The sequence below is a fragment of the Dasypus novemcinctus genome, chromosome 5 (genome assembly GCF_030445035.2).
Source record: "Dasypus novemcinctus isolate mDasNov1 chromosome 5, mDasNov1.1.hap2, whole genome shotgun sequence".
NCBI lineage: Eukaryota > Metazoa > Chordata > Mammalia > Cingulata > Dasypodidae > Dasypus > Dasypus novemcinctus.
In genome coordinates, this window is record NC_080677.1 from 10080691 (window position 1) to 10368156 (window position 287466).

The window sequence follows — 287466 nt, forward strand, 5'->3', positions numbered from 1 at the left end:
GGTTGGAGAGGAGGAGGGTGGTGAAAGGTTCTGCACATCGGAGAGCCGGGTTGGGAATGGCATCCTTGGGATGAGGTTGGCCCCACCCTCACGACCATCCGTGGGGGCTCCTGAACCCTCCCCACGCCAGGGGACCCACAGAGCAGGGCCCGCAGCGGGGACCTCGGCTCCCCCGAGGCTGTGTCCCCTCAAGCTGGCGGGGTTCAGGGAGAACGCCCTGCAGCCTCCGCCGTGGCAGCAGGTTCCCGGGGGGGCTGGGCCGGCCGGGCCTCCCCCTGTCTCCCAGGCCCCACGGTGCTGAGCTCACAATCGCCAGTTGCTCTCTTCGGGCCATTCAAAAAACAGTGTGACTAGGAACGAAGTAGGGGCAGGTGGACGTGCGTCCAAGGCCGACCCGCTTTCCTTGTTTCCTGTTCTCATCTTTCTTTCTTACGGACCTCCAAGAGCCCCACCCTCCTGCCTCGAGTGGCCCTCCTGGCCTCAGGGTGCCTGTCGGGAGACCTTTCCCTCTTCCCTGGGCACCAGCCTCTCTCTTAGTTCCTGGGCTGGTCAAGCAGATACCGTGCAGTGGGTTGGCTTGGCTCACCATTCGGAGGCTACAAGAAAGTCCAAATCAGGGGCTCATCCGACGGTGCTTTTTCCTGGAAGCCCGGCCGTGGGCTCTGCGAGCCGCGCCCGTCTCCTCCGGGCTCCGTGGATTAGCTTCTTGCCTCTGTGGCTTTCTCTCTCTCTCTGATTCCGTTCTCTCGCAGAGGCCTCTGTTAGCAGCAGGGAGACCCCTCCTCGCCCAGCTGGGCCTTCTGGAAGGGGCCTCGTCAGAAGCTCCTCCTCACAGGGGCCACACCCTCGCACACCCGCAGGGCTACATGGAAGGCCGTGTTCCCCTGGGGTCCACACAGCCTCTGAGGCCTTAGGTCAGTTTATTCCCTCATTCAGAAAGATCTTGCCTTCTAGAAGCTTCCTGGAAGGGCGCCTGTCTTCTTTTCCTTTCACACTTGACTGCTAGGTTGGGGAGCTCTCCTCAGACTATTGAGGCATTTTACCACTGTTTTCTCTCTCCCGTCAGTATAACTTATTCCGTCTGAACCCCACTGCACCCCAGCCTCTCACGGGATGCTCTTTTTATTCTTGGAGCTGTCGAGTTCCACGACGACAGTGTTTTGTCCACACAGGCTTGTCTGTGAGCCGGGTGGTCCAGAGGCCCCTTCACTTCTGGGAAGTCGTGCTTGTTTCTTTCTCTCCAGGCTCCGTTTTCCCTCTTCTCTCTGTAGTTTCTGGCAGGTACATGCTGAGCATCCTGGATAAGTCTCCTGGGTTTTTTTGTATCTCCCATCCTACCTTTTTATTTCACTTTTTAGAATTGCTCTACCTTATCTTCCAAGGTCACTGCATGGTGACTTTATCTTCCGGGAATGCTCTCTTCTCCGAAAGTTCCTTCTCGTATCTCTACACCCTTGTGTCCTTGTCCTGTCCTCTCTTTCTGAGAGTACTGATCATGGAGGGGGTTTTTCTGGCGGTTTCTCCTGTACCTGTCGTGCCCTCGGGCTGTGCCATCCTCTCGTATCTGAGCGCAGGGTGCTGCAAAGCCCTCGGAGCCCTGAGGGGCACCTGTAGGGGCTGCCTCTTCACCACGTGACGTCCACGTGGCTGCATGCATCCTCAGGGCTCATCAGTTCCTGCAGCAGGTGGATTTCCCTGCCCACTGCCTGGTTGGAGGATCCTGGGGCCTGGGAAAGAGAAGGGGCCTGCAGGCCTCGCTGTTGGGGACAGATGTTCACAAAGCCCTCCTGCCACTAGGACAGCACCCCACCACCCAGCTGGGCCCGGCCCTCCGGAGACCAGGCGGCCTGGCGGGGGCTGTCCCAGTGGGTGACGGCCCTCCTCCCGAGGCTGTGGCCCACGCACGAACCCGCCGAGGGCTGGGTGGATCTGCACTCCCTGCACGGCCTGCCTGACAGTGGGCCCCGGCCCAGCCACTTCTGAGGCCCAGCCCCTGCCTGTGCTGGAAGGGGCCATAGCCCCTCCCTGGGAGGGCTGCAAGCATTTACTGTTCTTCCTACAAACCGTCCCCCTCAGGTCCCCAGCTGGGGTCCCTGCAGCTCCCAGGTCCCAGGATTCTGGGTTTCAGTCCTCCCTGCTCCCCATTCCAGCCTGCAGGGCTCTGTGGGTCCCCTTCCACTCCTTTTTGCCCCTCGGATGGAGCGTCTATGTTTGCACATCTCAGCGGTGCTTGGGGGGAGCACTGGTGAAGGCTGGGCCCGCGTGAGCTCTGGGGAGCGCTGCTGAAGGCTGGGCCCGCTGGAAGCTTTGGGGAGTGCTGGGGAAGGTTGGGCCTGCTCTCCACCCCCCCCCCCCACTCACCCTGGGGATCCAACCTGGCACCTGCACCATTTGCCAAGCTGCCGCAGTCCCCCAGGGAGCACTTGTCTTGGATCCTGTCCAGACTGCAGGGCCATGGGCAGAGGCTGCCCCGAGGGTCTTCCCAGAGGGGCTGGCTCTGCTGCTCTCCTGGCTCCACCAGGCGGCCCGAGGGCTGCATGTGGGCCCTTCCAAGCCCGCAGAGCTGGCGGGGCCTTCCTTCCCGAGCAGCGCTCCAGCCTGCACGGTGGAGGCCAGCAGGGACAAGGGCCCCCCTGGCCGCCTTACCTGTGCCCTTCCTCTCTGCAGGTGGAACAGGTGCGGCAGTGGGAGTTCCGCCTGCTTCAGGACATCGAGGAGGCCACGCAGCACGAGCTGACAGTGCAAGACGACGACTGAGGGCGCGGCCCCCGGCAGAGGCCAGCCTCCCCTGCAGGCCTTCCTGTCGCCCCAGCTCACGACCGTCGCCAGGCTCTGGAGCAGGGGCCCTCGCTGCACCTTCTGCAGAGACCTGGTCCCTCGGCTGTGAAGGTGGTTCTCGGAGCAGCCACCGAGCAGGGAGGCCGGGGAGGGGGCCGGGGCGCGCCCGCCCATTGCAGTACTTGAGGAAAGGGGTGCTGGCCCCGCTCCGTGCCCTGCAGCCGCCACTGCCCAGCTCCACGGTGGTCTTGGGCAGGTCACTTTGCTTGTCTGAGCCCCATTTCCTCATCTGCTGAGGGACGGGGACCCGTCCTGGGAGACACGTCAGGACACAGAGGCGATGCTCGAGCCAAGAGGCCCCCAGTCCCCTCCCCAGCTGAAGGGCAAGAGGTGGGGCAAGCATGTCCCGGGACTGTCTGGGCCCTTGGTCCTTTAAACCCTCAGAAACGTGGGACTAGAAAGGAGGCCGCTGCCTTAAAAAATATCTACACTGGAAACGCTGACTGGCCCTGGTTTCCCACAGCCCCGGGGCCACCTCAACTAGGGGCAGAAGCTTCCCAGGAGGTCTGTGCCCAAGGCAAAGGGGCGAGGCTGCCACCGGAGTGACCCTAAGCTGCACCCGGCCTTGCCTGGCTGGGAGGGGCCCACGCCCTGGGCTGGGAAGCGCGGGCCTGGGGGAGGGGCAGGGCTGGGGAGGGGCTGCGCCCACGCTTGGACCTGCGCGCCCGCCGAGGCCCATCTCCATCAGGAGGCCAAGCTCGCGGGCCCGCGCCCTCGGCTCCTCGTCCTCAGGAGCCTAAGAGGTGGGTGCTTCTGGCGGGTTCCGGGTCTTGAGGGCAAAGCACCTGGTGGGGTCTGGGGTTGGGGATTTAGTCCCCTCGGGGAAGGAGCTGCTCATGGTTCTGGGGAGCAGGAGGAATCAGAGCCCAAAGCTTGGGGGGAGCAGTGTGGGAGACGAAAAAAAGTACCATCATTGGAATGTCACCCACCGTGTCATCAGCCTACCGTTGACCCACCAAATATGTGGATTTTCCCTTCTGGTCTAAGGGAAAGGAGCAGGTGGAGAGGTGAAGTGAGTTCCCACAGTGCCGCCCCTGGGGCACCCCACCGGTGTAAGACAGCACCCCAGGTATCTAGGGAAGCCAAGGAAGAGCCTGAGCTTGCAGGTAGGGCAGGGTGATGACATTTTGCGGGTGAATTCCAGGATGCTGGGGGAGCTCAGCAGCTGGGGAGCAGCGGGTGGGGCTAGCTGGCAGGTACACCTCGGGCAGGTGAGCTGGCCCAGCCTTGCCCTGAGCCGGAGCCCGCCTGTCCCGGGGCAGGGCAGCTGGTAGAGGCCCTGCCTTGCTGGGGTCCTGGGCCACATGGCAGAGAGATGGGGGATGCACCTGGGCCACCCAAACTGCTGCTCTCTGCTAGCAGGGGCAGAGGGAACAGCCAGGCAGGGAGAACAGGGAGGGGAGTTCTGGGCAAGGAGAAGCCTGGGCAATGGTGCATGAGGCCCTGAGAAGCACGTGGGCTGGAAGCGGCTGGGGGGTGCTGGAGGTCAAGGTGGGGAAGCTTTGGGGAGGGACGACGCCCTTGAACGCCATTCTGGGGGATCAGGCTTCATCCTGAGGGCCGCCAAAGCCATGCTTCTCAGCTGGAGGGCGTTCTTGGAAATTTGTGTGGCGTGGTGGTCTTGCTTATTCAAAGGATGAGGATTCCAACAGCACTTAGATGATTCCTTCCTAACTGGATAACACAAAACTTTTCTCTTAAATTTGATTACAATATATTTAAGTTTCAGTCTGCTGGTATTTGTGTATGTACTGCAGGCCATTTATCTCCACGCAGAATGACAGTCTTCCCAGTACTTCTCGAATAGGCCACTCTTCCCCTCCTGCTGGGCCGTGCCTTCACTCAAGATACGAGGGGCCCAAAAAGCAATGAGCTGGGGTTTGCTTCTGGGCTCTCGTTTGTGCTCTGTGTTAGCTGGGTACAACAAGTGACAAACCCAGCACGGCACAAGCTTTATGCGTCTTAGTCCCCGGAGGGCACACACCACTCCTGTTTTCTTCCTACTTGTCTTGGCTCTGGGGAATTTCACCTCTGAGATTTAGAATCAGGTTTTCAAGTGCCAAGGCAGATCTTCACTGTTGTGCTTTTTCTCCCTTTGTGATGACTCAGTTTATTTTAACATGAAGATACTTGTTTTAGTTTCCTTGGCTGTTCAAGTGACTACCCAAAGGAATGGCTTAAACAAGGGGACTTGATTAGCTTACAGTTTTGAGGCTGGGAAAAGTCCAAGCCATGGTTAAGGCGATGCTTTCTTTGCAAGGACTACCCTCTGGGCTGGCTGCAGCATTCCTTGGCCCTCGGTGCCTGTCACGTGGCTGTGCACATGGCAGCACCTCCTGGCCTCTCCTTTCCATTGACCTTTGGCTTCTTGCTTGCTTTGGCTTTCTGAGTTTCATCCTGCTGTCCAGGACTCCAGTAATAGGACTGAGACCCCTCATGATTGGGCTGGGCCACCCCTTAACTGAAGCAGCTGCATCAAGAGGTCCTATGGGGAAGTGGGCATGGCTCAACTGATAGAGCGTCCACCTACCATATGGAGGGTCCAGGGTCCGGTACCCAGGGCCTCCTGACCTGTGTGGTGAGCTGGCCCACGTGCAGTCCTGCCACATACAAGGAGTGCCATGCCATGCAGGGATGCCTCCGCATAGGGGTATCCCCCCGCACAAGGAATGTGCCCTGCAAGGGGAGCTACCCCGTGCGAAAAAGTGCAGCCTGCCCAGGAATGGCACTGCACACATGGAGAGCTGACACAGCAAGATGACACAACAAAAAGGAAAACAGATTGCCTGTGCCACCTGACAAGAATGAAAGCAGACACAGAAGAACACATGGTGAATGGACACAGCAGATAACAGGGGTTGAGGGTGGGGGAGAGGGGAAATTTTAAAGTCCTATGTACAATGGGTGCACACCCACAGGGTTGGACTGTGTAAGAACATGTTTCTCTGGGGTACATCTTCACAATATGGAAAACACAAAGTGTTACATTTCATTTCTCCCAGCATGCACTTTCTGATCTGTCTGCTCTATGCCTAGCTCTTTGGGAGCAGAGGAGAGAGGAAGTAGTACAAGGACAGAAGATAGAAAGTTTGAGGTCTCCTCTGAGGGAGCCTTAGCTACATGGAGGGACCAGGCAGCAATACAGGGTCATGTGGGAGCAAGTTGAACCAGGAGGCAGGTTCTGGCAACTGTGGTACTTTAGCACAGGCCCTAGCACTGGCATGAGACTGGCAAGGCTGAAGGAAATACTGAAGAAATACTTTCAATCAGGATGTTTCCATCCACGGGGCTAAGGAGGAGGTGAGCCAAGGCAGGTGGTCATGGTGCTTGGTGGGTTGACTTAGTTTTGCAAAGGCTCTTCCATCCACTTGAGCCCTTTCTTCAAATGTCCAGCTCTGGGCAACCGCCTCCAGTTCCTCTGCCTGAATGAGTGACTGGGTGGCCAGGTGAGCCACATTCACTTTTTACAGCCACAGAAATAGTGCATGGGAGAGTGGACGTGGTGAGTTGATTAGGGGGTGCTTGGGAGGTCCGGGGGTGCCCAGCTAGGGAGAGAGGTCTACAGACAGCTGTTGTGACTCTCCAGGCTCCTGGAGGGTTACCTCGAGCTATGAGCAGGGAGACAGGTCCAGCACAGAAAAGACTGAACGCACTTCCTTGAATACAGCTGCCATGAAGGAAGTGAGAAAGACAGGAGTAAGACATGGGACCGCCACTGTGGAAATCAGTTTGGCTGTTCCTCGAAAAGTTCAACATGGAATGACCATATGACCTGGCTGCCCCGTTTCTAAGAACTGAACACAGGGACCAGCAGATACCTGTATACGGCTGTTCACAGCAGCACTCTTCACAAATGGCCGAAAGGTGGCTGTGCAACCCAACCGCCAAGTGTCTAGGAGCAGAGGAGCGGATAAACAAAATGTGGTTGACACAGTGGAATAGACTTGGCCATAGGAGGCAACAGAGATCTGAGCCAGGCTGCAAGATGCACGGACCTGAGTGAAAGAGGGCAAGGGGGTAACTACTAGATGATTGAACTATGCAGACGAAGCAAGTTCATGGAGACAGAGAGTAGACTAGCAGTTACCAGGGGCCGGGGAGAAGTATGGGGTTGTCACTGGGCAGGAATAGAGTGTAAAGTTTGGACATTTGTTAATGAGATTGTTTTTTAAAGAGGGTTAGGAAGGAGGAAGAAGAGAATCTAGACAGAGAGGAGGCAGAGGGAGGGGCAAGCTCTGGGGAAAGCACCCTGGATTTGATATGTAGAGGGGCTGGGGGTCCCCTGGTGCTGGGAAATGGGTCACTAGGGTCAACGTAAGTGGGGCACACAGTCTGCTAAAGGCTCTGAGGTGCTCAAGAAGGCTTCGAAGGGACAGAGCAATGGGACAGTAGCTCCAGAGGTGTTAGGGCTTAGAAAAAGTTCTCTAACTCTTCAGCATAGGGAAACAAGTGGAAAGAGAATGACTGATGAGAGGAGAAAATCAGTCGTGTCACTTATGCCTAAACCCAACGAGGCCTCAGCTCCACACGGGGGTCTCAGAGCTCATGGACGTCCCACAGGCACTACCAAGTTTAATCCGTCCAAACGGAACTCCTCTTCCCAACCGAAATGGAAATCACCCTTGGCTTTTCTCCCCCTCACCCTTTATCCAAGTGGATGAGCACATTTTGAACTTTACCTCCTCAAGCTGCCGGGGCTTTCCGTCCCTCATTCTTTGTCCTGGTGTCCTGGCCATAACCACTGCTGCAGAGTTCCTTATCCTTGCATCTAACTGGCGAGGGCTGACTAGCGGGTCGCCCTGTTTATTCATCTATGTCCGGTAACTTTTCATCCAGTCGGCACGTGAAAAGGACCAAAGCCCTGCTCTGGTGGAACTCATTTTCTAGGGAGGCATCAGTAAGCACTATATAAAAATCAGTGAACTGTCAGTGCACGAGAAGAGAAAGGCCAGGGCAAAAACAAAGCAGGGTGACAGGGCTGTAGGACAGGGACATTCAATCATGGGCACCAGGGCAGCCCCTCAAGGGTTGGCCTTTGCAAAGACTCGAGCCTGGGGGCAGAAAGGAGAGGGTCCAGCACAGGCAAGGGCTGGTCCCCCAGCGGGGGCCCATCTGGCGTTTGGGGAACAGCGAGGGGGCTGGTGTGGATGGAAGGGCTGGGGCAGGGCCGAGATGGGCAGGAGAGGCAGTTAGCACGTCAGCTCACATGGGCCCTGCAGGCCACTGAGCAGACTTGGATTTCATTTTACCTGAGCTGGGGGATGATGGCAGAGTTTGAGCTGAGGAATGGCCTGATCCAATTTGTTTCTTTTTTAAAACTTTTTCATTGTTGTAACATTATAGGCCACTCAAAATTTCCCATTTTAGCCACTTTCAAATGTACAGGGGTATTCATTATAGGCCTGGTATTGTGCTGCCATCTTGTTATTCATTACCCCAACTCTTTACTCACCTCCAACTCGGCACCCATTAAGCAAGAACTCCTCCCTGCAGCCCTGTAGTCTGTCTTTGTCTCTCTGAAATTTGCTTCTTCAACGTACTTCATATAAGCAAGTTTGTATAATATCTGTCTTTCATGACTGGCTTTTTTCAGTCAAAATGATATCTTTAAGTTTCACTCCTGTAGCATGCATCAAAACTTCATTCCTTTTTACAGCTGAATAATATTCTATCATGTGACCACATTTTTATTCATCTATTGATGGACACCTGGGTTGCTTCCACCTTCTGGCTATTGTGAATAATGTACAAATACCCATTAGAGTCCCTACTTCCAATTCTTTGAGGTATAGACCAAGAAGTGGGGTTGCTGGGTCATGTGGTAATTCTATATCTAACTTTCTGAGAAACCATGAAACTGATTTCCACAGTGATTGCACCAGCAAGATATAAGCATTCCAATTTCTCAACATCCTTGTCAACACTTACTACTTGTGGATTTTTAAATTTTTAAAAAATAATAGCCATCTTAATGGGTATGAAGTGGTATCTCATTGTGGTTTTGATTTAGATTTCCCTTATGACCAGTGATTTTAAATATCTTTTCACCTGCAAATAGGTCATTTGTTTAGAAGAAATGTCTACTCAAGTCTTCCAGTTTACAGTTTGAAGGAACTGCTCTAGCAGAGTGGGTGTAGCTCAATGGTTGACTTCCTGCCTTGCATGTACAAGGTCCTGGGTTCACTCAAAAAGAAGACCTAGGGCAGGGAGGGGACGGGATGGAAATAACTAGAGTGCTTCAGAGGCTACGGCTAATCCAGGCAAGAGATGAGTATCCTGGGCCAGGCTGGGCCGATGGACGTGGTGAGGTGTGGATATGGATATGGATTTATTGTAAAGACAGTGCCAATGGGAAAAAGTTGAAGCTACCTCCCAGTTTCTATCCAAGGCATCTGAAACAGTGGATCTGCTATCATTGGCAATGGGGAAAAACATGCTTGAGCAGGTTTGGGGGAGATCCGTGAAGGGCATGTTCATTTTGAGAAGTCTGTGAGACATCCTGGTTGAGATGTTGAGTGGGCAATTAGAAATTCAAGTCTCGCATTGATGAGAGAAGTCTGGCTGGGGACGTCACCAAACTGGGGCCTGCCAATAGAGGAGACCGAGGACTAGGCCTGGCTCTGCCATCTCTCTAGCTCTCCATGCTCAGCCGTCCTCCACATTCCAAGGCAGAGGGATTTCTGAAGCCAGATCAGGTCATTTAAGTCCTGCTTAAAATCCCAGGGGTCTCACAGCTCTACCATATGATGCAGACTCCCTGGGCAAGCTGCGGAGGTTCTTCAGGGCCTGGCCCCATCCTGATGATGCTCCAGTCTCGTCTCTCTCTGCCACACTCAAAATACTCACGGCTCCTTGTACCAGCCCAGATTTCTCTTGCCTCCATAGTCTGGGGGTTGGATGAGGCTCTTCCTGGAGGCGGGGAGAGAGTGCTGGCTGTGTTCTGGTCATGGTGGGCAGCACGACCCAGCATGTGTTTATGCACTGTTGGCCTGGCTATGAAATCAACATATCTGTGCCAGGGATGCTCCGATTCTCCAGGTGGGTGCTGCAGACTCACCATGCTCATGGCTGGCTCTCCTGTGGACAGAGCTTCCTCTCAGGCTGCCATGTGCACGCAGCCTGCAGAGTCAGGTGAGATGCTTCCGTTCCTACCCAGCAGCAACCCTGGGCCCCGTGGACCCCTCCAGTCCTATTACACCCCCCTCTTGGGTTCTTCCTCTGCCCATGGCTTTCCCAGGACTTGTTCCTTGGCCCCTTCCCATTCTCCTCTCCCTCCTAATTACCTGTCTCTTGGCCACTCTTCTACCACCACTTCCAGTCTTCTGTGGACTCAAGATGCTGTGAAACCCAGGTCAGGGAGACCATCTAACCTTCCTTGGAGGACAAAGGGATGGGGCAGCAGGATCCAGGGATGCTGAAGACGGATGAGATTTAGAGTCTGCCATAATTAGACAGGGTGGTACTGCTGGTCATTTCCTTCTGTCCCCAAAGAAATGGAATTATCCAGGCTAGTCCCAGTGTGTCAGGGCTCGTTAGAGGAATATAAATGTCATCTCATCCTTCCTCTCTATTTCTCATAGACTGACAGAGTCTCAGGGTAGAAGGGGGCATTCCTCTCTGAGCTGGAATGTGTTTTGGTCTAAATCACAATGAGGAAAAACAAATGACATGTGAGTTTCAAAGGGTTTTATGTCACTGCTCTTGCTAACTGCTGTTCTGAGCAATCCTGGGTGAACTCTGCTTTGAAGCCGCCCTCCGGCCTGGAGGTGAATCTCACCCCTGACCCAGGGGGACCCTGGCCCCGGGTCCTTGTCCACTAGGTCTTTGGGGGTGAGGGCAGAGTCAGTAGTGAGAATCTCCCCCTTAATACCTCACTTGGGGCAGGCAAGGTGTTTTCCTGCTCTTTTATAAAAGATTGAAATAGCAAGAGAACGTATGTTTTAGTCAGAAGGGGACTAGTCAGGGGAAACTGGGAATAAGGCAAATTATCTTTCCTGGGAGTCTCCCACTTGGGGGTCAACAGGCGAAAACAGGCACCGCCTTCCTGTTACGGGTGATGTCTGGGACCTCAGGCCCAGAAAGGACTCTCTTCTCATAAGGTGAGCTACTCTTGCCGACCCTCTAAGGAAGCATGGGGATGGATAATGTTTTTAAGAAATCTTTTAGTCTCCTGGGCTGCTCAAAGGAATACCACGCCGTGGGTTGCCTCACACAATGGGAATTGATTAGCTCATGGTTTTGAAGCTGGGAAAAAAATCAAGGTTTCATCAAAGCAGTGCTTTTACCCCAAAGGCAGTGGCATTCTGGGACTGGCTGCTGGCGACCCTTGTCCTCAGCTCATCACGTGGCAAGTCACATGGCAGCCTGTACCTTCTCTTCCAGGTTCCACTGACCCCCAGCTCCTTGCTTCCTGTAGCTTCCTCTCCATCAGTCTGAATTTCACTCTGCTCATAAAGGACTCCCGTCTTAGGATTAAGACCCATCCTGACTGAATCGGGCCACATCTTAACTGAAGTCACCTTTTTCTGGGGTACATACAGCTCCAACCTACCACAAGAAATTACAGAACATTTCTCCCTAAAGGATCAGTGCAACAGGCAGGAATAGTTTTTAAGGTATCCACACAACCATTTATTTTTCAATTAAAATGGACAGGGAGTTTAGTCAAGCAGATTTTTCCTTTATTTTTTTGTTAAATAAGATTCCAGAAAGTATAGTGCAAACACTTAGTAGAAAAGTTGCAATTAAGAAATGTACATTCACATTTAACATTTCAGTCCATTCACGTCTGTAAAATAAAAATAGGACAAATTATCAATTACTTGTCTCAATTTAACAATCTTGAAAAAGGCTGGAAGATACTCTACAGTGTTCAGTTTACATAAAAATAGACCCGTATTGTTTATACAAATCTATCATGAGAAGTTACCTAGTGATGTCGTTATTGTAATTCTGAATGTAGTATTGTTTTGTTTTCACATCTACAGAAACATCCTCAATGAGTTATATTATTTGGGAAAAAATGACACCTTTGCCTGCAACACTCTCCATTCCATCATGGGAAACAACTGCCTTGAGCCAGACGCAGGAAGGAGCCAGAAGTTACGCAACTTTTCTCATTGAGTAAAGAGAGTCCAAGAGAGGATGTGGGGCTTATCTAAATTGAGTGTGGAATGTATCTCTAAGAGATGGTCATCAGAATGACATAACTTTCATTGGTGCAAGATGGCATGCAGTCATTAAATGAGAAGCTGATGGGAGTGTGGGTTGATGGGTAATGCTGCATAAAAACTGCCTACTAATGACCAACGCCCAGCCCAGAGCCACTGACTTCAGTGTCTCCTGGGATGCTCTGAGGCCAGCCTGGAGGGGATCCAAGGAAGGGGCCCAGGACTGGCGTTTGTAAATGCTACAGGGTTTTGAGTTCAAACTCGGTTCCACGCAATTGGAAATTTCATGGCATGCAATTCCACAGGGCAGGAAGGTTTGCATATACAGAGTCTTAACAAGGATGAAGGCAAAATTAAGCGCACACCTCTCCAGCACTGGGTGTTTGTGTTATTGATGTGCATATATCGACACTCCTGACAGATGCAAGAGGTGGTGTGGGCTTCCTTGGGATTCCCAGCACGTGGGAGTGGTCTCCTGAGACTTGTGCTTCATGGACCTGGGACCCAGGGTGGAGTGGTGGATGCTGGTGGCAAACTCCCTCACTGCACGGACCCCTGGCTGCGGCCTCCCAATGACCGTCCTTACAGACGATCCTGCACGGTTGATTAAGGTGGGACCAACCTCTTGAGAGTTAGTTGGGGACATAATTCTCCATAAGCGAGTGAAAACCATGTTGGAAATCAACCCGTTTGAAAGTTTGAGCCACCTGCAATGGTCAGGAACCCCCTGCCAAGGGAAGATCGAGGACACTGTCTACTCGGGATATTGTCCACGTTGTCGCCATCCCTCGTGATCCCCTCTTGCCTTCTGAAAGCTCCCGTGGACACGTGCTCCTCAGAGCAACTCCAGCTACCTGGGCCACACCAGCGTGTGTGTCGACAACACGGGTCAGGCCTAGGGAGAGGAGGACACGCTTAGAGACGCCCGACACGACCGGCCGCCATCAAGGAGCTCACATGAATTCCCGACCAGGAATGGGCACTAGCTCGGTAGAGGAACATTTGGGGGAGTTTGGGGGTAAAGGAACCATAGCACATTTCTGTCTCTATTTGATACCAGAGAGGCCTGTCCTCATTTAAGACACAGTGAGAGGCTGTGCTTCAGAAGTAGTTTTAGAGTATACACGATGATAAGGCAAATGAAAGACTTTTCATGACAAACATTTTGTTTCCTTGCCGGGGATCAGTTGTTCTTCTGGGGACACTGTTTAAGAAGAAATAGGGCTAGGCATTTTTCTAATTTATCAACGTGAGGTCAAGCATCGCAGCATGATTGTTGTAGCCCAGTAGAGCATGATACCTGAAACCTGAGCCCGTATTCAAGCACAGGTTAGCCCACACCTTGCCCGCCCAGGACCAAGGCCCACACCTGCCACCACCATGCATTTGTGCATCCAGGAACTAGAGAGCCCCATCAAATCCAATGCAATATTGGCAGATCTTATCACTTACAAGAGCAATAAAATATAATGGAGAAAAAGGAGGGCTTAGAATTGGACAGAACTGGTGGCCCCCCACAGGCTATGTGACTTGCTAAAGTCTGTGACCTCTCTGAACCTTAGAGTCTTCATCTACAAAACAAGGACATAGGATTACCAACCTCAGCCAGCTGCTTGAAAGTGAGATAAAGCCTTAAAAGGTACTGTGTTCGTTGTAAAGCTACATTTGGATATAAGCAATTATTCTTTCCTTCATTTGTGGCCACACAAATCAATTGGAAACATACTTTAGAGAAGAGAGTGATTATCCCCCATTTCCCCTGAATTATTAGCACAGAACAGTTTGGATCTGAGGATATGGAGAGAGGAACTCACTAATTCCAGAAATGGATTAACTCTAACACCACTAAGACTTATCAAGTGTTGAAGATATGAATGGTGGATATTTGCAGCTAGCTTTAGGCCATGTGGTTGCCATTGGGGTTGGTTTTCTGATTTCCAAGATGTTTTCTTTTTCCAAGTTGATTGTGAACACAACCCAAGAAGCCCACTTTTTATCGTTTCCTTTTCTGTACCCTAGAATGGCACAGGCAAGATTTAAGCTGATGGGTAAATAAAGAGATCAAGATGGAAGTTCCTCAAGGGGGAGGAATTGGCCAGCTTGGCTTCCGAGGTAACTGGGATGGATGAGTGGTACGAAGATAGATTTGATACCACCATCCTGCCTTCCTGTGGCTGAAACCCCCGTGGGGATCTCCCTATAGGCCTCATGTTCAGCCAAAAAACCCCACAAGGACCAAATCAAAACCCAAACCACCTACCAAACAACAGGAAAGAAGGTCACTTTAGTATACTTTCATACTGATATTTTAGAGGGGGCCTCACAAAAATTAAAACTGACTTGTTCTTATTCTCGTTCCTGGCGACAGAGGCCAAGGAACCATGCTGAGACCACATTCGGGATGGTTGTCACGCAGCTGGGGTGCTGCTGCCGCTGCTCACCGCTGCAACACGTTATTCCTCAGACCAGTATTTGCCAAGTGACATCAAGCCAGGAGCATGTCCAAGCTGGTCTGCCAGATGTCTTTGGTGTGGGGTAGGGAGTGTCATCTGTCTGTCTTTAGAAATTTTTGTTCCTTATGTGAATCAGTGTAATCCCAGGAACAAATAATGGTTTTTTAAATTTTGCTTGTGCTATGTAATGCATGCAAAATGACTTCATCGATGCCTCTAGCTGTTATTTTTTTAAGGTAGAGTACATGACATGGGACATAATGCCTCATATTTTCATGGAAATTAGAGAAATACAAGTGTCTGAGTCATCACTATAAAGTCAATGTGTTTCAGAAAGTCTAGTCCTCATACGTGGCACCTGAAATCAGGGTTTGTAGTTTTATGGAATGGACAAAGGGTGACAAACGTTCACATACCACAGTACGTGGTCTGCCAAAAAAAGGGTGAAAAAGTAGGGGTCAAATGTTGAAACACCACTAGAACATTTTCCAGTGGCCAGTGGGGCTGCCAGGTGTCACCTGCATGTGGATGGGTTGGGGTTCAACTCTTTGGGCTAATCTTACCCTTTGAGAAAGAAGTGCAGACATGGACATCAGTGAACGGGCGACACATTCCAAGGGACAGACCAGCAGGGCCGGGGCTCCCAGTGAGGTGCTGAACTGGGTGCTGCTGGCCTCCTGGCCTCCGTGTCCACTCTGAGGATTCCCACTACGGCTGCCCCAGGGCCCTGTCCTCAGGGACACAGCGCCGCCTTGGTGGGCAGCTTCCTGGGCAGCAAGCCCTGCGTGGGTCTAAGCCATGGCCCTTCCTGCCCGGCTAGCTCCTCTTTAGAAGACACGGCTTCTCTTGGCTGAGCCCACCTCGGCTGTCCCAAGCTTCCCCCCACGGCTCCCTGCCCACCCTCTGGCATGGCATTCATCTGACGGCCTTCCAGAAGCAGAAGGTAGTTCTCACACCGCTCGTGGGCCCAGGCAGGGTAGAGGGGTCCTGCCCGCTGGCCTCTGTGCTGGCATCCTGGTGAGCAGGGGGAGCTGGCATTGGGAGAGGCCGCCTGGAGCCAAGCTCCCCATCAGTCACTTGGCCAGCTGTGGTCTGTGGCTGTCACCCCTTCTCTCTTTGTGCCCAGGAAGATGAAATGGCGAGTGTGCCCAGGGTTGTGATTGGGCGCAACAAGGGTGGGTGGGCTCATGAGCCTGCCTGCGGGTCTCTCTCTGGACTCCTCCTGAATCTAATTTAGATTCATCCCTTCAGCTGCTCCCTGCTCTGAGGCCAGGAGTCACGAATGCAAAGCCCGGGGGGCTTTACAGAGAAAGATTGCATTTGTCGTCCACCACACACTATCTAACCTGGAGTTTTAAATGAAAATGAGGAGCTGTTGGCTCCAAAGTCAGACATGAACTTCCAAAGCAAAGTATATAGGGGAGACTGGGGGTTCCCAAGCCCAGAGCAAAACTCCTACTCGTTCACCTCTGAGTCTGCCTACAGCTTGTCCTTTATTAAGGTATTTTAGCAAATTAATTTGAAATCAAATAGCCTGTTTTAAGGTGGTTTTTAATTTTTTAAATCAAAGCCATTTACTAAATATCTTGACAGCGAGCAAGTCAGCTTCGTGGGTGAGCTGTGTGTGTGCCGATTTTTATGTCGCTAATAGATCTGCGTATTTTCACAATTGAAAAGAATTACCAGCAACCCAATTAACCAGTCTTGGTACATGTGCAAGATACCTAAGTATGCAGTTTCCTTCCCTGACTCTAAGGTATGCGGCAAAAGATGTGGCGCTATGCCTCAGGTACTCTACAGGCTGTGTACGCCCATGCCGGAAGCAAGCCGCCTTCCAGACCAGATGATATTCCAGGAAATGCGTTATGCTCAGGGGCAGGCACCACCTCGCCTGAAACGTGGAAGGGCCTGGGGTTCCCAAACGACGTGGAAGCACAGGGCTTGCCATGCCACCCCACACCCTCCCCTGGACAGTGGCAGCTGGCGTCGAGGTGGCTCTCAGGACAGCCCAGCCCTGCGCTGACGGTGAGTTGCAATGAAATAGCTCCCTCTGAAGGCTGGCTGCCTGCTCGAGGCCCAGGCCCCAAGCCCTCCAGACCAGGGGTTCTCCAACTTTACCTACCGCTCCCTTAAATCTGCCCTGCAGGGCAAGCATCTGTCTGGAGGCTGCTTCTCTCCACCAGGGAAACGCAGGGAAGGTGAGCCGAGCGTGTGGCTCACTCAGGGCTGGCCTTCGGGGCACACCAGTGCTCTCAGGGCCTCTCATCTGTAGCCTTGGGGTTAGTCCTTTAGCCCTTGGCCATGCCAGCCTTAATTTCCGATCACCCCCCACTCACGGATCTGAGCAGACCTCAGGAGGAGGGTAAGGCCATGGCCATGCCTTCCCTCCATCCTCCTCCCGAGCCTGGTGCCAGAGTGACCTGACAAGGTGCGTGCAATGGCTCGCCTGCTCCCCTCGCCTCAGCCACATGGACATCGAATCCACAGGTGTGCCCAGAGCTGGGTCTTCACAAAGGGGGGCGGGGAGGCTTGCCGAGGGTCGGTCCCCCAGAAAGATTTAAATTCGGGCAAACTTAAAGCATGGCTTGTCTCTGAAATACAAATGTCCTTTGGACCAGGCTTGCCTCTACAGTATAGAGTTAAGAGTTATTGCTTCTCATGACAGAAGGTCAGAAGGACAGGGTGGCTTTGGGGTCTGATACAGGCTGACTGGCCACGTGGGCTGCAGGGCGCGCAGGTGCAGCCCATGGGCCCTCGGCTTCCTTCTGTTCTCCCGACGCCAGGCATAAGAGACGTGCAAGGCTGCGAAGGGCACGGAGGCTCATTTCCACAGCCAAGCCCTCGGCGGCGCCAATCGCCACACCTGTGCAGGTATGCCCTCTGCCCTGGTGTCAGGGGGAGTCTTCCTTTTTTGGTACAGGTGAACAGGCAACACCTGCGAGTGGGACCCTATTTACAGAACGCCTTAGGACACAGAATTTAGAGAATCACCCTAGAAAGGCTCTAGCGTCTGGATGGGAATGCTGTACAAGGTTTAAAATAAATAAGGCAACGTAACACAAGGCTCATCACCAATAAAGAGGAAGTTGTTCTTTCACCAAACCCCAGAGAACATTATGGCTGACGGCTCCTGTGCTAGCAGGAAATCAGTGGGATCTGGAACTGCTGATGACGGAGGAAGTAACTTGCTCCTGGAGCAGCCCTGCCCAGGGTGCTGCCGGGCCTCGGCCTTGCCCGCAGCCAGGTGAGTGGAGACACGGCATCTCCCGGGGGAGCCTCCGGGGCCGCGGGAACACAAGGCCACAAGTTAGTGGCTCTGAGAGATGCAGGCTCTGGCCAGAGGCCTGGGGACAGCGTGGCCAGCGTTCTCCGAGAGGTGCCGGGCTGGCCTCCCACGGGCTCCGGCTCGCGGCTCCGGCTTACAGACGAGGCCCTTCCGAGCCCGGCGTCTCCTCTGCTCTCCGCCCCCCTTCCACTGCCCGGGCCCACGATGGCCGTGCGCCCCCAGAACGCCCCAGCTGGTCTCCCTTCCTAAAGCCTGTGCTCTGAATTCCGTCTCTGCCACCGGGGAGGCCCATCCGCAGTTGCAGGATTAGGGCGTGGACAGTGCCGGGGGCTACCAAAAGTCCCTGGGGTGGGCTGTGGCGGGGTCTCCAGAAGCCCTGCAGCGGGGGGCTCCCGGCGCGGCCCAGCTCGCTGCCCCTCTCATCCCACCTGCACCGGCGGAGGGTGGCGCCGACCCCTGCAGAGCCCAGGGTGCGCCCCCTCACCCCAGCCCCCCCTCCGGGTGCGAGGGCCCGCATGGCCTCTTCTGGGCATCCTGTTTCCAGTCTGGTGACGCGCCCTTGTAGGAAGGGGGAGGTGACGAGCACACGGGCGTAGGGATCTGGCCACGGCAGCAGGGGCGCCCTCCACCCCCGGTTCCCGGGCTGAGCACTGAGGCTCAGCGTCCGTCAGGGCACGGGGTCTCCAAGGAGGGCAGGGCCAGGCCCTGAGGGGCTCCAGCCCAGGTACCTCCAGCCCGGGTGTCCCTCGGTGCCTCCGCCTCACCCCACAGGGGGACTTCTGTCACCGCCGTGGAAGGGGTTGGTGAGAGCTGCCCTCGCGGGGGAACGGGGAGGTGGAGGGGCAGAGGGGAGGGCCCCGGTCCCGAGTCTTGAGTCCTGGGCCCCCATGCCCGCCTGGCGCTCAGTGCCAAGGAGGCGGTGCTGGGAAGGCCTGTCCAGGGGCGCGCGCAGTGCTGATGAGGACGCACCCGAGAGTGGCTGATCTTCAGGAAGGGGAGTGTGCCCCTGCCTCCCGGGTGTCCTGACCATGAGGGGGCTGGGAGGAGCCTGTGAACCCAACCCCACAAGGCTGGGGTGCCGGGTGCTCCCCTGCTCCCCGCCGACCTGCCTTGCCAGAGCTGGCCCTGCTCGGGAAGAGGAAGGCTGGCCTGTCCTGAGAGCCCCTGCCCTGGGGACCCCGACACATGGTGCTCCTGCGGACAAGCCCAGCCTGGGGGGCCCCACGGGCCGGCAGGCCCCCGCCTGCATCCCGGCCTCCCCGTGTCCTCACACACGCAGGAGGCTGTGCTCACAGCGCACGCATCCCCGTGAGCGTGGACGGGGCCGGGAGGAGCGGCCTGGCCTGCCCTCAGCTGGACCCGCAGCGGGGAGGGGGTGAGGGCAGCAACAGTGGGCGTGGGAGTCCCCAGGGCGTCCTTGCTCACCAGCCGCCGTGACCCTGGCCGCGCGCACGGCCCGCTCCGTCCAATGCCACACAGTCCTCCCGCCCCGCCTGGGGCGTCCCTCACAGGTCACCTCGAAGCCTCGGCTTGGGGGGCCGCTGCCCCCGGCCACTGGAGACTACCCTGCAGAGCCGCCTCCCCTGGCCGCCCCTCCTCGGCGACGCCTTGTCCCTGCAGGCTGGGCGCCGCGTCTCCCCCGCCCCAGGCCTGTTCCGGGCACATAGATCTGAGGCCCAGCAGCCCTTCCCAGGAGGAGAGGCCCCCCTGACCTCCTTGGTGGCCGGCAGCTCCAGCACAGCTGTGTCCTCGGGAGATGGGCCTGCGTGCTCCTCTCCTTTTCTGGAGAGGTGCGTCCCCAGGAGGAACGTGGAGACCTGCCTTGAGCAGCAGGTGCCAAGAGGCCCAGGGAGTGGTGGGCACAGGGGCTCAGCTCCAGGCCACCCAGATCCTGGGGGCCCTCAGAGCTGGGAGCACCCACTGCCGGCTGGGGCCTTTACCCAGACCCCTGCCCACCTCTGCCCACAGCCTCCCAGCTCCTCTGGGTGCTGCCCATCGCTGTCCATTCAGAAGCCCGAGCTAGGGAGGTGCCTGTCTGCACAGGACCCTGCCGTCGCCGGCCTGTGAAGGAAGACAGCCACGTTTTGGCCTCGCATGGGAACTGGGGTCTGGGGTCTCACGGCACAAGCCCAAGTCTGAGGTGCCAAGTCCAGAGAAACGGCAGAGCCCATCACCTAAACCTGGTCTCAGAGCACATGAAGCCGTGCTGCTCAGCTTGGAGGACCCCAGGTACCCCTCGCTGGAAAGACCAGAAATGGCGCAGACCTCTGACCCCTCCGCCAAGGCATGCGGGCATGGGAGGGGGCTGCCGGTGATGCAAAGTGGGGTGGGGGGAGCGCGTCCAGGCAGAGGAATGGCCCAACACGTACGGACGGGGGCAACACGCCAGCCCCTGGCGCGAGACCCCAGCCCTGCCTGTTTCCTCGAGCAGTGCCATCTGCAACGGCCTGCGAGCCTGAGCCCTGCTCCCCTGGCCAGGGCCCCACGATGCAGGCGCGCCCCTCCTGGGGTGGCGTGGGCCTCCAGACCCGTGCAGGATCAGCACGCCCCCACGGCAGGGACCTCACCGGCTCAGGCGCCTCAAGCTGACCAGCCGCACCTCTGCCGCCCTCGCCACCGCCCTGGAGAAGGTTCCCAAGGTCCCGACGCCTGTGGCTGCGTGGCCGAACACCTGCCCCACGCCGGGAGGGAAAAGGTGGAGCTGAAGGGTTCACGGCCTGCAGACCATCGAGGTCAGCGCAGAGGCTTGGAGGGTGCGTGCTGGTCTCAAGAGCTTAGAGCAATGCTTGTCCAAGCCGCTGCCAACTTGTTCTGCAGATACCACGGGACTTCGGGCAGTGCCGGGCAGACACCGGCTCCGAGCTCTAGCTATCGAGATGACTCTCCCCCCACTGGCCGCCACCCGTAGCCTCCGCCACCCGTGGCCTCTGCCTCGTTGGCTCTGGAGAGGGCCCTCGGTGGCCGGCGTGGGGCTCTGCTAGGCCTCCTCCCCTGAGGCTCCGGGGGGGAGGTACTGGCGGGCGGGGTGCGGGGGGAGCCCCGTGCTCTGCAGAGCCCCAAGCCCGGCTCTGACCGTGAAACCGGCCACGGAGGACACAGGGGGACAGCCCGTGGCCAGCCTGGTCTGGAGATTGGCTCGCCCGAAAGGGTACATTTTCCGCTCGAGGTTCAGAGCCCGGGTTTGGGAAGCGTTCCCATCCATCCTTCCTTCCAGGAAGTAGGTCAGCATCTCGCCCTTGCCCTTGACGCTGACTTTCCCTCGGCACTCAAATCGGTAGCTGCACCTTTTCAGCAGCCGGTGAACCTCCTCCGTCACCTGCCACAGAGGAAACGGGGGTTACCGTCAGCGCGCCTCGAGGGGGAGGCGGCTCCTCTGCTCCTGGGCCTGTGGGCCTGAGCCCAAGCTCGTGGTTCCAGGCAGCGGCGGGACCCCAGGGGCAGCCAGGCAGGCCCGAGCCCTGGACGGTGTGGCGAGCGCGGCCTGAGGGCCTGGTGGAGCCACAGAGGCCATGCTGACGGGGGTGGGCCCCGGGCGGCGGGGGTCCAGGAGGGCGGGCCCAGGCAAGTGAGACCCGCAGCTCGCCCAGGTGCTGGCTGAGGGAAGCAGGCGCGGCTCTGGGGCGGGCACTCGGCACCCGGCATTGGAGGAGCTGGATGCCCGTGGAGAGCTGGGGGCGGCCGGGACCACCGCAGCTGGAGTGCAGGGAGGGGCTCTGGAAGGGGCTCTGGAGCAGCCGCGGCCCCAGCTCGCGCTTGGTGGGGTGGGAGTCGAGTGGGCACACGTGTGCGCCGGCTCCCAGAGTGGGCAAGGCTCTCCGGGAGCTCTCGGAGCCTGCTTCCCGGCAAGCACTTCAGCCAGAAGAGGAAGCACTTGGCGATGGAGCACCAAAGGTGAAGGGCCACCAGCGTGGAGCCTCCGCCCTCCACCCTTCCTCCCTCTCGCCCCGGGCCACCCCTCTGAAGAGCCGCTCCTCCTGAATGCCCGTTACCCCACAGACGCCCTTGCCCCACAGCTGCCCATTCCCCATGCAAATGCCCCTTCCCCACACAGATGCTCCTTCCCCCTCAGAGATGTCCCTTCCCCCTGTAGATGCTCCTTCCCCCATCAGATGCCCCTTCCCCCGCAGATGCTCCTTCCCCCGCAGAGATGTCCCTTCCCCCTATAGATGCTCCTTCCCCCATCAGATGCCCCTTCCCCCGAAGATGCCCCTTCCTCCACAGTTGCCATTCCCCATGCAGATGTCCCTTCCCCCTACAGCTGCTCCTTGCCCCTACAGATGCCCCTTCCCCCGCAGATGCCCCTTCCCCCACAGAGATGTCCCTTCCCCCTATAGATGCCCCTTCCCCCACAGATGCCCCTTCCCCCGCAGAGATGTCCCTTCCCCCGCAGAGATGCCCCTTCCCCCACAGATGCTCCTTCCCCCATCAGATGCCTCTTCTCCCACAGATACCCTTTCCCCACATAGATGTCCCCACCCCACATACCCCTTTCCCCACAGAAGCATCCCTCCAGATTCTCCTCCTCCTCCCCCCACATCGATGCCCCTGACCCCACAGGCACCTCACCCACCCAGATGCCCCCTTGCTAGTTTCCAAGGCAGTTTTCTAACTGACTTCTCTAGTTACAACCACTCATCCCGTCCCGACCTCCCCACGGGGGCGGCAGAGACCGTGCCTTTCTGAGGGCGGCTGTGCCTGGGCCTTGCTGGGCCTTCTTTGAAGCTCCAATCACTAAGCATCGGCGCCGTTGCTCCCTGTCTACTCCTTCCCAGGACGCAGACGCCGCAATGGCAGGGCCTGTCTACGCCGCCCCCATCACAGTGCCAACTCCTAAAACACACAGCAGGCGCTTCACTCGTTGAACGAAGAGATGAATGAGGGCAACTGCTGCCTGCTGGAAGAGTCCAGGGTGGTACAAAAATTATAAACCAGCAACAAAACAGAAGCGCCTGCTCCACTCCCTGTACCAATGTCTACCAGCGCAGGGCGCGGCGTGAGCTGTGGGCTGAGCTGGTGGGCAAGTGGGAGGGTGCAGGTCCCACTTCCTGCATGAGGGATGGAGAGGACCAGCATGGGAAACGGAAAGGGGGCCCTGAGATTCCCCACTGGTACATCCCCTTGCTGCACCGCCAAAGCGACCGTGTGATACTGTCCTGCGAGCTTTCTGGTTCTTTCTGTGGCACCAAGTGAGGGAGGAGACCTGCCGAGATGGGCTGTCCCTGCCATCGATCTAAGGGCGCTGCCCGCAGAGCCCAGTATGTGACCTCCAGGGAGGCACCTTGATGTGGGAAGGCTACGCAGAGGCCATCGTGGTCAGCCGCCCCTCGGCTGCCTCCCTCACGGGAAAGCAGGCTGACCAGGGGGTCCCTGGGACTTTGCCATGGACAGACCCTCCTGCCCAGGTTTGGAATTTGGACGCAAAAGAAAGCAACATCCCCAGCAGAGAGCTGAGGCATCAGCGCAGGTGATACCACTTAGTTATCTTGAGAAAAAAATGAGAGCGCTCTTTGGAGGCCTTTCTGATGTGATGTTTGTTTCTCTCATTTACTTCTTTAAAAACAAAGCACAAGTGAATATTTAATTTGGGTCCAGCAAAGGGAGAGAAACCGCTCTTGGGCCTTGCTCAAGAATTCCAAAAAGAACCATCAACAAGGGAACATCTAGGATGGCTTGTGGGAGAAAGCGAGTGACCGGCTGGTCAGGGAGCCGAGCAAAGAAGAGGGAGCGGGCAGCCGAGTGGTGAGGGCACCGGCTTTGGTCCCGAGAGGAAGCTTCCCGGCTGCACAGGTAGCTGGGCCTGAGAAGCGGAGCCTCGGGTCTCAAGTCCAAGCTGATGAGCCCAAGACGCCTCTCCTGTTAGCAAACTCCAGCCCCCGCCCAGCCCAAACCCACGGGCTCACCTCTCTGGGCCTGAGACGGAGGAGGGGCGTGGGTTACCTGGGCAGGGCAGTCCTCCCAGGCTGCGGCACCCTCCGGGTGGCCCGTGAGGGAGTGGGATGCTCGCGCCCACAGGAGGTGCAGCCACACGGGGCAGGGACGGGAGAGCAAACCCTGGCTGGCAGCATGGCGTGAGGGCGACGCAGGGCGTGGCAGAGGCCCGGTGTCCCGACTCTGCCCCCACCACACTGAGAGGCCTAGAAAGTCTCTCCAGCCCCCGAAAGGCTTCCGGAGCTGGCTGTGTCCCTGGGGCTGGGTGCGGAACCGGGACCCTAGCAAGGTGGTGACTGAGTGAGGCTGTCTGAGGGTGCTGGGGAGCCAGGGTGCCCGCGGCCCACGGGCCGATTGCTCTGCAGGTCCACCTGACAGCACTGCCTCTCCTCTGTGCCCAGCAGGGCAGCACCCACATCTGGCTAGCCCCCGGGAAGGTGAATGAGCAGCAGCGCCCGACATCAGGGTTCACGGTCAGGTGGAGAGCGGGCCCCATGGGAGAGGGCCCGGCCACATCCGGGGCTGCTGCAGGGCTCGAGGGGAGGGCTGGCGCCACTGGGGGTGCCATGTAGCCACGGCCTAAGGAGAAGGCCCCTATGGCAGTGTGGTGGTGTCAATGAGCTCCGAAAGGAGATCTGATTACGTTTGTAACCTGGTCAGTTCCTCTGGGCATGACACCCTTTGTATGAGATTCAAAGTTTTTGTTTGCTTGATCAAATTAAGATCAGGGCTTTGACTTGGCCACTGTCACTAGGGGGTTGAGTCCCTGCCCCCTTGGTGGGCGGACACTCATGCAGAAAAAGACATGGCAGAGGAAGAGAGGCAGCTCATAAGACCCAGCACGGGACGAGGGATATGATCAAGGACAGCCTGCAGCTGACCTTGTGAAGGGAACAGGGCAGCTGAGCCCGGAGAGGAACGAGCCCCGGGAGAGAGACGAGCCTCATCCCGGCCTGCAGCTGAGATGGGAAGAAGCTGGGACCATGGAGCCTCGAGAGGAAGAAGGCTGAGCCCTCACAGAAATCGCCTGCCATCTTGCTTCAACACATAGCTCAAGACTTTGGATGAGAAAGTACCTCGTATGGTGCCTTGAGTTGGACTCTTTAGAGCCTTGTGACTGCAAGCTTCTACCCCAGATAAACACCCTTTATAAAACCAAGAGTCCTGGTACTTTGTATCACACCCCTTTGGTTAATACAGCCGTGGTGAGGAAGGCCTGGGCGTACAAGGGGACAGAGCTGGGCCGTCCAGCACCTTGGGGAGGGGGGGTGGCAGGGAAGGGTGGCCCATGTACTCAGATCTGATTAGAAATGTCACTATACCAGCTGGCCGCTGTGCTTGGCTGGAGAAAGGAAAGGCACCTCTGCCACATCCTTTCCTGAAGAGTCACCAGCTTTAGGGGAAGGCTGCAGAGTAGCACGAGGGGTAGGATCATCTTACAGAACGTATGAAGAGATGCTGTGTGGGAACCTCTGTCTGTGTTCTCCATAGCAGAACGAAAGCTCCTGGGCGATTTGACCTCTGGTTAAATCTGTTGGATCCTAGGCACTGTCCAAAGTACTTGACCTAGAGTTAGTGTCTAATAGACACTTGAGGGATGGATGGATGGATGGATGGAGTAAGATGTGGAATCCCTGCCCTATGGTTGGTGCTCAGAAGATGCTTGGCAGATGGACAATGGACTGAATGAGACAGGGGACAGATGCCTTCTAAATCTCCAGAGAGCTTGCAGAGGGCATTGTGGCCATAGGCTCTCATTCCCCCTGGGAGGCCCAGAAATCCCTTGAATAAAGTGTGTGCCCAGCTCCCCGCCATGCCGACACTGCTCCTGCATGCAGGGGTAGGCAAGAAAGAAAGAGCCAGATCTGAAAGTGAGGGGCTTCTCGGGAGGGGGGGGGGGAGAAATCCTGAGAGCCCCAGCAGAGTGTGGGCAAGGGCAGTGGGCAGAGAGGGGTTCCAGTGCCTCCCAGCTCACGGTCACGGCTCCCACGCCCTCCTGCCATCCCCCATTCTGAGGTGGCCCTGAGTCAACCAGTGCCTGGAGCTGCTGCTGTGCTGCTCACTGCCCTTGGCATTGGGCCGGTCATTTACCTCTGCTGGACCCCACTCCCCCATCTGTGATCTGGGGGATAAGAACTGGGGATGCTGGGGGGAAAGCACTTGGACGGCCTGCGTTAAGAGCCGATGGTCAATTTTGGCCGCTTTCGTGGTACAGCTCTTGTAGGCAGCCGCTCATCAGCATTCACAATTTCATAACGGTTCTTCCTAAATCTACAACTGTGGAGTCTGGACTCCATGCCAGCCCCATGTCAGGCACCGGGAAGCTTGAGTGAGCCCGAGTAAGACTGAGATGGCATCCAGGGGCCTTGGGGGCAGGCAGGTGAGAAGGGGGAGTTATTGCTTAAAGAATGCAGAGTTTTTGTGGTGAAAAAATGTGGGTAACGGACCTGGGTGATGGTAGATAGTAATTATCACTAAATTCTACACCTAAAAGTGGTTAAAATGGGAAATTTTGAGTTGCATGTGTGTTACTACAATAACAAGTAAAAAACCAAACCAAAACACAGAAACAGTAAAACCAGAGTTACTGAGGCGAGTGGCTAGGGAACTGTCAGTACCATGCGGGTACACAGCGTGGCAGAGGGAAGAGCTCTGGGATTCCAGGGCAGAAGCTGAGGTGGGGTGGCCTGTGAGGAGAGCTGGGGAAGGAGCTGGAAGGTTGCCTGTGAGCGAAGAGCCTTGAGCCCCCAGTAGGGGATCCACTGCTTTCAGGATGGGGCCCAGGCAGCCTTCAGGGTGGGAATGACACCCTGCAGCCCCTGGCCGCTGGGAGAGTCCTGGAGGAGAGCCTGTGACCTGCCTCCTGTCCACGAGGGAACTGAGCTCAGGGGATGCCTTGGTCCCAGTCTCACAGCCAGAAGGGGTGGGCTCAGGCTGGCCCCATCCCCGCTTAGTGCGGCCTTCCCAGCATGCGGCCCTCAGCCTGAGCAGGTGGGTCAGCAAGGACCCAGCTCCTTCCCTCCTGGCCCCACCCTAGGACAGGCCTGTCGCTGCTCACGCAGTTCTGCTAGGACCAGGCTGGCCCAGTCCCCCCGGGCGGGAGCCAGTGCAACTGCAGAGCAAGCCCCTTCTCGGTGGGGGTGCCGCACAGCGGGCGGGGTGCTGGGGGATGCCGGAGGTGCCGCCCACCGCCCACCAACATGGGAAGCCCCGGCCAGTGCTGCACTGCAGCCACCTGCTGGGTGAGCAGCCAAGCCGCACGGTGAACGGTGAGGACGCTAACGAGCCCAGGCAGACTCGCTGGGACACACGTGGAGCATATCCCGCACGTGCGCGGGCCGTGGGATCTGACGGGACGCGCACGGCTCTGGCGCCAGACATGCTCCAGGCTCTGCTTGGCCACGTCCCTCTGGCTATCGTCTGCCAGCCGGGCCTCTCCGCCTGGGGGTTCTGCTGGCACTGACCTGAATTTTCCCCTGGACCCCGGTGCTGTCCATCCGGCTGGCTACATTGACCGTGTTGCCCCAGATGTCGTACTGCGGCCTTCGGGCCCCGATCACGCCGGCCACCACGGGGCCGACGTTGATGCCTGTGAAAGGGCAGTGCGGGCAGTTAGCAGCAAGGAAAACTGACCCGGGCTGGACCGCTCGCTGCTTCCCATCTGGAAGGCTGCTCCTTCCAGGGTCTCGGACCTGGGGAAAGCCAGGAGCTCCACGTCTCAGAGCAGGTAGGCCTACTGGCCCCAGCTGCCCATAGCTTGGAATCCCCCCCAGTGCTGGCCCAGCCACTCAATCCCTCGTCCCCAGACAGGGCCTCGCTCCTAGAACATCAGCCTCTGAGCTGGGACCTGTCCCTGGAGCCAGAGCCCTCTAACATCTGATACACAGGGTCCCTGCCATGCAACCTCCCCCCGTGCAGCGCCTCATTTCTAACTTTCCCTCCTGATGCCAGGATCTCTTCTAGGGCAGGGGGTCCAGACTGCTCACAGTGTTTTAGGAACTCTGAGGGAAGGAACAAAAGCCCCTCCTCTTGACCTGGCTTGGGGTCCACCTTGGCAAGGGACCCCACTACTCTAGCCTCGTCGCCTTATATTTCAACTGGGGGAGAAGGAGCTGCACTCCCGGAGCTGTTGCACAGGTCAGTGCCGGGGGCTGCTGCCGGGACGCTGCGCCTGCAGCCACCTGCTGCGGATGCTTCCAAGCTGGCCAAAGGGTTCTGGCAAGATTCTGGCCGGTGGCCCGGGAAGTCCCTTTGGAAAGAGGGCAGCAGAGTGCTGGCATGGCGCAGGGGAGAGCAGGGGCGGCGGACACAGCCACTTGAGCAGGGGAGGGCCCAGCCCATCCGCCAGGGGCGGGTGGATGCTGGGGGTCCCAGGGAGGCACGGCAAGATGGGCAGAAGCACGGCGAGTCCAGGGTCTGGCCCCATGCGAAAGCCTGAGCCCAAGCCAGCCTGATAGGCACAGGGGACCCAGGGGCCCTCCACGCAGCCCCCACCTGGGACCAGCCTCTGTGGCGGAGAAAGGACCCAGGCGCCCTGCATCAGGGGGTTGCGCTCTCCTCACTGAGGGGTCGACCTCAGAGCCCAGGGCCTGGAGCGGGGTCAGCCAGCATCCCCCGAACTACAGCCAATCGAGGGGGCTGCAGGGGAGCTGGGCCAATACCCCACTGGAACCAGCGCTTGCTCTTAAGTACGTCAGAACCAGAACACGCCGAGATGGGCCCAGAGCTACCAGCACCTGGGACAACCGGAGGTCTCCGGTGTGTCTCCCGAGCTGGACAATCCTCTTCCAGGGCCTGCTCCGCCGTTCTGAACGGCTCGGGGGGCCCCCTGCCCGCCCGAGGCACGGGGCCTGCTGCTAACACCGCCCGTGAGGGGTGGGAAGCATCCTGCGGGCCCCACGCCCGGGGGAGCCTGTGGGAAGCCAGGACCAGGCTGCCCGGCCCAAGCAGGGCGGCTGCGGCAGGACACACTCGGAGCAGCCTTACCCACGCGGAGGACGAAGTCGTTGTAAGACTGATAGTTGATCTCATCGAGGACGTCGAACATCTCCATGGCAAAGTCCGCAAGGGCGCTGAGGTGGGAGGAGATGGACTTCTTGGCCTGGGCGTGAAGAGACGGGGGCAGTTAGACCTGGGCCGGGAAGGGCGGAGGGTAGGGCGGTTCCCCTAAGGGGCGGGGCTTTGAATTCCGGAGTCACATCCCAATAGCCCCTGGGCTCTGTGCCCAGTGGGGGCCACCCTGGGGTGATTTTCACCGGGTGGCTTTTGGTGCCCCAGGGGTCCTGAGGTCCCTTTATGAGCCTGGGCTCCAGGTGAGCGGGCTCGCCGCGCTGGGGCAGACAGGACAGCCCTGCCCAGGCTGGCCCTCTCCTTCCTCCCACTGCACAGACCGGAGCAGCTCGTTGAACTTCCTGCTCAGGGACAACGTCCTCCCGGGCCCCCCTAAGGGGTCAGCGCGGGGGACACATGCAGACACGTGGGGAAGCTCCCACCGCCCTGTCCTGGGCAGCAGGCCCTGCTGTGGAGACCCTGCCTTGTCTTTTTTTCCTGAAGGGTGGGGTTTTACGAGGCCCTTTCTTTTGTGAAGGACAGCTCTGGATGTTTTCTTTTCTCAGTCTTGGTTTTTAAGGAAATGTTACTTGGCCTTGAAGTGGGGAACTAGTGCTTTTACCCACCACTGTTTCTTAAACTGGACTCTAGGGAGGGGTCCCACGGGGACACTCTGAGAAGCTGCTGGGTAGGCGGCCTGGGTGGGAGCCGGAGGTGGAGAGAGCCCCCCGAGGCTGCTCCTCACCGAATACATGGTTCCGTTCTGCCTGCTTGGGAAGTGAAAGGAAAGATCACCGACTAAGAGGGACGAGAAGGCTGTGAGCCCAGCCGTGGCGGAGGCCGCTGCTCCGTCTCAGCTGCCCCTGGTGCGGGCTGTGGCAGTGAGGGGGGCAGTGCGAGACCACTCACGGACCCCAAAAAGAGAAAGACGCTGTGTGTAAGCCAACTAATCTTTGACTGAACTGGATTAGCTGAGGGGCCCTCGATTAAACTGCCTATTGAGATTAGGGCTTTGGCTGGACCACGGCAGTAGGTGTGACTCAGGGTCAGTCCCGCCCCCTCGCTGGTCTGATACGAAGGGACACGTGCTCAAGGAGACACAGGGGGAAAGAGAGAGCCCCACAGACCCCAGAGGAGAGAACTCAGAGAGAAGGCTCAAAGAGCACAGGCCCGGGAAGAGAGGCGCATCGCCTGATAGCCTGCAGCTAAGGAGAAGAGCCGCTGAGCCGCTGAGGGCGCCGAGGCCAGGCAGAGGGCAGGCCGTCTTGCTCCCACATGGCAAGGGACTGTAGTAAGAAAGCAGCCTTGCCGTGCCCTCTTCAGGGCCCTGTGACGGTGAGCTTCTGCCCCAAATAAACGCCTTTATTGAAGCCAACAGAGTTCTGGCACTCTGTGTCGGCACCTGTTTGGCTAACAGAGCAGGGCCTGCAGACCCGAGCCTGAGCTTGAGCGCAGATTACAGAGGCCCCTGTGCATATGAACAGATGAACCTCAGAAAGGAAAAAAGCCGGCCACTGGTGTCCAGATGCCTTTATTTTTCAGGTCGGTGACGCCCGTGCGTGTCCTGGCTGGTCGGCCACCCCCTCCCAGCATGGCCCACTGCTCCTGGCAAGCGGGGCATGCAGGTGGTGTCCACCCCACATGCACGGTGATGGCCTGGGCAGTGCGGGCCCAGCCGGGGCGTCGCGGAGGCGGGAATGTCACGCTTGCAGGCAGGGTGCGCGCAGCCACCAGATTCCTGCACCAGGCAGGTGGCGGGCAGGTGACATGCGAGTGCAGCCCACCTGGAAGTTGTGCTCCCCGCAGGCCGGGCCAGCCTGGGGACCACAGGGCAGGAGGCTGCAGCCTGTGCGCTCAGGCTGCCCCTGGACACACAGAGCCCCTGCGGCTGTCCAGGACCCCATACGGGCCCTGCCTGCTGCGCGCCCTCTCTGCCCTGCACCCCGAGGTGGGGGCGCGTTGCTGCGACTGAGCCAGCGCTAGCAAGGGGCTGGATACGAAAGGATCCCACGCGTCGTCCTATGAGGTTAGAAACGGCCTCGACTCCAGAAGGAATCATTCGTGCCTTGAACGGCAGCCGGGGGACAAAAGATGAGGCGGGGTGGGTGAGGCGGCCCTGCTGGGGGGCTGTGACCCAGGAAGGGTCCGCGGAGGTGGCCGTGAACCCTGCCCCCACTAATCCCCGTCCTGCGGGGTGGACTCATCTGTAAAGGGAATCTTCTAGGGCCCCGTTAGTTTCGGTGAGGCCAGAGTGGACCAGGAGGCCTCCATCCTGGTCACCAGTCATGGGGAGCCGAGGACTTTAGGGCCCAGCAGGAACAGTGGAGGAGCCAGGATGAGCCTGTGATGGGCAGAGACGGGGCCTGGGAGAAAGCGGGACGCGACCCCGTGGTGTCCTGTGAGACCCTCACTTCCTGTCATCTGCGCCCACGGGCAGGGTGTCTGTCACAGTGGCCCTGGGGGCCTGAGCGGCCCCCTGCCCAGCATGCACCAGCCTCTGCCCAGGGCAGAAGACAGGCTGGGCTCCAAGGCCGTGCCAGTCCAGGCGGTGGACAGGCGGTGCGAGTTGGCCCCGTCCTCAGACGTGTTCTGGCTCCACCTCCTCGAGGACGGGAAGGGAAACCGAGGCCACGGCAGGGGCCCCTCTGCCCCAGGCAGCCGAGGATCTGTGCCCAGGCCCCTGGAGGCCCCGACCCCTGGCCTGCTGGGCCCTGTGCACCGTGGCTCTTGGTGCTCATGGCAGGGCCCCTCCATGTGGCGGCGCATGCCTGTACTGGCAGTGGCCCCGCTGCCCTGAGGATGCAGAGGGAGCTGACGTCGGAGGACCACGAGGTGGTGGGCAGCCGGCTCAGTTACCCGTTCTCGAGGGAATGGAGCAAACGAAAAGGAGCTGCTGGCAGGAGGGCTGTGGGTCGCACGTGACAACGCTCTCCTCCTGCACGGCCTGGTCCAGCTGGCGCGGGTGGTGAGGCGGTCCCTGGAGAAGCTGTTGGCCACTGCCCTCTCTCTTTCCCTTTTTCATCAAAACCAACTGCACTGTGCTTTTTAGGCAGGCCCTGCCAAGTCCTCTCCTCTGGGTGCTCCCGGGGCCGGCTGATGCCATGAAGGGGTTTTGTGGGTAGAGTTCCACTGGCTGTCATTCAGTCAAAGGGCATTTCTTCAGGTGGCAGCTGGGCTAGGTACCCCAGAAAGAGGGGTCCTTCTTCTTAGCCTGTGACTGGGGGTGACCCCAGGGAAGCAGGGCCTCTGGAAACGTCCACTTACCGGGACCTTGCCTCCTTCCTGCCCCTGCCCCCCAGCTCCTGTCCCGAGGTCTTGACTCTGGTCCCCCCAGCCTCGACTCCTGGGCTCTCCCCCGGCCTCGGTCCTGCTCACGCTCGGTCCCTGCCAGGCTCCACGGACCACGCTGGGCCCTTGGGATCTGGAGTGGGGCTGAAGTTGTCATGCCAGGGCCTGGACGGTTGCCCTCTCCCTCCCTGCCACACCCCTGCTGCCTTCCCATCAACACTTTCATCCTTCCCTAAGGGCTCACTCCATCGAGCTTAATTTTCCTAAGTGAAGCTCTCTCAGGGTCGCGTTTTCCGGAGCGCTCAGGGGTCGTCACCAGCTCCCCAGCGACGTGTATACAGCTGCCCGTCTTGGGGTGGGGAGCTCACCGCCCCAGAGCCTGTGACCCACGCTGTGCTCGGCACATGTCCTGGCTGTACCTGGGAGGCAGGTTGGAGGACGTACTGCTGTCCTCTACATGGCCATTCACCCAGGAGGCGCTCCAAGTGCTTCTAGAAGGTAAACTGTGCGAACAGGTCCGCTCTTTGTTTTGTGAGCCTTGCACGATGCCTGATGCAGGAGGCCTCCGTCCAGGTTTGCTGAAGGGATCCTGGTGCTCTACGGCCGGCATGGTAAGGACTGGGGGGAGAAAGGGGCTCCCCTCGGGACGGACCAGCCATTGCCACCTGCCTGCTCAGAGCGGCCCGGACCCCTGGGCAAGAGGAGCTGAACAACCTACTGTCTCCAGCAGGGCTGAGTAGGGGAGCCAGAAGCTGGGGTGAAGCCTGCCCAGGGAGTGCAGGCAAGGCCGGGTCCAGCTGCGCCGGGGACTCGGGGAGCCTGGCGGGCCAATGCGGCTCTGCTGATCCCTCTGCTGCACCCCACTCATTGTCACCCGCCTTTACTAAGCCCCACGTGCCTGTTTCCAACTGCCTGGTTTGGGACACATTAGAGGAAGCCAATACCGAGCTGAGACTGCTCCCCCTTGGGAGGCACGGGGGTGTGGGATGCCCCAGTGGGGGAGAGTGAGGGTGGAACAGAGGGTAGCTCCATGTAACCTGGATTGAGGTTCCGGAAGAGATTTTCCAGAAAGAGAGCTGCGCTGGTAAAATCACCCGCAAGCTGCTCTCCTGGCCAATGTGAGGGGCAGAATCCGGCCCGAGAGGCGGGGGGAGCTTCTCAGGCCCCAGGATGCCTCGACGCCACTCACCTTGGCCCCCGCGGTGGGCGTCAGCCCCACAGCCGCCATGTAGGTGCTGCCAATGGTCTTGATCTTCTCCAGGTCCGTGTACAGGTCTCTGTCCATGAGCTTGGCAAAGACACAGGACCGTTAGAAGGCACGCAGCACTAGAGAGCAGAGGGCAGCCTCGGCCACGAGCCACGCACAGCGGGCGCTTTCGCCACGGCGGGCCTCCTTGCTTTGGGAACGGGCTGGAATATGCAGCCCGAGACACTTAGACAGGGGAGCCGAGGCGGGAAGTTATGAACACACAGCCCTCCCCTGCCAAGAGCCGAGGAGGCTCCCCGCGGCTCTAATTCCCAAGTGGGATGGCCCAGACCCCAGCGGCACGTGGTGAGGGACCTCTGAGGGACCCACTGCGGTGGACAGAGCCGCTTGGCCCAGATCGGGTCACCAGACGTCCCCCATCCAGGCATCTCCGCGTGGAGGACAGCAGTGCGCCGGGCCGCCAGCTCCCCCACCCGGCAGGGCCGCATCTCTTCCTCCGTCGGTGACCTCGGACCTCCAGGGGACATACAATCTGCCGGATGGGCATGCTTCCCCGGGCGTGTGCACCGCTCGGTCCCACCGCGGAGCCTCCCGAGTGAGGGAAAGGCCCCCGGCAGCCCGGGGCAGGGTCTCGGAGGCGCGGGCCTCACCTCGTCGAAGTCGGCGATGATCTCGTTGAGGAGGCGCAGGCACTCCACGCCCATGTTGTTGCCGTCCAGCTCGATGTAGAAGTCGTTGAAGTTGGGGATGGAGGCGAACATGACGCCCACCTGCGCGTACGACTGGTAGTAGAGGTCCTGCGGGCCAGACGGCACGGCGCTCAGTGAGGCCAGCAGGACGGGCGGGCTGGCCCCCGGCGTGAGCCGTGGGGGAGCGCCTATTTGGTCAGCCCACGGTAGACCCCGCGGACTCGATCCTCTAGGTCAGTGGTGTCCTTCCCACTCTACAGCTAGGGAGGCTAGGGCTCAGAGCGGGCCGGCAACTTCCTCAAGGCCACACAGCCGATGCGGGGCAGGCTGGGATCTGACTCGGGGTGAGACCAGAGCCCACCCCCGCCCCACGGTACCACCTGGTACTTGGCGAGGGGAGGAGGGGGCAGCAGGGTAAGAGGGCAGGTGCGCTTGAGAAAATCAGTGCGCTCTGGACAGTTCCAAAGCACTGCAGGATTAAACATCCGCACCGAAAAAATGTCTACGGCCAAATCCGGCCCAGTTCAACTTCAGGGTCTCATTTATGCCTTGGGTAATTAAAAAAAAAAAAAAAGGATCCAAATCTTTTCAGTGTTGAATTGGCGCTTCTGGCATCCGCCCTGGACAATCCTGGTACTTACTGCTCTTGATTGCAGTAGCTGACAGTTATAAAAACACGACGACAGACACAACCCGTGGTGCGCAGAGGGAGGGAGAAAATGGAGACAGATTCTGTGCATGGACGGGCAAAGCTGACACCCGCAGCCTGGCCCGTTCTGATTTTGATGGAGCTTGTTGGGCAATGATTATGGGTAAGGGAAGGAAAACTCCAATCCAAATTCTCAGGCCTTGAAAGAAAGCACTACCCCCCCCCAATGTAGTTATGAACCCCGTTTCCCTCTCTCTGGGGGTAACATGCTATTTTCTCTCCCTCCTTCAAAAGGGAGATGAGCCCAGGCCACTGCCCCGCCCCCTGCGCGCGGGGGGTTAACGGGGCCCCACGGCGCCCCCAGGCCCGGGCACGCGGGGGCTCACCATGTTCCTGGGGTTGGACATGAGGAAGTGCTGGGCCACGTGGGCAGGCAGGAGGTTGAAAAGGATCCTCTTGTTGTCCAGCTTCACCCTCTCCATGTCGTCGCGCTCCTCCTCTGCCTGAGGAAGGGGTGGAGAAGGCCGCCTATGAGTCCCTGTCGCCGGCTATGTGGCGGGCTGCTCCGCTCAGAGTGCTTGCGGCGGGTCTGCTGCGCGGAGCCCCCAGGTGCCTCCCTCAACTCCCCACCGGGCAGAGGGTACCACGAATAAGGGGCGGGGTTCTGGAGAGCCCACCCCCTTGGCTGAACCTCCAGAGGACAGACCATGGCTCCTCCCACGTCCCGGCCAGGGTGCGCCCACAGCCGCCTTCTGGAGACCTCAGAGGCTTGGCCTCCCTCAGCCTGCTCAGGGCCTTCTGCCTCTCGGGCAGGGCGGACCCTGCCTCAGGCCAGAATCCAGGTCCTTCTAGAATCTCTCCCCGCCTCCACTGGACGCTCGCGTCCCCGTGGGTGCTGAGACAGTAGGCAGTTCCAGGACCTCGGAGGGTGCAGATCCAGGGCCAGCTGTGGTGAGCAGAGCAGGTGACCGCCAGCACCCTGGGCAAAGGGGCTGGGGGAAGGCGAGCGGCATCAGGCAGGGAGGGGATGGAGTAGAAGTGGGGGGGGGTTGGATCCCACCTTGTCCCCGTTTAGCTGCAGGACCCCACAGAGACCAGTTAAACCAAACAGCAAGGGGGCAGTGCGGGAGAGTGATGCCTGCAGCCTCCTGGCAGGCACCAATGCTCAGAAATGGGCCGCCAGCAGGGCTGTTTGTTACCTACACTCCCTGCCCAGAGCCCACGCACGGAACGCAGTGTCCGTGTGCCAACGCACTGCTCTTGGCAGATGTGGCTAAGCACGTTCTAGCAGCTGCTGAGGGACCTGACTCTTGAATGTAGTATAACAAGTGCACACGGAACGTCCCTGTGGCATGGCTTGGAGCCAGCAGGCCGGGGGCGTCCCGGCTCTGCCGCTGAGTGCCAGCTGGCGTGAGCAGCGCACGCTCAGCCCTCGGTGCTTCAGTCCCCTCGTCGCGAGACAGGTGGGCATGCAAACCCCCATGTTTAGACGCGCCCTTCACTGGGTACTGCTCAGGTGGCGAGGGAGGGGTCATGCGCCTAGGACACCCGTTTTGGGTATGGTGGTGGTTAGATGAGCTGGCCGGCTTCCATGCTGCCACATTGCATGTGGTGGCTCTAACTGCTTAAAAGCAAGAGGTCGAGGTGTCCAGAGAAAGACGAAGGAGGCCTGGCTCAGTGAGAGCGCCTCTGGCCACAAAAGGCAGCGGCAGATGCAGCGGGGCAGGCCTGGCCATCGGCGGGGCAGGCCTGGCCATCGGCGTGCCAACCTGGGAGCGTGCCGACACCAGCCAGTGGACCGAGGAGCCTGCCTGCCGCCGGGCCTTTTTCCCTTTTAGCCTGCTCTTCACATGAGGATCTGCCATCAGGCGAGGACGAGGAGACCCCGGAGCCGGGACGCACATCGCCCTGGCCTCCTGGGCCGTCTGGGCAGGCCTTTGTGGCCAGGAGGCCGGGCCTACAGGGAGGGCCCCAAGTCAGTAACGGATGGCGACCAGCGCCAGGAAGGGAGGTCCTAGAACAGGGTGCGGGGCCCGGGGCGGGGACAGGGGCGGCGGCGGGCGCTGGCAGCGAGCCTCGCTCTCAAGCCAATTTCTTCTCGGGGTCAGGGTCCGCAGGTCTGGAAGCCAGTGGTCCCAGCCCAGCTCCCCAAAGGTTTTCCCTCACACCCTGCTGTCAGCAACGACCCCCTGAACACGTGCTCTCAACAGCAAGTGTCATTTAACATGGTCACTATACTCGTCATTTGTTCATTTGTGATTATTTGTCAAATATATGAATAATTTACCAATACATTGGTTATAGTGATCATGTGTTAATTCATGTTGACTATTTGGTAAATTTCTCAATAATTTGTGATAATTAATGATTTGCCAATATGTTAATTAAATATTAACTTATCAAAATATTGATTATATTAGGTGTTCGGTCAAGAATTGATTGATATTTTAACTATATGTTATTATGGGTTTTTTTGGTATAACTCATTCTTTTGGTTCACTGAATTTCAGTTTTTACAATACTCTTAGAACAATGCAGGTTAACTCTGGTTTTGGGGGATAACAGTTCTTACATGAAGAACTCTATTACATGCTCATTTTTCTGCAAATACCTCTATTGACTGGGTTAACAAACATTGTCACAGGAACAAAGTGTTGACAAAGTATTGTTTTCTTAAGCCATAAATCACTGCATTTATATTTACAAAAAGTCATGAATAAACATGCATTTCTCATTTATTAGGACTTAAATAAATGTTTAAACATTAAGGCAGTGATGATTCTAAAACATAATGAAATTCTAAGTTAAGGCTTTGTTTTGAAACTTAATTATATATTAATACACAAACCATTTTAAAGGATGAACTAGAGAAAGCAAATACTAATTTTAAAATAATAGCCTTATCTACTAATGGCACAACATTTTTTGCTCTCAAAAATACTATCATCTGGGAAGCAGACTTGGCCCAGTGGTTAGAGCGTCCACCTACCACATGGGAGGTCTGCGGTTCAAACCCTGGGCCTCCTTGACCCGTGTGGAGCTGGCCCATGCGCAGTGCTGATGCACGCAAGGATTGCCCTGCCATGCAGGGGTGTCCCCTGCGTAGGGGAGCCCCACGCGCAAGGAGTGCGCCCTGTAAGGAGAGCGCCCCAGCGTGAAAGAAAGTGCAGCCTGCCCAGGAATGGCGCCACACACATGGAGAGCTGACACAACAAGAAGACGCAACAAAAGAGACACCGATTCCCAGTGCCACTGACAACAACAGAAGTGGACAAAGAAGACACAGCAAATAGACACAGAACAGACAACTGGGGCGGGGGAGAGGGGAAGAAAAAAAAATACTATCATCGATGTCAATAATTTTTTAATAGAATCAATGTGATTGGCTAGGCTTCGTTTTAAAAAAGGCCTTGGTTTATCACTTTGTGTTGAAAAAAGGTTCTAAGTTGAGTTCTTTCAACATTTGGATTTAATGTCCACCAGAATTAGATGTTCTTGTCAAATCATCATGTATTTTTTTCATCCATCCACAAATACAAAGGTATTTGTTGAAATTTGACTATTAAACGTCCATCCTTCCCATGTCAGTTATTCTTACAGACTAAATGGAAGAAGTGGTATTGTTTCATTTTTAACAAATGAGATGAAATTCCCTGAAATTCTGGTTATAAGATTTTTTTTTACCTAGCCAGGAAATTTTTATGTTTTTAAGAGAAATTGTTGTGGTTGCTACAGGCTGTGACTGCCAGCAAAATTCGATGCTTGACACACACCAAACATCCATCTTCAAAATGTTTTGCCTCTAGCAAAACGATCCTTCTATTGCCTAATGTCTATTATCAAAAGGCACTCCCTTTCCCATGTGAGAAACCCCTCTTTTGACTTTAAGGGACAAACACCATGTGCGTGTGTTTTAGAAATCATTTACAAGGAGGCATCTGTTGACAGCCGCTTGGCATGACAGAAAAGCCACTCCTTTGGAACACTTGCCTGGTGGTCAACAGAACGAAGGAGATCAAAACAAAACAAAAAGCAGCCCCACCTGACAACGCTCCTGCCTAAAAGCTGAGCGGCTCTGAACGCCTCTCCAGTCACCCTAAGAGCAGGGCAGGACATCGGATGGAGTCACATGGACCCAGCCAGCTCACCTTCCAGTACCAGGGGAGCCTATTTCCAGAAGTGAGTCACCGCCAGAGGTGCCCCGGTCTTCCTAAACGCTGCTGGGTTGTCTCCTGGGCCTTCGGGGTACCTGCACCCCTCTTTGGTGGGCACCAACTGCTCTGAGAACTACCTCCATTTGTGGAAGGGCAGAGAGAAGAGGCTTTACCAAGGACACGGAGCGACTCAGCCCTGCAGCCCATGTGTCAACAGGACTGAATTCCTAACTTGGGGGCTGAATGCTGTCGTGTGCTGTCATTGAGAAGAAGGCATTCTCTAGAGCATCCAGAACAGCCTTCAAGAGTGCTGAATCCTCTGTGGGGTCTGGGGGGACAGGGTCTACCTCCTGGGGTGCTCTGGCTCACAGAATGCACCAGAACAAGAGCTCGTGGCTGTCCGGCCTCTCTTAGAGGCTCTGCAGTAGACATCCCTAATGGCCATGCTTCCTCCCTGTAGCAGTTTGATAAGGTTATGAATTCCAAAACTAGATATTGGATTATGTTTGCAATCCGGTCTGTACCTGGGCATGATTAAGTTATGATTAGGGCTTTGATTGGGCCACATGATTAGGACATTGAGTCCCCACCCCTTGATTGGTGGTGACTCACAGATAAAAGGCATGGCAAAGGACAGAGTTGAGGGTTTTTGATGTTGGAGTTTTGATGTTGGAGTTTGATGCTGAAGCTAGAGCCCCGGGAAGTAAGCTCACAGAGGAAACAGAAGCCAGCCCCAGGAAGAGAGGAACCCTGAGTCCAGGAATAAGCAAGCCCTGGGAAGAGAGGAACCCTGAACCCAGAGAGAAGCAAGACCCTGGAAGGGAGGAACCCAGGAAGCCTGAGCCCTGGCAGACGTTGGCAGCCATCTTGGCCCAACACATGGAAAGAGACTTTGGTGAGGGAAGTAAAATATTCTTTATGGCCTGGTATCTGTAAGCTCCTACCCCAAGCAAATACCCTTTATAATAACCAACCAATTTCTAGTATTTTGCATCAGTACCCCTTTGGCTGACTAATATACTCCCCTTTCAGTGACAACAGGGCAAAAATCCAAGCCCACTCTCCTGAAGACCATGTGACTGACACGGCCACTGCCACATGAACTGAAGCAATGCATGCCACTTCTGGGCTAGAGTCTTCCCCTGCTGAGGCAACCAAAGAAGCCCCCGTGTCCACCAGCCTGGCCCCTGCAGTTCTACAATGCCAGGGTACCTCCTTGATCATCTGCAATGGAAATGGAGAGAAAGGAGGAACAAACCTTTGCTATTCAGACCACTGATACTCGATGGCTGCTTGTCACTGCAGCACAACATAGCTTACACCCTCCAATGGCAGGACTTTGAAAATATTCCCCACTTTTCTCTTGCCGCCCCCTCCCATGCATGGTAGACTCCTTGTGTGCACCTGACTCCACCACCTCCAGCTTCTCATCCACTTTGGCACACACCAATGCCATCTGGGTGTCCATTGCATGTCCCTTCTGGATGGATGTGACTCTCTGTGCATTTCCCCACACCTTTTCAGGGTCAGACCTGACCACTCATCCCTCTACTCTCCCCTTGATACTGAGGATTCCCCCCAAATACTGACAAGCAGCAGATCTGGAAGATCATCTTGCCTCCAAGGTAATGAATGACCCTAATCTACAGCATTTCCTTAAGCAGTTATCCTACTTTGACCTGAAACTTCACAGGGATGGCACACTCACTACAAGTCCATCTCACCCAAACTACAAATCTTCACGGTGTCGAAAACCTCCCTTTCATTCAATCAAAATTTTCCACTGCCCCTAGTTCTCTGTCTTCTCTGTAGGCCAGCTAGGAGAGGGAAGGCTGGAATCCCATCTCTCTGGAACCTTCCCTTCCCTGAGCTCAACACCCTAACTTGCTAATTTCTGGTGATCTCTAAGATCCCTCAGTGTCCTGGAACCCAGCCAACTAGACTGAGTTCAGCTTTCCTCAGGAAGGACACCCATCTACATCAGGGGTCAAACGCACCATGCGGTCAGCAGCAGCTCACTCCCCAGGCCTCTTTCCATGAGCTGCTGCTGCACAGCCAGCTGCCCTGGCCCTGGATTCACAAAGAACTTTAAAAATGGACAGATGCTTTTCAGGTTTTTTTCATGGTACAAAAAATCTCTTTTATGAGTTAAGTGCCCAGATGTGCTTCTGTTTCATGCTCTAGGTCACAGCTGTTTCTAGGACCCAGCCCAGGCTCCTGGCCGAGTTACCAGATTAGCAAACAGGAAAACTGTTCTGCCACCCAGCAACTGTCAGCCTAAGTAAGGCATTATTATCGAGGTTAGTGGGGACATTTGGGACAGCCTGGGATGATGACTTCTAGAAAGAGGAAACTTTCTGAAGGGCCAGCCCCTGCGGCCATCTGGCTGGGGAGAAGACCCCCTAGGCACCGAGATGATGGGTCACTCCTGCAGGCTCATTAACAGTCTCACAGACAAAACACATGCCTTTCACCTTGAGAGCTAAGTTCTCAATCAGCACTCTGTCCCAGGAGCCCAGCCACGTCTGTGGGCTTCAGAGGGCTGCATCCATCCTTCCTGGGTGGACAGGACGATGGAGATGTGTGGAAGGCTGGCCAGGCTTAGTTTGAAAACTGGAATCATGACTGGAAATAGGGAGCGAGGGGCAGAGAGCCCTGCTGCCACCGTGTCCTCCCAGAGTGCGGGCTCCTAGGGTCTTCAAGTTCACTGAGGAGTGCTCAGAGCAGGGCTGGCCATGCCGTGTGCTGAGCCACTGCTCCTGGGCAGCCAGCGGGGCTGCCTCCCTGCCACTGCCCCCCAGGGCCCCCTGCCCACTCCCTTCCATGCTGTCCAGCGCTCCTCCTGAGTGGCATCTTTGGCACTGTCCTTCTCCATCTACTGCCTCTCCTCTAGCGACTTCTGGTCACTGGGGTGTGCTGTAGTTTCCTAGGTTTCTCGAGCAAATACCATGGCATGGTTTGGCTTAAACAATGGAGTTAATTCACTCATGGCTTGAGGCTTTGGAAATGTCCAAGTCAAGGCACCATCGAGGCAATGCTTTCTCCCTGAAAACTGTGGCCTTCTGGGGTTGTCTGCTGACCATCCTGGGCTCCTTCGCCACATGGCAAGGTACCTGGTGGTGCCTCCTGGGCCCTTCCTTGTCTTCTGAGTTCCTCTTTCTGCTTCTGGCTGTTCCCTCTGTGGCTTTCTCTGTGTGTCTGAAGTTCATTCTGCTTTACAGGACTCTGGTAAGAGGATGAAGACCCCTCCTGACTGAGCTGGGCCACACCTCGGCTGAAGCAGCCTCATCACCAGGTCCCACTTACAATAGGTTCATACCCGCAGGGATGGACTAAGTTTAAGAACATGTTTCAGCTTCAGTCCCCACAGGGTCCAAACATAGCGCTGTATTATACTGGCCCCACTGACTGCCACGTGGAAATCTCCTAGGATCCAATGTAAGACACAGTTATCTGATTAGCTAATGTGCTCCTCTGCAAAGCGACTCCACCCTGGTAAGTCTGTCCTCTGCCAAGGAGTTCTGCTTTTTTCACCACAGCCTTGATGTCAGCTGGCCTTTGGGTCAGGACTTTATCTAATAAAGTTTTGGCTTCTACCTGTGTGGCTGAGGCTTCAAGACAAATAGTGGGCAGAAAGGTAAGGATTTGTGGTTTGTAAAACTGAGAGGTTTGTAAAAGTCGTTGGCCAGTACCATAGCTTCACCAGCTCTGTCAGGGACTAGGTGACATTCTGTGACAGCTTCCCAACAGTCTAAGCCAGAGGCCCTTAACCAGGGGTCCATGAACTTGAATTAAAAAAACAACAACACACATTCCTGTGGGGACGTGTTGGACGTGTTGGTGCAGATGTGATCTATTTATTAAATAATATACAATACAGTGTGGACTTAGTGAGGGGTATGTGGATTTCACCTGCCTGGCACAGGGGTCCGGGAACACAAAAGGTTAAGACCCCCTGAATGGCACGGTGCAAACCCTGTGGTCTCCCACAAGTGGATGATTGTGTCTTGGACAATGCCTGTGATGGTTTGAAGCTGTCTGGACCCCAGAAAACTATGTTCTTAAAACGAATCCATTTCCAAGCAGGACCTTATGGTGAGTAGGATCTTAATGTAAGTTGTGGCCCACCTCATCCAGTGTGAGTCATTTATAAGAGATTAAAACTCAGACAAAGGAAGAAAGCCATGGAAGCAAGAAGCTGAAGCAACAAAACCTGGAAGAGAAGGGAGAGAGCAGCAGACACTGCCAAGTGCCTTGCCATGTGACAGGAGTCCAGGATTGCCAGCAGCTGGTCTTTGGTACAAAGGTATTGCCTTGATTTAGACATTTTCATGTCCTCAGAACCCTAAGCTTGTAAGCAAATATATATTCCTGTTGTAAAAACCAACCACTTTCTGGTAGAGTGTCTTTGGCAGCCAAGCCAACTGGAACACTGCCCACATTCCTTAGTAGGAAAGCTTGAATCGTATACTGCTTAGCTGAACAGTGTTGGCTCCTAAACAGAGTGCCCTGAAGTAGCATTTGCTATAGAAGCTATGACACCCAGAGACCAGCCAGGGTTCTGTGTGCAGGGCAGAAATATTTAAAGGTGGCAGCCAAGCTTTTCCATGTCCTCCAGCTACCCTTCTTGGGCCAGGAAATAGGCTTATACATCCATTCCTTTCATCAGATAAGGACCCAACATCTGCTCCTGTTCATACTTGAAGACAGATCTTTTATGGTCTCCAGCTCTGAAGGCCAGAAGTGCTAAGTTTCTCAGAGGGTCCACGTGATCTCTCAATAATGATTTTTTTCTTTAGTGAACACATGGTATTGACTGCTCTTGAGTTGTCACCTGTGTGCACAAATGCATATGCTTTTGATCTGCATAGAGAGCCAGTCTGAGTTAGGCATCAGGTTTTGAGTTAGTCTGGACCATATTCATTGGCATCGAGGCCACCTCGGCTCCTTTTACAAACAGGGACAGCAAACCTAGAATAAGGATCAAGAGATAATGGGCACTGCTTCAGCACTTCCTTATAGCTGGTAACAGAAGGGTGCTTCTGTCCAGCTTTCTTGTTGAGGTCTGCCAGCATCCTGTTTATTTCAGAAGTTCTTTGTCTTGAAAGCATCCCATGATATATAGCCATGGAACCTTTATCTTATTTTAGCATTGTCTAACATTCAGCCATTTTGTATTTCACTTCAGTTGCAGATTGAAGACAGCAGATACAGCCAGCCAAAGGTCTCACCTCTGAAGGCTTACTCAGGACTTTGGTCTACTATAAAGCCATGGCATTTCCATCTTCCTTATCATGGAAGCGAGACTCCACAGGATTCCTCAGAAGCTGGTACTTCTGAGGTGGGGAGAATAACTCAGGGTTGTTGTTACTCATCGTAAGGATCAGTGTGCTGAGGAGCAGCACGGTGGCATGCCGTCCACGGCTTACCACGTCCCACATGTGGTCCATCACATTCATCCTGGCCCACAAGGCCAGGCAGTGGCAGCAGAGAAGCTTTTTCAGTTCTATCCTTTTCAATTCGTTACAGCAATTCAGCTCAACAAAGTCATTTCGGATCCCGAGGCTGACACTGATCACTTGGTGCCCTTGCCCAGCTTCATGCCGCATTGGCATGGTCAGGGGCCCCATCGCCAGCAGATGATGAGGCAAGATGGAGCTGCAGACAGGTTTTCGGTCCTGATTGGAGACTTCCAGCTTGTTGCAAACACTCTGAGGGCTAGTATGTTGGCATTTTCACGTAAATATTTCTTCAAATTGTATGCAGAAATGTAATGAGTGGCTTTTCAAAGCATGTGACAGTTTGACTATGGTGCAGAAGCTGAGCATCAACTGCTCTGTTTCCCTTACTCCCCTGTGTGATGGCTTGAAGCTGGACAGACCCCAGAAAAGTATGTTCCTAAAGCTAATCCATTCCTATGGGTGTAGACCTATTTTAAGTAGGTCCTTCTGATTAAGTTACTTCAGTTAAGGTTTAGCCCACAGTAGGTCTTAATCCTTTTACTGGAGCCCTTTATAAATGGGATGAGAAAGAGAGAGTGTGTGCCACAGAAGCAAGAACGTGAAAGCAAGGGAACTCAGAAGAGAAGAGAGCTCAGCACAGGCCACCATGTGCTTTGCCATGTGACAGTGGAGTCTAGGATCATCGGCAGCCAGTCTTCAAGAGAAGGTATTGCCTTGATGATACCTTGATTTGGACATTTTTCTCAGTCTCGAAACTGTAAGCTTGTAAGTTAATAAATCCCCATTGTAAAAGCCAACCTGTTTCTGGTAGATCGCTTTCAGCAGCTTTAGCAGACTAGAACACCCTTATCTAACTTGGTACTCTGAAACCTCAAGGGCCTTCAACTGGCCACTCACAGGCTTCCCCCCTGGTCCCCAGGTCACCACTGCCCCTGTCTCATTTACCTCCACTTCCTCTTTATCAGAGAATGAATTTTAGAAGTTCTGATACTTTGTAAAATTGAAAGTGTATTCCAGATAGGGCCTGCTTTTGACATACAGTTTTCATATACCTCTGCTACCATAAGGCAAAATCTTCATTTTAAATTCAAAGAATTCAGCAAACTAAAACAATTATCCCTGGAAATAGGGAGTGAGAATTCAAAGCAGTAACTAGAATATATGCATGCAGGTATATGTATGTATTTATTTCTTCTATCCTTCACTGGAGAGCTCCTTTGTGTGTGCTTCTATAAAATAGTCACTTATTGCACCCCTCCTTTCTAAAATTAAAAATTCAGAATAAGACACTTCTGGCATTTGTTTTGCTTCCAGTTTGTTGTACCACAGTTGGAATTGTTCTTGGGAAGGTCTGTGATTTGCTATGGTGATGTCACAGCTGGGGCAGCAGCTCCAAATCACAGGATCCAGGGTCAATGAACTAGAGAGCAAACGTGGAAGGGCAAATACACGGGGTTTTTCCAGCATCCATAAGCAAGGGCAGAAACACTGATGTAAACAACAGTGGACTGGGGAGGGCAGCTTGGTTTCCAGATACCAGAGATTCTGTTTATGAGGGGCTTCTCCAGGGGAAAGTGTCATCCTGTGTAACTGCTGGGCAATTCTTTGTGTCTTAGGCCAAGTGTCTAATGCAAAAATTTGAAGGCAAGGATTTGCTTTTATAGGCAGAAAGCAAAATGTGGATCCTGTTTTAAAAGGCAACAAGCCTGCTTTTGTAGAAATGGTGAAGCCAGGATGCCACGAGGGGCAGGCCACCCTCCCCCTGCAGGGTCTGCAATCTCCTCCTCTGCAGGGTCATGTGGGACACGGAAGCCGGAAGGAAAGGACCTCAGCCCCCCTGTCAGAGCCCCACCTCTCTGCCTAAGGCCTCCCAAGCAGGGTTGAGTCCTCAGGAGAGTTTCACTTCCCAAGCTTGAGTTAACACTCACATTTACCTATACATCTATGAATATTTACACCAACACAAAAGAAGGGAAGGTGGCCTTTGGAGTTGCTTGAACTCAGCTTTGTAGTTTGGACTTTCAGTCTAGGCTAAAATGCCAGAAGACTGGACCCCAAAATGACCACGTCACAATATTTTCCTGTGAGGGTGGAAAGACGTCCCCTGGTCCCTCCCTTCTCTTCCAGGTCAGCTGACATTCAGCTTTTCACTTTGGTGGCTTTCTCTTTCTCTGTCCTGGGTTTCATATAGGACTCCAGCAATGGGATTTAGACCCATCCTGAAGAAGCCTCATCCAATGGACTGGGTTTGAGAACCTGCTTTTCTGGGGAACAGACAGCTCCAACCCCCCACAGGGCCGCACAGGACCGGTCTCACATTCTCTGTTCCTACAGAGGGTCTTCTCTCCTCCTCCCTCAACCAGAAGTGGCTTGTGAGCAGGGTCCTAGCTGGACTCATCTCTGAGAGGCAGTGGAGTCCAGGAACAGGAGAAGGCCATGGCTGGGCCTCATCCATGTGGGCGAACCACTTTACCATGCTGGAAGTACAGAGGCTGGTTCCTCCCTGGGGAGGTTCGTGAGGATGAAATGTCTCAGGGGTTGCTGAGTGCCCAGTGGGCGTGCAACAAATATGAGCACCTTTGTTTCTAGAAACAACCAAGAATAAGGGTGGGCTAAGCCATTCCACGCAGTCATGAACTGTGTGTTTTTACCAAACTACCTTTTCTGTGTGATTATAAATGTCACAGAAGCCCAAAGCAGGTAATCTGGATTTTTCAGTGCATAGACACTGAGAAGAAAATGGAAAGCACTTTGTAGTAGTTTGAGACTAAATGTACCCCAGAAGATTATGTTCTGAAAGTTCATCCATTCCTGTGGGGATGGACTATTGTAGGTGGAGCCTTCTGATTAGGTTACTTCAATAGGGTATGACCCAGGGTGGATCTTAATCCTATTACTAGAGTCCTTTATAAATGGGACTAATATGGAGAGACAGAGAAAAAAGCCACAGGAACAGAGAGAAAGCAGAAGCTGAAGGCAATGAAATCCAGAGGAGAAGGGAGAAACCAGCAGATGCTGCCATGTGCCTTGTCAGCACGACAGAGGAGTCCAGAATTGCTGGCAGCCAGACTTCAGGGAGAAAGCATTGCCTGCTGATGCCTTAATTTGGACATTTTTCTCAGCTTTGAAACTGTAAGCTTGTAAACTAATAAACCACCATTGTAAAAGCCAACCCATCTCTGGTATATTGCAATTTTGCAGCCTAGCAAACTGAAACACCCACTCCACAATAAAGAGAAAACCAAGGTGGTATTTGGGGAGTCTGCTCTTTCAAGTGCTCTGCCAGTGGCCTCAAAAGAGAAGACTTCCTTTTTCCATTATAAAATCTAAATGTATCAAAGTTTTTATAGTAGCTTTTTCCTTTTCTTTTCAAGGTCATTATTTCCATGCTTTGGAGAAAAAGAGAGGAGGTATCTTAGTCTGGTCAAAGACGAGCGAGACCCAGAAATCCCATCTCCTTGCTCTCTTCTCACACTGCCTTACATTACTCCACAACACCAGGTTTGAGTCGTTCAGGTCCAAAGCCATGACTCTGAGTTCTCTAAGAGCCCGCAGGTGCTAAGGCCCCCATACAATAGCTGAGGGGAAACCACAACACCTTCTCCAAGAGGGTCTCTTTCCATCAAGGTCACTTGCTTTCTCAAGTTGTTCCCTCTCTAAAGGTCCATCTCATGGCCAGAAAGTGCCTAGGAGCATTGTAAGTGTTCTCATTCTTTATTGAAATCATCCCAGATCCTTTCTACTCCAGATCCAATCCTGCAGAAAAGTTCTTTGTGTTTTCATTTGAAATCTTAACTATTTCAGAGTGAGATAGATTCTTGACTGTGTGTCAAGCACCCTGTAGGAAAAGAACTCTCCTGGCAGGTTGCCCTTCTCTTGACATTCCTTATCTGGCAAGAGCAGGGTCACGGGGATGGCCTGCTGTGGCAATGACAGTGTGCTGATGGAGAAGACAGATTTTGGTTTGAGGGCCAGTTTTGATCTTAGCCATTTATTTTACCCTCTGAGCATCAGAGTCCTTGCATGTGACATGGGGATAATAACCCCCTCACAGGATTGAAGAAATTTAAATAAGCATGTGGAGTTTGGCTTCTGGCCAAGACAGAGTAATAAGGATTGAAGTTACCCTCCTAGGAAAAACAAGAAAAGCACACAAATATATAAAAGAACAAATTTCAAAACATGGACATGAAGCCATAAAAGACAATGATCCATGAGGAATGGATGATAGACAAGAGAGAAGAGCCCTACTACTGCCCCAGCTTACTGCCCAGAGAGAATTTCCAGGCCACAGCATAGGAAGTAGGGGTGGGGGCTCATATAGTGCCTGGTGGCCCTTCAGAACTGAGGGGTCAAAGATCGGAGACTAAGGAAGCCAAAGCAGCTGTAGTTTTGAGGCAGATACTACAGGTGAGAGAGGGATCTAGAGATTTGCAGAGGGTCCCCTCCAACTCAGTTGAGCATCTAACAGGACATGTGCCTGAGACAACTACCAGGGAGAGAATCACCCCATAGGACTGCAAACAACCCCCAAAGTGCACATAGGGCTTACATGGGTTCATGCATCTATTGACAGGAAAAGGAAACCTTATCATTCACTGCGCAACAGGTAGAGAACTGAAAAGGGTTTTACTTAACTAGTGGGCAAAATGAGTCCTGGAATAAATGTTCTTCCTGGTTCATTCTAACACAACTTAAAGGAAAGACCCCAAAGACTCAAGGTGTTTCCAAGTCACTTATCTGAGTCCTAGAAGAAGGATCAAGAATATTTAGAATACAACAATATGGAGCATCCAAGAATGTAGAATTAAAAATGTCTGGCATCCACTGAAAAATGAACAGATGCAAAGATGCAGAAAATTACAACCCATAAGGAGGAGAAAAACTCATAAACCAAGACTGACCCAGGAGAAGGAATTTTATAGGGTTAGAAGTCAAGAACCTCCTCACAGTTACTGTACATGTATTACATATGTTTAAGAAGCAAGGAAGAAACATTGGCTATGTAAGAAACAAGGAAGATATAAAAATAACACAAATCTACCTTCTAGAAATGAAAACTAACCTCTGGGATGAAAATGAACTGGGTAAGATTCAAAGCAGATTAGGCACTTCAAAAGAAAAGATTAGTAGGTTTGGAGACATAGCAATAAAACAATAAAAAATGAAACAGAAAAAAAAAGAATGACAACAACAAACACGAACAGAGCGTTAGTTATTTGTGAGCCAACTTCAAAGGGCCTACTACATGTGTAACTGGGGTCCCCAAGAAAGGAAGGGAGAAGGAGTGATAGAAAAAGAAACTGGAGGAAATAATAAAGGTCAAAGTGGAAATCAATGAAATAGAAAATGATATGTCATCAAGTAAGGTTTATACCGAGAATAGGAGATTAATTTGATTTAATTATCAAAGGTTAAACCAATGTAATCTGCCATATTAACAGACTAAAACCACCACCACTGCTACTGCCATTACATCAGGAGATGCTGGAACTTCCCCCCCCCCCCACCTTCCCTTGACTAATCCCTATGTGTTCTTCAAGACCCAGTTCAGGTACTCTCTTTAGAGGCCACATGGGCTGGCTCAGGGTCCCGGGCTAAGTTTTCCCTCACTGTCCTGACCAGCTGGGTTCCCTGAAGGCTCTGTGAGCTCGGAGGGCAAGGACTACACCCCGCGAGCCTCCCTAGCACAGGTCTTGGTACATCACACAGCTCCCTAAGCACCTGCTGGGTGGAGACACGTGGTAACACCACTGAGTGGCAGCCCACCAAAGGCTGTGCATTTCCTGGATGACCAAGGGGTCTTGCTTCTTGTGTATGAGTTGGTCCTAAGATCCAGCATTGATGTTTGGTTCCTTGGGAGCTTCCAGGGTAGCGTGCGGCAGAATATAGCTGTGGAAAGTCTGAAATCATTTGTCCCCCATAAAAGCTGTTTTTGAAGATGTCCCAGAGTTGAAACTCAGGGCCAGTAACAAGAGAACAAAATGATGACTCACAAGCATATAGCATTTTCAAGTCTGCAAAGCCTTCTTGCAGCTTGTGTTACATGTCAACTTTCCAACACCTCTTGTGAGACGAGTGTTATTATTGTAATGTGGGGAAACTGAGGCTTGGAGAAAGTCAGGGACTGAAGGCCACATCCTGGTAAGGGTGGGATTGGGTCTCTAAGTCAGCTTTGGTGACTGGAGATTCCATGCTTGCTTCACCACCCCGGGCAGCTTCTCTAAATATTAGTGACAGCAGCTGCACAAGCGGCCTAGCCCTCGGGTTAGACATCCATCAACACAGAAACTGTTTTAACTGCAATCAGTACTGGATAGCATAAACACAAAAACTGTAACTGCCATTACGATTAGCTACTCAGATCAAAGGAAAAATTACATGGGAACAAAAGCATTTAAATAGTTAAAGCTTAAGCGGTTGAGAATGGCATCACAAGGAAAACAGTCTGTCTATTCAAGCAGATTTTATTTCCAGTCAGGACTCAGGAACTGATTAACCCACCTGGTATTTGACCTAGTAATTTTGCAACAGTTGGAGGCCCTCTGATGTCTGCGTGACATGCCTAAATGTCCAGGGGACAACTGGGCAAAGTCTAGAAAGTTCCTTGTTTTCCTGAGGTTACAGGAAAGTGAGGTGGCGTTATTTGTTATGTATCTATGGAAATATGTCAGTGTGTTCCACTGAAGATCCCCTTACCTCACGACACACTCGGCACACACTGGTCCAAACTTCACCTGGTTGCTGTGAAGCTAGGGAACACAATCTCACTCTCCAGAAACTTGTACTCAACTCATTCAGATCCTGGGGGCAGGAGTATAGCTAGGTGGTGACACTGAATGGGGAGTCCCATGGCAAGGTCAGATGTTACACTGGAGGACATTTAAAGAAAAGTCCTGGCCAACCAAGATGAAAGAGAATGCCTCACCTCGGAGGTTTCCATCAGCTGGGAGGAGGCTCCAAAGCTTCCACATTGCCTTATAAACATAAGGAGCCACATACGTGTCCTCGTACATAATTTAGAATTCCCAGGTACATAATATAGAAACCCAGCCCGGATACGTAATTTAGAAACCCAGCCTTGTTCATCCCCGAGGCTGTTCTGAAGCTCTGAGGAGGTACACTTATCTAAAAAGAGCTCAGACCAGAGGGGCCAGCTGAGGGCTGGGTCAGCACCTTACAAGGACAAATCTCACTTAAGGACCAGTGGCTGACCCTGAGAGCCAGCCGCAGTCAAAGACCAAGTTGGGTGGCCTGGCCGGTCAGAGAGAGGCTCCCTCCCATTCTGCGGGGCGGCTGTTGCCAACAGCGGCTGGCCAGTGCTCCCTGCCAGGAACTCAAATGTGCCGGCCATCTTCCTTTGGCGCCTGATACCCACTCCCCACGCTCTCTGTCCCTGGGAGGCTGGCTGGAGGATCCCCTGCCCACTTCCTGGCCCTCCTGCTCCAGGTTGGGTTCAGCCAATGGGGCCACCAAAGGAGCTGATTGTAAGGAGAGCACTGGCTTCCTCTGGATGTGGTTACTGTGCTTGACCATGTCCCCTGGTCCCTTGCACCCTGTCAGGTGGACCCACTGTCCCTTGGTTCCAGACCCACCCCCCTTTGCCTTAGGCCTGGGGTGAGAACCTTTCCACTCTAACTGCCCGCCTTTGTGGGTTCCCTCCACCCTGCCGCCATCTTTGCAAATAAGCAACTGGTACCAAACTCTCCTGATCTCCCCCGACGTGAGGGTGCGTTGTCCTCTGCCGAGACCTGAGTGACCCAGGATGCACTCCTCGCCCGACGGCACTGATGAGGTGGGCTCCTCCTGAGACAGCCCTCCTGGCCTCCCTGCGGCCATGCAAGATGGGCTCCCATGTCTCCTGGGGCTACCATGGGGTGCCGGCCTGCCCCTTGGCTCACCAGGTCACCTTCCTGAGACAAGCACCAGGGCTTGTCACCTCCCACCCTGAGGCCCTGGCCAGCCTTTACCGTCCAGAAAGGAGGGGAGGCCCGGGCCTGTCATCCAGGCCTCTGTGACACCTCGGACCCCTTCCCGGGGTCTGCCTGTTCCTCTGAAACTTCACCAGGTGGGCCTCACCTCCACACACCTGCTACCTTTCCCACCTAGAGCCTTGGCTGAACTTATCCCAAATAACCCAGCCTGTTCCCAGCAACTCCAGTCTACCGTCCTTTGGCCATGATTCTTACGCATCCTACAAGCCCAGGGAAAACCCGGCTCTTCCCCAGCGCTATCTCTGACCCTGGCTGAGCTTTGCGGGGACCTGCTCTTGTGACCCCGGTCAGTCTCTCTCACATGATGTCAACTGCCAGACTCTTCATTCCCTGCTGCAGGCTGGGCATCCTTCAAGGGGAGGACCAAGCCAGGCTCAAACGTGCCCCATGGCAGGGGCACCAAAGGCCCAGCGCATTCCGCAGAGGGAATCCGGAGAGTGAAAACCCACCAGCCCTGCTGCTGTGGGGCCCTGACTGAGCCCCAAGGAGAGGGGACAGGACTCGGCGAGCTCCAGAATGCCAGGCGAGGTGTGAGGACAGCACCGAACCACAGGCTCCGGAGAACCAGGGAGGGCCTGGGCCCCACAAGGCCCAGCTCCGGCCTCTGCCTGGCAGCTCCCAGGAGGTGTCTTTGCCCAGAACAGCACTAAATTGCTCCGCAGGTTGAGGATTAAGTGAAACAGTACAGAGACAGGAAGTAGCAGGGAGCAAGTTGAGGAATAGTGAAACAGCACGGAGACAGGAAGTAGCAGGGAAATGGGAAGTGATGGCTAATGGGTACAGGGTCTCTTTCTGGAGTGATGATGATGTTCTAAGATGCGGCAAAGAATGCATGAATTTGTGAATATGTTAAAACCCACTTCAAATGGGTGAATCGTACAGGAAGTGGATTCTATCTCAACAAAGCTGTTATAACAGAGGGATAAAGAGTAAGTGGATGATATATTCCCCCTAGCATCAAAAGACAGAGATCCAGGCAGGTAGACTCTATCCACCCATAATCTTCCCTTGGTTTACCCAGAGACACAAAACAATGCTTTAGGTTACATATGCAGCCTGCCCTGATGTGCTGGGAAAGCCTGCCTAGTTGGCTTGTTCTTTCCAGACTGCGCAGCCAAGCGTTTCCCAGGGTTCTCACCTGCACACAGGCCTGCCTTTCTGCCCACGAAGTGCAGGTGGGGGCCCTGCAGGTGCAGCCCACCCTCTGCCACCTCCCCATTTCTCCCCTAGCGGCCGCTGGAGCCCTCCCAGGGCTCCGGGGCTGGGAGAAGGAGTCAGATAGTAGGAGTTCCTAAAAGGGCAGCTCAGCCTCACAGGTAGGAACAGAATCCCAATTACCCCTCCTACCTGGCCTAGGGTTGTTGCCCCCACTTTCCTGCTGATGGAGGAGAGATCGCTGCCTGGTGACGGGCACAAAGGTCCTACGTGGCGTTGCTGGGATGGGGCAGGGACTGCCTAACTGCAGGCCCCAGCCCCGTCCCCCAGCGCTGCTGCCTCCCACTCCTGAGCCTGCCCGACCCCTTGCTGAGCCTCAGGGTAGGCAGCTGTACAGCCTGGGGGCGCCAGCCAGCCCCTCCAGGGAAGAACGCCCAGGATGGGTGGAACATGAGCAGCTTCTGGAAGCTTCTATAAGGGACTGAGGTTGACCGGGCTGATTTCCGGGGCATCTAGAACCTCCACGATAAGCCCAAGGGGTTCCCACCAACCCAGTTATTCCTTCCCAACCTGACATCCTCACGTTCCCTGTGCTCCGAACCCTAGGCTGGGTGCCCCCTTCAATGTGGGGTGCAGAGGGCAGCCCTGCTGCGAGGATCTACCACCTGACCGAAAGCACTGCTTGGATGAGGTGCTAAGCATCCGGGAGTCGGCCAGCTCCCCACCCTGGGTAAGGCATGGACCCTCTACAGGCCACTGCACTTGGCACTGCACCTCCCGGGTCAGGCTGCTGCACGGAATGAAGGCATCAGACACCGGGGACAGTGACACACTCCTTCTCAAGGCATCAAAATATGTCTGCTCTATGGCTAATTGTGTGTGTCAACTTGGACAGGGACTGGTGTCCAGCTGTTTGGCCAAATACCAGCCAAGTTGAGGGAGGCTGTGCAGGCACTTTAACAACCAGTCTACCTTAGGCAAAGGAGGTGCCCTCCAGCTTGGGCACGAGCCTCACCAGACCAGATGGTGGTCTAAATGTACAGAACAAGGGGCTCTGGGAGCAGAAGTGATTCTGCCTTGGCACTGCTCCCTCCACGCCTCCACAAGTTTCCAGCCTGGTGGCCTCTCTACAGGTTCAGACTCGAGAACCCAACACCAGGGGTTTGCAGCCTCGGGCCTGCCCTGTGGAATCGAGGCTTGCCAGCCCCACAAATCGCACGAGATTTACAATAAATCTCTTTGTGTATATGTACAGGTATATATGCTGCTGCTTCTGATTATCTGGAGAAATCTGACTAACGCAAGGATCTCTTGCTAAAGTGAGTATTTACCCACTTCGGTCTGTGCCCTGCCCCCCCATTTTTCGATGCGGGAACCAAGGTGAAGAAGGTTGCCCAAGGGCAGCACGTGTGGAAGTTCAGCAGGTGGCGTGTGAGGCCCTGGGAGCGCAGGGCAGGGCACCTGGGGTGGCATGGGGACACCACCTGACCCCCAGCCCTGGGCTCCACCATGAAAGGGGCTTCGGCCAGGCCCACGTGTCCATATGTCTGGCTATGTAGCTAGAGCCACACCTAGGCGTGAGGCCACCAAAACACATCAAGGAACCCCGAGCCACCCCTGGCTCCCCAGATGTTCGAGGCTCAAAGACAGCTCACGCATTCTCTGACCCACGGGTCCTCAAATCTGGCATCCCCAGGTCTCTCGCCCCAGAATCCCCCAGGGGACTTGTTTAAACTCCTGGGTGCCTGATCTCCACCTAGAGACCTACAAAATCTGGGGTGGGTAGGGCAAGAACGTGCATTTCCCATGTGCTCCCCAAAGCCCCTGACGAAGCCCACAGCACCTCCCGACACCACTCAGCACTGTCACGGCAGCATCTCCCCAGGACGCCTGCCCCCCCGTAGGGTGGGACACGCGCTGCATCACAAAACAGCCTGTCGTCCGACTCCCCATGCAGTGTCTTCCAGGACATTGGTCCTACTTTTTGCGGCCCCCCTGCACGTTACTGCATCCCCTACCCTCAGCAGTGCCCGCCCTCCAGCTCCAGGGTTCCCAGCCCTGCAGCTGAGACGGGACCTCAGCGTGCGGCCCCTCTCCCACCTCCACCCCTGCAAGGACATGGACGGGGCCCGCCTTGCCTGCACGGCCCAGAGGTAGTCCAGCCGCAGCGTGAGGTCCACCTGCCTGGAGTGCAGGGCGAGCGTGCAGGCGAACAGCAGGGCAGCCAGCACGGGCTCGTAGCTGCGCAGGGACACGGCGCCGCCCCTGGGAGTGAGCGAGGAAAGCCCGGGTGAGCGCTGGGTGTGCCGGCCCGAGCCCAGCAGCATTCGATGCCCGCCCACAGGTCCCGAGCCCTTTCACCCCAAGGCCCAGGGAATGCTAACCCTGGCCAGAATCCCGGCCCGTGGGGGAAATGGAGAAGCTGCCCGACGAAACCCATTTTTCCCTAGGCTGCGTGCTTGGCAGGTGTCGAATCAGAAAACGGTAACACGGGGCTTCACAACGACAAGGAGAAACTTCGGAAGAAAACCACCTGCCCCTGCACATCTCGGGCAGGGGAGCAGGGCATGCGTACCTGCTGGCTCGCGTGTACCCGCTGAGCTCCAGGACAAGGATGGAGGACGCGGTGAGCACCGCCAGGAGGATCATTTTCGGCAAGGAGGGCACGCGCAGGAAGATGGCGAGCGTGAGGGTGCCCACGAGGCAGCAGAGCAGGGCATGGGGCGCGGATTCGCAGGGCAGGGCGGGCAGCGGTGGGCGCCGGCCCCCGGCGGACAGGGCCAGCAGGGAGCCGTTGGGGCTGGCGCTCCAGGTCCAGGGCATGCAGCACACCTGGTGGGAGGAGGCCGGGGCTGCGTGCTCACCCACTGCCCCACCGCCCCTGCCCAGCCTGCCTGTGCCCTCCACTGCCCCCACCGCTGCGGGAGAGGGCCCTCCCGCCTGCACGCCCTGGCCCAGCCCACCGCCCGCTCCATCCCTCCCAGCGGGTCTCTCTCCTAACTCGGGGCCACTGCCCACTCACCCCTGGAGGGGCTTGCTGTGTCCTCTGCCGGGTGAGCCTCCTCTCCCGGGCACCTCTTTGGGCTCCTTCCCCTGGCCCCACCCCTCCACCCCCCAGCCCACACCCCCACCATTCTCACCCCTGCCCTCTCACGTCACTCCCCCACCCTCACCTCCCACCCTCCCACTCCATCCACCTTATATCCCACCCCCCTCCCCTCCTCCCCACTCACTCTCCATACACCCACCCCATCCACCTCACCCCATCCTGTACCTCACCCCACACCCTTCATCCCCAACCTCCCATCACCCTCACCCTACAGCCCCACCCATATACCTCACCCCCAACTCCACCTCCACCCCAACTTTGCCCCGTGCCCATCCACCTCACATCCCACTTCACCCAACCTCACCCCCATCTACATCAACCCCCACTCACCTCACACCCACCCCGCCCACCTCACATCCACTTCGTCTCCTTACCCCCACCTCACTTCCCACCCTTCACCCTCACCCTACCCCCTGTTCCCCCACCTGGCGGCCCCCGGCCCTGGCACATTTGCAAGGCCATCGCCAGCTGTGACCCTTGCTAAGCTAAGAATACTTACCACACAGCCTTGGGCCACTGAGTAGATTAAAACCACAATGAAAATACACAAAACAGTGCGAATCTGAATCGTCAGGCACCCTGGAAAACACTGGACAAGAAAGTATTGTGTTTTAAATACAAAATGCTACTTTTTACCTTTAAGAATATACTTTCTTACAAAGTTGATTCCTACCCAAAGACCCTAATTCCCACAATAAGGCAATGTCCAAAGGTAATCTGAATAAGGCTAGATTCTTGTCCTTCATTATTCTACTTCTGCAAAAATGTCTTGGTTGTTTTCATAAATTTAGTCTCCCAGGCAAAGAACTTGCAAAGTTACACATGCAAAAAAAAACAGTGAGAAAAGAAAAACTTCCCTCTGTCTCCCTTGCACTGTGATTCTGATAGGCAGTGGAATTAACTAGATAGGCAAACATGGGGATATTTTTAAAATATGGAGCCCTCTATCTCAGAAATAGTAAGAATTCCCACTTATTTGTGTCTCCGTCTTATACTACATGCTTTAGATGACCTTTATATAGGTCATCTATATAAATTGTATCAACCATAGGATTGATACAATTCTTGTTACATGATTCTGAGAAACTTAATTTTAAACCTATTTGTGTTGGGTACAGTTTAGAATATTCTAGAAAGGATTCCCTGGATAAATTAAGATGCCCTTAGCTTCCGGCACTGACTGGCTTTCACCGCAGGAATTCACTCCCCTGGTCCAGCACGGAAGGCCGGTCCGGCTGCTGCGTCCAGCACCCTTGCCACACGGCACTCTCCTCGTGCCCACGCCTCGGGCTCCCGCTGACGCTGGCTGCTCTGCGTAGGCGGGCATCAGCCGTACTGGCCCAGGCCTGGCCTCGCCCAGTCTGGCCACCTGAAGGATAATGTCCTCAAAGGCCCTCTTTACAGGTGGGTTCATGCCCACGGCGCCAGGGGCGAGGGCTTGAGCTTGCCAGTCCCTAAGAAGCCCCTGTGCACCTCTCACTCCTGACATCAAAACCCAACCGGGATCAATCGTGGGGGCCCGTGCAGACGAGCGCGGCACTGAGAGCTGCCGTGGAGCCGCTGTCACGGCTCTGTCGTTCTGGTCCGCCCCTCCTCTGGGTGGGATCACGGTGTGCTGGTGTTTCAGCTGAGGAACGGGCGGGTGGTGGCGGGCAGGCGTCACGTGGTCCTCCAGGGGGACAAGCAAGGCGGCGGCCTGCTGGAGACCACGCGACGCCCTCCCACCCACGGCTCCCAGCAGCACCCTTCTCCTGGCCCAGCCGAGTGCCAGCAGGGGAGGGCTGGTCATCGCAGGCTGAGGCCTAAGCAGGCCCTAATGCGCTCGATTCCATGGAAACCCCGGTGTCAGGGGTTGAACTGAGTCTCCCTAAAAGATACGCCGAGTCCTAACCCTCGCATGACTTGATTTGGAAATAGGGTCAAAACAGGTGGAACTAGGCATGTTCAAATGAGGCCACCGCAGCGATCCAGTACATCTGGTGTCACAGGAGGAGGACAGGCAGACACAGAGAGCGAGACGGAGCGAGGCGCTGACTGCCGGCAAGCCACTGGGGAGGCAAGGGGCCAACTCTTCCTCCAGCTTCGCAGAAGCCGCCCAGCTGACACACCAGCTTCCAGACGCGCGAGACGACAGCTTCCTGCTGTTTCCACGCTCCCTGCGTGTGGTATTTGGTTATGGGAGCTCCATGACTAAGACAAGCGCCACCCCAAAACCTCTCAGAAAGAAGAGTTATTCTGCCGTGCTGGTACGCCCCACCTTGGAGTGACAGCTTAAAACAGTTCTGTCCAGTCACATCGACGACACTGCCCGTGGGCAGGATCACAGAGTAGAAGCCGTGTGGTCCCAACTCCCAGTTACAGAAGGTGTGATGGTGGCTCCGGCTCACTCACTCATTCCTCGGCCGGGCCCCGTACCTGCGAGGAGACGAAGGCCCCCTGAGGAGGTGGGGAGGGCTGGTGGATGCCGCCTGCCAGGGCGGGGAGTGCTCAGAGGAGGCGGGGAGCTGGGCCTGCACGGCTGCTGGGGCCGCCAGGAGCAGAGGGTGAGCTGCAGCACGGACCAGTGCACACTGAGAGCAAAGACACGGCGTCAGGCTGGACCACGGGAGACTGAAGCACGTGAACCACCGTCAGGCTGAGCCAGGTGATGTGGCCTTGGTGGTTCCAACCTCATGAATACCATCGTGATGGTCAGGTTCTGGGGTCCAGTTGTTTGGTCAAGCAAGTAATGGCCTAATCGTTACTGTGAGGACATTCTGTGAACTTAAGTCATCGGTCAGTTCCTGATATCTGTAGTCAACTGAGGAGGTGGCCTTTAGCAACGAGAGGCGTCCCATCCAATCAGCTGAAGGCTTTAAAAGGAGAAGTGAAGACCTGAGTGGTCAGAGGACTCCCACCTCTACTTCAGCTCCTCCTGGGAGCTCATGGAGGACCTGCATCGAGTCCCTGGCTTGCAGCCTGCCCTGTGGAATTTGGACTCATGCATTCCCCAGTCACATAAGGTGATTTTATAAAATCTCTTACTATTTACAGTATCACCTGTCAATTCTGTTTCCCTAGAGAACGCTGACTAACACAACAACCAAGCAGGGTGAATTCTTGGGCATTGTTCTTTTTTTTGTGTGGGTCCCACTGCTTGGATATCAAACAAGCAAATTTTAAGGATTTGCTTCTCTGTGGATTCATCCATGCAGTGACTGTTTATCACAAGCTGTGAGCCAGGACCGTGCGCTCTTTCCTGACAATAAAAGGTACCAGGGAGCCACCGGCAGCCAAGGGGTAGTGTCATCTCGTTCCTTTAGCAGTATTTCATTTCACTGTTACATCAACCATACTGCTGGCGCAGGAGGAAATATTATTTTTGCCCCAATGTCGAGGGCACTTATGGGCTGCCTCCCCAGGACTTCCACCTCTTCTGTTCTGCCAGCTTGGAAGTTCCTTCAGGTATCCAGTCTTCCCATGAGACCAGTGCTGCAGGGGCCGCTGTCCCCACCCCAGCCCACTAGGGGTCTGTGTAGCTTAAGACAACAACCCATCGCAGGGGACACACCTGGGAATGCCACAGCTCGGATGGGACAGCTTGGCCAGACCAGACTGCATGTCCTAGAAACCCCTGCTCTGCATGCTTCCAGTTAGGGTGGGTGCAGAGGGGTCCTGGAGGGTCATTTGGAGGAGAAGCAGGTCTGCGGCCCTTTCTTTTCTCCCTAAATGCTCACAAGGTCTGCCAAGTGCTTTTGTGGCTCACGGACACCGCTGCCCACCTGTGGGTTCACCCCAGCTCCTAACGGCTCCCACGGCCCAGACGCTGCTGCAGCCTCTGGAACCTCCCACCCCAGGCAAGCGTGTGCACAGTTCCACTGTGAGGGGCGCCAGCTCTTCCTTCAGGAACGCACCTCGTCACGGTGGGGGGTGCGCACGGACCCCGGCTTCGGCCCAGCTTGCCTGTGCCCTCCGCTCAGTATGCCGTCCCCTGGCCACCAGGAGGCCGTTTGCCTCAGCACCTGCATGAGGTCAGGGGCAGCTAGGCATGCCTGGGGGCCAGGAAGCCCTTGGCAGGGGATCACAGCAGCACCCGGCCACAGCACTGGGGCGCAAAGCTGAGCCCCCTTCTGCGGGTTCCCAGGCTCCTTTGAGAAACAGCTTTGGCCTGCTCTGGGCCTTAGTGAGAGCGAGCACTTAACCCAGGGCCACCAGGTCACCATGAGACCTGACTTGCCCGCATGACCCGGGTGCTGACTGACCCGCCGGCCATGCTGTTGGGTGGGCACAGCAGCAAGTCACAGCTGGAAGGTTAAAAAAAAAAAAAAAGACCGACTCAGTCCATAGCACGGGCTAAATAAATGGAAGTCCACCCCATCAGACACACTCTGGCAGCCCCTGCTGGACTGACCGGGGAATGAAACGGAACGGCTGTACTCCTTCCTGTCTCTGTGTGGGCGAGGCCCTCCACTGCCACCCGAGCCCCCCTGCGGATGCCTGCGGCGTCCGCGGAGCTGCCCATTCCCATCCAGGTCTCCCAAGTGCACACGGTTCAGAACTCTCCCCGCAAGCCTGAGGGGACCTCTCCCCGGGCCGCCCCTGCAGATGGCCTGGGGGACGCCCTGAGTGGCACAGCCAAGGAAGACCAGCGAGCGCCTCCCCTGCCCGCCTGATCTTCTTCTGCTCTGGCTTAGGAAACACCCCAGCACGAGGCTCCCAACAGCCCTGATTCCAGCTCCAGAGGGGAACGGTGGAAACAAGCCCCCAGGCAGGTCCTTCCACTCCAGGCAGGGTGCCAAGCTCACGGGGTGTGGCCCCATGTCAAGTGCCGCCAGCCTCTGGACTGGGCCACAGCTTAGTCCACAGATCAGCGAGCTCTGGAGCCAAGAGCACCCCAAGATGTACAATGCCTTCCTCTACGGTGACCCCCTACCCCCCATCTGCTCCCCATCTCCCAGCCCCAACTGGGGGTCTGGTGCAGCGCCCACTGCCCTCCCTGGCCCCCTCCCCTTCCTCGCCACTGCTCCCCCTCTCTGCCTAGCCACGCAGACCTCGGCCCTGCACCGGCCCAGCAGCCGCCCCTTGCCACTCCCACTGGGGACGGGCATGGCCACAGAAAGACCCCTCGTGCGGAAACGCTCAGTCCAAGCCTGGACGTTGTCCCATCTGCCAGGCTGCTGAAGCGCTGGTGCCATAAAGGGGGAGGCTTCTAGCAGCGGGAACTGATTTGCTTCCAGTTTTGAGGCTGAGAAAAAAAGTCCAAGTCAAGGCCTTACCAGGCAGTGCCCTCACCCTGAAGACCGGCTGCCGGCGACCCGGCCCCTCTGCCACACGGCAAGGCATGTGGCGGCGTCTGCTGGGCTCTTCTTTCTGGGTTTCTTTGCTCTAGCTTCTTGCTTCCTGTGGCTCTCTTTCTCTGAATTTCATCCTCTTATAAAGGCCTCCAGTAAGAGGATTAATACCCTTCCAGAATGAGGTGGGTCACATCTTAAGATCCTGCTCACCAAAAGATCCTACTTCCAATGGGCGCACATGCACAGGATTGGGTGAACTTTAAGAACATTCTTTTCTGGTATCCAGACAGCTTGAAACGATCATCCTGGGGCCCCTATATCGCAGCAAGTCCAGCCCTGTCCCTGGTTCACATCCTTACCACCACCCTCGAGCCTGCCCCTCAAGACTAGCCTCACTTAGGAAAGAGGTGGGACTCGATTTATTCAATAAGGGGATACTAATTCAACACGAGAGGCCCGCGGCTGGTGGGAACCAGCTCGCCATGCTCCAGACCCACGCCCACCCCTGCTGGCGCCCAGGCTCAGATGCTCGTGGATGCGGCCCCACTGGCCTGCCCCTGCTCTCCCCAGCCTTCTCCCTCCTCTTGGATTTTAAGACACTTACCTTGCGATGACTACATGCCAGACCCTGCTCCAAGTCCTTGATAGAAAGGAGCTCCTTCAGCCCTGGTATCCAGCCACTGAGGTCAGCACTGGTGTTACCCCACTTAACAGCAAGAGGCTGAGCCCTGGGGTCAGACAGCGCCACCCCCAGGGATGGTGGCACCGAAAGCTGGATGAGCAAAGGTCCCAGGTGAGCATGGAGCAACCAAACTGGGCTGGCTGTCCATGCCTGAGCCTCTTCTGTGTCACAGGAAAACACACCCATCTTGCTTAAGCCACCATCTTCTCCAGGCCTGTGTCACTGGCATGTGACTGTTAGGCAAGCCACACCCAATCATGTCTCCTTTCCTCCCCGGTCCCTCCACCAGGAAGACTCTGATTTCCTGCCTCCCTAACACTGTCCAAATCTAAAATATGCTGTCCATTCCCGCTGTCTGTTCCCATGGTCTTTTGCACAAGTTTCTCCTATTGCCTTAATCACCACCATGTATGGAAACTCAGTCCATTGTGGTGCCAGGCAATCAGTGAGCCTAACATAGACTTATTAAGTCAAAACTTGAATGAGTGCATGTGGGTTGAATAAGCCAGCCCCCACGTCCTTGCATAAGGGAGCTCAGTCTGCATTTCATGCTCTGGATGCCATCTTTATTTCCCAAATATTGCTGGTGTTGGGAACTGACGACAGTTCTCAGGAATGCCAAACGTCCCAAGTTTTACAAGCTTGACACTTTGCTAATATATAACGAAAAACAAGCAAACAAACAAAATGACATTTCATGCTTATGGGGCAAGGGTGAGAAGGGGAAAATGAATATTTAGAAAGACATAAAGCTAATGGCACCAGGGCTGACTCTACCAAGAAAGCAAATCATCAGAGAAGGGAGGTGCTAGGTAGGATAATTGAGTTGATCTTATGTCTAAGGTAATCACCCAAGGATTATCCTGACCAAAGTCTGGAGCTAGCAAGAGAGGCTGCCTTTGCAATTAAGTGAGGCTGGTCAAGTCAAAGAGCCACAGCTACAGACTGCTCACAGGACCCAGATGTATTATGGAACCGACTGGTTTGTAAGGTTCATCGTGCTTTTATGGACAGAAGGTCTGGTCCAGGGCTCTGCTTCTGGGTCCCATGAGTAAATCACTGAGACAGTCTGAGCCCTGCTTTCCTCCATGTGGAAAGAGGGAACCTGAGTTTCCCTGCCCAGTGTGGGAAGTCACACTGAAGGAATGCTACTCAAGTAAACCATTATTTCTAGAATAAAACCTGCTGGGTAGGTCTTCTGAGCTAGTGCATTTCTGAACTATTTGCTTTAGGGTATGGAGCTGTATGTACCCCAGAAAAACATGTTCTTAAATTTAATCTATTCCTTGCATGTGAACCCCATGTAAGTAGGAACTTTTGATGAGGTGACCTCAGTTACGGCAGGGGCTCTTAACGTTTTTTGATTCACAGACCCCTTTACCAGTCAGGTGAAATGAAAGTTACCGTAATTTATTTATTGTATGCATTCATAACTGAAGGGAATGCTAGATTTTAGTTAGAGATCAGAGAAAATAAAAGTAATAAGTTGTTTTTTTTTCAATTCAAGTTCATGGGTCCCCAGTTAAGAATGCCCGAGTTAAGGTGTGGTCCAATTCAATCAGGATGGGTCTTAATCCTGTTACTTATAAAGGAATCCTAAAAGCAGAACGAAAATCAGAGAGAGAGAGAGAAAGCCTAGGAAGCAAGAAGCTGAGAGTCAATGGAATCAGGAAGAAAAAAGAGAGGCTACCATGTGACAGAGGCGCCCAGGACCAAGGATCACCATCAGCCAACCCCAGAGGGCCAGTCTTTGGGAAGAAGGCATCACCTTGATGATGCCTTGATTTGGATGTTTTCCTAGTCTCAAAACTGTGAGCTGATAAATTCCCACTGTTTAAGTCAAACCATTGCATGGAATTTGCTTGAGCAGACTAGGAAACTAAAACAGTTACAACTGCAGTTTTGTAGTCCCCCAATAAATATTCCTGTTTTCTGCATATCTTATGCTATCTGTAAATACTGGGAACACAGGTATCCAGCAGTGGGGACAAATGTGCTAGGCTTTAAGAAATCATCACCGGTTTGTCATGCTCTCACTTGAAATTAAATGAGCAAAGCAATGTCATTTGAAGATTTGCCATACCATATATCACTTGATCTATAAAAGTAAAGAAGCTGAGACTTTGGGTTTAAGATACGGTACTTTTTTCATTTGAAAGAATCAAGAGATTATCTATGAATCATTAAGAAGTTAAGCAGATAAAACTAGATTTGATCTCTTAAAGAAATTTCCACTTCTAATGTCATGCAAAAATAATACTGGGTCTGCCAGATGGAATAACTGCGGACACACTAGGAAAAATGGGACATTTGGAAATGGAGGTTAAGGAAGGGGTACAAAGGAATGCCGGACTAGGAAGAATCAGAGAAGCCCTTCTAATGAACCATGGCTGCACAGCCCTCTGCTCCAAAACCCCATGAGCGCAAAGGCGAATGAAGAGCTAGTACCATGATCTGGGTCATCTGATCAACGAGGACAGCCCACCGAGAAATGTGTCATCTTCCCACCCACCCCACTGAAAGCCTCTTCTCTCCTCTCCAGCTGCCAGATTCACCATCATTCCTGCACAGGATCGGAATCGTGAGCCATCCATTGACTGTTGACTACCTGGCACCCACCAGTGGGCGCAGCAGCAAGGGCCCTGAGCCCTGCACAGCATGGGCACCGACAGGGGCCAAACGGGCACTTGCTCTGTGAACGGGCCAGCCTACCTGCCATGGAGGGCCGGGCGGCCGGCAGAGAGGGCAGGCCGAGGCCGCGCACATACCTGGACCCGTGCGATGTGCAGGTACATGATACAGGCCACCAGGAAGCAGATGCAGGACACGAGCAGGACCAGCACGACCGTGCTCCTGGGGGGGCAGGAAGACACGTGTGGTCACTGGTGGGGGTGGCCGGGGGAGGGGGGGGTTCCTGAGGCTCTCCAGGTGTGCCTGGGGAACAAGCTATCCTCTTCTCCCTTACCTCACTCCCAGAGACCCCTCCCTAAGGAGAAACCATGGGCTGTGAATCCACACGCACTGGGACGCGGGACTTCCAGACACCCTGGGTGAGGGGCCCCTCCTCGCATGCACTGCCCCCTCCCCAAATCTACCACCCACCCCTTCCACCACGGTCTCAGCCCTGGCCTGAGGGGCACGTGGCTCTTCTTGAGGCTTTTTCTACTGCCCAAGGAAGGCCTGGAGCTGCCCAGGCTCCAGGTCTCTGAGGCTGACCGCTGTTCTTTTCCTGTGCTCCTTCTGGAAAGGGCTTTTCTAGAAAGAGCTGCCTATGCTGAAGCCATGGGGGACAACCCAGCCAGTGGGTGTCACCTCTGCATGGGTTGGGGGAGGGAGTGTGAGCAGGACACCCTGTGATGTCCTCTTTCCTCAGAGGCACGGGTGAGGGGCTTCTGTTGTTTTCAGAAAACTCAAAGGAGATAGTATCCCACTAGGTAGGTTCTGTTAAGGAAGTGACGAATCTGGGAGAAAACTGACAAGTGCAGATCTTCTGGTCTCTTCCATGACAAAAAGTAAATTGCCACTCACTTTGATGTATACGATGACTAAACATTATTAAGGTGACTACAATTCCTTCCCTTTAAGAGGCACTTTTCTCATTTTAAGATTTCTGATAATGACATGTACCTAGAACTCAAGGTGTCCATTTGGTGCACTGTTTCTTTTCTCAGGAAAACAGTCTCATTAGATCAATGGTGTTGCAGCAGTTTGAGATTATTTTATGAATCCCAACAAGAGAAAGATGATGTTTGTAAACTAATCTATTCCTCTAGGTATGATACCCTCTGATTGTATTAAACTCAGCTAAGGTGTCTTTCATTATACTACCTGCTAAGATTAGGGCTTTTGATTAGACTATGTCAATAAGGCGTGACTCAGGTTGAGTCCTCCTCCCCTTGCTGGGTCTGAGATAAACAGACTCACACAGAGAGACAGACATAAGAAGAGAGTGCTCTGTCATTTTTGATCCTGCCATGTGACAAAAAGGAGAAGGCTCAAACCACTGAGGCCCCAGGCAGAGATGAGCCATTTGCCTGGTAGCTCACAGCAGAGATTAGGAAGAGAGTGGAACAGCCTAGACTGATACAGGAGGCCCTAAGAGACAAGCCCCATGCCAGCCAGCAGCTGAGCCAGAGAGGAAGCCTGCAGGGGAAGGAGACCAGGCAGAGGGTGCCCGCTATCTTGCTTCAACATGTGGCAGCTGACTTTGGGGAGAAAGCACCTTTTATGGTACCGTCAGCTGGGCTTTTCACAACCTCAGAACTGTAAGCTTTCATTCCAAGTAAATCCCCTTTATAAAAGCCAACACGTCTTCTGTTACTTTGCATTGGCAGCCCTTTGGCAGACTAAGACAGGTGTATCTTGCATTGATGGAGAAACTAAATATTTGGAACCTGAGAAATGATTAAAAATGAGCTTATGCATTTGCAGTGAGAGCTTGCTAACTATTTACTTGAGCAAGTGGAGACATTGGGCACTATTAATGTCTTCCCCAAATGTGGGGGTACAAAGGGCAAGTCAGGGCAGCGACTGGGGAGGTTGGATGTTGAACACAAGAAATCAAAGCATACTGTTCTTGATGACCTTCTCATCTAATTGATCAAAGGAAAAGCACTCACTGTGGGATTATCAGAAGGTAGACAAGGCCGAATAAGGCAGCTAGAAGCAGGGAGAGAACCACAGCGCTGGTGAAACATTCATCTTGGAGCTGGTGATACTACAAGAAAGAGAAATCATCCTCAGTGGCTGCAAATGTCTACAAGATGTGTAGAGTCTTCACGAAGGGCACAGGATGTTTAAGAAACCTCTGCAATGTCCAGAGGAGATCCTCCATTTGCCAAACACAGGCATGGTCTTGGATGGACACCCCCATATCCAACGGGCCTTGGGGACTTACCACTGACACTGGAGCCCAGGGTCACTTACTTTTTGTTCTCGTTCAACGTGTTTGTACTTCAGAGTAAAGAAATTCAAGTCGGCCATCTCCAACTCTGTTTGGCGGGCTTCCAAGAGGCGGCTGATGTACCTGTTGACCCGAGTGCCTGGTGTGGTGTAGACAATGTTCGTAGAGAAAGACGAGCGGTTTCTGAGTTTTTCTGAGGCCGTCCTCAATGCCCTCCGCTGCAGCCACCAGGGAAATAAAGGAATAAGGTAGAATTCTCCACTGATTCCAGAAAAGACCTTTAGTCTCCCTACAGCCTGTATCCTCATCCTCTGCAGCAGCATGGGATCTGCTTTGGAATCTGGGATGCAAAGTTCTGTCAATTTCCAGCAGCATGATCCCAAGCAATTGATGGGTCCATCATGTGATTCTGCTTTTGTGGAATGGGGATTAAAATAACCTACCTGAGAACACTGTGCTGAAGCTTTCAGGATCAAATATCTGTGCGTGCCCAGCACAGAGTAGTCACCTGCTTTCACATAAAAGCCCCTTCCACAGGGAAAGAGATGCCCTGCAGTTCTAAAAGAAGGAAGTCTGTGACAATTTGATATTATTTATGAACTTCAAAAAGAGATATTGGTTATGTTTGTAAATTGGTATGTTCCTCTGGACGTGATACCCTTTGACTGTATTAGATTCAGCTGAGAGACCATTCGTTAAATTATGTTAAGATTACGGCTTTGATTTGACCATATCATTAGGATCCCACTTGGCAGAATATATAAATGGATGCTCAATCAAGAACACACAGAAGTAGATACACAGAGAATCCTGCAGCCGGGAAAGAGAGATGAGCCCAGTAGTCTACAGCTGACCTTGTGAAGAAAACAGAGTTGCTGAGCCTGAAAAGAAATGAGCCCTGGGAAGAGAGACAAGCCTTATGCCAGCCTACAGCTGAGATCCGAAGAAGCTGGGACCACCAAGCCTTAAGAAGAAGAAAGAAGGCTGGAGCCTCACGGACTAAAATGACTTTGGGTGAGAAAGTACCTCTTATGGTACCTTGAGTTGGGACTCTTTAGGGCCTGGTAACTGTTAGCTTCTACCCCAAATAAATAACCTTTATAAAAGCCAACAGATTACTGGTCCTTCATATCAGCACCCTTTTTGGCTTAATACAGAGTACAATCCACAACTTTTACAGAAGGAGAAATGGTGGTGAGAGAAGAGACTTAGCCAAACTCTGCCTTCTGCTCAGGGACTTAGGGGATCAGAACCTGAGCCCCTGCTTCTACTGCCTCTGTTAAGTCATGTGAGGGATAAAAGAAAACACATGTTGGGGACTGAATCATGCTCCCCATAAATGCAAATTCACGTCCCAAGCCCCTGTTCTGTGGCTGTGAACCCATTTTTTAAAAGGATCTCTGTAGAAATTAAGATGAGGTCAAGTTGAATCAAGGTGGGCCTTTTTCTAATATGACTTAGTTCTTATAAGCAGAGGAAATTTGGAAAGTCAATTAGTAGAAACCACAGGAGGGGAGAGGGACAGATGACCATGTGACATAGAATTGCTAGAAAGCTACCACTGGTATGCTACAGATTTCTGAAAAAGCATGGTCTGCTGATACTTGGCATTGAACTTCTAGCTTCCAAACTGAGACAATAAATTCCCATTGTGTAAACCAACCATTTTGCAGTTTCTGTCATAGCAGCTCTGGCAAACTTATCCAGAAACTTGTCAAAAGTTAGTTGCCATGATTTGTCAAAACTACCTGCTATGATCTGATTACCTGCCATGATCTGATTAACTAGCTGCTATGTAAGTAGGCCTTTTGATAGTTACTAAACTGGAGGTGAAAACAAGAATATTAAGAATATGCTAACTGTCTGGTCCCACAAAAGTGGGATAAAGGTATTCTTCCCTTCTATTCTTACTGAGTATACCTACAGACTCTTCAACTATATATAAAACAAGCATATGACTCTGTAAGGTATAAAGAAGGAGGAGGCTCCAATGGGATCTTGAAGGAAAACAGGTGGTGAATTCCCTGGGTTTCCTTTTTGCCTCATATATCCCAGACAAGGAACTGGAGAAGCTGATACCTGCAAATGCCAATGGGTAGACAGAAAACCAAAGAACCAAACAAGAAATGCTCAAAGGAAGTCTTGTTCCCCCTAGCCAAAGGGCTAGGAAAGAAAAAATGGAACAAGACAGAAAACTTTAGCTACCCTACTCCAGGCAACTACCAGAGGAAAAAACTGTGAGCCCAAACCCACCCATGATGAACCAAATGCCAACCAAGGCCAAGTCAGGAGCCTAGACTTCTCCCCTCATCAGGCTTTAAGGTGGCACCCCCACGCTCCTACTGGTGTGATAGTAGAGAAAGCCAAATAGGGCGTTAGGATTTCCATCTCCACCAGGAGGTGAAGAGCTCCCCACTCAAGTTGTCAGTGGAGGCCCAATGCGGAACCTGAACATTCATATCTTCCTAGCAGTAACAAGGTACTCCTTAACATATTGGGGAGTGACTAAAGGCAAAGTGGGGAACTGAGGCCTCTACCCCACTGGCCATAACAAAGTAGTGCCCCCTCAGTCCCATTCAACTCAGAGGAAGTCTACTGAAAAAGAAGATTTAAAGACAATTCAGAGTCTCATAACATAATACCCACAACATGAAGGATACAATTTTTTAAAAAACACTCATCATACCAAGTCCCTAAAAAAAATCTCAATTTGAGTGAAAAAAAAAAATCAATAGATGTTAACACTAAGGGGACACTATTGATACAATTATATGACAAGGATCTTAAAGTGGCTATCAAAAAAATGCTTCACTAAGTAATTACAAGCTCCCTTGAAACAAATGAAAATGAGACACAACCATTCCAGGGTCCACAGGATGAACAGAGTATGGATTAGAGTGGACTTACTGATATTCTATTCATGAACTACTGTGATTAGTAATCGAAGGAAATGTGGCATTGGTGTGGAGAAAGTGGCCATGGTGGCTGCTGGGGGTAGGGAGTGGGAGGAAGAGAGGTGATGTAGGGGTATTTTCGGGACTTGGGATTGTCCTGGGTGGTGCCATGGGGACAGTTACTGGACATTGTATGTCCTCCCATGGCCCACTGGGTAGACTGTGGGAGAGTGTGGGCTATGGTGTGGACCACTGACCATGAGGTGCAGCGGTGCTCAGAGATGTATTCACCAAGTGCAATGAATGTCTCATGATGATGGAGGAGGTTGTTGTTATAGGAGGAGGAGTGGGGTGAGGGGGGTGAGGGGTATATGGGGACCTCATATTTTTTTAATGTAACATTAAAAAAATAGACAAAAAAAAAGAAAAATAAATAAATAAATGCTTAAAAAAAAGGATGAAAACTAGAAAGTCTCAGCAAAGAAAGAAGATATAACAAAGAACCAAACAGAAACTATCAGGCTGAAAAATTAAAAACTCAATGAATGGGTTCAAGATAAGACTGGAGAGGAAAGAGGAAAGAATTAGTGAACTTAAAGACAGAAAAATGGAATAAAGCCAGTCTGAACAACAAAGAAAACAGGTTTTTAAAAAATTAATAGGCCCTTAGGGACTATGGGACAAAAATGAAAATGCTAATATTTATGTCCTCAGAGACCCAGAAGGGGAGGAGAAAAAACATGGAACTTACCAAGAATTTGAAGAAATTAACAGTAGAACATCTTCCAAATATCCCAAATATGCCAAAAGATATAAACCTACAGATTCATACAGAGTAAGTATCAAACATGATGAACCCAAACAAATACATGCTGAGATATATCATGACTAAATTTCTGAAAACTAAAAAAAAAAAAAGTCTTGAAAACAACAAGAGAGAATAGACATTTGTAAGGAAAACGCTATACAAATAGCAGTAAATTTCTGTTTGGAAACCACTGAGTCCAGAAGGAAATGGGAAAACATTTTCCCAGTGCTAAAAGAAAAGAACTGTCAGCCTAAAATTCTATATCCAGCAGAAATATTCTTCAGGGATAAAGGTAAAATGAAGGTATTTCTAGGTGAAGGAAAATGAAGAGAATTTGCAACCAGGTCTCCCTAGAAGAATGGAAAAAAGGAAGTTTTTGTTTATAAAAAGAAAATGGCAAAAGAAGGAACCTTAGGATATAGGGAAGGAAGAAGGAACAATGGTAATAATAAATCTATGGATAAACAGAGTAGACTTTCCTTCTACTCTTGAGTTTTCTATATGATGTTCAAAGGTTGAACCATTACTTAAAACTTCCTCTGATGAGGTTCTAAATGTATGTAGAGGTAATATTTAAGACAATTATATTATAAATTGGTGGAGGATAAGGCAACTTAAAGGGAGATAAGGACTCTACACTTCACTGAAGGTGGTAAAAATGCTTATATCAGTAGATGGTGCTAAGTTATTGAGGATATTTTTTATCTAGAGTTAACAATGAAAAAGTTATATAAAAAGATATACTCAAAAACTCTAGAGGGGAGCAGATATAGCACAAGTGGTTGAGTGCCTACTTCCCATGTACGAGGTCCCAGGTTCAATCCCCAGTACCTCCTAATAAAACAAATGAAAAAGCCAACTCTCAATGGGGAGTGGATATAGCTCAGTGGGTTGAGTGCCTGCTTCCCATGGTCCTTGGTTCAATCCCTCAGACTTCCTAAACAAAGAAAAACAAAAACAACTCTAGAGATAAATCAAAATGTAATTCTAAAAAAATGGCTAAGTAACCCAAAGGATGTCAGGAAACACAAAATAGAAAAATAAGAAATGGTAACAAATGGAAAAGGGAAAAAAAAATTCAGGCTTTAAGCCCAACATATCAATACATACACCAAGTAAAACAGATACTGGCAAAATTGATTTAAAGATATGATCCAACTATATGCTGTCTAAAGAAAACTCATGTCAAATATAATGATATGGGTAGGCTCAAAGGAATAGGAAGGCACAAAAATACCATGCAGATGTTACTCAGAAGAAATCAGAAGTGGATATATTAATATAAGATTTAGTAGATTTCAGAGCAAAGTACATGCTTGGAGCAGAGAGGGACATTACATAATGATCAAAAGGTCAATATAATAGCAAGGCATAGCAATCCTGAATGTATATGCCCTAAACAACAGGATTTTAAAATACATAAAGTAAAAATGGAGCGAACTGAAGGACAGTCAAATCCACAATTAGAGTTGGAGATTTGTACACAACTCTCTCAACAACTGATAGGACAACAGGCAGATATTTAGCAAGGACATAATAGCACCACTGACTTACAGGTCTAACTGATATTTACTCTACATTCCATGCAGAAATAGACGAACACACCTTCTTTTCAATCGTACTCCAAATAGAACTAAGGTAAACAAACCTCAACCAATTTAAAATCACACAGAATGTGTAGTTTTGAACCAAAATGGAATAAAACAAAAATCAATAAGAGAAAGATGAAGGGAAAATCTCTAAGCATTACTGAATAATCCATGGGTCAAAAAGGAAATCTCAAGGGAAATTAAAAGCTACTTTGAACAGCACGAAAATGAAAAAACTATATATAAAAATTTGTGTGATGTGATGCTGAAAGAGAAATTTATAGTCCTAAATGCATACACACATAAACTTGACAACCTAAGCTAAATGCACTAATTCCTCAAAACACACAAACTACCACAACTCGCCCATGAAAGATGACTTAAATAGCACTATAATTATTAAAGAAATTGAATTAATAGCTTAAAAACTCCCCCAAATGACCATCTGCCCCATGGGATCTAAGCCCCCTCTCAATTAGAGGTGGAATGGGCATCACCATCCCAGAATCCTTAGGCCCGGGGAATGAATGTTGGACTAGAGTAGACACACTGAGATTCCACTATAGACTCACTGTGATTCTAGCAATGGAAGAACTTTTATCATTGATGTGGAGGCAGTGGCCACTGGAGGTTCTGAGGGATAGGAGAGGGACAAACAGGTGTAATATGGGGGCTTTTTCAGGACTTGGGAATTGTCCTGAATGACATTGCAATGATAGATATAGGCCATTATATAACTTTTCATAATTTACAAGATTGTGCAGGAGAGAGTGTAAACTACAATGTAAACTATAATCCATGCTTAGTGGCAATGCTCCAAAATGTGCTTATCAATTGTAACAAAGGTATCACACTAATGAAGGATGTTGTTAATGTAGGAAAGTATGGGAGGGGTAGGGAGTGGGACATATGGGAATCCCCTATATTATTTATGTAAAATTCATGTAATCTAAGTATCTTTAAAAAAAGAAAAAAGTATTTAAAAAAACCTCCCCAAAATGAAATCTCCCATGCCCAAATGGCTTCACAAGAATTCTACCAAGCATTTAAAGAATTAACAATTCTGCACAATGTCCTCAAGAAATCAGAAGAGAACACTTTCCAACTTACTTTATGAAGTCGGTATTATTTTAATACTAACACCAGGCAAAGGCAATACAAAAAAGGAAAATTAAAGCCCAATACCCTTCATGAATAGACTTGCAAAAATCTTTAACAAAATATTAGTAAATATAATTCAGAAATACGTAAAGAGAATTATACGCCATGACTACGTAGGGTTTATTCTAGTGATGCAAGACTGGTTCCTTATTCAAGCAGCAATGTAACCCAACATATTAACACGCTAAAGAAGAAAAAAAATGGTCATATCAATTGATGCAGAAAAAGCATTTGAGAAAATTCAATACTCATTCACACAAATTCTCAGAAATTAGAAATGGAGGGGAAATTCTCAATGTGATAACAAACATCTACCAAAAAAACAACTAGAGCTAAATCACGCTTTATGTGAGAAAAAAAATTCTTTCCCATTTCAGGAGCAAGGCAAGGATGTCTGCTTTCACCATTTCTTTTCAATGTGATGCAAGAAATCCTAGCCAGTGCAAAGGGAAGAAAAGGAAATAAAATGCACAAAGATCAGAAAGAAAAAAAAAACTGTCTCTATTTGTAGATGGCATGATGGTCTAAACAGAAAACCCTAAAGAGGAAAACAAAAAAACGAAAACCAAAAAGACCTTCCTAGAAAATATAAGAGAGTTTAGCAAGGTCATAGGAGATAAAATAAACCCAAAAAATGGTATTTCCTTATACCTGATGAACACATGAAGACCAAAATTAAGGTACAATACTGTTTACAACTGCTCAACAACAACAAAAAGAAATACTTAACGTGTAGATCTAACAAAATATGTGCATGGTTTGTATTGAATACTACACAAGGCTGATGAAAGAAATCTGAGAAAGTCAAAATAAATGGCGAGACACACTATGTTCATGGATCATAAGACTCAATAGAGTAAAGAGGTCAATTCTCCCTGCATTGATATACAGGCTTGATGTAATTCCTATCAAAATTCCAACAAGGTTTTCACAGCTTGATAAGCTTATTCTAAAATTTATATGGAAAGGAGAATAGTATATCTTAAAAAAAAAAAGGAAAGAAAAAGAACAAAATGGGAGAAATAACTCTACCTGATCTTAAGACATTATTTGGTCTTCATCAAGACTTTGTGGTGTTGGCAAAAGGATAGATATATGGGTGTATGGAACAAGAAAGGAGAACAGAGAAATAGCCCCACACAAGTACGGTCAACTGACTTTAGACAACAGTGCAAAAGTAATTCAAGGGAGGAAGGACTATCTTTTCAACAAATGGTGCTGGCGCCTTTGGATATCTATAAGCAAAGAAATGAACCCTGACCTAAACCTCACACCTTTTAAAAAAATGTATTGCGATATTTGGCTTCATTTGTTAAGAAGTTTTGATTCATAGAGGGGTTCAACTATGGCAGGGGAGGGGCACTGGTGTGGGGTGTCATTGATGGGTGATGCATGGGTGGGAGGGAGTTCTCCAGGGCATGCATATAGGGTTTAAATATGTTTGTATGTTCATTGGGTATTGTCATAGTGGACAGAGTTACACATGACAACTGAGGGAGTGCTGAGTTCCCATCCAGAGGAGTTCTGTCAATGGAACAACAATGGAACAACAATGACCCAAGTGCAAGAACAAAGACCAGTGAAGAACGATGGCCTAATGATGGGCCATTGATACTGATGACTATGCTTATGAGCCTGTGTGCTTGAAATTCTAACTAGGCCTAGAACTACAGGGTTCCTTAGAGTTACCTTCTGAGAGCCTCCATGTTGCTCAAATGTGGTCACTCTCTAAGCCAAACTCAGCATGTAAATGCATTACCTTCTCCCCAGTGTGGGACATGACTCCTGGGGATGAGCCTCCCTGGTGCCAAGGGATTACTACCATAACCAACTGGTGATACAACTAGAAAAAGATCTGGAATAAAAGGGGGAAATGTTAAAGACAAATGAGTTTATAGGGCTAAGAGACTTCAAAATGAGTTGGGAAGTCATTAGAGAGGTCACGCTTATGCATGTCTCAGAAGGACCCTAGAGATAGCCTAAGTAGATACAACCCCAGGTACTGGTGCTCCTGAGGGCTACAGAGAAACACAGGTTCTAGTCATGACTGTTGGCTCTGGAGTTCAGTGCCTTTCCAGTGGGTCCTCCTTTGGAATCTGTGCTCCTGAATGTGACGGAGTTGGACTCAGATGTGACCTCTCTACACATGCCTCTTCTGTCACTTTTACTGAAACTATGGTTGGTGCTGGGGTTTGTGTATGCTCAGGAGACTTGAATCTCTGCACTGTCCATGTGCCAGCTGGGCCCTGAGTCTCAGCAGAGTTGCAACATCTACTTTCTGGATCACTGGACTTACCCCAGTCAGCTGATGGGGAAGTGAGGATGGTCAACCACCACACCAGGGAACCGAGAGTGTCTACAACTGCAAGCAGAAGAATCACATCCATCAGTCATGCAGGATCTAAGCCCCAATTGATTTAGAGGTTGAGGAGACATCACCATCCCAGCATCCACAGGATAGAGGAATATAATATGGATTGCAATAGACTTGCTGGTATTCTACTATAGAACTGTTGTGACTCTAGCAATGGAAGTAGTTGTATCTTTGATGTGGAGACAGTGGCCACAGGAGTTGCTGAGGGCAGGAAGAGGGAGAAAGAGGTGTGATATGGGACATTTTCGGGACTTGGAGTTGTCCTCAATGATACTGCAAGGACTGATGCAGGACATTGTATATCCTGCCATAACTCACTGGATGGACTGGGGGAGAGTGTGTACTACAATGTAAACTATGGTCCATACGGTATGGCAGTGCTCCAGGGTGCATTCACCATATGCAATCAATGTGCCTTAATGATGAAAGGGGATGTTTATGTGGGAGGAGTGGGGCAATGGGGAGTGGGGTATATGGGAACCACTTACGTTTTTTAATATAACGTTTTGTGTGATCTATTTATCTTTTTTAAAAAAAGACAATAATAAAAATAAAAAATAAAAAATGCACTGTGGATTTAAATATAAACCATAAAACTAACACTTTTCGAGGAAAACAATGCAAAACTCTGGACTTGAGGCTAGATAAAAGAGTTCTTAGTCATGACACCCAAGTCACAACTCAGAAAAGAAAAAAATTAGTGAACTCGACTTTATAAAAATTTAAACTTTTGCTCTGCCAAAGACCTTATTGCATGAAAAGACAAGCTAGAGACTAGGAGAAGATATTTGCAAAACCACATATCTAAAAAAATGAACTGCATCAAGAATATATTAAAAACTCTCAAAACTCCACACTGAAGTAATCAAATAATTCAATTAGAAAGCAGACAAAAGATACAAAGGGACATTTCGACAAACAGATAGAGAACATACTGATGGAAAGTTAGCACATGAGAAAATGTTCAACATCACTGGCCATTCAGGAAATGTAAACCAAAATAACAATGAGATATCACTACACACTTCTTACAACAGCGAAGGTGAAAAATAGTGACATGACCAAATGCCAACGAGGGTGCAAAGCAAACAGATGGTTTGTTCATTGTTGGTGGGAATGTAAAATGGCACGGCCGCTCTGGCAAACCGTTAGCCAGTTTTCTGAAAAACTAAACATGACCCCTTGATCACACTTCTGGGCATCTCTCCCAGAAACTGAAAATTTATGTCCACACAAAATCTGTACATGAATGTTTATGGCAGCTTTATTTGTAATAGTCAAAAGCTGCAAACAACTGAAATTTCCTTCAATAGATGAGTAAATAAACTGTCGCCCATTCATACCATGGAATATTACTCAGCAATAAAAAAGGTATGAACTGTTGATACAACCCACATTTCCATCTGGGTGATTCTCAAGAGCATAAAGCTAATCTTAAAAGATGACTTGGGGCATTTTGGGGACATTAGAATTGTGCTGCATGACACTGCAATGATGGACACAGGACATTGTGTATTTTGTCAGAACCTATAAAATTATGCAGGGCAGAGTGTAAACCACAATGTAAACTATAGTCCTTGGCTAGTACAATGCTTCAATGTGTTCATCAGTTGTAACAAATGTACCACACTAATGAAATATGTTGTTAATGTGGGAAAGTATGGGAGGGGAAGGGGAATCCCCTATATATTTTTTTAAAGATTTATTTTTATTTATTTCTCTCCCCTCCCCCTCCCCAACCCCGTTGTCTGCTCTCCTGTGTCCATTCACTGTGTGTTCTTCTGTGTCTGCTTGCATTCTCAGCTGCATTGGGAATCTGTGTCTCTTCTTGTTGCGTCATCTTGCTGCATCAGCTCTCTGTGTGTGCGGCGCCACTCCTGGGCAGGCTGTGCTTTTCTCGTGCAGGGCGGCTCTGCTTGTGGGGAACACTCCTCGTGCGTGGGGCTCCCCTACATGGCACTCCTTGTGCATATCAGCACTGAGTGTGGGCCAGCTCACCACATGGGCCAGGAGGCCCTGAGTTCGAACTCTGGACCCCCTATATGGTAGGTGGACACTCTATCAGTTGAGCCACATCCACTTCCCACCCTATATTTTTTATGTAATCTAAAGCTTCTTTAAAAACAAAAGGAGTATTTTTAAATAAGGTGACATATTGTATGATTCCATTTATAACATTCTCAAAATGACAAACTTAGAGACAGAGCAGAGGTGAGTAGCTGCAGGACCAGGGGTGGGGAGGTGTGGTGGGTGAGTGTGCCAAGGAAGGAAGCAGAGCTCTGTGGATGGAACCTGTGTCGTGACTACAGTGGCCACAGGACGCTAGGCATGCGGCAAGCTGACCCAGAACAACGCACGCACTGTACGGCAGTGCCACCCTTCTGGCTTTTGATGCCGTTATTTGGCACTGTACCGCTTAGGAAGTAACCGTGGAGGAACCCGATGGCAGGGTGAGGTCCTCTATTCGACCTGCTTGACTCCACTTACACACAAGCACATACACATGTACAATCTGCCACGTGGCAGTCTTACCTCAACCGAGTTGTAAAACAAATCCTAACTAAATAAACCAATACATGAAGCGTAAGCCATAACCTCTGCTGGGAAGCAGTGACTATTTAGTCGTGGATCCTTCCAGACTTTTCCCAAAGCAAGCACTGGTTTCTGAGCATGGCCTTGCCCCGTCAGGGAACCACGCCCCACGGCTGACCAGGACACCACTCAGCAAGTCCGATTCCAGGGGCGCGTTTGCCCTCCCCACGGCCTGAGAGCAGGGCCGCTAAGGACTGCAGGCGTGAGCTGAGAAGCTGAGTGAGGGAAGCTGCTCCACTCCCATGTCCCGGGGTCTAGGCTTCCACAAGTCCTTTCCGTCCAGGACACCAGCCCACCCCTCCTGTGCTGCGTGGGGCTACAAGGCTGGCAGAACCCCTGCGACGATGTGAGGCGGCAGAGACCCGGGCTGGAGCGAGGCTTCGGGCAGGAAAGGCCGAGGCTGGGCTCGGTGCAGCGAGGCAGGGCTGGGCTGGATGCCACCTCGGCGCCTTGCTGCCCCAGAGCCTCAGCTGCAGAAGCGGGGGGCGCCCACAGACCCTCCTAGACACCTCAAATGACTCACGCACGCCGCCTGCACTGTCACCAGATGTCACAGCGGGTGCCTCGGCCTGGGGGATCCCAGAGTCTTTCCCTCTTTTCATGCTTTCCTCGACTCTCCCAGAAGAAATATTTCCTTGAAAGATGAAATGAAGCTAATGGCTCAAAGCAAGCTTCTTGTGCACCGCGAAGGAGCTGGGGCAGTGCCTGGTGCAGGAAAACACCCTCCATGCCCACCCGTCCCGGCTTTGTCCCTGTTAGTGCAGGAGAGGATCCCGCCATCACTGCCCAGAGGCCGCTGCCGGGGGAGGAGCCGAGCCCACACCCGCCTCCAAGACTTTCCCGTCACACAGCCCAAGAACAGCCAAACCCGCTTCCTGCTGTGATTAGAAAGTGCGCGCTGGGGAGACCGGAGGACAGGGCTTGTGATGCGGGCAGGTGGGGCCACGTGTGTCCAATCTGGCTTCCCCTCCGGCTGCAGTGGGGGCCTCCGGCCGGCCGTGCATTGTCTTAGGCTGGGCGTTTTTGCCTCCTTGCACTGCGACAGCACCTTTCGTGCGCCCAAATCCTCCCGCCAGCGGTTCCAAGCATGGGCTCTGGGCTGGTTAGAAAGGCAAGCCAGCGGAAGGGGGGCCCGCGAAGGAGCAGGGGCCGGGGCCCGCTCGGGCTCGTGACACCCGGCCTTGCTGCTGTCCTCTGTACAGCCTAATCTGCCCAAGCTGGGCTCGCCACTGAGGCGGCAGGACACTCTCCGCCACAAGGGCTGTTCCTGCGAACTGAGCACGCAGGGTGCTTTGACGTGGACGTGGCAGAGCCTGCTGAGACCTCCCACATCCGTGCCCAGGAGGCTTTCTCCTGGGGAACAGGGCCTGAGCTGTCAGAGGCAGCGCTCTCAGCCCAGACACCGCATTTCTCTCCGCCCCCTCGCAAGTGGGTGTAGATGCGTGGCAGAGTTCTGACCTACCGGCACTTGTTTGCTAACGCTAAGAAGCATCCTCAAGGGGAAGGTGAGGTGGTTTTCCCCTGCCATACTTCCTTCCTGCTGCCTGGAAGGTGGGTGCAGTGGCTGGAGCCCCAGCATGTACCTTGGGGCAGGAGAGCAACACAGAAGGACTCTGCCCTGCTGAGAGTGAACGTGGAGGAAGCAGACTTCTGGGGACTGGGCTTGGGACACCTCACTGCCTGCCCCCTGATGCAGACGAGCAGCCAGAGGGCAAAGACCCCTCCCCAATCCCTGTGGAGGCCGCAGGGAGCCCTGGCTTTCCCCTCCTCGTGACACCTGGAGAAGGCTGTGCTGAGCAGCTCCCTCAGGGAGCCCCTGCCCCGGGGGGCCTGCCTCCTGGAGGGTAACACCCCAGGTTCCAGCTCACACCCACCCCTCTCCAGACGGCGGACCCTTGACATGGTTCTGAAGAGAGAGCCACCGGGCCCGGTGAGCCCCCGGCTGCCTGACACGCTTGCAGATCGCTTCTAAGGACGACCCAGCTGCACAGCACCAGTTGGTTTTCTCCATTTCTTTCCCCAAAGCAGCCATTGTTGAAATAGTCCCCAGAAGTCAGCGCCTTCCCAAAAAGGAGCAGGCTGGGGGCGGCGGCCGGGCTTGCCCAGGCCCCAGGCTCACCCTGGGGAGGCTTTGAGGCCCGAGTGACCTGGCATCACGCAAACCCGGCCACGCGCACCTCCCTCATTCTCTGAAAGGGTTTGTGTAGCAGCCTGGAATCACTTCTTCCTGACACGACTGGAAGATTCGCCCGGCAGAGCCATCTGGGCTTGGGGTTTTCTCTGTGGGGAGGATTTTAATAACAGATTCGTGTTCCTAACAGATAAAGGATCATTCAGAGTTTCTACCTCTTCCCGTGTCTTGATGCTATGTCTAGTGCTACAAGGAATTTGTCCATTTCAGTCTACATTGCTAAACATATTGTTGCCAAGTTGTCTGGGCCACCTTCTGCTATCTTTTAGTCTCTTCCTGGCTTCAGGATCTTGCACGAGGTCCCCTTCTTCCTCCTGGACATGGGTGAGTGTGAATTTTGCCGAGTGACCGTCTCCAGGGAGCCTGGAGGCAGAACAAGGCTGAGTCAGAGGTGACCAGGGAGAGGAGGGAGAGGAAGGGCTGAGGGCACCGGCCCCAGGAGCAGCCTGGCAGGGACACTGCGGGGAAGCGCAGCTCCAGGCAAGGTCAGTCCCGTGAGGAAGACAATGTCCTTTCCGAGGCCGGCAGGCCCGGCCTGCCCCAGCCCTGCTCGGCCTCAGTGCGGACTCAGGACCCCAGGCTGGCCCGTACTGGCTGAGTCCTGTTCCCAGCGTCACTGCGCACCCGCTCCAGGCCGGTGGTGTCCCGGAGACCAAGTCAGCTGTGGAGACGATTCCCTGGCCTGACCCTGGAGAACCAACGGGAGATGCCTCAGGCAAGGAGAGGATGGAGACGCAGCAGCCCCTTCAGATGAGATCGTTTAGAGACAGGAAGCCCCTCAGGTCAGGGCTGGGAGACGCAGACACTGGGTCAGGCTGGGAGGCATCTACTCCGAGGCCTCAGCAGGAGGCAGAGGCCCACCCAAGGCCAGCCCCTCAGGCCCTGCAGCTCAGGCCATGCTGGGTCTCCACTCCCCCTCGGGAGCCCTCCAGGGTCCTGTCCCCTCCTCTGACATCGCCCGCCCCTGCTGGCTCCCCCAACAGTCCGTCTCACAGCCCCCAGTCTCAGACTACAAGCCACAGTGAGGCACCCTCGTGGTTCCAGTGATGGGACCGAGAGGGGTGACGTCCCTTGTAGTGCATGAATTAAGGACATTGCCAACGGCATACGCAGAGCAGCCAAGGCTGTTGACTATATTGATGCTAAAGGGCAAAAAGACAGAAGATGCAGTTTAGCTCTGAGAGGAATACGATTAAGCAATTTCTCCTCTTCATTTTCTTCACTGATGAGGAGACCCTGATGATGTCGTTTGGCTACTCTGTGCACCCCTGGGTATCTTTCTGTATACTAGAGGAACAACTGAGTTAGCAATTGGAATTAGATGAGTTAAAAGTCCCTGACAGAACTTTTTAGAAGTAATGCTTCCATAACTCGTTGAGCTGTATTGGTATTTTACTTTTTGAATTTGAAATAACATTATTTAAAAAAAAAAAAGAAATCTGGCACTATAAGGTTATAAAAATATTTCCTTATATTACTTTCCTTCAGGTTTATAGTTTTGTCTTTAATATCTGGATCTCTGATTGACTTGTTTTTTACTTCAAAACTGGGGTGGGGTCCAGTTTCATTTTTCCCCCTTTATAGGTAATGAATTATCCCCACTCCATTTATAAAGTCCATTTTTTTCCTCACTGACTTGTAATGCTTTTTCTGCCATTTATCAAGAGTCCCTGCACTGAGTCTCTTTATGGCTTCAAGAAGTGCACCAAATTCTACACCACCTAAATTACAGTAGTTTATAACCATTATGATTATTCTTGGAATACTGCACATACACATAAATTTTAATGTTTTCCCAAGTTCCACAAAATAAATTATTGGGATTTTGGTTGAAATTGCATTGAATCTGTGGATCTATTTGGGAAGAACTCACATCTTGATGATGTTCAGTTTCCAATTTGTGAAATGAGATAGTGCATCTCCTTTTTATTTGGATTTTCTTCAGTGTATTTCAACAAAATTTACCCTTCTCTCTTCAAAGGACTAACACTTCTTTGCTCAGTTATTCCTAAGCAATTTAATTTTTTATTCTTTTTATTTTTGGTAATTTTAATTTTAATAAGTTTATAGGTATCATTTTTAAAAGTTCCTAACTATAGTAGAATAGAAATACCATGGACGTTTAACTGCTTAAGAAAAATTTTCTTTCTTCTTTTACATCCTATTATCATTACTAAGAACCATTAAACTTGCTCTTTCTCTTTTTTGTCTTAACTGCCCTAGTTTGGTTCTCCAGCAAAATGCTGAAAGGACACTGAGGTAGCTGATATTCTTGTACTGGTTCCAATTTTTAAAGGAACATTTCCAACACTTCACCATTAAAGTATTGCATTTGCTGTAGGTTTTATCAAGTTAAGAAAATAGCTTTCTATTGTTAGGTTGCTACATTTTTAGAAATCATGAATAAATACTGAATGTTTGAAAAAAAACAACTGAAATGTGAAAGAAATATCAGAGGACCCATTAATATCATTTACCATATTAACAAGTCAGATGAGAAAAACCACCAGATCAATCACCTTAATAGATGCTGAAAAATATTTTATAAAATTTGCCTTCCAACTCCTACTTCAAACAAAACAAAAACCTTTACTAACATGGGGCTAATTTTTCAAATATATTAGTGATACATTATTACTTCTAACCTAGAGCATCATGCTTATGTTTTTACTCATTAAAGCTATTTATTATAACTTAACAAAGCTGGAAATAAAAAGAATGTTTTCCATTATTACTATCATTTAATGAAGAATGGGAAGGAGGAAGTGAAAGTATCACTGTTTGTGGTAGTTTGAGGCTATTGTGGACCCCAGAAAATCCTGTTCTTAAATTAATCCACTCCTGGGAGTGTGAACCTATTGCAGGAGGGACCCCTTGATTAGATTAATTCAGTAGGGCATGGCCCAGGGTGGGTCTGAATCCTTTTAAGGGAATCCTTCATAAATGGGACGAATAGAGAAAGAGAGGGAGCCACAGAGGCAGAGAGAAAGTCACAGGAGCAGAGAGAGAAAGCCGTGAGAGCAAGGAGCTGAAACCACCAGAACCCAGGGGAGAGGCCAGAAGCTGAAGGCACAAAGCCGGGAGGAGAGGGGAGAGCCAGCAGACACCTCCACGAGCCAGCACGGCAGCCAGGGAGAAAAGCATCTGCTGAGGAAGCCTTGACGTGGACGCTTTCACGGTCTCAGCACAGAAGCCTGGAAGCTAATATGTCCCCTTGGAAAAGCCAGGCCATTTCTGGTCATTGCCTTGGCTGCCTCCAGCAAACTGAGACACCATGTTCAAGCCAAGACCAGAGGAAGGGTCTCCAGAGGCCCTGAGGCAGGGGACGGGGGAAGCCCGGGCTCCAGCAGGTCAGCCCAATTTCTTAAACGCGACACGATCTGCTATGGGCGCAGGCTGAGGAGCAGGCTCTCACACCACCAGTGGGAGTGAGCGTGGCACACGCTTGGGAGGGAACAATTTGGCAATGAAACTATACGCGTCACTGCACCCAGCAAGTTCACTAAAGGGAATGACCTTAGTCTATCTCGGGAAAGTTCACAAAGGCACACATAAAAGGACTGTCAGCTGTACCCTGGCCATGAGAACAAAAATCTAGAAATAAAGTATCACCAAGTGGCTGGCTCACTAATTACTGCGCCTACGGCAGAAAGCCACAGTAAACACAGTATACACACATGACTGAGTTGTATATGATGGTTAGGAAATACCTCCAAGGCCTATTATATTATTGAGATAAGAACAGAATGGTAAACTACTCCTACTGCAATGGCCCTCTGATATGCAAGTGAGTTACTTCCTGGAAGGAAAAAAACCTGTAAACAGTTTGGGAGATTAGATTCTTGAATCATATGTACATAATACTTTTTATTAAACAAACATTGTCAGCTATTTCCAAGTGTGAAGAGAAGGGTGAAAGCAGCGTTTTCAAAAAAGAACTGGTAGGCTCCTGGATACACATCAGGGACAAATCTATCATTAGCTCTTAGGAAGTTGCGACCCTGCTAGCGGGGCCCCGAGGTCTCCTGCCTTCTGGGCTCCGACTGGATCCAATCTGGTACATGCATTAACCTCACTAACCAGGTGGCAGTTGCCTGAGAAATTAAAGACCAAGCTGCAGGGCTAAAGACGTGTTTATTGGGTGTCTGAGAAGAGCAACCCGGAGAGCACAGATTCAGGTGGGAGCTCAAGCTGGGTCTTGCCTGGGGGTTTGGTACCCAGGGTTTTTAAAGAAGAAGACGACTGTATACATTAAAGAATTGTGACTGGGGGATGTTCCGGGTGTTGCGAATGTCCTGTGTGTGACACGGGTGACTGAGCTCTCTTGGGGCTGGTTCATGCTCATTGCTTTAGGCTTCCCTACTGCAGTTTGTGATATCTGGCCCAGACAGGCCTACGAGTAGCTTCTCGAATGGTCTCCACCTCCATTTTAAATCTCACAGCCACAGTAACTTCACCTTGTTTTACCTTTCTCAGTACGTATCCACTATGCTAGTTAACAACTCAGTTTTAAACATCATCAGGTAAATAAATGCATTTTCATCAATAAAAAATGCTGTGAATTATTTACCTTGATTTTTAAAAAAATGAAGAAATAACCTAAGTACCAGTGGAGATTGATTTTCATAAGAGGTCTATCATTAGGCTGGAATATTGTGCAACAATTTAACAAAATCCTATTTTTGAGGAATATTTAATAATATAAGGAAAGGTTGATGATAGACTGAAAGTGAAAACAGCAAGAAACTAAACTGCTTGTCTATCATCTGACCAATTTTTATTTAAAAAGAATTATATACACACATACACCTAAAAAACTGGGAGGAGCAAAGTTGACAATAGGTTTTTGTGGGGTGGTAGGATTACAGACTAGTATTGTTCATTTTCTCTTTTGTGCATTTTTGTATTTTTCCATATCTCCATGATAAGTTACTTTATAATCGGAAAAGAAAGACTGAAAAGAGAAAGGGCTCAAGCGTGACCACTCGTGGGGAGGGTTCAGGTCTCCCTCGGTGCTCACTCCCAGTAAGGTCGGTCACGTGAACGGCCCTGCGGCCCAGCGTGCCCAGGCCGAGGCTGTGCCCCATGAACGAGCCCAAATCTCCATCCAGCACACTCGGAAGGCCGGCTGGACCCCGCTCACTACTTAACACGGCCAGACAGCCAGCTCTTCTCTCCCGCACACCCCTGAACGCTGAGCGCCCGAAGACACCGTGACATCGGCGAGAACCTGTCAGGAGCCGCCCAGGACCCCACGCTGCTCTTCGCACAAACCCAGCGCTGGGTCAGGCAGAACGGCAGGCTGGACTCCAGCCCGAGCCCTCCCGGCGTCCCCCAATGCCACGGCGAGGCCCCATTTGACAGAATGTTCCGGTGCGCCTGAGACACGAATAAGCAGGAGGCCCTAGACAACTCAGTTAGCCGTTGCGGGAGTTGGGCTGGCGAAGAAGAGCCTCCTCGTGAAGCAGAACCCAGCTCTGGGGACGTCCTATGGTAGGGGGCTGAGGGCCAGTCTGCACAGGCCCCTTAAGGAACGTTTCCACGTGCTTCTCCCACCGTGGTCCTCCAGACACAGCTGGGGGCTAGCCCTGCCTCCCCCGTGGCCCAGGCGTGGCCACCAACAACCCCCAGACACATCCGTCTCGAAGGCCACCATCACGCCACCGCTCTGCCTTAAACACTCTGGGACTTGATCTAATTTCCCGCAAAGCAGAAGTGAGGGCCCCGGGGTGGGCCAGATGGAGATGAAGGGGCCCAGCTCCCTAACAAGGCTCCCACCCAGGTCCGCAGCCAAGCTCCAATGTCCATCTTCTTTCCAAGCGGGAGGGTAAGGGGCAGGATATCGAGACCCTGAGACCCGGGCCGGAGGGCCGGAGCGAGACGGTGCTGCGGGCAAGCAGGAGGAGAAGAGGCTGCCCGTCCGGGCGGGGGAGGCTGTCCTGGTTTGCCAGGGCTACAGGGACAAATGCCAATGGGACATATTGTCTCCTGGTCTCAGAAGGCCAAAACTAAGGCCCGAGAGGCCTGTGCCCCGCCACCCCCGTCCTCATGCAGTGAGCACTCGGGTGCTCCTCCGCCACGTGCTCCTCCTCCTCCCCACAGTCCCATGTCTCTGCGTGGATTTCCCCTCCTCCTCAGAACCCAGATGGAGGAAGGCCCACCGCCCTGATGCTCTCTGCAGGTCCTCTTCACCAATGAGTCCATGCCTCACCTTGTAATATCTCCCGAGGCCCTGCTTACAAATGGGCTCACATCCAGGCAAGGCAGTTTAGGATTCAAACCGTCTTCATGGGGCACGAGTCAACCCCACAAAGACCCACACTGCAAAGGCAGGGACTTGCAGCAGCACAAGGGGCCTGGGATACAGCTGGTGGCACTGAACACCTGGAACGAAGGGCACGGGGTGACAGGGTGGTAGGAGCGGGCAGAGGGAGCTGGTGGGGTGGGCAGGGGACAGAGCAGAAAGCTCCCCGGCTGCCATCACGTCTGCAGGCGCAAAGCCACTGGAGGCACTATAGGCTTGGAAGGTCAAGCACTGGCGAGGCCCTCCCTGGTGGTCAACACAAGTGGGCCAGCGGGCAGCTAGGGCAAGGCCAGGCCCTGTCTCCAAGAAAGAGGCAGCAGCTAAAGGGGGTGCGACGGGGCAGAAGGGACGAGGGCAGCCACTCCCGTAACGACCTGGGCGCCGAGGGGAAGGGCGTCTGGAAGCAGCGGGCAGGTGTTTCGTGGGGATGTTCCATCTGGCCCAGGAACCCAGGTAAGGCCAGGATGTGGGCGGGTGTCCCCAAGGGAGCCTGTGAGAGGAAAAAGGCAGCCAAGGGCAAAACCGGGGAGCAGGGCCATGGGGGATCCCGTCGAGGGAGCGAGCCACGTCTTCACCATGAGTTCAGGGGCACCGTGGCGGCAGAAGGCAGGTGGTGGCGAGGTGAGGAGCAGGGCAAGTGGCCTTTGGCGGCGAGCCAAGGAAGCACAGCTGCCCTGAGCACGGGGCTGGCAGGGTGGGTGGGAGCCAAGGGGCAGGATGCAGACAGGGGGCTGAGGAAGAGGGCTGGGCCTCACAGGGTCCCCGGAGGGCGGTGGGAACACCACCGGGGACGGGGAAGGGGCTGCGGCCCAGGGTCTGCCCCCAGGCCTCAGGGGAGCAGGGTCCCTTCCCATCTATGGGCTCGAAGGCTGAATAGGGAATTGGCTTGGGCTTCCTGGAACCCCTGCAGACTCGTGCGTCCCCTCCCTGGAGAGTTGTCCTCCTACACATTGGGGGACATCAAGCACAGTCTGAAAGCACGAGTCGGAGGTATCCGTCTGCGGTTCACCAGGATCTGCCCAGAAGCACGTGTGAAATCCTAAATCTTATTAAAGTCCATTCCCAGAGCCATTTAAAATCATAATGATGAAATGATACTCCTTGCAGGCTCCCCACCCAAATTCTCACAGGAAGTGAGCCCTGGCTTCCAAATTTTCCTTCGGCCTCAGGCTCTGCACTCGCCTGACTCTATTTTAAATTTTGATATTTTTTTCACCATGAATTGTTTTGCATTAAACTTGACTGAAAGGGAATATTCTTTATCTTGATTCACCAGTTTCGGGCGCCTATAGCGAGCACCCGGCTGTCGTCATCCCCGCCCCTGCCATGTGCTGGGGTGCAGAGTTTGAGGGGCTGCTGGGCACTATGGGAAGAGGACAACGATTAAATCAGTAGTTCTGCTTCTGGCAAGCACGGCAGCCTGGAAGATTCCCCTGTTACAAGTTCTGGATAAATGCAATTTTTTACAATACCATATGCATATTTTAAAATGCATGTCTCAAGCAGCAAGAAAGTAAGGGAACTTTCCAGAGGCCAAAGAGCCAAAAAGGAAGCCAGAGAGGAAAGAGAGGGCAGAAGCCAGGAGAGGCCCGCAGGGCTGCTAAGGAGCCCCGTTTTACTAGGTCGCTCAGGGAAAATCCTAGAAAAACCCCAGTCTAAGTCAGGTGGGCCATCATACCCAAGACCTCCAAATTACTCCATGAGCTGCGAGAGACTCGTCCTCAGGAGATGATGACCTGGGGGATGTGGGGGGCGGGGGACCCACAGTGGGAAAGTTTACCTGTCTCTGTCTCTGAGGGAATAACTCATACCACACGGGACATCTGAAAACAAGCTGAGTATTTCTTTTATAAAGGCCTCAGAAGGAAGCACTGGCAGATGCCTGGTGGAAGTAAAGGCTGATCTACATTAGTGGAATAGGCCAGAAACAGAATTCATAGAGGACTTCTAGGTAAAGGTCTAGCAAAGGTGAGCTCACAACCCAAGGACACAAAACCCTGAACTAATAATGAGTGAGAGTGAGCAGAATTCTGCTTCTTCCTGAAAATCACCTCCAACTGCAGTCATGAAATTTCTTTCAAAGGCATAAAACCCATTAAAGGAGAAATAAATAAATAATAAATCAAGAGTGGAGGGAGCGGCAATGGTTTTAGAAAACTGACAACTGGTAACTGACCACGCAGGCTTAAGGAATTTGAATCTGAAGCTGGCAATAGAGAAAGCCAAGCACTTTCAAAAGGTTCCCACGCTGCTGGCAACAGCCACCTATGGCAGGGGCTGGAGAGGTGATAAAACAAGGAGGCCTGCTTGGACGATGTTTAAAGAATGTTAGTGCCCTAGAGCTGTACTCCAGGCTCCTGGGAGACTGCCATCCTTAACTCTGAAGGCCACAGGACAGTTCAGTGGAGGGGAAGTCCGTGTCCCTGGCCAAGGTCATAGGCCATGTGGTTGAAGTGCATTCCTAAAATTGCATGCCAAGTCCCATCTCCACCCCCACTACACACTCCCCCAGAGCTTCCCCCACTCAATTTCAGCTCTTGCTCCAAGGCACCCACCTCCACTCTTCCGCAGGTCAGAAGAAGATTCACAGGTGAATCTGTCCAACCCAAGAGCAAGACTGAGAATCCCAAGGCCACAGGCCCGCTCAGCACCAAAGTCCAAAGAGGAAAATCTCCACTCACAGGGCAGGAATTCCAATTACCTTTTTAGAGCCCTGCAACACTTTGATATGGTTATGAATTCCAAAAATAGATACTGGATTATGTTTGTAATCTAGCCTGTACCTGGGCATGATCAAATTATGATTTGGGCTTTGACTGGGCCATACCATTAGGGCGTTGACTCCCCGCCTCCCCCCTCGGTGGGGGGGGGGACTCACAGATAAAAGGCATGGCAAAGGACAGAGTCGAGGGTTTTTGATGTTGGAGTTTTGATGTTGGCGTTTGATGCTGAAGCCTTAAGCTGGAGCCCCAGGATGTAAGCTCACAGAGGAAAGAGAAGCTAGCCCCAGGAAGAGAGAAAGACTGAGTCCGGGATTAAGCAAGCCCTGGGAAGAAAGGAACCCTGAACCCAGAGAGAAGCAAGACCCTGGAAGGGAGGAACCCAGGAAGCCTGAACCCTGGCAGACCTCGGCAGCCATCTTGCCCCAACATGTGGAAAGAGACTTCAGTGAGGGAAGTAATTTATGCTTTATGTGGCCTGGTATCTGTAAGCTCCAACCCCACGTAAATACCCTTTATAAAAACCAACCAATTTCTGGTACTTTGCATCAGCTCCCCTTTGGCTGACATCAGTCAAGCCCCATTCCTAATCAAGAGCAGAAAACCAGGGCTCTTAGACAACCAAGGAAGACCGATCGGCCCAGATGCCCTACCTTGTCGTCATCCTCGCAGGTCATGACGTTGGAAAATGGGATCTCAGCCTTGAACATCTTCCTGCAGTGCATGAGCTGAACCAGCAGGTAACAGACAGTTTTGAACTTCATCCTCTTGGCCGGCTTGATGTCAGAGAGAATCAGTCCTGGAAATATCTGTGCAAACACACACCAGACAAAGAGACACTGTAAAGTCCATGTGCCTTGACCCTGGCTGGCTCTGTCAGGGTGGCGTGGAGGTGGATGGGCAGCTGGCGAGGGACTGTGGGGCCCCAGGGGCCAGCCCCTCACAGGCCTCAGCCACCCCCACCTCGACAGAGCTTTGTTGAGCCTCGGCTCCAGGCCAGCGTGGAGTATGTGCTAGAAACGCAGCAGTCAGTGAAGCCAGGAGCCCAGCTGGAATATGCGGTTCTTACTACACCGAGGGCCTCTAAAACCTGCGTGATGTGCCCAATCCTAAGGTGCAGCAGAGGGCAGGTGGGACGGCTCCAGTTAAGGGAAGATCACCTGAGCCTGAAGTAAAAATGCATTTCAAGCCAACCGCAATTCTGTTTAATTCTTTAACATGCTTTCCAGCCCCCGAACGAGGAAACAAGGCTGCAGACCAGGGCAGGGAGGATGTCACTGAGGCAGTGGAGGGGACCAGTGCAGCGGGGGGCTGGCCTAGGACTCTCACCACTGCCACCGACCGACTTGAGCAAGTGAGGTCCTTAGCAGGGGGCCCTGGATGCTCTGGGGTCAAGAGCGAATAGAAAGCTCCAGGCTTGGCCTCTCAAATCCCAAGTCCCGACCTGCAAGGGCTCTCCATGGACCCCCGCCTTGGCTCCCGTCTCCAGAAGGGCAGTGCTGCCCCACCAACTCATGGCAGCCCCCCTCAGCCGCCTTTTTCCTGCCCCTTGGCATGGGCTCTTACTTCGCAGTCTATCTCTGGCCTTCGCGGCTCCTCGTTCTTTAACACACACAAATAAGAAGGACGCCCCCTCCAGCTTCTGCTGTGCTCTCCCTTCCCTCCTCCTCTTCTCGTCCAGCCTGCAAGAGGAGCTCATCACCCCCCTGAGCCCCAAAACCTGGCCCACATTCACCACCATGATGACCTTGACCATGACCTTGCATGCCACACCCAGGCCATTACCCAGCCTTATCCTTCTGAAATCCTACAGGAGGGGCACTGCGGCTTGCCACCGTCACCTCGTCGTCTTCCCAGTACCCATGAAGCCCACGCTCTGTGCCCTTGGGGCTCTCTCCGAGCACCGGTCTCCTTGGCAGCCCCTGCACTGGGCCCATGTTCTGGAATGTTCTGCCCAGCTTTGCTCTTCAGCATCTGCTCACCGGCTCTCCCTGGGAGCTGCCCCTAGCCTGTGGTTCAACCACTATGACCCCTAGCTCTTTCTCTCTAACAAGCTCACCTGTTCTACCTTGGGCTTGTGTCGAACCTTCTCCCTCATTCTCACACCCGTTCCAAAGTGCATTCACTGCTGCTCTCCCCCAGTCCCGCTCCCCAATTCTCTCCTTCGGCTGTTGCTGCTCCTACCTGTCTGGCCACTGAGTTAGGGGAGACCTTCGGTGACCATCCTGCAGGCCCCAGGCACAGGACCCAGCCCCTCGGTTCTGTCCTGGGAGTAGGCCTGGCCTGGGTCGGGGGCTCACTGCCCACTTTGCTAATAAATCGATCAATGGGCCACTGCTCCCCCACCGCCCACCTCCGAAAGCCACAGCCCAGCTCTCCCCACTGCTCCATGCTCATCTCTCACCCAGACCCACATGGCGAGCCCCTGACCAGGCGCGCCACGACCGCCGTCTTTACTCTTCCAGCCTGCCTCCGACCCTGGCTGGGGCATCTGCAGGGCAGGGCTCTTCCCCACGACGGCACCCCCCATGTCCCAGCCCTGCCCCCTCACTCCCGCTCCCTCAGCTCATCCCCCAACCCCAGCAGGCTGCAGGCAGTTGGGCCCCAGCTGCTTCCAAGGTGCCGGGGCAGCAGCCTGTCCTCTGGGCTGGAGTCTGGGAGCCCACCCTCTCGCAGGAGCCCTTCCTGCCCCGGCTGTGTGAGAAGACTTGGGGGGCGGCCCCTCCCTGCTGAACAATGGGACCAAAATGATTGTGGAAAAGGGAGGTCAGGCCTGCCGCCAGGAGAAGAAACTGAAAAGCTGAGAGGAGGCCCATACACGTGCCCCTGCTTGTTCCTCATTCCCAGGGCACTGTATGCGCATGTGTGTGCACTCACACGAACCACACACACTCCTACACACGTGCACTCACAATCATGCTCACATATGCGTGTGCACAAATACATGCACGCCTTCAAACTCACTCATATGGACTCACACATACACGCAAGACACACGTACACACCCTTGCACACACACTCCCCCCCCCACATCAGGCACACTGTCCAGGCAGACCCCCCGTGGCTGGCGCTTGACCCTTCTCTCCAGGAGGGGGCTGATGCCCATCTCGGCCCTAGGTTGTGTCTCCCTGCTGCCCTGGGCCAGGGCATAGTCTGCCAGGGAGCATCTAGAAGCTCACACTCTCTGCTCATGCCCTGAAGAAACACCCAGTGAATGCCCTAGAGGCACAGAAAGGCCTTGAGAAGAGGCAGGAAGGCCTGGGCAGTCGAATGCCCCTCTCTGGGCCAGGCTGGGGAGGAGGCTCAGTTCTCAGGCCATAGCCTCAGAACTGTTACCACATGCCCGGCTAGTCTCAGCTTTGCCCACCAGGTGAGGAGAGACTCTCAGATCACCTGTGGGTTTCAATTCCTGTAAGGAGACTATAGCTCAGCCCCCATCTTCCCCACACCTCCCCTGCAGGCTGCCTTCCATCCCGCATGGGGCTGCATGGGCCCAGAGGTGGGGGAACGGCCAGGAAGCAGTGGCCATCACCAAGCAGCTGTGGCCATCGCCGGGCAGCTGTGGCCATCGCCGGGCAGCTGTGGCCACCTCCAGGCTGGTCAACCATGGCCATCGATGGGCAGCCGTGGCCATCGCCAAGCAGCTGTGGCCATCACTGAGCAGCCCTGGCCATCACTGAACCATCATGGCTGCCTCCAGGCCGGGCAGCCATGGTCCTCGCTGGGCTGTCTGTGCCACGCCAAGAGCACTGTGGCGTGGGTCCCCTGGGCGACCTACTGAGGGAGCCCTGGCACTGCCTAAGAGGCTGCCAGACATCGACAGCCCCAAGCTGAGCTCTGAGCCGAGGGGTCTGGCCTCTTCTCCGCTCAGCCTGCCTGACCCCCACCCCAGACGCGTCCCCAGGTTCTGCTCATCCTCAACTCCAGGAGGCTCCCCTCCTGGGGCCAGTGGGTGGGTGCCTGCTGCCGCAGGGCGGGCACACAGAGCGCACCCACCCCCTCACGTCCCTCGAACCCAAAAACTCCGTGCACATCGAGCTCCTGCTGCCATCATAACAAGCCGCGTGGGTGCAACTGACACCATCCCTTTCATGGGCGATAAAGCGGAGGTGGGTTCTGTGACGGGTGGTCTGGCCACTCCTGGCCAGTGCCTGCCCGCGCTGTCTGTCCCAGCAGGAGCCCCGGCTCGCCCCACACAGCCTCTCCCAGAGCAACCCCCAGCTGGTACTGGCGTCACTCAGCTGCTCTGACAGCAAACAGGAAGGGGTTGGAAAGTACATCTTTTTCTCTTTTTGAGCACGAGGCCACTCAGGAACAGTGAAGAGCCTGTCTGAACTGGATGTCCACCTTGGCAACGGAGGCTCCTGTGGATTCGAGAACCAGGGCCGGCCCTCCCGCTGGGGCCGGCTGAGCCCACCCCAAGGCATCTCGAGCCCGGCCGGCCTGTCCACCGCCCACTTCTCCACCTCCAGAGCTGCCCCAGTGACCCTGGTGCCCCGGGCCCTGCCACACGCTTCCCTCGTCTGCACCTGCGCTGCCCATGCAGTGTGTCTGCCGAGGAGACATGCGTGACCCACTAGCGCCTGCAGTGGTGACTGCGCTGGACTTCCCCAAGGGCCTCTGTTCAGAGGGTACAATGGAAAAGACACCACGATGTTCACCTGCCCTCGTTAAAAGACCAGAGTCTGGCATCGAGGTACGGCTGCTTGTGCATGCCTCAGAGCACCCTTCGTGTGCCCAGGAGCCCGGTGCCCTCCGGGAGACAGCGTGGCGGTACAATCGGAGGCAGGGGAGTCTCTGGCGTCAAGGTTCCCGCTGCCTGTTCATAAACTGGGGGGCAGGTGTGCTGTGTTGGCGGCTGCAAGCCTGCAAGCTGCCTTCTAAGAGTGCTGGAGAAAAGCCCTGCCCAAGGCGACTTGCACCCTCTCTCTCTAGGCCTCCGTTTCCTGCTCTTCCATGTCCGTGGCCGTGGGACGGCTCAGAGGGTGGGAGGCCGAGGGGCCGCTCTCGATTCTTTGGGCCCCTCTGCATTCACCTGCTGCCCTTCTGCACACTTTGAGCTGCGGAGGAAGGCCCCCTGATTCCCCTGCCAACAGGACGCCACCGCTCCCTGTCCAGGCACCAGCTTTTTCTTTCAGTCTTAGGAAGACGGCCACATGTCCCTTGGTTCCTGTCCTTCTGTCACAGGATCGTGAGCTGCCTTGAGGGCAGGAGCCAGCCCAGCTCGGGTCAGATCTGCTTCCCCAGCTTCCAGCCTTGGTGCAGGGCAAGGGTTGAAGAAATATTTACAAGAAAGCACAGGAAAAAGCAAACAGACGCAGAAGAGCATCTGTCTCCATGAAATGAAGCAGCGGGGGTCTCAGGGCAAGCGCAGTTCACCAAGGTTCTGGGACCGGCTCCCAGGGGAAATGGCACAGCCATCCTTGATCATCTTCATCCATCTAGATCCCTTTTCTCTGACTCCCGGTAGTTGCTGGGTGCCGTCCAAGCCCTCAGGTGTGCCTGGCACCGCACATTTTACAGAGCACTCCCTATTTTCCCCAGAGGCCATCAGATCCCAAAAAATGAGGGAACAAGGCAAGCTGGCCAGCTGGAAGCTGTCACCCCTGACCCCAGATCCCCCTACCAGGAGTCCAGGGCTCCATCCCCTTCCCTTGTTCCTGGACAAAGCCAAAGCCAGGGTCACACCGTGAAGGGTGAGCAGCCCTCCCCTCCTTGAACGGAGCTCGAGCCCTTGAAAGGCAGGGGCTTACAGAGGAAGCACGAGCAATTCTGCTCCCAGAGTGCTCTGCACAGCTTGGGGTTAGAAGAGGACGATGAAGTAAGGGAGGAGTTCTGGGGCCTACCTTTCGCCGGTGGGATGGCACGATAAAAAACGTTTCGATTTTATGAGTTTTCAAGAAATCGTTCCTCTCAGGTCCATAGCCGGGTTCTACCTCGTAGTCTCCGTTCAAGCATTCTAGGGTCGCCTTTGTGATATGAACCTTCCTATAAAAAAGGAGGCAGACATTGAGAAGTCAAGGCAGGGGCTCTCCTGGGCGGAGCCCCGGGCTGAGGCCCACGGTGGGTCCAGCTGGCATCCAAGGCCCTGCGGGGTGCAAGGGTGGGGTGCCACCTCCCCAAGGGAAGGGCTTTTAGTGGGCGGGCGACAGCCGCGCTGCATCCCCACAGCACCAGGGAGCAGACACCCCTGGCCACCTGGGGAGGAAGGTGCAGGAAGGGCCAGCCACAGGCAGGCAGAGCAGAGGCAGAGGCAGAGGGGGACAGCAGGGTGGCAGAGGGCAGGATGCACCAAGGGCAGAGGAAGGAGGGGGCATCCAAAGAGAGGAAGACAGGCAAACCAGCAGGATGCACTTGGGGACAAGGGACAAGGAAAGGTGGGTGTGAGGCGAGGAGGAGAAACAGAAGAGAAGAGAGAGCACCACCCCAGGGGGCCTGACTTCTGGCCCCAGAAGGCCCCGGGGGAAGGGCTCTGGCCCCTGAAGTTCCACCCCAGCCGGCAGAGGCTAGCAGTCAGCCCCAGCCGCCGGCCACCCTCTAACAGGTCTTAGGGGTTCTGCTGCTCCCCCGGGCAACAGGCAGGTGGAACCAGAATGGGTACTCATCCACTGGGCTGTTCCAGTGAGGGCAGGAGAGTGCCTCATGGTCGGCACACCCAGAGCTAACAGGTCCAAGCAGAGAAACCCCCAGGAAAATCCACACATGGCCCCTCATAGGAAATGAACAGGGGCTTTTGCTCAAGGCCAAAGCACTCAGGCTCCTGGGGCAACTATCAGACTCCCCAGCTTTCAACTCCACTCCTTGAGACTCCGAGCCTCCTGCGAGCCAGGCCCAATCTTCTGACCTCCTGGCAGAACTAAGCCTCGGTTTCAAAGACCAACCTTCAGCTGACGATGTCACTAGAAAAAGATCTTGAATAAAGGGGTCAACTCAGGCCAGCAGACTATCTCAGCCTACATGTAATACCAGGTGTTAAAAACTGCTTTTTGACTTTGGATAAAAGGGGGAAATGGAAAGGACAAGTGAGTTTATATGGCTATGAGTCTACAAAAAAGAGTCGGGAGGTCATCAGAGGGGCGATGCTTATGCACGCCTCAGCAGGGTACCAGAGACAGCCAAGATAGATGGAAACCCAGGTGCTGGTTCTCCTGAGGGCTGCAGAGACCCACATGATCTATGGTCATGTCAGTTGGCCCTACTTTGGAGTTTGTGCTCCTGAGTGTGATGGAGTTGGATTCAGCTATGACCTTTCTACACATGCCTCTTCTGTTACTTTTACTGGACCTGTGGTTGGCGTTTGGGTTGGTGTATACTCAGGAGACCTGAATCTCTGAACTGTCCATGTAACAGCCAGGCCCTGGGCCTCAGCAGACTTGCAGCAGCTACCCTCTAGTTTGTTGGACTTACCCCGACCAGCTAACAGGAAGTGAAGAAGGTCAACCACCACACCAGGGAGCCAAGAGTGCCTACAGCTGCAAACAGGAGAATTGCATCCATCATCCATGTGGAATCTAAGGCCCCTCTTGACGTAGAGGGGGACTGGACATAACCATCCCAGGTCCACAAGATGGAGGAATAGAGTATGGATTAGAGTGGACTTATTGGTGTTCTGCTGGGGAACTATTGTGATTAGTAAGGGAAGAAATTGTAGTAGTGATGTGGAGAGGGTGGCTGTTGATGGTCGGGAGAGGGAAGAAGAGATATGGTGTGGGGGCATTTTCAGGATTTGGAGTTGTCCTGAGTGGTGCTGCAGAGATGGATGCTGGACGCTGTGTGTCCTGCCGTGGCCCACTGGGTGGACTGGGGAGAGTGTGGACTACAATGTGGACCACTGTTCACATGGTGCAGCGGAGCGCCAGAAGGTATTCTCCAGGTGCAGTGGATGTGCCGCGATGATGGAAGAGGTTGTTGATGTGGGAGCGGTAGGGTGGGTGGGGTGGGGATATATGGGGACCTCATATTTTTTTAACGTAACATTTAAAAGAAAATAAAGATGGAAAAAATAAAATAAAATAAATAAATAGAAAGACCAACCCTCAGGATGCTTGGAGATGGAAGAAAGGAGAGCTCAAAGCCCAGATGCAAGCCTGGGGCATGGAGCGCCGGCTCAGGGCTAGGCCGGGCAGCTGCCTTGCTCTTCCCAGCCTGCATGAGTCAGCAGCCCCCAGGGAGGAGGGATGCGGCGGAGGAGGGCGGGTCACCAAGACCAGCGCCCTGAGCCCAGGAAGGATGCCCTCTGCGCACTGCCCCTGCCCAGGAGTCTCTCAGCTCCTGGGGGCCTCCGAGATGGCCGCAAGCTAAGCCACCAGGGCTCTCCCGTGGGGGTCTTCCTTGCAGATGCCCACTGGCCCTGGCATGGGCGGCTCTCGCCACCACTGCAGGCCAGTCTCTTCCCAAGGTGCCCTCCCGAACACCCAGGGGACCTACCATCTCCCTCCCTGGCCTCAGAGCAATGGGAATAGCGAACAGTCTGAAAGCTCTCAGGACCTCTCGTCCACTCATGCGTTCACTTGGTCCTTTGTCCTACAGAGCCTGGGCCAGAGCAGGCAGGCCGTGGAGATGGGAGCCACAGCAACGTCAGAGCTCTCCACACCCGGAGGAGTGGAGGCCCTGACACGGGCCTCCTGGAAGCAAGTGGCAGGACCCGCCGGGCATAGGCACCATGGAAGCAAGAGGGAAGACCCACTGGACACGGGGCATCCTGGAAGCAAGTGGCAGGACCTGCTGGGCATGGGCATTGGGCACGAGCACCCTGGAAGCGTGAGGCAGGACCCACCAGGCACGAGACACCTGGGAAGGGTGAGGCAGGACCCGTCGGGCATGGCGCACCCTGGAAGGAAGAGGCAGGACCTGCCAGGCATGGGGTATCCTGGAAACATGAGGCAGGATCCACCAGGCAGGGGGCATCCTGAAAGCATGAGACAGGACTCGCCAGGTGTGACGCACCCTGGAAGCAAGTGGTAAGACCCTCTGAGCATGGGACATCCTGGAAGCGTAAGACAGGAGCCACTGGGCATGGGTACCCTAGAAGCAAATGGCAGGACCCATGGCTGGTGAGTATCAGGGAGGACCCTCCCCAGTGCCCCAGCTGAGGTGAGGGCTGGACCAAGAGTGCAGATGCAGGAGTGGCCTTGGCCTGCCAAGGGGGCAAGCTCGAGGCCCTCCCTGGGCATGCTGGCTCTGCCACCCAGTCGCATGGCCAGGAGGTCTGGGGCAAGCAAGGTAAGTCCGCATGACGCAGTACGTCTAAGACAACCAGGGACAGGACTGCGGAGTGTGCCCACTCTGCCCTCAGAGAGGCCTGCCAGCTGTGGCCAGGCAGCCCGTGCCCCCAACCCCTCTGCATCCGAGGCCCCCACGGCCTTCCGCCCTCGCCTTCTGGGCTTCTCTGCAGGCTGCCGTGCAGGCAGGGTGGCAGGGCCCTGCAGCGAGTGGCTGGGCATCTTCCCCAGATATAGGGCAGTGCTGGCATCACCCAGAAGCTTGTCAACAACTGCCGAGCACAGCCCATGTGGGAGGGCACCCAGGCAGGCCGGCCCAGGCCCCCAGGGCAGGGGCTCATGCTCAGGACTCCCTTCCGGTGCTTCACAGTAACTGGAAATGGTATGCGGTCCATCGACTCCGGGACACGACTCCCACACGGGCAACACCCAAACAAGAGCCACTTCTGCAGAAGGGCTGGCAGGCTGTGGGCAGTGCACGGACCCGCAGCTTGCCAGCGCAGCAGGGCATGCTGGCCCCACGGGCCCCCGGGAGGCCGAGCGCATCAGTGGCAAGGGGCCACAGGCCTCCTCCCCTCTCGCCTCGGTGTCTCCAGAACAACTTCCTGGGGCCCAGCGCCTCAGAGAAGGAGCCGGCTCGCCAGGCCACAGGCCAGCCCACCTGTCCGTCCGTCTGCCTGTCCTTACTGAAGGACAGGGCCCGAGGCACCTGCTGGAGGATGGAGGCTGTGGTTTGTCCAGTGCCCCCAGCCTAGCTGGGGCGCTCCGTGAACACCTGTTTGTTGAATGAATACATGAATGGATGAACAAAGCAAAAGCAAGGGTCAAATTTAAAAATTGTGCAGAAAAGAGGAACAGGAAAGAAAGGCCAGGCAGGGGAAGGATGTGCCAGCACCCCATTAGTCCCCTCCCACCAAGGGTGCTTCTGTCTCTCTTGGGGGGCTCGGAAGGTTCCCAAAGACAGAGCGGAACCCGAAAGCACGGTGAGCATGGGGCCCCTGGAGGCAGGAGAGATGAACCTCCCAGGCTAGCTCGGGCGAGGGCAGGGTTGGCAGCCCCCCACCCTGCTGGGAAGGCAGTTGCAGGTTCAGGCCTCTCTGCCGCTTGCTCTGCCTCCCGCTCGCCAACACCCATGTAGAGGCGCCGGCACTCGCCCCTGCCGCCTCCCCCAGGTCCACCTCAGGAGCTGCCGCCACGCCTCCCCACTGCCTGGGCCCCTTCTTGGCTGCGGTCACCACCAGGTCGCCCGCCTCGGCCCTGGACATGGCGACACAGGACGCCCCACCCCGCTCCAGGACGCCCTGCTTCTCCCCGGCTCGCCGTCACAGGGCCACGGGCTCCCACCGCCTCCTTCCTCCTCGGTGATCACCCCGGGCACTAAAACGCCATCTCCCACCGATGAACCCCCAGTTCACCTCTCCAGCGAAGAGAACCCCCGGCCTGTACCTCCCAGACGCCACATCCCCCACCCAAGGGGACCAGCCTGGCCCGGAGCCCTCGCTCTCCCAGCCCCCGGCTTACCAACCCCGCAGCCCACAGCTGCACACGCCACCCTGAGTCTGGGTGTCCTAGCGCTGCCTCCCAAAGTGGAGGCCAGAATCCCGAAACAAGGTGCTGGGCAGGCACGGTCCTCGCAGAGGCCCTGGAAGACACATTGTGGCCTGGCTCAGCTCTGCAGCTCCGGGCCCCCTTGCTTGTGGCTGCACCCCACCACCCCGTCTGCACCTTGCCATCTCCCCTCTGGGCCCCTTGATGACCCTGCCCTCATAAGGACCCCCGTCATGGCCTGATGCCCCGCCCAATCCAGCATGACCCCCCTGCGACACCCTATTTCCAAATAAGGTCCCGCCCTGCAGTTCCAGAGACAGGCTCTGGAGGAGGGGTCTCAGCCCAGCACAGCGTCGCCCATCATACCCTGCTCGCAGGTGCCGGCACTGCTCATCCTGGTGCACCCCGCCCCGTCCCGCAGAGAATGCAAGCTCACGAGGCCTGGGGCTTTGTCCTGGTGACGACACCCAAGTACCAGCGCAGGGCCTGTACGCAGCAGTGTTCTAATGCTATGGTAGAGGCTGACGAGATTTTGGAGGGTTGCTCAGAAAAGCAGCAGGAAAAGAGGATGCAAAGGAAGGCAGGGGGAAGGGAGGGTGTGATCAGGCAGGGGCTTCCCACAGCAAGCTGGAGGAGGCAGCAATGGCACCGGCCAGCCAGGAGATCCACGCTGAAGGGCCACGCGTGCTAAAGCATCTCAGTGCCAGGCGGCTCACACTACAGGAGGCGGCGGGCGTCAGGCCGAGGGTTGGGGTTTCTCTCGAGGGTCGTCTGGCTGCTGGCAGGGGTGAGGCTGGAAGCGGGCAGGGGCAGCAGCTGGGATCTCTGTGCAGACTCCCTGCCGGCCATGAAACAGGGGGCCCACGGGGTGGATGCCCAGGATGGAGAAAAGCAGGGAAGTGGGGAGACTGGAATGGGGCATGGGGCTGTGGGGACGGGGTGGGGGAACCATTTGGTTGGGTAGAGGAGAAAGGACTTGCTCAGCCAGACGCATGGAGCAGGCACGCAGCCGGCGGCGGACGCCCGGGGCGGGGCCAGGGTGGCTGCATGGGCTGGAGCGGCCACGGCTGCCGGCTGTGCTCGGGCAGTGCGACGGGCTGCTGTGACAGGCTTCCCCCTCCCTTGTAGGCCAGCCCTGGGTGGTGAAGGGTCTGCAGCCCCCACACCTGGCTCCCACCCACTTCTTGTTATTTGCTTCTAATTTATATGCATACTGCTTCCATACATGTTTTTTTTTTTTTTTTGGTGACTGCAGCCCCGATGCAGAGCTGGCAACTTCTCTGCATGCTGCTGCTGCTCTGATATGCCCTTGCTGGTCCCAGGTCCTGCTCGGGGGCTTGGCATAAAGAATGGAGGCGTCTGTCTCCACTGACCCCCCCCTCAACCTGGAGGAGAGGGAAAGGGGCCAGGGACCAGGAGATCCTTCCCGTCAGGGTAAGAAAGGACCACGTGGGGGCAGGCAGAAGGCAGCGTGGGGCCACACAGTGAGCGGAGGCCAGAGCGTGTTGGTGGGCAGCCGTCCACTGGGCACAATGCCCAGCGGCCCTGTAGGAACAGCACCAGGGCACAGACTGGGGCTCGGCAGTGCACTTGGGGACCATGGCCAGGCCTGGATGCCCCCCGGCCAGGTATGTCCTATGACCCCCCTGGGAAAGAGGAAACCTGGAGATGAAAAGGATGATGCTACAAAATCAGAGTCAGAAATCAGAATTCGGGTTACGAGGGGCTGGGCTGGGGTGGGGAGCTCAGGCTTGAAGGGTACGCGGTTCCTGTCTGGCGTGATGGCAGGGATGGAGGCCCCACACCACGCCTGTAACTGACGGCACTGAGCTGCCTACTGGGAAAAGGTCAAGGTGGGAAGTGCTAGGGTATCTGTGTGTTACCACAATAAAACTTAAAGAAGACAGCACACCACTGTACAACACAGTGAGCCCTGATGGCACTGTCGCTGCCGTTTCATCAGGCGCCACACTGATGCCAAATATTAAGGGAGACTCTGGGTGTATACGGGAACTCTGCACTTTCTGCGTGATTTTCTGTAAACCTACAACTGCTCTAATAAAAAATAACAAAACCACAAAGGTGAAGTAACTCGTGCACAAGGCAACAGCTGAGTGGTCCAGCCCAGCCCCCTTTTTCCTGTTCTCTGCTTTGCACAGGAAGGGACTCTTTCACGCTGTCCTCAAGTAAACATCTCTACAGGACTTGACGGAAGGGCTTGGAGATGCGGCACCACGCGCGGAATGGGGGCCAGGAAGCCTTTTGAGTGAGCTCGCCCAGGAGAATCTATCCCTGGGCTAGGAGGAAATCATAACTTCTCTAGGGCAAAGCTTAGCCCCTATCAGGCCTTCCTACTTGCACTTTTAGCTGTGAGAAAATAAAACAAAGGAAAGCAGAGCACAAAAGTGGCTGTACCTCAGAGCCACAGCCCCGGGACCCTGGCAGCTTTCCACTGTGGGCCCTGCCCAGTGAACGCTGCATCTCTGCAGACAGTGGGCCGAGGCCCTGAGGGTGGGCAACGAGGCCGGGCCCCAGTAGGGCAGCCACAGGGCTGGCGGGGCACCGCAGCCAGGCTTCAGGGCCCCACACTTCTTCCACCCCTCCGGGTGCACCTTGGCAGGTGAGGCTACAGCGGGGCAGTCTCCTTGATGGGCTCCTGCCGAAGGGTCACTGAGCCCCTTGGGAGCCCAAGCTCCCCAGAACCCTGAGCCCGCCAGAACCCCGAGCCCGCCAGAACCCCAAGCCCCCTGGAAGCCCGGCCCCCAGCAGCCCGGCCCCCAGCAGGCGTCCCCTGGAGCCCAGGCCCCACACTCACCCCGGCAGGCCCGCGGCCTCCATGACGTTGGCCAGGCTCACGTCGTTGGACCAGACGTCGTACTGCCACTTGCGCAGGCCCAGGACCCCGCAGAGGACCCTGCCCGTGTGCAGCCCCACACGCATGTTCAGGTCCACCTCGGTGGCCTCGGCCACTGACCTGAAACGACACAGGCACAGGCTGGGCCGCGCCGGGACCTTCCGGCTCAGCTGCCCCTCCTCCCAGCAGGCGTGTGCCGCAGGAGAGCGGGCACTGCCCCGCAAGCACCTGGACATCACCCTCCGTGGCCAGAGGCCCTGGGCGCTCGGCTGACATCGGCCCTCGGCTGGGTGCTTGGCACCAGGTACTCCAGCCACTAAGGAGGGCGTGCGCCCACCACTGGAGCCAACTATGCACCCACGTGCTCGTGGAGGCAGCATCCCACCTTGAGAAATGACACCCCGGAGCCCCAACGGCGTGATGTACACCCCCAAGCTCAGGTTAACCCAGTACACTGAGCGGGGGAGATAAACTGTATAGAGAAGCTCTCAGGGCCCCGCTGCAGTTTCCTCTTCAGCTCCTGAAATCTGAAATCCCCTCCAGGGCGGGTGAGCAGACAGCCAATAAGCCCTGGGTTTGTCGCCCTTGGCCCAGGGCACCACAAAGTCCACCTGCCTCCGCCCAGCCCGCTCAGTGGACAAGCGCTCGTCCAAGCAGTAGGCGTCAACCAAGTTTCCTTTCTTTTTTTTTTTTCTTTTTTAATCTATTTCTCTCCCCTTTCTCACCCCCAGTTGTCTGCTCTCTATGTCCATTCGCTGTGTGTTCTTCTGTGTCCGCTTGCATTCCTGTCAGCGGGCACTGGGAATCTGTGTTTCTTTTTGTTACGTCATCTTGTGTCAGCTCCCCGTGTGTGCAGTGCCCTCCTGGGTAGGCTGTGCTTTTTTTGCACAGGGCGGCTCTCCTTACGGGGTGCACTCCTTGCGTGTGGGGCTCCTCTACACAGGGGACACCTCCGCGTGGCAGGCACTCCCTGCGCGCATCAGCACTGCGCATGGGCCAGCTCACCACCACACCGGTCAGGATGCCCTGGCTTTGAACCTTGGACCCTCCATATGGCAGGTGGACGGCCTATCCGTTGGGCCAAATCTGCTTCCCCAAGTTTCCTTTTGAGGTCTGTAAAAGCCCTTTGCCATCCCTAGACCTCGAAGCCACTTCTTTGGCTTCCTTTGCTGTGGCAAAACGCTGGCATCCTGGATAAAATGCCATGGTCTGCCCTCGGCTCCCATGTGTCTTTCTCAGGAGTCTGCTTGAAGGCCAGGCCTGGGTGGGGGCCTCAGAACTCCACCCATCTGTGCTCTCCGGATGGGTGAATGGTGTAACCATGAATTACACCTCAATACACTCTTGGGGAAAAATAATATGTTTGTGCTCTCAAGTCAGACTGGTGGTTTGAAGTCCAGCTCCACTCTCCTGCTGTGTGACTTTGGGCAGGTCGCCCAGCTTCTCTGTGCGCAGTGTTCTCCTCAGGAAAATGGGGCTACCCCAAGTTCCTCAGGGGCAACTGGGTGAGGGGTATCAGCCCAGCACCCTGGGAAGGCCAGTAGGGGGGTCACTGTGGTGGGAGGCAGGAAGAAGCTCATCTGAAACAGTTTTTAAAAGCTCCATGGATATTTATGTAACATTTTAGGTAATCTACGTATCTTCTAAAAATAAGTAAAAAACATATTTTAAAAAATAGTGCAATTTTTAAAAAGTACTACCACCAATTGTAAGGAATGTTCCATATCAATGCAACAGGGTTGGTGGTGGGGTTTTGTCTGGGAATCCCGTGTTTTATGCATGAATGTTTTGTAAATTCACAATTTCCCTAATAAAAAATTAGAATAGAAAAAAAAAAAGCTCCACAGATAAAGACAAGTCACTGCAGAATCACTGAAGGTAGAAGCATTTGGAAATCTTTTTGGAGTGAGGACTCTGAGCCCAATGTCCCCAAATCCACAGCCTTCACGTTAAAAGTAAAACGCAGGATACAAAGTGATAAACAGCTGCGCTCGCCCCGTGTGAAGGCGCCGGGACGGAGAAACTATAGGGAAGCGGTGCTGCTGCAGCCCTGCGGTTTTATTTCTCCCTGTTTTCCTCTTAATCCACAAAGAGCAGGAGCTATTTTATTTTTTAAGCCAAAATTGTCCGTGGGCTGTGTGGTTGGTTCAGTTACGCTCCCCAGAAAGAAAGCGACACGCGTTCTCAGACTTCACCCCGGTGGGGGGCCCCTGGGAAGAGCACAGAGGGCGCTGCTGTTCAGGAGAGGGGCGGCCACCAGAGGAGGGCGGGCTGCCCCGGGCCTTGCCACAGGGCAAGTTCAGACAGCGGGAGCGGCGCGAAGAGAGGGCGCCCCGCCGGAGTCGGCGGGAGAGGGGAGGCCATTGCCGTGAGATGGGGCGCCGGGAACGACGACGCCGGTCAGGAGGGCGCCACCCACCCAGCGCCGGCCTCCGCCTCTGCCACCGCGCGCTCCCACTGCCGCGACAGCCCACCATCTGCCGGAACAACCCACTGGGGGATGTCTGTCGAAACAACCTACTGCGCGGTGTGTCACAGCACCCCACGGGGAGTGTCTGTTTAACGACCCACCGTGCAGTGGCTGCCCAAACAACCCACCATGCGGTGTCTGCCGAAAAGACCCACCGTGCAGTGGCGCTGAAACAACCAATTGTGCGGTGGCACTGAAATGACCCACCGTGTGCTATTCATCAGAGCAGCAGGAACCAGCCTAGGCGGCTGTCTCGGAGGGAGGAAGTAAAACCAGGCACGAGAGTGGTGCAGCTGCTGGGGCTCAATGGCAGCCCCCCCCCAACTTCCTTCAGGGCACTTTTCAGACCTTCATGTGGACACCTTCCCACATGCTCCTGAGGACACAACCCCACTGGAACCCCCATCTCCTGTCAACTTGGCGGAAGACAATGATAAATGCTGTGATGTGGTATATGACACGGTGACACATAATGTGACATGGCATATGTGTTAGTCAGCCAAAGGGGTGCTGATGCAAAAGACCAGAACTCTGCTGGCTTTTTATAAAGGGTATTTACTTGGGGTAGAAGCTTACAGTCACAAGGTCATAGAGCATAAGTTACTTCCCTCCCCAAAGTCTCTCGCCACGTGTTGGGACAAGATGGCTGCCGGGCTCTGGGAGGGCTCAGGCTTCCTCTTCCTCCTAAGGCCCCATGGTCCCAGCTCCTTCCATTCTCAGCTGTAGGCTGGGATAAGGTTCATCTCTCTCCCCAGGGCTCATATCTTTCTGGGCCTTTTCAGCTGTTCAGGGCTCTGGTCTCTTCAGCTGCAAACTATCAGGTAAATGGCTCGGCTCTCCCCCCAGGACTCCAGCATCCAAAACTAAACTCTGTTTCTCCTTCTCCATGTGTTTACTTCCCACTGACTGAGCATTCATTTACACGGCCCACAAACTGGGGGGCTGGGGAGTAGGGGCTCAAACTGAGTTGTCCTAATGATGTGGTCAAATAAAAGCCCTAATTTGATTTAATCAAGTAAAAGTAGAACCTCTGAACCTAATACAATCTAATATGCCCAGAGAAACAGACCAGTTTACAAACACAATCCAGTATCTATTTTTGGAATTCATAACAGTATCAAACTTGCACAGCTTATGATCTGATAAGATAGAGCTTGATATAGGGTGTGATATGAAACGTGACACAACACGATATCCTTTGAGGGAACAGAAGAGCCTCATCCCCCTTCCCGTTTGTCTCAAGTCTTCTCCAAGCCAGACACCTCAGCCTCCTTCACCCACTTCTGACCAGGCTGTAAGTGTCCCTGGCTGCCCTCCTTGATGGCAGTGGGTGTCATAGTCTGCTGTACTTGGAATCTCCTGGGAGCTTTCTCAGCTCGAGTCCGAGCTCCAGCGACATCAAGCTCCAGTGGGAGGCCCAACAGCAGGCTGAGAACCAAGGCTCCGAGGGTCCTTCCGACCATGTCCCCACCTCACCCTGAGGTATGTCCCCAGCATGGAGTTGCCACACTCTTCATCTCTGCTCCCCGTCTAGGAGCACAGTCTACAAGCGCATTCCTTTCCTCTTGTCCACACCACCATGAGGCCGCACCCCGAGCTCTGTTTAACTCTACCTTTAAAGCTCTGCTTCACTTGGCCACTCTGCTTGCTCCTCCTTTCAGCCTGGAGCAGCCAGCACATACTCCTTGTGCCCTCCCCGTCGACTTCCTGGCTGTTAACTTTCAGCTCTGCAGCGCACATCTATCCCAGACCCCGCTGAACTCCATCTCATCGGACTGGACCCACTGCATTTGCTTTTGAGATTTTTGAATTGAAATCCATACTCTGTTGCATTAGCTCAAGTTCCCAGCTTCCCATCATTCCCTGAGGATACAAGGTTTTCAGGTCCTCACCCAATTTCTGATAAACCCCGGAAGAGGAGGCTGGATAGGAAGAGAGGCCGGCTGGACCTCAGGGTGTCCCGCTCATTCCACCGCTCACCTGCTCTGACCCCGCCCCTCTCCACTGAGGACCTGAGATTTTCGGTACCCACCTTGCTGAAGAGCAGCCATATGACTTACTGCCCATTTTAGACGGCTGCTGGGAGCAACCCACCAGTAATGGGCTGGCCTTTACAACCGGGATTTACTGGTCTACAAGCGTACGTTCTGAGGCTGAGGAAAATTCCAAATTGGGGCATTGTCAAGGCGATGTTTTCTCCCCAAAGACTGGCTGCCGGCGATCTCGGGCTCCTCTGCCACATGGCAAGGCACATGGCAGCGCCTGCCGGTCTCCCTTCTCCTCTGGGTTTTGTCACTTTCAGCTTCCTGCTTCTATGGCCTTCCCTCTACTTCATGTCTGCATTTGTCCCATTGACAAAGGACTCTAGTGAAGAGGATTAAGACCTGAAGGCACCTAATCTGATGGTCCTCCTTTCGGCAGGCTCACACCCACACGAACGGGCGTGCTTTACCAAAGTGATTTTGGGTCCATCCAGCTTTAAACCATCACGGGGCACTCAGCTGGACGGGAGCCACCCGCTGCCCATCTGCCCCAAATGCCGTGCCTGGCTAAGCTGTACTGGTCACGGCACAGGACTCATGAGGGCAGAGAACGTTTGCACCAACCAATAAAGCAGGGGATGGACAGCAAACCATCACAGTGCAGGCGGCCTGCGCCACTGGCACAGGCTCTCGAGGGCTGCGGGAAGCGAGCCACCTGTAGACGGACTCACGACAGCAGGGCCTTGCGAGGGTGGACCCACAGCCCTGGTGGCCTGGGCCCACGGGCACTCACGTGATGGTGTCGATCATGTCCAGCCCCATCTCCACGCAGCAGTGGGCATGGTCAGCCTTGGGCTGCGTGAGGCCTGACACGCAGTAGTAGCAGTCCCCCAGGATCTTGATGCGCCGGCAGTGGTTCTCCTTGGGGAGAGAGGGCAAGGTGCGCAGTTAAACCCCAGGCGTGCCCGCCCTGGCCCCACGCCCTCTCCCCAGATGTGACCTCCCCGCGTCCCTACTTCCTTCGCCAGCTCTAGATGACAGAGAGAGTTACCATCTCCCGCCTCTGCTGCCTTCCAACGCCTGACAGGCCGGTGAGGAAACAGCCAGCCCCACTGCCTTCAGGCAGGGTTCACGCTGATGTGGCCGCACTTGCCTTCCTCTAGGCCTTCGCCTCCGTCCCCAGGATACATCCATCCCTCCTGCGCTTTCCTGCCTTGGCCTCATCTACACTTCCTTCAAGGTCCCAGGGGTCTACCCCAGCCCCGGAAGTGGGAGCGGTCTCTCTCTGAATTGGCACCAAGCTGGTCAAGTCGAGGCAGCCCTTCTAGAACAGGCCACGCCCCCTGCAGGCAGCCGCTCCAGGGTCTGACTGGGTGGCTCCGCCTCAGTATCCCCATGGTGCTGGCCCAGTACCTGGCCCAAAGTGGGCCTCGGGCCTCGGAAGGAAGCCCTCCCGTGGCTCTCAGGAAGGGATTTCCATCCTGCACCACCACGCCCTTGTCTGTAAAGTGCTAGAACGACCACACCTGCCTCCCGGGGCTTCAGAACACAGAGACGACAATGTAAAGTTAGCTGGTATGCGTGGCTGGGATTACTACTGGGATTGTTAGTTTTATTACAAGGAAGGCATTGCAAAAGCAGCTCTAAAACACTGCAGTTGCAGGATCCTTTTACTCTTAAAATTACTGAGGAACACATAAAAAAAATTTTTGTCTAAGTGGGTTAGGTCTATTACTGTTTAGCACATCAGGACTTACAACTGAAAAATGTTAAGTATGTTGATTGATTCATTTAAAAATAGCAATGGAAATCCATTGCATGCTAGCACAACACATTTTCATTAGAAATTATGACATTTTGCAAAACAACAAAAAAATTAGTGAGAAAAGTGGCATCAGGGGAAATTTTTGGAAATCTCTTACAGTACACCTGGATTCCTACTGCAAAGTTGCATCTGTTCTGCCATGGAGTATCAGGTGAAGCGTGTGAAGGAAACAGGCAGATGTGTCATTGGATGATAGAGCAGCTTAATATTATTGATGAATTTCAAAAAGAAATACTGGATTATGCTTGTAATCTGATCTGTACCTGGGCATGATTGAGTTATGATTAGGGCATTGAGTCCCCACCCCGTGTGTGGGGAAAAACAGATAAAAGTCATGGCAAAGAACAGAGTTGAGGGTTTCTGATGTTGGAGTTTTGATGTTGGAGTTTGGTACTGAAGACTTAGCTGGAGTCCTGGGAAGTAAGCTCACAGAGGAAAGAGAAGCAAATCCCCAGGAAAGAAACCTTGAACCCAGAGTAAAGCAAGCCCCAGGAACATAGGAACCCAGGAAGCCTGAACCCTCACAGACATCGGCAGCCATCTTGCTCCAGATAGACTTTGGTGTATAAAGTAAGTTATGCTTTATTACCTGGTACCTGTAAGCTCCTACCCCAAATAAATGCCCTTTATAATGCCCAGCAGGTTGCTGGTATTTCACATCAGCACCCCTTTGGCTGACTAATACAGATGAGTGGGTGATACAGCTCACGTGTCAACCTGACCAGGTACTGGCGTCCAGCTGTTGGGTCAGGCAAGCACTGGCCTGCTTGTTACTGTGATGGACTTGTGGGTAGAGTCAGTGGATTGCATCTACAGCTGATCACATCTTCAAGCAACAAAGGAGACTGTGCTCAGTAATGTGGAGTCTCCTGACCTAATCGGCTGGAGGTCTTAAAAGTGAGAACTGAGGATTTTCAGAATCAGAATGAAGAATGTTCACATCTCCTTCGGCCAGTCAGTGTTCCCTGGGGAACAAGGACCTGCCAGACTTTAAAACCACCTTACCAGTTTCCAGCCTGCAGCCTGCCCTGTGGAATCTGGACCTGCTGGCCACGCGGTGACGGGAGCCAGTGCCTCCTGAGAAATCCCTTACACACAGACTGTATGTGTGTGAGAGAGAAAGAAAATAGATCCCATGGGCTCTGTTTCTCAGGAGAACTCTGACTGACAGGCCCAGCAGGGGCTCCACAGAGCCCTGGAACTTCCTGTGGCATTAAAGGAAACAGCACATCCTACAGCTCACAGTTAATCTACGCTTTGTTTTCCCAGTGTTCCAAAGGCTGTAAATTAACAGGCATGCATTTGGGCAACAGCGGCCAGCTCTCGCCATCCACGTGCTCAGGCATGCACTCCATGCCACACGGTGCTCGCTTGCAGGGGCTGCTGGGAGGGGGATGGCAGAGCCACGAGGGCCCCCTACTGACCTCTTGAGGACCGAGTCCTGGCCATAAGGCTGGTCCTTGTGGCTGTGGTCCAGAGCCAGGCAAACGACAGTCCCACTGCTCTTGGGCCAGGGCTGCGGAGAGCCAGGGATGACCCCGTCCATGTCAAGCACGAGGAGGGTGTGGGGCTGGCCGTGCAGACAGGCTCTGTGCTCACTCCCTGCACCCTGCCCTCCCTAGTCGATGGCCACTGAGGTCCACTTGAGTTACGGAAGCCATGCCACGTTCTTCGTCTCAACCTCCTTCCTGCGGTGTGAACTCATGGGTGTGCAGGGCCTTCTGCAGGTGCTATGTGAGTCAAGGGGCAGCCAAGGGAATCCCGTTACAGAGGCCTTATAGAGAGAGGAAACTGGAAGCCGGAAGTCAAGAGTAGGCCACGGAAAAAGCTGAACGTCAGTGGGAACCAGAAGAGCAGGGACACGGGATGGGGCAGGGATCGAGCTGGGAGCCTGAAGGTGACGCCAAGCCAGCACCAGGGCACAGAGACTGGGAGAAAGTAAGCCTCGCACACAGCTTGACGGTGGACTTCTCCCCTCAAAGCTGCGAGCCAGTAAGTTCCTGCTGTTTTAGTTGACCCTTTGGGTGGCATTTGTTGTAGCAGCTCAGACAACTAAGCAGCCACAGGCACACAGGTGACGGGGTGGGGGCCCTGAAGCCGGCTCAGGAAGGCCAGTGGAGGGGGCTGCTCTGTCCAGGGCCCCACAGGCTCCTTACAGGTGAGAGCTGACCAGAAAGAGGCTGACAGAGCCCGCAGCTGCTCCTCACAGCACGCACCTAGGGCCTCCCCTCAGTCCCCGTCACCGTGGGCAAGCTGCTCCACCTCTCCAACGCCAGTGTCCTTGTCAGCAGAATGCGGGTAACCCCACATGCAGCACCTGCAGAGCTGTGCCAGGCTGCACAGAGCTGCCGAGCCAGCCAGATAGATGGCAGAGCTTAGGTGTGCCCTCTACCTGGGACACGTGACTCACCTGTGGGGCTGCCATGTTGTCCTCTACACCGTGGGAGGATGGTATGGGGCTCACCCAACCTAATCTGGCCCAAGGCGGTCAATAAGAGGGGCCCTGCCCTGTTTCCCTGGCAGATGGTCAGTGACTGGGACCACTGTTGTGCTTCTGTCAGGAGACTGGGCTCAGGTGGCCGGCCACGGGGCCTCCAAGAGGCCAGTACAGGTGACCTGGTGCTAGCCATGTGAGGGCCCCTCAACCAGGGACCTGGGCCAGCAAAGGCAGCCCCTCCCCACCCTGCTGTGACACCCGTGCATCAAGTAGCTCGGCGAGAGGTGGGGCCCTCCGCCAATGCACTGGTGGGCTTGCTGACGGCAGCCGGCCTCCCCAAGCCCCGCGCCCATGCCTGAGGAGCAGTGGGGGCCCGGAGCTTTCTTCTGGAGCACCTGGAATGCCTGTTGCCCCCGCCCCGGCCTGTCGCCACTGCCCGGCAGGAGGGAGGTCCGAAGTTCCTGCCAGCAGAAGCAGGCCAGGACCCCCGAGTGGGCGCAGGGGCAACACCCCTTCCCTCCTCACCCATCTCCGACGCGAGGCCCCTCTCCCCCAGCTGTGAGACAAAGGAGAGGACAAGGCCCTCCCAGCCCAGTGTCCCCTGAAAACGCCAGGTTTCTCCCATGGGCCTCTGTGGGTGACATCCACCCAGCAGCTGTGGGCACATGGCACCCTTCTCACACCCAGCTTAAGGGGGTCGCCAAGCCCCGGTCCTGGGAACCCTGCTTCAGACCACGAGGCCCTCAGGGACACTGTGTCCTTGGGCATCTCTATGTCCAGCACCAAAGCGAATGCCCGCATGACGTGGGTGTCCCAGGGCTGCTGTGCTGTGGGGTGACTCCATCCTCATCCCCGACCCCTGCCCATGGGGTGCTCCCAGCCCATCTCCCCAAGACCCCACGGGGGGGGCTGGGCCCTCTGGCAGACTGTTCCGGGCCAGGGCAGGTGTGCACGAATGGACTCATGGTGGAGAGAAGCACACATTAACAAGCCAGTCAAACAGACAGCAGACACGTAAAGGTGGTAGTGCCGGGGATCTGAGATGCCAGTGAGGGGCCCTTCTGGAGCCCTGGACTCAATGACCCTGCTCTGCAACCCTGACCTTCAAGACAAAGGAGCACCGAACCCTGAGACACAGCCTGACACCTGCACGGGAAAGGAACCCGGCCCTGGGTGGGCCCGTGAGCGGGGCCTGGTCAAGCCCCAGGATGTGTGAGGAGGAACGGGAGGTAAGCAGGCTGCCGTGACAGAGGGCAAGTGGCGGAGCACATGGCCATGGGGTCCACAAGTGCAGCCCAAGGTGGGTGGAGCGGTGCGGGGCGAACGGCCGCCCAAATGAGACAAGGGCATGGCCACCTTATACTTGGCACACAGCCATTCCCTCATGCTGTATGCGGTCGCCACGTATTCTGGAGAAAAGTTCCAATAAAACTATAATCCTCAGCTAGAATTCCAGCATGTGATACCCGTTTGGGTGCGTTAATGCAGCTTCCTTATATGTGTGCTTTAGTTTGCTAAAGGCTGCCAAGGAATCTGCCATAAACAGATTGGTTTTCACAGTGGGGATTTATTAGTTCAAAAGCTGACAGTTCTGAGGCATGAGTGTCCAAATCAAAGCATCATCAGGCGATGCTTTCTTCCCACAAACTGGCTGCAGGTCCTCCTGGGCTCCTCTGTTACATGATGAGGCACGTGGCAGCTCCTGCTGGTCTCTCTCTTTCTCTTCTGGATTTGATGGTGCCAGCTTCTTGCTTCCATGGCTGTCTCTCTCTGTATTCATTCCTTTTACAAAGGACTCCAGGAAGGGGATTAAGACCCACCCTGGGTCACGCCTGAGCCAACATAACCTCATCAAAGGCCTACTTACAGCAGGTTCCCACCCACGGGAATGGACTAGCTTTAAGATTTTTCTGGGGTACATCACAGCTTCAAACCTTCACAGGACATGACAGTAGAAACCCGTGGCCAGCTCACGGACCCTAGACCCATCTGAGCAGCAGGGCAGGGGAGAAGCACCCAGGATGTCAGCGAGCCCCAAACAGCAAAGTCGAACTCTTTCCAGCCTAAACCAACCCCACATGACCACGGGTGGGCTCAGAAGACTATCTGGAGATACGTCAGGAGAAGCAGGGATTCAGCACTCTCATGAAGATCCCTGGCACACTCCAGAACCTGCAGGCAGCCCAGGCCCCTCTATGGCCAGCTCTAAACCAGTCGAGTCCAGAGAGGCCAGGGGAGGGCCCAAGGACCACCTGATGCTGGGGAGGCAGGTGAGCTCCCCAAAAGCTGGAAGCATCCCCAAGGGAGAGAGAGCTTGAACAAATCCAGTTTATACCCCAAAGTGACTAGATTCAAAAGCCAAACTCACCAAGTTATATAACGTGGTAAGATTATGATTTTGGCTTTTGGTGGAAAAGGGGACTGAGTGCCGGCAAATTCAGTGATCAGAAACTTTAGAAATTTGTGTTTCTATACACCAGAATCTTGATGATGGCTAGGACTATAAATTTTTAACCTGCCAGAGCCATATAAAGATGGAAAGAAATACGCCAAAATATTAGCAGCGGCTCTCTCTGCAAGGTAAGAAAAATGAGCATTGCAACTTCAATTTTCATAATTCATGCTGTCACATCTCCTTTTAAGCAGGGGGAGGGTATCAAATTACTTCATTCGAAGGAATGGTACAAATGAAAGTACTTGGTGGATGTTACTACAACTTGTAGAAAAGGCAGAGGGAAATGTGACACACTTGTACCTCCGTGGAGACCCCAGAGGTCACCCTCATGGCTCTGGGGAAGCAACCAAGGCTAACGTCTCGTCATCCTCGTTTCCCAGGGTGTGTGTCAAAGGGATACCCTGCCAGGCCAGATTCTGGCGCCGCATCTCGTGCAAGTTGGTGGCGTGGCCACCAAGTCTTTAATGAAGATTTTCTTCAGGTCACGGGTCTGGATGGAATCATTCAAGAGAGCAGCGTTTCTGCCACTGGCCAGTCCATACAGTTCCAGCAGTGACCGAGGCAGGTTTTGTTCCCGTGTCGTGCACATGGCACCGCAGTCCGCGCACATTCCCAGATCCACATCGCATTCTGGTTTCTGACATCCTGAAGGCAGACTCAGCCCACCTGCTGGGTCCACAGCTTCCACACATTCCCTCTCCTCGTGAGAGAGGTGAAGGAAATATCTGGCTAAGCTCGTCAAAGCCACATCATCATGGTCAACGTGGGGAGACCCAGTAGAGCTGGGAGGCGCAGGGCCCTGGGCTGAACTGGCGGTGGGCAGCAGCCTCCGAGTCCTGCTTGTCTTATGGTTGCCCTGTGACAGGGACGTGCTCGCCATGCAAGTGGCTGAGGAGAGGCGGCAGCGGCTAGAGGCGCTGGGGCTGCAGTGGGGACTTGGAGGGGTCCAAAGGTGCTGTGAGGAGAAGGGGAGGGCTGACAGCATGCCCAGCCACTGGGGAGGTGAGCTCTGGGCTCCGCTCAAGCACTATAAAAGCAGGAAACTGCAGTGACTTTCTGTGAAGGCATCTGACCCTGTCACATGTCCTTTGACTGAGCTCCATTTATGTGCCAGCCACTGAGTTAATTAAGCACGGCAAACACAAAAGTGACCAAAGGAGAGCAGGTTTCTGTCCTCATGGAGCTTACCCCCAACAAGGGGGAGAGGTGAGACACAAGCAAAAGACCCAAAAAACCAGAGAAGGATGGACATCCACCTACCAAGAGTGACCAGAGGCATCAACTCGGGTGCACAGAAAGGTTGAGAAGCATCAGCCTGCCCTGTCAGGGAGTGCCCTCTGGAAAATACTGAGGCTTGAAGAAAGAAAAGCACAGCACATTGTTCAGAGGATGCTGCCTCTGTGTCATGGCGAGGAGGGGATGGATACACAAGCACAAAGATTTGCATCTGGTGTCAGGAAGAAACAACAGGAGAACAACCCAACAAATGGTGTGTGTTCCATGGGGTCAGAGGAAGGACCTCTCTCAGGCAGCTTGTCTCACAGATTTAACTTTGGAGCTCAAACATGCAAATATTTTATGTACTTAGAAAAACAAAATTTTAAATAGATTCCTAAAAATAAAAAATAAAGTAATGTAATTATACCTGTGACCATGTTGGTAGCATAACCCCCAGAAAAGAATTAGTCCGAGTAATGTGAACACACACATTTTGACTATATATATCTAGGAAAATATAATCCAAGAACAAAAATGTCCACAAAGAAATCTTAAATTTCAGTAGTCCTACTGTTGATAATACCAGCAATTTTGAAACTTATATATATTGAAGGATGAAACAAATAAAATTTTATCACTGTCAATAGGATATTCAGCATCAAAGAAAAGAGATAAAAATATAAAAATCAAAGAAGTGAAATTAAATGTAAATTAGAAATATTGATATGAATTCAAAAATTATTTTTCTTTTTCTGAAAAAACAACAAATATTCCCTATCTCTGTCTCCTGAAAAGTTGCAGAAGCAAGAACAAAGCAGATGATGGACTTGAGATATCATTTCCTATAGAAAGAAACAAGGGATTCTTGGAAAAAGGTTGAGTCTGTGTCTGGGGCAGGAACATCTCATGTAGGGGACAGGAGTCACATCAAAAGGAAAAAGGAGGGGAGCAGGTGTAGGTCAGTGGTTGAACACCTGTTTCACATGTACAAGGTCCCAGGTTCAATCCCTGGTACCTCCTGGAAAAAAAAAATGGAGGAAACAGAAACCAATGGAATTGAATTGAGGGCTTAGAAATAAATCCTCACATCTATAGCCAACTGATTTTTGACAAGGGTGTTAAGTACATTCATTGGGAAAAAGATAATCTCTTCAGCATTTGGTGCTGGGAAAACTGGGTATCCACTTGCAACAGAATGGAAACGGACCCCTACCTCACACCATATGCAAAAATTAACTCTAAATGGATCAAGGACCTAAACATCAGAACTAAAACCATAAAATTCCTACAAGAAAATATAAAGGGAACCTTTATAACCTTGGATTTGGTAATGATTTCTTAGATATGATGCCAAAAGCAAGTACAACAAAAGAAAAATAAGATAAAATGGATTATACCAAAATTTAAAACTTTTGTTCACCAAAAGACTATCAAGAAAGTGAAAAGACAACCTAGAGAAAAGACAAACTAGAGAATAGGAGAAAATGATTGCTAACAATATATCTGCTGAGGGCTTAATATACAGGTACATAAAAACCTGCAAAAAATCAACAACAAAAAGGCAAATAACTCAACAGAAAAATGAGTCAAGGACTTAAAAAGATATTTTTCACAGAAGATAGTCAAATGGCCAGTAAGTACATGAAAAGATACTCAACCTCATTGGTCATTAGGGAAATACAAATAAAACCACAACAGATACCATTTCATACACACCAAAATGGCTATTACTTTTTTTTTTTAAGCAGAAAATATTAAGTATTGATGAGGATGTAGAAAATAGGAACCCTTATACATTGCTGACGGCATTGTAAGATGGTACAGCTACTGTGGAAATCAATTTGGTGGTTCCTCAGAGAGTTGAAAACAGAATTACCAGGGCCTGGCTATCCCACTTCTTGGTATATACCCAAAATAACTGAAAGCAGGACATGAATGGGTATTTGAACACCAAGGTTTATAGCAGTTTTATTCACAAGAGCCAAAAAGCGGAAGCAACCCAAGCGTCCACCAACAGATGAATGGATAAACAAAATGTGGTATCTACATACAACAGAGTATTATTCAGCCTCAAAAAGGGATGAAGTTCTGATACATGGAACCACATGGATGATCCCTGAAGACATCATGCTGAGTGAAGACAGACAGACACAAAAGACAATATCGTATGATCTTGCTTACATGAAATATGTAGAATAAGTGAATTTCATAGAGGTAGATACCAGGGGTTGAGACCCAGAGAAGAAAGGAGGGAATTACTGCCTAAAGGGCATGGAGTTTCTGTTGCAGGTGATGAAAAAGTTGGGGTAATGGATGTTGAGAATGGTAGCATAATATTGTGAATGAAGTTAATCCACTTGAGGGAGGTTAAAATGGGAATATGTGAGTTGTATATATGTTACCACAATAAAAAGTTTAAGAAAAAGAAAACTTTTTTAAAAAATAAAATTAAAAAAGAAACAAGAGTGAACTTGAAGGGCTCCCACCTGACAAAAACAGGAAATTTGAGCATCAAAAAGAAAAAAAATTGCAATGCATAAGAACACACCAAAAAAGTCTAAAAACCCAGAAGTTCAATAATATTAAAAAATAAAACAAAACAGAAAAAAACAATAGTAGGAACAATCTAATCACCTTAGGAGAGGTCCAGGGCACCAATTCATTATTTTGAAAACTAGAGAAATAAAGGAAAAGATTTAAGCACCTATTGTTTGTAAGAATAATGCAATAGCTGATGAGTAGAAGTCTTTCTTTTTTAAAGATTCAAGAAGAAATAAACACGGAGAGAAATGACATAATTAGAAAACCACCACTTGGCAAACCCAAATCAAACACCCGATCTTGGCAGCAATTGCTAGGCACCAGCGGTAAACCTGTCAGCGTCAGCGCTGATGAAGACACTGGTAATGGCGGGGTCGAGGTGAGAATCCCTGAACCAGCCAGCAGCCTCGATCTGGCAAGAAGGCAGCAGCTGCCATGTGCCTGCTGGCCAGAGCAATGGCAAGTGCATGGCACCTCCAAAGAAGTGTCTTCACTAAAACAAAACAGAACAAAACTAAAACAGCAAACCAGCCCAAGGACCAAACCCAGGCCTCCAGAAGTTCCACCAGTTTACAGGAGAGCATGAAAGGGCAGGAGACGAGTGTAATTCCACAGACACTGTCAGCCAAATCCAGACGATAAACATTAAACAAGCAGAAAGGGGAGGGGGACCATTAAAGACCAAAACAAACACAAAAGCACTTTCAGTCACCGAGTGCAACACGCAGACTGCATTCGCATCCTCATTGGAACAAGCCAACTGTGAAAAGACATTTCTGAGACAATGGGAATAGACTGAACCCTCACTCTGCATTTCACATTACATAGTTATCCTCAGACCCGATAACAGTGTGGCAGTGACGTTTTTGAAATGTTCTTCTATGGAAGAGTTAGAAACAGAAGAATTGATGGACGGAATGAGGTGATGTCTGGGATTTGTGATGGGAGAGAGTGTACAGATCAAACAAGAATGGCTGGAGAGTAACAACTGTTGAAGCCAGTTTATAGGAAACACAGGGGTTTATTACAATTTTCTCTCGGCTTCTGTGCATGCTTAAAATTTCCCATAATAAAGTTTTCAAGCATCAGCTGCACGAATCAGGGGTTTGTGCCTGACTAGCTCATGTAGCATCCCTGCTCTCTAGAACAATGGGTGGCAGGCAGCAGGGACCTGTGATCATTTAACGGAATGCACACACAGCCCCCCTTTGCTGTACTATGTCCAGGCCCTGATGTGCCTCTCCTCCATCCTCTGCCCATCATTTTCCAACAAGCTCCCATCCCCACCCCACCTCTTCGCTCTGCTGGAGAACTGCCTCCCCATGCAGCTTTCCTGTTTGCCTGGTCTACCCCTCCACATCCTTCCTTGGGAGCCTGCCCTGACACCGGCATGCCTGCCCACCTTCCCTCCTCTCACCTTCTGCTCTAAGGTGCATCTTGCTGCCACAGTCCTGCACAAAACAGTCCCTTCTCCCCGGGTGCATTGGAGGCAAAGAGGAGTAGGAGAGGTACTGTCTTCACATGGGAGCTACCGCTATGAGCCACTGCCACTGCTGAATAAACGGTTCAACAATGAGCAACAGGAGCTCATCAGGCAGTGTCCAAGGTAAAGAAAAGCACTGCATATCATATGTAGCAATCTGACATTATTTTATGAATCCAAAAAGAGAAGTTACGTTTTTGAACTATCTATTCCTTTGGGTGTGATACTCTTTGATTGCATTAAATTCCGTTGAGGGTCCTTGATTAGATTACTTGATAAGATGAATTTATGCTTTTGATTGGACAGCATTAGTGAGGGGTGACTCAGGCTGAGTCTCCATCCCTTGCTGGGTCTGATATAAGCCCAGAGACAGAGAGAGGGACACAGGGAAAGGAGGCCACCACGTTTGATCCTGCCCTGGGAGAGAAAGGTTTCACCCACAGCTGAGCTGCAAGTAGAGAAGCCCGGAGACTCAAGGAGCTGAGGCCGAGAGAGAAATGAGCCTCACGCCTAATAGCGTGCAGCTGACAGGAGAAGAAAGCAGAGCCACTGATACTGAGAGAGGAGGCCCAATGATAAACAAGCCATAGGCCCGGTTTGCCTACAGCTGCTGAGAGGTGCAGACCTTAGCAGAGCTCGGCGGTCATCTTGCTTCCCCATGTGCTGCTGACTTGGGTGAGAAAGCGCCTCTTATGGTGCCTTGAACTGGACTTTTCATAGCCTTGGAACTGCAACCTTTAAACCTGCATAAATCTCCCTTCTAAAAGCCAACACACTTCTGGTACTTTTTGCATCGGCAGCCCTTTGGCAAAGTACTTTGCAAACTGCAAGCAGGTGGAGCGTGGAAAGCAATGTGAGAAACACCTGTGAGCAGATCACAGGCCCACAGAAACATGTGTGGGCCCGGCCCTGAACGATCGCAATCCTGATATAACACCGGGATCGTCTTCAAAACAGGACAGAATCGTTACTGCAAAACTCTCCCCAGACAGATCCGAGGCATGTGCCCCCGCGTCCCCGTGTCCAGGATGGGACCGTGCTGAGCACCCTCGGGACTGGGGCTTCCTTCCCTGCCTTCTCCCAGATGCAGCTCAACGCCTGTTGAAATGGTGTTCTCAGAAACTGCCATGGTCTTGTGCTTTGTAAATAATTTTTGACATCACGTGCCTCTAAGTAGCAGAGTTCAAGGCCACCCAGAGAAGGTCGCTGCTAAGCACCCGAAAGTGCAGCTCAGTGCCACCCTGGCTTGTGTAGGGTAGGAAATAGATTATCTAAAGGCAGTCTGTAGACAAGGAAGAAGCACACCAGAGTCCCAAACATGCATTGTTTCTAGAGAAACAACATCTATTTCCTGATAATGAAGGGATTTAAAAGAAATCCACATCCAAAGAAATGAGGAAGGTCAGAAAACGAAAAATAATCTATAATTCACTACTCAGCAAAAAACCCGAGTATGATGGCTTGAAGCCCAGAAGCACATGTTCCTAAGTTAACCCATTCCTGTGGGTGTGGCCCCATTTTAAGTAGGATCTTTTGGTGAGTAGGATCTTAAGATGTGACCTACTCCACTCAGGGTCAGTCTTAATCTTCACTAAAACAGTAAATTCAGACAAAGAGCAAGAAAGCCAAAGCAGCAAGAAGCTGAAAACAATAAAACCTGGAAGAGAAGGAAGAGATGAGCAGATGCTGCCACGTGCCTTGCCATGTGATAGAGGTGTCCAGAATCACCGGCTGCTGGTCTCTGGGGAGAAAGCAACGCTTTGATGGTGCCTGGATGTGGACACTGTCAGGGCTCAGAACTGTAAGCTTGTAAACTAGTAAATCCCATTGTAAAAGCCAACCCATTTCTTGTACATTGCTTTCAGCTGCCTGGCAAACTAGACCACATGGCTATTCTGGAGAATTTCATTCCAGCCTTTTCTCTATGTATCTATATACATACACATCCACGTATATTCCTAAAATTGTGATTCTACTCTCTGTACCAGGGCCTCTTAACCTTTTTGTTCCATGTACCTTTCTGCCAATCTGGTGACAACGATGGCCCCCTTACTAAGCCCACACTCTACTGTGTATTATTTAATAAACAGATCACATCCGCACCAACACGTCCCCACAGGAATAATGCTTTTCTGATTTTCAATTAAAGCTCACGGACCCCTGGTTAAGAACCAATGCTTTTTACTTTTGATTTACTAGTTTTATAACTTAAAATTATACTCAGGTATCCCTTGTTTTCAAGCTGAGCATGGATTATAAACCTCTCTTTCTTCTACCTCTGGGCACACTTCTGCACTCCTTGCTTTTACATCCTGACCATACTTGGTCAAACTGCTTTTCCAGCAAAATCATGGATTAGCAGGTGTTTGCTCCTGGGTGTCCCGCTTCAGTCATTTTTTACCCCCAGTCTGCCCCATGCTCGACAGTAAGTGTGACATACAAGTTTACTAAAAACAACCACCACCACCAACATGCAACATGAATTAAAACTAGCCAACAAACATGTCAGACCTAAAATGGGTCAGGTTTTGAGTGCCTCACAGAACAAGGAGGGGTGGGAAACAAGTTTACAGGCAGGGTAACTGAGGCATAAGGAGGTGATGACATAACCGAGTTCTTGCAGCTGCCAGATGGAATGGCCGGAACCTAATTCCAGGCCCGAGTCGATCCTGATGCTCTCCTCGGTGGCCACAGCCCTCACGTCCCCCACAAGAAGGAGAGAGGACGGGGGTGCAGGAAGGACAGAGGCAAACATGGCCTGAGCAAGCTCAGAACGCAGGGTGGGTTGCATGCGGCCTCCTGCACCAGCTCCCATATGTCACTTTTGGAAATATCCAGAATAAACAAAAGAAACTAAAAGAATGGCTTTTCAGGTCCTGACAACATCATCTACCAGCAATTAAAAAGTTGAACGAAATGGCCAGATGACATCACAAAGCCACGCATGTGGCCTTGTCCTCTGTGAGCAAGAGGTTTGGTAATGATGTCAGCCTGCAGGGGGCTCATCAACTCAACAGTAGGAGTGTCCTATTTTTCCCTTACACCAAAAGTGCATTAGTGCAAGTGACCCTGATTTAAACACTCACTGGATCCTTGTTCCACTACGCCAGCATGTTGGGTCCTTGTGGGTTGGACGGGCCCACAGTTTGTGCACAAATTGCTCAAAGTCAGGCATGCCCACAGGTGAGAGATCATCAGCAGAGGTCAGTAAGCCCAGAGGATTACTCAGACGCAGCGAGGCCCAGTGCCCAGTCCAGAGAGCAGGACCATCTCCCGTGTCTTCCCACCTTATTACACTGCACACTGAGTTGCACAAATAGACCGCTTTCCATCAGTGCAGCAGCCTCTACCATCTTAAATCAAAGCATATCTTCTGACATGTGCTCAGCAACATTCACGTTGAGACAACACACTTACAACAAATGTGATGTGCTCTTATTGGACAGAAACATCCCTGGAAGGACTCATGCAGTTACAGCCATCATGAAGGAGCTGTTTCATTGTTCACCTTCTCTGCCTGGGGAATAGGTACAGGGCCAGCCCAGATACCCCAGGTGCTGAGAGGCCAAGGTGAGATTCAGGTTCACCTCTGCAGCTAGAAAAGCCTGTTAGCTTAGCACGGTGCTTCACGGCCTCCTGAAATTGGCTTAAGTGACTGTCTGCTTAGTCCAGCCAGTTCATTTTCCCATAAAGAAACTGACATCCAATAAAGAGAACCAGTCACTGTACATGGAGGTGATGAAGTAAGATTGAGCTCCAGGCTCCAGGCTCCCAGGTCTTTCTCCATCATTTCCCCATCACCAGGGGCCAATTTCCCTAATATCCCTAGGCATCAGAGCAAATCCATAATCTCAAAAGTGTCTGTAAATGGGGGAAAGGTCAAAAACACTGTTCACATCTGTGTCCACCAACCATGGCTAAGGAGGTAAACACACTATCAGCTACTCTTGAGACTAAGGCAAACAAGCTCTGTGTTTGCTTAACTAAGAGGCTATGCCATTGGGTTCCATGGCTCATGGTTAACACACTTGGGACCAGGAGTCCCAAGATCAAGTCTTGGGAAGCAGATGTGGTTCAACAGATAGAGCATCTGCCTACCATATAGGAGATCCAAGGGTTTGATACCCAGGGCCTCCTGGCTCGTGTGGTGAGCTGGTCCATGCACAGTGCTGCTACGTGTAAGGAGTGCTGGCCCACACAGGTATGCCCCCGCATAAGGGTGCCCCCACACAAGAAGTGGCTCCTGCACAAGGAGAGCTGCCCCACGTGAAACCGCAGCCCCCCCCCCAGGAATGGTGTCACACACACGGAGAGCTGATGCATCAAGATGACACAACAAAAAGAGACACAGATCCCCACTGCCACCTGATGAGAATACAAGTGGACACAGAAGAACACACAGTGAACAGACACAGAGAGCAGACAACGGGGGCGGTGGGGTATGGAATACATTTAAAAAAACAAAAACAAGAGGCTATGCCTTCCTGGAAAACCCCTTCATAAAATGTGTGTGTGTGTGTATTTGACTGACGCTGTAAGTAATCTTCCAAGACCACATGTCATCAGGTTCTCCCCGCATCCTCAACAACTGGGTCTTGGTTACAAGACAAGCAAATATGATGAAAACACATACCATGTGCTCCCCAAAAAAGGACTCAGGCAGAATTTAGTACAAAATATATAAAATAATACAAGATATAATATCATAAATGTGCAAACTAAAAAAGAATAAATAAGAAGGAAAAGATAATGAGTCCATTCTAATTTTAAGCTTCCTAGTAGTAACCTCAACAAGATGAAAAAAATAGATACACAATTTGAACTTCTAGAGATGGAAACTACAATGTCGGAGATGGAGAATACAATGGATAAGACTAATGGCAGATTAGACATTGAATAAGAAAATGTTACTGAACTTGAAGACAAAGCAAAACCATCCAGAATGGTTTCTATTTCCATAATGAAACAGAAAACATGAATTCAAAAAGAAAATAAAAGATTACCAGTGAACTGTGGGACAACTTCAAGAAGCCCAACATATTGTATAACTAGAGTTCCTAAAGAGTTGAGGGAGGAAACATGAAAGGTATTTGAAGAAAGGACCAAAAGGACAAAAGTTTTCCCCAACTTTGATTAACTATAAACCCACAGACAGAAGAAGCACAAGAAACACAAAAACAGCATCGAGGCCTATCATAATCAAATTCTTTAGACCAGTGATAAAGGGAACGTCTTAACAGTTGATCAAGAAAAAAGACATGTTTCATGGAAAGAAACAAAACGTTGGTGGCAGACATCTCATCAGAAACAATACTTCAAAGACAGAAGATAATGGAACATCTTTTGAATTCAAACAAAAAAATGCAGTGAAAATACATTCTAAAAATTGAAGGCATAAAGAGTTCTTCAGACACACAAAAACTGAAAGGATTCATTACCAGCAGATGCACACTACAAGAAATTTTAAAGGAAGTTCTTATGGCAGAAAAAAACCCACATTGTAATATGGACTATATAAATGAATGAAGAGTCACAGGAATGGTAAAAAATCAAATGAGAATATAAAATATTTTACTTATTACTTGAATCTCTTTAAAAGGATAATTGAGTCTGTAATAAAAATAAATGTAGAATGGAAGATATAATGCAAGTAAAAGTAAAATATATGACAACTTCATAAAGGCTAAGAAAAAAGAGAAACATGGAAGTACACTATTGTAAGCTTTTTATACTGTAGGTAATGTGGTATAATATCAAATGACAGACTGTTGTAGATTAAAGATATTTGCTATTAGCTCAAAAGCGAATACTGAAAAATTTATAACTAATATGCCAACAAAAGAGATAACAGAAATGCAGTCTAAATATCCTAATTGAAAGCAAAGATGGTCAGATTATATATAACAGTAAATGCAAAAAGAAACACACTTCAAGTAAAAAGATGTAAACATTGGAAATAAAAGGAAAAAGACATATATTGAGAAGAATAAACAAAAGAAAGTCAAGACAGCTGTATTAATATTAGACAAATCAGATTACAAAGCAAAGATTTTTACTAGAGCTAAGAGTGCCACTTCAGCAAGAGGACTTGGCCCTAAGAATCTAGGAGCCTGCCTTGACTTGTCAGGGCTGCCCTATCAAATCCCACAGCCTGGCTGGCCTAAACAACAGGCTATTGCCTCCTGGCTTGGAGGATACAGGCCAAGGTCAAGGAGTCGCCAGGGCCATGCTGTCCCTGAGGGGCTCTGGTAGCAGCTTACCAGCAGCCTGGAGCTCAGTCTCTGCTGACCCCATGGATGTCTCTCTCCCTGCAGGTCTCCTACGGCATCTGAGCTTCCTTGCTTGTACAGACGCTTGTCACATTGGGTTAGGGTCCACCCTTTCCAATCTGGCCTCATCTTAGCTAAATCCTCTTCCAAGTTCCTATTTACATATGCGCACACACCCATGGGGCCAGGGGCTAGGACTCGCACATCCCCTTGTGGGGGACATGATCCGCTCCATATCAGAACCTAATAACAGACCTTCAAAATACATGAACCAAAAACTGATTGACCTGAAAGGAGGTACAGAATCCTAAAACACCCATTTCTCAAATAATTAAGAAAATACATAGCCAGGAAATTAGTAAGTATATACAAGCTATCCTTACTAATTGACTTGATTAATATTTATAGATAACTTTATAACAATACGAATGCACATGACTTTTTACGTATACACAGATCCCTTACCAAAGTATACCATATTCTGAGGTATACACTTAGAAGGATTTCAATAATAAAATATATGTTCTATGACTACAATAGAATGAAATTGGAAATAAAAAACATAAGGACCTTTAAAAAAAAAAATCCCCAACTAGCACACTTCCAGATATTCCATGGGTTTAATCAAAAGGGAAAGTGAAAGTATTTTGAACTGAGTAAAAACTACAAACAGAACATATTAAAAATTTTAGGATGCTGCTAAAGCAATACTCCCAGGACAGTTTATAGTACTTAAATGCTTCTATTAAAAGAGAAAATTATCTCAAATCAGTAACGTCAGCTTCTAGCATAAGAAACAACAAAAGAGAAGAGCAAAGTAAGCAGAAAAAAACATTTAAAAAAAATAAAGATCAGAGTGGAACTTAATAAAAATATAAAATAGAATAACAGAGAAAATCAATGAAAACAAAAGCAGGTTTCTTAAGAAAATGAATCAACTTTAATTCACTTATGGTCTGAAGGAACAGGAAATAAAGAGAGAAGACCAAATGACCAAAATCAAAAATGAGAGAGTTGCCATCACTGCAGAGTCTACAGCCGGTAAAACAATAAAAATGAAATAGTATGAACTCCTTTGTCACAAAATATTTGACAGCATAGATGAAATGGACAAATTCCTTGAAAGTCAAGCTCATGAAAAAAGAATAGATAATCCAACTAGCCCTATTTCTATTAAAGAAATTTAATTAGTAGTTAAGACTTTTCCACAAAGAAAACTTCAGACCAGATGGCTTCACTTGTGAATTCTACCAAATAGTTAACATATTATTCAGCCAAAAGGGTGCTGATGCAAAGTCCCAGAACTCTGTTGATTTTTAGAAAGGGTACTTATTTGGGGTAAAAGCTTACAGATACAGGCAGTAAAGAGGCCACCAGCTCAAGCTGCTTTCTCACCAGTCAGGTGCCACGTGCTGAGGCATGATGGCCGCCAACCTCTGCCTGGTCTCTTCCCTTTTAGGCTTCCTCTTCCTCTTGGGCTCTGGGGGCCCAGCCTCCTGGTGCTTCCTGCTTAAGTGAAGGCCTGTCTCTGTTGGCACAGGGCTCATTGTTCCTGGACTTTCTCTATCCATCTCGGCTCTCTTCCCAAGGTCAGCTGAGCTATCAGCCAATGGCTCATCTCTCCCCAGGGCCTCAGCTGTTGAGCCTCCTTTCTGTCCCATGGCAGGATCAAAAAGGACAGACAGAGCTCCCTCTTCCTGTTTGTCTTCCTGAGTGAGTGTCCACTTAAAGCAGACCCATCAAGGGGACAGGGACTCAACCTGAGTCACGCCTTACTGACATGGCCGAATCAAAGCCTTAATCTTAACAGGTAATTTAATCAACGACACTGCAGCTAAACTTAATGCAAATCAAAGGGCATCACACCCAGAGGAACAGACTAGTTTATAAACATAATCATTCCTTTTGGGATTCATAAATAGTCTCAAACTGCTGCAGAAAGAAAGAATACCAATAAATACAGAAACACTTCGAGAAAATTGAGCAGGAGAAAATACTCAACTCAACTTTGAAATTCCCCCAGACACCTTGACACTTCACAAAGATATTATGAGAAAAGAAACCCACACCAATATCCTTCAGGCACACAGATGGAAAAAAATCTAAACAAAATTTTAGCAAACAACATCATCGGCTCACCTGTGCCCACGTCACCACCTGTGCCCATTGTTCTGCCCACCAGCTGCTCATGCTGCGCTCGAGGATGGAAACCACCTCCTCAATTGCCCTCTCCTCTGCTCTCACATGCCACGGACCCACAGGCTGCCAAGTCAAACTAATGGACAACCACTTGCTACTAGAGAGCAGGGAAACTTCCCGCCAACTCAAACTCAAAATAAATTTTCCCCCGAGAAAAAGCCAGCACTTTCCACCAGAGGTTCAAAGCCTCTGGGACCAACCTTCCTATACCTCTGATGAGTTAGAGGTTTGTCCGGTTCTGTTCACTGTTCCATTTGGGCACCTAGCGTCCAGCTGGCAGAATCCAAGGGCAAGGGCACTTTGCAGCTGTATTATAGACCTGGCCTCGCATTAAGCCATCCAGAATCAGCACCCCATGAGCAAGGAGCAGCTAGCAACCTAGCCTGCTGGACTCTGCATTAGGAAGGGCTCAGCCTTCCAGAACCCAGCAGAGTAGAGTAGGCACATGGCAAGGACAGGGCAAAGGCATTTTTTTTCCAAGCGCACTTAACACTATTAGGACATCGTAGTTTAAAGCAGGGGTGAGCAAACCACAGCCCACGGGCCAGCTTCCTCTTTTTGTTACTGGAACACAGCCATACCCACTCATTTACTCACTGCCTGCAGCTGCTTCCATGCTCCAGGCAGAGGTGAATTGCTGGGACAGACTGGCCTACAAAGCCTAAAGCAGTCCCCCACATGGCCCTTTACAGACCAAGTTTGCTGACACCGGACCCTGGTGAGTTAGGAGATCTGTAGTAGCCAAAGGTCCTGGAATGTAAAGGATCCTCTCTGACCCTCAGGCACTTCATCTAGGAGGCAGGGGTAATACAATTGTCCTGCAGGATTGCTGTGAGGAGTGGAGGGAAGAGCGAGGTTCCTTCTGTTTCAGTTTGTGTCTATGATACACACGTATGCCCATCTGCCCATATGTGGGGTGTAAACAGGGGACCAGAATCCCCAAACACAGCTCCTCAGTTTTTCATAAGATAGCTATGCTCTGCGGTACCAAATAAGGCCACAACACTGGGGAAACGCCCCCAGTTGAGCGTGGGCACCTGCAGGGAGCGCTCACATGCACATGTGCACACCCCCACGTGCTCACACACGCGCCCACCTCTACCTCACTCCATCTTACCCACCATGTGTTTTCCAAGGCATGCATGGCACTTCTCTGGAGTGTACACATTTCTTGATAACAGTATTGAATAGAGCATCCCAGCCAAACAGTGAATACACAGTGGAAAGTCTAAAGTATTAAGAAAAGTTTGAAGTGCTAAAACATCGTAGAAGAGATGAGGAAAGCCACAGTAGCCCCAGGACAGGCCTGGAGAGCCCGCGCCATGTGTCTAGGCATCCGCAGGTGTAAGGAAACAGAGCTGAGGCCACGGCAGCCACAGGGCCTGAACGACACCCTCCCTGGATGGCAGGTTGCCAAGCACAGCATGACGGCCCCTTCTGTGAGCCCACCAGCAAGGAAGAAACAGGTGAAGCCGCGAAGCTGGGTGTCTATTTGAAGAAAGAGAAGCAGGGCGAGCTGCAGGCCTCCACCCTGGCTCGCGGCTCTCCACCTACGGAGGACGATGCAGGTTGTGACTTCCAAGGAGGCCAGACAACAGCTCCGCCCCGTTCCCCCAGCTCCCTCTCCCTGTCAGAGGGAACTGCCCCCTCCAACCTTGGGACCTGGAGGGTCCTGGGCAAAGCTGAAGTGTGGCTGTGTCAGTGCAGGGAGCCTCTGCTGCCTGCTTCTTGGACCCAAGCTGCCATACTCGGAGAAGTCCCAGCACAGGGAGGTCCACGGGAGCCAACCCCAGCTGACATCCCTGCCAGGGCCACGTCTAGCCCACCCTGTGTGTGAGCATCGAGGTCCTCCAGCCAGGCAGCCCTCACATGAGGGCCACGAGGGACCCACAGGAGGACCACCCAGCTGAGCCCGGTCAACCCACTGGGCCACCGGAAAGAGCAGACGGCGCTAAGCCACGGTCTTCCAGGGCCCGCCCAGCTTCCAGCCGCCACCCGAGGCTGCATGCCCAGGCTGCCAAGGTCTGGGCTGGCCGCCCTCGAAGGGGCTCCTTGGTGCCTGTAGCCATTAGATATGGTTATGAATTCCAAAAACAGATATTAGATTATGTTTGTAACCTGGTCCGCACCTGTTGTGATCAGGACTTTGATTGGGCCTCATCAGTAGGGTACTGAGCCTGCACTCTCTGGTCGGGGGGGGACTCCCAGATGAAAGGCATGGCAAAGGACAGAGTTCAAGGTTTTTGATGTTGGAGTTTTGATGTTGGAGTTTGATGCTGGTGCCTTAAGCTGGAGCCCCGGGCAGTAAGCTCACAGAGGAAAGAGAAGCAAGCTCCAGGAAGAGAGGAACCCTGAACCCAGGAAGAAGCAAGGCCCTGGAAGGGAGGAACCCAGGAAGCCTGGACCCTCACAGCTGTTGGCAGCCATCTTGCTCCAACATGTGAAAATAGACTTTGGTGAGGGAAGTAACTTATGCTTATGGCCTGGTATCTGTAAGCTCCTACCCCAAGTAAATACCCTTTATAAAAACCAACCAGTTTCTGGTATTTTGCATCAGCACCCCCTTGACTGACTGATACAGCTCCCATCCACTACCTGCTCTCCCCTTCTGTCTGCTCTTCCAGGTGCATCTCTGGGCCCAAGGTGGAGAAAGGTGTGGGGGCCAGGGTAGAGGGCAGGGAGCCAGAGGGCCCCAAGGTCCACTCTCCCAGGGTCAGTTCCCAGAACACACACTGTGACAGCTGGAGGCTTTCGGGGACCCTGGAAGACCATGTCCTCAGAGCCAATCATCCCTGGGTGCGACCCTACTGCAGGTGAGCCCTTTCAATGAAGTGACTTCAGGTGAGGGCCGCTGATCAGACTGCGTGCCAGGGAGGGCCTCAAACCTCTTACTGGAGTGCTTCATCAATGGGAGAAAAACTAGAAGCTGAGAGGGACACCCTGGAAGCCAGAAGCTGAAATCGACAAACTTGGCAGAGGGCAACGGTGCCTGGAGGAGAAGGCAGAGACAGAGCCGCCACCGTGCACCCGATCGCCCTCTGCTTAGCTCGGGAGGAAGCACCTCCTGGTGAAACCTTGAGTAGGACGTTTTGACAGCCCCAGGACTCTAAGTGTCCAGGTTACTAAACCTGCACTGCAGCCAACCCGCTCTGGTCTGCTGCCTCGGCAGCCCTGCAGACTACAACACACGGCCCTGCTGACAATATACTCCCGTTGCTAAGCCAGCCCACTGTGTGGGGTCTGTATTCACAGCGCCAGCGGCCCGAGACCCCCACCTTCTCCACATCCTGTTGCCCCGTGCAGACGATGGTCTCCCTGGAGCCCATGTGACGCGCATCCAAGGCCCTGGGGCAGCAAGTGCTGCGGGGTGCTGGTGCCATTGCAGTGTGGCGGCCGGTACCCACTGTCATGGCCCTGCGCATGCCCCTTCCCCGCGATGGACTTCCCTGGGCCGCCTCCCCTCCAGAGCGGCTTCCACACCGGCCGGGAGAGCCACACATGTGCAAGGCCTTGTCGGTCTCGGGCGTGCGGCCAGGCCTCGGTGCAGCCACCCTCCTGGTGGTGCGTGCCAGAAGTTCCTGCAGCAGAAGGGGTTCCAGAACCCACCACCTCCCCCACCCCTGAGGATAAGTGCGGGGATTTCTCCTGTCTAGGCCTGAGTGCACTTGAAAACAAGCTGCTATTTGAGAGTCGGGGAGTACAAGAAATCGAAGGAGAGCAATTCACAGAAAGCGAGTGATTTTGCTCCGGGCAGGGGTCTGCCCAGGATGGGCCGCGGCCAGACCCCGCTTGGAGCAGGCCGCAGGGGCCTGCCATGGAAGAAGTTGTGAGCAACCCGAGTGGGTCTGCTTTTCAGCCTAACCCTGTGCAGTGCAGGGCTTGGTGGGTGCACACACACTGCACACATATAGCTGCTATGCAACATGCACACACGCATGCATCATGCACACGACTGCACGATGGGTCTTGCACTGACATGCCCAGGCACACATGTGTTGCATGTGTGCTGCACATGTTACAAATGAAATACACACACATCAGGCGTGCACAACGCATGCTTACGTACCTGTGCTCCATGTGCTCCACATGTGCTGCACTACACAATGTGCATGCTTGCACGTGCATCCTCGCACACATACCCACAGCACACACTCATGCTGCCCACATGCATGTGCATGCACACAGCAGCCCCACGTCCTCAGGCTCAGCACCCTGGCAGCCAGAGCAGGGACGCCCCTGCTGCTGTGCGCTCTCGGAACCTGCTGGCTCGGATGCCTTCTCCGCTTCCCCATAAGCATCTGTGCTTCCTTGGTAGCTGGCTCCTCTTGCCTCCCTTCAAACCCCGTGGGGCAGGGCGCTTCTTATGCAAAGTGCACCTGGCACCCCCTGGAGGTTCCCTCGGGTCCAGCCCATCTCTTCCTTTCGTCCATCCAAACATCCAGCAACAGTGGAGGGCTTTCCCTGTGCCAGCTCTGTGTTCCAAACGCTGAACACTATGGTGACTGTCAGCAAAGACCCCGCTCTCCAGGCGAGAGGCCCAAGGAGCGTGTGCTGACAAGTGGGCGCATGTCCACAGGAAAGGTGCCAGGGCTGGAGAGAAGAGCCCCACGGGGATGCCTAGGGCAGTGCCAGGACCCACACCTCTTCACAGAGCCATGTGAATGGAGCCCTGGGAATTGCGCACAGTGGCCTTGGTGTGCTGGTTTGCTGTCGCTGCGTAACAAACGGCACAGGCTTAGCAGCTTGTTTGTGAATCCATCTCCTTGCAGGTGCAGGAGCGAAGTCCAATCCCTTGCTGACTATCAGCCAGGGCTCACCTGACACCCCCAGCTGGGCTCGAGCTCCAGTAGGGCACCTGCCTCAGTGGAACCCCCTGCGAGGAAGGACGAAGTCAGGTGGGTCAGCAGGCAGGAGTGGGAGTGAGGTGAAGGGAGGTACGGGCAACCTGAGCCCGTTATCCTGGACCTTGCCAGAGGCCATAACAAGCAAGACAGTCAGTGACTGGTGGAGAAACTCATGCTCCAGAAATCCTCCGGGGACAGCTGAGTGGGCTGTAGGGGGAATCTTGAGCCTCTTCCATTCTGATCCACTTAAAGTCCACAGACGTTGGAGGGAAACACAGAACTGGGCCCCTGGGAAGCTCAGAGTCCAATGTGGGAGAGAGGCACACGCAGCGTGGTCGGGGGGCGCGTGGCCTTGCTGGAGCCAGGGAGCAGGTGGTCCTGGGGGTCAGTAGGGTGGTCTGTTTCCCAGTGCTGGCCACGGCCTGGTGCCCAGCAGGCATCAGGGAGAGAATGGGGAAGGGGTAAGACAGACCCCAGATGGGACTGCACAAGTAGAAGGGACGAGGGGGGTCGTGAGGAGTGAGGCACGCCTTGGGGAGGGGCCCCCATGCTCCTGTCAGGGTGGGAGGACCCTGGTAAAGAGGGGAACAGAAGGATGGGAAGGGGAGGGACTGCGAGCGCAAGCAAGACCCTCTGTCAGCCGTGACCACACCAGGGAGGTTCTTAGGAGGCCCCAAGGGGTCCAGTCAGTGACTTGGTACAGCTGCGAGTCCAAAAAACAATGGGGAGTCCATTCTTCCCATTTGGAAAGGAAGCAGTGTCTTCACAGCAGACTCTTCAGGGCCTTTAAAATCCCACCAGGGATCTCCCAAAGGGATTCTGGGGCCTTTGAAAGGAGGCCAGCGCTCCCAGCCCCTCCGTCCCGCTTTCCTCCGCATCCTACCTTAATCCCGCTTTATGATCCGAAGCTTCTGCAACAGGCTCCCAAAGGTCCCCCCTCGCCCCTCAGTCTCCGAGCACTCCCTCTTTGGCCCTGGCCCTGGCCCCCGCCTGGGGCCTAGTGCTCTGTGCCTTCCCGCCGCTGGCCCACCGGAGCTGCAGCCCGCCCGCCCTGGCCCACAGGGCCCTGACTGCCCTTGCTCAGGCCCAGCCCTGGCTGGCGGGCTCCTCTCCTCCCCTCAACCACTCTCATTTCCAAGATGCCGGTGCCTCTTCCGGGAAGGGTTCCCAGACCCTCTAGTGCTCCCAGCCTCCCCCACCAACCCCCTCGAGGTGGACAAGTCCTTGACCTTGGCCGATCAAGTCCCTCCCTGAATCCAGGTAAGGCAGCGAGGGGCAGGTGGGCCCCAGGACCCAGGTGAGTGCGCGGCCTGGAGCAACTCGGAGCTTGGTCCCCGTCCAGCACCCAGGCTCCCGTCCCTAAGGAGTGGTCCCCACAGCCCTTGGAGGAGGTGCTGCACCAGGCACCCTGGATCTGTCCCACCTTCCTGGCACCAAGTCACAGGCAGGGCTTGCAAAGAGCTCTGCCTGGGTCAGGCAGCACAGGCTGTCTCCATCTGCAGCCCTGGCCCAGCCCCACACTTCCCGATTCTGGCGTGTAAATGCCAGCCAGTTTCAGGGGCAGGGGAGGCAGCAGCCCCTCAGGCCTTGTGGCCAGTGGCGCTTAATTCTAGGGGTGCACACCCCTCCAGAAAAGGCTCTCTTCAAAGGACCCCAGGACTCAAGCCAGGCTTCCCGCACGGGGAAAGCTCAGCAGCCGGGGGAGGCCTGCTGCCAACAGAGGCTTAGCTTGCTTGCTGGTCTCGGCAAGCTGTGGCTGGCAAAGGACTCGGTGCTAGACGTGTTATGTCCCAGGCAGGTCTTGAAAAATCCAGGGGTTCATCCACCCGGGAGGGGGCCACTGCCCACGGCTGCACTCAGCTGGGCTCGGCCACTGGGGCCTCCTGCGGCCAAGGTTTGATTCCAGGGTGCAGTGGCTCGGGGGAGGGCAAAAGGCTGGTGTCTGCTGTCCCGTGGCCTGGGGTGCCTTTGTCCTTCACCTCTGCCCGGAAGCTTCCACCCGTCCTTCAAGACCTGGTCCAACATCTCTTCCTCCATAAAACTCTGGAGATGCCCTGGTGGGAGGCCTGCCTCCAGGGATGCCTTTGGCCTAGTGGGGATCTGTGTTCAGACCCCCAACCAAGCCGGTGCAGATGCACCTCCAGGTCACCACAGCTGTGAACGTCAGCTCTCCCCGTGACCCCAAATGACTCTTTACGGCTGTCCAAATAAGTGAGTTCCCCGGGTCTCCAACTTCCCATATGTGCAATGGGGCGACCGAGAGGACTGCACGAGAAAAGGTCTACCATCCCCGATCTGCAATCACAGAGCCGACGCACAATGGAATTAAGATTTAGATTCTAGATACAAAGCACAGCAGGCTATATGCCATGTGCCACCCGCTCTGAGGCTGGAGGCAGTACCACCCCCACGGCCCAATCCCACATGGGAAGATATCCACCAGAAAACACCTGCATCTTCACACCAAGTGAAACCAAGACTCTAAAAAGTTCATTGAAAAAACTTTCAGTTGTCAGAGCTACTTGGAGATGGGGATGGCAGATATGGGGATGGGTTTCTAAGTCTCATAAAGAGTTGAAGAAGGGCAGAACTGGGGCTGGCCCATTTTAAGCAGGCAATTATTCCTGTTTGTTGGCTTCATGATAAGACAAGAAGTGTTTAGCAGATGTTTACTGAAGGGACAAGAGCTCTAGGAATCCAGGGAAGCCCTGTTCTTATGCAAATGTTCTAGAATAACAGAAAAGCAGCTGGCAGGGAGCTAAGATGATGGACTGGGTTCCCTGCCCAGGACCTAAGAGGTGCCAGGACTGGCACCCCACTCGCTCCCAGGCCACCTGCCTTGAACCGGTCGAGGGTGAGCCAGAAAGCAAGGGGCTCTTTCCATGAAAAGCTTTTGCCACCTCACTGTCCTGGAGAAGCCCTGGAGCTCGCCCGGAACAGGCAGAGCTGCTTTGGGGCTCAGCAAGGAGAGGGGTGAGAGCAATGGCGCCCCTTTCAACAAGAGGTGCTGAGGCCCGCGGGACAAGATGGCAGCCCACGGAGAGGCTCAGAAGCTGAGGCCAGGCCCAAGAAGGGCAGAGAGCTACCAGCAGAAGGGGAAGGAAAGAGGGGAGCGCTGCTCTGTCTTGTCTTTGCGTTCTGGTAAGGACACACTTTGGGGGACCACCCCGTGTCAGGGAGAGGGTGAGCAGTGGATGGTGCCGCGGTGAAAACAAGGGTCCACTGACACCTGCACCCGAACACTCAGGCTTTCTCCTCAGCCATGTGCAGCAGAGAGCATTCTGAGCCTGCGCTGCTGAGGTCCACGGGAGAAGTCTGGAGGACCCGGGGCTGAGCCTGGCCAGGGATGCTGTCCGTGGGGTGGAGGGGCAGGGCGGGTTCGTGTGCCCCTGGTATCCAGGGGCACAGCTGAGCCAGGAGCTCTCTGCACCCGAAGCCCTTTATTCAACAGCTCTGGTCTCTGCTCGTGCAAGCACGTTCTTACCTAGCCAGTGCCGTGCTCGGCCCAGGCAAGGAAGCGAGGACCAGTTAGCTAAAACCAAGGGTGACTCAGAGACCTCGCTGGGTGAAAAGCTTGGCCATCGGTCGAGTTCACATTCCAAAGACGCGGCACCCACTGGGCCGACCCCGTTACTCCGGGAGCAAGTCAAACTGAGTCTGCGCGAAGGAGAACGCTGTGCTTACCGTGGCTAGCTCGTCAAACTTGCCGAAGAGCTCGTTCAGGAGTTTCACCAGCTCCTGGGCCGTGCACTGCGAGGCCAAACCAGTGAAACCCACGATGTCTGCAAACAGGATGCTGCCGAGAGAAAGAGGGGTGCGCCGTCTGCAGATGCCGCCTCAAGTCGTCTCAGTAGAGGGCAACCCTGAGCTGTCCAGAAATTTACAGGGGCAGACCACTTTAATAAAGAACTCATCTCCTTTACTCCTCGAAGCAGGCTCAACATTAACACTGCATCGCCCCCATTTTACAGGTGAGGAGACTGAGGCTCAGAGCAGCTGGAGGACCTCGTCTTGGTCACAGAGGGGTGACGGTGGAACCACAGAGAACCCTGCCAACGTGTTCCACAGTCTCACTGACCACCAAGCCCTGGGTGCCCCCCTAATTCCTAAGGGTTGACTGGGGTGCGGCACTTGGTTTGTGTAATGGGGAGGGGGGGGGACCAGGTGCTGCCATGAACCCACTTTGGGGAAGGTCAGTGGGCCTCACGTGCTGAGCTGTCAGCAGTGCCCAGAGACGCCGGGACCCTCCAGGCCTCTTGACCCACCAGGAGAGCAAGCCCCATGCTCCGGAAGCTGCTGCAAGGACCACTCTGTGCCACCTTGTGGCCCAGAACATTCTTGTTACAGACACAAAGGGGGTCAGAGTGCACATGGAGTACGCTTACGAAATTTTAATACTTAAAACTGCATATGTTGAGAAGCAGACGTGGCTCAACTGATAGAGTATCTGCCTACCATGTGGAGCGTCCAGGGTATGGTACCCAGGGCTTCCTGGCCCGTGAGGTAAGCTGGCCCACACACAGTGCTGCTGCGTGCAAGGAGTGCCATGCTACGCAGGGATGCCCCTGAGTAGAGGTGCCCCACGCGCAAGGAGTGCACCCCACAAGGAGAGCTGCCCCGCATGATGAAAAAAGTGCAGCCCACCCAGGAGGGGCGCTGCACACATGGAGAGCTGATGTAGCAAGATGATGCAACAAAAAAAAGAGACACAGATTCCCGGTGCCGCCTGACAATGAAGCAGATGCAGACGAACACACAGCAAATGGACACAGAGAGCAGGCAACAGCGGGGAGGGGAGAGAAATAAATAAATCTTAAAAAAAAAAAACTGCATGTGGAATCAATAAATAATGAGATGTGGGATCACAGCGGTTGGCTGTGTGTCACATTCTTGCTCATGTCTTCATTCCTGACACCACATCTTGACACAGGTCAATAATCTACTGTGCCAGAAGCAGGGACACTGTCCACATCCCTAGGCAGGCTTCTCGTCCCACACGCATTGACCACCCCTTCCTCATACACGGAGAGGGGCTGGGATTTTCCCGTTGACAACTCTTAGCCCCATGAGACTGTGAGATGTTGGAGGGACAGACGTCCATGTCTAAGAGAGAAGGGGCTGGGCGAGTGCAAGGGCCCTGAGCAAACGAGTTAGCGATGAAATGAAGAAAAACCCGGCGTCTTCCCCGTGTGTCTACCTGATCCTGGGGCACCAAGAAGGGGAACTGCAGGGGGGCATGGGGAGATGGACGGCACTGAGGGTGTTCCTTCTGTTTTGGTATAAAATTCAGGCTTATTTACATCTCTGAGAACACATTCTTTCTTTCTTTCTTTCTTCTAGTCTAAGAATATCAATTCATCCACATGTCTACCCGCTGGTTTCCTAGCCTCTGATCATTCGCTGAGTTCTACAAAAACTGGCCGAGCTTTGCTAAGGCCCCACTAGGGAAGCTCCCAGCAAGTGTTCAACCTTGATTTACAGCAGAAAACTCTGCGGAAGGAGCCTGACACTCTCCTTTGCACATGCAGACACTTGGTGAGTGCCTCTTACCCCGAGGTACCTACCCTCAGGGGGCTCAAAGCCCAGGAGGAGGAAGCTTGGGGCAGGGAGGGGCAGAGACCTCAACAGCACGACAGAGTGCAGTGGAGCAAGGCCACCAGGAGCCCAGAAATCTGCTTGAAGGCACGGCACCGGCTCCGAAGGCCAAAGACAGCTGTGCAGATGGAGCCAGGCCTTCAAGCAGAGGGTGAAGCCAATGCAGGAATTAAACAGATCAAGGAAAAGGAAAAGCAGCAGCAGGATTCAGAAGGGCAACTAGCACGTACGAAACTAAGGTGGGTGATAAACAGGACAGGGGCTCACCATGCAAACAGAGCTCCAGAAGGGATGGAACGTGATGTATGAGCAGAGAGCAGTGGAGCACGAGGTTCCCAAGATGAAAGGTTCCCTGGGGCCAGCCAGGAAAGTTGCTGAGGAGAGCTGGGGGACGAGCCTGGACATGAAGGAGCTGCCTAGCTCCACCATGGAAAACAGTGGCGTTCTGGGCAACTTACCTGACCCTTCCACGTGTCAGTCCTACCATCTGTAAAATGGGAAGAAGGCTAGGGCCTATCTCATGGGGTTGTGGGATTAAATGAAGCATTTAGAACAATATCTTACACCTAATGAAGGTTCAATAGTTGCTTATAATTATTCATAATGGTTTATAAGTATAATAACTCACTTATTAACTCAATCACTCAACAGATATTTAGGGAGGCCTGTGTGCTCTAGGCATTCTTCTAGATGCAAGTGTCAACAATCCTCACCCTCAGAGAGCTTCCATTCTAGCAGAGGGAGGAGGAGGAGACAGTACACACGGCAAAATATGCAATATGGCAAAGAGGTGTTACCGTGAAGAAAGCTAGAGCAGGGAGATGAGGTGGCCTGCGTTGTCATGCTAGCTAAGACCGTGCAGGGGACATCTGAGCTGAGTCTTGAAGGAGGGAAGGGAGAGGGCCGGGGAGACACAGGACAGCAAGCACTGCTGCTGAGACTTTTGCTCGATACAGAATTCTTGCTTGATAGCCCTTCTACTTTAGCACTCTGAATACGTCCTCCCACTGCTCTCTGCCCTCCATGGCTTTGAGGGGGAAGCCTCTTATTGAGGCTGTTGTGCTAGAGACACTTTTCTCTGGCTCAAGGTTCTCTTTTGTCTTAGGCTAGTGGTAGTCTGATTACAATGCATCTAGTGTAGACCTCTTTGAATTTATCCTACCTGGAGTTTGTTAAGTTTCTTGGATGTCTAAGTTGTTATCAAATTTGGGACTTTGGGCCTTTTTATTTTTTTCAAATATTATTTCTGCCTCTTTTCCTCTTTGCTTTCCTCTTGTACAGGGTTCTGAGCCTCTGTTAGTTTTCCTTCATTCTTTTTCCTTTTATCCCTCTGAAGAGACCATCTCAATCAGCCTACCTTCAAATTTGCTGATCCTTTCTTCTGCCTGTTGAACTGCTCTAGTAGAATTTTTCATGTCAGTTAACTATATTTTTCAACTTCAGAATTTCTAACTTGGCTTTTTATCTCTTTATCTTTTATCTCTTTATTGATATTCTCTATTTAGTGATATATCATCCTAATACTTTCCTTTAGTTACTACACATTTCCTTTAATTCCTTGAATATATTTAAAAATAGCTGTTTTAAAGCTTTTGTCTAATGCTGGTTTAAAGTTCTCCCTCATGGGCACTGTCAATTGGCCACTCTATCTCCTGTGTATGGGCCATACTTTATTTTCCTGTAATTTTTTGTTGGAAACTGGACATTTTCAATATAATATGCCAACTCTGGAAAATCAGATTCTTCCCCCACCCAGAGCCTGTTGTGCTGTTGCTGCTGTGTGTTCTCCTAATGACTTTCCTGAACTAATTCTGTAGAGTCTGTACTCTTTGTCCACGAAAGCCTCAGGTTGTCTTCATGGTCAGTAATGGATGGACATAGATTTCCTTCAACGCCCAGAACCAGTAAGTCTCTCAGTCTTTGCAGATGGGCTCTGCATGCACGTCGGGGTGTGCCTTCGACCCTCAGCCAGGGAGGTTACAAGGCTGCCTTGTCTTCATTTCCTGCTTGAGCTAAGCCTCACGGTCAGCCAGAGTGAGCTCAGGGCCTTCTCAAGTCCTTCCTGAGTATGTGCACAGCCCTCCACACGTGCCTTCTGGAGTCCCGGAAGGACCCCTGAGCTTTGCAGCGCACCCTCTGGACGTGTCATTCCACAGCTTCTCCTCTGAAGGCTTTTGGTGGGCTTGATGCGTGCCTGGCCTGTATTACCACCCATGGCAGCTGCGATGTCCAACAATCCCCACCGGCTGCTTCTGACCAACGCACGGAGGAAAGGCTGTTCGCCCTGGTGAGCTCTGAATCAGGTCTAATGGAGACAGGCCTTCAGAGTGGGATTTCCAGGGAGCTTCCAGACCAGTCAAATAACGACACTTCCCTGTGAATGGGGCTTTGAAGGGGCTCCAGCCTCCTTCTGACCCTCCCAGGGCCTGCTGGGTTTTCACCGTGATTGCAGCTATACATTGTTAAGGCTCCCACAGAGCTGAGCAGAGGGGTTTGGGAACAGGGCGTGTTAAAACACCAAAAAGCTCACTGTGCTGACTGAGATTTAGCCATCACCCGTGATAAACACTACTTAGATTGTTGCAAGCCTTTGCTTAATTTCTGGAGGCCTGAACACTTGGTGTTGACCATTTTGCCAGTGTTCCCACTGCTTTTAAGGAGGCGTAAGGGGGGCTTCAGAGGCCCTTACTACACCATTCCTGAGCAGCCGAGTTTGGACTTTAACCTGGAGTTATGTGGAACCGCTGGAGTATTCCTACACGGAGAGTGGAGGGGCAGTGAGGTACTGGTACCTGGGAGGTAGAAGGACATCCCTGACGGCTGCTGGAGGCGACCAGAGCAGGCAGGGGTGGCACTGCTGCCAGGGGCGGCAGGTAGGCTTGGCCTCCTTTCTACTCTGGGCTGTCGTATCTGTGCCCAGCAGAACCAGCCAAGGGGCCCACCGGGGAGGCAGGTGGAGGCTTTCCAGCAGTGAAGAAAAGCAACTACTCTCCAACCTGTGTTTGTTCCATCCAGGTCAGAGCCGAGGGCAAGCCTTCAGGCATCCATCCGACGTTGCCCGCCTCCACCTGCAGCCCCAGGAGGCCCGGGCCAGGTGACGTCTTCCCTGCTTCCCTGCTGGGAGGAGAGGCTCTGCCGTCCCCTCGAGGGCGGCCTGGCTGGTTCCGTGGTCTGGCCTCCTCAGCAAGGGCTTCTCCTCAGCCCTTAGAGAGGAGCAGTGAGGTGGAGCGGGAAAAGCCCAGCAGATGTGCAGATGGGCTCAGCCCAGCCTGCGCTCCCCTGGGTCGGGTCTAATTTCCTCGCCTTAAAATAGAGGGGATGGTGCTCCAGGTGATGGGGTGAGACGACATCAGACAGAACCGAATATTGAGCAGTGAGGACCTGAGCCCGCCTCAGGCTGCTTTCCACGCACCTTGAGCCTCACTCCCTCACCTGGAGATCCAGGAGAGGCTGTCCCTGCCTCGCGGGATGCGCGAGGCGGGTACGCGGTCAGCACGGAAGGCACTCAGGCCTGCCCAGCACGCCACACCGGCTCGACACACAAGGAGCCTGGGTGGGGACAGAGCAGCCCCTCCTCAGCTGGGCTTCCTGGAGGCATTTGGGGGGCACGAGTATCAGTGTCTGCCCTAGCAAAGAGTGGGGGATGTGTGCTGGGGCCCTTCAAAGTGCCCATGGACAAAAAACATTCATCCAGCATGGGCAGCCCCCATTCGTCCAGGTATGACTCACCTCGAGGGAAAGTTTTGGGAAAGGAAAGCACAATTTAATTCAATGAGATGCTTTCTAACCGCACTGCAGGAAAGAAAGAAACGAACAGACCTCAGAGCGCCCTGGGCCTGCTGCTGCACTCTGGGGACTCGGTCTTCTCATCTGTACAATGGGAGCAAGACCCCTTCCCAGGGCTGTGAGGAGACTGAGCGAGTGGGGCGACCTATCCCAGAGCCCGGTGCCCATCAGAATCATGCCCAGATAATAACCTGACCCGGGCAAATCCCCAACCCCAAGATGTCACTGCTCAAGCCCTGTTTCAGGGAGAGAGCTCTGAGTGTAAGCGTCAAGGCAAGCTCCAGGGTGCTGGAAGGAGAAACGGGAAAGAGCAAGGGTCACCTGCACCACCCACGAAACCAAAAGCCTCCTCCCCGAAGCAGGCCCCCACTGCCCTGCCGGCAGGGCACACGCCAAGCAGCGGCCACCCCAGCCCTACCTCACATTGTCGTGCCTCTGGATGTAAATCTTGTGGAAAATCCTCTCGGGGGGCTTCAGGAAGTCCTCCTTCATCTCCATGGCAACGTTCCGTGGCAGGAGGCTCATGAGGAGGCGCTCCTGGGCAAGGAGGGATGACGACGTTAGACAGCGGGCCCCCTGCTCTGCCCCGGCGCGCCCCTCGCACAGCTCCGGGTGAGGAGCGGGCCCCCCACCCCGGCAGGGGCGTGCAGAGCCCTCGGGCGCACGTGGCCCCCAGCCTCAGCCTGGTTGTGCCCCCAGGCTCGCAGGCCCACCCCGCCGTCTCCCCGCCCCCACCTGAGCACCCAGCCTGGCCCCGGGCTGGACCTGCCTCCGCCTGACTGCTGAGTTCTCAAGCTCAGCAGGGAGCACCATCTCACTCCCGGGCCCTCCAGAAAACACCAGCGTCCCCAGGCCAGGGTCACCGCCCATCCTCACCCCACCTGCCCGCCTCACCCCCCACCACTTCAACCCAGCCCCCAAAGAGACGTCCACGCCGAGACTTCAAGGTTAGCTACGAAAAGCAGTGGTCCTTCCACGGAGGGCAAAGGATTCCTGGAAAGAGGAGTGGCTCTGGCAGCACGTGGCCCCTGCTCTTAATCTTTGTCATGTCTTTCTTATCTAAGTAGGCCAGCCTTTTTTATTCTGTGAAAGAAGAGAATAAGAGTTGGGACTGGTGTTTTTCCAGAGGAGACATGCCGCCCTGGGTAGCCATCCTCGGCAGTCCTCGGTTTCCTCTTGGGACCAGGGGATATGAACAAGCCCTAGCTCTCACATTCCGGAGGGGTCCTTTCTGGCCCTGGGCGGCCTGGGAACCGCCCCCCCCCCGGCTCAACGCACATGGGCTCACAGCCCCCCACCTCCCCCGGTGCCCTCCATGCTCCTCCCTGCTCCCTGGAAGGGAGAGAGCAGAGCAGTGTGGAATGCCACGGGAGCGTGAAACTGCACCTCCCACCCCGCCCGGGGGCACAGGGCAATGAGGTCAGGAGGTGGCGTGGAGAAGGGGCCCTGCCGCTCCTGCTCTCCGGGTGGCTCAAGGCAGCCTGGCTCTGGTCAGCCCAGGTGTGCCAGGCTCCCAGGGGCACCGGCCACGTGGCGGGCAGGCCTGTCCCCGCCGGCAGGGAGCTGCAACTGGACCCTTGGGCTCAGGGCCTCCCGCAGCCACTCTTCTGTGACCTTCTAGAAGGAGCTGATGCAGTCAATGACCTAAGGTCTGCCCAGGGCAGTCAAATGCCTGTGGGTGCAGAGAGGAGCAGAGCCGCAGAGGAAGGGCCCAGGGATTCCCCGACGCCCACGGGTGACTGTGGAATGGGATGTAGGGGGGCTCCACAGGCTTACACAACCCTCCTTTCCCCAAATCACAAATGGCACTTAAGATGGCTATTTTTTTATAATGGGAAAATAGATGTGATACCCTTGGAAAGCTCCCCAAGGTCATCTATCTCCATGCTTGAGGAAGAGGGGCCGGAGCCCGGCCCTCGTCCCGGAGCCTGTGGTCTCGCTGGGTGACCTGAGAGGGCTCCTAGGTGCTCAAGTTTCCTGGGCTGGTCAAGAAAATATCAGGCAAGGGCTCGATTAAACAATGGGAATTTATCTGCTCAGTTTTGAGGCTAAGGCGAAGTCCGCATCGGGCGTCCTCAAGGCGGTGCTTTCTCCCGGCTGACCGTGGCGGCCTGGGGCTGGCTGCAGCCTGGGCTGCCACACCAGGGCCCGTGGCGGAGTGTCCCGGGCCCACCCTTGCCCTCTGGGCCCCGATGCTCCCTTCTGGCTGCTCCTCGTGCCTCTCCCCCTGACTGTCTAACTCTCACCCTTTACAAAGGACTTCAAAGAGGATAAAGACCCCCCTGAATGTGGGGCGGCTGCAGCACCAGGTCCTGCACACCCTGGGCTCCCAGCCGCGGGGATGGGTTAGGGTTAAGAGCATGCTTTCCTGGGGCCCACAGCTCCAAGCCCCCATGCTAATCCAGGCCGAGCCCCCCCGCCCCACGCAGCTCCTGGCTGGGTGGAGCAGGCCTGTCAGACCCCACCAGGGAGAGATACTGCCGAGGCTGGCAAGTCCTCGGCTCCTCTCTAAATTAGACCAGACAGGAAGCAGGACCCTGAGGCGCAACTGCAGGACGGCCACACTGGGCACATGGCCCCCGGGCCTGACGCCCAGCTAGCTCTGGCCTTCCCGTTGCAGGCCACGCTGTGCGGAGGGCCTCTCAGGGATGGAGGGGCCACACACACAAGGGGCAGGGCTACTGCCCAGCCAGGCAGTTGTCACTTCCTGCCTTAACCCAGAGGTTTCCATGGGAGAAGGCCTGAGATTTCTGCCAGCGGCCAAGTGGAGGGAGCTGGGACAGGGCTCACCTGCAGCCAGCAGAGAAGGAACAGGAAGCAGGCTGGCAATGCCAAGGGATCTGGGAGCGTCTAGAGGCTGCCCCTGCCCCAGGCCCAAAGGCGCTGACAAGGTGCACAAACAGGGAAGGTCCCTGATCCAAAGACACTAGGACAACGAAGTACAGGTCCTGTGCATCCTCTGGGAAGCAACAAAGTCACCGGGAGAGAAGACAGTCCGTGGCTCACTCTGGCTGGTGAGCCAGGGCAGGTGGTCCCCAGAGGAGTCAGCTCCTCAGGCACTATGGATGCAAGGCTGGATCCCTCAGCCCAGAGGCCCCCAGGTCCATACTGGAAATCCCCAGAGGGTTTCCACAGGGATCTGGAAGCCCCACGGTGTGGCAGCAAAAGGTCCATGTGCTGGTGGGGACCAGCTCTGGCTCAGTTTCAGCCCCTCTGCAATGGCGATGCTAAGCCAACATCCTTAAAAGACGTAAACAAGACAAACCCTGTAGAGCCCCCAGCCCACACCCAGAAAGAGCCCCAGCGACCAGCAAGCTGGGACGCCCCACCCACCACCACGGAATTCATTTCTTCAACACGCTACTTTTTGCCTCCTCCATCTTTACATCTCTCCCTTTGTTTTGGTTTGCCAAAGGGCTACTAATGCAAAGTACCAGAAATTGGTTGGCTGTTATAAAGTGGATGTATTTGGGGTAAAAGCTGACAGTTCCATGGCCATGAAAAGTGCAAACCGAGGCACCCTCAGAGGTGTCTTCTCACCAGCCAGCTGCTGACAGGCGAGAAGCCGCAACGTCTGCCCAGTCTGCTCAGCTGAGGGCAGCCGGGCACGGAAAGCAGGACTCTCTCCTTGAGCTGCCCCGTAGGCCCAGCCTCTCAAGGCTCTCAGGGGCGTCTGTTTCCCTGCAGTCCTCTCTCTCTCACACTGCAGAATCTAATATGCCGGCTTCCTTTTCTTGTGTCTGTTTGTTGTGTGTCCCCTTATATCAGGTCTAGCAAGAGAACAGACTCAAACCAAGTTAACGCCTCACTGACGTAGTCCAATCCAAAGCCCTAAATCAATCTCAACAAGTAATCTAATCAAGGGTCCCTCAACTGAATTTAAAGCAATCCAAGGGTATCACAGGAATAGATTACTGTACAAATATAATCTTTCTCTTTTGGGGAAAATAATCTCAAACTCCAACACACCAATACTGACAAAAATGCTCAAATTTCCCCACAACCAAATCAAGTAAGAAAGATTCTGCCTCCACCCAGCGTCCACCTCGCTTCTCCCTTTCCCGTCAATAGTCTCCAATTGCTCCTCTCACGGCCTTGACACTGCTCTCACCGGGAGCTGTGAGCACTGTGTCGGACACAGCCTGAGGGAAGGACCTCAGCGTCCCCTGTCCTTCCATTCCTCGTGTGTCCTGCACGACTGGGAATCGGGACAGGCCAAGCGATCCAGTGACAGGCTGGACAGACAGATGACAACGAGGAACTGAAATGACGGGGCCTGACCAGCCTTGGGCCCAAAAGAGCAAGTCGGGGCTGGCAGCCAGGAACCCCGGGGGGCCTGACCACGCTGCTCGGCAGAGGGAACTGGAGCCCTTCACACAGCTAGTGGGCCACCACACCCAGATCAGGGCACCAGCTCGGGAGAGGCAGGCCTGCGGTCAGCTGGCTGTCCCACTAGCCCTGCTTACCTCCAGCAACCCAATAAAATGTTTGATATCTGGATCCTTGGCTACCTGGAATAAAGATCAAATTTCCCAGCCTCCCCAGCTGCTACATATGGCCAAAAGAAAGGAGCTGAAGTGTCATGCAGGAGCTCCTGGGACTCTCCCTTAAACACAGCTTGTTCTTCTTCCTTCCTCCTTGCCACTGCTGGGAACACAGTGGTAATGGCTGGAGCTCTACCTACCATCTTGGTTTGTGAGGATGAGGCAGCGTGTGAACGAGATGGAGTCTGGGCTGCCGTGGGCTCCATGGGTCAGATCTACTAAACCCAACGTAAACTGCCAATCTCAGTCTCACCAGCCAGCTGCTGACAGGCGAGATGCCGCCGACGTCCGCCCAGTCTGCTCAGCTCAGGGCAGAAAGCACCGCCCCTGGGGAGCGGGTATGAGGCATGGCTGCCCCTCCCAGCCAGGGCCTTATTGGCCGGAACCCTCACCCAGCACAGCAGAAAGAAGGAGCCTTCCCTGCCACGGGGATCAGCAGAGACCGAGTTTGGAACGTGGGCTCCTAACTCCACGGGTAACGGTGAGATGGTGCCAGTGCTCTCCCTGACAGAGTGAAGTCACAAAAAAAACCAGCTAAAACAAAAATGAAAGGGCTAATTAAGATGCAGAATATCATACATAATACTCAAAATGTTCAGGTTCCAGCTGAAAAAAGCTCATCTTACCAACAACCAGAAAAATTTCAGCAAATATAAAAATCTGTAGACAACACCATCAAGATGACAGTGATGTCAAAATTACCTAACAAAGATTCTGAAGCAGCCATCAGAACACTTCCATGAGCAACTACAAATTTGCTTGAACAATGAAAAAAAAAAGATCTTGGCAAAGAAACAGAAAATATAAAGAAGAATCAAATGGAAATTTAAGGACTGAAAAATAGATAATAAAAAAGGCTCAAAAGATGGGCTCCACAGCAGAACAGCATGGACAAAGGAAAGATTAGTGAAGCTGAAGACAGAACAACAGAAATCATCCCACCTGAAAAAGAGAGAAAAATACAGGCTGAAAAAAAAAAAAAAACTTAATCTCATGGACATGTGTGAATATATTATAAGATGTAGCATTCACATTTCTGAATCATGGAAAGACAGGAAAAAGAAAGGCAGCTGACAAAGTATTTGCAAAAGTATCAGAAGAAAACTCTATAAATTTGTCAAAAGACATAAGGCTACACATTCAAGAAACTTAAAGAATCCCAAAAAGGATGAACCCCAAGAATGGATCCCAAAACACATCAAAATCAAACTTCTGAAAACTAAAGTTAACAAAATCTTGAAAGCAGAGAGCTACAACATCTTACCAAAAGAAGGAAAATAATTTGAATGACAGCAGATTTCTCATCAGAGACCACGAAGGTCAGAAGGAAAGGGCACAATGGTTTCCCAAGTGCTGAAAGGAAAGAATTGTCAACCTACTACCCCTCAGGAATGATGGGGAAATGAAGATATCCTCAGATGAAGGAAAACTAAGAAAATATGTCAGCAGCAGATTTATCCTAAAAAAATGGGTAATAGAAGTTCTCTATACAGAAAGGAAAGGATAAAAGAAGGAAATTTAAAAACATCAGGAAGGAAGAAAATGGTAAGAGCAAAAAATATACACAATTACAGCAGATTTTCCTTCTCCTCTAGAGTTGTATAAATTGTTTGATGTGTAGTGCAAAAACTATAAGGCTGTCTAGTGTGAGTCTGTAGCTATGTAGAAGAAATGTTTAAGGTACATTTATTAAAAATGTTGGAGAGCTCAGGGACATTAAGGTAGGATTTCTACATTTCACTCCAACTGGCAAAATGCAATAAAATATATATAGACAGAACAAGCACTACAAAATCTATAAAAGAGATATTCTCAAAAACACCATAAATTAAATTGAATTTGTAAAAACATATAACAAGTAAAACACAGGTAAGCAGAAAAAGGAAAACATGGAGAACAAACAGAAAACAAAAAAAGAAAAGTGACAAATTTGGAAGCCCCAACATAACAATAATTACATAAAGTATAAATGTCCTAAATTCACCACTTAAGAGATTTGCAAAGTAGATACAAACAAAACACAACCATTAGGTAGTGTCTACAGATGCTCACTTAAAATATAAGAACGTAGTAGGCTGGAAGTAAAAGCATAGAAAAACTTAGACCATGCAACCAGTAATCAAAAGAAAGCAGAAATAGCTATAATAATATTAGAGAAATTACCAGGAGGAAGAGATTACATAATGATAAAAGTATAGGGAAGCAGACTTGGCCCAGTGGATAGGGTGTCCGCCTACCACATGGGAGGTCCGCAGTTCAAACCCCGGGCCTCCTTGACCCGTGTGGAGCTGGCCCATGTGCAGTGCTGATGCACGCAAGGAGTGCCCTGCCACGCAGGAGTGTCACCTGAGTAGGGGAGCCTCACGCGCAAGGAGTGCGCCCTGTAAGGAAAGCCGCCCAGCGTGAAAGAAAGTGCAGCCTGCCCAAGAATGGCACCGCACACACGGAGACCTGACACAAGATGACACAACGAAAAGAAACACAGATTCCCAGTGCCACTGATAAGGATAGAAGTGGTCACAGAGGAGCACGCAGTGAATGGACACTGAGAGCAGACAACGGCGGCGGAGGGGGGGGGGAGGAAGGGGAGAAAAATAAATTTTTTAAAAAATCTAAAAAAAAATGATAAAAGTATAAATCCACAAAGAAAACATATTACTAACTGCATATGCAACAAACAGGAGGGTTAAAAAGTATGTGAAGCAATCACTGATAGAACCAAAAGAAGAAACAGAAAAATCTGTAATTACTGTGGAGACTTCAAATTGCCCAGTATACAAAAATTAGCAAGGACATAGGAGAATTCAACAGCACAATCAAACAACAGTATCCACCTAACGATAGCAGAATGCACGTTCTTTTCAAGTACTCACAGAAAATTTACCTAAGTAGACCACATCTCCAGGGGGGCGGGGGGCACGTAATATTTAGAAGAATTGAAATAGAGCAGGTTCTTTGACAATAATGGACTCAAACAGAAAGTCAATAACAAAAGGAAAAGCTTCAAAGACACGGCAATAAAACAAAGTATTTCTAAATGATCCATGACTCAAAAGGATGTCTCAAAGCAAATAAAAATAAATAGAATAGAATGAAAATGAAAACACAAATTTTTCAGGAGGCATAGCTGAAAGGGAAATTCTAGAACTGAATACTTACATTCAACAGAACATACTCTCCTATTAATAATCTAAAAGAACCAAAAAACAAGTGACAGAAGGATTGAAATATCAGAGATAAAAGATAGAAATTAAATTTAAAACAGGAAAAATAGGAAAAGTCAATAAAACCTAAAGATGGTTCCTAGAAAATATCAACAAAATTGACAAACCTCTAGCAAAACTGACAAGAAAAAAGAAGGAAGTCACAAAGGAACAAAATCAGGAATGAAAAGGGGGATTATCAGAGACACTGCAGGCATCAAAAGGATAAGAGAATACTATCAACAACTCTATGCATATAAATTTAACAACTTGGATGAAATGGACCAAATCCTCAAAAAAGCACAAACATCCACAACTTACCCCAAATGAAATAAATGAGAATGAATAATTTGAATAGTTCTATAACTATTAAGGTAATTAAACTTGTAACTTAAAAACCCATGAAAAATAAACTGCAGACCCAGATGGATTTACTGGGTATGTCTACCAAGCATTTAAAGAAGAACAAACACCAATTCTACATATTCTCTTCCAGAAAACAGAAGAAAAGGGAATATATCCCTCTTCATTTTATGATGTTAGTATTATTCTAGTACCAAAAGCAACAAAGATAGCACAAAAAATGGAAATTACAGGCCATTATCACTGAAAAACAGAGATATAAAAACCCTTAACCAAATAATAGCAAGCTGATTTCAGCAATATATAAAAAGAATGGGGGAGCAGATAAGGGTCATGCAGTTGGGTGCCCACCTCCCACATGGGAGGTCCCAGGTTCAGTTACTAGTGCCTCCTAAAGAAGATGAGCAAGACAGTGAGCTGACATGATGGGCTGGCATGACAGGCTGGCACAGCAAGCTGATGCAACAAGATGATGCAATGATATGACACAACGAGGAGACGCAACAAGGAGACACAACGAGTTACAACAAGCAGGCAATGGATGTGGTTCAAGCAATTGGGTACTTTGTTCCCACATGATAGGTCCTGGGTTTGGTTCCTGGTATCTCCTAAAAGAAGACAAGCAGACAAAGAGAGCAGACGGTGAGCGCAAAAGAATGATTTGGGGGGGGGAGAATAAATAAATGAATCTTAAAAAAAAAAAAAAAAAATCATATACCATGACCAAGAGGGATTTTTTCCAGGGATACAATGCTGGTTCAATACTCAACCATTAACCAGTATAATCCATCATATCAACAAGTGAAGAAATAAAGTCATATTATATTAATTGATACAGCAAAGGAATTCAACAAAATATAAACTCCAACATCCTTTCATGACACAAACTCTCAGAAACATAGGAATAGAGGAAAACTTCTTCAACTTGATGAAGCAAAAAGTATCCAGGAGAAAGCTAAAGCTAATATTCTACTGCATTTTAAAAGACAGAATGATTTCAGCAGGAATAAAGCAACAATGTCTGCTCTCACTCTCCTTATTCAACACAGCACTGGAAGGTCTTGCCAGTGCAATAAGGCAAGAAATGGAAATAAACAGAAAAGAGGGGGAAGCAGGCTTGGCCCAATAGATAGGGCATCTGCCTACCATATGGGAGGTCTGCAGTTCAAACTCAGGACCTCCATGACCCATATGGAGCTGGCCCACGCACAATGCTGATGTGCACAAGGAGTGCCATGCCACGCAGGGGTGTCCCCCCATAGGGGAGCCCCACGCACAAGGAGTGTGCCCCGTGAGAGCCGCCAAGCATGAAAGAAAGTGCAGCCTGCCCTAGAATGGCACCGCACACACAGAGAGCTGACACAACAAGATGACGCAACAAAAAGAAACACAGATTCCCGGTACCGCTGATAAGGATAGAAGTGGTCACAGAAGAACACACAGCGAATGGACAAAGAGAACAGACAACTGGGGGGGGGGGAGAAATAAGTAAATAAATCTTAAAAACAAAGAAAAGAGGAGAAAAAACTGACCTTATTTACAGATCACATGATGGTCTAGGTAAATAATACAAAATAATCTTAAAAAAAAAATAAAAAACAAAACTTCTAGCAAAACAATAATTTTAGCAAAGTCACAGAAGAAAAGGTAAACATACAAAAATCATTTATATGTCTATATGACAGCAATGAACACATGGACACTGAAATTAAAAATACAACACCATTTGTAATCATTTAAAAAAATCAAAACACTTATGTGTAAATCTAACAAAACATGTATAGGACTTGGAGGCTGAAAACTAGCAAATACTGGTTAAAGAGATCAAAGAAGATTTAAATAAGTGAAAAGACAAAGCATTTCCATGAATTGGAAGACATTAATAAAAAGACATTACAGTAAAAACATCATTTCTCCCCAAATTGATATACAGATTTAGCACAAATCTTACCAAAATCTCACCATATGGAAAGGCAAAGGAACAAGAATAGATAAAATAATTTGGGAAAGAAGAAAGTGGCAGGAATCACTCTAATTGATTTCAAGACTAATTATAAAGCTACAGCCATCAAAGCTGTGGTATTGGCAGAAGAACAAACATATAGATCAATAGGGCAGAATAGAGAACCCTGAGGCAGACATACATAAATACGCCCAAATGATTTTTGATGATGGTATAAAAACAATTGAGTGGAGGAAGTACAGACTTTTCAACAAACGGTGCTGGAATAATTGGCTATCCAAATATTTATACGGGAAAAAAAAAGAACCTTGACCTACATGTCATACCTTAGACAAAAGTTAAGTCCAAGTATATCACCACTTTTTAAATGTAAGCCATAAATCTATAAAACCTTTAGAACAAAATATAGGAAAGAATCCTTGGGATCTAGGGCTAGGCAAAGAATTCTTAGACTGGGCACCAAAAGAACAATCCAGAAAAGGAAAAATTGATAAACTGAACCTTACCAAATTAAAAATGTCTCTTAGAAAGACAAGCTATATACTTGGAGAAAATATTTGCCAACTACTTACCCAACAAAGTACTAGTACCTAGAATACATAAAGAACGCTCAGAATTCCACAGTTAAATAATAAACAATCCAATTAGAAAATGGACGAAAGACATAAACAGACATTTCTCTGAAGTGAATATGCAGATGACATTAAGCACATGAAAAAATGTTCAACATCACAGTCGTTAGAGAAATGCAAATTAAAACTACAATGAGTTATCACTACACACCTGTCAGAATGGCTACAATAATAAATAGGGACAACATCAAATGTTGGTGGCGATGCAGAGAAAACAGAGGACTTGTATACTGCTGGTGGGAATGTAAAATGGTACAACCATCCTGGAAAATGGTTTGTAATTTCTCAATAAACTAAACCTCACCTACCATAAGACCCAACAATTGTTCCCCTGGGTATTATTTGGGAGAAACTGACCCATGCACACACAAAACCTGTTCATAAATGTTCATATCAACTTTGTCTCAACTCACCAAAAAATGGAAAGTACCAACATGTGAATGGTTTAATGTGGTTCATCCACATCATCTGTGCTGGTCTGAAGGTGTCCACACCCAGGAAAACATGTTCTGAAATCTAATCCATTCCTGTGGGTGTGAACTCATGTAAACAGGACCTTCGGATGACGTTACTTCAGTTAAGGTGTGGCCCACCTCAACCAGGATGGGAATGAATTCTATTACTGGAGTCCTTTAAAAACGACTGAATAAAGGGAGAGACAGAGAAAAAACAGAAGCAGGGAGCTGAAAGCAACTAATCCTAGACGAGAAGAGAGAGCCCAGCAGCTGCTGCCTTGAGCCTTGCCATGTGGCAGAGGAGCCAGGGGTCACCGGCAGCCAAGCTTTGGGAAGAAAGCATTGCCTGATGGTGCCTTGATTTGGACATTCTCACAGCCTCAAACTGTAAGTAATAAATTGTCATTGTTTAAGCCACTGTTATCTGCGTGAGCCACGTAGGAAGCTAAAACATCATGGAGTACTGGTCAGCAATAAAAAAGAATTATTGAGACACAACCACTGGGATCCTTGGGATCTACCATCTCTTTGCCTATATCCATCTGTCCAGAGAATTGTGCTAAGTGAAAAATGCCAATCTCAAAAGCGTACATACTTTATGATTCCATTTACAGAAGATTCTTGAAATGACAAAATTATAGAGATGGGGAATGGATAACGGTCACCAAGGGTTAAGAATGGGGAGCGGTGGCGTTGAAGGGCTCCCCACGGAAGCCTTGTGGTGGTGGGAACCTTCGATATCTTGACTGCATCTATGCAGACATCTTGGTAGTGATACCACACTAGAATTCTGTAAAACAGTAACATTGGGGATGACTGAGTAAAGGCCACCCAGGGTCTCTCCTTTTTATTTCATAAAATGTGAATCTACAATTACATAAAAATAAAAAGTTTAATTACAGTAAAGGAGAACCACAGATTCTGGATATGGAGAAATGAGTGCCCTGATCCATTGCTGGAGGAAATAAGAAATGGAGCAGCCACTTTGGGAAACAAGCCGGCAGTTCCTCAAAATGCTAAACAGAGGCAATCATAGGACCCAGCAGTTCCACTCCTAGTTCTCTAAAAAAGAGAAATGAAAACACATATTCACACAAAAACGTGTACCCAAGTGTTCATAATGGCATTATTCGTAACTGCCAAAAAGTGGACAGCCCACAGAGTGAGAAGAGCCCGAATGCTCAACAACGGATGAGAGGATAAGCACGGTGTAGCCACACAATGCAGTACTATGCCACCATAACAAGACACGAAGTGCTGATATATGCCACAACACGGAGGAACACTGAAAACACACCAAGCGAAAGCAGCCGGGCACAAAAGCCCACACCGCGTGATTCCATTCATATAAAATGCTCAGATTAGGCAAATCCACGAAGACAGAAAGCAGATTACTGATGCTTAGTGCTGGGACAGGGAGGTAGGGTGGTATGGACAGCAGAAGCGGAATGGGGAATGACTGCTAATGGGCACAGGGCGACAAAAATGCTCTAAAATTACTATGATGGTTGCACAATTCTGCATCTATATGAAAATCCATATTATTGCACAATTCAACTGGATGAACTTTACGATATGTAAATTTCATTCAAATCAAGCTGCTAAAAAGAATGAAAAAAGAATAACAACTGTCTTGGTTTGGGGAAGGTACTATGGCTGGGCCAGATCTCTATAAAAGCTTTCCTCTATCACTTAAACAGCGTTCTTTCTCTTGATAAATGTCCTCAAGGCCATGAGAACTCAAAATTGTTCCATTTACCTTGTTCCGACGCCAGGTTCAGCATGTGCTATATAAATCGCCGTCCATTATTTTTGGAACCAAGGTTTAATAATAGCACTTGGGGAAGAGGCAGGGCCAGGCTCTGTGCTTAGACAAGCAGCAGCTGCACTCAGGGGTACAGTGTGGAGCCTGGAGGATGCAGGGCACGAGGGGGGCCTCAATGGGCTGAGGGGTGCATCTGCAGGTGCTCCTACTCCCGCTCCCATGCTTCCACCTAGTGACAGGCACAGACCTCTTGGTCTGAGCTTGTGGGGAACCATGAAGGCACCCTGGTCCCAAGGTCCCAGCACCAGTGGGTGCAAGGCAGCTTTTCCCACCCCGCCCCACGCCCTCTCCACGCTGAAGGAAGGCAGAGCTGCAGCTCGCTGCCTTGGTTGCCCTTTCCTGAATACATCCCTGACCTCCCATCTCTTTGCCTATATCCATCTGCCACCTGGAATGCCATCTACTGCTCCCTACCTCCCAGCTCAATTCCTCTACCTAAAAAACTCCTATACATCCTTCAAAGGCCCAGTTGAGTATTTCTTCCTCTGGCATCCACTCCCAATGTTCTCCATGCAGCCACAGAGCCAGGCCCGCTAGGGGTGGGTCACCTGCTCTCACGCGTTTTGTCCAGGAGATAAGCTGTGGGAAGGCTGCGACCAGGTTTTGTGTATCGCAACATCTCCAAGACCTGATGTGGGCCTGGCATGCAGCTATGCTGAGTCCACGATCAATATCTTCCATGAGAATTCTATCATTGTTTACATTTCTAGAACGTATTTTTGAACCAGAAAGTTCAGTTAGCAATATGAGAATGCCTTAGCTTACGTTTTCCATTCAACATTCTGAAAATGATTTCACACCCCGTCCTCCCCCAGGGAGGAGATGGGAAGGGAGTTGCAGACAAAAGCTGTCTTAGTTTGTCAGGGCTTTTAGCATTTCATATTATTTATGAATTCCAAAAAGAAATATGGATGTTTGTAAATTGGTATGTTCCTCTGATGTGATAACCCTTTGACTGTATTAGATTCAGTTGAGATGTCTGATTAAATTATGTTAAGATTAGGACTCTGGTCCAACCACGTCATTAGAGTGTGACTCAGCATCAAGTCCCAGCTCCCTTGGGGATAAAACAGCACTCACATGAAAGTAAACAGATGGAGAAGGAGAACACAGAAGGAGACACACAGGGGAGAGTGCTCCACAGACAAGGCCCTGGGAAGAGAGATGAGCTGGACAGTCTACAGCTGACCTTGTGGAGAGACCAGAGCAGCTGAACCCAGAAAGAATCAAGCCCTGGGGAGAGAGATGAGCCTCACCCCAGCCTACATTTGAGACTGGAAGACGCTGGGACCACGAGCCTTAAGAAGAAGGCTGGGCCCTTGCAGACCTTGCCGCCATCTTGCATCACCACGTGGCCACAGATTGTAGGTGAGAAATTACCTCCTATGGTACCTCGAGTTGGGCTCTTTAGGGACTTGTGACTGTGAGCTTCAACCCCAAATAAGCACCCTTTATAAAACCAACAGATTTGTAGTACTTTGCATCACACCCCTTTGCCTAATACAAGGCTGCTGTAACAAAGTACCACAGAAGAGCTGGCTCAGGCAATGGACATGTACTGCTGCACGGACTGGGACACTAGAAGGCCACAACCAAGGTGTCAGCAGGCTGTGCTTTCTCTGAAGTCTGTAGCATTCTGGTGGTGGCTTGCCAGCCATTCATACAGAACTCAATCTCGGCCTTCATCTCCTGGAGATTGGTCTCCTTCTGTCCAGGTTTCCTCTATGTGGTAGTTTGGACTGTATCTACCCCAGAAAATTCTATTCTTAATGCTAATCCATTCCTGTGCGTGTGAACCTGTTGTAGGTGGGACCTTATGATTAGGTTACTTCAGTTGGGGAGTGCCCCAGGGTGGGTGTTAATACTCTTACTGGGGGTTCCTTTATAAACAGGATGAATACACAGAGGGAGAAAGCCACTGAAGCCAGAAGCTGAAAGCAATAAAGCCCGAAACCCGGAAGAAAAGGAGCCCAGCAGGTGCCGCCACGTGCCTCGCCATGTGACAGAGGAGTCCAGGACCACCAGCGGCCAGTCTTCAGCGAGAAAGCATCTCCTTGATGTGGCCGTATTCACGGCCTCAGGACTGAAAGCTTGTAAGTTAAAAAATGCCCATTGTAAAAGCCAACCCACGTCTGGTGTTCTGCTTGCGGCAGCCTAGCAGGCTAGAATGCTCAGCCTTTCAGCCCTTCAGCCATACCGGCTTGCGGCCAAACCCCTCCCAGTTCAGTTTGGCCTCACCCTTCCTATTATCATCTCCAAAGATCCTACTTACACATGGAGTCACATCCACAGAGCAGGAATAAGGCTTGAGCATGTCTCTGTGCTGACACAATTCAACCTGTAACAGATGCATTTTCTCTGGATTTCTGGGTGGTGCTGATGGGTTGAGAGCTGCTTGGGGCCTGAAAGGGAATGCTGATGGCAGGAATTCAGAGACAGAAATACATCACCTGTCAGACCCCGGCATCTTCTATCTAAGGGGGAAAAACGTTATGAGAAAATTTTAACTTCACAGCTGGCGTGTGATGGCATTGGGCATTTCCGCTTAAGTGTCAGGGCACATGTTTAAACATGCTCCGTCAGCAGACTCTGATTCAGTTTCTCTGTGAATGGAGGCCTCACTAGCCCAGCGTGGCCCAGGTGATGGTATCCGTGAGGAAAAGCTAGGTGATGGCGAGTCTATGCTGCTGAAACAAGTAGCCCCAGATCTCCATGGCTGACTCTACCAAGCTCACTCCTGCTTGGCCTCCACGTCCAACACAGGCTAGCGCTGCTCAACACAGGGACCCAGAGGGAGGCTGGGCTGGGAAGCGGCCCCTGTCTCGAACCCACCAGTACCAGGTCAGAGGGAGGAGAGGATATAGTGAGTATGTTTGCAAAATGGAAGCGACATCCAGTACTTCCCCGAGCAAAGCAGGTCCCCCAGCTGCAGCTGACATCAGGCAGACAGGGATGTGCAGGCCCAATGTATTTGTTTTCTACTGCTGCATAATAAATACCCCCAAATGGAGAGGTTCACATTCTGGAAGTCAGCAGGCGAACGGCAAGTTGCCAGCAGGGCTGGGCTCCTGTCTAGAATTGCAGGAGGAGAACCAGGTGCTTCCCAGCTCACTCTGGCCATCGGCCCCGCTTGATTCTGTGTGGTTGTGAGGCTGAGGTCCCATCTCCGTGCTGGCTGGCAGTGGGAGCTGCTCGCAGCCTCCAGAGGCCACTCATTCCTTGTCCTGTGGACCCCTCCACCTCCAAGGCAGAAGGTCAAATTCTTCTCAAGCTTTGAACCTCTCTGACATCCCCCTCTGCCACCAGCCAGAAAACAAAACAAAACTCTGCTTTTAGGGACCCAGGTGATCATACCAGGCCCACCCCCCCAATTTGCCCCAGAGGGTCACGCCAGGGGGCAGAGGTCAGGAGGGCCATGCTAAAACCCTGCTGCAGGAGAGAGAGCCAGCCCCAAGGTCAACCCCAGGGCTCGGTGCCACTCACGGCCTGAGGCCACATGAGGCCACGGTTACAGCAGCATTCTCAACAGAGTTTGTAGAAATCTAGGTCTCCTCACTCACCCATACCCTAAAAACGCTACAAGAGACAGGAAGTAGACTGACCAAATTAGCTGTTCAAATCCCTGCCCTGGGGGGCCTGCCTCGGGGAGCAGTGTGGGTGCCCCCTCCCACTCAGCACTGGTGTCCACAGCCCAGCCTCCCTGCAGTGCTCGCCCCCCCACCCAGGGTGAGCCCTTCTCCCCCTCTGCAGCCTCACCCTGCTGCTCTCCAGCTACACCAACGCTGGTAGAGCCCCAGCGCCCCTACTCACGACTGCCCTGAGCTGTGCCTCCTGCCAGCACACGCCGCCATCTCCCCAGCCCTGCAGGACCACTTCCCCGAGACCCTGGCCTTGGGCTGGATGCTCCCTGGCCTAGGCTCTCCTGTCGCTTCTCAGCCCTGTCCAAGGCCTCCTGGAGCCTTGTGCAAGCGCTTCCTGAAACCCTCTCCTGCCTGAGCAGCTTCACCCGACACCGGGGAGCCCACGCAGCAGCCACATCCTTCAGATCACCTCACTCACCCGGTGCCCAGCAGCACCCCTTCCCCTCCTCTCCCACCGACACGGTTCTCAAGCCAGCATCTCGCGCCTGCCTCCGGGCCAGATTCACCAGCTCCGCGCCTGAAGGTAAGGGCTGGACAAGCGGAGGTCAGCTTCAAGAAACACGGCCAGCGAATTAAACGTGCACCTCTCTCCTCCCTGGAAGGCGTTCTCATTCACTACATTGGCACTTACTGAATGTCTCAGTTTGTCAGGCCTGCTGTGACAAACACCGCACGATGGCTTGGCTGAAACAGCAGGAGTTTATGGTCTCACGGTTCTCAGGCTAGAAGTCCAACATCAGGTATTTTGAGGCTAAGAAAAATGTCCAAACCAAGGCATCATCGGGTAGTGCTTTCTCCCGGAAGACCAGCTGCCAGCGATCGGGGACTGTGCCGTCACGTGGCGAGGCCCACGGCAGCGTCCACTGGGTCTCCCGGGCGTTTGAGCCTGCAGCGCCCTGCATCTGGTCCTGTCTGCCCGAGGGGCTTTTCTCCACCCCTGCCTGTATTCATCTGGTTTAAAAAGGACTCCAGTAAAGGAAGAGACCCCCTGGGCCACGCCCAGTGAAGGAGCCTAATCAAAAGGCCCTAATAAAAAGAACAGCAGGTGCACACGGACAGGAATGGACTAGCTTTGAGGACTCCACTTTTCTGTGCTAAATAACAGCTCGAAAATGCCACAGGCAGGGCTGCCTGCCCCTGGAGGCAGCAGCGCTCCGTCACAGGGCCATCTCTCCCTCATGTCTGCTCCTCTGGTTTCCGCTAACTTCAGCTTCTGCCATAGCATGCAGGTGCCTTCTCCTTATGGAAATTCTCGCCCCGATTCCACCAGCCTCGTCCAAGTAGGAGTCCCCTCCTTAACTGGTCATGACACCTTCTGAGGTCCTGTTTACAGATGGGGCCACACCCTCAGGAACGGGGGGTGAGGACGGGAGCATGTCTTTATCAGGCACAGAGTTCAACCCCTAACACTGGCCATCAACTCGACCAGTCATTGAACTAGGAGGCTAATACGTTACAGAAAGGAACTCCAAGGAGCCTGGAAATAAGGAAAAGGAGCCGTTTTTGAATCCTAGGATAGTTTAGCAGCGACTCCTTCTCCAGCAAGGCACCCTGATCGTGATGGGAAGGAGCAGGTTGCTGGGCTCAGAGCCGCCCTGAGCTGGGGCAAGGAGGGAAGGCGCAGGGGGCTGTGGGGCGGCACACTGAGCACGCCCCTAGCGCCTCTCTCCACAACACAAGCACTGTAACAGTCCTGAGCAAGGGGCGGTCCAGACCCTCACTTGAAGACGAGGAGGATGAGGCCCAGAGATGTTCAGTAACCTGCTGAGAGTCACACAGGGACAGGAGAGCCCGAGAATCTGACACCCCAATTCAGACTGCTGCCTCCAGCCAGGCGCACTCAGACCAGGAGAGACATCCGGCGGGAGGGGCACCCCTTCCCCTCGCACGGGCCTCCCTCCCTCCATGGTCACCCCCAGCAGCTGAGACGCAGCCCTTTGACGGGCACGCGGCCATCTCCAGGACCAGGCCCCCGTGGGCAGTGCACACACCCCCGAGGGCTTGGCGACCGTCATCCGCGGCAGCCACGACTCCTTCCAGCTACTTTTTCCTTTCTGAAGTCATTTCCCTGTTACTTGAAATAGAGCAGCACACGTGGCCTGGCAGATGAATGCCACTAGAAAGCAGAAAAGCAGGGGCTCAAGGGCCTCGGTGGAAATACCTTGCAGTTCTCCACTAGGAAAAGAATCTGGAGGAAGGAAAGGGGACTTGGGAAGGAACGCGGGCAGCTGCGTGCAGGGAGGCCGAGGCAGCAAGCTGCAGGGACTACAGAGGCCAGAGGCTCCTTACAAGCTGCCGGGCCCAACCACCTTCAGACCCCGAGTCTGCTCCGGAAGATCCCAGCAAAGCGGTGGCTCGGAATCCGCATGCTTCTCGTGGCAGGACTCTCACCACCGGCCTCTGGTGGAGATGCCTGTTTGCCTGGCCAACATCTACTCACCTCTTCTCTCTCAAGGAAGCAGCACCAGGTTTCTGGCTGGGCACAGTGCAGCCCTCAAAACAATCTGTTCCTCAGCCTCCCACACAGTCAGGTGTAGCCAAATGACTAAGCACAGCCCAAAGACACGTGAGCAAAAGTGTTTTGCAGAACCCCTCTGCAAGGGGAAGAGCACTTTACTTCCTCTGTCCCTTATTCCACATTGTGCTTTCTGCCTTGGAGATGCAGGTGAAGGCTGGAGCACCCGCCGCCATTGTGGGCCATGAGGACACGGGTTAAAATCCCAGGAATAGTGAGGCCAAAATCTGGAAGGAGCTGATCCCTAATAACTCTGGAGGTGACCATGTCAGCTCTGGGCTGTCTCTCTCTCACTGGACTTCTTTCATGACAAAGTCTAACTTCTATCGTTGTTAATGCACCATTTTCTAGCACTGTTACTGTTAGCCCAAACTCAATCTAAACGATACCCAACCCCTGGGGACTTTTTCCACGTGCAGGCAGCACGTGACTGCCATGCTGAAACTGGTTTTCTTACACTGAGTGAAAACCTGCCTTTCTGCAGTCTCCACCAGCCTACATGCTCTGCTCCTGGAGTCGTTCCCAGAGGAATGCCATGAAGTTGCACTTGCCAAGTCCCAATCCCTGCACAGAGCATCTCCGGCATGGGTGACATTACAAGCCACTCAGAGCTGGAATTGGCTCTCCACTTCCCGAAAGCCTGGGGGTGCAGGGACTGGCTTCAGAGCAAATGAGCTGCACTGCTGAACAGGCGTGGCCCGCAGGCCACGGGCGACCTGTGGCCTGGCTGACTCCAAGCCCCGGGGCAGCAGGCACACATGCCGCCAGCAGCCTCTGCCAAGACCCTCTCTCTGCCACCCTCAGCCTGTGGTCTAGGTCTCGGGGCTGGCAGCTTCCTCCCACACCTGGGCCGCGATGGGGCTCTGACATCGAGAAGAGCCAAATACAAATCGAGCAGGAAGCCTGGGAATGGCAGGGATCTGCACAGTCCTCGAGGCACACCACGAGGCTCACTCCCAGGGACCACGGCACCAGCAGGCTCCTTATCTGCCCAGCCAGCTGTGTGGCATCTGCCACAGAACCACGGAATGGCAGGCGAAGCCAAAATCCATGTGGTTTCTACAGTGTGAATTCTGGAGCATGAGCTGCCAGAGCCACATTGCACAGAATGATGAGGGTGGCTTGGCCGCGGCTTGGGTGAGCAATCAGGGCTGTTAGCCAGAAGCTGGGTGGCTTTGTGATCCCAGGGGGATGCACCTGGCAGGCAGGTTAAAGGAACTGGACAGAGTGAAGCTTTTAGAGGATCCCAGAAAAGGTTGTGTGCCTGAAGCTAATCCATTCCTGTGGGTGGGGGACCCTTTGATTGCACTGGGTTCAGCAGGGGGTGTGATGTTTTGAAGTTCTTTTATGAATCTCAAAAAGAGAAGGATTATGTCTGTAAACTGATCCATTTCTGTGGGTGTGAGGCCCTTTTAGTTGGACGAGGTCAGTGAGGGGCTACCCAGGTTGAGTCTCCGCCCTCTTGCCGGGTCTGATATAAACAGAGAGACAGAGAGACAGAGAGACAGAGAGAAAGGAAGGTGCCATATGGACCGTGCCACGTGAGGGAGAGGACTACAGGGAAACAGAAGCCCCGAGAGGCTGAGAGTCCTAGAGGCTGGGACCAGTAGAGCACAGAGGCTCAAGTCTGAGGACCCAAGCCCTGCCCTGTGCCTGATTGCCACACGGTAGGGTGCCACAGGCCCCAGTAGCTGACTTTGGTGAGAAACCATCCCTGATGGTGCCTTAATGTGGGCATTTCATGGTCTCAGAACTGTAAGATTTTCTGCTAGTAAAACTGTCATTATAAAAGCCAACCCATTTCTGGTAGGTTGTATCTGCAGCCCTGTGGCAAACTGAGACAGTGGGTTTCTGCGGGGCATGGCCCCGGGCGGGTCCTGTTCCTCCTGCTGGAGTCCTTGTTAAGTGGGAGAAACATGCAGAGACACAGGAAAGGGCGGCAGAGACAGAGGAACCCTGAGAGGTGGAGAGGGGGGTCCCAGAGGCTGGAGGCTGGACTCGGCAGAGCCGAAGGGCTCTGAGAGAGGCCACACCCCACCAAGAGGCTCAAGGAGCAGTGGCCCAGAGGAGAGGGCAGAGCAAGCCAAGTGCCTGATCACCCCCAGCTGAGCTCGGGAAGAAAGCGAGCCTGGAGGGGAAGGCGGAGACCCAGACAAGCAGATGTTCAGGATGGCCAGCAGCCAACCTTTGGTGAGACAGCATCTCTGAGGATGCCTTGATTTGTACATTTTCATGGCCTCAAAACTGTAAACTTTAACCTGATAAATCCCATTGTAAAAGCCAACACATTTCTGGTGCATTGCTCACAGCAGCCTTTAGCAAACTAAAGACAGGAAGCTTCGGTGGGTGGACGCTGGGAAGGCATCCATGCGGGAGGAGGTGGTGACCCCATGGTGCTCTGGGCTGGTGGTCATCCACCAGCAGGATGCCGACAAGGACAGCCAGGCTCAAGGTAAGAAGAAATGCTGAGTGGAAGGTTCTTTCCAGGAAGGGGATTCTGCTGGAAGAGGGGCTGGCGGCCACCTTGGTTTCTGGCTTCTCCATCACTCCTATCATCCACTACCAAGAAGTCAAAGACCTGATGCCGACTTGGACCTCAGGGCATGGGGACACAGATGCCCATCATTTTGGATAAACCGTCCCTGATCCCTGCTTTGATTTCTTGGACACTTTGGCAATTGTGGGGAAGGATGAAGCATGCGGGAGAATTATACTCCAACCCAGTGGCATGCCTTTCACCATCCCAGAAACCTGTTCATTAAACATCAAGGCTGGAACAAAGCGAACTCCCTCTCAACCCAACTGTGGGTTCAAGAAGCAAAGGACTGCGGGTCAACACTTCTACCGGGACACACGGGGGCCATTTCCCCGTGTGCCATCTGACCTGGGTTTTGCAGATTTTGTAAGCTTAGTTCCGCCCTCCACAATCATGAGGAATCAGTTAAATAAATACTGGAGGACATCGTATGAATGGAAAAGAAGCAGAGAGAACACGAGCAGTGAGGTTTGGCTTCAGGTACCAGCATGCAGGAAACACGTCTGCGTGAAGGTTTTGGAAAGATGCCAAATACAGACCAGGCTTCCGGGGGAAGCAAAAGTCCTGGAGGCGAGCCCCACCTCTGGTCATCTCTTTTACCTATGGGCATTTGCTGGCATCACGGGGATGGCTGAGAGGACAATTCTGACAGTCTCACAAGGCTAGTGGGCAGAGACCTGGTTCTCAGGAGTCCCCTGAAGGTAAATCCATCCTTTCAGTGATGGCGGCTCAGCTTCAAATCATTTCTCTCCCCCAGGAATGTAAATTTTCTTCATCTGATAATAGGCAAGTACAGGAATCTTCAAGCAAGCACCAACTTATGGAGAAAGACCAAAACACTCCTTCCAAGAACAGGAACAAGGCAAGGATGTCCGTGTGCAATGAAACAGAAAAGGCACAAATGTCGTGAAGAAAGCAATGCGGCTTCTGCGTTTGTGAATGATAAAATTACATACTTTACAAAAAGAGATTCCACACACAAATTGATAGAAAGAACAATTAGCAATGTTCCCAGATATAATACATAAAATCCAATTTTATAAAATAGTAACCAACCATTATAAAATTAATTTCTGAAAGATACCATTTGCAACAACATGAAAACATAAAAAAAATAGCAAGAATAAACTTGACAAAAACTATGTAAGTGTTCTACATAGAAAACAAGAAACGCTACTGAGTTACATTAGCAGAGCCCTGGATAAATGGAGAGTTGCACAGGATCATGATTTGTGATACTTGTTATAAAGAAATGTCACAATTCCTGAAAATGATCTAACGATTCTATGAACTCCCACCCAAAACCTCAATGCATCTGCAAGAGCAAGTGTAGAACATGAAAGACTATTTTCATCATTTATCTGGAAATACAAACAGCCAAGAATAAACAACATATTTCCAAAGAAAAATAAAGCAAAATTGAGGACTTGCTCCACTGAGCATCAAGTAACTAAGTAGGGTGTTGTGGAGGTTTGGAGTGATGTACCCCAGAAATACATCTCCTTACACTTAACCTATTCCTGACTGTATGGACCCACTGTAAATAAAACCTCTTCGAGATGTTACTTCAGTTAAGGGGTGGCCCGGCTCAATCAGGATGGATCTTAATCCTATTACGAGAGCCCTCTCTAAGTGGAATGAAATTCAGACAAATGGAGAGAAAGCCGCAGGAAGCAAGAAGCTAAAGGTAAATGTAACCCCAAAGGGAAGGGAGAGGCCAGGAGAGGCCGCCATGTGCCTGGTCATGTGACGGAAGAGCCAGGGATAGCCAGCAGCCGGCCCCAGAACGCTGGTCTTTGGGAAGAAAACACTGCCTTGTTGACACCTTGATTTGGACTTTTCCTGCCTTTAAAACTGGGAGCCATTGTATTCCCATTGTTTAAGCCACCCCACTACCTGATATTTGCTTGAGCAGCCAGGTAAACTAAACAGATGGCACTGGGGCAAGGACAGACAGTAGACTACTAGAGTAGAGAAGACTCCAGAAACACACCTGCTCACATAGGAACACTTCTTTCAGGGCAAGATGGCACTGCAGAACTGTGGGAACACTTTTTTTTCAATGTTTGATACTATACTGGGACAAATGCATAACCATATAGGAAAGAAATAGGACTTGACTCCAACCACACACCAACTATTAAAATCTAATCAAGAGGATTTTAGATCTAACTATGAAAAGCAAAGCAAACTTATGTAGACCTGCTGGAATGAGTTTTATACTCCATGGAAGATATGATTGAACTTTTTCCTTGGAAGTTTTGTATGACTCATCTGTGAAACCATTTGGGCCTAGTATTTACTTGGTAGTAAGGTTTTAAATTACTGACTCCAGAGAGACAGATAAAGCAGATACAACCCCCAGATATTGGTTCCTTTGAGGGCTAAAGAGACCCATGGGAGTTATGGTCATGGCCGATGGGGTTAACTACCAGGGCAGATGGCCCCTCTTTGGAAATGGTGTTTATGTGTGATGAATCTGGACTCAGATGGAATCTCCCTTCATAAGACTTTCATGCTAATGTGCTGGAGGTGCAGTTAATGTTGGGGTTTAAGATATATTTAGGGGATTTGAATCTCTGGACTGACAATGTGATAGCCAGATCCTGAGCCTCAACAGACTCCAGCACCTACAATCTGATTTATTGGACTTACCACACTCAGCTAAGATGGAGTTGAAGAAGGACAACCACCACACCATGGAGCCTAGAGTGATTACAACTGAAAATGGGAGGATTGCATCCAGCATCCAGGTGGAATCTGACCCTCCTCTTGACATAGAGGTGCAATGGACACAACCAATTCAATGTCCACATAGAAGAGGTGGCATTGGATTGGGAAAAGTGGACATGGTGGCTGATGGGTATGGGGAAAGGCAGGAAGAGATGAGAGGTGGAGGCGTCTTTGGGACATGGAGCTGCCCTGGATGGTGCTTCAGAGGTAATCACCGGACATTGTAAATCCTCACAGGGCCCACTTGATGGAATGGAGGAGAGTATGGGCCATGATGTGAACCAATGTATATGAGGTGCAGAGGTGCCCAAGGATGTACTTACCAAATCCAATGGATGTGTCATGATGATGGGAACGAGTGTTGTTGGGGGGGGGTGGGGTTGAATGGGACCTCACATATATATTTTTAATGTAATATTATTACAAAGTCAATAAAAAATAAAAAAAATTTAAAAAAATAAATAAATAAATAAATAAAATAAATAAATAAATTACTGGCTCCATATCTTTCATGGTTTGGGATTTTGCAGGCTTTCTTTTTCTACATGAATCAGCTTTAGGCATTTACATTTTTCACAGAACTTGTCTGTTATGTCTAAGTTTTCAAGCACATTGGCCTAACACTGTTCTTAGCATTTTTATGTATTTTAAAAGATCCCTCCTTTATCTGAAGTTGTACCTTTTTCATTTCTGATACTCATTTATGTGTGCCTGCTCCCTTTTTCATGATCCATCTCACTAAGGATTTTCTATTTCAAAGAGCCAGTTTTCAACATTTTTATTCTGAAACAGAAAGGTTCCTGTGAAAAGAACCTTTGCAGCCCCTTGGAAACATTTCAATTCAGTTACCTACACCCTAACATCTCTGTGTGAGCCCTTGTGTAGGTGAGGAGGATCAGGATTATAAAAGGGAAAATGGGCCATAACCAAACCATGGTCTGGCGCATGAGCCCAATTCCAGTTCTGCTCCTTTCTCCTCTTTGTCTTTATTATTTTTTCCCAAGTTATTTAACTTTTCTGAGCCCCAGTTCTCAGATTTGTAAAAGAATAAAGTTCTTTAATAATGATACTGTTAAAAGAAATAAAACACAACAGGGCTTCTATGGCTAAGAGATTTCAAATGGAGTCAGGCAGCTATTCTGGAAGTTACTCTTAGGCAGGTCTCAGCCAAATGTCACAAACGTCACAAATGCCAAAGAATGCAGAGCCTTCAAGCAAAACCCCAAAGACATCCAGACCATAAAACAACCACAAGATAAATAACTCAGTTAATTATCTAACCTAAAGGACAATTAGAGGCCACAAATATCCATCAACCACAAATACTTGGTCTAATCTTTTACTTTAAAAGCCTTTGCCTGCAAATGCCAAGAGACATGATTTGGGCTGCTCTGTGAATCTGTGCTCCCTGAATTGCAATTCCAAGACCCCAAATAAATACCTTTGTTGCCTTGCAGCTTAATTTATTTCTAGGTTGACAAAATCGAGGGCTGATAGTAGTTTTAAAGAGATGTCACAACTCAGACAAAAACACTTTGGACCTTCTCTCTTCTATTCAGCCCTTCGGGCAGGGCTGGCTGCTCATGGATGAAGGCTGACTCAGTGTGTCTTTTGTTTCATCAGGGCAGGGGTTACTTTAGTATATCCAATCCCTCTCAAAGGAATCAGTCCCAGTGATGCTGGCAATTTAGGTAACTCTAAAAATGGAGTATCTCTCGAAGTGTAAAGCAGACAAGCCCCCACTGAGCTAAAAGCTCTCTCTCAGCCCCTCTTTTTTCTTAGGGCTGGGAAGGACAGGAAAAGCCATTCTAAAATTTCCACTTACAAGGAGGAATGCTTTGCTCTTTGACATTGATCTAGAAAGTTCCTGGCCTGATGGCCCCGGCATGGGAGAGGACCAGACAGCAACACAAGGCACTCTCTTAGGATTCTGCACCCTGCACGGTTCTGCCTCAGGGCATGGGGGGGCAGGGCTCCTGACACCTTGGTCACTCACTTCACAGGGCTGCTATAACTCCCCCATAAGGCACAGAAGGCCAGGGAGGCACCCAGCCTTAAGCAGCACAAGGGCATTTCATAGAGACAGATAGAAGATTATCGGTTATTAGGGGCCAGGGGCTAAAGCAGAAGGGGATGGTGCAGCGTTTCAGATCAAGATAATTGTAGTTTGCTAAAAGCTTCCAAAACCAATACACAAGAAATGGGTTGGCTCTTACAATGGCGATGCAGTAACTTGCAAGCCTATGGTAATGAGGCCATGAAAATGTCCAAATCAGGCTTCATCAGGCGAAGCTTTCTCCCAGTGGTCAGCTGCTGGCGATCCTGGACCGCTGTCACACGGCAGGGCACGTGGCAGTGTCTGTGGGGCTCTCCCCTCTCCTCCGGTCCTGATGCTTGCAGCTCTGGCGTCCTCTGCTCCCTGCTCCTGTGGCTTTCCCTTCTCCAGGTTCTGCTGATTTCAGCGTCTAGCTCTCACAGCTTTCTCAGCTTCCAGGGGTTCCTCTCGGAGCTTCTAGGTTTTTCTTCATATTCATCCTGTTTATAAGGGACTCCAGGAAGAGGATTAAGACCCACCCCGGGTCACACCTTACTGAAGCACCTAATCGGAAGGTCCTTAACTGAAGTAAATAAAAGGATTCTGCCCACAGGAATAGATTATCTCTAAGGATGTGATCCTTTCTCAGGTCCAAAAAAAGTTTTCAACTGCAACAGCAACAAAAAGTTGGGGTAACAGATGTTAATGAATGTGAATTATCGCCACTGAATTGTACATTCAAAAGTGTCAAAATGGGAAAATTTGAGTTGTAGGTAGTTTACTACAATAAAAAGCTTGAAAGGAAAATAAAAGGAATTTATCTCCTTGGGGGCAAGGACAATGCAGGCAGCAGAAGATCCAGACACTTGGATTTTGTATGCAGGGGGGGACAGGCCTGAGACCCCTGCCTCTCCTGCATCCATGGCGAGCAGTCCGGAAGCAGGCAGGGATAACCAATAGTGACACTCGCCAGGTTTCATCCATCTGCTGATTCCTGCATCATGCCAAGGCTCGGCCCAGCTGCAAGGACAGGACGAGGGGCTGAAGGCCAGACACTGATGTTTTAGAAGCACAGTTCCCTAGGCTGCACCTTCCCCACAGCCTGTCAGGCAGCAGGGCCACAAAAGTCCAGGGCTGTCTTGCCAGGTACATTCCATCCAGAAGATAACTTAGGGATTTCTCAAGGGAAACACCTGCTCTGTGAACCTAAGTCCAAGGCTCTACATGCCTCCGAAAACCTCCAACCATAACTCTGGCTTAGATGTTCCTCAGAGGCTCGTTCAGAGGCTCCCACCACCTATTCAATGAAGTCCATCCACCTCCACTCACAGTGCAAAGCCATTTTTGAGCAAGGCATTTCTAGGCCAGCCCAATACCTGTCCGGCTTCCAGCTGCATCTCCTTCCTGATGAGACCTCTTTCCTCAAACCACCAGGCACCTTCCTGGCCCAGTGACTCCATCTCCCCTTGAAGGTCCATCTCCCATGCTGGTCTCTGCCCCGCATCTCCACAGACTCTTACCAAAGCCACTGGGAGCAAAAGCATCTGGGTGGCCACTTCCTGAGCTGTCAGCCTCAGCAGTGTCCACCTGGGCCCTTCCATAAACACAGGGTACATCAACCTGGACCCCCTCCATAAACACAGAGTACGTCCACTTGGACCCCTCCATAAACACAGGGTACGTCCACCTGAGCCCCTCCATAAATACAGGGTACGTCCACCTGGGCCCCTTCATAAACACAGGGTAAGTCCCCCTGGACCCCTCCATAAACACAGGGTACGTCCACCTGGGCCCCTCCATAAACACAGGGTACGTCCACCTGGGCCCCTCCATAGACACAGGGTACATCCACCTGGACCCCTTCACAGACACAGGGTACGTCCCCCTGGGCCCCTCCATAGACACAGGGTGCGTCCACCTGGACCCCTCCATAGACACAGGGTGTGTCCACCTGAGCCTCTCCATAAACACAGGGTACGTCCACCTGGGACCCCCCTGATGAAATGATTTAGAGAAAGCCCTGAAGATCCCTCAAACACAAAAGCTGTGCCCTACTTCCTATCTCATCTCCTTTCTGAGTTTCCTCTTTATCTTTTGAAATTTGAAATCCCCACCAAGGCAGCTGACAGATAGCCAACCAAGCCCCTGGGTCATTAGGTTTGACCCAACACAAGATAAAGTCCACCTGCCCTAAACCTACCCCTGTAAGAGGGACAAACCTTGCCCAGTCAGTAGGAGTCAAGCTGATTTTCTTTTTATGTTCAAAAATCGTTTGCCATCCCTAGAAACCCTAAGCAGCCTCCGTTTTTGCAAGCCATCTGGCCTCCTTGCTGCAGCAGAACTTTGGTGTCCTAATAATATGCTGTCATCTGTGAACTCAACTCCAGTGTGTCTTTTGACAGGAACCATGTTCATTCGTAACCCTGAGGTTGTAAAGAGGACCTCTATCTGGAGAAGTGTGCCCTAACTGAACGAGGGTGGGTCTGCATCCAACGCAGCTGACATCCTGAAAAGCAGAGGAGTAGTCACAGAGCAAGGAGGGCACAGCCAAAAGTCAAAGGAACCGCTGTGCAACGGCCATGTCACAGACAGGCCAGCCAGCTAGGACCCCCCCGACCCCTGGAGGAAGCCAGCTTCCTAGCCTCTGGACTCTGAGCTGATACGCTCCTGCTGTTGGGCCGATCCACTGGAAACAAAGGCACCATGCAGGGGGCGCCCTCCTGGGACCCCTCCCCCGAGCCCGGGATGCATCCACCTGGGACCCCTCCCCAGCACCCGTGTGCATCCACCTGGGACCCCTCCCTAGAGCCCAGGGTGTGTCCACCTGGGACCCCTCTCCAGAGCCTGGTGTGCGTCCACCTAGGACTCTCCACAGAAGCCAGTGTGCGTCCATCTGGGACCCTTCCCCAGACTCCAGGGTGCATCCACCTGGGACCCCTCCCCAGAACCTGGTGTGCATTCACCTGGGAGTCTTCCCCAGAGCCTGGGGTACATCCACCTGGGCTCCAGCTCCCAGGCTGTATCCACCTGGAACGCCCACCCCAGAGCCTGGGCTGTGTCCACTGCAGACACCCTGCACAGAACTGGGGTCTGTCGCCATAGTCCCTCCCCAGAGCCGAAGGCACCGCCAGAGTAAAGGTTAGCTGGTCTGAGAAGACACTAGAAGAGTGGCTTCTGAACTGTTTACTCTTTGAATTGGGCCACAAAAGCACCTACAGATAAGGACATATTTGCATCAAAAGGTACCTCCACAAAAATGAGGGGAGGCTGTGGTTTTCAGCCCGACAGAGACCTGAGGACAGCGCAAGTGCCTTGGGGCTTCCGAGCTCTCTAGAATCAGGGGCAGGTTTTGTTGTACCTTAAAGGTAGCTGAGTGCACCTGCAGAGGTGACAGCAGCACATTTAAGCCCTTGGGCCCCTCCAGTGGCCTCCTTCCACATTCCAAAGACACAGGACCAGGGCATCCTGAACCAATTCCAGATACTCCCTCCCCCCATGCACAAGGCAGGAGTGAACCCGAGGGCCCAGTGATCAGCCACGGGTAAAGGCAGTTGTCATGGGACTCAGACAGAGTCAACAGGGAGAACACAAAACATAAGCAGACCTACTGAGGTCGTCCACTCTCCATCAACTAAGTGAACTCACGAAGATCCTATTTCCTCCATCAATTTTCAAATATTAAAACACTTTCTCAGCTTTCAAGCAAGAGATGAAATCACAAAGGAAAATGATGGTTATATTTGACCATCTTAAAGGAATGAATTTTCATACAAAGAAAATCAAAGCCAAAAGGAAAACAGTGGCATCCCTCACTTTAAGTGGGTTAACATCACTATTTCACAATAGGCTGCCCATTCAGGTTCATAGGAAAAAGTCAGAAAACAAAGGTGTAAAGAACATTTTTACTTCTTACAACACAACGCTATCATAGCACTTAGACCCCTAATTGTACTTAGAAGGGAACCTTACAAAATTAGTGTCAATTCTCAAATGAACTCTAGACCAACCTCAATTTAATAATGTTGAAATATTTCATTTTTCAAAAAAAACTAGGCTCCACGGACTAAACATTTTATTTTATGACTCACAGAAAGTACATTAGGGAGGCAAACATGAAAAAGGCTTCATACCCATTAGTAAGTGAAAGGGAAGAAAATATTAAGGGTACCTACCGCATTAGAACTATTGAAATATAATAACAAATGGAAGCTGATAAGATGTAGGCCTGAGGGATAACTGCCAAACCAGGAGAACCTACCCCCCTCCCCATGGGACCCTCCAAGCTTTCTCAATCAGTGGACTGGGCAGGGCTGCAGGATTCCCATCTCTAACAGGTTCCAGGAGATGCTGAGGGGGCTGGCCCTGGAACCCCATTTGAGAACCACTGCTTGAACAGAAGAGTATGACCAGACATTTACTATGGAGATATAAAGGACCACAGCCTTTTGGAAACTACCCCAGGAGGCAGGGAGAGAAGTGACACTAACTTGCACTCCTGAAAATGTAACTAAGAAATCCCTCCAGCCCTAAATGAGTGAGATGTTCACAAAAAGAAAATGTCTTTAAAAACATCGTGCCTAAACATCCAACAACAGCTCTCACAGAGTCGCTTAAAAAACAGTGAGGGGGGCATCTAAAGCAGCAAATGGTGACTCTAAGTTCCACGAGCACTCTGTCTGAGTGGCCCCCAGGCTTGCAGGGCAGGGGATAGAGGGACTGTTTTAGTTTGCTCAAAGCTGCTGGGAGCAATATGCCAGAAAAGGGTTAGCTTTATATCATAGGAATTTATTAGGTTAAAGGCTTACAGCTCTGAGGCCGGGAACAGGTCCAAATTAAGGCAGCATCAGAGATGCTTTCTCCCCGAGCTCAGCCGTGGGCGGTCAGGCACGCGTGGTGGCATCTGCTCATCTCTCCCCTCTACTCCGGGTCCTGTTGCTTCCAGCTTCTAGCTGCGCCCCCTGGGGCTTTTCTCTCTCTGAGGTTCACTGATTTCAACTACTGGAGGCTTTTTTTCTCGGTCTCTGTGGCCTTTTTCCTGTGTCTGTGGCTTTTCATTCCTCTGTTTATAAAAGACTCCGGTAAGAGGATTAAGGCCCACCATGGGTCACGCCATCTAATCGAGGGCCCCTAACTAAGTAACTGAGCCACAACCTGCGACAGGCTTACGCACACAGGAATGGGTAGTTCCAAGGACATACTTTTCTGGGCCCACCTAGCTTCACACTGTCACAGGGACTCAGGGTGGGAACAAACCGTGTTTGCAGAAGCTTTGCACGACGGCTTTCACGGCTATCACCACCATCAGCATCACTGAATCAACACAGGAGCTGACTCTGAATTACAAAGGAGACACTGAGCCTTACAGACACTATGACTGAGGGAAAGACACTCTGCAGGGAAGAGAGCAAAGATGAGGGGAGAGGCAGAGATAGGCAGAAAAGGAGGGACTGGGGAAGGAGATGGAAGGGAAGAGAAGAAAGGAGGCAAAGTAAAGAGTATTTCAGAACTACGTAGAGGTATGGCCCACAAGGTCTTTCCTGCATCTCTAAGCATGCACTGAAGGCAGAAAAGGGCTTCCAAAGGCTCACTTCTGGGCTTGCCTGGAGGAACAAAAATGAAACCAAGAGCCTATCAGAAGATACCAAATAACCAGCTTGATCAGTGTTCAGGAAGCCTGGTTTAGGAAAAGAAGGCTCAGGGCAGAGCTCAGAAGATCCAACATTGATACACATATGCACACAGGAGACACATACACATAGTCATACGCCCAGACTCACAGGCCCACACCGATGTAAACACATACACAGTGTACATATGTACACAGAGACACACACTCACACGTGCCATATTTATATGCACATAGGCACACTCATTCACACATCCACGTACATGCAGAAATACGTCTGCACACACATGTACACGCCATATTTATGCACATGCACATACGCCCAGAGACTCCCACACATACACAGACGTTTGTATCAGCAATGCTGAACTTCACCAGGCCCGGGTGATCTGGAAAACAGTCACTGTTAAAGCAAACCCCCAGCTTTTATGTTCCAGGAACAGCTTACTACAGAGAACTCCCCTTCCATATCAGGCTTAAATAAGACTAACAGGTGCCCCTTGTGTGCCTACGACAAGGTCAAAGCCAGACTTTCCACCTCCCCTTCTCTGCCTCCTAAACGATCTACGCTGCTTGTGCCCACTGGTAAATTGGAACAATACGCTCATTGAGCAGGCCTGGTTAAGCTTCTCTCCTGCGCTCTGGCCCACCCTCTCCGGAGTCCGTCCTGAGAGCAGACTGTCTGGCCACACTACCCTTTCATCCCACCTTCCCCAGACCTCCTTCACTCCTCTCTAAAGGAGAAGAGTCCTTTGTGGCTAACCCTCTGCCCCCCTCCAACAATCCTCTCAAAATAATTCTCTCCTTACCTAAGTCTGGAGTTGTCACTGTTTTGACAACACACACACACATGAAAACCCCTGAGACACACAGACCTATGTATACCCACACGCAGGTACACAGCATATCCACAAACATGCAGACACACTCACATGATCAGGCATGCACATACATCTATCCACATACACCATACATCACGCATGAGCATGCCCCCACACACACGTGTACAGGTGTGCATATCCACACATGTAATGTACACATCTATGCACACCCAGCTATGCATGTACACACACTTAATGCACACACCCACATACACAGAAACGGTCTTGACACACATAACCCCCCACACGCAGTCTAAATATATGTATAGATGATCTACTTCTAAACTCTACCCCACTTTTACTGTACACATTACTTACCACTACACCATCTATAAATGAAAAATACAGACACCTTGTTCACATTTATAGACCACCCATTTACAACAGTGGGGTCTAGGAACAGGCCCCATCCACGGCTCCCCCTGGGAACAACAAGCCTAAAAAGTGAACCTTTGCTAGAACCAAGGGCTTAGGTTGGGAGGAGGTTCTGGATTCTCTTCTAGAGGCCTTTCCTTGGAGGCCCCGTGGCGGATGAGGGAACAGCTCCCAGAGCCCAGGGTCCCCTGAGGTGGCCAGCTGGGGTGGGAAGCAGAGACCCAGGCCCTACTTCCCTGCAGTCCACATTTCCTCCACCACTACCCGCTTCCTCTTTAGGGTGGGAGGTGGGCCACACACCCTTGTTGGCAGAGGGGAACGGCATGTGGGGGCCTCAGCCCCACAGCATGGGGGGCTGCTGCCGTCTTCCCTGATGCTGCACTCCCGCTCCCCCTCCACCTGGACACGGCCGTGCCCTCCTGGACACCGTGGAAGTGCTCCAGCCCCCACATGGCAGCCAGGCCTCTTAGTGCCCACCGTGAGCCCACAGTGCCGACCCACTCGCTTGTCCCCTAGCTGGAGCCTTCTCTGGTTGGCCTCATGCCAGGGCTAGCAAACAGCGGCACGGCCTTCTTCCAGGTCCATTCGCTGCTACAAGTCTTGGGGGTATCTCGGCAAATGCCCCCACAGTGGCCCCTTAGCAGTAGGTAACAGAGGCTTGGCTAGGACCAAGTCCTTGCCTGGGGGAGGCCCTGACGCAGGCCGTTCTCGCCCCTCCCGAGGCTTGGGGGCTGCTCCCTGCCTCCACGGCTGCCCCAGTTCGGCAACCCCAAGGAGCTGGGAGCCCCCCACCTGGTACCAGTGCAGGGCTGGCCCGAGTGAGGCAAAGTGGGCCAGGCAGGGCCGGACGCCCCATGGGCCCCGAGAGCCGGCCCCAGGAGGGCAGTGTGGGGCTGACCTGCTTCTCGTTCTCGTCCTCCAGCCTCAGCCTGTCCTCGATGCAGGCGCGGGCCCGCAGGAAAGCCGTCCTCTGCGCACGCTCCGTCAGGATCCTCACGAAGGCGCCGTACACGTTCACGCTGATGAACAGCAGGGCGTTGGCTGCCAGCTGCAAGGCAGGGGAGAGGGCAGGCTCAGGGGCTGCTCCTGCGGGTCTTATCACGTGCTGTGCAGAGGGTTAGCAGCTGTAAAACTAGGGAGAGTACATATGTCGGATTCAACTGGCATTTCCCCAGGGCTCCCCAGGCCACCACAGACTTCCCCAAGCCACCCAGGCCTCCCCAGGCCTCCCCAGGCTCCCGCAGGCCTCCCTGGACTCCCCGGGCCTCCCCGGCCCTTCCCAGGCTCCCCCTGGGCCTTCCTGGGCCCTCCCCAGGCCTCCCCAGGCTCTCCAGGCCTCCCCAGCTCCCCGAAGCCTCCCCCAGGTCTCCCCAGGCCTCCTGGGCTCCCACAGGCTCTCTAGGCCTCCCCAGGCCACTCCAAGCACCCCAGGCCTCCCCCATCCACCCCAGGCCTCCCCCATCCACTCCAGGCCTCCCGGGCCTCCCAGGCCGCAGGAATCCTGCAGGCTCCACTCCTCCCTGCTCCTCCATGGATTCCCCAGAACATGCCTCCCAAGCAGAGCCACACACATCAGTCATACGGACACTCGCACGGGACACAGCCTCATTGAGCCTCGGGGACTCAGCCCCTCGTCCTCTGGGCATGGAAGCAACACCCAAAAGTGAAAAGGAAAACAAAAACAAGTGGCATGCAGGGAAGCATCAATTTGGGGGAAGCTGGGAGCCAAGGGATTGGGTGAGGAAGGGGCCGCCGTGACAGGGCGGCAGAGGTGCCCTGGGGAGGGACTGGGGACCCTGGCCGGCACCGGGATGCTGGGAGCAGCGGGCAATGCAGACCGGGACGGGTAAAGAGCGGCCTGGCCCTTGATGGGCCCACGCAGCCAGGAAGGCATGGGCACGCAGGACGCTCGAGCTCCCGCTGCGCCGCGGGCAGGACAGCAGGGGGGCTCCCCATGCGCCAGGCCCGGGGAAAGTGCGCGTCGTGCCGTGCCCCTCCTGCTGCGGGCACTCCATCAGGGGCCTCTGGGCCCCCTTCCCTTCCCCTGTGCACTCTCACCCTCGCCCACCCTTTCCAACATCCTGCGGGACGTAGCAACGGAGCCAGAGCAGAGCAGACGGCCCGTCCTCGAGACCAGTTGGAAAGTGCGGCCAGGCATCCTGACCACCGTCCCCGTGTCGCTGTCCCTACGCTTCCCCCACCTCGGCGGGCTCCCCTCGACCGGACCGGCAGGGCTGAGGCTGGAGGTTGGCGCTGGCCACCGTGGCACCCTCCCGTGGCAGGGCAGTGCCTCTGAACTCCAACCTGCCTTCGGCCTGACCCTCTCAGGAGCACTGGAGACAGGCGTTCCCGAAGGGTCTCGAGGAGCGCTGAAGACGGGTTCACAAGGAGGGACGGGCTGCCACCGGCCAGCAGGACCTGGGTGCGCCCGGGGCTCAGGGAAATGCCTGCACAGCGCTAGGGAGGGAATCCAGGGATGGCAGGGCACCGCGAGGACACACTTCTCTTCTCGGCAGAGGCACGGGAGCCCGGGGGCTTTGGGCCGTCTGAAGCGCACAGAGCCCCCAGGTCCCCACATGCCCACAGGGAGCCCTGACCATGTCCAACACCCCACGCTCGGTCCTGTTCCTTCAGGAGCTCTGGCCAGCTGGCAGGCGGCTCCTGAGCCCAGGAAGGCCACTGTCCACTGCCTGCCACATGTCTCAGGACCCCCAAGCTCCAGGGCAGCAGTGGAGGCCCGGGCTGCAGAGGGGAGCTGAGCAGGGCGTTCCGTGTGGAGCCTGACAGCCCCCCAGCGACGGAGGCTCTGCCTTGTGGAGGGCGCACGGCCTGCCTCGAGCCTCCTTCACGCAGCACACCCGTCCTCCCCCACCCTCCCAGGGCTCCCACCCGCCAGGAGGTGCAGCCATGATGCGCCTGGGAAGCTTCCCTGCATCCCAGGGACCTGTGACCTTGGCTTGGGCCCGTTTGCTCCCCGGGCACCCTCAGCCTGGGTGGGCACCCCAACAGCACTTGTAACCGTGCCATCCCTAGGCAGGGCCCGGCTCGGGGGACGAGACCTGCCGAGGCCAGCCAGCCAACACAGCCGTCTCAGGGCACAGATGAAGGCCAGGGTGCCCGAGAGCTAACAGGGCGAGCCAGGGGGAGAGGCAGGGGCAGGGGGTAGGGGCAGGGGCAGGGTGGGTGTGAAGGCCAGGGGTGCCGGGGGACTAACAGCATGAGCCAGGGGTGGGGGCAGGGTGCAGAGGGATCTGCAGAGCCTCAGGCTGAGCAGTGGGTTGAGGGTTAGCCAAGGGGAGGGAGGGAGGGAAGGAAGGAAGGAAGGAAAGAAGGGCTGCATTTCAACACTGACCACGCACACGGCCCCATCTCGTCAGCCCCTCATAAGGCCATCCCTCCCCTTACTCTGTTTGGGTGCACCTCCCCACAGAGGCACTGAGGACCCCAGTGTCCCACTAGGGTTGAGCTGCACCAGCTAAACTGCTGTGGGCTGCAAATACCCCCGAGGCCCAGCCCTCCACCAGGGCTGAGCAGACAGGCAGGCCCTCCGGAGGCAGGTTCTCTGCACGCAAAACCACCTCGAGCCTCCACGTGCCCCATGCACATCTGAGAGGGGGCAGGGGGGCTGCTGGCATGATGGCATGGGCTGCTGTGTGCTGCACCCCCAAGCCCCCACAGCCCCACTCACCCCCACCCACCAGGGGCTCTCACTGGAGACAGAGTGGGGCCGGGGCACTGGGCTGCAAGCATGGCCTAGAGCAGGCGCCCCCGGGTGAGAAGGGGTTACAGCGTTCTTTGTTCAGGAGGGGCAGAGGCAGGCACCCCAAGATCAGGATGGGGATGGAGAGAGCAGACAGGGAGCATGGAGGGGGAGCTGGTGGGAAGAGCAGGGAGGAGGGTCAGTGGTGGGCGGGAGCACAGACCCTCCGCCAACCCAGCCCCCCCAGCTGAGCTTCTGGTCTGCTGGCCCTAGAGGTAGCTCAAGAGCTGCCCCGAGAGCTGGCTCTGAGGGCTGTCCCCAAGAGCTGGACCTGCAAGCTGGCCAGAGAGGTGGCCCAAAGGCTGGTCCCAAGACCTCTAGTGCTGGCTAAAGAGGTAGCCCCCAAGAGCTGGCCAAAGAGGTGACCAGAGAGGTGGCCAAAGAGCTGCTGAGAGGGCTGGCCTCGCTTGCTGGCCAGAGATATGGCCCCGAGGGCTGCCCCCAAGAGCAGGCTCCTAGCGTGAGCAGAGAGCTGGCTGAGCAGTGCCGGTGCCCTGAGACATCGTCCTCCACTCCCGGAACCCGCCTGCCCATGACACCCCATTTTCATTCCCTGCCCTCCTCCCTCTGCCGCCCTGTCCCATCCCTTCCAGTGCCTGAGGACACGACTTCCTGCATAGTCGTGTCTCCTGGCGGCCTTCAGCGATGGGGTTTGAGTGGGGTCTCTGTGGTCTACAGCCCCCTCAGAGCTCCTGACCCCAGATGCCCCGTGGACCCTTGGCCCTGTTCTTAGGCTGGACTTGCACGGAATCCCGGGAGGTCACGCCAGCGCGTGCTGACACCTTACACCCACCATCCCGCCTGCTCCGGCTCAGCCCCCCACCTCCTGGCTACCACCTCCAACAGGCACTTGGCCGCGCAGCTTAGGGCAGGGGACCCCAGGGGCTCCTCGTGGGTTAACTCGCTGTGTCCTCTCCAATCCCCATGAGGATGCCTGGGGGTCTCATCAAGGTCACTGCCAGGAAGAGGAGGGATGCCTGGCCCGCTCCCAACGAGCTCTCTGCTGAAGCCAGCTCCACAGAAGCCACTTGGGCATCTGGAACCTTCTCGTCTCCATTGCTGAGAAGCCCCCTGGGCTCTGCCTTCAGAGACGCCGAGGCCTGGGGGAGCCACCGCTGCTGCCCAGACTCTCCTCCTCTGTCCTCCTGCCCCACCCCCGGGAGCTGGAGTGGCCAGGGTGCACCTATCTGGGCTAGACCGCTGGCCCCGGGCCCCTCTGAGGGCTCGAGGCCCACCAGGCCCTCTCCCCTCTCCCTGCTCTGCCCACCTCTCCCAGGACCTCAGCTCCTGCCCCACTGGTGGCTCTGCTCGGGGCTCGGCACTGCTGCTCCTGGCTAGGAACTCTGCTCCCAGACCCCACGGGGTGTACAGAAGCTTTGCCCAGTGCCATCTGCGGCCGCTTGATATTACTGGTGATTTCAAAAAGTGATACAAGTTGTTTGTAAACTGGTCTGTTCCTCTGGCATGATAACCCTTTGACTGCATTAGATTCAGCGGAGATGTCTATTAAATTACGTGACAATTAGGGCTTCGATCCAGTCACTAAGTTACAATGTGACTCGGCGTCGCGGCCCAGCCCCCGGGGCTGATAGAACAGACTCGCACAGAAGTGGACACAGCCTCGCAGGTGCGCAGGAGGAGAGAGCGCTCCAGAGACACGGCCCCAGGAAGAGAGGTCGCCTGATGGGCCACAGCTGACCTAGGGGGGAGACCAGGGCAGCTGAGCCCCGGGAGAGAGACGAGCCTCACCCCGGCCTGCAGCTGAGAAGGGAGGAAGCTGGGACCCTCTCGAGAGGGAGAAGAAGGCTGCACCCTCGCGGACATGCAGCCGCTGCCTTGGGGGGAGGAAGTCCCTCTTAAGGTACCTTGAGTTGGACCTCTATCCCACAGGAACACCCTCTATAAAAGCCCACAGAGTCCTGGTACTTTACATCACCCCCCTCTGACAGACTAACACACCACCTTCTGAGGCAGCTTGCCCTGACACCTAGGTTGAGCAGGTACACAGACCCGAAAGCGGCCTTAAGGGGTGGCCCTTATGCGGTGCTTTCTGCCTTTTACCTCTTTTCTCCACGGCAGTTACCAGCCTCCAGCCGCCCATGTAATTTGCTCATTTACCACGTTCCGGGTCTGTTGCCCACCCCACATCCAGGGCAGGCTCCCAGGCCACCTGGGAAGTCCCTGGACAGACCGGTTGCAGGCACAAAATCAGAGAGCTGTGCCTGAGCCCCCCTTCCCACAGCCACAAGGCCGTGAGTGAAGGGGACGTTTCCAACCACCGTGGAACAAGCCCACCTGCCCTTTGCCAGCAAATAAAAAAATAGAAAAAGAAAGCATTTTGCCCAGCATCGCCCCCTACCAGGGTAAGGATTTTCCCAGCTGGAGGGCAAGTTCATAGAAACAGGCTCCTGTTCTCACCCAGCCATCTGTCCCTCCACCCACCCATATCTGTCCGTCCATCCGTCCACTGTGATTCCAGCTCCGCATGAGCTGGGTGCTTGTCCCACAGGGCCCAGCACCCCTACATCACCAGGCAGCTATTGGGCACCCCCCGTCCTCAGAGTCTGTGAGGTGTGTGTGCAACATGAGCGCTATACAGACAAACGGACATGTCCACGCCATGGGGAGAGAACAGTGTGACTCTCCCCGTCCTGGGTCTGCCGTGATGCTTCTAGAAACCATCCTTGAAGTGGTAATGGGAGTGGGTGAGGAGCCGGCAGTCGCTGGTCCAGAGAACCCACAAACATGGTGGGTCTCGGCTCCCAAGACATTGCCACGGCCACAGAAACCTCACACCATGTGCCACCAATGGCCCAGGCTCAGACGAGCAGCCATAGCACGGCAAACAGCACCCACGGCTGCATCCAAACGCAGTTCCAGGCCACGGGGACCCCAAGGCAGAGAAGCACAGACACCGCTGAGCCGCAGGCCCTGCAGAGAGGCCCGTCTGGCTCAGTGCCGTGCTGATGCCGGGACTCAGCCCTCAGATCTGCCCATGCCAGCAGGACGGTGGGAAACCAGGGCCTGGTGGCAGTGAAAGGGACTCAGCACTGCCTGGCCGTGTGCCAGTGAGGGGCCACCCATCGGGAGGGCAGCACAAGACAGTCCCCCACCCGCCAGCCAGTGGAGACTGAAGGGGTGCCTTAGGGAGTGGACAAGGGGAGGGGGCCCTGGACCTCAGGCTGCCCGTGTGCCTGTGGGTGTGGCAGGGATTCGCTCATGGCCCTCTGCCACCTGGTGGGGGTTGGGTACCACGGGCAGCTGCGTGTCCACTGCACTGCGCAGCCGCCTGCAGGTCCAGTGACCTCATGGAGGCGGGCAGAGAAGTGAGGAGCTGGAATGGAGCCCCTCGTGAGGCCCCCCTGCAGCAGGCCAGCTCCACCAAGACCCGGTAGCTGGCACCGCCCAGAGAGGACATGGGGCAGCACTGGACGGTGGCCGCAGGGGTGGGCCGGTAGACCACACCAGGCCCTGAGGAATGCAGCACCAAGGGGGCTGGGGGAGACAGCCCTGAAGGGAGATGGCAGCTGCCCTGAAAGTGAAAAGGCCAGGCACCCCCCAAGGAGCGAGAGCAGGCGTCCAACAACCGCTAGGTGCCGTGGGATGGTCAGGGTGCTAAAACCACCCTGGAGAACGAAGGGGGGGTGGTACGGAAGTACAGAAGCCAGGTTCCCTATGACCCACGAGAGCTGGGAGCCTCCACAAGGAGGGCCCGAGTGTGAGCACACTCTGACAGCCGGGACGTGGGCCTGGGGAGAGCACAGGCAGGGAGCACGTGCAGGGGGGCTGCCGCAGAAAGGCCCGGCCTGGGGTTGCTGCCGCCAGGGGCAGGAGGCGCTGGCATGAACAGGCAGTGGGGCTGCCCCTGGGCCTCCTGGGCACCCAACACCTCCACCTGCTCCCAGCCAGGGCCGGGCCTTCCCGAAGCCCCTCAGGAAGCCCCACTGTGCGGCCCAGTTGGGGAGTGAGCCGCCCAGGAATGGAAAATTAGGAGTAAAAGCCCTGTGGGCATGAAAATCCCCAGTGGACCTGGCCGGTGGGTGGGGCCTCAGTAGAGCAAGTGTGCCTCCCTGGGCGATCCCATGGGGCCTTGTGCACAGGGGGCAGCAAAGGGGACAGGGCCCGCCCACCCCACACCTGAGCCCAGACACCAAGGTCACCTTGAATCCACAGAGACAGGACTTGGCCTTTGGGGGTAGCATTCGCAGATGGACAAGGAGCTGATGGTGTTTCTGCTTCCCACGGTGTGGGAAACTCGCTGGCCGTGCTGACGGCCCCCTCCCCACAGGAGACAGGACAGTCTTCTCACCGCAGGGGCAGATGGCACCCAGGCCACACTCAGCCCCAGGGGCCTGCGGACATGCCCATCTTCGGGACACATAGCCCGCAGCCACCCACCAGGCATCCTCGGCCAGCCCCCCCGCTAGTACCCCCAGGCCACATTCCACTGTGTCACCAGCTCACTACCCCGCAGGAGACTCTTCCCCAGCTGGCCGAGCCACCTCTGACTGGGAAGGAAGCCTGAAGAGGTGTCCACACTCGGGCAGGGCTGGGCTGGATTTGCTGGGATGAGCTGGACACATGCTCGGGGTGGGCACACCGGGCCTTGGCTGGGGAGTGCCCATCCAGCCTCCGGGGGGACTGCAGCCTATGGGTGGGCCTGAGCAATGCCCAGGCAAGCCAGCGCCTGGGGTCAGGCCTCTCTTCCTGTGGTTCTGCCACCACTGTGGCAGGAACGGGGACATCGGAGCGGACACAGGCACAGTCTGTGTAGGGAAGCGCCCAGTGTGTGCACTGCCTTGTGCCCTGGGGTCCTGGGTGGGGCCACAGCAACCACCTGCGAGGTCAACGCCAGAGGTGGTCCTGCTCTGGCCCCCTCTTTTCACCCCATGACTTGAGCTTCTTCATGACTCCCATGCCTCATGGCTGGCCCACTGCATTTAGGACAGGTAACCTCCAAGAGCATCCTGAAGCCAGAGCCTACGGGGTCCCAGGACATCAGAGCTGAAGGCACAGAAGACCACCAGACCCAAGCGCCCAAAGTCCATTCCACCAGTTCCCTGGATGCTTTGCTTATAAAATTAAAACGAACTAGAGAAAGATGGGGGCAGCCCCAATGAAGCAGGGGGTGACCCCACCTGCCTTTCCACCTTCAGACAATCACGGTACTTGTGCAATGAACGCAGAGGGCCCATGAAGGCTCTCGCAGTAAAAAGCAGAGGGCCTTCGCTGACCCCTCTACCCACGCGTGTACACCCAGAACACAGCTCCTCCTCCCACCACCAGGAGCCAGCTCTTGAATTCCATTTGGGGTTGACAATAAGGTACCCTTCCCCCTTCTGCAAACACATGCTTCTTACAGATAAGAATACAGAATCCCAGAGAAGATAGGCAAAGACTCGAAGTCAGGGAACAGTTATGTGGTTTTGAGAGAATCCCCCAAAAATCATGCTTTTAAAGCTGGTCTATTCCTGTGGGTGGGGATCTACTGCAAGTGGGGCCTTTTGATGCAGTTCCTTCAGTTATGGACCTTTTTGATTAGCTTACTTCAGTAAGTCATGACCCAGGGTAGGTCTTAATCCTCTTACTGGAGTCCTTCATAAGCAAATTAAATTCAGATGAAGAGAGTGTGAAAGCCATTGAAGCCAGAAACTCTGAAAAGAAGGGAGAGCTGAGCAGATGCCACCATGTGCTCTGCCATGTGATGGAGGAGCTCAGGATGGCCGGCAGCTGGTCTTCAGAAAGAAAGCACTGCCTGATGATGCCTTGATTGGAACGTTTTTCTCAGCCTCAGAACTGTAAGCCTGCAAGCTAATAAATCCACATTGTAAAAGCCAACTCATTCCTAGTACATTGCTTTTAGCAGCCCAGCAGACCAAAACAAAAAGCATCCCAGTGTCTAGCTCAGGCATGTTTGCCACCAAAGCCTGCTCTTGATAGCCATTGCAGGCTTCTCAAGATACTCGGGGGGACCCAAATGTGACATTCCGTCTTGGGTTCCATTCACCTTTTGTTCACCTTCCATTTCTTCTTTCTCTAAAAGTTACTTTAAGGAGATGCAGCAAGAAGTTACTACAATAAAGTTCCCTGCTACACCGACAACTGTAAAGTGGTGAACTTTGTAAAACTCAACAAAAACTTAAATATGTTAAGTATACATTTTGTATTTAATTCCAAAGGAAAGGGTTCCAAAGGAATCAAGGACTGACCTGGACCTTATTATATGTTCCTCGGATCTAGTTACAATTAAATGGGTTACTTTACTGGTTTATGCCAGCCACATTAGAGCTCCTGTGAAATGTGTGTTTCTCAGGTGAGTGGAAATTAGGTCCCCCGTGCAGCGCAACCTCTTTATATGCAGGGCCTGAGTAGGAGGGTGGAAGATACAGACACAATCAAATGAAAAGGCAGACCCAGGCCACCGCCCAAATCTGGAAAGCTCAGGCTTGCTCATCTGGGAATCTAAGGTTTTCCCATAGTCTTTAGAAACAGATGACCCCAGGGGCAAATCACAATCCCCAATGCCTTTCCTAGAAACTGGGCATGGTAATACCCAGAGCAGGCCCTGCTCCCACCAGAAATAAATGAAATGGATCTCGTTAGCTGTGGCTGGCCCATGGGCCAGGCACCCCTCGTTTTGGGGCTCAAGAGGGGAGCCTCACACCCAGCCCATTCTTGGCTGCTGTGCTGTCTCATCACTGGCCTCAGAAGACTCAGGGATGACGGGCCATGGAGCCACGAAGCCACCAACTCGTTTCAAGCCATCAGGCTCAAGATTCCATAAAAGACCCAGGAACAAAGAAGGGCTGTGAGTGATCCCTGAACCCCTCCCCTGCAGGCTCAGCTTATGATCAATTTATGCTGACACCAAACTCAAACTCCCTTAAAGAAATAAAATTAATTTAACCACATTACCCAAACTTAAACCTTTTTTTTCAGAAGGTACCAGGGATTCAACCGGGGACCTTGTACATGCGAAGCAGGCACTCAGCCACTGACCTACACCAGCTCTGCAACTCAAACTTTAGAAAGTAGAAAAGGAAAGTCACCCATGATCCCACCTCCTTCACAATTCCAGTATATTTCTTCTTCCTTTCCACACAGTGCTTGCTTTATGCCATGATCATGGAGCAGATATAATTTAGATACAGCTTATTTCACAAACATGACACAGCATGACTTCTGGCTGTTTTCAGAATCATCTTTTCAATGACTGCATGATATTGCAATGAATGGATAAAGCATCATCCAAGCAACCATGCCCTGACAATTGCATTACTGGCAATTCCCAATAAATAGTATAGATATTAATAATGAGAAAATACTAGGAAAGATGCCAAGACAAGCGCCATTGGAGGAAAAGGTGGTCAGTGACCATTCTGCAGGATTCCAGGTGCAGACTGCGGCCTGCAAGCATCAGCACACAACACACCCCCTTGCTTGGAGCACACTTTACTAGACGGCCCTCAAAGAGTTGGGCTCCTGTGCGCTGGCCACTCCAGGTCTAAAGGTAGGGTCACATGTTTCCATTTCTGCCCACTTCACTGGAAACTCCTTTAACTGAGTGTTTCTTTGGGACTGCTAACTCTACATACCAGGATGGCAGGTCACCTTTTGTGGATCCTGCTCCATCCCTTGGCCACCTCTTCAGGTCTCTCTGAGCTACTTTATAAGCTGGGCAGTCTATACCTGGAGATTCCTGCTGCCCACTCCAACATCGCCCGCCAAGGCCCCCTCAACATCACCGTACAAGATGGGACAGATAGAAACAAACCACAGTGCTACTTCCCAATCCCCCTACTATTAAAAATGAGTCGCAGAGTTTACTGAGGACAGGGACAAGTATTTCTCCTTCCTGTACCTGCCTTCTGTGTCTACGTATAAAGACAGGTCAAAATGTTTGCAGCGTGAATGTGCTGGCATCGAATGGGCTACATTGATGAGCAAAGCACTGCAATGAACCACAGACTCCCTGTTACAGGATAAAGAACTCAAACAGAAGGAAAGCATGCTAAATACTACAGTTCAAGATCCAGGCGCTCCCACAGGTGATGAGAGGAGAGGCTGGGCCACAAGGAAGCAGCAATATTTAAAATAAGCCCTATAGGCTGAGAAGAGTCAAATCGCCGAAACCCAAAAGGGGAGAACAGCAAGGTGATGGTCAATTTCACATGTTAGTGGCTGGTTTGTGGTATCCAGTTGTTTAGTCAACCAAGCTCCGGCCTGATCATTACTGTAAGGGTATTTGGTAGATGAACTTGTATGCATAGTCGGTTGACTGCATCTATAGTTAATTGCATTTACAATCACAAAAGAAAACACCCTTGCAATGGGGGGAATTTCCTCATCCAATCAGTTCAAGGTTTTACAGAAGAAATAAGGATTTCAGCAGTCAGAAAGCAGACTTTCTGCCTCTATTTCAGGCAACCCTCTTCCCCCAGGGAATTTAAAATTGCCTTCATTGTAGCTTCAACCTTGCGTCCTACCCTATGGAATTGGGACTTACCAATCCCCATGATTGTGTGAGCCAATGCCTATAATCAACTTCCTAGTGTTTACATATATATATATACACACACACACATTTATATACACATTTATATATATCCACTCAGTTCTCAGTTCCGTTTTCCTGGAGAACCCTGACTAACACAATCACCAGGAAGGCCCAGAAAGGAGGTGGTGAGAAGCATGCCTGGAGAACAGTGAGGACAGGGCACTAGAATACAGACCTTTCTGAAAGTGGATGCTGAGGGCCACAGGCACACTGAACCAAACCCACCATGACCCACACGGGATGGATGAAGAGACGGGTAGTGAGGTTAAACCACCTCCCCAAGGTCAGAGCCAGGAGAGGTGGCAGCATGTTACCCTAGCCCTGCGGTGCTTAGGCCCTTCGTGCAGCACCAAGCACTTGCAAACAAGTCCAGTCCCGAAAGCTCAGTCACCTGGGGCAAGGAGGAATGAATCAGGAATGGGTGGTCTTACCCAACCTGATCCAAGAAAAAGGAGGGAAGAAGTGCCAAGAGCGTGAGAGACAGCCAGAGTGCCAGGTGGGATCCTCTGTCCTGGGTGGATAACTGAGGGCCACAAATGGAGCATGTGTGGGTGGGAGGACTCCCAGGCCGGGAGACTGGTGGGTCATGAGCCTCAGCAGGGCGCCTGATCTGATAACAGAAGGATCCCTTTGTGAGGTGCTGGACCCTTCCTGGAGCCATCCCACACTTCCCAGTGTGGGGTGTGGGCTGACCCCCACCTGCCGCCCAAGGACACAGCCACGGCAGGCCAGGATGCAGGTCTGAGGCACGAAGGAAGCGTGAGGAACTCACAGGTACAGGTGCGGGGGGGGGGGGGGGGGGGGGGCGGGGCCTGATCGGGACTACGACACTAAGAGGTCCTTAATGCCAGAGCCAGACACCAGGTGGCGCCCTCAGTCTGCATCCGGAGAGGGGTCGGAGGGGTCAAGGCCGCAGGATCCCGCCTGGAGCAGGGGCTGCACGCTGTAAGCAAATCCCGGAGCTGGGGGTGAGGTGAGGTCTACACCCGCCTTTAAACCACATAAAAGGTGCATAAAATGCAACTACAATGAAATAAAACGAAAAGTCTCTCTTTCAAGATTCTCCCGTTATCTCGGCTTCCTTTCTCTGGCTGGTTCCTTCTGGAACATAATGGCCAATGTTTCCTTCTGGAACACCATGCGGATAGGTTACGAGCACTGAGAGGGCAGTGCTGGGGAACGTAAAATTGCTGGTCTGAGAGTCGCAATTACGGACCAGCCAGATTCTTGCAGTGTCCCAAGCCCATCCTTCCCTCCCGGGCCTGAGTCAAGGCAGTTTCAACAAAGAAATCGAGGGCGCGCGGAAGGCAGACGCTGCCCTCGCTTCGCCACACTCACTGCGAGGACGGCCCTGCCTCCCCCACCACACAGGGCACTGCGAGGACAACCCAAGGTTCCTCTTCCCAGAGTGCACTGCGAGGAGGTCCGGCCCGCCAGTCCACCGCGGTGGGGGGGAGGGGGGGAGCAGCTTCCTGGCCCCACAATGCACTGCGAAGATGACAGCTCTGCCTTCCCTTTTCCACACTCACTGCGAGGAAGACAGAGCCCCACCTTCCCTGCCCTGCCCCACAGCGCACTGCCAGGATGAGGGTTCTGCCTTCCCTTTCCCACAACTACTGCGAGGATAATGTCACCCACCATCCCTGTCCCACAGTGCACTGCGAGGACGGTCCCGCCTTCTTTTTCCCACAGTGCACTGCGAGGAGGGCGGCCCCGCCTCCCTGGTCCCACAGTGCACCGCGGGGAGGGCAGCCCGCCCCCCAGGCACCCAACTGCTGCTCAGGGCTCTTGTGGCCTAAGGGAGCTCCCACCGCCTATCGCTCGACGAGCCGGCCGACCTTCCTCTCCTTTCCGTTAACTTGCCTCCCGATTTGTATTCCCTACAAAGCTGTCCTCATCATGGCGACCGTAACGCGGCTAGAATACCTCAGAGACATCAGGGCCAAACAAAACTGTCCTCAAGCTCGAGTTATGGATAATCTGCTTGCGCGAAAAGGCTCCATTTTTGCCATCAGTGAAAAACCCAGTTCATTATAACCTGGAAGTTGTGTTCCTTCAGGGGAACAGAACACATTTAAAGGAATTTGTTGAAAAGGGGATTTTCACGGGGGAAGGGCCCCACCGCCAATGCTCTGTCGTGCCTGGGTCTCACCCTCTGCCAGCAGCTGCCTCCACCTCACCTGGGAGCCACACCTGTACCCCAGCTGGGCTCGGCCCACCTGGAGCCCCTCTGGTGTTGCTGTTTGCAACCATATCCTTCTCTCCATTTTGCCAGGTTGTATCTTCCCAAATATATCTGTGGATATAAATACACCCGCTCTGAGGTCTTCCCTACTGCCTGGGATTCTGAATTCTCCCCGCTGAAGCTCTCCGAACTCATGGCCATAGGGTATTTGGGTCCAGAAACCCGACTGCCTGGTACAGGATGGCAGTGATGTAGCTTAGCAATATTCATGCAAGAGTTGGGGTCGGGTGAAAAGTGAGTTCATAAAATCAGTTCTCAGAGACAAGGCTCTGAGACAAGAGGCCCAATGCCACCATGCCCCACCCATCAGGCCACCCCTGGAGCAGTGGGTCTGGTCCTGCACCCTCCGGGGAGGGGGCCCATCTGAGGCCATCCGCACTGCAGCCCTGGGCTGTGTTCCCAGCCTCACTGCCTCCACTCAACTCCACTGCACTGTCTGGAAACCCTGGGCCATCTTGGGTATCCTACAACCAACCTGGTGAGCAAGGACTGCCATTCTCCCCACCTTCCTGCACCCCTCATTCCAGCCAGGTGCAGCCCAGGCTGTGAGGGAGAGGAAGCAAACTTCCTGGTACCTGCCATGGGAGGGGCACCCAGGTGTAGGAATGAAGGGCACAGGCTCCATCACCAGGGTGCAGAATTGCCCTGTGCTTTCTCACCTTGGGGCCTCTCTTGGCCTGTCTCTCCACCTGACTAACGGACAGGGTGATGATAATCAGAGCTCCACTTAAATGAGTTTCCCATGAGGATCAAATGAATAGCTGTGAGACAGTCTCAAGACAGTGCATGGCATGTGGGAAACACCCCACAAACGCCTATGATGTTCTGGCAGCACAGCTTGGGGGCACCTCCTCCACTGGGCTCTAAGTGAATGAGAGTGTGCCCACCCTATATGGCCCAGAGGGAGAACTTACGTAGACTGTTGCTCAACAAAGAACAAAATACCAGCTTGGGCAAAATAGGTTGACTAAGTGGGCTACCCTGAGAGGATGCAGGAGTGCACTGGAGTGACCAGGAGGGAAGGGCCTCTCGAATGGAATTGTCTTGTAGAGCAGGTGGTGTTTGGGCAAATGTGAGGCTCAGCCACCACCACCCTCCCACTCATGTCTTAGCCACTGTGAGTCCCAAATGATGGCTAAGTTTATATGTCAGCTCGCTAAGTTGTGATGTCCACTTGTTTGGTCAAGCAAGCACTGGCCTGGTTGCTACTGTGAGGGTATTTCATAGATGGACTTTCGTCTGTAATTGGTTGATTGTATCTACAATCAGTAGGGCAGACTGCCCTCAATAATGTGGTAAGGTGCCTCATCTAATCACTTAGAGGTTTTAAAAGCCAGAAGTGAGGATTTCAGAAGTCAGAATTTCTGGCTTTTCTCCAACCTTCCCCTGGGGAATTCAACTTCACCTTTATCAGAGTTTCCAGCATGGGGCCTGGCCTACAGAATTTGGACTTCACAATCCCCACAGTCACATGGGCCAATTCCTATAATAAGTATCTTTTTATGTATATTGACAGGTAGATGTGTGTTTGTGTCTGTGTGTGTATGGCTATATCCTGCCATCCTTTCAGTTAGGTTTTTCTGGACAACCCTAACTAACCACTGAGCCCAGTCAAGGCTGAGTGTCCTTCCCAGAAAAGCCTCCCAGGCAGCCTCTACATACCTATGGGAGCCCACTGCCATCTTTCTAGGATGGCCCATCTTGAACACAGACTATTTCCAAGGCTGTGAGGCCAAGTCTCCCATCGATTCCTGCCCTTTGATTCAAGCAGTCATGAGGAGCTTCGCAGGGCACTGCCAGCCATCTTGAGGAGAAAGAGTCTACAGCATTTCTCAATTTTATTTCCTCATTGTATTGCAAAGAAAAGCATTATTATATACCAAAATCCTACGGCACTCAAATCGTCAAAATATGCACTTGGGCTTTGATAACCAAGATAGACTGAACACACATGCCACCTCTGCCCCCCTCCCCAAATCCCACAGAAATAGCAGTAAGGGGTAAGGGGACACAATCCAACAGGGCAAAGAAAATCAGAGAGGCACCAGGAAGTAAGAAAGCAGGAGAAGGGGAGGCTTCCTAGCATACCACAGAAAACCAACACTTTCTTGGTGGTTAACAAAGCCAGACCACACCTTAGAACATCCAAAAGGCACAGGATATGAGGAACAAAACTACCTCAAAGGGGAGGGACAGGTCCCACCTACGAGAAGGGCAGCAGAAAGTCTGTGAGAGAATCAGTCCCCCAGATCACGCCCCCCACACTGCCTGGCCCCCCCAAGCCTGCAAGCTTACTCAATGCCAAGAGCGAACCAAAGGGCCCTGGACTCCAGGATCCCTGCCTAACTGAGGGTAAGGGTTCAATGTAGAGACAGATGAACCTAAAATTCGTCCACCTGAACAATGAGACCTGAACCCCCAGAACTCTGGCAACCGTGTGGTCTAATATTCTTCAGGCAAAGGCTTGGATGACTCCTCTCTGCAGAAACAGACCTGGTCTTCCTACAAACTGGACTGCCCTAAGGTGAAGTTTACATTCAAGAGAACTCTTTAGTATTCCTTCTAAAAACATGTGACGCTAAGAGGCACCAGATACTTGAGAAATGCTTCTGAGTTGGAAAAGGCCTAAAGAGACAGATGACAGGAATTTGAAGGAAACAGAGACAAAATAGGGAGCTAATGAAAATGTCAAAACTATATATCTTCATAAATATGAGTAGACATTATATCCATGAAACAAGAAGAGGAGGCTTCACAAAAGGGACATTAAAGAGATGAAAGGGATCTCTTGGATATTAAAAATATAGCAGAAATTTAAAATCGAATAAAGAGGTAGTTATATAAAATAGAGAAAATCTACTTGAAAATAGAACAACAAAATAGGCAATGGAAAATAGGGGAAAAAGATAAGAAATGAGACAATACATTCAGGAGGTCAAACATCTACATAATAGGATTTTACATCAAACATAGAGAAAAGAGAAAGATCAAAGAAATAACTCAAGAAAATTTCCCAGAACAGATGACCATGTGTTTCTAGATTAAAAGACCCAACTGGTAGCCAGCAGAATACACTTTTTTTATAACAGAAAGAAAAAAAGCCAGCATCAAGGGGTTCACCATCCTGAAATTTTAGAACACTGAGAACAAAGGAAAAGTTCTAGGTGCATCCAGAGGAAAAAAAGTGAAGAGTGGGTGAAATGAAATCAAACCTCTCAATATCAATCCTGGAGCCTACAACACAAGCTTTATCAAAAACCCACAGAAGATAAGCTCTAAGTAAAGAATGAATTAATTCACAAGTAGGAAATCAGGGGCTCTAGGACATAAGGGCTCCTAACCAAGAGAGGAAAAGAGAACCAGCCCCAGGATGGCAGGAAATGGGGCTGGAGAGAGGGGCGGGAGGAAGCGCCAGGAGAATGGGGGCAGAGAAGATGGGCAGGCTCATAAGGGATTGGCCTGATGGAGACACAGCTGTCTGAGAGTTCAGCATCTGCCTGAGGATGAGATTTTTTTTTACAAAATTAAAATAAAAAAGGAGACTTTTACTGGATTGTTTTGGGGTTTTTTTCCTGATTTTTGGAATATTTCATAAAAAAGCACATGGAGAAGGTTCCCATAAAAAAAAAACACTGAAGACTATTATTCAGAGGGGCCCAAGGAAACAAGGTGAGGGGGTCCCCCCAAGGACAGAACAGAGCCAGTAAAAAGGGGGGTTTCCCAAGGAGAGGGAGGGGAGAGTAAAGAGGGGGTACCTCCCCAAGTGAGGAGGAGGTGGCTCCAAGGAGAGAAAGGGCCTTTAAGGATGGCAGTGGGGATCTCAAGAAGGGAGAGAGGGTGGTAAGGAGGGCACAGTAGGAGGGGGCACAATAAGGAGGGGGCGCATCTCCCCAAAAAACCAAGAGGGCAGGAGCTGACGGGCATCCCCTGAAGTCACAGTGGGCATGACTGGGGACCCCAGTGAGGAGGGCATGGGGTCAGGAATGGCCCCACTGCAGGGCCGCTGTGTTCAACCCCACCAGCCAAAGCAGGAAAGGCAAGGAAGGAGAAATGAGTTCCGACTCACTGAGACAGAAGAGGGCCCTCCCTGCTGACCACAGCCAAGGCCACGGCCAGGCTGGCTGTCCTAGTCACTCCTGCAGGCCGAGCACTTGCTGCCACCAAAGGCACTGCTCTCCTTCACTCGCCTCTCTCCCAACCACAGTGTGAGCTGCAGGGCAGGCAGGGCTGTGGCTCGGTTGTTCCGTCAGGCCTAGAGAAGTGTCCAGGACTTGGTGAGTCCTCAAGCATTATTTTAGAAAGCTGTGTGCCCTTCCATCCTCAGTAGTTTTCTAAGACTGCCCCTTGCCTCCCTCTCTCCTTCAGCTCTGCCTGGCTCGGCCCACCCCCACCCACCCACCACCCCTGCCCTGCATGCCCACGGCCCTAGCTGGCTGCCTCCCACTAGCTCGTGCAGCGCTCTGGCCCCGCCTGGCTCATACCCAGCCAGTCCAGGGGCTGTGGGGTTGGTAGCTGTCCTTCCTCGTGGCCCCAGGCCTAACCCACCAATAGGTCTCTCGTCCAGAGAGCCCAGGTCACACCGCCTGGCTTACACCCTCACCCCGGCCAGAGGGTGGAGGTTGCCAGCCGAGCCCAAGACCCAGCCATTACTCAGGCAGGGCAGGCACCGCCTAGAGGAAAGAGCTGATTTCTCCAAGGCCACTGGACCAGTGTCTTCCTTCCCCCCTTGCTGGGGCCACTCCTGCCTCGCCCGCTGGCCCACACCTCCTCCCCATGCATGTCCTCACCGGCACCTACCCAGTACTGCCCACACCCCTCCTGGCCCTCCCCACCCCAGCACTTAGCTGTGGAGCATTTTAGAGGGAAACCGGGGGGAGGCAGAGAAACTGCAAATCAGACAGTACTTTCCACCTGGGGCAGCAATGATGCCCGTGGGCCAAATGCAGCCTGCCATCTGCTTTTTAAATAAAGTTGTGCTGGAACACTTTGTACCCCTTCGTTTACCTATTTGTAGCTGCTTTCATGCTCCAGTGGCAGAACTGGGCCAGACAGAGCCTGGCCCCCAAAGCCTAAAATACTCCCCATCTGGCCTTTTACAGAACAAATTTGCTGACACCTGCCCTCGAAACTGGGAGATCTGGAGCCAGTGTGTAGCCAAGGAAGCAAGGGATCCTCCCTGACCCCCAGGCTCCTCCTCCTGCAGAGTTGTTGCGAGGAGCTCCTGGGGGAGCCAGGATGCTCTGTCTCCTCCAGTGTCTACAATGCATGCACCTGTCCACGCGCAGGAGGTAAACAGGAACACGGCCCCAACACCACCTCATGCCAGCTCAGGCTCAGGTTCTCTGCCGTGAGGACACTGCTACCAAATAATGCCAAGACGAGAGGGAGGGCCCTAAATGAGGCAGGAGAGCACACCCACACTTTCACACACATGCAGACATACAAACACACACATATACATACACACACAAACATGCACCTACACACATCTACACACACAAAAATCCACACATCATCTCACACTTGTGCCCATACCTACACCTACACACATATACAGCTACACACACCTGCACCTACACACATCTACACACACAAACATACACCTACACACATCTGTACACACCAATGCCCATATACATACACATCTACAGGCATACACAAATATACACATATATACACACACAGGTACACATGCACGCACACACATACACAGGTACACACATGCACACATCCACCTACGCAGGTACACACACGTGCACATCCACCCGTATTGATCCACACGCGTGCACGCCCACCCACGCACACATACCCCACCCCCTTTCCCCACGGCACGTTTTCCGACCTGTCTCGCCTCCGTCCCCTCAGCGCCTCCTGCCCGTCCACCGTTCCCGCCCATTTCCAGTTTCCACAACCGACCCCGTCCAGCGCCGAGCGCTCGGTCACCGTCCGCAGGCGCGGGAAGGGAGCCGGCCACCCCGGGCCGTCCGCCAATCTCTGGGCCGCTGCGCTCAGAGCACACACAAGTGCAGCTTTCCAGCGCCAAGTCCCCCTCCCACACCGTGGCGGGTCCTGTGCACGCAGGCCCCATGGCTGCCTGGTTCCCTCCACCTCCCCGCCGCCCGCGGGCCTCTCCGCAGCAGCCCACACCCCATCGTGGGTGCTCACGGCCCAGCCTCTGAGGCCGGCGAGGGTCGGCTCCGGCCTGCGGAGAGCAGCCGGTCCTCACCCGACCTCAGCCCTGCCTTCCTGGCGCCTGCCTTAGCTCTTCCCCCCAGTGGCCTTCACGCGCCCCTGGGGTCCTGGCTGATGGCCTGCCTGGGCCGCAGCAGTGTCCCCCGTCACTCGGCGCGGCCTGTGGCCCGGCCCATGGACCAGGGACCTCCGTCCTGTGTCCAGGCTCTGCACCAGGTGCTGCCAGCTGGAGGGCGGCTACACCCTCAACCGCTAGGGCCCACACGGCCAAACCAGGGGTGCGGCAGGGACCCTCCTGCAGCTCCGGCCCTGGGCTCCGCATGGCTCCCAGCCCAGCCTCGGCTTCCCCTCTGCACGCTGCCACCTCGTCCGCCTGCCCTCCTGCCCCTCGCCAGGATACGTCACTGTGTTCAGAGCCCGCCCAGGTATTCCAGGATGAGCTCTACTCGAGACCCGTACCTGAACGACACCTGCAAAGGCCCTTTTCCAAATAAGGTCACATTCAGAGCTAGGACGTGGCAGTGTGTGGGGAGGGCCACGATTTGTCCCGTATCCCCTCTGGACCTGCTTCCTCTTCCTAATAAATCTGGGTGACAACAGCACCCATCTTGATGCGGTCACGCATCATTTGGCTCCGTTGTTCGGTCGAGCAAGCACCAGCCTTCACCACGAGGCTCTAAATCACCAGTGGGTAGATGGTGTCCGCGGCCGCCGACATCTACCATCAGCAAAGGCGATGGCCTTTGGCAAGGAGAGAGCCTCCTCCAAGCAGATGAAGGCCCCAGAGGGGCGCTGAGGACCTCCACCGGCAGAAGGGAGAGCAGCCGTCCCGACCTCAGCCAGCTGGGTTCTACTGGGGGGTGCGTCGGAAACGTCATCAGAGTTCCCAACGCATGGCCTGCCCTGTGGAATTCAGACTTGTCCCTCCCCATGGTCGTGGGAGCCCAATTCCTGTAAGTCCCTTAATATTACCTAATTAGGTAAATTAACATTAGATATATATTTACAAATATATATGCATCCTCTCGGTCCTCTTTCCCCAGAGAACCCTGACGTGCCACCTACGGACAGGTCCCTTGAAGAATGAAAGGAGACACCTAGGAACAACGTCCCCTCAACGTGCCACAGCCGCCCCCGACGTGACCGCGCCGCGGTGACAGCTGCGCTCGCAGCACTTACTGGGGACCCTGACCCCGTTGCTATGAACTCATTTGCTAGCCCAGCCTCCCAACGGTCCTCACATAGGGACTCCCGAGACCCCCCCAGTCACAGCTGAGGATACGTACCGGAAGGTTCCAGGACAGACGCTGCCGCCGTCTCCCCAGAACCAGCCTCCCTTACGCCCAGGCCCAGAACGGTGGCCGGACTGCACAGCCCAGCCCCAGGCTGGCTGCCAGAACGCGAGCGGAAGGGGTGCCTGCACGGCTGGGGCGCCAGCCAGCGAGGGCTCAGCCCCCACGCGGGGGCAGATCCCACCCTGCCTGGTGGGCAGAGAGAGGAAGAGCTGGGCCAGGACCCCCAGTGCCAGGCGCAGCGCGGGACACCTTGGGGACAGTCGCAGCGTTCCTTTCCTCGCTCCCGTGGCTTGCCCTGCGGCAAGGCACACGGCAGCCCCCCATCTCTGCCTTTTCTCCCAGGTTCTGCTGACCGTCAGCTTCCTGCTTCTGCGGTTTTCTCTCTCTCCATCTGGGTTTCATTCTCTTATGAAGGGCTCCAGTAATAAGATTAAGGCCCCTCCCATCTGAGCTGGGCCACGTCTTAGCCCAAGCCGCCCCATCACAAGGTCCTACCGCCCATGGGCCACACCACAGGGACGGGTGGAGCTTAAGGGCAGGGGTCTCTGGGCTGCACCCAGCTCCGGCCACCACGTGCGGTCGCACCGCCGCCCACCCTTGCTCCCTGCAGATGCGAGCTGGCCCTGGATGGCGCCGCTGGGGAGCAGGGAGCCAGGTGCCCTTCAGGTCTGGCCACTCCCTTCCTGCTCGGTCCTCCTGTCTTGCTAGAAATCAGGGCCACAGCAAACTGTATTAGAGAAGCATAGGATCTGACGAGGCTGAGCAGCGCTCCGAAAGCGGCTGGGCCAAACGGCCCCTGGCCTGCCCCGGCCGCTGAGGCCAGCTGTCCAGAGGGCAATGGCCAGCCTCCCCTGCAGGCGGGGTGCACCTGGGCCAACAGCCACATCAGGGCCGTCAAGAGGCTCCGTTCCTTCCTTCCCAGGGGGCAGGAAAGCCCCCCAACTCTGCCATCAGACCGGCGTGCATCTTCCTCTTGATCCCGGTCAATGGCGGCCTCAACCGAGGCTGCAAAGGTGCTGAGGGTTCCGTCCAGGGCACTGCTGGAGGATGGACACACAGATGACCTCACAGACAGACAGGACAGATGGGAGGGGCCCAGCCCTCCAGCTCTCAGACCTCTCTACATTCTTAGTAAAATGCACTGCACATGCAAGGAAACCCAACCACCTGCCCAGGGCACACAGCCGCCCCAGGAGGAGTTGACGGCGCCCCTGCCCGGGGCATGCCGGGAGGAGTGACAGCCACCCCAGGAGGAGTGACAGCCACCCCAAGAGGAGTGACAGCACCCAAGTCTGCCCCTTGGGCCCAGGCCTAGAGCCCACGCACGAGCCATCCCTAGGCCGGCTCCTGGGCTCTGGCACGACACCACAGCCACGCACCCAGATGGGCAGAGATGCCAGCTCCGCGACCGCTGGGGCGAGGCCTGAGGCCGGGCAGCTGGTTCAAATGAGAAGCAAGCCCCTCAACAGCCCAGCTCACAGGGCCCCGGAGGACTGGCGATTCCAGGGGCCACCTGGGCTCCGCAGAGGCAGGACCTTCTCCTCCTGGGCGCAATCCTGCCTCCCGGCTCCAACGGGCAAGGGGAAGGAGATGCCACCTTATGGGGCCCTGGACACGCACCCATCCGGGGTTACAGTGTGCCTCACTTGCCCCCACCCACTGCACCCCTTGCCCCGTAGGCCGTGCCACCTGCCCTCACCTGCGGCGTTCCTGGGGGTCCGAGAGCAGCCTCCCGCTCACAGGGCGGGCCTCGCTTCTACTGTCCCATCCCCAGCTGTAGATTAGGGAGACCCTCACCCCCTCCCAGGCCCATGCGAAGCCTGAGACAAGGAAGGCGGGCCATGCACGCACAGCGGCTGCCCTCCAAGATGCCCACCCACACGCCTCTCCTCGCACTGCACTGCCACCAGGCCCCGGGGCCCACTGGGCTGGCGGTCAGCTGGAGGCTTCCTTGCCTTCGCAGCCCAGCCTGACGGCCAACAGCCCGAGAGCGTGTGCTGGCCAGACTGGGAAACTGAGGCTCGGTGGCTCCGTGCCCTGCCCCTCCTTCACCAGGGGCAGGCATGGCCTAGAGAGTTGGGGCCACGTGCTCTCTCTCGCCACCATCCCCCATGGCCTCCCACCAGCTGGGGCACAGGTTCACCTGCCAGAAGCTTCCAGAAACGCCCCCCCAGCCCACCGCCACTCTGCCCACTGTCTGTCCTTCTAAATCAGCCCAAATGCTGGGTAGCGTTCCTGAAAATTTCCTGCCACCACAATCTTATTTCTCCTGCAGGTTCTCCTAAATCATACTCCTATGTCATTTCTCTCCCTTCACTCCAATGTAGCTTCCTCCTTTCTAAGCTGTATAAAGCTTCTGGATCCTTCCATGATAGCTTCTAACTCAACCGGTCTCATGCATGCATGTGTCTGAAGCGGGGATGCGCTCTGTTGTCCCCACGGTGGCAGAGTCAGCCTCCCCCAGAGAGCCATCCCGGTGCACCCTAAGATCTAAGGAGCCCCATCCTGTGGGCACGAGAAACTGCTGGATGCCCCAGGCTCCAGGGCCAAGAATGAGACTGGGACAGCTGGCTGCCCCCACGCCTCCAACCCCAGAGGCACTGCCCCCCCCCACGCCTCCAACCCCAGAGGCACTGCCCCACCCCACGCCTCCAACCCCAGAGGCACTGCCCCCCCCACGCCTCCAACCCCAGAGGCACTGCCCCCAAAGGAGACGGCCGCACCCACTTCTGCTCGACCTGAAGCCCAAACGGCTGAACCCGGGAACTGCACCCTCAAGGCTAAATGTTCTCCACGGGAACTCTGATTTTTTAAAAAAATAACACAACTATCAGATCTAAAAAGGTAAGCCAGTGTTCCAGTTTCCCCAGTGGTATTATAAGCCCGAGTGTGTTGCAGGAATTACGGCACTCGGGATCTAGAGCAGCTCCTGCCCCGCTGCCCCGGGGCTGAGGGCACAGGGTGAGGCTCTTGTCAAGCCGCCAGCCCCGTGCTGCCTGCAAAGGGCCCTCCTTGGCCTCCCTCCCGTGCCCAAGAGGGCACCCCTGGAGGGGGGCACATTTCTAACCGTGGACTTGGACCTGTCAGCCTGGGCCCGAGGCCGCTGCCCCGAGCTCTGCAGGGCCACGTAGGGCCCTACCGGCCGGAGCAGTCCAGGACACGTCCCCCGCTGGGCAGGTGCTCGGGACCCTGGTGAGGGCAGGCTTTGGGTCAAGAGCAGAGACCCCGGAGCCTGGGCCGGTGCCCACCAAGCCGCACAGCCATCCCGAGGCGTCTCCTGACAGAAGGGGCCCGGCCAGGCCTGCCACGCCCAGGAGCTTAAGCCCAGGCCCCCCGCCCCGGTGAGAGCGGGTGCCAGCTGGTGCCCCATTCACAGACAGGAAGCAGGGGTCTGGGGAGGCCCCGAGTCCCACAGGGCCAGGCCCACCTGCAGGGACGGTAAGCCAAGTCTTCCCAGGAACTTGTCATGAAACAGGAAGGGCGAATGCGTCATGGGGCATGTTTGAGGACATCGGGGAGAGGCTGCCCCAGCAGTGGGCTGTTTTTATCTTTAGTGTGACACCTGTCTTGTAAAGCGGTCTGAATAGAGGCTCCACAGCCCCTCCAGCAGCAACCCCCCACCCCACCCCCTTCCCACCCCTGCACAGAGCCGTGGGAAACCCCATTTCACAGGCGAAATGGGGGCCAGAGAGGAGAGGACAGCCATGTACATGCACACAGCATGCCATGTACTCCACTCATTCTCTCCAGAACGCCCCTCTCCTGCAGCAGGAAGGCAGCGGCCTCGAGGCCCATGCTAGCAACCCGGTGGGCAGACCAAAGCCCTCAACCCCAGCTCCCATGTCAGACAGGTTTTGGGGGCAGAAGGCAAGTAACAAGCATCTAAGAGGTTCAGTGAAGCCACTTCCCTACCAGGAAAGAGAAGGCGGGCTGGGCTGGGCGCACAGTCCCTGGGTCAGACACTGCGGCCAAACCAAAAGGAAGAAATGTCAGAGTCAAGGTTATAACGGAAATCACGGAAATCTCTAACACTAGCCTTCTCGTGGGGGCCTGCCCCAGCAGGGCGGGCAGAGCCAAGACGGGGCAGGGTCTCCAAGGAAGCGGCCGTCACCGGGCAACCCACGTGCCGGCGTGCTCAGGAGAACGCCCGCCCTCCGTGATGGGACCTGGTTTCCCACTCCAGGCACGTGTATACTCAACGGAAGGGCCGAGGCAGGGTATAGGTAAGGTGAACTGGAGCATCCAGGAAGGACCTGCTAAAACAAACAAAAACCAACCCCACCCACATCGGTGGGACCCCTGAGCCAGCTGAAAGCACTCTCCGTGGCCAGGGCAGAGAATTTGAGCACCAAAATGAACAGAGTGTACTGGCGAGGAAAAGTAACATGAAGTGGGCATGGCCTGGAGGGACCCCTTTCCAAGAAGGGATTTTCCAGAAAACGAAAAAGAAAATGACTTGCTAGGGCTTTCCGAGGAAAGGGAACTATGGAAGGCACCCTAGAGAACTGCAGATAAACAACAGCTGGTGATAAACCAGTTTCCATGCAGGAGAGAGCGCTACTCGGAATGGAGAGCTGAGCATACTCCTCAGTATCTATCTGCACCCCACTTTGTGAGCCCCCCCCAGGTTCAGCCAGTCAGAACAGCTCCTCACCTGTTTCTGCGTTTGCCCTATGTGAAGCCCCCTCTCCACCCCCTTGGGGAGCTCCTTTGCACGTGCAGTGGGGATGCTGCCTGATTCATGAATCGTAAACTTTGCAAAGAAACTCTCATAATTAATATCATGTCTAATATTTTATTTGAACAATTATAGTCCAAACTCTAAATATCCATGAGTCCAATTGACATAAATAAACAATAAAGTAAATGAGGAGAAGGGCCAATTCTCACAAGCAGAAAACTCCCAAGTAATTTATGTACCGACCCCGGCCTCGCGGAGGCAGAGTCTAACTCCCCACCTCCCGAGTGTGGGCCGTGCAGAGGGACTTGCGTCCCCGGAGCGCAGGGTGGGAAGGGGAAGGGGTCGCGTTCCCGGGGAAGCCTGACAGCACTGCCTCAGCCACGGGCCTCAGGTCAGCAGCGCCAGCTGAGTCATGAGGCAGCAGGGACCCCTGCCGTGACGGGACGATGACGACCCAGCACCTCCACGGCCTTCCCCCCCGATCATGACCACAGGCTGGGCACGAGGACACAGGAGACCACCCCCGCTGAGGCTCCTTCTCCAAAATAGCAGAGCCCGCTGTGACAGTCTGAGGCTTCATGGACCACAAAAAAGTATTTTCTTTGAGTTAATTCATTCCTGTGGGTACAAACCTATTGTAAGTGGGAATTTTTGATCAGGTGGCGTGGCCCAGCATGGCTCTTAATCCTCTTACTGGAGTCCTTTATAAATGGATAACTACGGAGAGAGAGGGAGAGAGAAAGCCCCAGAAGCAAGAAGCAGAAAGCAACGAACCTGGAAGAGAAGGGAGAGCCCAGCAGAGGCTGCCAGGGGCCTTGTCAGCTGACAGAGGAGTTCTTGATTTGGACATTTTCATTGCCTAGAACTGTAAGCTTGCAAGCTACTAACCCCCATCGTAAGAGCCAACCCATCTCGGTTCTATTGCTTTTGGCAGCCTAGCACACTAAAGCACCCCCACTCCCCAACATGTCCAGGTCTTCAAAAGCACAGCCAGAGCCAAGAGGGGCCTGGGGAGCCAAATCAACTACATGCAACGGGGGATCCTAGATGGGGTCTTGGGACAGAAAAAGGACATCAGGGAAAAGTAAGGAAATCTGAAGAAAGTGCAGAAATTCAGTTACCTAGGAAGTATCAACAGTGGTTCATCAATTGTAACAAATGTACCACGCTAATGTGGTGCTAAGAATAAGGGAAACTGGTTGCAAGGTATATGAAAAGTCTCTAATATTTTCACAATTTTTCTGTCAGGCCACAAACTACTCCCACATTTAAAGTTTATTGAAAAGAAAAATCACCACTGCAAAATTTTGTTGGCAAGCCAAGGGCTCAGGAAAGGGACTTCTCTCGCCCCCAACTCAGAGGGGCAATGCAACTGCCTGAATTTTGGGGTCTGCAGCCACGTTTAGAACCAGGAGCCCACAGATGTCACGCTCCCACTTCTGCACCCTGAACAGCTGGACAAAACTCAGCTGAAGCAACCCGAGGGCTCGTGCGGTGGTTTCCAGACCCACATGGAGATCACCTGGCTTGGGGAACACGCCCTTGCCCAGGGATGGAAGTGACCCAAGACAGCCTGAGGCTCAGAATTCACGCTCGGTCCAGTGTCCACGCCGGGCCCAGCGGGGTGGCCGGTGTCAGCCTGGGTGAGAATGCCACCGCTGGGCCGTGCCTTGCCACCCGAGCCTGGGAGCTCGCTGAGGCGGGCGTCAGCAGATTCTGGTTGACACCCCCACGTGCTGGTCGGAGGGCAGCTGGAGCAAGGAGGCCGCCCCCTCACGGCCCGCGCCTCAGCTCTGCTCCCCGTAGCCTGCGCAGGTACCAGGATGCCCCGGCACACCTGGCTTCCTGCTGCTGGCGCCCTAGGAGGTGCACCCTGGGACGGCGCGGCACACAGAGGCCCTTCCCAGGACTCAGAAGAAACTGAACAGAGGCTGTAAGGGTTATGACCGTGTTAAAATTCTAGAGCTGGATAACTGCACGGAAGGATGTGTACGTGAATGTCTTTTCTCAGAAAACGGAGGTGGAAGCATTTATGTGTTCAAGGAGCATGATGGGTACAACCTTCTCTCAAATGTTTAGAAAACAGGGAGACAAATAATAGATGGATAATGAAATACAGTAGGTTAGATGATAGAGAGATTACATTACATTAGGTAGGTAGGCAGAGAGATAGATAAGAGAGAACGGACTAGATCGTTGAAAAATGGATAGACGGATGGATAGATAATAGATGATAGATAACAGAAGAAGGGAGGGAGAGAGGAAGGTAAAGATGATGGATGTATGCACGCATGAATGGATGAATGGAGGATACATAGATACACAGATTGATGGATAATAGATAGACGATGGATAACAACAGAATGATGTGGCAAAACGTGAAAAGTTGGTGGGTGTGGGTTTTGGGGGCGGGGGGGATGTTGGACCTCTCTATATGGGTTTGTATTGATTTGCAACTGTTCTGAAAGTATGAAAGTATTTCAAAACAAAAAGTTTAATATAAAAATCAATAAAACAAAGCAAACTTCTTTCTTCGGAGAATACAGTGAAGCTGCAGTTTCTCCTCAGCCACCCCAAGACACACACAAAAATGAAATGCAAGGTGCATGTTTTGAACCACTTCCCGGGAGTCGGAGCTGGCAAGGGGCACTGGGAAGCAGGGGGTGGTGGGCGCAGGGTGCAGGAGCTGCAGTGCACCCCAGAGCACCACCTCCACGGGGCAGGCCTGGAACAGGCACGCAGGCGGCCCCCAGTGGGTGGGAGGGGGCCCAGGGCGCTGGGGCCCCCAAGTGGGGTCTGACTGGCCTCCCACACGGGGCCCAGGCAGGTGCCACCCGGGAGCAGGTTTTAGAGATGAGCTGGGACACAGGGAACAGGACCTCTGCGAGGTGGCCCCTGCGCTGTGCCGAGGTCACCCAGGAGCCCGCCTGTGCCTGCTACCAGCTTTCGCTGGTGACTCGGGCGCACCTGATGCTCGAGGCTGAGAAGAGGCGAGGGGAGCCAGGCGCAGGCCGTCCTCAGGGGTCGGGCCATCTGCAGCCCTTTAAAGCTGTGCCCTGGGGGGACGAGCAAGCAGCCCAGGGTTGCTGGGCGCCCTGGCTTTCCCTGGGCCCCAAGCTCTCCCGCCTCCCTCACCGGCAGCACCCAGGCCCTCCCCCCAACCCCCACCTCAATTCCCAAGCCCCCCCATCTCCTCGGCCCTTTCAAAGGGAACTGCCCAGCAGTGGTGCGAGGGAAACACCAATGCCAGAACCTAGGAACGGCCCTCCTGAAGCCCACCACCGGGCCCATGTGCTGCCGGGCAGGACCAGAGTCTCGCCCTGGGCCCACGGCCCGCATGGCCCGGCCCAAGTCCCCCACTCCAGGGCTGCAGGGGGAGCCCCTGCCGCCCCTCTAGCCAGCCGGGCGGGCGGGCAGTGGACAAACACCTGGACGCCAGACCCTGGGGCCCGGCCTCCCCCGCCGATGGGCGCACCCCCACCGCGAATGGCCTTCCGGCCTCTCCGCCTGCGGCCAGCCCCCTCCCTCACCAGGGGCTCGCCCCGAGTCCCACGTGTGGGAGCTGGAATTGGGCACCCCTGCAGCACGTGCCCTCAAGCTTAATCCCCCAAAGAGAACTGGGCGCCGCGGGCTTAGCACGCCATAGGCGTGGAGAAGGCACGGCCTTGCCGACCAGATGCTGGACGCCTCCCAGCCTCAAGAGCGGGAGCCCATCAGTTCCCGTGGTTGAAGCCAAACCCTTTTGCAGCCCTTGGGACGGCAGCCCAGACAAGCCCAGACCCCACAGCTGCGTCTTCCTCCTGCTCCCAGAGGTGTGGGGTCCCCGCTACCTGGGGCCTCCTCGTGGACGGTGCCTCCCGGGACACCCGCCCGGCCTGGAGAACACCTCGTTGACCCCAAGTGGACCAGGGGTGGCTACTCGCCTCCAGGCGGGGACGTGGCAGCCCCACCTGCACAGGTCATACCTTGGGGGGCGCTCCTCGGCCCCCCAGCATCATTCCACACTCTGAGTATCATGGCAGGGCAGAGCAACCAAAACCCAACACAGCCTCTGCCCGGGATTCCCAAGGTATCTAGCTTGGGCTCCGTTGGAGGAGCCAAGAAGAGCCGAAGGGCAGGGGCCGTCTCCCCGACCGGGCTCCACCCGGCGCCCACGCTGCGGAGGCCGAGCCCCTCCGCTCCCCGGGACAGACGGCACCCCGACCCTGCTCGACGCCGCTCTCCTGAGGCTCCGCCCTCCAGAGCCACCCCACGTGGAGCCAGATCGCTCTGCAGATCTCCCAAGGCGTGCGCATCTCTGCTATTCCAGAACGGTCTGCGCCACGGCCCAGTTCCCCTCCACAGGACCCCCCAGGCCTTCAGCCTCTGAGTGTCCTCCTGAACCCGACAGGCAGGCAGTGCTGGCCAGCCCGACCTCTCCCCTTCACAGTTTGTAATTCTCAGCTCTCCATGAAGACCCCCCAGCACCTGCCTGCTCCTGCGCCTGCAAGTGGCCTGCAGGACACAGAGCCCGTGCACGCCCCATATCCATCCCCAACACTCAGGAAAGGCCACTGTCAGAGCTTCTGCGGCCACCGGCCAGCCCGGCAAGGTCCCTGGGGCTACCCGGCCTCAGGGACTGGCCTGAGGCCTGGGCAGCAGCCACCCCGGGACCTTAGAACGGCCCGCTCGCTCCTGCCGCGCTCTGCCCCTGCTCCCTGAGGGACCCCACTGCCCACGCGGCCACCCGGAGGTGCCACCTCTGCCTCCCCTTGCAAGGACCCATCCATCGGAGCGGGCAGGGGGAGCGGGCTGAGAGTTGACAGCGCGGGGCTCCCTGAAGCGCCCCTGCCAGCCCAAGCACTTCGTGCACTGAGCTTCAGTCATTCACAGTCAGGCGGGCCTGGCCACCCAAAGGCTCCCCCTGCAGCGGTGCTGGGCCACACGGGAGAAGGGGGCCTCCCGAGGCGCAGGGTCAAAGCCAGGAGTTGGGGAGCGCCGCCCAGCGCCAGGGCCAGGCCCGGCAGCCCAAGGCTTGGCTGCTGCACTCATGCCAGGGCAGCCAAACCCGGCTCAGCACGGGGTGGGAGGCGGCGCAGGCTCGGGCCTGTGGAGCTCACGCACACGGAGGCCGGCCCACCCTGCGCAGCCCCTAGCGCCGCCTGCACCCGCCCCCGCCAGCACGGCCCCCTCACCTCCCGGGGCTGCCCGTGTCAGCCAGCTGCGCACCACCCAGTCCCCTCCACGCCACCCGCAGGCCCGCTCCAGGACGCCAGCCGACGTCCCACGAAGCTGCGGGAGCAGGGAATGCCTGAGACCCGCCATCCACGCCCGGCCACAGCCGTTGGCCATGGGCTGGGTAGAAAACGGGGTCCCTCCTCGGCCGCCCCGCACCCACCCCGAGGCAGCTGGGTGTGCCCGACCCTCCCCCACCCCAGCGCTCCCAGTGGGGCTTTCCCTTCGGCAGAAGGGCCCTTAGGACGCTCCTCAGGTGCAGCGGCCCCCCTGCCGCGCTGGGGGCTCCAGGTAGAGATGCGGGCACCCCCGGGCGCCAGGCACTAGGCAGCGCTGGGGCGGGAGCAGGCTGTGCCCGCTACCCAGGCCCGGGGCACTGAGGAAGAGAGGCAGTGCCAGCGTTGGCCAGACATTAGCTACACACACACGCCACGTACACACAACCACACAACACACACAACACGTACACACAACCACAAACAACATACACACACCATATACAACATACCACATACACACAACCACACACAACACACACCATATACAACATGCCACATACACACAACCACAGAACATACACACCACGTACACAATCACACAACGTACACACCACGTACACACCACCACACACAACATACACACCACACACACAACCACACAACATACACACACACCACATACACAACCATATACAACATACCACGCACGCAAACCACACACATACACACACCACGTACACACAACCACAAACATACACACACCATATACAAATACCACGTACACACAACCACACACCACACACACCACATACACACAACCACACACAACACACACACCATATACAACATGCCACGTACACACCACCACAGAACATACACACCACGTACACAACCACACAACATACACACCACGTACACACCACATACACGCCACACACAACATGCACACCACATACACACAACCACACAACATACACACACACCACATACACAACCATATACAACATACCACGCACGCAAACCACACACATACACACACACCACGTACACACAACCACAAACATACACACACCATATACAAATACCACGTACACACAACCACACAACACACACCACATACAACCACACACAACACACACCATATACAACATGCCACGTACACACAACCACAGAACATACACACCACGTACACCACACAACATACACACCACGTACACACCACACACAACATACACACCACATACACACACCACATACACAACCATATACAACATACACACCACGTACACACAACACACAATATACACACACCAAGTACACACAACCACACACAACACATACACACATCACGTACACAACCATATACAACATACACACCACATATGCACAACCACACACAACATACATACCATGTACACACAACCACACACAACCACACACAACATACACCATGCACACACCACATACACACATACACATACCAGAAACACACACAGCACATATGCACAACCACAAACATACACACACACCAGACATACACAGCACATACAACCACACACAACATACATACCCACATACCAGAGACACGTAGCACGTACACACAATCACACACACAACACAGACACCAGAGCACCAGAGCCACACATCACATACACACACAACCGCACACACAACATACACATACATAGAACATACATATATTACTCATACCCCACATAACATACAACACACAAAACATACGCCACCACCCCCCACCTACCCACATAACACACACACACACATACACACACAAGGGCCTGGTGAGGGCAGGGCAAAAAGGAGAACCACCAGGGCTGGTCACTTGAAGGTGCAGAGGAAAGAGTGGCTGTGGGCGTGAGAACAAAGGAAGCGCCACGTGGACACTCCCTGGAGTGCTGGCGTGAGCTGTCAGGCAGCAGGAGGCGTCCACCCAGGGCCTCTGGCCTGCCGTCATGAGGCTCTGCCAAGGCCACGTCCAGCTCTGAGGTCCAGGTCACGTGGGCAGTGAAACCACACCCACCCCTTCCGCCGGCAGGTGCAGGCATCCCCGTGGCCATGGAGGGCCTTTAGGAGTTCTCCCGCATTCGGCCCCTCCAGGCACCGAACCACCCACTTCCCAGGGAATAAAGCCTCGGCCTGTGGCCAAGGTCCCAGGCTGTAACAGGACACACTCCACGTCTCTCCACGGCTCACCGAGCAGCTCGGTGATGGTCTGCACTCACGGCCACCGCCCTGCTACTGGTCAGATAACTGAACGTGGTCCACAGAACAGCAGTGGCTACGGCAGCCTGTGGCATCCCGGCCAGCTTCAACGGAAGAGAAAGACACTTATTTTTTGTGCGCTGGCTGCTGTGATGCAGACAGAAGCTCCTCTGATCCTCACTCTATGTGAATCCTCAGGTTTCCTTGCAGACACCCTTCCTAAGGAGGACTCATGCACACAAAACAATTAAAACAAAAAGGGTGATGACAATCACACAACCAGTTATTCTGGAAACAACAGGCAAGTAAGCCAATACTCACCTGTACCGTTTCTTTCCTCTCTCACAGCTTCGGGAGCTCCTCGAAGCCTTTTTAATTCATGTCAGCATTGCTTGCCCTTTGCACAACCATTCACACGTCAGTAGACCACTACAACATTCTCTATGCCACCTGAGTCACACCATCATTCCCATTTTACATGAAGACTCTGTGTCCAGGAGTGAATGGCTCGCTGCGAGGGAGATCCTGCAGCTGAGCCAGACCTCCGACTCCAAAGCCTGGGCTCCTTTCCTGAACCTTCTGTCCTACCACTGTCTACTCTGCAGAGGGGGAAACTGAGGCTCTCAGGGTTAAGCTGCTGACATAGAAGCATCCACCCTCTTCCCTGGGAGCAGCCCCCTGCCTAAGCATGCCACCCAGGCCATCTATAGCCCTCCCTGAATTCCACGGTCCTCCAAGGTAACCCCTGATTAGGACTCAAGCCTCTCAGCTGAATGTACTCCTGTGTTTAGCCTGCTGCCCCTGGGCTGTGCATGCCACACCAGGAGAGCCTCCGCAGCATTCAAAAATGCATGTCAGGGCGATGGGGCCGGCTCCTGAGGGGCCCATGCCACACAAACCATTTCCGTGGAAGGATGCACCCAGGGCCCTGAGGAGGTCCCCTCTCCAGGTCACTCACGGCGATCTGGCTGCAGGGGAATGGAGGAGCTCAGCTTCACACATGGGAACTCCCCGACCTCAAAGGAAATATCTGGAAAAGCGCAGAGCCCCGCTCTTCTGGACCCCTTATGCTCTGCAAGTAACAAAGCAGCTGCTTGCTGAAAGTCTCTGTTAGGCCTGAGCCATGCTCCCACGACGCTGTGTGTAGCACCTGGCCCCACAGCGGGCTCACAGGATTCCTGGGGTCCAGCGTGTGGGCGGCAGGCCTTGGGAGTCTGGTGGGGTCCCCACGAGCTCCTGTAATTGGGTCTCCAGTACAGTGAAGCTGGAGACACTGGACCCAGGGACAGTTCTCGCCAGGACCCTGGGAAAAGGAGCTTGCTCTGATTTTTATATGGGAAATTTGCAATCTTAACTCTAAGGGGTGGACCTGCTGGCTTTGGGCCCCGAACAGTAGCAGCTCCAGCTCCCACCCTAGGCCGCCGGCCGTGGATACACACAGCTCCCTGCTCAGCAGCCCCGGCATCCCAGAGGATGCAAAAACGCATCTCCAGGTTAGAAGGGAGAGGACAAAGCTGGGCCAGAGCGAGACAGCAGGAGCGAGTGAAGAAAGGCCGAGAAATCAGGAAGAGAACGCAAGTACCAGGAGCACATTCGGCGCCAGTAGGCAAAATGACAACTACTTCCCCCACATCTCAGCGGGTTCCCGCCAGCTTGACAGTGAATGACAGTGACGTCTCAGAGCTTTCTAGAAAGGGTTACTCTGGGTCGAAAGACACCTGTTCTGGGGTATGTTAACAACTCCACTTCCATGTATTTTCTCCCCATCAGTCCTCAGGCCCCGATGATGCTTCACATCATTTCACCTTCAGAAACTGGACCCCAACCCACCCGCCCTGTCCCTGTTGAGTCACGGAGGGGCCACGGGCATCGTCTGAGCTGCCGAGCCACCCCCACCTCTGCCGCTTACACAAACCGACTGAGGCAGAGCACCTGCAGCAAGAGGAGCATGCCCCCCCCCACCCCCGGAGGCCCACAAGGCACCGGAACCCACCCCGACACCCAGAATGGCCAGGGCTCAAGAGATTCGTGATGTGCGCAAGCTGACAAGGTTAAAACTAAAACAGCAGACACATTCACAATCCTCAGGCCAAACAGTGGCTCCTGAATGCACCCCTCTGGTTCCTCACCGACACGGCAGGGCAGGAGGTATTTCTGAAAAAAACACCCGCTCAAGGCACGGACATTTCAGACGCTGATGCCTGCTCTGCGGAGGGCACAGCCGAGGTCTCTGTAAGGGACGGCTTCTCTTAACGAGGCTGATACTGAGCAGAGGCTGTAGGAAACCACACTGACGATGACAGCGAGGGCACGGGAAGCGCTGCCCCAGTGAAGGCTCCTTGCCCCACATCTCCCCAGCGGCAGCAAGACACAGCAGAGAGCTTTGGCCCCCCAGCCCACGCATGGGGCTGCCTGGGTCTCCTCGACTCTCAACGACCCCCCAAGCAGTCTCGCTCTCCGGCACAGCGGGGTCCCCAGCCTCTAATAGCATGACCTCTGGGGGCGCCACGCTCAGGAAGCAGCAGGCACTGGACCACAGAGACATGCTCTCCAGTATTCAGGGCCATGTCATCGTCGTGCAGGGAGAAGCTGTGCTTACGATGCTCCCAGAGGTGGTAGAGCAGCTGGGTGATGCTCCCAGAGGGTGGAGAGCAGGCGGGTGATGCTCCCAGAGGACGAAGATCAGGCGGGTGATGCTCCCAGAGGTGGGAGAGCAGGTAGGTGGTGCTCCCAGAGGGTGGAGAGCAGGTGAGTGGTGCTCCCAGAGGTGGAGGAACAGGTGGGTGGTACTCCCAAAGGTGGGAGAGCAGGCAGGTGGTGCTCCCAGAGGATGGAGAGCAGGCAGGTGGTGCTCCCAGCGGGTGGAGAGCAAGCGGGTGGTACTCCCAGTGGGTGGAGAGCAGGTGGGTGATGCTCCCAGTGGGTGGAGAGCAGGCGGGTGGTGCTCCCAGAGGGTGGAGAGCAGGTGGGTGGTACTCCCAGAGGACGAAGATCAGGTGGGTGATGCTCCCAGAGGTGGGAGAGCAGGTGGGCGGTGCTCCCAGAAGCCGGAGAGCAGGTGGGTGGTGCTCGCACAGGATGGAGAGCAGGCAGGTGGTGCTCCCAGAGGGTGGAGAGCAGGCGGGTGGTGCTCCCAGAGGCGGAAGAGCAGGCGGGTGGTGCTCCCACAGGGTGGAGAGCAGGCGGATGGTGCTCCCACATGACAGAGAGGGGGCCGATGGTGCTCCTAGGAACTGGAGAGCAGGCCCCTCAGAGGCCCCAGCAGGCAGGCAGCCATCTCGCCGCGATCCCGGCACACGCTGGCGCCAGGCCTGGAGTTTGGGGAGCAGCCATGGACCAGTGTGGGAGGGGCAGGGGAGGGCCCGCAGGGCAGGCTCTGCTGTACAGCTCTCCCATATGGCTCCAGGCCAGGGCTGCCAGGGGAAGGCACTGGAGGAGCCCTGAGCAGGACACCGACCCAGCATGAGGACAGGTCAGGGCCAGGGTTGCAAAGGGTCAAGGTTGGGGCGAACCGGCAGGAGGCCAGCCCGGGGCTCTGTCCTGTACGCAGCCCACACTCCCCCGTTTGGGTCCCGCTGTCAGACGGCGCTTTCCCTCTCCCACATGCAGTGGCTGATTATGCCTGGGGGTGGTGGGTGGGCACGCGGCGCCCCACCGCGGTCTGTGCAGCCACACCTCGCCATCGACGGCTGCCGAACTCCCGGAGGGCAGGGCACGTGGGCGAGTCGGCTGCGCCGGCCACCCCTTGCTCTCGCGGGCAGAGGCCCCTTCGGAAGGCCAGGGCTGCTATTTTGGAAGAGGAAGACTAAACCATCGTGACAGCGTCGCTCCCTATCAAAAAAACCCCTGCGTTCCGATTCTGAAGGGGCCACCAGCGCCCACTTCCTCCCCTGGCCTGCACGGCCCCGGAGAAGGCGGTCAGCGCGACCTGCACCCTGCCCGGTGCCCCCATGACGCCTCTGCACCCTCAGAGCCCCGTGTCCGCGAGGTGGCCACAGGCCGTCCTCCCAGGCCACTGCCCCCCATGCTCCAGGCCTCGGCACCACGGCAGCCCTGCTCCCGGCACCCTCTGACCCCGCTCCTGGCGCCCTCTGACCCTGTGGCTGGCTCGGGGCTCCTGGGGACACAGAGCACAGCCTCGATTCTGAAAGGACGACAGGAGACCCCAACCTTAGAGATCCAGGCTCAGCAGGTCAGGGCGGGGTCAGGCCCGAGGACGCGAAGAACACCCCCGTGCACCCAGGCACGCTCACCCCCGCTCGTGCACACGCGCATGCACACAGGGAGCAGGGGGCCTGAAGGAGCACTGGCGGCCAGAGGCTGTCCAGTTGTTGGCCTTCTTCTCAGCCCTGGACCATCCAGCAGCCCCTGCCCTCCCGTCAGCACGGGATCCACTCCAGGGCCCACAGCCAGGGGCTCCGTTCTCCTTGCCTGGCCAGCGGGGGCCCTCTGGGGGTGCTGGTGGGGGAAGTGTTTTTCTTCACGCCCCTCCCCCTTTCCTGTCTGGGTTACAAAAGAAAGTTCCTAAAAGGAGGAGGGGGAAGAAGGAACCCCCAACCCGTGTGCCTGAGGCAAGGAGCCCAGACCTGCCTGGAAGGGGGCGGAGAGAGCTGAAGGGTGATGGGGACAGAGCAGGGAGGCCGGAGGGGAAGGTGAGGGCAGCGGGCCAGGCCCCACCCAGTCCCAGGCTGCCCGCTGTGGAGGCTCCAGCCCTCCCTCCATGGCTCCCACCCCATCCCCCCCCCCCAAGGGGGTGGAGACAGGGCAGCAACGCAGGGGCAGAGAGCCCACGCAAGCCATGGATTGGCCCCCGTTCCCATCCACGCCAAGAGCTCGGGGTCCCGGCGTGTCACTCACTCACTCGGCTCTCACCTGGACGTGTGCTGAGCATCCTCCAGCCAGCTTCCCTGCTTGCTCCACAAAGGCCTCCCCAGGTCGGTGGGCTCCCGATGGACTCGTTGCCTCAGCGGGGCTGCTGAAAGGCTGCAGTCACGTGCACACCCTCCCTGGGCCTCAGGAACCTCATGCTTTTAGTTCAGACACGTAAGTCCATTAAAAACAATGGACTTCACCACCCCAGGGTCCACAGGATGGAGGAATAAAATATGAATTAGAGTGGGCTTACCGATATTCTACTATAGAACTACTGCAACTAATAACGGAAGAAATTGTAGCATTGATGTAGAGAAATTGGCCACTGTAGTTGCTGAGGGCAGGGAGAGAGAAGAAGAGATGAGATGTGGGGGCATTTTCAGGACTTGGAGTTGTCCTAAAGGATATTGCAGGGACAGATGCTGGACATTATATATCCTGCCACAACCCAACTGAATGGACTGGGGGAGAGTGTAAACTACAATGTGAACGATAATCCATGCAGTACACCAGCGCTCCAAAATGTATTCACCAAATGCAATGAATGTGCCACGATGATGAAAGAGGCTGTTGATGTGGGAGGAGTGGGGGGGGTATACAAAAACCTCTTATATTCTTTTAATATAACATTTTAAAAAAATAAAGAGATCATAAAAAATAATAATAATAAGTTACTGGACTCATCTCTAGTTACAACCAACAGGCCGCAAGCAAGGAGGCAGGGGAAGGAAGAACTCCAGTTCTGGCCCCCATTAGCAGGAGCTTAAGTAGGCCCTGCTGGGGCAGGGTCCCGGTGGGAACAGGGATGTACTCTTTACAGACTCCCCTTCAGCGCAGTGCAGAGGAATTTCAACTGAATTTCAACACGCACTCTCTGCATCCTCCCATGCAGGCTGCCCTGCGTCCAGGCTGCTCTTTGTCTTACAATTGGGGAAGGATCCTCAGAGCAGCCCTGGTCCTGACACCCCAAAAGCCTCCCGAAGATGGCACGAGGCAGGGACATCACAGAGCCCAGGCTCGAGCCCACGTCTAAGTCCCAAATCGCACTTCCTGCAGCGCCCAACCGCTCTCTGGACACAGACGCAGCACCTATGCGGGCTGGCGGTTCACGCAGCGTCCACTGCAGAAGCACTCTTTCCTTCCATCCATCTCCCAACCGCTCTGCCCAGCGACCGCATCAAGCCAGGCCCCAGGAGTCTGGGAAGGGGCAGCCCCAGCTTCTGCCACCCAGAATTCCCAATCGGGGCAGCGGCCCCACGAGCAGGCAGTGCCACCGCAGGATGACGGGTCCAAACTGAGACACAACAGCGGGAGAGCCACGGAGGCGCCGAATGTGTCTTCGCCATTCGACTCGGGTACCACTTGCCGGGCTAGTGAAGGACAGATTTCGCCGGCTCACAGAATTTTCCAGCTGGAAGCGAGAATCCCTGGGAGAGCATTCAGCCCCCTCGCTCCCTGTTTCTCCGCATGGATCCTGGTCTATTTATCGATAGCCACCCCCCATCGCCCATCTGTGGCACGGCACACAAGCACTGTAAAGAAACCAGGACGACGGAGAAGCGGCAGGAGATTTCCAGGAGGCGCTTTGCCGACGGGAACTTTAACTCTCACTCTGGCCCTGTAAGGGCTATTTTACCCCTTGTGGAGGTGAGGAAACCGAGGCTTGGAGACGGGAGGGCTGGCGCTGCCCAGGGAGTCGGGGCTAGTCGCATTCCACCCGGACTTCTGCTCCCTGAGAATGGTGCCTGTCCCCTGAGAATAACGGGGGGCTCATCTTATCCCCAGGAGAGCAGAGAGCTCTGTGCCCAGATACACCTTTGCAGATTCCTCTGTCTCTCTTTTTTGATCTTTAATTCTCTAAAAGGAAGGACCTCGGGCTCCTTAGGAAAACGCTCAGTTTGCCTTTTATCGTAGCAGCTGACTCCCCGGGTGCCAGCACACAGCCTGGCCCTGAGCCACAGGGTGGGGGGCACGGGGCACCCGCCATCTCCCACACCTGAGCCACCCTGGCCTCAGGCCTCGGTCCCGGTGACCTGGAGGTCAGCAGGAGGCCCTGATAAACACAGACAGACAAGAGGGCTGGGAGGGGGCAGGGGTCAAGCAGGAGCCCTGGGGACCCCCAGCCCCTCCCCTTGCTGGGCCACTGGCTCCTCTGCTCTTTACCTTCAGCTCCCATCGTCCAGCCAGCCTCTCTGTCCCTGGCCTTCACCAGCTCCTTCTCTTCGTCTCTTGTCCCCACCTCCTGGGGTCCCTTTTGCCAAGTCCCCCCAGTTTCCCTCCACAAACTCCCCATCCATTGCCCTACCCATGGCTTTGAGCCCGAAAGGGTCTCATTCCATGTCCTGCAATTCAAGTCCAGCTCTGGGTCCCCATGCCACTCTGCTGCCCTGGGCACTGGCCCTCCAGGTCTCCATAGCCGCTGGTCATCTGACACCCTATCCCCTTCCCCAGTTGTTGGCACCGAGCTCACTCTGTCCAGCCTCTCCGGGTGCCCCTGATCTCCCCCTCTGCTTTCTTTTCTCCGAGGGACGCCCCTCACCTCTCCCCCAGGATGGCTGCGCACACCACCCTCTGGCTAAACTGCAGCCAGAGGTGAAAACAAAAACCCTCCCTCAAGCACCTTTCCAGCCCTGGGCGGGCAGTGCCTGCGCACCTGGCCGCCGCCTGCCCACGACCAGCTCCGACCACGGCCAGCTTGGCGGCCAGGTCTATCCGCCACATCCTCACCACCGTCTATCCCTCCGGGCTGTTAAAACAGAAACGAAGTTCAGCGCGCGCCAGAGCCAGAGGTCAAATTGGCGGCCAAAAAGGGCCGGCAGGGACCAGAGCGCTGTGGGTGATTTGGCCAAACCTTGCTCCCTCTGGGCCGGGGACAGGTCCATAAAGGGCTAGCCAGGGCCACTGGAGGGCTCGAAGTCCTTCCCTGCTCGCCCCGCCCCCCCATGCGCGCGCGCACACACATATTCAGACGCACGGGTTTGCAAGGCTGGGATGGTGGTTCTGCGAACCCCGCGAGCTCTCGGCAGGCGCCAGAGAGGAGTCCCGGTCCTGTGCACTCCGGCGGGCGCGGGGTGGGAGGGCGGCTCGGCCCAGAGCCCGCGGCGCCGCCCCCAGCCAGGTGCCCGCTCCCTCGGCCCACTGCCCCCACCCCAGGGCCCGAGGAGGGGCGCGCCTGCGGAGGCTGGCTGTAGCCAAGAGCCTGAGGACCCGCACTTTGGTCCCCAGCTTGGCCGCTCACCAGTTGCATGACCTTGGGTGAACCTGTCCCCTCTCTATGCCCGTGTCCCCATCTCCAGACTCGACACCCACGAGGGATTTGTCGACTGTAACTCTAGAAAGAGCCTGGGTCCGGGGGTGCCAACTCTGCGTCTCCGACTCACGGAGTGACCTTGAACGCGTCCCCCTTCCCCAAGTTGGGGCCTCAGTTTCCCCACCCGCGCGCAATAGGAAGAGAAGCGCGCCACCCTCCCGGCCCTGCTCAGGCAGGTGGGCCCGAGCCCGCGATGGGGGACGCGCGGGCGGCACTCACCGTCCTCCAGAGACGTGGGCGCTTGGCGGGGACCAAGGTGGCTGTGACCAGCAAGTGCGAAGCGGCCACCACGAGCCCGAAGCCGATGACCAGCAGGCTGCGCACGGGCAGCAGCGCATAGGACACGAAGGTGACCAAGAGGAGCTGCCAGACGCCCTGCTCGGCGGCCGCGGGCCCCGCAGCCGCCCCGGCGCGGGCACTGGCGGGGCCGCCCAGCGCGAAGGGGCAGCAGAGCAGCGCGAAGGTGAGGCTGAAGAGCAGCGTGAGCTTGCCGATCTGCTGCAGCTGGGGCGCCTGCAGGTACTTGACGTTGGTGACCACGAAGAGCGAGAGGAAGAGGACGCAGTGCACCGGGTGCGAGCCCTTGGCCAGGCCGGGCGCGGGGCCGGGGCCGCCGAGCAGCTCGGCCAGCGCCAGCGCGCCCGCCAGCAGGCTGAGCACGGCCAGCGCCTTCAGCGTGGCCGCCTGCTCCAGCCGCAGCGTGTAGGTGCGGAACAGCGCCTCCAGCTCGGGGCACGCGAACTCCTCGTCGCACGCCCGGAGCCCGCGCCGGCCGCCCGGCCCGGCCGCCCGCTCGGCACCCCCGGGCTCCCCGCCGCCGCCTCCGCCGCGCGGCGCTCCCGCCATCTCAGCGCCATGCAGCGGCCGCCGGCCGCGGGCGCGCCCCTCGCCGGCCCCGGGGCGCCCGGGGCGCGGGGCCGGCGGCGAGCGGGGCGGGCGGCGCGCGGCGGCCGGGGCGCGGGCGGGCGGAGAGGCACCGACTGCCCCGCTCGCCCGCCGCGAGCATGTCCCGCTGCGGCCCGCGCGCCTGCGCACTGCCTCCCGCCCGCCCGCGGCCGCGGTCCCTCCGCGGCGACCGCGCCGCTGCGACAGCCGAGCCCCGGGAGCCGCGCCGCCCTCGCGCGCTCGCGCCCAGTCTCCCGCCGCCGCCGGCCCCGGCACGCGCAGCCCCGCGCGCGCGCACCCCGTGTCCACGCCCCGACCCCTGCGACGCGGCTCACTCGATCCCCGCGCCCCGGAGGCGGAGCCCGCCACGCCCCGACCGGTGCGCGTGACCCTGGGCGCTCGCCTGCTCCTCGAGCCTCAGTTTCCCCAGCCGTGAGCGGTGGGACCCACCCCCTCGGTTGTGCCTTGGGGATGCGGTTGCTCCAGTCCTTCGCGATTTCTCGTTTGGCGGCTTCATTTTGCCCAATGTGCCTTCTCTCCCTCCCTCCCCCAATAAACCCAGGCCCCCGGATTCCAGAGGAGCCCGAGGTGAGCCCCGCGCTCGCCCAAGGCGAGGTCCCCGGGGGCTGGTTCCTCGAACGCGGGGAAGGGCCCTGCGAGTGGGGGAAGCAAAGACCACACGGCCACCCGAGCTCTCCCGTGCGGGACCCTCCACGCACCGGCCTCGGGGCACGTCCTGTCTTGCACTTCTTCAAACTCTTGGTGAGCACAGGGTCCCAGGAGAGGCGGCGAGATTGTGGGGTCAGGAGAAGCAGCGCCCAGGAGTCTGTGGTCCGGGATTAGGGTATGAGCCGTCTTCTCCCGGGTCTGCCACTGAGCCTGATGGATCGAGGTGTGCAGTGAAGAAGGTGGAGGACCTTGGTGCGGTGATCGGTAGAGAGGACGGGAGAAGGGCCGGAGAGGCGGTCCACAGGCGCTGGGAAAACGAAGCCAAAGTCCCGTATTTTGTTCCAGGAGGACAGACGTGCAAGCCTCTGCCCATGGGGTGCTTGCACCCACAGACATGCCCCCCACCCGCTTGTATTCTCCCCCTTTAAGCAGAGGATCTTTGTGTCGGGGTTTGGCACACCGGGTGCCCTCAGCCGTCCCCCCTGGTGGTGCCTGCACACCCTCCTTTTAGGTAGAGGGAGCTAAGGGTAAGCAGCTCGCCCAGAGCAGTAAGGGACTTGAATAGGAACCCTTCTTTCCATTATCCCATTGCTCCTTATTCCCTCCTTCCAAGTGGGCCAGATCCCCTAACATCACAGAGATGGCTTCCCTGCTGGAGCCCTGTGCCCCAGGACCCACTTCCAGACACCCCAGCTTTGACCTGGCCCAGAAAGTGGTCTATTCTAGAAGCATCCAATTGGGTAAGAACAGCTCCACCTCCTTTTGTTATGTGGGCAGAGTGATCAGAATTTGAGGTGTGCTCTGCTTTTTTCTAGAATTGGTACTGGGTTTAAACATACGAAAATGCCATTTTGGTATAAGCTCAAAAAATGGTTGCATGTCAGCTATTTTTTTAAATCTATCTCGACATAATAGTTGTAGAAGTCTTGATTTAGGTTTGATTATGCCTTACAGTTTTTGCCTGGTACGGGAATACCTTCCTCCCCTGTGAGCCCAACGGCTCCCGCCAGGAAGACCCTCAGCACGTTGTGGGTGATCAGGCAGCCCTCCCTCCTGGAATGTCCTCTGGCTCACGAGCACCTCCTCTGCAAGGCCACCTGGGGCCCCCAGACTCAGGTCATTGCTTTCTCCGAGTCCCCAGTCCTCCAGGGACATCAGCACCCATCGTTTGGTGGTAATCACCTCTTCATTTGTCTCCCTTCCCACCTTAAACTGAAACCTTCCCCAGGGCAATGGCCATGACCATGGGGCTCACCTGGCACAGTTGCCGTTTGTCACTGCCTTATTTTTTTATTTTTTATTTTTTTTAATCCTTTTTGTCACTGACTTATTAAAACATCCATCTTCCATCCTTTCGCTCCCTGCTTGTCCCTAAATAGTCCCAGCCGGCAAGGTTATTTTTTCAGCTCTTAAGCACCAAGATTAGATTCTCTTGATAAGTGGATGTGATGTATTTTTATTGTCTTAATGATTTTATGAACGCAAAGGTATGAATAATTTCCAAAATGATGATTAAAAAACATGAAATTCAATATGTGGAGGCAGTGCCCATCGGAGGCTCTGGGGGGTGGGGAGGGAAACCAGATGTGATGTGGGGGCATTTTCGAGTCACTGGAATTGTCCACATGACATTGCAATGACAGATACAGGCTATAATATATTTTGTCATAACTTACAAAATTGTGCAAGACAGAGTGTAAACTATAATGTAAACTATAATCCATGCTTTGTGGCAATGTTCCAACCAATTCATCAATTGTAACAAATGTACCACATTAATGAAGGATGTTGTTAATGTGGGAAAGTGTGGGAGGGGCCGGGGATAGGGTATAGAGGAATCCTCTATATTTTTTATGTAACATTTATGTAACCTAAAGTATTTTTTTAAATAAAAAAAGTATTTTAAGAAATCGAAGACGTACAATAGCTTTACTTGGGTGCAAAACACACAAATAAGTAGCACCATCTAGCCACCCGGGTTGGTTCTCAACTCTGCCCTCACTCCGAAATCCTCACTGGTAGGTTCTGTATCCATTGATTTCAAAGGAGCTTGTGAAGATTTACAGTCAGGGTTTGAATGGAGAGGGAAGGAGGGGTTCACCCAGGGCACCCTTTGCTCCCTGCCACGGTTAAGGCCAAGTATGCAATGGGACACATTAACATTTTCAAATCATGTTCGGGTCTCCTTTATCATTTACTCCTCACCGCATTTATGCTAAGATGGTTTGATTGCCCTTGTCTGATGAAGAAACAGGCTTGGAGAAGTTCGGGAGCTTGTGCAGAGTCAACGAGATGCTCTTTGGGTAAGAGTCCACAGCTGCCTTTGCTGGCGGTGTGTCTTTCACAGCTAACATGCTAGTATCCTTTTCTCCCCTTTGCCCCGCAGAAAGGAGCAGCTTGCAGCCAGGGAAACTGAGGTAGCAACGAGCTTGCACAATCCTGAGTCCTCGGCAGGAAACATTCAACAATGGCACAGCCTCCGAGAGGAAAGCAAAGGTGCTGTGCGGGATCCCAAGGAGAAATTCGGCCTCATCACTGCCAGTGGCGTCAGGCATTGCCTGGGAGTGGAGCGTGCTCAGGAGCCCCCCCTTAGCCACAGCGACACTGCTCGCTCCCTGCAAACAAGCCCTTAGTGGAGTGTGGGGAACCCTCCTGCCCACGTGGTGGGGGAGACTGGTAGTCCTCGCTCCTCTTAAAGGAAGGTTGGAAGCCTCCTGAAGACCTGAAGGCTCTGCTGCTCACGGCAGTCGTACCTCTGACAGCCACGTGCTCTCCATCCGGTGCGAGAACTATCATGTTTATCTTTGCATTTGATCTTCGTGACTGCTGAGGGCACCGGGGTTGGGAGAAGCTCCATGAATTGCAGTGAATCGTAGGGGTGGTCCCTGGTGGGCTGGGTCTGCAGCCTCAGCCTTCCCGAGCCAGGTCCAGGATCATACCCACCAAGCATGGGGCTGCGTGGTGTCCTGGCTCTGGGTGTGGATGTGAGTCACTCTGCCAGCCCCAGTCCCAGCCCCCCACCTGTTGTGTGACTCTGAGCAAGCATCTCCCCACCTGTCCCCAGGGGTGATAACAGCTCCCAGCTCACAGGGCTGTGAGGGGAATGAACACCCTTAAGTGCAGAGAGCCTGATATGTACAGTTTTTGCCTATAATAATTCAATTTTCCGTGGGCACAGACATGTGCAAGTGCCACTCAGACTCTTGGCGCTAGAGACCTAGCTCTAACCAGCTTCTTCAGTGGAAGAGGTCACCGATTTCCAATGACTTCAAAGGCATGGGTTTCTGATTCCACTTTCATTTTGGGTTTGGGAGCCACATTTCCCTGGTGGAGCTGGAGGAAAGAGATCAAGTTCTCTATTGATTGATTTTGGACGGCTACCGGGCAAGGCAGGTAGGTCAGAAAAGAAGTTGTTGATTCTGCGTCTAGGGGATATTCTGAATCTTAAGATATTCTTTGGGATATTCAATAAGACGTAAAGGAACTACGGTAAAGTTAATTGCACAAGAGCAACTCCTAGGTAATCCAGTGGCCCGATATGTGACAGTCTCCGCTGGCTGTTAAGAAGCTGGTGACCTCCCATGAAGCCTGTGGCTATGCTGTGTGACAATCAGCCACCAGCAGGGCTGGGGCTAGAACATTCTGGCTCCTCTCCGTTTCTCCCATTACTGGGCGTGGTTCTGAGCACCACACTTCACTTAACACCCAACAAGCACCCTCCGTGAAACCTTCTCTGTGTGGTCTCACGTTGACTTGTTTGTTGGGAGGCTGGGAGGCCGACGGAAGAGGTCTTTAATTCACTTGCAGAAGTTACGTATCTGACAGGGCTTCTCCAGCCACGAAGTTACGGAGCCTCCAACTCAAGCTTCCTCAACCCAAAAACTAGGAGCTTGTCTTAGCTCGCCTCCCCAGAAGCCCCCCGGGTGGCTGAATTCAGGTCTACGCCCCTCACGTGACTCTCTTCTCCTTCCTCCTCGGCCACGTGCAGCCGCCGCTGGCCAAGGTGGCTCTAGACCCACAGCTGCAGGCCACCAGGTTTGTGGTTAGAGAGACCGCCCCAGGCCAGTAGCCCCACCAAGGGCTGGCGATCACCCAGCTGGAGCAGGTCCCGGTTCACCCCGAGCCCACCGCAGGGGTCAAGGGCGACACTGACCAGCTGGTCTGCTCCACTCCTGGAACCAGAAGGGGACGGTGCTGGCACGTGGACTGAGGGTGTGGGACGCCCGAGTTCTAAGCAGGGGAATGGACAATGACCAGACAGACCCCAAAATGCCCATACTGCCACACCTGCAAGGGGCAGAAAAGCACGGTCTGCCGGTTTGGTTCCGTGGGGGCTGAAATGTCATGTTCAAGTCCAAATGCGCCTCCCTGAGGGTGTGAACCAACTGTGTAAACAGGACTCCGGAAGAGGCTGGCATTACTTAAGGCACGGGCGCGTTCGTGAACTGGACCTCCGAGAGCCTGTCTGGATGGGGCCACGTTGAATCCGGTGGGCCTTGGTCCACAGGCTGAAGCTCCTTCGGGGAGAGGAGGCCCAGCCAGAGCCACGGCCGACCGAGCCGGAGGCAGGGTGCAGGCAGAGGAGCAAGCCAGGCCTGCTGGGTGGGAGCCCACCCCAGAACGCCCAGCCTAGGAAGAAAGCATGGCCTGCCGGCACCTTGATTTGGGATGTCCAGCCTCCAAAACCGGGAGCCCGTCAATTCCCGTCATGCCAACCCATCATGTGGTATTTGTCAGAGCGGCCTGGCAAACTGAAACGGGGCCCTTTAGGCAGCTCGGTCCCTGCGCCGTGTGCGCCGTCCCACTGTGTCACAGAAAGACACAGCGTGGCCGGGGCGAGGCTTCAGGGCCAGCTCTGCCCTTTCCCCTCACGGCCGTGGGCAGCTGGCGCGTAGGGAACGCAGCGTCCTCGACTCTGCGCCAAGGTTTCCCACTGGCCTCCGGGGACTCGAGACACTGATAAAGATCTAACCGTGTGTCCTGGTTAGCAGGGCAAAACGGCTGGCAGGGGAAGTTTTTGTCACCAGCATTTATTGTGTATTGTTCTTCTCGTGGAGGAGGACTGAGTGTGGAACACCGGCCCTGCTTTGTCAGGACAACTAAACACATGCTCATAACTACGGCCAGAGCTCTGGAAGCAAGGTGTGTCCACGGCATGTCCGAGGGAGCCAAGCCTACCCCCGGGGGAGGGTGGCCGGATAGGTGCGGTAGCTTGACTTAGGGACCCCCGCATTCCTGTGGGGGTGACTCCTTGTGTTATTTTACTTCAGGTGTGGCTCAGCTGGACAAGCTGGAGCCTAACTCCAGATGACCTGAGTCCTGGATAAGCAGAAGAAATCCAGACCTGCAGAAAGCCAGGGCGGAAGCAAGAAGTCAGCGGAACCCGGAAGGGTGAGGAGAAGACACGGCCATGGGGACAGAACGCCAAGGAGTTCAGGGTCCGCGGGCCGGCCAGAGTGAAACCAGGAGCCCACAAATCCTCCTGCTTAAGGAACCCACTGCGTGGCGTCTGTCGCAGCAGCCCTGGCAGATTAAGGCAGGAGGCAGCGGGGAGGTGGGGCATGCCCCCGGATCAATGCTGCCCCTTGGGCTGAACTGAGGGTGGACTGGGGGGCGATTAGGAGGCTATTGCCATGGTTCAAGCAGGAGAGGGTGGTCCTTGGGCCAGAGTGGGGGTGCAACATTAGGAAGAGCTTAACAGACTTCTGGAGGAGACACTGAACAAGGGCAGCCTGGCGTCCGGGCCGTGCTCAGCTCCCCCGAGGGCTCCTGAGCCTCGTGGAAGGCGAGCCGGGGGCAGCAGTGGGGCGCCCGAGTTCCCAAAGGCTCCTGAGGCCCTCTGGGGTGTCCAGACAAGCCAGTAAGATGCAGAGTGGGCGAGGGGTCCGGCCTCCCCTAGGCGTGGGACCAGCAACCCCGTGAGATTTCGGGCTGTCCCAGGAGGACCACGGGGGCTTCCCAAGCTGTGGCCAGTAGGAGGGCCTGGGACAAGTCCCGGGAAGTGGAAGGCGCGAGGCTGTGCCTCGTAAGCAGTGGCCACCTGAGCATGCTCTCATTTATACCCCAGGCGGACGAGGCCTTTGGAGACTACAAAAAGTCCTTATGCCAACTGACCATGGGAAAACCAGGGTTCACTAGTGTGTGCCAGGACTCGAGGGGCCTGTGTCTTGTCAGTCGCCTCCTGCCCTCTTCAAGTATCAGCGCCTGCACCTCATCTTCTCCCCACCACCCCTCCCTCACGTCTTCGCTCCTCCGTGACATTGCCAGAGCAGAGCTCTCTGCACAAAGCATGCTATGAGGCTGCAGGGGACGGAGGGGATGGAGCGCTGCTCGGTGGAGAGATTTAGAACTCAGCCTAAGGCATTAGGTTGAAGTGCAACCGCCCCCCCCCCAATCACGTTCAAGTCCTAAGCCCCGCCCTGTGAATGTAACCGCCCCCCCCAATCACGTTCAAGTCCTAAGCCCCGCCCTGTGAATGTGACTTCATTTGAGAATAGGGTCTCTGAGAACAAGACCAACCGGCATTAGGGTGGACACCCACCTAATATATGACCAGCGTCCTTATAGGAAATGGTGCTGGCTTGGAGCCATGTCCCCCAGAAAGCCACATCCGTGAACTGAACCCACTCCTCTGGGCATGCACCGGTGGTCAGCGGGACCTTCTGATGAGGCTGCTGCGGTTAAGCTGGGCCCAGCCCAGGCAGGAAGGGCCTTAATGCTATTCCTGGAGTCCCTGACAAGAGGAATGAAATTCAGGTAGAGAAAGAAAGCCGCAGAGGAAGCCACCCCAAGCCGAGCAGCAGAACCCAGAAGAGACCATGAGACGCTGCCACGGGCCTTGCCACGTGACCAGCTCAAGACCGCGGGGGTGCTGGAGCCGGCCCCAGAAAGCCAGTCTTTGGGAGAAAGCACCGCCTTGATGGTGCCTTGATTTGGCCTCTTTCCCAGCCTCAAAACCAGAAGGAAATAAATTGCCCTTGGTTAAGCCAAGCCCCTGCGAGATATTTGCTTGAGCAGCCCAGGAGACTAAAACGGAAGGGGGATGGGGTACAGACAGGGGACAAGGGCATGTGACAGCTGAGACAGACTCCAGCCCAAGGTCGCCCCGCCTCCCCTGGAAGCTGGGAAGAGGCCGGGAGGGGTCCTGCCCAAAGATTTGGGGCTTTTTGCCTCCAGAATGGTGAAATAAAACATTTCTGTGTTGGGGGTTTGTGGTCCTTTGTTACGGTAGTTCCAGGAAACTAAGTCAGCATCTTATGACGGTATTGCCCAGGGTCCCTTCATCCCCAGTTTACCACGGACTCCCTGAAATCCCGTCCGCCCCTCTCTGTTTTTTCAGAGTTGTTACTGCCTGTGGCAGTTTGAGAGATTATTTTATGAATCCCAAAAAGAGAAAGATTATGTTTGTACACTCATCTGCTCCTCTGGGTGAGATACCCTTTGCATTAAATTCAGCAAAGGTGTCTTTGGTTAGATGACCTGTTAAATTAAGGCTTTTGATTTGACTCCATCAGTAAGGCATGGCTCTGGTCGAGCCTCCGCCCTCTTGGTGGGTCTGCCATAATGGGCGCTCACTCAAGAAGACACAGCGGAAGAGAGAGCCCTGTCATTTTTTAATTTTTTAAATTTCTCTTCCCTTCCTGCCCCCATTGTCTGCTCTCTGTGTCCATTCACTGTGTGCTCTTCACGGTCCACTTGTATACTTGTCAGCAGCACTGGGAAAATGCATCTCATTTTTGTTGCGTCATCTTGCTGCGTCAGCTCTCTGTGGGTGCGGCATCACTCTTGGGCAGGCTGCACTTTTTTCCCACAGGGCGGCTCTCCTTGCAAGGCACACTCCTTGTGCATGGGGCTCCCCTACATGGAAGACACCCCTGCGTGGCTCGGCACTCCTTGCATGCATCAGCACTGCATGTGGGCCAGCTCACCACACGGGTCAGGAGGCCCTGGGTTTGAGCCCTGGACCTTCCATGTGGTAGGCAGATGCTCTATCAGTTGCACCAAATTCGCTTCCCTCTGTCATTTTTTTGAGACTGCCATGGGACAGAAAGAAGACTGAAACAGCTAATGCCCCAGGAAGAGATGAACCATTTACCTGAAAGCTTTCCGCTGATCTTGGGAAGAGAGCTGAGACTGATGGAGGAGAAATAAACAAGCCCTCTGCCAGGAGAGAGAGGCCTTCACTTAAACAGGAAGCCCCAAGAGGCTGGGCCCACAGAAGTCAAGAGGAAGAGGAAGCCTGGAGGTCGGCGGCCATCTTACTTCAGCACATGGCAGCTGACTTTGGTGAAGAAGCAGCCATAAGTTGGACTTTTTATGGTCTTGGAACTGTAAGCTTTTACCCCAAATAATACCCTTTATAAAAGCCAACTAGTTTCTGGTACTTTGCATCAACACTCCTTTGGCTGACTAATACAATGCCCCAGACTCTTGGGATTCCCACAAGAACGTTAAAATCTTGATCATGGTCACAGACAGACCAGTGCAACCCACATTGTTTCCTCTCATTGTCACTGACCATCCAGGTGGAGATGAAGCTCACTCGTGCACACCAAAGCCTTGTGGCTTCCCAAACAAGAGCCATCTTCCCTGATGCAAATTATGCACCCCCTCAAGAGACCAAAGCAAGAGCACCCATTTCTTCTTTTTTGATTGCAACTTTTCTGCTTAATTCAACCAGAAATTAGGTTTACTATAGCTAGGGAAACTCCAAGTCTCTATTACTGTGCTTTCCAAAAGCAAAGCTGAGCTTTCTTTCTGGCGGTAGACATTATAGATGGTCAGTGCTCACTTGGGAGAGGGGCTGTCCTTTCCCCCCGTGACTTGGTGGGATGTCCCGAGGCATCACCTCCAACACAAGGTTGCTGGAGCCTGATTCCCGAAGCCTCTCTCCAGCCAGTCCATCACGACGTAGGAGAAACAGCTTCTCCAGCAGAGATTCTGGCCACCAGTGAGGTTTCCCTGGACATGTCTTTGCTTGTCCCAAGTCATTCTGGGGTTGACAGCTGACTTTACAAAGGACCTTTGACAGATTTCCTTATGTGGCTGCATTTTCAGGGGACAGCAGTAACAGATACAGAGACCCTTGGCTGCCCTGGCAAGGATGCTGGGAGGTGCCTGGAGACCATGATTTGGAAGATTGGATGCAACCTGCCCTCAGCTTCCTTGCCTTGGCTGATTTTGTGGATCAAAAAAGTTTTTGGAAAAAAGCTGAAACTCTAATGCTTCTTCAGAGCATTTCCTGGTTGGTTTTCGAACCACATCAAGAAGGACACTGTGTGGTAATCTTTGGCATCTGCTGGATAAGGAGAACCTGGTCAGAGTCATCAGAAAGGCAAAAGATTATCAACATGGCAGATTACCAACATGGCACCACACACTGCATTGGTGAACACATTGTTTGAAATTAGGAACCTCTTCCCAAAACCAAGAGTTGAGGCTGGCAAGGTTAAGTTGAAGTTGGTCTGAGTGCACTTCTTTAGAGTAATCCCGTGAGGGTGGACAGGAAGGAGAACTTCCTAGAACATGGCCCAGTGAAAGCAGGTGCTTGGCAGAGACTGATGGAGGCAAAGACTCTGGGGCCAAGGTGGGACAGGGAGCAGGAATTCCCGGAAGCCCTGGCTGTGGGCAGCACGAGCTGATTCCCCTTTCACCAACGCTCCGGCTCTGAAGGAAACAGCGCTTGGTCTTTGCTGCTCATGATTCCCCTTGAAAACCTTCTGGTTTCAGGCTCCAGAAACCTGCATTTTAACATCAAACCCTGCACTCACCACCTTTCCTGGCAGCAACTCCTTAGCCCCAGCCGAAATGAGACCCCGAGGGTGGGTCCGCTGAGGAGAGGACCTGGGGAGCCTCCGGGAAAGTTCGGCCCATGCCCCCAGGGCAGCTGGTGTCAGCAGAGCGGGAGAAGCCTCGAGCCTGCCGGTAAAAGAGCTCACAGCCCCGGGAGCGGCGGGCGGGAAACCCGGCTGCCGCAGTCCAGAGAGCGGGAAGCTCTGGCGTGCGTGGAGAAGGGCCTCGACCCGCCGTGGAAGCTTCCAGAAGACCCTGCTGGAGGACATGGCCAAATGAAGACGGTCGGCTTTCCAGGCACACCCTAAAAACTCCGCACCCACCTTCCCGGCATGTGTCTACTGAACCGTAATCTTCATGCCGCCAGCAGCTGTGTCGTCCCGTTGCTCACGCTCCCGATCCATCAGCCACAACGGGGACACGAGGCGGCTGGAAAGGGGGGCACCGGGCGCCCCCCAAGGCTGGCTGCCCTTGGCTATTTATAGCAGTGAGCGTGGAACGGATCTGTGCAGCCCATCCTGGCGGGGCTGGGGCCGAGCGTGCGGAGGAGCCGGGCGGGCTGGAGGCAGGCTCACCTTGACATTTGTTGGGAAAATATTTAAACTCCGGCCTTTGCTGGGGGAAGGTCTGAGCGAGGAGGTACGGCGGCTCTGACAGCTGTGCCTGGAAGGCCCAGCAGCTCCCGCTTGAGGATCTGCACTAAAAATAGAAACGCCGGCATGCGGGAGGGAATCTGACCCAATTAGAGATTACCAGTTTCAGGAATTACTGGAAAAGAAATCTCATTAACCACATTAAATATAGGAGCGAGAGGCTTAACAGGCCATTGGGAAGGAATAGGGAAATCAAAACTCAGGCGAGATTTTTAAATAATGTTGACGACTTCTGTCAAGGGAAGGGAAGGGACCAGGGGGTGAGGTGGCCCAGCGGTCCCCAAAGGAGACGGGCAGCAGCCGGCCGACAGCCGTGATCCCCTGTGCCTGGTGCAGTCCCCACCTGGGGGCCAAGCCAACCCCTGACTCTGCGTGCTGACCAGTCAGGGACGGTGCAGTAGCACCGGCAGTTGGTGTCAGGGGACGCACCCCACCACACCCCATGCCTGGACTCGCCAATTCAGCAGCTGGCGGCACCACCCACCCCCTGCCTCAAGCCAGGAGCTTGGCAGGCAAACTCAGCGCCTTCCCCCCCCCCCCCCCCCCCCCCCGTCCAATCTGTCACCAGGTCCTATCAAGCGGCCCTGAAATAGCTTTCTCGAGATCGCCCCGCTCTCCACCAGCTCTTGCCAGGACCGCGGGACTTGCTCCCTGCCTCCACCTCCCCACCCTCCGGGCGCTCGTGCCGGAGCACTTTTCCTGAAATGTGCAGAGGCTCTTATCCACGCTTGGCTCTGAAAGAAAATCAGCGGCTTCCTCTTGCCACCAAGCATTGCCCCACGTGTGTTTCTACAGTACACAAGTCCTGAGGAAAACGCTAAAAAAAGAAGCGCCCTGCTCAGATGCGTTCATGGGGTGCTGCGGTACCTGCTCGGAGGCGGCGTTTTCCATGCCTGTTTGACCCCGGGACACCTGACGACTTTCCGTGCGGTGCCAGAATGCTCTGAGTGAGGCTGGGCAAGGCCAACGCCCGAGCCTCCGAGCCTGCCCCCCCCTATTTTGGGGATCGAACCCTGCCCCCCACAAAGCCACACCCAAGCCCTAAGCCCCGGTCCTGAGGACGGGAGCCTGTTTGTAAATAGTCTGGAAAGATCCAGGTGAGGTGAGGACTGATCAGGGTGGGCACAGCTGCAGGCCCATGAGCCTAGGAAACTGGGACACGGGAGGGGATGGATGGGATGGACACGGAGACTGAGGTGCGGGTTGCGGGCAAGCCATAACCGGAGCGCGACAGGCCTCGGAGAAGGCGTGGCGCTGTCCTCCATACCTGCAGGTCGCACTTGCCCCCTGCCAAACCGCGAGCTACTAACTTCCCGTTGCTTAAGGGCACCGGTCTGTGGAGTTTTTTATTTCAGCCCTGGCAAACCGGGCCACCTGGGTTTTGGGCACCCAGGTCCACGACTGGTCATTCTTTACCTGTTTCTTGCACTCCCTGTGCCCAGCAGGTCTCGGCCCATTGTATTGGTCAGAAGCCTTTCAGCTGCCAGAGGCATGACGGCAACCCAGAGCAGCGGAAGCCCAGGCCGTCCGTCTGTCCAGGGCCCGGCGGTCTGAACTCCGCTTTCCGGGCTCCATCCCTTAATCACTTTGCTCAGTGTGCCCCTCTGGGCTTCGGCGTCATTCCTGGGCCAGCTCCATCCATGTGGCAGCAAAAACTCCCCAACCGCCCCCAGGCTGCATCCTCCTGGCTCAAAATTGGAAAGGAAACGAGTCTCTCGCATGCTCTCTCTCTCTCTCTCTCAGCATGCATTTTAAATCCCCCAAAAGAGTCTTCTTGCCTGGCCAGGATCCTATGCTACTCCTTGGACAGTCACTGAGCCAGAAGCCCAAGGTACTCCAACCAGCCAGCCCCGGGGCCTGGGCACACGCCCACCCCGAAGCAAGAGATGTTGGGGAGACACACAAGGGGCAGCCCCTTCAGAGCCTTGTGGATTGGGGAAGCTGGGTGCTCGTAGGCTACAGATTCACTGCATCCACCAGTCAAGGGCAACTCAACTCCCTCCTCGCCAAAGGAACCTCCCCCCCCCCCACACTCCACAGGGCTCCCCCTGCCCTGCCCCAGCCTTGCCAGTGACTGCCTGCCTTGGACCCCTCCCCTCCCCTTGTCTCCTCCAGTGAAAGGTCCTTGGGCACAAGGAGCACTTCCTTTTTGTTTGTGAACCCCACTCCTCCATCGCAGGGCTAAGCTCCTGACAATGGACTGAAGCATGCTGCATCTCACGGTGCAGTCACTGGGTCTTTCCAATGAATGGTCCAGTGCTTCAGAGGAGAGGGGGGAGGCCGGCGCTGGCGCAGGGTACGTAACCTTTCAGTGCTCCCATCTTCCCCTCTGTGAAACTGGAGAAATCATAATGTCGGCTCTGCCAGCTTGGGGTGAAGGTGCCCCAAATTGTCCTCGTGAAGCACTTAGATCAACAAAGGCTGACAAAGGCGCTGTCAGGTACACCTCTGGCTGGGGAGCACAGGGGTGGATTTTCTTCCCCCTCTCTCGTCCATGCATGTTTCTATGGCTCACAGCATTTTTACAGCTGATTTTTATAACCAGAAAAAGGCAAATAATAGGAGGTTTTATATCTAACTCATTGCAGACTTGCTGTAATTCGCAGTTTGACAATTGCACCGCATAAGGCAAATGTACATTGTTATTATTTCCTTTTCTTTTGGTGAATGAGACAGTGTTTAAATGGAGAGAGAAGAACAGATGGGCTCATTCATTCATTCACTTGCAGTGATTAAGTACCCACTGTCGGCCTGCTGGAGGGGAAGGTGCGGAAATTACTCCAGTAGAGGACCTCACCACCAGGCTGGGAACAGAAATCACCCCAAAGTAGGGGTGCCTGCAGACCTTGACTGGAGGCAGGTCAGTGCCGATTTCTTCCATCAGAAGGAGAGAGCTAGCTGAACAGGGAGGTGAAGATGGTCAGCCAGCACACCAGGGAACTGAGAGTGCCTACAGCTGCCAGCAGGAGAGTTGCATCCATCATCCATGTGGAATCTAAGCCCCCTCTTGATGTAGAGGGGGAGTGGACATAACCATCCCAGGGTCCACAGGATGAAGGAATAGAGTATGGATTAGAGTAGACTTACTGGTGTTCTACTATAAAACTTTTGTGACTACTACTAGAAGAAATTGTATCATTGACGGGGGAGAAAGTGGCCATAGTAGTTGCTGAGTGCAGGGAGAGGGAAGAAGAGAAGTGATGAGGGGGCATTTTGGGGACTTTGGAGTTGTCCTAAATGATATTGCAGGGTCAGGTGCTGGACTTTATATATCCTGCCATAACCGCTGAATGTACCGGGGGAGAGTGTGAACTACAGGGTAAACGGTCATCTGTGTGGTGCAGCAGTGCTCCAAAATGTTTTTGCCGAGTGTGCTGAGTGTGCCACAATGATGGGGGAGGTTGTTGGTGTGGGAGGAGTGAGGTTGGGAGGTGGAGGTTATACGGGAACCTCTTATGTTTTTTATAATGTAACCTTTTTTGTGATGTATGTATATTCAAAAAAATACAATTTACAAAAATGATGGGGGCTGGGATGTGGGTTATATGGAAACCTCTTATGCTTTTTAAATGTAACATTCTATGTGATCTATTAACTTTAATTTTAAAAGTTTTATTTAAAAAAAAATGGAGAGAGCCGCAGGCCAGATGGTGGTTCTCAAACACACACTTTCCTTGTACCAGCTTCTCTCTTGGAACATCACACTTGGGAAGAGTACCCTGTTCAGCCCCTCCGCGGGCTCTTGTCTGCAGCAGCCCACCCACCTAAGCTTACTGAAATGTTGGCTTATTAACAAAATTCCCAGAAGAAAAAAACAGTAAGCTTACCATGCTATTGGTGGTAAGGAGAATTCGGACTGCAAGGAGAGGCCGCTACATGCCGCAAGAGTGAAAAATACCACCTAGGCGCAGCAAGGAGCGCTCTCCGGGTTATGGGTAGGGTGTCAAGCGGGCGGCCCTCGGAATCCCCCTGGCTGAGGCCTGTTCCCTGATCCCCGATCCCCTTCCCCCAGCCTGGCCGGTGCGCCCGGGGTCCCCCACACGACTGCGCCCCACTGGGCGATAGGGCAGGGCTGCTGGCCTTGCGCCCCCCGTGCTTCTCTGATTGAGGTGGGGTCACCAGGGCGGGGCGTCACTAATTTCTCATCTGCTTTCTCCCTCTCTGCGTGAGATCTCCGCCGAGACGCCCCCCTCGGCAGGGGTATTTCCGTCTGTAGAAAAGGAGGTGGGCTCTGAAGCCCCCCCCCCACCCCACCCCAGCTGCCTAAATGGATGGTTTGACCCTTTCTGGAAGAGCTAGGAGAGACCCAAGCACAAAAGTCCCTGGAGATTGCATTTGGGAAGGAAGGGGAGGGGGGAGCTAGGGCGGAGACTTGGGGAAGGGGGATGTGAGAAGCGCAGGGTAGGTGGATCTTGGAGGGGGGCGCTGCGGGGACGGGCACGGGGGCACTGCGGGGATGTGAACTTCTCCCTGTGCTGATGAGAAGACCGACTCTGGCCGGACCCGGCTTGCCCAGGCCGTGTCCACTGGGCCTGCCTGCTCCACTCCGGCAGGGTCGGCGGCTCAGAGGGTCTGGGCGTTTCTGGGCTCTGTCACCCCATGTAACTTACTGTTTCCATCCCGGGGCGCCTTCCCCTGGGCCGGTGGCCGAGGGAGGCCACTTGAGCCGACCTGGCTGGCGGCTGCGCACATGGAGGTGGGCCCGCGGGCTCTCCTTGCTTCCATGGCTTCTGAGGATTGCGGGGCCCTGTGCCTGAACGTTGCCCTCCCCGGGTGCAGGGGGCCAGGACTTCATCTCCTGGGGAGAAGGGGAGGGCTTTCCCGGTATCCTGAGAAGACACACAAAACGCGCCTTCTGTCCCCACAGGAGCAGGAGAAGCAAGGCGAAAAGAGGGTGCTCAGCACCCCGCGTGCCGGAGCAGGAGGGAACGGAGCTCCCAGCAGCTCTGGGTCTGGGGTGCAGCAGGGCAGCACCCGGTTAAGGAGCACCTGCCGCCAGAACCCGCGTTAGGATCCCACGGGCGTGTGGAGCAGGACCTGGCGGAGCCCGCGCAGCCATGCCTGCTCCAACGCTGGACGTGCCCCGGGCACTCAGCTCTGCCCTCCACCTCCTCACCACATTCGGGCGAAGCTGGTAGCAAACTGCCTTTTGCAGGTCATCCTTCCGGAGGTGTTAGCTCGTCTGCGAGCCCAGGAAGCGCCTGTGGCACCCGCTCTTCCCACCGCAGAGGTGGACCCAGAGAGTAGCTTGCAGGTCTCGGCGGGACCCCAGGCCTGTCTGACCCCAGCGCTGCCCCTCCTTCCCCAGCAGGGAAGGCGGCTCAGGGGAGGGGTGCGCGAGCCCCTGTCAGGGCAGCCGACTTCATTGTCAGCTCGGTCAGGGAGGATCTGTGGGGAGGAGGGCAAGGGGCTTCGCATGTTCAGGCTTCTTCTTCCCCATGCGGAAAGTGAGGCAGGCAGGTTTGGGGGCGAGGGTGAGCCCTGCCAGTAAAACCTGGCTGCGAAACACGTGGCCACGGACCCCCGCCTGGCGACCCCGAGGGGAAGACCCTACCCAGGAGGCTCTAAGGACCCTGGAGAGCCCCATTTGGAACAAGCTCGTTCAGGGTCAAGGGAAAGCCACGAAACCCTCCATGGCCTGACCATTGGGCCCCCTGGGGAATGACGGGTGGGGTAACCAATCAGTACAGTCAACAGCTGCCCCCACCCCGAACAAGGGCAGGGGGAGAGTTAACAGCTTAATGAAGGTCACGCCAGCCAAATCGCTCTCTCTGCCTGGAGGAGCCTGCACCTGCAGGTTCAGGTGCGCAATCCTGTTTCTGGGTAGACTTCTGGCCTGCATAAACCAGCGTGGTCTTAAATTCTTTTATGGAGCACAGCCAGGAGCCTAGAGCAATCCAGCATCCCCCAACCTCAAAAGGGAGCTGTGCTGCCTCCTCCCCAGACAGACTTGTAGGTGTCGTCGCAACCCCACCCGTCACCCGTAGGCCCGTGAAGGTGGTGGCCGCGGCTGACAGCATCTGGCTCCTGGGAACGTGGCCTTTCTTCGCCCAGGAAAGGGTTTGAGGTCAGGACATAGGTGCCTGGGATATCACGCACAAGCTGGAAGGCTGAGGATCCGACCGGGTGTCCGTGGCCCTAGACCTCCTGATCGGAGGGGTCTGGAAATTTCTTGAGCTCCAGGGAGTTGGTCTGCAGAGCCACCCGGCTCTAAGCCAGGAGCGAGGGAGTGTGCAGGCGGGCTCCCTGCTCGCGCAGCTATCCTGCTGCACAGGGGTGCAAAGCCAGCCAGGCCGAGGGTGGAGGCTGGCCGTCAGCGGAACCCCCAAATGGAGCCTGAGCCTCACATCCGAGCTGCCGACGAGAGGGCCATCAACTCACTTGCTGAGAAACAGAAAGCCACTGTCCAGACGCAGGTGTCTTTCCGTTGAAAACGATGAGATTCCTATTGAAATTGGATTAAGGGGGCAAAGGGGTATAGGAATTTTCAGGGGGACACCGGGGTTCTTCAAGAGTTGAAATGGGGGCTGCAACAGAAAGTAGAGGGCCTTCCATTCAGGTTCTTAGAAGCCGAGCCTGACACGGGGATTTGGGGCCGAGGTTTGCGGAGAGCGTGACTTCACGGTTAGGGGGTAAGAGACGCAGGAAGGAAGGGAGACCCAGAGCGAGGTGTGGGCTGGCTGGAAATGGGTCTCGCTGTCCCTACGGGGAGGTCTGGAAACGCTTGGCACTAGAATTTGCTCTACCTTGAGACAAGGGGACAAGTGTCAGTGCCCCAGGTCAGCCAGTCACAGGCTGCAGGCTGCCCCTGCAGGGCCACGTGGGCGCGTTAGCTGCTGGGGAAGGGGCTGGGCGCGGCATCAAGGGGCCCTCCGGAGACTTTGGGGATTGGCCCGAAGGATGCGGTGCCACCAGGATTCTCTCTCTCCCTCTGTCACTCCGCATGGCTTCATCTTCTCCCACTGCAAAGAGGATTTCTCTGCATTTCAGAGCACGTGGCCTCCAGCTGCTGCAGCCCTTTCCCCTTGGGCTGCACGAGGCTACTCTGACTGGTCAGGCCTGGCTCCGTGACCCTTCAGGGGCTAGGAACCAGGCTTTCTACCCAGAAGAATCAAGGTCAAAATTCACGGGGTTGCCCAGAACAACAGCATATTTCCTACCTCAACAAGAAACCTGACAGTGAAAGAAGAAATAAGCAGCAGCACAATAACACCAGGTGCCTGAGTTAAACTTTTCCACGCATCCTCCCACATGCAGATCGAGAGGGAGACCACAGGAACCACTCACGGCCCATATATAGTGCAGTGCAGAGAATACTACAAGTTACCCCACACTCGGAGGGAGCTCAATAGCCAAGCCAGCAGCACGGCTCCACCCCATAGCAGAGCGGGAGAGAGGAGGGGTTGTGGGGTTCAGCAGGGAAAAAAGAACGTGGACCAGCTTTTCTGTCCCACAGCACCCTGCTCTGATGACAGGCAGAGTTGAGAGGAAAGGGCTTAGAATGTGACTAGAGCAAGAGACGGTAGCCTTGACAAGTCATCCTTTCTGGGGGTCGGAGGCATCTTACAAGGGAGAAGACCCATGGAGGTGGGGAGATGGAAAAGGGGGCCACTAAAGGCAAGTTTCCCTGGGCAGCAAGAGAATAGCACATAATTAGAAAACAGGTGCCAATTAGCTTTTCCCACAAAACTGCCATTTTCCGTAACCAAAAAATAGTGTGCTCTTGAAGGGGGGGGCAAGGGGGGGACAATCAGACCCCACCCCACCCAGCCGCTCTATAATCTTTCAGTACTCCTAAGTCTGGAAGATACCCGCAAAACAGCCACAGCAACATCCACACAAAGTTATTAGAAGGAAAATAAAATTCTATACATAAAAATCAAGATGTTTTAGCAAATGAAAACATAAAAAGGAGAAAAAAAGCACTGCATAGCAGAATGTATAATATAAGGCTTCCCTTGAATCGTATCGATATAACAAAATAAGCAATTGCAAATATGAAAGCCATCACATATCAGAAACTCATAAACTCAGAAAAGAAAAAGAAATATCACAGGAAGGTATGAATTAGAGATGAAGAGCCACAGGAAAGAAATTGAGGAAAATGACAAAACTACCTTAGAAATGAAGTCTAAGTGACAAGATACCCAATGGAGAAGAGAAAACCAAAATTACAGAAAGGTGCTTAGAGAATAGAAAGGAGTAGAGTTAAGAAAACAGAAACCAAAAAAAAAGGAAAAGGAAAATAGATCAAAGAACATTAAAATGACATGTCATCGAGTTATCTGACATTCATCACAACTCTAAACCTGAATTTAGGGGATACTGTAAAAGGGGACACTGTGTACCTGGAAAAAATGATCCCGATTGAGGCACGCCAGTAAAATGATTTGACCTTAAAGATAAAGAAAATCACTATCTGTGTCTCCTGGCAAAAAGACAAGTCACCTACGAAAGTAAAGAAAAAGAGGCTGGCATCAGATTTCAGGATCGTAGCCTATAGCGCAAGATAATGATAGAGAAATATTTTTAAGAAACTCAAGTAAAGCAATATTTTAGTGAAACACCAAGAAAGAAAGTTTCAGCCAAGAACTTTATATCCAGCCAAGACATTCTTTAAATAGCCTAGCTATTGTATATACACATACATACAAAACTCCCAGAATTCCTTACTGAAGAATCTACAATACAGCAAACTACAGCCAATCACGAGGTGAACTAGAAATGAGCACTGAATACTATTAATGGTGGATATGAGACTGAAAAGTAGTGTGTGGAAGGATGGAGGAATACTACATAAATGATCTGACAAAGCAAATTTTAAAAATTGGGGAAGGAAGAATAAAAAGAGAATGTAGAATAAGTCCAATGATTGTCTCCTAGGCAAAACGCAGGAGTTCAGGGATATCATTTAAAGCTGAAAACTGAATAGCAAGGCTTAAAGTAAAGGGACAGTTGCGGACATGATATGAATTTATTCATATAAAATAACTACACTAAAAATAGAAGTCATCATGAACACCTAAAGCAATACTCCCAAAGGTAAACGCTAAGTAGGAGTAATCTGATAGGAAAGACATATATATGGTAGCCATAGCAGGATACCCTCCGCAAACATATCATAAAATAACATGAGAGAACTGAGAATAAAGATATCATTCATATCAATAAATGCAAATGAGCCTGACCCGCCATTCAAAGATGATTTTCAGATCGGCTCACAAAGCAACACCCAAGTCTATGCATTATGCAAAAGAAACACCTAAAACAGAAAGGATAGAGTTACAGAGAAGGGTGAGCTTATCAAAGGGCACTGCAAACAAGATGAAAGCAGGAGTGCAATCCTCATCTCGAACACCGTGTAATTGAGGCCAAAAAGCATTAAGCAAGACAAGAAGGGGCACTTCATAACGCCACTCTCTAAAGTTCATACGAAGATATAAGAACTTTGAGCAATCTCTGTGCCGGATAACACAGCCACCAATTTCATGCAGCAGACATTAAAACAGAGGCAAGAAGACATAGGAAGATATACCCTAATTACAAGAGAATTTAAAAACCCTCTTAGATTCAGGACAGGTCAAATGGAAAATAATTAATAGAGATACACACGATCTAAACAGCCATAATATATAATTTTATTGCTCTATATCAAACTTATGCAAATTAATGGAAAATATACCCTTTTATTAAGTTAATTTTACAAAATGACTACATAACAGAGTCTAAGGAAAGCCTCCATAGATTTCACAAAGTTAAACAAACAGACACAAAATTTTTGGCCACAAGGAAATAAAATTAAATAATAACAAAAAGAGAGGATCAAAAGACCTTCCCATCTAGAAAATTTCAAAACTATTAAATAACTTTTGGATCAAAGAGAAAATAGAAACCAGAATAGCAGAACTTCTAGAAATTAAGAATAATGAAAGCACAAGTTATCTGAAACTCTTGACAAGAACACAAGCATTGATCAGAGGAAAATTCAGAGCTTTAAATCCTTATATCAAAAAATGAGACAAGGAAAAGAAGTGAATTAAATATCTAATTCAGAAATATAAGAAAAAAGGACAAGGAAACTGAGAATAAAACAAGGAAGTGACAAATATAAAAGCATAAATTATGAATTAAAAACAGCAAAATATTGAACTAACAAATTATAAACAGATAAATAAGTTGATTCTTTAAAAAGGGCTACAAAATAAAGAAGTCACAGGTTAACCTAATAACAGAAATGGAGGAGGAAAGGGCACAAAAAGAGAAAGTTAAAATGATAAGCAAGAAATTAACCTTTAAAATATAAGAAATTAAAGCAATCATAAGAAAGTAATTCATTCAACTTTATTCAAATGCATTTAAAACCAAGATAAAAAGGACAATATCTAGAAAATAATTTTAAAACTTGGTACTGTTAGAAGTAGAAAGTTGAAACATCTCAATTTCCACAGAAGAAACCAAACAGGTTATCAAAGAGCTACCAGTGGTAAAAACACCAGGTTCAGATAGCTCCACAGAGAAATTCTACCAAACCTTTAAAGAACAGATAATCCCAAATGCAATTTAAATGCTTTTCCTCAGGAATGGCTCAATCAACAATAAAAGGATGGGAAGTGGATGTGGCTCAACTGATAGAGCATCTGCCTACCATATGGAGGGTCCAGGGTTTGATCCCCAGGGCCTCCTGACCTGTGTGGTAAGTGTCCCATGTGCAATGAGTGCTGCCGTGCGCAAGGAGGGCAGGGCCACACAGGGGCGCCCCACCTAGGGGTGTCCTATGCATAAGGAGTACCCCGCAAGGAAAGCTGTCCTGCCTGAAAAAAGCACAGCCTGCCCGGGAGTGGCGCCGCACACACGGAGAGCTGGCACAGCAAGATGACACAACAAAAAAGAGACACAGATTCCCAGTGCTGCCTGATAATGCAAGCGGATGCAGAACACACAGCAAATGGCCCCAGAGAGCAGACAACGGGGTGGAAGGGGAGAGAAATAAATAAAATAAATCTTTAAAAAATAATAAAAATAAAAATAAAGCTTAAAAAAAAAAAAAGAAAAAACCAACAAAAGGAACTCCCAAAGTCCTTATAAAGTGAGTATACTATTGGTACCAAAAGCTGACAAAAATTGCACACAAAAATAAGACTCCTGACAAATCTTACTTTGACAAGGTGCAAAAGTCCTAAGTAAAGTATTGGTAAGCAAAATCCCACAGTGCCTTAAAAAGAGAATCTTTAGGACCAAGTAGGATTTATTCCAGGAATGTAAGAATGGTATAATATTTGAAATTCATTTGATCATAAGATCTTCTACAGTGATATCAAGGAGGCTTTTTAACAAAGTAGACTATCTATTCCTGACAAAAGCAGGAATTGTGGCTACTTTCTTATAAGTGCACACATACATACACACATATATACATACCCCCTGAGCATCACTGTTAAATTCAGGAAAAGGCAGGAGTGTCCATAGCTATTAACAGGCTATTAAAGATATAAATCCATGCAATCAAAGGAGAGAAGACTATTGTGTTGGAGGATTTTAAAAGAAGAGATGAAATTATTCGCATTTACAAATCATATTAAAATGCTCCTGACAACTCAAAAGAAGCAATGAAAAAAATGCCACAATCAGGTTAGTTCAGTAATGTAACAAGAGAAATGTAATAACCAGTATGAAATATATTTTATATGTCCCAAAAATAACCAATTAAAAGTTAAAGTGGAAGAGAAACTTCAATTATAATAGCAAGAAAAAAAGGAATATACTTAATTAAAAATGTGCAAAACCTTTATGAAGGATCTTTAATGTAATCCTGAAAGAAACAAAAGCAGACTTAAACTGAAAGATATTTCATGCTTTCCGATAGATAGGATGATTCAACATGTCAAAGATGTCAAACTTCCCCAAGTTTATATATAAATTTAATGCAATTGCAATAAAAGTATAAAAAAGTGTGGGTTTTATTAGATGCTAGAAAAGTTTATTCTAAAGTCAGAAATATGCTGGAAAAGAAGATCAAATAGCATGTCAGATTTTAAAGCATACTATAATTCCTCTAAATTTAAACATTTTAATATTGGTGTATTAACAGAAAGATGAGCAATTGGAACAGAATAGAAATTTTGTATCTGATAAAGATTGTAACTGAAATCACTGGGGAAAAGAGGGATTACTTTTAAACAAATGGAATTAAAATAAATGAATAATCATTTGGGAAAAAGTTGGAACTGTACCTACAAGCAGAAAAACCCCAAACATATAAAAGGTATATGTGTAAAAAATAAAATCTTACAAACATTAAAAGAATGCATAGGGAATTCCTTTATAAAAGGGAAATGGCAAAAATCTAACTGTCCAGAAACAATAATTATAAAAGATCGATAGAATTGATAGCATAAATTGAATAACTTTTGCATTGAGAAATATTAAGCCAAAAACTAACATGAAAGTTTTAGAGGGGATATTTGCAACTTGTGTTACAAAGTGCTAACCCCCTTGGACATATGAGCTTTTAAATTTCAAGAAGAAGCAAAACTAAAAGCTTATAGGAAAATGGCAAAAGTTGCGAATAGATACTTCACAGAAAGAGAAATGCAAATGACCCTTAAATAAATGAAAACACAGGAAGAAAAATGATCATTGGAACTACATTTGGATACAATTTCTTATCTATTAGAGTGGTAAAAATCCAGCTGGCAGCACTCAGTTGGTGAACTGTCCTATACATTACTGAAACAGGACAAAGTGGCACAAGTTCTATGGCTGCACACTTAGAAGCTACACGTTTAGAACTATGAAAAATAAAGCACGGGAACATTCATAGTAGCAGCATTGGAAAACATCCAAATGCCCATCAACAGAGTATTACACAGAAGAGTACCACGAGGCTGCAAAGAATTGTTAGAACAACCTTTATCTACTGGGGTGTGGAGTAATCTTCAGGAAATACAGTGAAAAGTTCAAGGTGCAGAATAATGTATATATAGTGGTACCTTTTTTGTAGCAAGGGGATCATATATAAAAGCATTGCTTAATTTTGCAAAAAAAGAAAAGCTGGAAATAAATAATCATGTTCATACAATTAGGTACCAAGGGTTTGGGTATAAAGAAAGGCAGTCCATATATAAAACCAAAAACGGTAAATAAAAACCCTGTCCTGTTAAATCTGAACTGGAAATATCAATATGTACTTGTTATTTAGAAAAATATTTCCCATCTCTCTCTGCTGTGGAAATGAACACCCTTAGCACCTAGAGGCTAATGTCTAGACATAGACATCATTCTTCTCTAAAAGGAATGAGATTTCCTTGAATAAATGATTTCAGTTCTGTAACCCCTTGTCGCAAAACCAGGGAGCCCCCAAACACAAATGGAAGCACGGACTCTCTTAGGAGGGGCTGCCCTTTGGCTACTTCGGGGAGCAATTGAGTATCCAAAAGAAGAATGAAGACTCTGCTTCTGGCCATGATGGACTACCAGGGACTAGGTTAACCCCTGCCTACCTGAAATGACTCAAACAGCAGACGAAATATACCCAAAGGTAGTTTTGGATGTTGGACAATAATAAGCAGCACAGAAGAGTCATTCCTAAGAGAAGACAAGCAAATGAGGTGATGGCATCTAAACATGACAAGTATAATTAATATCACTGAATTGTGTACTTGAATGTAGCTAAAATGGGAAGTTTTGTGCTCAAAATTGGTTACTACAATAAAAGAGAAAAAAAAAAGGAAAGGGACTGTATGATTCCAATTTCAGCTGCAACATGTAGTTGGACATTGTCACCCCAGCCTTGCAACAGGAAGTACTGAACAAACAGAAAATCAATTGCTATTTTTGGACCCCTCAAAGCACTGAGGTTGTAGGGCAACCACTTCCTCGTTACCCGGAGAGAAAAGTAAATCTAGAGAGGCACAGTTGAAATTTGCTTAAAGGTCATTTTTGAAAAGGAAGGATTCACCATTGCAAGTGAATCTGATACCCTCTTCTTACTCTAAAGATACGTAATTACATGGTGTGCATGAAATATTTGTACAGTCTTTTCTGGAGGAACTATCATTAATCCCAACATGGTAAGGGAAAACTCTTCTTTATGGAATAATAGGCAAAGAATGGAGAATAAATTACAGAAATTGGAAGCCATCAATTCCAAATGTCCAGTGAAGATTTTAATAATCAGTTAAAAGTTGGAAAGGAAACAAGATATTCACACAAACGCCCCACAGATTAGTTGCTAATTGCACATAGAAAAGCTTGTTCGTTTGTGGTTTTTTTTACTATCATTGTAAGCAAATGAGGTAGATAGCATCAGTAACGAAGCACCCTGAATTTGTGTGCCTTCTGATATGACAGTACTATGACGGATTCTTGCCAGACACCTTTGACCTGAGTCCAGCGACATTTATTGGCCAAACTTCTTTCCAGGAAATCTAGGGAATGGAGGTATCAGGAGAGAAGCAGAGAAATCTAGAATTTCTGGTGCTCTGGACACTGGCTAGCCTGTTCAAAAAGGCACTGATGTAGTTTTTTAAAGATTCAGGCTCTCTCTGCTGACTCAAGAAATCCAGTACCATGCTTTGAGCTTCCGGATGGCTGGGCCACGTGGCAAGGTGCGACGGAGGCTTCCAGGTGACCGTCAGCAGGGAATGCAGGGTCTTTGTCCAAAGCTCACAAGCAGCCCTGCCGTCACCATCACAGGAGCTCGGCAGAAGAGCCTGCCCAAGTCCAGGCTCAGGTGAGGCCCCAGCCCTGGGCAATGCCTGATCCCCATCCTGCAGGGGTCCCAGGAAGAAAAAGAAACACCGACCCCCCTCTCCAGAAAGGGGATACTACAAGGAGAACCTTTGGAGTAGGAGGAAACTGGTTGGGAGTAAGCATTTATGAAAAGATGCTCCACCCCAGGATTAACGGCAGAAGGGCCAGGAACGTCCTTCTACATTCACCAGATCAGCAAATTCCAAAGTGGTGAAGAGAATCAATAACCTAGAAATGGGAGGGTACATTGGTTCAAACCTTTCTGTAGAAACAATTTGGCATCCACTTGTAAATTTAAATCTCTGAATTGACCCTCCCAGGTTTTATAAACCTAGAGAAAGAGTCACGCATGTGCACTAAAAAACAAACATACTTACAAGCTCATGGCCATATTGTAGAAGCAAAACAGCAAAAGCTATTAACAGAAGAAGAAAAAAAAATACAGCATAGCAACAGAATAGAGTATTACAGAACAAGGAAAATAAGTAAATTACAGTTTTATGCAACTATATGGATGAGTCAGAAAAATGACTGGAAAAAGTAAATCGTACAAGACTGCATTTTATGACACTGTTTTCATAAAACCCCACAACAAGCAAAATGGAACTAAATATTTTTAGGGACGCTCGTACACACCCACACAGTCCATAAACCTGTTTTATCAGCTCAGGAAGCCAACAAACATGGAATTGCCTCTGGTGTAGAAGCAGGAACTCAGAGGGGGGGGGGAAATCCAGGTCTTTGCAGTGTGATTGGTCTAGTCTTGAGTTGGGTAATCGTTCCAGAACTTCCAAAAGCGTTTTTACGTGTTGATGCTTTCTTTCGATGCCTGCTTTGTATCTATCCAATATCACGCAGTAAAAATCTTCAAGAATAACCTGCACTGTGCTCCCAGGACAGAAGCTCCCCGGCATGGCAGCAAATGCTTCCCGGTACGGGCCGCCCGTGCCCGCGCTTCCTCAGCTACACTGTCACCTACAACGCTCCCAGATGGCTCCCGGGACCCGAGAAAGAAGCGGGGCGCTGGCCACCGCTGACCGGCTCCCTTGTACAAGGCCTCAAGCCACAGTCCGGGGCGAGGACTCCAAGAGACTGTGATGCTCAGATTCCAAATCTGGGTGACTCCAACTTCTGAGAGAGAGAACTGACAGGTTGGCATTTCCTCTATTTCTATAGTCAAAAAGCCTGAACGGCAGGGAAGGTTAAACCGCTACTCAGAGACGGAATCTGCTCTGTGGCCGTGCTGCCTGTTTCCCGTGAAAGTCTCAAGGGAGGGCCCTATGCTCTTTCTGGATCTGCATGGATGTGCGTGTGTTATGTGTGTGCGTGCGCATACGTTTGTTCATGTATGTATGCATTTAACTGAATTGAATAATTGGGAGTATTGTCCCAAATTCTGTGCTGTGAATCACTGGTGCTCCAACTTCAGCTTGCTTCGGCATCACCGGCAGAGCTCCAGCCCCAGACTTTCTGGCTGGTCCAGGGTGGGGCCTGATAATCTGCATTGCAAGCAGTTTCCCAGGTGATGTGAAGCAGCTGGTCAGGGACCCCACTTTAGACATCTCTGTCTTTGTCACGAGATGCTACAAAAAAGCAAAACAGAACAGCAAAAACACATATCTTTCTTCCTAAATCAGAGGATGACATCAATTTTCTCAACCAATTTTTAAGTCTGACCGAAAACCAGGAAAAATATTTTAAAAGCATTAAAATTTGCACTTCCTATTATGTGAACAAAAATAGAAATTCACAGTCTTATTTGACAGGCAAACGCTATTCTCCTTCTAATTACATAATTATAGAAGCGCTATCTCTTCCTTTCAAAAGTTCGGAAGGCTGTATAGATCACTCTCATCCTGGATGCATCGACCGAGATGGATGGTTGCACCATCCCCAGCCCATCTGCACACGTGGGAACAGAGAACTGCTCACTGAGCTCACTGAATCCATCGCAGGACCTGGACAGGAGAGGAAGGTTTTCGTGAGCAGCGCTCTCCTGGGTCCAGCCGGGTCCCACGAGCTTCCTGAGCTGAGGTCGGCTGCAGGAAGGCCTTAGACGCAGCCCAGGACCTGGCTCCGCAAAGGTGAAATGGCCAAGACACCAGGAGCACAGCGTCCGGCCACGGAGGCCGCGGCCCAGAAGAGGCCCGGGCACAGCAGGCGCCCGTCTCTACCACCAGGACAGCCACGGCCCGAGAGGCTGGCAAGGGCAGCGCCCGACACCAGCCGGGAGGGGGGAAAGGCAGGAACGAGCGTGGGAGTGCTTGTGTGCAGACCCCAGGAGCAGTAGGAGGCTCTGGGGGGGGGGGGGGGGGGGTGAGCGGGGGGCTCTGGCCTCCCGGTGCAGGGGCCGCCTGCCTGAGCCGTGTGTGTGCACGCGTGTGCGTTTGTGTACAGGTAAGAAGATCCAGCAGCACGCGGGACACCTCGCGCCCTCGGAAGTGCAGCCTCCTGCTACCTGCCGGGTCCGCGCAGCGTCAGCTTCCCCTCTCTGCTCCTCAGCTTCCGGACCTCCCAAGGGGAGGAGCCGTGCTCCGTCCCGCTGTGCCCGCAGGCATCTCAGGGAGGGGGCCCCGGGGACCCCCAGCCCCTGGCCACCGGGTCGGGGACCCCCAGCCCCTGGCCACCGGGTCGAGCAGGAGCGCGTCTTGCTTGTGCACACGGAAGGGTCTGCCCTGAGCCAGGACACAGGTCTAAGCCGAGCGCGCATCCCTGGCGCCTCTGACGTCCCCCAACTAGGAAATGGGCTCTAAAGTTTTCATTGCTTGTTTACGGTGAAGGTAAGTTAAAAAGAGGCTGGGAGAGCCAGAGTGAGAGCAAACACCCGGAAGCCGAGCTGCACCATGGATTATCCGCTGTGAAACCTCGAGCAAAGGAACTGTGCAGCTCTGTGCCTCAGTATCCCCACCTGCAAAACGGAAGTAATAGCACCGACCGCCAGCACCATCCTAAGCTATCTAAGGGTCTAAGAGGAAGCTCTCGGTAAAGGCCCTGCCTGTGAGCTATTATTATTTACACTGGCTGCGCAAAGTATGAAAATGTCTACAGAAAACCATCGCCTCTCTGCATGTCGTGTGCTTGAAGTCATGCTGAATGCACAATTTGACTTCTGCTTTTTCCATTTAACATTCGTGCTTAAGAGTCTGGGCATATCTTTAATAATTTTTTTACCCTGCTGAAATGTTTAACTGAAAGCTTAATATTGTTTTGATTTATATCAGTATATGAGCCAGAACCTGTGGGGAGAACTAGGGCGTCTCCTACAGAAATGGACACATGCTGTATCATTTTAAAATGAAGCTCCCATTTATATCGTCAACAGGACTTTTTAAAGTTGTTGAAAGCGTTTATTTTATAGGCACTAACATGGAGACCAAAACAGCATGAGTTTGGAGCCTGTCAAGCCTGGCTGAATTCCCCACCCCTGGGAGTCGCACAACTCTGAGCCTCGGTTTCTCCAGTGTAAATGGAGGGATAATGTACATGTAACCAGGTTACTTTGCATGTGCAATGGGGCCACCTTTGTAAGCAGGACACATTGGAGCCCCCTACCCACCTGCTAATGCCACTAGCTCTCTGCAGATTTTGTAAGGGATTCATTAACTGCTATATGTATGTGTGTGTGTATATACATATACACATATATATATATAAATTCTAAATATAAATTCTAAATTTCTCTGATTCAAAAATAGAAAACTATCACACTCTACAGAAAATTTTAAAAAAGTAGAAAGCCATAAGAATATAATCAATGATATCTCCTTTTACTTTGGACTCATTTATTAGTGAGATAGATGTTTCTGAATCCACTTCTTACCCTTTATATTTCTTTTTCATTTTATGCAAGGCCACTCACTGTCTTTTCATGTTCTTTACAGCTTTTTCTATCAGTGTTTTTAAACTGAATTTTACAAGATCTTTATATGTTTTGCGGATGTTAACTCATTGTAAGAGTTGAAAATAATTTTTTGTCTTGTTAATTAAATTTTAATTTTGCTTTGCCTTTGCTTTTTAAAACATGGGATATAATTCACATGACATAAAAGTCACCATGCTAACGTATATGATTCAGTGGTTTTTCTGTAGTCGCAAGGTTGTGTTCACTAATTTCAGAATGTTTTCATCAAACCAAAAAGAAGCCCCATTAGCCAGCCCCCGGCAACCACAAATGTGCTTTCTGTCTCTATGGATTTGTTTATTTTCCTGGACATTTCATATAAATAGAATCATACAGCTTGTACCCTTTTGTGTCTGACCTCTTTAATTTAGCATAATGCTTTTAAAGTTCATTCATGTTGTAGAATGTATCAACATAGCATTCTGTTTTATGGCTAAATAACATTTAATCGTATGAATAAATCACGTTTAATGTATCCATTTATCAGATGATGGATATTTGGGTTGTCTCCACTTTGGGGCTATTATGAATAATGCCATAGTAAACACTGATGTACAAATTTTTGTGTGGACATTTGTTTTCATTTCTTTTGGGCATATGCCCAGGAGTGGAATTGCTGGGTCAAATAGTAATACTACATTTAACTTTATAAAGAACTGCCAAACCTGTTTCCACAAGGCTGTACCATTTACAGTCTTCACCAACAATCTAAGAGGGTTGCAATTTCTCCACATCCTCAACAACACTTGTAATTTTTAAAAAATTATATCCAGCCTAATGAGTATAGAGTGGTAACTTACTGTGGCTTTCATTTGCAATTTCCCAATGCCCAAGGATGATATGCAGCTTTTCATGAGCTCACTGGCCATTTGTCTATCTTCTTTGGAAAAATGTCTCTTCAAATCCTTAGGCCATTTTTAGTTGGGTTATTTGTCTTTTTATTGTTGAGTTCTAAGAACCGTTTATATTTTCTAGACACTAGTTCCTTATCAGCTATATGGAATGCAATTTTCCTCTCCCATTCTGTGGGTTGTATTTTCATTTTCTTCATAATGTCCTTTGATGAACAAAGATTTTTAATTTTGATAAAGTGCAAAATGTCTCTTTTTTCTTTGGTTGTTTTGCCTTAGGTGTCAGAGCTAAGAAACTGTTGCCTAATCCAAGACCAAATAGATTTACCCCTATGTTTCCTCCTAAGAGTTTTTATAGTTTTAGCTTTTATACTTTTTGACTTTGATCCATTTTGAGTTAAAGTTTTTAAATGGTATGAGATAGAGATCAAAAGTAATTCTTTTCATGTAGATATCCAGTTGCCCCAATATCATTTATGGAAAAGATTCTTTTCCCATTGAATTGCCTTGAAATCCTTGTCAAAAATCAATTGGCCATAGATGTTTGTGTTTATTTGTGGATTCTCAATTCTTTTCTGTTGATCTATATGCCTATCCTTATGCTAGTACCACTCTGTCTTTTTTCTTGTAGATTTGTAGTAGGATTTGAACTCTGGAAGAGTGATTCCTCCACCTCTGTTTTGTTTTTTTTGTTTGTTTTGTTTTGTTTTGTTCCTAAGTTGTTTTGTCTATTCTGGGTCCCTTGCATTTCCATATGAATTTTATGATAAGCTGGCTTCAGAAGGAGTTGGGACGTTTTCCCTCCTCTTCTATTTCCGGAAGAGTTTTTGCAGTACTTATGTTGATTCTTTTTTAAACATTTGGTGGAACTCACCAGTGAAGTCATATGGTCCTGGGCTTATCTTTGTGAGAAGGTTTTTTTATTACTATTTCAATCTCTTTACTTGTTTTAGATATACTCGGATTTTTAAATTTTGGTAGTCTGTGTGTTTCTAGGATTTTTTCCATTTCATATGGGTTATATTATTTGTTGGTATACAATTACTCTTAACACTCTCTTATAATTATTTTTATTTCTGTAAGTTCAGTAGTAATATCTGATTTTCTTTTCTGATTTTAGTTATTTGTGTCTTCTCCCTTTTTTTCTTTGCCCATCCAGCTAAAGGTTTGTCAATTTTGTTGATATTTTCAAAGAACCAACTTTGTTGATTTCCCTATTGTTTTTATATTCTCTGTCATTTATTTTCACTCTAATCTTTGTTAATTTCTTCCTTCTGCTTCCTTTTTAGTTTCTTAAGGGGGACAGTTAGATTATTAATATAAGAGCTTTCTTCCTTTATTTCCTGTAGGCATTTACAGCTATACACTTTCTTCTAAGCACTGCTTTCAAGGCATTCCATAGGTTTTTGCATGTTTTGATTTCATTTTTATTCATATAAAAGTATTTTTTAAATTCTCTGGTGCTATTTTCTTTGACCAATTGGTTATGTAAGAATGTGTTGTTGTTTAATTTCCACAAATTTGTGAATTTCCTTCTGTCATTGATTTCTAATTTCATTCAATTGTGGTCAGAGAACATACTTTGTATGATTTCAATCTTTTTAGATTTATCGAGACTTGTTTTATTGCCTAACCGATGGTCTATCCTGGAGAATATTCCATGTGCCCTTGAGAAGAATGTATATTTTGCTCTTCTTGGGTGGAGTGTTTGAATTATTTTTTAAGTAGCTAAGTGTATAATTTCCTTTATGATTTCACTCATCCTTTTCATACTTCAGATCCTTAGCCATGCTGAGATGAGTGTTCTGCAGCTTTCAATGATGACTTATTTTGAAATTTGGGCATATTTTCTCAGCAGGGCCTCCAAAGAACCCACAGATACATACCAAGAAAATGAATCTACTTTGAACATCCACTGGGCACAAGTCAAGGCTTAAGAAAGAAGCCAATGCCAGTCAAGTGGCAGCTACCCAATTTCCAGTCAACACTCTGAGTGGATTTTTAATTTCTCCTTTTTTTGTATCTTTGCAGGTATTTCAGTGGGAAGGAAGGGCAGCTGTTAACCAGACATAATTACAAACGGAGGTATATCTTACACATGCAGTAAAATGTACAGATCTTTAGACTGTGGGTTATTTTTTTACTTAATGTGTGGACCCCTAGAATGACCACCTAAATCAAGATACTGAAAATTTCCAGCACTCCATCAGTCTCCCTCACAATCCTCCAGGTAATTCCTCCCCCAGAGTAAATGCTATTTTAGCAACACTTTATTTTAAACCCAAAGATCTATTTTTGTTTTTCAATACATTTGAAACTACATTATCTCAGTGGCACACCTGATCCCCCTGTAGTCTGTCTTCTTCTAAGCATCAGTTCCACTCCTGAGGCTGTCTGCTGTGTGGCTAAACCTAAGAAGACGTCTGCTAATGATTTCAAATAAATCTGAAGGAACCTTCCCTGGTTTCTCTCTTGGCAACAAGGCACTGTTCAAATAGCAGTCTTCTGCTGAAGAGTGTCTGGGTTAATAGAAAATCCAGGTTAATTTACAGAGTCCTCTGGGGTTCACGTTTTCCTATTTGGTCTTTGCTGCTGCACATCCTGGACGGGCTCCCAGTTGTAATACGGCATGGTGGCTGCAGTCCATCTTGTGGTCAGTTCCAACCCCACCACTCCCTAATGCCACTTCCAGTGGCCAGATACTGTGGCTCTATCAAGAATGGGAGAGAATTTACTCCTATTTTTCCTGAAGGACTTACTTACTGGACCTGCACTACTATTTTTATTGCTTTTTTCAGTCTGCTCATTTTTGTGTTTGTTTTGTAGACCGTCAGAGCTGAATCATTAGAAACATAGAACAAAAATTCAGCAGCAACTATGTCAATTTTCTCTACATCTCCTCTTGCCAACCCTTGTGGAACCCTTGACTCCATTCTGTGGGCCACAGAAACGTCTATAAAGATCCTTCCTGTGGTTATCTCAAAAGGATTACAAACCCAGTCTGTGCAAAATTGAAATTCCCATGTTTATCCTTAAAAGAGTACTGTCTTGTCCTTGCTTCTTTGTTTTAGTTTAGGAAAGTGATCTTGTATCTACCCAGTCACCCGGGAAAAACTCCTAGAATTATACTAATTTCTTCTTTCATTCTATAAGCAATTAGTCCCAAACCCTATCTTCACAATTGATCTCTCAGATTGTTGGTCAGAAGGTGAAACCGTATGGTCACTCTTCAAAAATAGTTGGGCAGCTAAAAAAAACAAAAATTAAACATATGCTTACCACACAACCCAGTACTTGCACTACAGGATATCTAATCCAGAGATAAGAAAACTTAAATTGAAATAAAAACTTACAGATGAATATAAGCTTTTTTTTTTTTGTCATAGACAAGAACTGGAAGCAACCCAGTCTCCTTCAATGGGTGGACAAACTGTGGCTCATCTCTACCATGGAATAGTACTCAGCAATTAAAAAAATGAAGTAATGACATGCACAACAGCCTGACAAGATCTCAGGGACATTATACTGAGCCAAAAGAGAGCCAGTCCCCAGAGGTTACATGCTCTGTTATTCTATTTACCCTTGAAATGGCAAAATAATAGAGATGGGGAAGAGATGCGTGGTGGCCAGGGGTTCAATTGGTGGAGAGTCCCAGGGTGGAGGTGGCTGTAAAGGAGTAGTGCAAAGGAAATGCTTGTCGTGGTGGAGCTGATTGCACGGTGTTTACACGAAGCTCCATGTGTGATAAAATGGCACAGGCGCACACATGCACACACACTGCACCCATGTCGATTTCCCGGGTTTGAAACTGTTCTATAGTTAGGTGAGGTGTAACCAGGGAGAGGGGCTGAAAGGTACGGGAGCTCCCTCTGTGCTAGTTTTGCAACTTTCAGTCGATCTGCAATTATTTTAAAGGAAAATGTTTTTAAAAAGCCAGTGCCATCCAACATTTTAAAAGAGGAAAACCCGGGGGGCCCTGTACCATCGCAAAGGAGTTCAGCTACCCTTTCCAGGAGCCCCTGTCCAGTTCTCTGCCTGAGCTTTACCCTCAGGAAACTCAGCAGCCACCATTTTCTGGGCTCATTTTCTGGAGCTGGACTTGAGCCATTAGATGACCTTCCCTCTGACTCCTTGCCCTTGAGCACCGGTGCCCTGTGCTGGTCTCCTCCCCACGGCGTGTGACTGCAGGCTGCCGGGAGAGGCCAGCGACTCTCGGTCAGGTGCCCGAGAGCCTCAAGCTTCTGGGGAGAGAGTCTGAATCCTTGGAAAACCAGTACTTCATGCCCTCAGGACGGAGGCGGCAGCTTCTCACCCTGTCCTGGGGGAATGCACGGTGCCCCCCGCCAGCCTCGCCTCTACTTCCTGAGGGTCTGCGACGGTAGCCCCCTGGCCGAGAGCAGTTTGTGCCCTCGTTATGAACTGTTTGGAAAGACAGAACCCAACTTAGACTAGCTTTGGAGCAAGCATGGTGATGGCAGAGTTTATTATGAGCAGGGGGACTTCGGAGCCAAGTCAGGGCGGGGAGGGGGCCCGGGATGAACCGGAGAGCGGGCTCTCCCCACCTCCCAGGGCTTCTCTTTGCACACGTGCTTCTCTCTCTGCACACCAGATTTTTACTTTGTTTTTTGGCCCCTCAGTCCCAGGTTTGCATTTCACTTTGCAGGGCTCCATTCCGTAGGCCCAGGAGAGAAAGCCAGGCTGCGGTTTGGGTCAGGTTTCCACCCGAAGTCCAGGCACATGCGGCTGAGGATGGGGAAAGGAAACAAAATCCTGGGAGGCCCGTCTTGGAGGGCGATAAGGCCAATTCCCAGAGAAGAGGGGCTGGGTGGACACAAGCTAGATGTCGACTGCACCTGCTGGGAAGATGGCTGCAGAGTGCTTTGAGAATTCTAGGGCCCTCCAGCGAATGTCGCGGCCTCACTGGAGATCGCAGACTCAATTTTCTTCTCTGGATGCTTGTGAGGCCTAATCTATTTTGAAAGGGAAAAGACACTCATTTAATTTCCAGGGCGTCAGTGTGAAGGGTAAATTAAATAATGAGATGGAGCATGTCACTGCTCTCACCACCCTTGCTTCACCCATCTCCCTGAAGCCACTTCTCTTTTCCACAGCCTTTAGAGATTATTTTTAAGTTATTTTGAAAGGAAAAGTGCTGCTCTAACAACTATAAATGGCTTATATTGTCGCTCTCAACCTTTTAAAAGATGTCATATTTTGCAAAAATTAAATTGCATCAAACTCAGGGTCTCTGGAAACCGAGCATACAGACTCCTCCAATTAAACTCTCTCCAGCATCTGCTGCAATATTTTGCCAATAAGCCATTCCAATCCAAATATAGTTCTGATTCTCACAGCACTTTCTGCAGCAATTAAGTATGTATTTTTTATAACATGCCCACATTGCACTTGGCATTCGCTTTCCATTGGCCTCCCATTCTGCAGCCACCTGCACTCTAATTTTGGCCTCTCTGCACACTCTAACAGGTTTGCTTGCTGGTTCTTGCCACACTTTTGCAAATCCACGGTGAGCCAAGGAAATCTGTGGCTATCTTTTCTGTGCAAGCCTGTGAGATTAGCACCGTCTCAGGGAATCTATAGGCCCTCCCTATATCTCACACGAAATATTCACTGTCACTAAAGATAACGAGGAAAAAGGCTGACAGTATACATGTGGCAGTGTAGCCCCGGGTCCAGCCTCAGAGGGACCTGCCCTCAGTTTACACCCTCACCAACTCCTGTCCACACTAACAGCTCCAAGCTTCTAGTCTCTCCTTTCCATCATGCCGTTAACAGGTCAAGCATCATGAACCACAGCTCCGATTAGGTTTCCTCTCAGGGCAACCTGGTGGCTTTCCACTGCCTAGACAGGGAACTAAACACCCCACCTTTCTCTGGCACCTAAGGTTTCCCGTTATCCAAACTCACCCTCTGTGAAGGCCATTCCTAGACCTTGAGCGGTAGCCATGTGGACACAGCCACGTTCTTGGGACGTGGTTTTCCACTTCACTGCTGTGCCCTTTGCAAGGCTCCTCCTCCCTTTCCGGAATGCCTTCTGCAGACTCTGCCTGCCTCGCTCTCCTCTAGAATTCCACACAGAGGCAACAAAACAAGGTCCGCTGGAAAGGTGGCTCAGGCACTGGAAAATGCCAATACATCCTGGGGGAGCTAGAATAGGGGAAAAAGGTAGAAAACAGTAGTCTATACGTTACTCAGAAATGAGAAGAGAACCACACTAAAATCGGTACATAAATGCAAGAATTTATCTTCCAGTGCCTTGCTGCACTCATTTTACTTGTTTTTTAAATGATGTAGGGGACCTAAGAACAGATCTAGAAGAAAAGTTGCATGTTGACTAATAGGCTTTACCTGTACAGATCAAGAATCACCTAAAACAAATTGCTCATATCCATGCTACATGACCACTGACTCAACATCTATTGGTCCTTCCTCCAGAACTGATAGAAAGTCTTACAGGACACAATGTACCTGCGTTCTTTCACCCCCATCAGATGTCTTAGCACTAAAGGATGACGGTGGGCAGTAGAGGGTACAGCAAGGGGCAAGGGGCTCCAGGTTCCATTGGTGGCAAGAGATGGAGGCTAACAGACTGGAGTGCCTCAGCTGAGGGAGCCTCACCTGCCTCAGCTGAGGGAGCCTCACCTGCACGTGCCAGACTCTCATTCTGGGCTCCTGTTAGAAGCCCCCTGGGGGTGCCTGCCAAGTGCCATCTTCTGAGGAAGCCTCCATCCATCAGTCAGAACTTTCACAAGGTGCAGGGCCCATGACCAAGTCCATCAGCTCCACTGAGCTTGCTCCGGTGAACACTTCCACGTTCTTCCTAACTTTCCACATTGTTGAGAACACTGTAGCAAGCCTGCAAACTCGGGGACCACTGGGTCTGGAGTCAGGGTTCTGACCAGCCGTTAGCCTTTTCCTTGCACCATAAAGCTAATTCTAAAGATCTAATTTTCCTGCTTTTGTGATCATTTTGGAAACATAATAGCTCGTGTCTGCTGTAAAAATAGTTCACAGAGAAATAATCTGAGATGATGGCTAATACAGGTTATTACCTTTTGAAACATTAAGAATATGCTTATTAAGTTGGCATAATTCATTTTTATGAATGAACATTTCAATTATTTTCTCTATAGATGTTCACATAAATTCTTCTTTGGTTCTTAAATTTTTCTAAAAGAATTTAATACATTTCTCAGAGATTATTTCTTATGTTCTCTTGGGAGCCAATGGGCTTCCACAAAATTTAAGAACAAAGTTTATAATAATGATCTGAAAAATCATTACTGCAAATAATAATCATAACCCCTAATTTCCATCCAGATCCCTTTTCTCCTTTTACTCCCTCTCTAATTTACTGCCGAGATTCTTTAAAAATTGCATTTACTCTTAAAGAAAACAAGTAGTACACAACATTCAATTTGATATTCATTCTTTTAATTTATATAAACTAGTAATAGAAGAAAGGCATTACTTAACATGACAGAGAAGAATCAATTACAAATGATCATTTACCATTGTATTTTATGGTGACACCCTGGAGACATTCCTACTGAGGTCTAGAATTAAATATGAATACTTGTTATCACTGATACATATTCCTGTACATTCTAGGAAATGAAAAGAAAAAAAGTGCGAACATTATAATGAGAAATAAAAATGTTTGCAAGTGATGTAAGCTTCCACTTAGAAAATACTTGCTTTGGGTTTATTCTACTTATCTTTTTCTGCTTTCCTAAGGTGAAAGGTTAGATTATTGATGTAAGACCTTTATTCTTTTTTAAGTATAATCATGTAGAAATCTCTCTCCAAGTACTGGTTTAGCTGTATCTTACAACTTTTGATGTTTTATATTTTCATATTCTTTCAGTTTAAAAATTTTTGATTTCCCTTGAAATTTCTCCTTTCACTCATGGATCATATAGAACTATGCTGTTTAACTTCCAAGATATTGGAGATTTTCTAGTTTTCTTTTTGTTTTTGATTTCTGGTTTAATTCAATTTTATGTAGAAGGCATTCTTTGTGTGATTTCAATTCTTTTAAATTTGTTAAGGTTTAATTATGACACTAGATATGCTCTATTACGGTAATGTTCAATGTTCATTTGAAAAGATTGTGTATTTTCTGTTTTTTTAAGCCCAAAATCTCTGCCAGAGGTCCTCAAACAAGAGAAGATTCAAAGTAAGTTTGATAACCCGAAACAGGAATCTGGCTTCCCCATTCAGGCTGCCCAATAATAAACCAGTTAGTCACTAATCAAAAATGAAAACACACAAATCCTCACTAGTATCACCTGTTTATAGAGATTCCTTCTAGCTTTGAATCTAGTCAAAATCCCCAAGAAACTGCTGGCTGCAATCAGATATTTTAATCACATTGAAAGGTAATCCATATTTTCTTGCTTAGGGATTCCAGACATGCAAGTTATAAAAAGGAGAGGAAGGAACAAGAAAATCTTTCATTGTTGAGTATGGTGGATAAGTCATCTAATGTTTATGGAATTCAGATAGTTTGTTGGATATAAGGAAAACTTGAAAATTAAAAGTGTATATAGTATAGTTGTTCTGGTTTACCTTGTTGCCAAAGCCGATACCATAAAATAGGATGGCTTTTGACAATGGGAATTTATTAACTTAGAAGGTTATGGTTTTGAGGCTGTGAAAAATGTCCAAATTAAGGCATCATCAAGGTGATGCTTTCTTCCCCAAAACCAGCTACTGGTGGTCCTGGGCTCCTCTGTCACATGGCAAGGCACATGGTGGCATCTGCTGGGCTCCCCCTTCTCTTCTAGGTTTCATCGCTTTTGGCTTCTTGATTCCATGGCTTTCTCTTTGTCTGAATTCCATTTTCTTATAAGGGACTCCAGCAAGAGGATTAAGACCCACCCTGGGCCAAGCCTTACTGAAGTAACCTATTCACAACAGGTTTATATCCACCAGGGATGGATTGGCTAGCTTTAAGTACATGATTTTCTGGGCATACATACAAATTCAAACCACCACAAGAGCCTGAAAAACAAATTTGAGGTTAAAGTGATTTAATAAAAGTAAATATGAAAATATATAGAAATATACACTGTCAATATTATGTTATCTATTGGTGATGCGAGTCAACGTAAACCGGGCTTCCAAGTCTACTTAGAGCAAAGAGAAATCTCTAAATTCCAACTCATGGATCTTCAAGCGAGAACACAGGACATTTCCCGGCAGCCTGCTGCTGGACAACCTTGAGTACCGTCCTTGGAGGACATCATCTCATGGCACCACTGTGTCAGTCAGCAGCTCTGTGTAGTAGAAAAGTGTTCCTACAGCTGAGTCAAAATCTGCCTTCCTGCAGCTTCTGCCCTCTGGTTCTAGTTGGAGCCCTGGAGTCAGCAAGCCCATTTCTGTTTCTGGTTCTGTGTGCAGACAATCTGGTGTCTGAAGATCTTCTCCAGGGCCTGCTTTCCTGGTTCCTTTGAAGGTGCCTCACAAGGCAAGGCTTAGCAACCCTGCAGAATCTTAGGGAGCTTTTAGATGGGCACTGTCTCTCTTGAAGGAGGAGGGCCATCACACTCCGCAGCACATTTGTGCAAACACGTACCAGTCCCTGTTCTTCATAGTTCCCACATGCTGCATTTCATCTATGTGATAGCCTGTGTGACAGAAGACAGACTTTCATTGCCTCCATTTGGTCAGGTACCTAGGGCAGGTAAGACATCTGCCTGTGGTCAACAAGACAGAGGTGGTAGAGTTTGGACACAATCCTCACCACAGGATTTTCCTTCTCTCAAGTCAGTTTAGATTTTCACAAATTTTTATATAGTGCTGAAATTAATTAGCAGCCCACTGAAACGTTCATGTGAGTTGATGCCAATCCAAATCTCCTATCTCTTGAACAGGCACCATTTTTAAAAATTTAATTTTATTGAAGTATATCATTCCTACATGCACATACATAAACAAGGGTATAGTAAAAGTTGTGAGCTTATAAAACAAACATGCATATCATCATACAGGGCTCCCATATATCTCCCCACCACCAACACCCTGCATTCTTGTGAAACATTTGTTAGAAATTATGAAAGAGCAGCATCTAAGTAGTACTACTAACCATAGTCCATACCTTACACTTGCACCATTGACTTTTTTAAAAACATCATGGAGAAAGGAAGGAATGGAGGAAAAGAAAAGAATGAAAGGTTCGAGGATGCACTCAATTGAATCGTATCTCACATCTTTCTCAAGCTTGACATGCTTTCAAGAAAGAAGCATAGCAGTTGCTCAAGAAGACAAGTTTGTTCTAATATCAAACATCTCTTGGATGGACCAGGGTTGAAGAACATTAACTGCTGAAAGGACATTAATTGCTGTGTCCGTGTGGGTCTGTAGCTAAATCTCTATCACTCAAGAGTCCACGCATTTCTGAATGTGGGCTGGAGCGAAGAGCGTGTCTCGGCACTGCAGGGCTACGGCGCTGGAGCAGTTTGATATAGTTATGAATTCTAAAAATAGATATTGCATTATGTTTGTAAACTGGTCTGTACCTGGGTGTGATTAAATTATGATTAGGGCTTTGATTGGGCCACGTCATTAGGGCATTGAGTCCCTACCCTTTGGTGGGTGGGGACTCATAGATAAAAGACATGGCAAAGGACAGAGTTGGAAGGTTTTTAATGTTGGAGTTTGATGCTGAAGTCTTAAGCTAGAGTACTGAGAAGTAAGCACACAGAGGAAAGAGAAGCAAGTCCCAGGAAGGGAGGAACCCTGAGCCTGGAGAGAAGTAAAACCTGGGAAGAGAGGAACCCAGGAAGCCTGAACCTTGGCAGACATTGGCTGCCATCTTGCTCCAACACGTAAAAATAGACTTTGGTGAGGGAAGTAACCTATGCTTTATGGCCAGGTATCTGTAAGCTCCTGCCTCAAATTAAATACCCTTTATAAAAGCCAATAGGCTTCTGGTATTTTGCATCAGCACACCTTTCACTGACTAATACAGATGCTATGAAAGGGTTTCCACATAAAGGAGACACAAAGGTTGGGGCCGGGTTTGAAGATGCCAGTGGAAACAGCCCCTCCTGCTTCATTCTCAGCATTGGTAGGTGAGCCCTCAGCCCCCTGGCCCCGAGCTCCTAGACCCTGCTTGCCAGGTGCCTGCTGCCCCTGTCGTAGAGCCAGCAGGGCTGGGGGGCCCTGCCAGGACAGGGATTTCACAGATGAGAATGAATGCCTCCAAGGGTGTCTCGATGAGATAAAAACCCCAGCCTGCTTTTGACCGCGGGCATTCACCTTAGTAAACAAATTTTCAACTAACACTGGTTTTGGAGGCAGTTTTCTGGCGACTCAGTGACATCCCTGCCTGCCTCCACTCTATTTGACCGTACTTTCCTGGGTGCCTCCTGTGAGCCTGGAACTGGGGGCGGGCACGACAATGCAAGGTTGGGGATGATGGAGCCGACACTGAGGAAGGTCTTTCCTTTAAGCCTTAAGGGGTTCCTAGCCAGGGGTCCGTGAGCTTGAACTGAAATTCAAAACACATTATTTTTGTGGGGATGCGTTGGTGCAGGTGTGATCTGTTTATTCAACAACACACAGTAGAGTGTGGACTTAGTAAGGCGGGTGTGGTTTTCACCTGCCTGGCAAAGGGGTTCATGGAACACAAAAGGTGAAGCCCTGCTTGAAGGAGAAACTGTCTTTTGGGGGTGGGAAAGCAGTAAGTAAAAGCAGTTTTGAGAGAGAGAGACGAAGGAAAGGAGGCTAACGAGGATGCCCTGGGCTGAACGGCTCAAGCCCTAACTAACCCCCACCCCATGAACGGGACCTCTGAAGATGGGATCACCCACGATGAGGCCGAACGGGAGCAGGGCCCCGGTCCAGCACGCCTGGAGCCTCGTGAGAAGTGGAGGGATGCAGGGTGGGCATGAGGGTGAGAGCACGGCCAAGGCTAGAAGCCGGAGGAGGCTGGGAGGGACCGTCCCCTACAGGCTCCGGGGCACCTGGCCCTGCCGACTCCTCGATGCAGGATTTTGTTCTCCAGAAACAGGAGACAAGAAATTTCTCTTATTTTCGCTCCCCAGGCGTGGTCCATCGTTCTGGCAGCCCCAGGGAACGATGGCTTTTGGGCCACAAGTTGGGTCTAAATCCCACAGAATGGGTTAACTCCCAGTCCCGATTCTCACCCCATGGTCCCGCCAGGTGATCAGGCGGCAGGAGGGCGTGAGGTGCAGGTGTGAAAGGGTCGGCAGAGCCTCAGCGGGCAGGAGGGCCCATTGGCTGCTCAGTCAGGACCGGCCACGCGCTCTGGCCCTGGAGTGCGCTGGGGCCCCCTGCCACCTGCCAGTCCGTGGGAGAGGATCGCTTTAGAAACTCGGGGGGGGGGGGGGGACCAGCTGGGGGGGGGAAGCGGCACTATTTAGGCTTCAAGGGGGTCTCTGTAAGGGACCCCCTGCTCCGGCCATCCTAGGAGAGTCAACTCCCTCTTAGCCGCGGGCCTCGAGGAGCCCACCCTCTCACACCCGGGGGGGGCGGGCTGACCTGAGTCACTCGCCCTTCCTCTCGGGTACCATGAGGAGGCCCGTGGCCCCTTCTTGGCTGAAAGGATGCACGAGAGCTTAGCCGGGGGCGCGGGGGCGCCCCCCTCCTCCTGCCGGTGGGAGGAGCGCGGCCCGATGCTCCCCTCACGAGCAGCGCCCGGGGATGGCTCAGACCCAGGGGCCGGGCAGGCCTGGGCCCCAGGTGACAGCGCTGGATGAGGGCCGCCAGCCCTCGGGGTCCCTCTCCTGTGAGCTCCTGCCAGGTCCCGCTGGGAAATGCCCTGCTTCCCCCATTCTGTTTTCTAGAGCTGGCAGAAGACAGGCCCCAAGGGAGGCACTCGCCAGCCAGACGCCGGCCCAGGGGTTTCCGTGTATTGCCCTCTGGACCCTGAAAACCCAAAGGAGCGTACCCCCTCCTTCGCACGGGCCTAGCTAACCGCACACTCACACGCTCTGAATGAGTGTGCTCACGACAGAAAAAAGAAGACCTACTGAGCAGATGAGCAAACAAACCAACGCCCGCAGCCCTCTTCCGCTCATCCCCCTGTCCTGCTTTCCTAAACCCCACCCCGGACATGCGCACAGACTCCGGAAAGCTCACAGAATATGGGGCCGCTGGGGCGGGGCGCAGGGCTACAGGGTGCTTCCGCGAGGGCGTGGCCGCAGCCCCCTGACCCCACGAGCTGACACCCGGCCTCCTTCCCCCGACCTGCCTGCGCGGGGGCCTTTCCACACCGGGCTGAAGCTCCTTTGCCCGCGGGCGGGGGGCGCTCAGCGAGACGCGTGCAGCTGCAGAGGCAGCTCTTCTCCCCGGGACCCCACCCAGGAGTCCCCGATAGACCACCACCCACCCACCCCCTAATCACGCACCACCTTTCCCGGCCCATTTTCATCCGTTCCCTTCCTCCTGCCTCGTTCCTCCTGTGTCTTCTCTCCTCTTTCTCTCCCCCACCCCCTTCTTCTTTTTAAAAAACATACTTTCTGGTTTGGGATCCCTTTGTCCACTCTAGCCCTTATCTCCTCTCTCTCTCTCTCTCACACACACACACACACTCACACACACACTGGGGTAGGTAGAATTCTAAAAATGAAAAAAATCCTGAGATTCCCACTCCCCAACCCTTGCTTCAAGCACGTGTCTATGGAGTGCCATGGAGAATTTGCAGGTGCAATTGAAGTCTCGAGTCAGTCGGCCTGGGGACCCAGAGATTGTCTGGGTGGACCTGACCTGATCAGGTGGGCCCTTCAGGAGTAGCCTCCTCCAGCTGGTAGCAGAAGGTGACACACAGAGCTGAGCAGAGAATTGGAGCAGGATGGGGACTATTCGACATGCAGTTGTAGGTGTGATATGGGGGCTGTCACATTCTTTAGGCTCTGAGCGCCAGCTGGGAACCAGAACCTCAGACCTATGTCCACAAGGAGCTGAATTCCACCATCCACCCAAATGACCTTGGGGACCTTGAGCAGAAAATGCAGCCCGTGTGGGCTTCTGACCTACAGGACTGCAAGCTCACAAACGGGCATGGTTTTAAGGGGCTCATTGTGGTACTTTGTTACGCAGCAGTAGCAGACTAGCACATACACGCATGCATGCTTGGGATGGGCTGGATCCCTCCTTCATACAAATCACCTTGGCATCTGCTATACTTAGACTATGAGGTGATGGATGGGGGGGTCAGCCACCTGATTCCCAGACCCCGGTCATTTCCTGCTAAAGGGTCTTGAAAGTACTGCCGCTTCACAAACTGCGGGGCTCACCAGTCCTCAGAGGCCCTCTCTCCTGCCTCAATTTACTATTTCAAAGCTTCGCTCTGTGCCCGTTGTACGTTCTAAATAACAGTTTGTTCACAATGAGAAAAAAGGAGACAAAGAGCAGATGAAGAAACCAGAGAATGCCCTCTCCTCTGCCTGGAACCCTCTCCCACCCACCCCTCTGTCCTCTTCACTCTAAGTCCCACCCGGAGCATGTGCAGGTACCGTGGACCGCTCACAGAGTATTGGGGTGCAGGGGTGCCGGTGCTGCGGGGGCAGAGGCAAGGGCTGTAGAGTGTGAGTGAGGAAGGTGGAGCCTGGAGGGCAGGTGGAAGCAGGTGGGAGGTGGGGAGGGACAGGGCGGGACAGAGTCTCTCTTCCTTTTGCCTCGGCTGCGAGGAGTGACAGCAGTTCTGAGCAGGAGCTTCCCTTGACCAGGCAGGCTTTGGGCCCTTTTCCCTCCCAGGGACTGCTGTGAAACTTCCTCCCGCAGTGGGCCCTGTCCTTTGGGAAACCACCCAGCCCTGGGTCCCTGGAGGGGCAGGTGACAGCTCAGACCTCCGCTGAGAAGGTGGCCGTAGCCATCTTTAGCAGCTGCTCTAAACCAGCGGCTTACTTAGCTTCACCCCTTTCGGCTACGTGACATAGATATTTTTTCCACTTTGCTTACACAGGTGACATCCTCTGGACAGATAAATGGCCCTGCTGGCTATTGTGTAAGGCTGCAGGGACGATGCACTTGACAGCTCTGGGGACTTGAAAAGAGTCCAATCCCAATGTTGCATTGAGGACAAATCTCATTAACCCTCCAAGTGCCTCCCAAGGTCAAGCAAAGCGAGCCGTCTTGGGATATAGCTTTCATTTTGTGAACCCGTGCGGTCACCCCTCGGGCTGAAGTGTGGTTTGCTGGCCTGGCAGGGGAGCAGCCGCGGTAGGCCTAATTCCGCTGCCCCCATAATAGGGTGGTTGGTCGGGCCCACCGCCACCCCTGAAGGAAGCTCGGCATGGGCGCAGAGTGCCCTCGGGTCTCCCCTTCTCGGCAGCCATGCTTCCGCGGCCGCCCCTCCTCCCAGATGGTGCCACCCGATGCCTTGTGGGGTGGCACCCTTCTTCCTTCTCCCTGCGCAGGCGCAGGGCAGAAAATTCCAGTCTGCCCTTTTCCCCTCCCCCGACAGCAGCAACAGCCAGGCGTGGGCGGGAAACTCAAGTCTGCCCTCCACCCCAGCAACAGCAGCCACCAATCCCTAAACCCTGCCCCTTCCCCCAGCAACAGCGACAGCCAATCCCTAACCACCACCCCTCCCCCGTCCAGTACCGCCCACTGACCTTTCGCCAGCAACCAATCAGAACAGGGCGTGGCTTCGACCAATCAGCCTTCCCCAGCCCCTATAAAACTGTTGCCTCTCCCTCAATAAAGTGGACTTGCGTGTTTACCTTGTCTCCGTGGTAGTTCTTCTGCCGTGCGCCCTCCAGTCCTGAGAGCCCCCGACAAGGGCCTGGCCTCCCTTGTCCCCAGTTCGTCGCCTGCTTCTCCGGGCGACCCCTTGGTCGCCTGCTTCTCCGGGCGACCCCGTCAGCCGAACCGCGCAACCCCTTGTGAGACCGATCCCTCGTCTGCTGCCGGACCGACCCCTCGTCCCAAGTGGGACCGACCCCTCGTCCCAAGCGGGACCGACCCCTCGTCCAGAGCTGGACCGACCCCTCGTCCGCAGCCAGACCCCACCTCTACCGACCGAGCAAACCGTCGCAAACCCGCTCACTGCCACCTTTCCAAGCCCCACTCTGTCCAGTGGATTTTCCTGAAAAAGAGAGAAAAAAAAAAAAACAGTGACAGCTCTTCACTCTTTAAATGCCCGCTCTTGGTTTCCCATCGCCCTCAGGTGAAGCTCCAGGAAGCCAAAGCTTCCCGGGTCTTGACCAATTCCCCCGCCTGTCCCCCCATTCGGGCAGGACTGGGACACACACTGCAGCCCTTGGCACGTGCTTCCTGACCCTTAGAGGGCTGGCTGGACCCGAGGCCCACCGGCCGCTCCCCACCCTTCTCTTTCCTGCAACCATGCCTTCTCATGGCCTAACCCCTGCACCATGAGGTCGGGGCCGGGCACAGGAGCTGCTCGACGGGCTGAGCAGGGCTGAGCAGGGCTGAGCAGGGCTGAGCAGGGCTGAGCAGGGGTGCCGGCTGGAGGCTCGGGCAGGCACAACAGACCAGCTGGGCTGCCCACAACACGCTTGGAACCTGCACCCCGGCCTGAGCCAGCTGCTCTAGCTCATTACGATGCATCCTTATTTTTCAGCTCTGACTCTTATCTGAAAGCCCCTTTTCTGAGCACAGGCTTTCTCGCTGCCATCTCTTCCTGAAACTTGGAATCTCGCCCCAGGGGAGGAGAGCGCTCATCCACTCCATCCTGAGAACGCAGAGCAGGCTCTCTCCGAGTGTGGGACTGACAGGTCATGTATATTTGGTTACGCTGAAGTTGGGGAGCATGTCTCACTGTGTTCATGACAGAATGGCGGCAGAACACCTGCATTTCTCAGGAGCCTCTAGGATGGGAGTCAAGCCTGAAACGTCACTGCGCTGCTTGGGCTCGGCTTCCCTGGCCCGGACTCAGCGCCTGGCTCCCAGCCTGGGCGTCCTCCTTGGGACTCGGCGCCTGGCTCCCAGCCTGGGCGTCCTCCTTGCCCTCTGAGCCTCTCTGCGAAAGCGCTGCACGTTCCCCAGGACCCTCCCCAGCTCAGTGGTCTCTGATCTCGAGTCTAATGAGACCACGTTACTTTCTTCTGGGGTGAGAAATCGTGTTTTCCAAGGAGAGTTGCCAAGGCTGGCCTGGGTCCCCCAGGTGTGTGGCTGCAGGACAGCACCTTCCTCTCATTGGCTGCCAGGCTCTCTCCGTTGAAGAAGGGCATTCTGGAAAAATGCCTCGAGAGTCTCGCCTGACGTGGGATCCTCTCCAGCCCACCGGGAAAAGCATTCTGGCGTTTCGGGAACCTTCCATGTTGTGCCTGCCAACTTCCTGTCGTGTCACCCCATAACCGAAATGGCCTTCCAGCTTCCCTCTGGGGAGAACATGAAGCAGCGCCCTAAGTGAGCTTCCAGAACGGGGCTAAGGCAGAGCTGCAAACTGGAGGCTCGGGGACCAAACCTGACCTAGAGAGGGGGCACCCGAAATGGTTTTTTTTTTTTTGAGCCAATTTTTTAAAAATCATGACTTTTTCCCCAAAATCCAGATTCTGGCAGTTCTTGGAAGTCAGGAGCCCTGGTTGAGGCTCCGAATATGGGGATCCAGGAGGCTCTCACACCCGAGGTCTAAACATTTAAACAGTGTACTTCAGTCTTACATACTGTTAAATAAAGCATGCCCCATCCTTCCCTTTCGGCAAAAAATACTTCCTAATGATAACAATGGAGAACGTGCGCAGGAGCTTAAGTTACCTAGAGGGTTTTCTTCCTCCCAGGTGTTGCAATTTCAGTGCCCCCAGGGCCAACTCCAAACCACAAGGAGAGGAGCCAGCCAGGTGGCAGCCATCCCACAGGTGAGCCTCACCTGGCCGATGAGCCCCGCAGTGCCCCGTCCCTTTCCCTTCAACATCTCTCTTGACCCCCTGGAGTTCACTGGAAGCAACCTCTGAGGGGCTCCCGGGAGCAGCCAGATCTGACCTCCTGTACTTTTTGAGTTAAGAACTGATTTTCTTGGTCATCTCTGAACATTGTTTCTGCTCACGATTTCCTCTCCATTACCCACGTGGGAGCTCAGTGCTACTGTTTTTCATTCCTTCCACCTTCTTCCTCATCTCTTTTGTACCTTTGATATTTTGTTCAGCATTCTGAAAGAGTCTCACCAACTTTATTTACCATCACTATTGCCTCTCCAAAATGTGTCTTCCGCATTTTCCGCTGTCGACCGGCTTTTTCACGGCTGTCGTGCTGTTGCTTGTGTTTCCTCGTGGTCCTACTTTTGCCTGCTGCCCTGGGTTGTCATCTCAGCAGTCTGGCTTGTGTCCCCTTTTTAACTTGCCTTGCCTTTCACTTCCTTGAGAATGCCAAGCTCGGAAGCTACAATCTTGTCTGTCCTTCTGAAGCAGGCTAGTAAGATAGGGAATTAATAGATGGATCTGGAACCTGGCAAAGAGTCCACATCAGTAGCCCCCAAGAAGGCTGCTGGAAGACCCCACCCCCAGGATTCTGCTATCCAGAAAAAAGACTTCTTCTGGGAGCAAGGAAAAGCCCCGGGTGTTCCCTAGGAGCTTTATCATTGGGTCCTCACTGGGGGATTGATGGGTGGGTGATCAATCACAACAGCAAACAGCTGGAGCCTCCTCTCCTGCTGTTTAAAAGCCAGGCACAGGCCTGAGCGTGGGCTCTCGCCCTGCTCTCTTGCCTGCAGACCTGTCCTGCCCAGTGTGCTGCCCTCATGATTCTTCCTCTCCCGCGTGGCCACACAAGTAAACCTGGGGATTTTTAATCTACAAGGGGGAATTGTAGCTTGTGAATCAGCCCTCTTTATCCCTTTTCACCCCCTTCCTCTCTACCTGGGACCCCTGCTCTATTATTTTCTGTTATGTTCTCCCATTTCTCTTCCCTCCCTACCCGAATAAATTACTTGCTTAACTCACCCGGTGTGTTCTTGAAATTCATTTCTGGAGCATAACCAAGAACTTAGATAAAATCCAGTAACACTTTATTTAAAAATCTTCTTTTCCTGGATTCCTAGTTATTTGTTTTTCCCGTGGCTCAACCTGATGGGTAGACATGACTTGGGTCCTTGCCGAATGTCATTCAAGTGTAGGCTTAAATTTCCCGTGACCCACCTCTCTCCCAGTCCTCATCTCTCCAAATTCGTGGCTTGGCTCTGGGTGGGCTCGCAGGCCCTCCTTTACTCACTTTCCACGATGCACGGCTCCGGAGCAGGGGGAAGGGCAGTCCAGCTTTCCAAAATTCCCTCTGTACTACAGGGAGCTCAGGTGCCCACATAACCTGTGGCATGTGGGCCCTTTCTTCTGCTGCTAGAGCTGCAAAACTTTCCATTTTGTTTTTAATTTGGCCGTTTGTACAGTTTCAAGGAGGGAATTTAGGAACTGGTTCTGAAGCCCTCCTCTTCCTCGCCTTAGATGCCACGTGCTTCTGGAAGGCCCTCACGAATATGATGTAGATGGATTTGTAAGCCATTGTTTGGTTGATGGACGGTTTAATCCTGGGCATTGGAAATCCTGTCTGGCTCGTCTTCCAGGAGGCTTGGAAGTTTGTTTGGGGTTCACTGTGTTCCAGAAATTTAGACTTTGCTTTAAATTCTGCTTAACTGTAGATTTCTAAATTTGCAAAATTAACATCAAAATCTTCAGAGAGCAAAGTTTCCTTGTAAGATCAGCAATTCTTTTAGCTTTTTAGACAAGAACCTCCAAATATTCCCAGCTCCTCACAGTTTATTGCATTTTCCAAATCAGCTCAGCGGGGCACCAAGAGCCTTATGCCCACGGACAAAAGGAAGAGGTAGAGTCCGTTTATTGCATAAGAAAGACCTTGGCGGGGCTTTGTCCAGGGTCGGGGGTGGGGAGAGTTGGGGGTAAGCTCTCCATCCTTGGAATTTCCTCTGCTCATCACGGAGGCAGGGAAGGCCCCGTCGCACCTGATAGTTTAGCTAATGAGATGATGGGGTGGGGGTTGTGAGACCAGCCACACTGGTGATCTCAGGGGAGGGGCTGAGCCGTTTGAGATCAGCCTAAACTCCAGGGAGGGGAAGGGGCTTGGAAACCGAGTTCAAACCTCAATTCCATCAACCATGCCTGCATCATGACACCCCACAAAGAAGCCCTGGGCACTGAGGCTCCCTCCAGAGAACTGCTGTGATTGGGAACACAAAATCGGGGAGGCGGGGGTGGGGGGAGTAGGAGTTCTGATTCCACCCGAGAGGACCCTGCATTTGAAACTCCCAGACAGCACCTACTGACAGCATGTAGCAGCGCCTAAGCCTGAAGAGACCACGTCTCCTCTTTTGACGTCTTCTGGTTTGTGTCCTGTTTTTTCTACTATGCTACATACTAATTGTATTAGTCACGATTCTCTAGGCAAACAGAACTGACAGGAGATATCTGTAAGTATTACGAGATATAAAATTGTGTCACGTGACCGTGAGGATGCACGAGTCCAAATTCCTCAGGGCAGGCTGCAGGCTGGGAACTCTGATGGCGGTTTTCAGTGAATTCTCTAGAAGCTGACTGGCTGACGTTGAGATGGACATTCTGTCTCCGACTCCTGAAATCTTCACTTCTTTTAAGGCCTCCAGCTGATTGGATGAGACCCGTCTCATTGCTGACGCCATCTCCTCAGCTGACAGATGGCCTAAGTCCACGACATGGCCTCAAGGTCACAATTAGTCCAAACAACTTGACCCAACAACTGGGCGCCAAAGCCTGGCCATGGTGACAGATGAACTAAGCACGACACTTCCATACTTGCCTGTAGCGCTTTTCTGAGTTCCCTGAGTTGTTCCAGCGAATTCTCCAACCAGAGGTGTGGTGGGGACCCCCACTTTTAGCCTGTTGGCCACAAGTGTCGGCAACCCAGGCGTCTGAGCTTGCGGCTGGGGCCAGAAGGGCAGTCTTGGAGAGGACCGCCCTCGAGGTGGGGGCCAGGGCCTGGCCCCGGGTGGTCAGGGATGGACGAACGGTGGTTCCCGTGCACAGCTGTCGTCTCCACACGTGTCCACATAGCTGGGGCCGTGCACTCGTGACAAGCCTGCAGCTCTCGCAGCCTGCAGTGAGCGTGGCCTTCCCCAGCCCTTCCGCTGCCCAGAAACCTGGCCAGCGGCCTCTCCACACCCCTTCACTCGGGGGAAAGGGAGGGGAGCACAGTCCTGAGCCTATGCTGAATTTCCAGATCTTTCGTACATTATTTAACTCAGTGCTTGCCATGACCCTGTGAGACACTTGTTGTGAGGCTCATTTAGTGGACCACAAAGAAGCTGAAGATGAGGAAGGCCGGCCACGAGTCAGCGGGCCCTCATGGCACTCCCTGGCCGGCTGAGGTTGCCCCCGGCGACTCAGAGGTCCCCACCATCAGGGAGGCCCCTAGGGGCGATGAGCTGAACCTGCTTGGTCTCCGGTGCTTCCTGGGGACCCACCAAGGCTGCCCTCAGTCGGCAGGGCTGCCCCTCAGCCGCCGCCTGCCCTGAAATGCGCAGGTGACAGCGGCAGTCCAGGTTGCACCGACTCTGATGTGGGCTATGGGTGGGAGGCTCTTTGTCTCTTCAGACATAACCTAAGCAGCCTGTCCTGACTTGTGGGTGTGGGACAGTAGAGGCTGCAGTCCTGCCCTTGGTAACCATGGCAATGACTCCCGTCCCGGGAGGCCATTTAGCAATGCAAACTCTATACACATGCCAGTCAGTCCAGGGAGACTCTGATTCTGATGGCAGTGATGCCGAAGCTTAAGGGAACTTGGACTTGGCCTCGAATGGGAAATATAATATAGCCTGTGCATAAATTCAAAATCGTCTAATTCTATATCCGAGTGTGCCTAGTCTCTAGAAATCCTGTTAAGTGATATGGGCTTTGAATGTTCAGAAAGGATGTAAGACTGAATGTGTAGTCAAGGTTGCATCCAGACGGAATGTGGGCAAGATGCTAAATCAAGCTCACCTGAGGTGTGGGCGATATGTTAATTCAAAACCTACCTGGTACTCAGGCAAAGACTTAACTAACAAAGAAAGTAGTTTTCTTTGATAAAAGCACCATTTGACTCCCCACCCTGTATAAAAGGAACTTGAAAATCTTGTTCCAGGCTCGGGTTTGAAACAGAAAGCTCCGGAGTCTGGCCAGCAATAAACCATTTTTCCTTCTCAGAATCTTTCCTGAGTTCTGGCCTCTCTATACACAAATAATTGAACCTCTCTCAACTTCTACAACAACTCGAACACACGCTTGGACCTTCAGCTGTGTCACGGTTTCACTCCCTTGGAAGACTTGAATCGGCTCCTCAGAGATGCTTTAATTTCAATGTTAAGAAATCCTACAGAAGTTGATGATCTATCAGGTGACTGTTTACTCTTTATATTCTCCTTATAGATAAAGGAGAAAGAGCTTAAATAGATACGTAAATGAGAAAAGGATAATTTTTTCTATACAAGCCTATCTCCATTTATCGATGGGACGATAGTGTTCACTGATTTAAAAAGCGAGTGCTTTCTACATCATGGATACTGTTGGTAGCAGAGATGGTGATATTTTTAGCATCTATATGTCAGATGCTTTGAATATAACACTGATGTTCATTTTCCCGAGATTATAAAAAGGCAGCAATTATTATAACCCTTGCATGGATGAAGATAACTCAGGTTCAGTGAACTGAGCTAGCAGAGATTCTGAATCAAATCTGGCTGATCCTAAGTCCCGGCTCTGCTTGCTGGGGGAAAGTCTACACGTTATAAATATTTTTGACCATCAGTTCTAGGCCTTTTACCTCAGATATTTTTATTATATAGTAACTTAACATTTCTATGTTCAACTTTCTCTCCATGAGTTCTCCCATAGCTTCAAGGCCAAGCAAATTAATCATCTTCCACTATAATATAATTTTGCGTTTCCTGAGAGTTTAAAAAAATTTTATTATTTACATGTAATTCCTTAATTTAGCTGAATTTAATTTTACCATGTGGTATAAAGTATAGATCTAATTATCCCCCCACCCAAGATCCAGTTCTCTCATAAACATTTGTTAAATAAGCCTTCCTTGTATCTTTCCCATAGAAACTTCCCTATCATCTAGCAAGTTCTCAGACACTGCAGGCTTTTCATTCTTTTCCATTGATCTATGTTTCTATGCTTTTCACTTATACATCAATATATGGATCACTTATAATCTCACAGAACTGTAATTCCTGATCATTTCTATTTCATTTCAGATTCTTTGATAATCTTGCACACATATATCCCTTTTATCTTTATTTTTTCCTTCCCTTTCCCTTCCCCTCCCCCTTCCCTTCCCCCCACTCCCTCTCCTTCCCTGCTGTTTTTGCAGTCTGTATCCATTTTTGATCTTCTGTATCTATGTTTCTTTTTGCTCTTCTCTTCTTGTCTTCCTCCTCTAGGATTCACCCGGATTTGATCCTGGGTACCACTGATGTGGAGAGAGGTTCCCTGTCAATTGCTCCACCTCAGCTCCTAGTCTCTGCTGCACTTCACCTTGACTCTCCCCTTCATCTCTCTTTTGTTGCATCATCATCTGGCGTGACTCACTTGTGCAGGCACTGGCTCACTGCATGGGCACTCGGCTCGCCATGTGGGCACTCGGCTCACCACATGGGCACTCAGCTTGCTGCACAGGTACTCGGCTCACCACATGGGCACTTGGCTCACCGCACATGCACTCAGCTCGCCACACAGGCACTGGCTAGCCACGCAGGCACGCTTTCTCTTCTTTTTCACCAGGAGACCCCAGGGATCAAACCCAGGTCCTCCCATATGGTAGGCAGAGGCCTTATCACTTGAACTACATACACGTCCCTCTTTTATCTTTAGATTTTTTCCCTCAGATGTGTTACTTCTCCCCAAATCCTTTCAAGATGTTTTAAAAATTGCGTTTGCATGGAATCGCTGGTTAATTTGGGGCACGCCACTGCTCATGGCAATGCTCCACCCTCTTACCCATGAGCCCGTCTCCCTCTCTCCTGTCTAATGTCTTCCTACAGGCTCCCAGGAGCTCGGGCGGCTCATTAATCTCCTTCCATGTGCTCTGTGGACTATTTTTGCTTCTACTCCCCAGTGAATACCTTTCCGCATCCCTGTCTGACAGGTAGTTCTGGGGAAGTGAAGGCTTTTCAGTGTGCATATTTGATGCCAGGCTGGTCTCTTCACTAACCTCCTTTACGAACTGGAATTGCTTCCAATTCCGCACCTCCCGTCACCAACTGCCAAAACGAGCCCCTGGCTGCAGCAGGCAGGCTTGCGCCTCTGCGCTCCGGGAAGGCACAGGGCAGGAGCGCCTCTGGGCGGCTCGCGCACGCCCTCCTGCGTGAGCAGGGCCACGGGCCCACCCAGAGCCGGCCCACGAGTGTGGGTAATTCGGCTGTGAAGTGAGAACAGAGCGTTCCTTCCCTCCGCATCGAGGTGATGGACTGTTTTTCATCATATCTGGAACAGAGGTCGTGCATCCGAAACAGAACCTGTCTGACTGCAAGCCTACGTTTTATTTTAAAATAGAAAATTTTAGAGATATGACCCACTTTAGCGACAAAGAATCCCAAATTAGGGTTGCCAGGTGCCCTGTATATACAGGACATGCCCTGCATGTAATGATTTTATCCTGCATCTTGCATTGGCTTTACCCAGATTCCCTAAATGCCTTGTCCTCAACTTTCTATTTCAATAAATTACAAAAATTCACCGAGATATTTCTCTGCCACACTAATCTGCGTTTACACTAGGTAAATGGCAACACTAGCAGAAAACCATGCTTCCACAAATGAAGATCCCAACAGCTCTCCCTGGTCCATCCTCTGGTTTGGCTGAGAATTTAAAGAATTTATATTTCATATTCAACACAGGAAAAGGCCCACGTCATGAGCTAGTAACTCCTGCTCATTAGAGATGACTGTCGACCAGTCACGGGCTCTGAGAGTCAGCCAGTCAATGACAGCCTACCCCCGGACCCCCCACCTCTGAAAGTCAGCAAGTCAGTGACGGCGCCAGCCTCTGAGACCAGTCAATGACAAAGCCCAGTCCAGAAAACTGGCCAATCAGCGATAGCCCCAAGCCTCTGAAAACTAGCCAACCATAACCCCCAGTCCTGAAAGCTGGCCAATCAGAGGCAGTCAAGCACCCAAAAATAGCCAATCAAGGCCTCGCTCCAGTGACCTTGCTTCTGAAAGGCAGCTGACATATGGATCCCTAAACACTCCTGCTTTTATTTTCCTTTATTTATTTTCAAAGATTTATTTTTTTTATTCCCCCCTCCCCCCACCCTGCTGTTTTTGCTGTCTGTATCCATTTGCTGTGTGATCTTCTGTATCTATGTCTCTTTTTGCTCTTCTCATTTTTTCTCTTCTAGGATTCACCGCGATTCCATCCTGGGGACCTCTGATGTGGAGAGAGGTTCCCTGTCACTTGCACCACCTCAGTTCCTGGTTTCTGCTGTGCTTCTCCTTGACTCTCCCCTTCATCTCTCTTCTGTTGCATCATCATCTTGCTGTGTGACTCACTTATGCAGGTACTGGCTCACTGCATGGGCACTCTTAATGCATGGGCACTCATCTTGCCATGTGGGCACTGGCTCACCACGTGGGCACTGGCTCACCACACAGGCACGCTTTCTCTTCTTTTTCACCAGGAGGTCCCAGGGATCAAACCCAGGTCCTCCCATATAGTAGGGAGAAGCCCTATCACTTGAGCCACATCCACTTCCCTATTTCCCTTTATTTTTAAATATAGCTTTAGATTATATAAATGTTACATCAAAATATAGTGGATTGCCATATACCCCACCCCTCCCACACTTTCCCACATTAACATCTTTCATTAGTGTGATACATTTCTTACAACTGATGAACACATATTGAAACACTGCTGCTAACCATGGTCTATAGTTTATGTTATAGTTTACACTCTCTGCCCCACACAATTTTATTGGTTTTGACAAAATGTAGAATGGCCTGTATCCATCATTGCAATGGTGTGTAGAAAAATTCCAATGTCCCCAAAATGCCCCATGTTACACGTGTTCTTCCCTCTCCCTCCCCTCAGAACCTCTGGTTACCACTGCCTTTATATCAATGTTACAACTTCTTCCATTGCTAGACTACTAATATCCTACTTCTTAAAGTCCACCAGCTTTGAGCTTCCTAAAACCTTACACCAAATCAGTTCTACTTGGGTGGGGAGACTGTGCCTTGCAGGCAAGCATGATGCTACCCCCCCCCCTTTTTCATAAGATATATGATTTACTTTTAGTCCACAAGTTGTCAGTCCTTTCAATGGTTCAACCTCCTTTTACTGTTAGTTATGAGTTTGGCCTTGAGACTGACAGCTGTTCATTCTGACACAGCCAAGAGATGATCAAATTCAAACTTTTCCATTCTTTTGGTGATTTCCAGTGGCTAATTTTATTTGTATGTATTTGAATCCCCAAAGGCCAAAACACAAGTATAAATTTTGTGATGATATCTTTGAATGTGGACATTTATTAAACAGAAAAAGTCCTTTCAATGCTCTTTGTTCAGGAAGCAATTTGTTCCTTTAGTATTGAACGTGTTGCAAATTCAGGCCTAAACCAGCATATGCTAATGACTAAGTCTAAGAGATGTATGATACCCTTGGCTGGAAACAAAGACAGTGATAAACCACCAATTTTTTTGAAATTCATATGAAGAAAAAATAATTACAGCAGAAGTTCTACTGACTTCCACACTGTGCATCATCTTCCATCTTTCAACTCACACAGTCATTTTAATGTATTGCCAGCAAAAGTATTTTTTGTTTCCAACATTACAAGCAAATTTTCCAGTGCTGGAGCAAAATCTAAAGCCACCATAAAAAATAGAGTTGCTCCATTTACTATCACAGAGATTATCAAAGACCTAAACGTCCAGCCTTTTGTACAGTATAGCCACATATGCAACCGAGCACAATGCATAAAATAGTTTTCCTTTGCTCATGCAGTATTTTTCTCATTAAAGGAAGGGCTTGCTCATAAAGGTTATTGTGAATAAAATGTCCTTAGATGAAACTTCAGAAACAGTAGCCTGTTTTTGAAAAGATTCTCTCATTAACTTGGGAGTTAATGAAAAATCACATACTGCTTTCAGCAGAGATGCACCAATACACACGTTAGTGGATGTTTGTGTAAAGGTGAAGCCAATGTTTATTCAAAGTTGAAGCAGAACAGGAATGATTGCTATCATGTCTATATGATGCATAATTATGCTTGAAGGGCATCTGATGTCCTTTCTATTGACAAAGCGATTGTCATGAAATTGTCCTCTCATTCCAGCATTTATACTGATTGAACTGAGCATTTAAAGGACTTTTGTGGTTTTGTTGGCTTTCACTAGTGTTCAGTTCTTTCACATTTAAAAATCCCTTGGTTCTCTTTCACATATGCAATTGAGAGAATCCTCAGTGTATCTGAAGCCTGAAAGCATACTTCAATTCTGAAGAAAAGGCCCCCCCACATTCTTATGACATTTTAAATAATTTACTGAGTGAAGCCTACTTATTTCTTGTTCATAGTGTTCAGTATTTCTTTATGAAGAGGATTATGAACATTGAAAGAAGAGAAAGGAAGTATTATTGAACTACTCTGCTGTTTAATGGAACTTATTAAATAGAGTCAAGAAATAATTGATGAAAAAATTATCTTAAGTGTCAAGGCTGCTCTTCAAAGGGACAACACTACTTATGAACAAGAAAAGAAATTTCATCTTGAAGTGGATATTTGCTAAGGCATTTGCCATGACTGATTTGTAAAGTACATTTCATTCCCTAAAGAATTCTTTTCTTTTAAATGGGTGTTACTAAATACTCTTCCAGCCTGGGAACAAGTGGGATTATAATGCATAATGTTGATGAAGAAGGGAATAAAAATGAACAGCAATGCTTTTTACTCAGTGGACAACATTTTAAAAAGTCAATGATCAAGAGATCCAACATAATCATGAAGATAGAAAAGCAGGTGATCTCATAAAAGGGTGTTGTGGGAAATTGGCTTACTGTTCCTTATTGTAAATCTTTCACCTGTTCTATTGTAGATGTTGCCTATTGTAGATGTTGCAGTTGTTCCCTATTATTGTAGATGATGTTGCAGTTCTGATAGCAAACAGCTGCTTGATAATTTCCAATAAATACGAGGTAGAAACTAGGGTCAAGGCTCTCTCAGTTCCAGAAGTTGTGAGTCCCCTGGTCCCATCTTTATCGCCTCTCTTGTGCCTTTCTCTCTGTCCTTTATTTTGTAAAATTCTGCATCACCTTCCCTTCAAGCCAACCTATTGTGAGCTGATTGCAGCAACTGGTGCCCAACATGGGGCATGAAAGGAAGAAGGCTCACAGCAGCAGGAGCCAGAAAAACGACCTGAAGTGAAGAAGCATTGCCTTGAGCAAAACTAAAGTTTGTGTAATGGCACAGAGCCCCGAATGGTTTGGAAAGCTTTCGAAGCCCTCAAGGGTTTGCTTGTATTTCCCCAGGAAATGGAGAACATTCTGTGTGGGTACCAGCTTGTCAGATAAAGCCATACCATGAACACTAAGAGACAACAAAAGTTCCTGTGGAACTCAGAACATCTGGTCATGCAGATGGAGAGACGGACACTGGTCATGCAGATGGAGAGATGGACACTGGAAACCGCACGGCTGGGTCTCATTCCGAAGACTAGAATGGCTTTACATCAAAGTATTTAAACTACAGAACTTGTTCAAGCATGGCATCATAAAACAAGTATGACTTGGGGCCAGAAAGAGATTAAGAAGGAAATTGAGAAGAGGAAAACTGGAAAAGAAATGTTGAATTATAAAAGGAAGCGATGAAGAAATTCTAGATCAATAGATTTGGAACTGCTTCTGTGTTTGTTTGTTCAATGTCAGTGTGTGTGTTGTAATTGTTTCAGTGTATGTGAAAAAGAAAAAGGAAGGAAAAAAGAAAAAGGAAAAGAAAAAGGAAGGGATAGGAAGAGAGAAAGGAAGGAAAGAGATAGGAAGAGAGAAAGGAAGGACAAAAGATGAAAAGGTAAAAAGTTTGTAGGAATGCTAACTGAAATGTTATAAAGTGTATTTTCTAAAAGTTAGTTTTATAAAATCAGAAATAGAGGTGTGTAGAACAGAACTAGGATGCATATAGTAAGTTGTAAAAGTATTGTGCTAGCATTCAGTGAGAGAATGTGTTTTGTAAAAGTAAAACAAGCTGAGTGAATACAGAAAGTGCAAAAACTGTGTGAAAAGGTTAGCAGTGGACTTCTGCAGTTCTTCTAGGCTTTCTGCCCTGGCCTGATGGCAATGAATCTGGCTGCATAGAAGAAACCTGTGGCAGTGACCCTACTAAGAAACATCAGAGACAAGGGTATTTTGAGGGCCTGAACAAAGCAAACAATTGGGACAAGCTGTAAGGTCCCTGCTACTCTATCAAATTATTGAATGTTGTTTCGTTGAGTAATACAAAACTATATTCTCTGCTGTAATTGGTAAATACAGTGTTTTCTCATGTTAATGGAGTTTGTATTGACTTAGCCTGTGAATTGGATGTGGCCAGCACTAATATTGAGTACTGGCCTATATAGCCTTGTTAGTTGGGAATCTTAAGCCCATGGGAAATAAAAATCTATTCATTAAATGCCTGCTTGTTGGAAGCCTTATTGTTTGTTGACGTATAATCTAGGGTAGTTGTGGATTATGCATAAAATGCTTGAATACTAATCAGAACTTTAATAATGTAACATATTATGTGCTTAAGTGATTTGATGAACTGTAAGTGATTTATATATTCAACAAGGTACACACACATATATATATATCTCGTTTTAAGTTCGAACAATCCTAGGACTGAATGTATTGAGAAAGAAATTTAATGAGTATTGTTCAAACCTAAAAGTGAAAATATCTTGCAGGAAGCTCTGTCAATCACTGAAACGTCATTTGCATAGAATTTGCCAAAACAAAAAGGGGGAAATGTGAGAAATTGGCTTACCTGTTCCTTATTGCAAATGTTTCACCTGTTCTATTGTAGATGTTGCAGTTGTTCCCTATTATTGTAGATGATGTTGCAGTTCTGGTAGCAAACAGCTGCTCGATAGTTTCCAATAAATACGAAGTAGAAACTAGGGTCGAGGCTCTCTCAGTTCCAGAAGCTGTGAGTCCCCTGTTCCCATCTTTCTCTCCTTCTCTTGTGTCTCTCTCTTTGTCCTTTATTTTGTAAAGTTCTGTGTTGCCATCCCTTTGAGCAAACCCATAACTGAGGTGATCGGAGCAAAAAGGAATATAACGTGCCTCAACCAATCAAATTTGAAGAGTGATTCCCAAAGTTTGACTTTACGCCAGTACGTGCTCAGTACATCAGCCCATGATTCTATTGGTAGTACATATTCTCATCATTAAATGGTCAAGGGGAAAAGAAAAAAATGAGTTGTATGTGGCCACTGTGGAAGGTATATTACAATGTGGATGAAAAATAGCCTGCAACTGCAATGAATTTTGTAAGGCAATCTCCAAAGCAGGAAACTGCTAAGAAGAGCCAAAATTGTCAGTGAATTATAATTAAAAGAAGTGATATTTATTTCAGATAAACAGTAATAATTTACTCTAAGTATATCCCAAGCAATGTTTTTATTTCATGTCAATGAACATGTATGTAGATAATTAGAGCTGATTTAAGTAGGCCTCCAGTATTTTAGTGCGCTAGGCCTGGCAACCCTACCCACAATAGAACTGATGGAGGCAATGCTCACATCTCAGCGTGGTGGCCCCAGCAGGTCTGAGATGGGCCTGACAATCGTGTCTGGGGTCAGAGTCGGCCAGTTTAACAAGGGCGGCTGCTGTTCCAGTCTGGGAGAGACACAAAGATCCACCACCAGAAGATGCCCAACACCCACAATGCACCAGCCAGGGCCCTCTGCCTGCCACACTTCCATATAAACGAGTTCCACTGTTTAACAGAAGGGGAAATTGAGACCCAGAGCGGGGTGGCAACTTGAAAAGGACACACTGCTGGGCAGGACATAGACTCGGATGACCTGAGCCACAGCTGCTGCTGCGCCGCAGTGCACAGCCAACCCTGTCGAGCCAGCCTCGTGGCAGCTGCGTGACCATGTGTCCCCAGTGCCACTGAGCCCAGAGCCGGTTCCTTTGGTAGCAGGCGCCCTGGGCTGAGCACCCGGTGACAACGGACCCTGCCCTGCCAAATGAGGGTGGGCTGTACTCTCAAATACTGGCAGCCTCTGTGTTCTTGCCTCCACAAGGGTAGCTGGGCTTGAAGCTGACGAGCTGATGGGTCGGAAAACAGAGGTCTGCAAGCAGACACTCTACTGTAAAAGCATATCCAGGCTCAAAGGGGACCTGTCAGCAAATGTGCTGAAGCAAATGTTTTAAATGTACTTGAGAACATACTGCATTCGGTTTTCAAAATCTTAAATTGATGTGATGCTGAATTATAAAAATAAAAAGAGAGAGAAACCTGGATGAAGGCGTGTAAAGGGTGTGTTTGGAGATGCAGTCACAGAGAATATATGCCAAGTCATGCTTTAGAACACAAATATTGTGATGTTCGATAAATGCAGCCTGTGGGTCAATATGTGTGTTTTCTTACATCCATTTGCTGAATGTCATGGGAATGTTTTGGTACATCAAGCAGAATAAACAAACTCCCTAATTCTTTTTGTGAGAGCAGTGCACACTGTTATAAGGAAAATGCTGGTTTTATAACATATAATTAGGAGCTGTCTTCCCATCCTCCAGCAGACATACAGGGACCAGTGATGCAGTTGTGTTTGTCAGCCAAAGGGGTGCTGATGCAAAATAAGAGAAATTGGTTGGCTTTTATAAAGGGTATTTATTGGGGTAGAAGCTTACAGTTACCAAGCCATAAAGCATAAGTTACTTTCTGCACCAAAGTTTTGCCTTGTGTTGGGGCAAGATGGCTACCGACGTCTGCCAGGGTTCAGGCTTCCTGGGTTCCTCACTTCTCAAGTCTTGCTTCCCTCTGGGCTCAGCTCTTCTATTATCTCCACACGGCCAGCTGTAGACTGTCAGGCAAACGACTTGTTTGTCTTCCCAGGGCCTTCTCTCTTTCCTCAGGACCATGTTCCTCTGTGTGCTTACTTCCTGGGGCTCCAGCTCAAAACTCCTGCATCAAAACTCAGACATCAAAACTCCAAGTAACTCCTCTGCTGCAGAGTTTTCTCTGTGAGTCCCTACCCACCAAGAGTTTGGGGACTCAATACCCTACTGATGTGGCCCAATTAAAGTCCTAATCATAATTTAATCACACCCAGATACAGGCCAGTTTACAAATATAATGCAATATCTATTTTCGGAATTCATAAACTATATCAAACTGCTACAATTTGTGAAAAGAAACATGAATACTTGTAAAATCTCTAAACATGCTGCTAAACAAACACTGGCTCTTCCAGCAAAGGACGTGCCTCCCTGGCAGGTGTCTGTGGGCACCTCAGTAGCTGCAGAGCCTCCTTCTGAAATTACTGAGCCCAGGAAATAGGAGGCTGCCATGGACGGTGATCGATGTCAACCTAAGACTGTTGGGGCTGGATGACAGAAATTCTATTTTCCCTCTGTAACAATTCTGAGAAGCTGATGTGTAAGAGGCATGGGACCCTCCCCTGGTTTCCTCTCCTCGCTAACTCAGCTGGCCCAGGGGTTGCAGGGTGTCACCTGGAGAGCAGGCAGATAGAGGCGCGACTCTGGCCTCAGAGCCCTTCTTGCCATGGCACTAGGACAAGTTACTTAAATTCTCTCTGACTCTGAGCCCTCACCTGTCAGCTAGGGATAAAAGCAGGCCTGATATTTCAGGGTCTTTCAATCCAAGAATAAGGAATCTCTCTCCATTTATTTAGATAACCTTTGATTTCATTCACCAGTGTGTTGTGAATTTCCACATACACATTGAACATATTTTGTTAGTTTTATACCTAAGTACTTCAATTTTGATGCTTTTAAAAATGTTTATTTGTTTGGTTTATTTCAAATTTCAGTTATCCATTGATGGCTATAGGAAAGCAATATTGACCTTGTAACTTGTGAGCTTACTATGCTCATAAATTCAAGATGTGTTTTTATTGTTGTTTTTATTTTGGGGGGATTTTCTACATAGACAATGTCAATTGTAATACAATTTATTTCAGCTTTGTTTCTTCCTTTGTAACATGTATGTATATATATATATATATATATATTTTTAACTTTTTATTGTCTTATTAGGACAAGATATTCAGTACAGTGTTGAATAGGAGTTAGGAAAAAGGACAGCCTTACCTTTCTCCCAATTGTAGGTGGAACATATTCATTTGCTTCCCATTATATATGGCATTACCTGTAGGTATTTCATATTTTTCCTTTTTTAGGGTAAAAAAATCCTTCTATTCTTAGTTTTTTTTACAAGTTTTATATCATGAATGGTTGTTGTATATTGTTAAGTGCTTTTTCTGCATGATTCCTATGATTATATGGTTTCTTCTTTAGTCTGTATTGCTTGATTGATGAATGTTGAACCAACCTAGCAATCCCATAATGAATTCCATGACATGTTATTTATTTGCTATTTGTTAGCGATTTTGTATCTATGTTAATGAGAGATATTGTCCTGAAGTTTTCTTTTCTTACAATGTCTTTATTTGGTTTTAATATTAGAGTACTGTAGGCCTCATAAAATGAGTTGAGAAGCCTTCCATTTTCTTCTGTTTTCTGGATGAGATCGTGGAGATTAGGTATTATTTTTTCTTCAAATGTTTGGTTAAATTCACCAAAGCAACCACCTAGGCCTAATGCTTTCTTTTATGGAAAGTTTTAACTGCCAGTTCAACTGTTTGAGTAGATACAGGAATATTCAGGTTATCTAATCCTTCCTGAATAAGTTTTACCAATTTTGCATTTCAAGGAATTAATCCATTTGAATCAGCTATCAAGTTTGAGGGTAAGGAGTTTCTAATATTTTCCCCTTATCATCCTTTTACTATCTAGGGGACCAGTCCTGATGACTTCCCTTCATTTCTTTTTTTTTTAAAGATTTGTTTTATTATTTATCTCCCCCCACTTGCCATTTGCTTGCTGTCTGTTCTCTGTGTCCATTCGCTGTGTTCTTCTGTGTCCGCTTGTCTCCCTTTATTGCATCATCTTGCTGTGATGAGCCATCAGCTCTCCGTGGGCGGGCCAGCCTGCCTTCACAAGGAGGCCCTGAGAAGCAAACCCAGGGCCTCCCATATGGTAGACGGGAACCCAACTGGTTGAGCCACATCTCTTTCCCTCCATTTCTGATCCTGGTTATTTGTGTCTTCTCTCTTTTATTGTTGGTTATCATTTGTCAATTTTATTGATCTCTTCAAAGAACCAGATTTTGCTTTCTCCACTGTTTTGTGTTGCACTTCATTGATTTCTGCTCTCTTTTTTTTCTTTCCTTCTGCTTTCTTGGGGTTTATTTGCTATTCCTTTTCTATGTTCCTGAGGTAGGAGTGTAGATTATTGATTTGAGACTTTTCTTCTTTTTTCATGTAAGCATGTAGCATACTAAAAGGTTTCTTGTAAGCACTGTTTTAGTTGCATCTCACAAATTTTAATAAATTGTATGTTTCTTTTTAGTTAGTTCAGAATATTTTCACATTTCTTTTGAGACTCTTCTTTGACCCAGGGGTAATTTAGAAGTGTGTTCTTTAATCTCAAACTATTTGGGAATTTTTCACCTATTATTCTGTTATTTATTTCTAGTTTAATTCCATTCTGGTCTGACAGCATATTTTGTATGATCTCTGTCCTTTTAAAATGGATAAGGTATATTTTATGGCTCAGATTACGTTTTGTCTTTGTAAACCTATGTGAGCTTGAGGAGAACATGTACATTGCTATTGTATGTGTTTTCTATAAATTTCAACTAGATCAGGTTGATTGATAGTGCTGTTGAGGTCAACTTTCTTCTTTCTGATTTTCTGCCTGCTGTATCTGTCAGTTACTGACAAGAATGTTTATGTCTCCAGCTGTAATCATGATTTGTGTATTTTTCCTCCTTTCAGTTCTGTAAGTTTTTGCCTCATGTATTTTTATAGTCTATTGTTAGGTGCATACGCATTTAGCACAGTTGTCTTTTTGGAGACTCAACCCTTTTATCATTATGTAATGTCACTCTTGGTCCCTGATATGCATTCTTATGCTGAAGTCTACTTTGTCTGACATTAATTGAACTACTCTAGCTTTTTTTGATTAGTCTTAGTCATACGGAATATCTTCTTCCATGCCTATTTTAGTTTGTCAAAGGCCTAATGACACAAAGTACTTTAATAAAGGGGATTTGTTTGGGGTAAGAACTTATAGTTCCAAGGCAGTGAAAAGTCCAAATCAGGGCACCATAAGTGGTGCTTTCTCACCAGAGTCAGCTACTGTAGATTCTGTTGTCCAGCCATGCGCAAAGCAAGGTGGCTGATGATCTCTGCTGGGGTCTGCCTTCCCTCCAGGTTCACCGTCTCCTCTTGAGCACCTGTGGGACCAGCCTCTTTGAACCTCTATGGGGCTTCTGTTTTCCTGTGTCCTCTCTCTCATGCTGAAGAATCAAGTATGCTGGCCCCCTTTCCCTGTGTCTGTTTCTTTCTACGTTTCTGTTTATATCAGACCCAGCAAGGGGGCCCCAATGACATAGTCCAATCAAAAGCCCTAAAGTGATCTTACCAGGTAATCTAATCAAAGGCCCCTCCGCTGAATGTAATGCCATCAAAGAGTACCATACCCAGAGGAATAGATAAGTTTACAAATGTAATCTTTCTCTTTTGGGGATTCATAAAATACTCTCAAACTGCATCATTCCTTCTTTTTTTTTAAGATTTATTTATTTATTTCTCCCCCCCCACCCCCGGTTGTCTGTTCTCTGTGTCTATTTGCTGCGTCTTCTTTGTCCGCTCTGTTGTCAGCAGCACCGGGAATCTGTGTTTCTTTTTGTTGTGTCATCTTGTTGTGTCAGCTCTCCATGTGTGAGGCACCATTCCTGGGCAGGCTGCACTTTCTTTCGCACTGGGCGACTCTCCTTACGGGGCGCACTCCTTGCGTGTGGGGCTCCCCTACACAGGGGACACCCCTGCATGGCAGGGCACTCTTTGTGCGCATCAGCACTGCGCGGGGGCCAGCTGCACACGGGTCAAGGAGGCCCAGGGTTTGAACTGCGGACCTCCCATGTGGTAGACGGATGCCCTAACCACTGGGCCAAATCCGCTGCCGCATCATTCCTTCTTTTCACCTGTCTGACTCTTTACGTTAAAGTGTGTTGCTTGTAGACAGCATACTGTTGAATCTTGTTTTCCAATCCACTCTGCCAATCTCTGCTTTAATAATTTCATTATTTTATTTACGTATTTATTTATTTTTAAAGATACTTTAGATTCCATAAATGATACATCGAAAATATAGGGGATTCCCATATATCCCACCTCTTCCCCCTCCCACATTTTCTCCCATTAACAACATCTTTCATTGGTTTGGTACATTTGTTACAATTAAAGGCCACATATTGAAGCATTGCTACCAACCATGGCCAATAGTTTACATATGGTTTACAGTTTGCACTGCACAATTTTGTAGGTTTAAACAAAATGTGTAATGGCCTGCATCCATCATCACAATGTCATTCAGAATACTTCCATGTTCTCCAAATGCCCCATATTACACCTATTCTTCCACTCTGTCCCCTCAGAACCTCTGGTGACCACTACCTACAAGATCTTTCATTGCTAGAATAATAAGTCTACTTTAGTCCATAATCTCATTTACCCCTTATGTTTGTTCATTCCTCAATTTGAAGATTTTAGGATGGTGATGCCCACTCTGTTCCTGATTGAGAAGGGGCTTAGATCCCATGGGACAGAAGGAATGGAACTGTTTTGCTTACTGTTGTAGATATTCTCTATTTTGGGGGATGGGGGATGATGATGTCCATCATCATCATTTTGTTAGTTGTCCTGGGCAAGTCCGATGAACTAGAGAGTAGGTGTTGCAACACTGGTGAGATTCAAGGCTTAACTAGCATATGAACAGACCAAAGATTTAAGGCTCTGGGACATCTATTTAATGAGGACAGTGCTAGTTATAGGTTCAAATAAAAGGGGGCAGAATAACCATGTGTAGGAAAGTTATAAATGGGTCTAACTCTGTTACATTGGGGAACATATTAATATATTCCAAGGTAAGGCCCACTGACAGGGTGCAAATTCCTGAGAATGTCTGCCTGCCTATAGTGTCTAGATATCTCTAGATTCCTCAGGAGCACCCCTGCCTGAGGCACTGGTTACTGTGGCAGTCAATAAGATCCTCCTGAGATGTGCATAAGCATAACCTCTGGAATGACCTCCCAACTCACTTTGAAATCTCTTAACTATAAAAACTCATTTGTATTTAATTTCCCCCTTTTGGTCAAGGTCTTTTTCCAAAGGCATTGCTAGTTGGTGCTTGCAAATAATCCCTCAGTTCCAGGGAGGCTTACTCCTGGGAGTCATGTCTCATGTCAGGGGTAAGGTAACGAGTTTATACGCTGAGTTTGGCTTAGAGAAGGGCCACATTTGATAACAAAGAGGCTTTCAGGAGTTAACACTTAGGCAATATATAATACTCAGCTAAGTTTCAATTTCACAAGAACAAGGTTCATAAGTACAACCATCAATGTCAAGAGCCTTGCATATTGGTCTGTCCTCC

The 287466-nt window shown here is 52.0% G+C and overlaps 2 protein-coding genes and 1 pseudogene across 2 annotated transcripts in view; 1 reads left to right on the top strand and 2 right to left on the bottom strand.

Moving 5' to 3' along the window:
* Positions 1 to 4560, top strand: part of CCDC201 (coiled-coil domain containing 201) — a 5807-nt gene extending 1247 nt beyond the window's left edge. Inside the window, exon 2 of the mRNA XM_058297930.2 lies at positions 2668 to 4560. Coding sequence (XP_058153913.1) covers positions 2668 to 2757 — 90 coding nt within the window. The 3' untranslated portion in view covers positions 2758 to 4560. The remainder of the gene's footprint in view (positions 1 to 2667) is intronic.
* Positions 4561 to 11497: 6937 nt separating this feature from the next.
* ADCY1 (adenylate cyclase 1) lies at positions 11498 to 219167 on the bottom strand. The gene is made up of 20 exons (XM_058296659.1): positions 218541 to 219167; positions 176875 to 177024; positions 143068 to 143186; positions 136953 to 137064; positions 108791 to 108918; positions 103507 to 103665; positions 95769 to 95910; positions 90576 to 90731; positions 67313 to 67507; positions 67006 to 67103; positions 65155 to 65239; positions 56931 to 57020; positions 55898 to 56154; positions 55461 to 55587; positions 34944 to 35060; positions 33870 to 34016; positions 33202 to 33300; positions 28662 to 28776; positions 27140 to 27264; positions 11498 to 21063 (listed from the first exon to the last, which is right to left on the bottom strand). Exons 1-20 carry the CDS (start codon positions 219165 to 219167, stop codon positions 20725 to 20727), a joined length of 3387 nt encoding a protein of 1128 aa, XP_058152642.1. The 3' UTR covers positions 11498 to 20724.
* Positions 42901 to 44467, bottom strand: LOC139439011 (anaphase-promoting complex subunit 7-like; annotated as a pseudogene).
* Positions 219168 to 287466: the final 68299 nt, after the last annotated feature.

What these genes read in the sequence shown, in the direction of transcription:
- ADCY1 (XM_058296659.1), bottom strand. Translation starts at nt 219,167, where the DNA reads ATGGCGGGAGCGCCGCGCGGCGGAGGCGGCGGCGGGGAGCCCGGGGGT. An exon ending in AGTTTGACGAGCTAGCCACG is followed by an intron (nt 108,919 to 136,952) that starts GTAAGCACAGCG and finishes TCTCTCCCCAAG; the next exon opens with GAGAACCACTGCCGGCGCAT. An exon ending in ACTACCTCTGGGCCGTGCAG is followed by an intron (nt 35,061 to 55,460) that starts GCAAGGCGGGCC and finishes CCCCTTCCTCAG; the next exon opens with GCAGAGGAGGAGCGCGACGA.